General features: G+C 36.7%; 1 pseudogene; it reads left to right on the top strand.

Annotated features, from left to right (window-relative positions):
• The first annotated feature begins 50,052 nt into the window (after positions 1 to 50,052).
• LOC132346708 (heterogeneous nuclear ribonucleoprotein H3-like) lies at positions 50,053 to 235,858 on the top strand (annotated as a pseudogene).
• The last annotated feature ends 52,500 nt before the right edge of the window (positions 235,859 to 288,358 follow it).

The raw sequence follows: 288,358 nt of genomic DNA on the forward strand, positions 1-288,358 counted from the left end.
GGGTCGCTAAGAGTCGGACACGACTGAGCGACTTCACTTTCACTTTTCACTTTCATGCATTGGAGAAGGAAATGGCAACCCACTCCAGTGCTCTTGCCTGGAGAATCCCAGGGACGGGGGAGCCTGGTGGGCTGCTGTCTATGGAGTCGCACAGAGTCGGACACAACTAAAGCGACTTAGCAGCAGCAGCAGCAGCAGCAGCCTTCAAAGAAGGTGATGCTTCCTCATTTGAGCACTACTTGAGGTAGTTAATTTATCTTAGAAACCAAGTTGTATCTAAACAGACACATCAACAAACCAAACAACTGAAAACTAATACCTAAAAGTACAAACACAAAACAATAGTGATCTTCAGTATGACTTCCCTCAGCTAGAATCATAGAATCTGAATTACTTTGAGAGGGACAAGAAAGAAACACTCCTAGCTTATTTTCATTTTTAAATATTTGCTCCTGAAAATTATTTTTTCTTGACTTGTTAATTTTTGTTGTTGTTCTGTTTTGCTTGGTTTATGTGACTTTTGCTAAACAGATAGAGTTGAATTCTTTGGGCCAGTGCATCTGTAAGGGAAAGTTATTGCATGATTTCTCCTCACTCCACTGTGTAATTTGAAATGCAGACAAAAATAAAATCTAAGTCAAGTGGCTAGATTTGCATTAGTCAAATGCCTGCACAACTATAGATAGTGTATGGAGTTACTGGAAGAAAAAATTCTGAGTCAGGTACTTTTATGAACTACATATACCTACTCCAAAACTATTTCAGTGAATGAAGACATAAATGAATCCAAGAAATCTAAATAAATTGGGAAAATGAAAAAAAAAAAAAAAAGAGTACATATTTGAAAATTAAGTGAACACTGGAGGGAAATAATAATACCTTCCATTTATTATTTGTCTTTAACTTGCAAGGCTCTTTTCATAGACATCCTTTAAGCTATTTATAAAAAACATAAAGCTAGGTAAGTTGAATATTAATATCTTTAAGTTTCAGACGAAGAAACTTTGGTTTTTCTGAATTCGCACAGCCAGAAAAACCAATAGTAGTCTTTGACACTAAGATCTAAGCTGCTTATATTCCAATATCTTACTCCTCTGAAAAACTGGTAAATGGTGAATTTTGAAATCTGTTTTCATAATAGGCATTAGGAATTGGATATTTTAAAGGAATCTAACTGAGACTATTTCAACATTTATAAATTGTGTGCTTTAGTAAATGATAATTCTTTATAAATGACATCTGTATGGTTGGAGCCTGTCATTGCAAATAAACACTGAGTTAACAGCTATTTCATCCTATCCAAGTATTTTCTATAGACTCACATTCATAAATATACTGTAGTTATACATGATGATATAATCTGTGGTAAATGTTAAACATGTCTTAAGCAAGATATCTCCTATCATTGCCATATTTTAGTGCTGAGCACCCATTCCATCAATTTCTAGATATAGTAAGTGCTTAATAAAAAATATCTAATTTACTTGGGTTAGTATCCATATTCTTGCTTGGATTATGACCATGATAAACCATGAGTATTTTAATGTATCTATTTCTTTTCTCATTTCTTTTTACATTTAAATACTAATTCCTGCTTATTTCCATTATGTTTAATTTGTTTTACTGGGATCATGTTTGTCCATTTGAGTCTAATCCCACTGTAATGGTGTCATGGCCTTGTCAGTAAGACCCATGCTTTCTTTATTCTGAATTACGTGTATGCACACACACACTTAAATGCACATGTGTGTGTAAAACCAAAAGATGAAGCTTTTAATTCCTTATAGGCTTTCCTATATACGATTTCTTCTAAAGATATCTCTAACATGGATAAGATGTGAAAACAGGAAGCTGAATTGAATTTTAAAAATTATAATCAAAATTTTATAGTCATTGATAAATTCTGAGTGTCTTATTGTGTGTGAAAATTCAAGCAGCTTTACATAAGTTCTTTAACACTCTTTGTAGTATTGTGTTTCTGTCTTATAAATACAGGAGTGGGACACTTTCTATTTTAGGTAATTCTCATCTGAAAAAAATGGAAATTCAGACTAATTATATCAAATGTTTCAATTTTAGAATTTTGAAAAAAGATATAATTATGTGAACATAGAACCCATAGCATTGTTCAGGAGAGGCAATGGGAAGTTACTGACAATTAAATTTTTTAATTTAATTTAATTGTCAGTAACTTGTGATATGTTAAAGTCTTATGTGTTAAAGCTTTCTCCATTTGTTAAGATTGTGGCATTATGATGTAGTGGAAAATACATGGGATTTAAAGTCTGTTATACTTGAGTGCAAACTGAAGGCCCCACAGTTCGGAACTGCATGAAGTTCTAAGTCAAATCTTGTTCCTTTCCACTGTGGTAATACTTACCTAATGTAAGAAACTCAGGTTTGATCCCTGGATCAGGAAGATCCCTTGAAGGAGGGCATGACAACACACTCCTGTATATTTGCCTGGAGAATTTTATGGGCAGAGGAGCCTGGTACGCTATGGTCCATAACATCACGAAGAGTTGGACACAACTGAAACAATTTAGCACACATGCATATATACATATATGTATTAGTTCTTTTGCTTTGAACAGCTTTTGTCAATTCAACAGGATTGTCCATTGTAAATGAAAAATTAAACTGTCTTTAACAAAATGTTTATAGAAATGTGGGGAAAAAAAAAGAAATGTGGAGATTTTCATACATAGAACATTATTGTTCAATATTAGAGCCATTCTATTTTTCCTATTCCCCTGAGCACTTCACTCAACTGAAGTTATATACTGATGAATAATTAACATGATTATTTTTCACATATTTCAAGGTTCTTTGTTTTTACTAATATTTCACAAAGGTAAATGTGTTGCTTACACTATAAGTCTCTTTGCTACTCATCTTGCACCTGTTTCAAAGTGAATATAAACAAGATACTTTCTTTTAAGTTAGTAGAAACTCAGTGACCATACAGATCCTCTGAGTATAGAACAAAGAGAGACAGGCTTTTGATAGTTTAAGGGAAAAGTTGATAGAAATTTAGACAACATACACTGGCAAGATATTAGAACTTTATACCCCAAAGCAAAAATATTAAAAATACTTCATTTTACACATGTTAATAACTCCACAGATATGGTACAAGAGATTAACTACATGTAGTCTTCTTTCTGATTTACAAATTATATTTCCTTAATTGCTATATTAGTTTGATGTTGAATTTTTATTTTATTTTCAAATGTATAAACACATGCAAAGTATTTTTTGTAGAAGTAAAATTGCAGCCACTGGCTTATTATTAAACATGTTTTCTAGAGAAGTTAAATTGATATTAGCACATTATGATCTTAATGTTTCCAAAATCAGATATCTTTGTAACATGGTAGAAAATAAAATATTTTTTAATTTTCATACATTAGAGATGTAACAATTCAAGCATGCAAGTTTCAAACTGAGTTTCAATTTTTCTACCTGAACTTGAAAATTTTATCAATGCTATATTCACATGAATTTGTCAACATTTAAACTGCTATGTATTTTTTCATTTATTTTAGCTATCATTTTATTCAAATTGCTATGTGCATATTCATTATTTAGGGGAGAGGTCTAGACACAAAAATATGATCATTAGTATAACCAAGAAAAATTTTTAAACTTTTTCATGATTTAGATTATTTTTTAAAATTTAGCCAACATTTCTGAGAAATTACTGAGGGCTATATGGAGGAAGAAAAAGGATCGACTTAAAATCTCACATTTTCTACTGAAAATGTATCTGCCTGCCTAGTTTCCATTTATAATTTTCTGAAAAAAGGTTCCAGTAATGTAGTTATCAATGCAAATAATAAATGCTAAAAAAGTTGGATGAAAGCCAAATCCATCAAATACTCCCTCCAAAAAATAACTTCCATCGTCCATCCCAAATGACAGTGCCTTGAACATCTTTAACTTTTCCATCAGAACCATTTAGCATTACTATGCTTCTGCGCAGCTGGAACATCACTACCATTGTCACAACCAGGCAAACAAATTTATGATGATGTTCCTGGGAATATGGAACTAATGCAAAGGGGATTTCTCTGCAGTTCTTCATTAACATTTTATTCATTACAGCAAGGGAGTTTTAAGAGTTTCCTTTTAAGCAAATTAGGTCACTGGATAAAAAACACACAGCATGGAAACACAGTGTATTACTACATAGAACAAAAGATCTGGTTAATAAATTATGATAATGGGATTAGTCATTTGCTCATGTTGAAAGGCACATTTAAATATTTTGGAATTAACTTACAGAGAGAATGATATTTTTTTCATGTACTATTTTCCCTTGGCTATATTTTTCATGATTGTTTTTGGCCATTTTTTCTCTGAGTCTATGTATTGCTTTTTAGATATTTTAAATCATTTAAGATGAGAAAAAAATATTTAAGTAGGTAAAGTATGTGTTTTAATCCTTAAATAGGAATAACCAAAATGTTGAGGAAAGCAATACAAGTAGGTTGAGAAATAGGCTCTAATAGGTCTTTTTTGTTTTTTTTGTTTTTTTCCTCTTTCATGAAAAGTCTTTTTTTATTTTTCACATAATTGTTAAAAGATAGGTTAAAAATGGTTTTCCCCCAAAGGGAACATTTCAGTTTTCTGTGTATCTCCTTGCATCTAGATATAGTTTTGTTTTTTCATCATTTTTTAAAGTACTTTGAAATATTGGACACTCTAGGTGAAAGCATTGTCATTTTCTCTTGCTTTATGATGTTCCAAGATGCTCTGCTCACTCCGAAGTTGTTTCAGTATTTATTTACCAAGTAGGTTAAGAGGCTTAGGAGAAAATAGAGGAGGATGGGGGGAGGGCTGCTAATTCACATAAAACGCTATCTTAGGTTGCTGCTGCTGCTAAGTCGCTTCAGTCGTGTCCGACTCTGTGCGACCCCATAGACAGCAGCCCACCAGGCTCCCCCGTCCCTGGGATTCTCCAGGCAAGAACACTGGAGTGGGTTGCCATTTCCTTCTCCAATGCATGAAAGTGAAAAGTGTAAGGGAAGTCTCTCAGTCGTGTCTGACTCTTAGCGACCCCAAGGACTGCAGACCACCAGGCTCCTCCCATGGGATATTCCAGGCAAGAGTACTGGAGTGGGTTGCCATTGCCTTCTCCATATCTTAGGTTGGGTTTCCCCAAAGTAGACCCTGAGAAAAGAGTTAAAAAGCATGTGCTATATACAAGGCCTGATCTCACGATAAAATGAGTGAAAAAAGCAGGATAGAGAAGCTGAAGGAACTGAGTACGGGTGGGAACTCCACATGTGAATTTCATCTCACCGTCTCATCTTGAAGCAAGGAGACCCTGTATTTTGCTCCCCTTTGTCCATCAGTCATTGTATGCAGGCTGGGAGGATGGTGTCTAAGCTTCCAAGAAAAAGTTTTCTTGTTCAGCCTGAAGGCAAATTTTCAGACAGGAGCAGTCAAGGCTGCCATTAGCAGCCAACACTCAAAGCGTATGGGGTGTGGTACACTGACCATCTGATACTCTGAGGCTCTAAAGAGGATGCCAACACAGCGACTACTACTACCACTAAAATATTGAACAAAAATATCTAGCAATATTATAGTTCTGTAATATTTTATATTTTGCAAAGTATTTTTATGTTTATTATATTATTAGATACTGATAATACAATATGCATGGCATATACTATTACCATATTTGATATGTGAATATTCTACAAGTCAAAGAAGAATACACCTATTTCATTTTACCTGACATGAAATTTAAAATACGACTTAATCTTGTGTCACCGTTGTTGTTGTCTATTTTTTGCATAATATTTTTCACTGATTTTTAAGAATGAAAAATTGAGGTAATATGTCAAGAAACTTGTCCGATGTTGCAGAGATAAGTAAAACTAAGATTTGCATCCAATTATCACTGAAATGTTACACTGTTTCAATAAGTAACATTTGTACACTATGACTTTGTTTATACTTATATATAATTATTAGAAATTATAGATTTCAGAAAAAATTAAACATACTCTGTATTTAACATATGTATTTAACATAGTGTTCTCTTAGTAAAATATTAGTCTTATATAAGAAAATAGCAATTACACAAAGAAAAATGCTTATGGTACAACATGGTACAAAGTATAATATGAAATAATCATACTACACAACTTGATGGAAGAAAGGCAACAATTAGAAAAGTCTCCTTATGTGAAGTGGCGCTATAAAAACAGAACTTAGAAAGCAAAATTTTGGAGAGTGAAAGAATTAACATTTCTGGTACCTTATAGCATGTCCAGCACATAAATGCTCTTCAATATATATTTTTGAATGAATGAATGACTCATTTTAGACAAGTAGGCAAGAAAACCAAAACTCAGATGACACATACCATGAAGCATGCATGGTATGTGAAGAAATAAGGCTTTGGTTGGGATGAGATATAAGAGGTAGGTACAGTCTGGTGGTTTTTTGAGATTAGCATAGACAAACAACGGGACTGAAGTCAAACATATTAGTGAGAAAGTTGAACCACCAAAACCCTGTACAGATACCTGAATGAGGTCATTTGGAGATGAGTTAGAAATGGCTGAATATAGATGATAAATGTTTGAAATAAAAATGACAAATATATTTTAATTCAAATGCAAATAGTCATTGATGGAACTACAGTGTTGATTGACTAGTGATCTGAGTCTTTGGTAAGGTGGCATCTCTACATTTATGGATCTTGATTTAGAGGTTTCATCTATGTGCCCCAATTTTAATATGATCAGAGAGGCACAGAGTGGGAGAAGTCAAGATTGATGACCTAGATTTATGAGCTACATACCTAGATGCATGAGGGTTTGCCATTTGAATGGAGACATGTAAAGACTGAAGGATGGAAGAATAATGATTCCAACTTCAAAAGTCATAGACATTTAATACCTGTGAGAAATACTTGTAAATTATAAATACTCTGAGGTGAATTTCATATGCATGTAAACTTATGCTAAGTGCTAAACAAAATGTAAATGATTTTTAAAATATGAAAAAAATTAACAATTCCTTAATATCTATTTCTCTTGACAGGTGAGGGAAAGCATATAAGCCAGTGCTTTATATCTCTCAGATACAGAGTATTAACTAGAACAAGGACTCAAAATCTCCAATCCAAGGTTTTGGGAAACTCCTAATAATCATTTACAGTTAAAACATGATTTGAAACCAGTTTGACATTTCTGGTCTTTGCTACATCAATTTTTATGACAACAAAGGAAAATTGTTGTATAATACTATTTTTTTATTGGGGAAATGTGTTAATATATACAGTTTTTATTTCCATAGGCAAAGCTACACTTATTATACATATAATCTACACATAGTATATGTGCATGTGTGTGTATATATATATATATTAATTCCATATATATATATATATACACAGGGAAATAGGAAATATGTGTTTTTGTGTATATAATACGCATATATACATGTGTGTTTGCACATATATATCAGAAGATATCTTTTAAATAAATAACAAGTATGATTAGAATACCCAATGCAGAATCACTTCACAATGAAAGCACAGACCTTTTATAATAAATAAGGCAGATGGAAGCTAGTTTGGAAACAAACTAAGAGTATTAATTCTATTGGGATTATATATTGTTTCAATAATTTTTTCATTCTTTCTCACATCCCCTGCTATTTTCCCTGACCCCTACCATCTCAAACACACTAAAAAACAGCCACTCACATGATAGAAACCCCACAAAATCATGCAAGCATACAAGATAGATAGCAGGGCCACAGGTTCCATCAATTATGCTGTTCCTGTCTCTTAAACAAATCAACCTTACTTTCAGGTGAAAGAAAATCCTTTGAACTCACTCTATTTTTGACAACTAGTGCAAATGAAATTTAGAATATTACTAAGATAACTAAAACTAACATTGCTTTCTGTAATCTCAATTTTCTACTTTCATGTAAATGTGCTTTTCATCTTAATTGTCTGAATTGACACAGCCAAAGACAAAGAACAAAACTCACAGGCCAGGCTCCTATCAGCTTTATTAGAAAATGGACTTTATTGTCCAACACAGAAAAGATTTGTTTAAGGGAAAGGGAGGAACAAAAGTTCCCAACATGATAAGTAGTCACTTCCAAAAAAAAAGTTCCACAGCCTTATCATAAAAAGAATGAGTCACATAAGAAATAGAAGTAAAGAAACACATAATTTGGTGGTGCTGGTCATCAGAGGCTAAGCATAAGTCCTTTTGATACAGTGCTTTATTCTCCTGTCCTATAGGCTAAATTTAATTATTAGCCTCGTTAGTTCTACAACCTTTACATTTGTTGTTTAAAAACAAAATGGCCTGCAGTGTTTAAAATCTGAATGCTCAGATACATTATATTCACACAAATTATATAAAATGTTTGTATAAAAATACTTCACATGGATAATACACATAAACATTTTAATAAAATACAAATACACACAAATATTATAATAAATACATTTATTTATAATAATAAATGTACTTATTTTTACAAATAGCACATGTAACATAAGGAAAAATAATCTTCCAATTCTTACTTTAATCTGAATTATTAATAATTTAAAAATGAATCCAATTTTTTTCAATTCAAAAACTGAAACTCTACAAAATCAGTTACTAAGAATTTTAATATTCATTATGTGGATTTTCAGTGATAGAATGTCCCTCTTTTAGTTTTGTTCAAAGTTTAAGAAATTTCAACCAACTTACATCACCTCAAGTGAAAAAGCGGGGTATTCTTTAATAAGTGAAAGTCTATGGAAATAACTGGAATCAGGGACTCATCAGATGTTATATATTTTCTTTCTCCTCTCTGCTCCCCTTCTCTTCCTCTTCCACCTCTCTTCCTCACTCTCCGTACTTTTATTCTGCTTTCTTCTTGCTGCTTTAACTCTGAGAGAAGTTCAGAAAGTTAAGAAATTCTCTTTTTTCTTCAGAAAATATGCAGGCTTAATTCTAATTGTGTCATGGCTCCATATATGAACCAATCACTTTGGCAAAATGAAGGTGATTGATGAATTACCATTCATAGAGTTTGTAGCAACTCCTGGAACCAAGGGTAGAATGAGTTCCACTGAACTTTAATGGACAGGAACTGAGGAATTAGGTTTCCCATGGTATATCTGAGCGGTATAATGAAACCAAGATATTGGGCAGGCAGGCAAATAATGTAGGTCTCCTACAAGGGTTAGCAAGTTTGGAATGTAGTGAAAAGACATTTTACACACCACTAAAAGCAAAGACAAAGGCATGATAATGAAAAACTGTGGAAATTTAGGGAAAATAAAAAGTGATAAGAAACCTTTAATGGATGAAGGGTTGACTATGCGTATGGACTATGGAAAGGAACTTAGCTACTCAGAGAGAACAAAATAAAGGTAGGTTAAACCAAATCGTAAAGGACCATAAATGCCAGGCTAAATATTTGAGAGTGTAAAGCCATTCAACCTTTAAAAGAAGGGGCAGCCTTGATCTAACCTTCCCTTATGGAAGTGAATTTTCAGTGGTAGCAAAGCTAGATTGCAGCTATAATCACTAGGGTCAGGGATATCAATTAAGTGACATTAGGCTAATGTAAATAGAGATCTGGGGTTATGATTATGAAGAATGCAACAAAGGTAAACGTTATTAATAAAAGGATAATCATAGAGTTTGGAAAACAAGAGAAATAATAGAAAAATGATCAAAGATTTAAAATCTCTAACTAGGAAAATGGTGGAAACATCAGCCTAAATGATAAAATACTGAGTCACTATTCTGTATATCTGAAATTTATATAATATTGTAAATCAAATATACTTTGATTAAAAGAAAATATAAAACAAACAAATTCAGCCTGTGCTAAGTAATGTCTGAGTATATCTGTATTTACTCATTAAATGGGACTTCCAATAGTGTTTTAAATGGCAGGGGGAATAAAAATCCTATTCAAGATCATTAGAATAAGTAATGATGTATGTAAAAGAATATTGAGCATGTTGGCCTTCAAAGCAACCTACAAGGAACTTATTTTTCTTAGTAAAGTAAATGAAAACCAATGTAGAAAATATATAGGCATTGTTAAGGCTAATATTAACATTTCTAATATGTAAGCTTAATTCCATCAAGACTATCTGTTGAAGCTGTATACAACTTTCAGCGTTGAAATACTAACTCTGCAGTTTATTGGAACAATATGAATTTCAATTTATGATATGTGTATGCAATTATGTTATTCAATAAATGTTTAATGAATTTAAAATTCACATTTAGATGAAAATGAAAGAATCGAAAAGTAGAATAAATCTATTTTGCTTTCTTCCCCTTCCCCCAAATTTACTAAAAACAGTAAGAATTATGTAATACATATTATACAAATTACAACACCTACTGTACAAACATATTCCAGATATGATATATCAACAAGATCAATAAAGTATCTAAGGATAAATCAAATAAGCAAGGTCTAAGACTTCTTTGGCAAAAACTATGCATCTTTAATGTCAGAAAATAAAAATAAACTGAATAAATGGTAAGAAAAGACCAAACAATGTATAAAAAAATTCAAAATTTTAATTGTTTTAAAAATAAATATTAAAAAGAAAACAAAGATTAAAATAAAATAAAACTAAAAATATTTTTGAAGACACAGAGTAGACTATATATATAACCTTGGAGTGAGGGATGCTTTATTTAAGTATCCTCAAATTCCTCAAAAGAGAAAATCACTTAACAGAAAATATTGATGAATTTGAGGACATGAACACAGAAACCTGACTGATAAATAAATAAACATGCAAAAAAACAAACAAGCCAATAGATGAAAAGTAAGAGTGGCATTTTACTCTTGGCCTTGTTTCTGTAACTTCTACTAAGTGCACTGTATTTAGAACATCTGGGTTTCCCAGGCGGCATTAGTGATAAAAAATCCGCTGCCAATGCAGGAAACATAACAGACTCAGGTTCGATCCCTGGGTCAGGAAGATATCCTGGAGAAGGGTATGGCAAGCCACTCCAGTAGTCTTGCCTGGAGAATCCCTTGGACAGAGGAGCCTGGTAGGCTGCAGTCCGTGGGGTCACACAGAGTCGGACACTCACTTTTGTCATCCAGAAAGTTTCAATCTAATAGGTAAGAAAGCTACACAAAAAAGCAAAAAAGAATATTCCTTCATTATATCAAGTTATATTTACTTCAACTTTATAATTTCTATGTAATATAATGTTGTAAAAACTAATATTATAAAGAGGTAGTTAGTGCACTTGCTTCATATTTCTTGATCATAAGCAAAAATCTGTTTAATTGAGAATAACGTCCAGAATACCTGAATTTTTTATAACTTTTTTCTAACTTTCTAGTCATTTACATAAGGTTTTTATCCTTTATTTCTTCCTTTCTTGTTTTTTTTTTTTTTCTTTTCTAACTTTAAGTTTATGATGCATCTGAAAAGAACAATAAGAAACTATGGGAACGAGAAAAAAACTGTGTTGTTAAATTCTGCTGCTGCTGCTGCTGCTGCTAAGTCGCTTCAGTCGTGTCTGACTCTGTGTGACCCCATAGGCCGCAGCCCACCAGGCTCCCCCATTTCTGGGATTCTCCAGGCAAGAACACTGGAGTGGGTTGCCATTTCCTTCTCCAATGCATGAAAGTGAGAAGTGAAAGAGAAGTTGCTCAGTCGTGTCCGACTCTTAGCGACCCCATGGACTGCAGCCTACCAGGCTCCTCCGTCCATGGGATTTTCCAGGCAAGAGTACTGGAGTGGGGTGCCACTGCCTTCTCCATCTTAAATTCTAAGTGCCACTAGTAAGTACTGTACTATCGCATATGTTCTGGAAAGAAAATTAAAATAACTATACACAAACGAATCTGTATTTCTATGGCTAATTAATAACCACCATGCTGTGAATAACTGATGATAATGTACTACTAAGAGAAATCAATAAATTTACACTGAGGCTCAAGGTAATTGGAGTTGCAGAATAGAAAATGATGTATTGTGCATTGATTCCTTAGCAATCTTTTAACTAAAAAGAAGAGAAAGCTAATTACTTTAGCAGGTATCTGAAAATGATAAGATTAAAACAAGCTAATTATATGTTCTTGAATAATTATTTAACTTTGATGAAAGTTGAGGAAAGGCATATTGTAATCCAGACAAAGAAATGTTATATTTCACTAATGCAGCATAATCCTGCTCTATTTAACAGTCTTACCTTATTTTAAAGAAATCTAAATATAAGGAACAAACACTATTAAACAGAAATACATAGGATATGTCCATATAGTATGCAAGATAAACTGAAATTCCAAAAATGTTTATATATAAGACTTCTATTAAAAATTTATCAGGTGAAATGGCAAAAAAAAAAAAAGCTTTTGTTTTCCTAACAGCAGTAATTTAAGTGCAATTTTACTATATAAATGTTTACTTACTTCTGTCAATGTAAGAGAAATAAAATTGCATAAGCTGATCAAGTTTTGAATTTTAATTTATATAAATATTATTTCAGATTAAGTTTTACAGACATATCACCAAATCAGGAAGTATTTAGTTTTATTAATGGTTTTTAATTTAAAATTTCTCAGATATAAATATTTTGAAATGAATGCTGAAAGTTGTTCAGCTATACAATTTCACCACATGCTTACTCATTTAAAAGCATTTTTTCCCATTATTACTTGACTATCCTTTTCTTTTCTCCCATCAAAATCAGTATGTGACAAGTTTAACTTAAATCCATCTCTATTTCTCCTATCCATAACATTCATTAACACAAATACCAGTACTACGAATAATATCACCTAGTTTTAAGGCTCATTAGTGGATTATAGTCAATATGAGTATTCACCTGCTGCTTATAAATTGTACTGGTTGGTTTAATTATTATAATAATTATGTTATAAACCTCCTAGCATTCTTGAGAATAGTCAGTATACTTCTCACAGTCAGAGAATGTTCAGTGAATTTGGAAGATTTCCTGTTTCATTTACCAAGGGTCCTTCTTGAGGTTTTTTATAGGCTCCTAACTTCTTAAAATTTGAGAAAATACCCACAAGGGTCCCAGAATAGGGAATGGGGTTTAGGGCAATACACAAAGCCTTTTCTTATGTATCAGTTCAGTTCAGTTCAGTCACTCAGTCGTGTCCAACTCTTTGCGACCCCATGGATCGCAGCACGCCAAGCCTCCCTGTCCATCACCAACTCCCAGAGTTCACTCACACTCACGTCCATCGAGTCAGTGATGCCATGCAGCCATCTCATCCTCTGTCGTCCCCTTCTCCTCCTGCCCCCAATCCCTCCCAGCATCAGAGTCTTTCCAATGAGTCAACTCTTCCTATCAGGTGGCCAAAGCACTGGAGTTTCAGCTTCAGGATCATTCCTTCCAAAGAAATCCCAGGGCTGATCTCCTTCAGAATGGACTGGTTGGATCTCCTTGCAGTCCAAGGGACTCTCAAGAGTCTTCTCCAACACCACAGTTCAAAAGCATCAATTCTTCAGTGCTCAGCTTTCTTCACAGTCCAACTCTCACATCCATACATGACCACTGGAAAAACTGTGGCCTTGACTAGATGGACCTTTGTTGGCAAAGTAATGCCTCTGCTTTTCAATATGCTATGTAGGTTGGTCATAACTTTCCTTCCAAGGAGTAAGTGTCTTTTAATTTAATGGCTGCAGTTACCATCTGCAGTGATTTTGGAGCCCCCAAAAATAAAGTCTGACACTGTTTCCACTGTTTCCCCATCTATTTCCCATGAAGTGATGGGACCAGATGCCATGATCTTCGTTTTCTGAATGCTGAGTTTTAAGCCAACTTTTTCACTGTCCTCTTTCACCTTCATCAAGAGGCTTTTAGTTCCTCTTCACTTTCTACAATAAGGGTGGTGTCATCTGCATATAGTTGAGAAGAAAATTAGATCAAGTTAAAGCAGTGTTAAAAACAAAATCCTATACAAAATTTCCATAACACATCAAAGGAATGCTGTGGGGGGAAAAAAAATTGAAGGACATTTAAAATCAGAGGAAGTAGCAAGATGAAATTAAAAAAAAAATTCCAAACCAGACCAAATAAAAACAACAATAACAAAACCCTCAGAAGAAACAATCAGTTTAGATAAAGAAATATTATACAATAGGGTTAAATACTATATGAACTATGCATATTTATAATGCAAACTATATAATGTAGAAGACCATGGATGCGCAGTTCACATTTGAGAAATATTAATACTTAAGAATTCAAATAGTCCAAGAGAAAAAGACAGATATAAAAATTATGAGAAAAAATAGATTTGGATCCAGGTAAAACAATATTTCTGATTAAAAAAAGTAGAGTAAATAGAAAAAGAGCAAATCCATAACACGGAAAATTCTTCCTGAATTTAAAAGTGTCCCAAAGATTCAGGAAAATGGAACTATTTAACTTTGTCAAAATCAATGCAAGTAATTCATATCCATAAACAACTAAAACTTCATGGGATTCTAATATCTGAGGGAAAAAAGATATGCAAAAGACCAAATTTTAAAAAAAAAATAAAAAATAACCCAAATAGAAGCTAACTTTATATTTCTATGAAAATCCAATTCTATAAAATATCAAAAGCAAATTTTATTATCCAAGAATATTATATCTAAATATCTTCAGATATTATAAGGTTCATAAAATATATTTACATAAACCTTACTGCCCACCTGAGTAATTTTCTTCTGCTCTCTTCAACCAAGCTTTACCAGCTTTAAATTTCTGGAAATTTGCTTAATTTTTAATATTAATGTGATACAATATTTAGATCTTTAGTATTACTATAAATATATGTAATCAAAATAAAATGTTCTCAGCCAAAATAAATCATATTTATATAATGGGTTTATCATATATTAATCTAATGTATGACATTTTTTAAAAGTCTGTGCAATGGCTTAATTTTGCAACTCAGCAAAACAAGTTGACCTTTGCTTTCACTACAGTATAATATTTTGAGAAGGTTAAATGATATAAGGTTCCATATCTATTACATGATGTGAATTTAAACAAGATCTCTTAGCGGGAAGGATTATACACATACATAAGTTGTGAGTTCTTACCAGGAAAATCTGCCAGGAGTTCAACTTGCATAAGGATACAATTAATTTCTTAGAAAACAAGGAAGCATTTGTCACTAATGAATGAAACCTGGGACACTGTATTATTTCTTTCAAACAAGAGGTCAGGGGAAGATAGCCTCCTACTTTGTACAGGGAATTCTGCTCTGTTCCATAACATTCAACAGGCACTTGTTGAGTATTCTGATACAGTAGAGTTCCTGGATATGCCAAGATGAAGAGCATTATTTCTTGCTCTCTGGGAGTTTATAGTCCAGTAGACAAGTGACAGAATATTAAAATGTCGGGTAGAGTGTAACAGCTTAGTTTTAACTAAGTTGTGTGTAACAACTTAGTTTTTCACAGATTATTATGAGAGGTAGTAGGTGTGATACCCAAACTAAGAATGAGAGTCTGAGGATTACAGAAATCATGGAAGTTGGCTTACCTTGTTTCTGGCTAGGAACTCTATGCTGTCAATTTTTGTATGCTTGAACTGAGTCACATGATCCAAATCTGGAGCAGAGAGTTTGTGTATGTATATATACACTCTATGCTCAGATGCTTCAGTTGTGTCCATTTCTTTGTGATCCTATGAATTGAAACTTGCCAGGCTCCTCTGTCCATGGCATTCTCTAGGCAAGAATACTGGAGTGGGTTGCCATGCCCTCCTCCGTGGGATCTTCCTGACCCAAGGATAGAACCTGCCTCTCTCATGTTTTCTGAATTGGCAGGCAGGTTCTTTGCCACTAGTGCCACTTGGGACACTATTACCTTAGTTTTGATCCTGGTTTGTTATTCATTTGCTTGTTCTCTAATTGCCTTTTAAAAAATACTATTTTATTGAGGTATGATTGAATACAAAATCTGCACAAATTTAATACATGCAGTGAGTTTGGAGATGAGTGTATACCCATGAAATCATCACAACAATCTATGCTATAAGTATATCCACCATGTCCTAATTACTTATTTATTGTTGCTGTTGTTTTTTTGTTATTATTTGCTTTGGGTAGAAGTTAAACTTGGGATATACACAGTAATTAGCATAATGTATTTCTATACAATACATTTTATTTTTCTCTTCATTTACCTTTTGTAATAATTTTGAAACTATATATTCCCTGGAAAGTATGTGTAATATTTAAAGTATATTTTGTAATAAAACAGGGAATAACTAATACTTTAATAGTTGCTATTATTGTGAGAAACTTATACAGTAAATGACTAAACATATTATTTTATAGTAAGACCAAAAATTTTATAGCTATACTAGAATATTTGAAGAACAATTCTGAGACTTTAGAACCAAAGTGTAAAAGAATCTTAGCAAGCCTAAATAAATAACTAAATATATGTACCTATATATATTATATCATATATGAATAGAGGAGGTTGATTAAGATGTTGGAAAAGAAGGACACAGAACTTACCTTTCCCTACAATCACAATTATATATACATGATATATACATGTAGAACAATTCTCACTGGAAACTGGCAAAAAGATTCTTATACAACCAAGGCTGTAAGAATTATACACATATACACACACACACACACACAATCAGATAGGACAAGAAGAAAAGTGACAAAGTCAGGACCTGTGCTTCTGGGAAGGGATTCACAGGAAAAGGGAGAGTACATGGGTGTACACTGGCCCTGGAGAGTGAGTAGTCTGGGCCACAGATAGGGTTTCCTATTGTTTGGGTCCCACACAGGAAAGACAAGCCTCCTCAGCTGGTTGGAGAACTGCCACTATGCTAGTAGCTGCCAGGTTTCCCCCAACTTCCTTACCATGCACCCCAGCCCAAGTCAAGCGAACTCTCCGGTCCCATTTGTTTCATATTACAGCACGGCCCTAGAAATAGGACTGCCACAACTAGGGAGGTGACCTGGCCCTTGGTCTCACACCTTGGTGGGGTTTTGATGGCCATTGTTGGCACTTACTCAAGTAATGCATGAGAAGAACCCCAGAACTCTGATGTCAGCCAATCATAGCTCACCCCAAAATACATGCCAAGAGTCCATGCAGGTCCTGCTTGCTTTGTGATACAGATCCACAGTGGGAAAAGGGCAACAAATGTTGGAGGTAAATTATTGGCTGTGGGGCCAAGGGGACTTGGGCCCAAAGCTGCATCTGAGCAGAATAAGGGAAACAATTACTGCTACTTGCACAAGCAATGCATCAGAGACATCTTAGACATCTGTCTGCATCTGATATGAGCCAAAAGACCACATATGCCCCCTTGCTTTAGCATTCTCCACTTCTGGGACAAGGTTCCTGGTTCTGGGAAAGGGAAAGCACATGCTTAAAAGAAATAGAGCCAACTTGAACCTAGCTCAGGGCTTCTGTTCCAGCAACTTGGAATCAAGCACCACCCTTCATAGGGTATCATTGGCCACAAGTAGAGGGGAAGCCCCACCTCACACCAGCTCCATTTCGAGCCACTCAACATCCAGTCACATCTTCTATGAAGGCGGTAGCTGCCAATATACCCTCCAAACTCATGCCAAACCCAGTTCTCCCGCCAAAGACACTGGGCACACACAGTCAGTATATGGCTGCTTGCACAAAAGAACAGCTCTTCAAGACAGCAATATATAACTTTTATTGAATGTTAAGCAAAATGAAAAGGCAGAGAGATTAGTCTCAATTAAAAGGGCCAGAAAAAATCCTGAAAAAAAAATGGAACAGAAATGACCATTTACCAGATAAATAATTAAAAGAATTATTAATAGGAATGATAACTGAGTTGGGGGGGGGGAATAAAATCAGTTGAACATGGTGATAATGTTATCAAGAAATTAGAAAATTTAAAAACTCAGACAGAAATGAAAGTGATATAGATGATAGAGTAATAAATATTACCCAATCAAAACAGCAAAAAATAAATAAATTTAACAAATGAGATCAGTTTCTCATTTCATCTCAAAAAATCTCTAGGAAAACATTAAGAGTATAAACATCTACATTATAAGATTCATGTATACAAAGGAGAGAGAGAAGGGGACTAAAAATGTATTTGAAAAAAATATGGCTGAAAACTTGGCAAATCTGAAGAAGAAAGCATATCACACAGGGTACCAAACAAACCCACAGGAAGACATATCATAATTAAAATAACAAATGTTTAAGCTAGAATTCTAAAGGTAACAAAAGAAAAATATACAAGGAAATCCATAAGGCTATTAGCTGTTTTTCTGAAGAAACTTTACAAGCCAGAAGGGATAGGCATTATACATTCAAAGTAACAAAAGATTAAAAGAAAATATTGCAAATGCAACTATACAAAAATTTAAAGGATAAATATGAAGATATAAAATATGGCATCAAAAGCACAAAATGCAGGAGACAGAGTAAAAATGTGAATCTTTTGGAATGTATTTGAACTTAAATGTAGATACTGTTATAAGTCAATATATAGGAACTCCATGGCACAAGTAAAAAATCTACAATAGACACATCAAAGCTCAAAGAAAAGAACAGAAAGAAAGCTACTAAAGTAAATTATAAAATCACAAGGGAAAAATCAAAGAGAAGAAAAGTAAAGAGAGAGCTACAAAAAAAAAGAAAAACAATAAAATGGGATTAATTATGATGAGTTTGATGATTACTTTAAACATTAATGGACTAAATGCTATAACCAAAAACACAGAGAAGTTAATTGGATTCAAAAAAAAAAAAACCAGACCCATCTATATGCAGCCTACAAGAGACTGACTTCAGAGCTAAAGATACAAACACCCTAAAACTAAAGTTTATTTTATATAAACAGAAATGACAAGAATATGAAGATAGTAATACTTAGACAAATTAGACTTTAAAACTATGGCTGGAACCAAAGGTAAAGAAGGGCATTACGTAAAGATGAAGAGATCAGTAAAGAGGATATTATACTCATTAACATATATGCACCCAATATAACAGCACATAAATATATAAAGCAAACACAGCAGGAATAAAGGGAAAATTGACTATAATAAAAAATAATCTGATAATTTTCTTATCAATGAATAAACCATCCAGACAGAAAATCAATACGGCAACAGTGATCTTAAAGGACTTTAATTTAAAAGATTTTAAAAAAATTAAAAAATAAAAGATATCCAGATGACATACTGGAGTAAGTTGCCACTTCCTTTTCCAGGGGATCTTCCCAATCCAAGGACTGAACTTGGTCTCCTGCATTGCAAGCAAATTCCTTACCATCTGAGCCACAAGGGAAGCCCTAAGTGCACATGAATATTTCAAGTGCACAAGAAATAACCTCACAAATAGATCACATGCTGCTGCTGCTGCTGCTAAATCGCTTCAGTCGTGTCCCACTCTGTGCAACCCCATAGACAGCAGGCCACCAGGCTCCCCCGTCCCTGGGATTCTCCAGGCAAGAACACTGGAGTGGGTTGCCATTTCCTTCTCCAATGCATGAAAAAGTGAAAGAGAAGTCGTTCAGTCGTGTCCGACTCCTAGCGACTCCACGGACTGCAGCCTACCAGGCTCCTCTCTCTGTCCATGAGATTTTCCAGGCAAGAGTACTGGAGTGAGTTGCCATTGCCTTCTCCATGCTAAGCCACAGAACAAGTCTCAACAAGTTAAAGAGGATAGAAATTACAGCAATCATTTTTTCTGACCATAATGGTATGAAACTAGAAATAAATCAAGAAAACAAAGTAAGGAAAGAATAAACATGTGGAGACTAAACATCCTGTTAATAAAATAATAATGAGCAAATTAAAAACTCAAGAAGGAAATCATAAAATAACTTGAGACCAATGAAAATGGAAATAAACTCTCCAAAATCTATGGACTATAGCAAAAGAAGGTCTAAGAAGGAAGTTTGAAGAGACACAGGCCTTCCTCAAGAAACAAGAAAAATCTCAAACAACTTAACCTACCATCTAAAGGAATTAGAGAAAAAAGAACAAAGAAAGCCCAAAGTCAGCAGAGTGTAGGAAATACTAAAGACTAGAGAGGAAAGAAATAGAATAGAGATGGAAAAAAAAAAAAAAGAAAAGAAACATAGAAAATATCAATGGAACCAAGAGTTGACTTTTTGAAAAGTTAAAAAAAAATGATAGAACTTTAGCCTGGCTTATCTAGAAGAAAAGAGGGCTGACTAAGATAAGCAAAATAAGGAAATTTGAAATGAAAAAGGATAAATAACAGCACTACAGAGATACAAAAAAGTCATAAAGGAGTGATATGAATAGTAATATGCCAAAAATTGGACAAACAAGAAGAAATAACAAAATTTCAAGAAGCATACACACTGCTAAGACCAAATAAAGAAGAAACAGACCATTTGAACATATCAATTACTAGTACTGAAATTCAATTTGTAATAAAAGTAACTTCCAGAAAACAAAAGTTCAGGACTGGACAGTTTTATAGGGGAATTCTACCAAACATATAGAGAAGAATTAACACCTATCCTCAAAATATTCCAAGAAAATGAAGAGGATGGGACATTCCCAAAAACATTCTGTTAGACCTCCATTGCCCTGTTACTTAAACTAAATAAAAATAGTACCAAAAATGAAAATTGCAGGCCCAAAACTCTGATAAATTTAGATGCAAATATCCTCAACAAAATATCAGCAAACAAAGTCCAACAAATATATTTAAGGATTTAATATTATCAAGTGGCATTTATTCCATGAACACACAAATTGTTCAATATCTGTAAATCAATCAATTTGATATACTATGTTAAGTGAAAAAGAGGTAAAAAACATCACAATCATCTCAACAGATAGAGAAGAAGCATTTGACAAGATGCAGTATACATTCATGGTAAAAAACTCTTTTAAAAAAGGAGATATAGATGGAACATATATCAAAATAGTAGAGGTCATTTATGACAAACCCACAACTAGCATCATATTCAACAGTGAAAAGTTGAAACTTTTCACTATTCACTGTTCCTCTAAATTTAGCAACAAGGCAAGAATGCCCATTTTCACCAATTCTATTTCACATAGTATTGAAAGTCCTAGCCACAGTAGTCAGACAACAAAAAGAAATAAAACATCCATATTGGAAGGAAAGAAGTAAATTCGTCATTATTTGCAGATGATATGATTCTTTATATAGAAAAGTCTCCCCCCAAAATTATAAGAACTAATAAATAAATTCAGTTAAGTTGCAGGATACATGATTAATACACAGAAATATGTTGCATTTCTACATAGCAATAATGAAATATCAGAAAGAAAAAAGAGAAAAAAATCACTTAAAATTCATCATAAATAATAAAATACTTAAGAATAGACTTAACCAAGAAAGTGAAATGCTTATACTCTGAAAATTATAAAACACCAAAGAAGGAAATTAAAGATGATACAAAGAAATCAAAAGATATCCCATGCTCTTATATTGGAAGAATTAATATTTTTTAAATGGCCATACTACTTAAAGAAATCTACATATTTAGTTCAATCCTTATCAAAATACACATGACATTTTTCATATAACTAGAACAAAGAATCCTAAAATGTATATGAAAAAATAAAAGACATTAAGTTGCCAAAACAATCTTGAGAATGAAAAAATAAAGCTGGAGGCATAATCTCCTGGACTTCATAGGACACTACAAAGCTACAATAATCAATGAATTTGGTAAAGTTTGAAGGTTAAAAAATTAATAATACAGAAATTTTTTACATTTTTATACACTAACAATAAAAGACCAGAAAGAGAAATTCAAGAAAGAACCCCATTTAAAATTAAAATAAAAAAATAAAATACCTAAGAATAAATGTATCTAAGGAGACAAAAGAACTGCACTCTGAAAATTATAAGATTCTGATAGAAGTAATCAAAGATGACTCAAACAGATGGAAAGATATACTATATTACTGGACTGAAAGAGTTAATACTGTCAAAATCAATATTGCCAAATAGCCAAAGAAATCTTAAAAAAAAAAAAAACAAAAAAACAGCGTTAGAGGAACAAGCTTCCTACATCAGATTATGCTACAAAGCTATAGTCAGCAAACAGTATGATACTGGAATAAAAATAGATACATAGATCAATGGAACAGGATAGAAAGCCTATCAATAAACCCACTCACCTATGGTCAACTAATTTACGACAAAGGAGGCGAGACTATGCAATGAGGGAAAGACAGTCTCCCCAATAAAGGGTGTGAAAACTGGACAGCTGCATGCAAAAAAAAAAAAAGAAAGAAAGAAATTAGGACACTGTTTAACACCATACACAAAAATAAACTCAAAATGGTTTAAAGACCTAAATTTGAAATTGAACATTATAAACTCTTAGAGGAAAACATAGGCAGAACTGTCTGACATAAATAGCAGAAATATCTTTTTAGATTCTTCTCCCAGAGTAATGGAAATAAAAATAAACAAATTAAACCTAATTAAACTCAAAAGATTTTTTTCAACAAAGGAAATCATAAATAAAATGAAAAGACAACCCACAGATGGAAGCAAATATTTGCAAATGTGACCAACAGGGATTAGTCTCTGAAATTTACAAATAGCACATGCAGTTTAATATCACCAAAACAGTCCAATCAAAGAGTGGGTTCAGTTTAGTTCACTTCAGTCACTCAGTCATGTCTGACTCTTTGCAACCCCATGAACCACAGCACCCCAGGCCTCCCTGTCCATCACCAAATACCGGAGTCCACCCAGACCCATGTCCATTGAGTTGGTGATGCCATCCAGCCATCTCATCCTCTGTCGTCCCCTTCTCCTCCTACCCCCAATCTTTCCAAGCATCAGAGTTTTTTCCAATGAGTCAGCTCTTCACATCAGGTGGCCACAGTATTGGAGTTTCACCTTCAACATCAGTCCTAGAATATCTAAGTAGACATTTTCCCAAAAAAGACATACAGGTGGTCAAGAGGCAAATGAAAAGATGTTCAGTTCAGTTCAGTCACTCAGTCATGTCCGACTCTTTGCAACCCCATGAACTGCAGCACGCCAGGCCTCCCTGTCCATCACCAACTCCCAGAGTTCACTCAAACTCACGTCCATCAAGTCAGTGATGCCATCCAGCCATCTCATCCTCTGTCGTCCCCTTCTCCTCCTGCCCCCAATCCCTCCCAGCATCAGAGTCTTTTCCAATGAGTCAACTCTTCGCATGAGGTGGCCAAAGTACTGGAGTTTCAGCTTTAGCATCATAGGGAAATGCAAACCAAAACCAAAATGAGATATCATGTCACACCAGTCAGAATGACTATCATTAAAAAATCCACAAACAATAAATGTTGGAGAGGGTATGGAGAGAAGGGAACCCTCCTAAACTGTTGGTGGGAATGTAAAGTGGGGCACCCACTATGGAGAACAATATGGATGTCCCTCAAGAAACTAAAAATAGAGCTACCATATAGAGACAACAAGGGAACATTTCATGCAAAAATGGGCACAATAATGGATAGAAATGTTATGGATCTACCAGAAGCAAAAGATATTAAGAAAAGATGGCAAGAATACACAGAAGAACTATGCAAAAAAAATCTTCATAAGCCATATAACCATAATGCTATGATCCCTCACCTAGATCCAGACATCCTGGAATGCAGTCAAGTGAGCCTTAGGAAATATCACTAAGAACAAAACTAGTGGAGGTGATGGAATTCCAGTGGAGCTATTTCAAGTCTTAAAAGATGATGCTGTTAGAGTGTTACACTCAATATGCTAGCAAATTTGGAAAACTCAACAGTGGCCAGTGGTCATGTATGGATGTGAGAGTTGGACTATAAAGAAAGCTGAGTGCCAAAGAATTGATGCTTTTGAACTGTGTGGTATTGGAGAAGACTCTTGAGAATCCCTTGGACTACAAGGAGATCCAACCAGTCCATCCTAAATATCAATCCTGGGTGTTCATTGGAAGGAATGATGTTGAAGCTGAAACTCCAATACTTTGGCCACCAGATGAGAAGAGCTGACTCTCAAATTTTGAAAGACCCTGATATTGGGAAAGATTGAGGGCAGGAGGAGAAGGGGACGACAGAGGATAAGATGGTTGGTTGGCATCACCGACTCAATGGACATGGGTTTGGGTGAACTCAGGGAATTGGTGATGGATAGGGAGGCCTGGCGTGCTGTGGTTCATGGGGTCACAAAGAGTTGGACATGACTGGGCAACTGAACTGAACTGAACTGAACAGTGGCCACTGGGCTAGAAAAGGTCAGTTTTCATTCTAATCCCAAAGAAAGGCAATGACAAAGAATGTTCAAACTATAGCACAGTTGTACCCATCTCACACACTAGCAAAGTAATGCTCAAAATTCCCCAAGGGAGGACTCAACAGCATGTGAACCAAGTACTTCCAGATGTTCAAGTTGGTTTTAGAAAAGGCAGAGGAACCAGAGATCAAATTGCCAATACCTGTTAGATCATCAAATAAACAAGAGTTCCAGAAAAACATCTACTTCTGCTTTATTGACTATGCCAAAGCCTTTGACTGTGTGGATCACAACAAACTGTGGAAAATTCTTCAAGAGATAGGAACACTGGACCACCTTACCTCCCTCCAGAGAAACCTGTATGCAGGTGAAGAAGCAACAGTTAGAACTGGACATAGAAAAAAGGAATGGTTCCAAAATGGGAAAGGGGTACCTCAAGGCTGTATATTGTCACCCTGCTTATTTAACTTATATTCAGAACACATCATGCAAAATGCCAGGCTGGATGAAGCACAAGCTGGAATCAAGATTGCCAGGAGAAATACCAATAACCTCAGATACACAGATGACATTACCCTTATAACAGAAAGTGAAAAGGAACTGAAGAGCTTCTTGATGAAAGTGAAAGAGGGAAGTGAAAAAGCCTGCTTAAAACTCAACATTCAAAAAACCAAGATCATGGCATCTGGCCCCATCACTTCATCGCAAATAGATGGGAAAACAATGGAAACAGTGACAGACTTCATTTTCTAGAGTACAAAATCACTGCAGATGGTGACTGCACTCATGAAATTAAGACACTTGCTCCTTGGAAGAAAAGGTATGACAAACCTAGACAGCACATTATAAAGCAGAGACATTACTTTGCTGACAACATGAAAGTGCTAGTTGCTCAGTCATATCTGAATCTTTGTGACCCCATCCACTAAACAGCCCATGGAATTCTCCAAGCCAGAATACTGGTGTGGATAGCCTTACCTTTCTACCCAACCCAGGAATCGAACCAAAGTCTTCCACATTGCAGGCAAATTCTTTACCAGTCGAGCAATAAGGGAATATTCCGAAGAATATTGGAATGTGTAGCCTATACCTTCTCCAGGAGAAATTGACCCAGAACTTGAACCAGGGTCTCCTGAATTGCTGAAGAAGATAATAGCACCCTACTCCAGTACTCTTGCCTGGAAAATCCTATGGATGGAGGAGCCTGGTAGGCTGCAGTCCATGGGGTTGCTAAGAGTTACACACGACTGAGCAACTTCACTTTCACTTTTCACTTTCATGCATTAGAGAAATAGCAACCCACTCCAGTGTTCTTGCCTGAAGAATCCCAGGGATGGGGGAGCCTGGTGGGCTGCTGTCTATGGGGTTGCACAGAGTTGGACATGACTGAAGCGACTTAGCAGCAGCAGCAGCAGCTCCTGAGTTATTGTTGGATTCTTTAACAAAGGAGCTATCAGAGAAGCTCTTCCAAAAAATGTCTGTCTCTTCAAAGCTATGGTTTTTCCAGTAGTCACGTATAGATGCGAGAGTTGGACCATAAAGAAAGCTGAGCACTGAAGAATTGATGCTTTTGAACTGTGGTGTTGGAGAAGACTCTTGAGATTCCATTGAACTGCCAGGAGATCAAACCAGTCAGTCCTAAATGAAATCAGTCCTGAATATTCATTGGAAGAACTGATGCTGAAGCTGAAACTCCAGTACTTTGGCCACCTGATGTGAAGAACTGACTCCTTGGAAAAGACCGTGATGCTGGGAAAGATTGAAGGCAAGAGGAGAAGTGGACTATAAAGGATGAGATGATTGGTTGGCATCACTGACTGGAAGGACATGAGCTTGAGCAAGCTACAGAAGTTGGTGATGGACAGAGAAACCTGGAGTGCTGCAGTCTGTGGGGTCTCAAAGTATTGGACACGACTGAGCAACTGAACTGAACCTATGACCCTACAATCTAACTCCTGGGTGAATTCCTGAAGAAAAATATGGTCTAAAAGGATACATGCACCCCAGTCTATGTTTATTGCAGCACTGTTTACAATAGCCAAGACCTGGAAGTAACCTCAATGTCCATCGACAGAAGAATGAATAAAAATGAAGATGTTGGACATATATACATTGGAATATTATTGCTGTTGAATTGCCCAGTCATGTCCAACTGTTTATGACCCCATGAACTATAACAAGCCAGGCCTGCCTTTCCCTCACCATCTCCCAAAATTTGCCCAAGTTCATATCCATTGCATCAGTGATGCTATTCAGCCATCTTATCCTCTGATGCCCTCTTCACCTTCTAGCCTCAATCTTTCCCAGCTTCAGGGACTTTTTCAATGAGTTGGCTGTTCACATCAGGTGACCAAAATACAGGAGCTTCAGCCCCAACATCAGTCATTCCAATGAATATTCAGGGTTGTTTCCCTTTAAGATTGACTGGTTTGATCTCCCTGCTGCCCAAGGACTCTCAAGGAGTCCAGCACCACCATTCAAAGGCATCTGTTCTTTGTTGCTCTGCCTTCTTTATGATCCAGCTCTCATAACCGTAAGTGACCACTAGGAAGACCATAGCTTGATTGTACAGAACTTTGTCTGTACAGAGTAATGTCTCTGTTTTTCAATATATTGCCAAGGTTTGTCATAGCTTTCTTGCCAAGAAGCAATCATCTCATTCATGGCTACATTACTTGGCCATAAAAAGAATGAATTAATGCCATTTGCATCAACATAGATGGACCTAGAGATTGTCATACTGAGTTGAAGTAAGTCAAAGAAAAACAGAAATATCATACGATATCACTTACATGTGGAATCTAAAAAAAAAATGATACAAATGAACTTATTTACAAAACAGACATACTCACAGAGGATTTCCTATGATTATCAGAAGAAGGAGGCATAGTAAATGAGTTTGAGACAGACATGCACTCACTGATATATTTAAACTAGATAATCAACAAGGACCTACTGCATAGCACAGGTGAAAGTGAAAGTATTAGTCGCTCAACTACGTCTGATTCTGAGCAAGGCCATATACTGTAGCCTGCCAGGTTTCTCTGTCCATGGAATACTCCAGGCAAGAATACTAGAGTGGGTAGTCATTCTCTTCCACAGGGTATGTTCCCTAACCAGGATTGAACTTGGGTCTTTGATATTACAGGCAGATTCTTTATCATCTGAGCCAAACATTGCTTAATTTTATGTGGCAGCCTGAATGAGAGGGGAGTTTGGGAAAGAATAAATACATGTAATCCTACGGCTGAGCCCCTTTGCTGTCCACCCAAAACTATCACAACATTGTTAATCTGCTATACTCTATACAACATTAAAAATTTTTTTGACGTTAAACAAATAAGCAAACAAACAGAAAACAGCATGCCACTGGCACAAAAACAGACAATGGAGAAAAAAAAAATCAGTGGAACAGAAGAGAGTGCCCACAAATAATTTAACACTCACACGTTAGGAAAGTAAAGCTCAGAATTCTCCAAGCCAGGCTTCAGCAATACATGAACTTCCAGATGTATAAGCTGGTTTTAGAAAAGGCAGAGGAACCATAGATCAAATTGCCAACACTGGCTGGATCATCGAAAAAAACAAGAGTTCCAAAAAACATCTATTTCTGCCTTATCGACTATGCCAAAGCCTTTGACTGTGTGGATCACAATAAACTGTGGAAACTTCTGAAAGAGATGGGAATACCAGACCACCTGACCTGCCTCTTGAGAAACCTATATGCAGGTCAGGAAGCAACAGATAGAACTGGACATGGAACAACAGACTGGCTCAAAATAGGAAAAGGAGTATGTCAAGGATGTATATTGTCACCCTGCTTATTTAACTTATATGCAGAGTACATCATGAGAAACGCTGGGCTGGAAGAAGCACAAGCTGGAATCAAGATTGCCGGGAGAAATATCAATAACCTCAGATATGCAGATGACACCACCCTTATGGCAGAAAGTGAAGAGGAACTAAAAAGCCTCTTGATGAAAGTGAAAGAGGACAGTGAAAAAAATGGCTTAAAGTTCAACATTCAGAAAACAAAGATCATGGCATCTGGTCCCATCACTTCATGGCAAATAGATGGGGAAACAGTGGAAACAGTGTCAGATTTTATTTTTGGGGGCTCCAAAATCACTGCAGATGGTGACTGCAGCCATGAAATTAAAAGATGTTTACTCCTTGGAAGGAAAGTTATGACCAACCTAGACAGCATATTCAAAAGCAGAGACATTACTTTGCCAACAAAGGTCCATCTAGTCAAGGCTATGGTTTTCCTAGTGGTCATGTATGGATGTGAGAGTTGGACTGTGAAGAAAGCTGAGCACTGAAGAATTGATGCTTTTGAACTGTGGTGTTGGAGAAGACTCTTGAGAGTCTCTTGGACTGCAAGGAGATCCAACCAGTCCATCCTAAAGAAAATCAGTCCTGGGTGTTCATTGGAAGGACTGGTGCTGAAGCTGAAACTGCAATACTTTGGCCACTTCAGGCAAAGAGTTGACTCATTAGAAAAGACCCTGATGCTGGGAGGGATTGGGGGCAGGAGGAGAAGGAGATGACAAAGGATGAGATGGTTGGATGGCATCACCGCCTCGATGGACATGAGTTTGGGTAAACTCCGGGAGTTGGTGATGGACAGGGAGGCCTGGCGTGCTGCAATTCAAGAAGTTGCAAAGAGTCGGACATGGCTGAGTGACTGAACTGAACTGACTGATGGTCAATTGATCTGCAACAAAATAGGCAAGAATATACAATGAGTAAAAGACAGTCTTTTCAGTAAGTGGTGTTCAGAAAACTAGAAAACATCATATAAATATGAGATTATAATATTTCCTCACATCAAATAGAAAAATAAACTAAAAATGAATTAAAAACCTAAATGCAATACTCAAACTCACAAATGCAAATATATGCAGAACATTCTTTGATATAAATCGTAGCAATGTTTTTTATTTGTCTCACAAGGCAAGATAAGAACAAGAGTAAGTAAATGGATGTCACTAAAAGGCTATAATTTGGCACTCTGCTTCTTTAACTGATATGGAGAGTACATCATGAGAAATGCTGGGCTGGAAGAAGTACAAGCTGGAATCAAGATTGCCGGGAGAAATATCAATAACCTCACATATGCAGATGACACCACCCTTATAGGCAGAAAGCAAAGAACTAAAGAACTTCTTGATGACAGTGAAAGAGGAGAGTGAAAAAGTTGGCTTAAAGTTCAACATTTAGAAAACGAAGATCACGGCATCTGGTCCCATCACTTCACGGCAAATAGATGGGGAAACTGGAAACAGTGAGAGACTTAATTTGGACTCCAAAATCACTGCACATGGTGACTGCAGCCATGAAAGTAAAAGACGCTTGCTCCTTGGAAGAAAAGTTATGACCAATCAGGACAGCATATTAAAAAGCAGAGATATTATTTTGCCAAGAAAGGTCTGTCTAGTCAAAGCTATGATTTTTCCAGTAGTCATGTATGGATGTGAGATCTGTATTACAAAGAAAGCTGAGGGCCAAAGAATTGATGCTTTTGAACTGTGGTGTTAGAGAAGACTCTTGAGAGTCCCTTGGACAGCAAGGAGATCCAATCAGTCCATCCTAAAGGAAATCAGTCTTGAATATTCATTGGAAGGACTGATACTGAAGCTGAAACTCCAATACTTTGGCCACCTGAAGTGAAGAACTGACTCATTTGAAAAGACCCTGATTGAAAAGGGTCTGGGAAAGATTGAACCTGGCAGGAGAAAGGGATGACAGAGGATGAGATAGTTGAATGGTATCGCTGACTCAATGGACATGAGCTTGAGTAAGCTCTGGGAGTTGGTGATGGACAGGTACCCCTGGCATGCTTCAGTCCATGTCCAAAGAGTCAGATACGACTGAGTGACTGAACTGAACTGAATATTATTTTTTAAAAAAAACTTTTATTTGGACTAGAGAAAGACCTTTCAACATCTCTTATAATGTTCAAATACTTGAAAAAGTATATCAGACTATAATAAATTTACAATAATTGAAGTCTCACATAAATCTTCCCACTTAAAGCCATGAGGTCTCAAGAAATTAGCAGCAGAGTATATTAAAAACATGGATTCCCCACCACCATAGGCTTCCCTGGTGGCTCAGTTGGTAAAGAATCTGCCTACAATGTGGGAGACCTGGCTTCAATTCCTGGGTTGGGAAGATGCCCTGGAAAAGGGAAAGGCATCCCATTCCAGTATTCTTGCTGGAGATTCCAGGGCCACAAAGAGTCAGACAAAACTGAATGCCTTTCACTTCTCTTCGCCACCATCATTGGCTCTCATGATTCTCATTCAGTTGGTCTCAGATGGGCTGTGTCCTGGTCAGCTAGCATTCACGGGGTTGATTCTGAATCAGGTGACCCATAGTGCACCACTTGAGAAGTAATATTAGGAAGAGACTCAAAAACCCTTTGAGAATGTTTTTAATTTTCACATTGTGCATATTTATACAGTGGTAAAGAGATAAGATTTAGATAAATTAAAGGTTGGAAAGTAGAGTTCTAAATATGATGTGTATGTGTGTGCTTAGTCTCTCAGTCATGTCCAACTCTTTGCGATCCCATGGACTGTAACCTACAAGGCTCCTCTGTCCATGGGGATTCTCCACGCAAGAATTCTGGAGTGGGTTGCCATGCCCTCCTCCAAAGGATCTTCCCAACCCAGGGATCAAACCCAGGTCTCCTGCATTGCAGGCAGATTGTTTACCAGTGGAGCCACCAGGATCATAGTCCAAATGAGCAAATATTATTCAGCATCACTTAGATTTGATATTTGGATCTTTTATTTTATATAGATTCATCTAGGATCAACACTTTCTCATATCTTTCAAAATGGTTTACAAATCCTTGGTGGTTCAGTTGTAAAGAATCTGCCTACCATCACAGGAGATGCAGGTTAGATCCCTGGTCAGGGAAGATTCTCTGAAGGAGATGGCAACCCAGTTCATTGCCTGTTCCTGGGAAATCTCAAGGACAGAGGAGCCTGGTGGCCTGCAGTCCACGGGGTTGCAAAAGAGCTGGACATGACTTAGTGACTAAACAACAATAAATACTCTGCTATATTTTTTGTGTGTCACTTGCTTTTAACTTTGCTTCTTTTTTTTTGTTGTTGTCCTTTCAAAAACATCTTACTATTGTCAACATGGGACAGCAAATCTACACATAATAGGGATATGTTTTGGCCATAACTGAGTTATTGATATCACTAAATTACTTTGAGTGTTGTAAAACATTTTTGCAGCAATACAACACAGGTAACTTAATTTGTCTGCTTATTCCTCGGCCTCTATAATAACAGTTTTCCTGCAGGTGGAAATGCTTTCTAGTTTGCATAATTTTGTGCTACAATATTGTACCATATTGAAATATATGAAACTTTTGTTTAAGATGAATAGGTGATAAAGTGTTTTACAAGGTCTATTTTTTTCTATTACTTCCACAATACTTTGTTGCAAAACAAACAATGAAAAACATCACCGTTAACACACAAAGCACCATAAGGTTAACCTGTTTGCTTTTACTGTGATATACTGTATATTATTTGGCATTATAACAGTAAAAAGCAAATGAAAACTAAAATAGTGATGAATTTTCTCCACTCTCAATGAGAATCAAAAAAAAAAAAGGGGGGAACATAATTTTCCCAGGATCTTTGCTAAAATCACTTACTTTGTTCTCAAATTAATAGTCTAGTAATAGTCTAGGATAACTTTGAAAACAAGAAAGATAAGGTTGAACATGTAGACTTTCACTTTTCTTCTTATGAATATTCTCCTAATATACTTTTTTCACAAGAACAAAGATTTGAAAATATTTATTTACATTTTTAAATCTACATGGTAGAGCTCTATTTTTCCTAATATAATTATTTTCAGAAATCTGAGTTTTTGTCCACAAGTTGGAATAGAACAATCAAATAAGTATCTGACAACAAATATTTCTGACATTGTTGTTGTTCAGTTGCCCTCTATTTCTGACATAATGGAGATAATTTAAGTAAAAAACACTTAAAGTAACAAATGAGTCACTGACTAGACAATGATTGCTGGAAGTAAGTGAATTAACACTTAGTGTTACCACGCCTCTTGTGGGACAATGTTCTTTCATGTAGCTAGAGTACCAATAGAATCAGTTACTGTTGGTATCAACTTACTTGACAACGCACACTTTGCTTATTCTTATATCGTTCCCATCCAACTTTTCCACTTTTCTATCAGTTTTTCCTACACCTCATCTTGTATCTGCTTCTAGAAAATACAAAGGATGAGAAACATAGAAGTTGAAGAGATGAAGTGTGAAAGCCATATACCTTTGCAAAACACAGAATTGAAAAAAAGAAAATGATTCAAAAGTCAAGTCAATATAACTAGTAATGAAGAAGCTAGAGAATTTACTGCTGCTGCTGCTGCGAAGTTGCTTCAGTCCTGTCCGACTCTTTGCAACCCCATAGATGGCAAACCACGAGGCTCCTCCTTCCTTGGGATCCCTCCAGGCAAGAATATTGGAGTGGGTTGCCATTTCCTTCTCCAATGCATGAAAGTGAAAAGTGAAAGTTTTGGGTGCAGACCAAATAATGATATACTTCATATTTCATACCTAGACATTTTGGTTTTATGTGAAAGTCAGTTTACAAAATTTAATAAAGTATCAGTTCAGTCCAGTTGTTCAGTCATGTCTGACTCCTTGCAACCCCGTCATCGGCAACATGCCAGGCCTCCCTGTCCATCACCAACTCCTGGAGTTCACTCAGACTCACGTCCATTGAGTCAGTGATGCCATCCAGCCATCTCATCCTCTGTCGTCCCCTTCTCCTCCTGCCCCCAATCCCTCCCAGCGTCAGAGTCTTTTCCAATGAGTCAACTCCTCTCATGAGGTGGCCAAAGTACTGGAGTTTCAGCTTTAGCATCATTCCTTCCAAAGAAATCCCAGCGCTGATCTCCTTTAGAATGTACTGGTTGGATCTCCTTGCAGTCCAAGGGACTCTCAAGAGTCTTCTCCAACACCACAGTTCAAAAGCATCAATTCTTCGGCACTCAGCTTTCTTCACAGTTCAACTCTCACATCCATACATGACCACAAGAAAAACCATAGCCTTGATTAGACGGACCTTTGTTGGCAAAGTAATGTCTCTGCTTTTCAATATGCTATCTAGGTTAGTCATAACTTTCCTTCCAAGGAGAAAGTGCCTTTTAATTTCATGGCTGCAGGCACCATCTGTAGTGATTTTGGAGCCCCCCAAAATAAAATCTGACACTGTTTCCACTGTTTCTCCATCTATTTCCCATGAAGTGATGGGACCAGATGCCATGATCTTCGTTTTCTGAATACTGAGCTTTAAGCCAACTTTTTCATTCTCCTCTTTCACTTTCATCAAGAGGCTTTTAGTTCCTCTTCACTTTCTGCCATAAGGGTGGTGTCATCTGCATATCTGAGGTTATTGATATTTCTCCTGGCAATCTTGATTCCAGCTTGTGCTTCTTCCAGCCCAGCGTTTCTCATGATGTACTCTGCGTAGAAGTTAAATAAGCAGGGTGACAATATACAGCCTTGACGTACTCCTTTTTCTATTTGGAACCAGTCTGTTGTCCATGTCCAGTTCTAACTGTTGCTTCCTGACCTGCATATAGGTTTCTCGTGAGGCAGGTCAGGTGGTCTGATATTCCCATTGTATTTATATTTTCCAAATTATGGAAAACTGAGAAAATACTTTCAAATTCTCTTCTTCTGTAATGCTACTGCTGCTGCTGCTGCTAAGTTGCTTCAGTCGTGTCCGACTCTGTGCGACCCCATGGACTGCAGCCTACCAGGCTTCTCCATCCATGGGATTCTCCAGGCAAGAACACTGGAGTGGGTTGCCATTTCCTTCTCCCTATAATGCTACACTTCCTCCTATAATCATGGTTGTGATACAATTGCTTTTTTTTTTTTCTGCTTGCCCTCTTTGATACACTAAACAATAATTGGTCTCATTGGTTAGTTGGCCAATACACTTGTCTATGGTTCAACAGTGCCAATACAGAAAGAAGATTTGGAGTAATATACATATGCAGAGTATTTGCTTTCATTGTTAAATAACATATCATTTCACTGTATTCAAAGATTTGTGAACTTCCACATATTCTTCCTTGGTGTATCATTATTTAGGAACATGCTAAGTTCACATGCATGATGAAATTGAGAGAAAACACATTTCTAAAATAGGCCATAATGTGGTTTGTTGTTTTTAGGCAGGCAATAAAACTTTGAAATGAATTATAGTTACAATTCAATATAATGCAGCAAACATATGGAAAAGTATAAAGGGGAAAAATGAATAAAACTTGATCATAGCTTTCTAAGATTTCATAATTGTGTTTGTGTGTGTGTCAGGGGGTGATATACATTCTAAAATGGGAAAAGAACAATTTCAATATGAAAAGAGTGAAATGAAATTGTGGTTATTTATCATGCCGAAATAATGAACTGAAATTTTCTCTCATCAACTGGAGAAAGTATAAGTTACACAAAGGTAAAAAGTGAGGAGCACCTGTTACTTTTTGTTTAAAAGATGAGTACACAATCCTTCCTCAAGGAATCTGATCATTCTTCACTTAGAACTCTGGTTTGTGAAGAGAAGCAAGTACATAAAATTGGGAAAAGGTCCAAAATCTCCAATACAGTGTCTGAAGTCTTCTGTTTGGCAAAACTGGAAGGTGTTCCCCCCCCCCAACCTTTATTTTGGTTACTATATAAATCAGATAAGGCCTTAGTGCTCTTTATTTCTGGGAACCTCATAATCCATGGACCATAACCAAAGACTTCATTGTCAACTCATTCCCAGCAATATGAGTATTAAAATCTGTCCTGCTTCTATGCTACTTAGCCTCTGACAACCAGGTTCTTCCATTAAGTTAAAGAAACCATATCAGTTCCAATTTATCAAGTGTGTTTCCTCTGGCATGTAATAAGAGCAAGAAACTATGCTACAAGTTCTCTCTCTAGTCCATGCCATATAAGGAATTTGCTGCTATACACAAATCTCATAATGAAAATGAACGAAAAAGTCAAGCATTTGATTGATAAACCAGCATTAAAGACAAGATTCTGGAGTCTGCACAGACCAGTGGAGAAAGAAATTCTCTAATGAGGATAATGATAAGTAGTTTATATAGCTTTAAAATTGTTTTAAAAAACAGGATGGGGTAGAAATATGCATAGATTCTTGAGCAGTAGCAAAATATTGTATAATGATTATTGATAAAGAAGATGGAGAAGGTATCCACAGATGAACACTTTGGAATGGCCCAGAATCTGAGCATATTTTTTTATGCCATGAATTCTCACCTAAAGAAATGCACCAAGGACAATACGTATTTAAACAGTAGAATGATTAGGATGACCCATAATAAGACTGATACTTGCCTTTTCTGACAACCTTGCTGTTCAGTTGCTAAGTCGTGTTCAATTCTGTGACCTGATGAACTGCTGCACACCAAGCTTCTCTGTCCTTCTTTATCTCCTGAAGTTTGCTCAAACTCATGTCCTTTGAGTTGATGATGCCACTCAACATCTCATCCTATGTCACCCCCTTCTCCTCTTTCCCTCAGTTTTTCCCAGTATCAGGGTCTTTTTCAATGAATCAGCTCTTCACATAAGGCGGCCAAAGTATTGGAGCTTCAGATTTAGCATCAGTCCTTCCAATGAATATTCAAGGTTGATTTCCTTTAGGATTGATTGCTTTGATCTCCTTGCTGTCCAATGGCCTCTCAAGCGTCTTCTCTAGCATCACAGTTTGAAAGTGTCAATTTTTTCATGCTCAGCCTTCTTTATGGTCCAACTCTCACATCCATACCCAACTACTGGAAAAACCATAGCTTTGACTATATGGACCTTTGTCAGCAAAGTCATGACTTTTTTTTTTTTTTTTTTTAACACACTGTCTAAATTTGTCATAGCTATTCTTCTAAGGAGCAAGTGCTTTTTAATTCCATGGCTGCAGTCACCATCTGCGTTGATTTTGGAGCCCAAGAAAATGAAATCTGATGCTGTTTCCACATTTTCCCCATCTATTTGCCATGAAGTGTAAGGACCAGATGCCATGATAGGATCTGCCAGCCTAGTGGTACCAAAAAACAGATTCAAAAACAGTATCCATGGACACAATGTTTATTTTATTAAATTCCTACCATGTGCCAGACTCTGATGATGCAACAATGAGAGCAACAAAATACACCAAACAATAAGGAAGTCTGTTCTCATGGAAATTATGTTCTGGTGGTTAAAGATAGTCTGAAAAAAAAACAAAAACAAAAAACTTACCAAGGGTGAGTTCACTAGACTCTTTAATGTTTTAAACATTGAGAACACCTGAGTTCCTGACATGATTCCACACTGCTTGTCTTCAGCAGACTACTTATACTGGATGCTTCCATCAGGAGGAGGGCACAGTTAGTTTGATTTCCTTACTGTAACAGACACATATTTTTTATTTTAATTTATTTTCCTATTTTTTTGGCCAATAATAATAATAATAAATAAAACTCATTTAAGAATGTTGTGCAAACCATAGTATTCAAATTACTTCCCAATGTGAGGTAATGGGATAATTCCTTTGAAATTCACTGGTCTTTGACTGCACTTGATTTTCTAATTGTTATCTTGTTTATTCTAGAATCAAATGGTCTTGCAGAATAGTACAAAGGTTTATTCAATATAGCTATTGCTAAGGTTGAAAATATCTTATGAGGCTGAATTTTTTTTAAGACATATGGTATATGCTTTGTGACAGAATATAATATATGATGTGTATCTGATCCAGAAACAGATAATAAGGGGTGAAAGTATGGCTGATGTCTCTCATGATCATATCTAGTGACAAGCTTAGAGACTCTTTTGAGTATCCCAGGGAGGAAGAATTTGTTGGACCCAATAACAATTCCACTGAATTTGGGATTAATCAGAAAGACTATTTGATGTCAACTAGTCTGTTTTGGGAGGAGGAAATGGCAACCCACCCCAGTATTCTTGCTTAGAGAATCCCGTGGACAGAGGAGTCTGGTGAGCTGGTATCCATAGGGTCACACAAAGTTGGACACAACTGAAGCGACTTAACATGCATGCATGAAATGGAGAGGGAAATGGCAACCCACTCCAGTATTCTTGCCTGGAGAGTCCCAGGGACGGAGGAGCCTGGTGGGCTGCTGTCTTTGGGGTTGCACAGACTTGTACACGACTGAAGTGACTTAGCAGCAGCAGCAGCAGTCTAATTTTTTTTTTTGGAATATCTCATTCTATAATCATAAAAGAAAAGGAAGTCTATCACAATTCAGTTACTTTCAGTTGATCAAACACTATGATTTTCACATGTCACCTCTCACTAGTTCATATATTGGCTTTGGCTATTTTATTATTAAGAGCTTACACACCATAATGTTCCCACTACAGAGTTAAGTTTGCATTCATTCATTCACTCCTTCTACAAAATTTTTTATACTGATTACCAAAATAAGGAAAGTTCTGATTTCTACAAAGATTCAAATATAAAGTCCTGCCCTCAGTAAACTTATAAAGATTAGTGATAAAAAGGATGAATTAGAAAACAGTTATAATTAAATGTGATAATTATATATCAGAAGATGGAATAGGGGGCAGTCCTAAGATGGCAGAGGAATAGGACCGGGAGGCCACTTTCTCTCCCACAAATTCATCAAAAGATCATCTGAACGCTGAGCAAATACTACAAAACAACTTCTGAACACTGGCGGAGGACACCAGGCTCCCAGAGAGGCAGCCCATTGTCTTTGAAAGGAGGTAGGACAAAATATAAAAGATAAAAGGAGAGACAAAGGAGTTAGGGATGGAGAACCATCTGGAGGAGGGAGTCATAAAAGAGGAGAAATTTCCAAACACCAGGAAACCCTCTCACCAGCAGGTCTGTGGGGAGTTTTGGGATCTCAGAGGGCAATATAACTGGGGGAAAAAATAAATAAAACCCACAGATTATGTGCCTAACTGCAACTCCCAATGGAGAAGTAGCCCAGAGGCTCACGTCCACCACCAGCAAGTGGGGGCTGAACAGGGAGGTGCAAGCTGCATTGCTTAGGGTTAGGACTGGGCCAGAATGCCCTGAGGACAATCTGAGGGAGCTAACTTGAGATAACAACCCAAACCATGGGATAGCCAGAGAGAGGAAAAAAGGAAAGAGAGAGAGAGAGAGAGAACTTTCCCACATAAAGCTCTAACCTAAGGCACTGCTGGCCCACTCACAGAACAAAGGACTGAGCAAATACCAGAGTAGAGATAGCTGGCAATGGACCGGCCCATCCACCGCTGGAGGCAGGGAGGCAGGCAGGTGGCAGCCAGAGCCTTTAGGCAAGGGGCAAACTCGGCCCCAGAGATGGCATCCTCTACCAAACTGCAAGCAGGCTCCCAGTTGCTAACCAAGTCTTCCTGGGATCCTGGACGGTTGATATCTGCCAGGAGGGTCACAGCCAGAGATAAGCTTTTCAGAGGAGACACAAGGCACACCTGAGATGGCACTCCCACTGCGCACCCAGGAAACCAAGCGGCTGGGACAGGGGAGGTGACAAGATGCACCATCCCACCTGGGGAGAGTGTGCTGGCCAAGCACCTGGTCACCTGGGCTGCTTGGGCCTGGGAAGGGCACAAAACACAGGCCCAACCAGTCTGTGCTCTTTGTGGAGAACCAGAGAACCTGAACGGCTTAGACCTAGGAAGTACATGCAACCCAGGGCCTGCCTTAGACGATTCCCCTGCAGAGCAACCTGAAGCTGGAGCAGCATAGACCGGGAAAGCACACATGCCATGAGCGGAGGCAAACCCAGTATGGCCCAGACACTGCGAGCACTCCCCACACAAGCCAGTGATATTTGTTTGCAATGTTCCTTCCTCCCCGCAGCACAATTGAACAAGTGAGCCTAAATAAGTGACCACCTTCGCCCCCTTGTGTCAGGGTGGAAGTTAGATACTGAAGAGACTTGCAAACAAAGGAAGACAAAATAAACAAAGAAAAGGGAACCGCTTTGGAAGTGACAGGTGCAACAGGTTAAAACCCTGTAGTTAGCATTGGTTACATTGGAAGGGACCTTTAGAACTTGAGAAGAAGTATAAGCTGGAACAAGGAACTATCTAAAACTGAACTGACCCCACACTGCCCTCAACAGCCCCAGAGAAATTCCTGGATATATTTTACTATTATCATTTTTTAATTTTTAAAATTTTTAAGTTCTTTATTATTCCCTTAATTTTCATTTTTAAAACCTACTATTACCTTGCAAAAAAAAAAAAAGATCCTATTGTTAGAGCAAATTTCATATATTTTTTAATAACTTTTGTGATTTTGTTTCATTTTTTAATATTGTATTTTTGGGAGTCTAACCTCTACTCTAGATTTTTAATCTCTGTTTTTTGGTATTTGTTATCAATTCTGTACCTTTAAGAATTCGTTCTTCAGTACCCATTTTTACTTAGGAGTGTGATTACTGGCTGGATTGCTCTCTCCCCTTTTGACTCTCCTTTCCCCCCCGCCCCCCCAGGTCACCTCTATCTCCTCCATCCCCCTTGTCTTCTCTACCTAACTCTGTGAATCTCTTTGGGTGTTCCAGGCTGTGGAGAACACTTAGGGAACTGATTACAGGCTAGATTGGTCTCTCTCCTTTTGACTCCTCCTCCTCTCCTCCTGGTCACCTCTATCTCCTTCCTCCCTCTTCTCTTCTCTATGGAACTCTATGTACCTCTCTGAGTGTTCCAGACTGTGGAGAGCAAATAGGGAATTGATTACTGGCTAGATTGCTCTCTCCCCTTTTGATTTCCCCCCTTCTCCAGGATAGATCACATCATGGGCCATAAATCTAGCCTTGATAAATTCAAAAAAATTGAAATCATCTCAAGCATCTTTTCTGATCACAATGTGATAAGATTAGATGTCAACTACAGGGAAAAAAATCTATTGAAAACAGAAACATGTGGGGGTTAAACAACACACTTCTGAATAACCAACAAATCACAGAAGAAATCAAAAAATAAATCAAAATATGCATAGAAACAAATGAAAATGAAAGCACAACAACCCAAAACCTATGGGGTTCAGTAAAAACAGTGCTAAGGGGAAGGTTCATAGCAATACAAGCCTACCTCAATAAACAGGAGAGAAATCAAATAAATAACCTAACTCTACACCTAAAGCACCTAGAAAAAAAGAAAGAAAGAAATGAAACATCCCAGGGTTAGTTGAAGGAAGAAATCATAAAAATTAGGGCAGAAATAAATGCAAAAGAAACAAAAGAGACCATAGCCAAAATCAACAAAACTAAAAGCTGGCTTTTTGAGAAGGTAAATAAAATAGACAAACCATTAGCCAGATTCATCAAAAAAAAGGGGGGGGGGCTGGAAGAAGAATCAAATAAACAAAATTAGAAATGGAAATGGAGAAATCACAACAGACCACACAGAAATACAAAGGATCATAAGAGACTACTATCAGCAAATATATGCCAATAAAATGTACAACTTGGAAGAAATGCACTAATTCTTAGAAAAGTATAACTTATGAAAAACTGAACAAGGAAGATATAGAAAATCTTAATAGACCCATCACAAGCATAGAAATCAAAACTATAATCAGAAATCTTCCAGCAAAAAAAAAAAGCCCAATACCAGATGGCTTCACAGCTAAATTCTACCAAAAATGTAGAGAATAGCTAATACCTATGACCTGCCTCTTGAGAAACCTATATGCAGGTCAGGAAGCAACAGTTAGAACTGGACATGGAACAGCAAACTGGTTCCAAATAGGAAAAGGAGTATGTCAAGGCTGTATATTGTATCCTGCTTATTTAACTTCTATGCAGAGTACATCATGAGAAATGCTGGGCTGGAAGAAGCACAAGCTGGAATCAAGATTGCTGGGAGAAATATCAATAACCTCAGATATGCAGATGACACTACCTTTATGGCAGAAAGTGAAGAGGAACTAAAAGTTCTCTTGCTGAAAGTGAAAGAGGAGAGTGAAAAAGTTGGCTTAAAGCTCAACATTCAGAAAACAAAGATCATGGCATCTGGTCCCATCACTTCATGGGAAATAGATGGGGAAACAGGGGAAATAGTGTCAGACTTTATTTTGGGGGGGCTCCAAAATCACTGCAGATGGTGATTGCGGCCATGAAATTAAAAGACGCTTACTCCTTGGAAGGAAAGTTATGACCAACCTAGATAGCATATTCAAAAGCAGAGATATTACTTGCCAACTAAGGTCCGTCTAGTTAAGGCTATGGTCACGTATGGATGTGAGAGTTGGATTGTAAAGAAGGCTGAGCGCTGAAGAATTGATGCTTTTGAACTGTGGTGTTGGAGAAGACTCTTGAGAGTCCCTTGGACTGCAAGGAGATCCAACCAGTCCATTCTAAAGGAGATAAGTCCTGGGTGTTCATTGGAAGGACTGATGCTGATGCTGAAACTGCAATACTTTGGCCACCTCATGTGAAAAGTTCACTCATTGGTAAAGACTCTGATGCTGGGAGGGATGAGGGGCAGGAGGAGAAGGGGATGACAGAAGATGAGATGGCTGGATGGCATCACCAATGTTATGGACATGAGTTTGAGTAGACTCTGGGACTTGGTGAGGGACAGGGAGGCCTGGCATGCTGTGATTCATGGGGGTGCAAAGAGTCAGACACGACTGAGTGACTAAACTGATCCTACTCACACTCTTCCAGAAAATTGCAGAGGAAGGTAAACTTCCAAACTCATTCTATGAGGCCACCATCACTCTAATACCAAAACCAGACAAAGATGCCACAAAAAAAGAAAACTACAGGCCAATATCACTGATGAACATAGATGCAAATATCTCTAACAAAATTCTAGAAAACAGATTCCAACAACATATTAAAAAGATCATACATAATGACCAAGTAGGCTTTATCCCAGGGATGCAAGGATTCTTCAATATTCACAAATCAATCAATGTGATACACCACATTAACAAATTGAAAGATAAAAACAATATGATTATCTCAATAGATGCAGAGAAAACATTTGACAAAATTCAACATACATTTATTATAAAAACCCTCCAGAAAGAAGGCATAGAAGGAACATATCTCAATGTAATAAAAGTTACATATGATAAACATCATTATCATTAGCCATTAATCTCAATGGTGAAAAATTGAAAGCATTTTCCCTGAAGTCAGGAACAAGATAAGGATGCCCACTCTCACCACTACTATTCAACAGTTTGGGAAGTTTTAGCCAGACCAATCAGAGAAGAAAAAGAAATAAATGGAATCCAGATTGGAAAAGAAGAAGTGAAACTCTCACTGTTTGCAGATGACACAATCCTCTACATAGAAAGCCCTAAAGACTCCACCAGAAAATTACTAGAGCTAATCAACGAATATAGTAAAGTTGCAGGATATAAAATTAACACACAGAAATCCCTTGCATTCCTATACACTAACAATGAGAAAACAAGAGAAATTAAGGGAACAATTCCATTCACCATTGCAACAAAAAGAATAAGATACTTAGGAATAAATCTACTTAAAGAAACAAGGGATATATATATATATATAACACTGATGAAAGAAATCAAAGATGACACAAATAGATGGAGAAATATTTCATGATCATTCATCAGAAGAATCAATGTAGTGAAAATGAGTATACTACCCAAAGCAATCTACAGATTCAATGCAATCCCTAACAAGCTACCAATGGTATTTTTCAGAAAACTAGAACCAATAATTTCACAATTTGTATAGAAATACAAAAAACCTCGAATAGCCAAAGCAATCTTGAGAAAGAATGGAACTGGAGGAATCAACCTGCCTGACTTCAGGCTATACTGCAAAGCAACTCTCATCAAGATAGTATGGTCCTGGTGCAAAGACAGAAATATAGATCAATGGAACAAAATAGAAAGCCCAGAGATAAATCCAGGTACCTATGGACACCTTATCTTTGACAAAGGAGGCAAGAATATACAGTGGAGAAAAGACAATCTCTTTAACAAGTGGTGCTGGGAAAACTGGTTAACCACTTGTAAAAGAATGAAACTAGAATACTTTCTAACACCATACATAAAAATAAACTCAAGATGGATTGAAGATCTAAATGTAAGACCAGAAACTATAAAACTCCTAGAGGAAAACATAAGCAAAATACTCTCTGACATAAATCATAGCAGGATCCTCTATGACCCACCTCCCAGAGTAATGGAAATAGAAGCAAAAACAAACAAATGGGACCTAATTAAGCTTAATATCTTTTGCATAATGAAGGAAACTATAAGCAAGATGAAAAGACAGCCTTTGAAATGGGAGAAAATAATAGCAAATGAAGCAACTGGCAAAGAATTAATCTCAAAAATATACAAGCAACTCATGTAGCTCAATTCCAGAAAAATAAGCTACCCAATCAAAAAATAGCCCAAAGAATTAAACAGACATTTCTCCAAAGAAGACATACAGATGACTAACAAACACATGAAAAGATTCTCAAGATTACTCATTATCAGAGAAATGCAAATCAAAACCACAATGAGGTACCATCTCACGCCAGTCAGAATGGCTGCTATCCAAAAGTATACAAGCAATAAATGCTGGAGAGGGTGTGGAGAAAAGGGAACCCTCTTACACTGTTGGTGGGAATGCAATCTAGCTCAGCCACTATGGAGAACAGTGTGGAGATTCCTTAAAAAATTGTAAATAGAACTGCCATATGACCCAACAATCCCACTGCTGGGGGCATACACACCAAGGAAACCAGAATTGAAAGAGATACATGTACCCCAGTGTTCATTGTAACACTGTTTACAATAGCCAGGACATGGAAGCAACCTAGATGTCCACTGGCAGACAAATGGATAAGAAAACAGTAGTACATATACACAATGGAATATTATGCAGCTATTAAAAAGAATGCATTTGAATCAGTTCTAATGAGATAGATGAAACTGGAGCCTGTTATACAGAGTGAAATAAGCCAGAAAGAAAAACACCAATACAGTATATTAACATGTATATATGGAATTTAGAAAGATGGTAATGATGACCCTATATGTGAGATAGCAAAAGAGACACAGATGTAAAGAACAGACTTTGGACTCTGTGAAGAAGGCAAGGGTGGGATGATTTGAAAGAATAGCATTGAAACATGTATATTAACATATGTGAAATAGATCGCCAGTCCAGGTTCGATGCATGAGACAGGGTGCTCAGGGCTGGTACCCTGGGATGACCCTGAGGGATGGGATGGGGAGGGAGGAGGGAGAGAGGGTCAGGATGGAGAGCACATGTACACCCATGGCTGATTCATATGAATGTATGGCAAAAACCACTACAATATTGTAAAGTAATTAGCCTCCAATTAAAATAAATTTTAAAAAAATTAAAAAAAAAAAGAGGATGGAATAACTGTGGATAATCAAAGGGTAGCAGGCAGAAATGGAAGATGCCACCGTAAATGAGTGAGTTTGAACTGTACTAAAAAATTTATTGAAGATCAAGCATAAGACTTCTGGCAGAGAACATCTGCTTACCAGAAACATCATATGTCCAAAGACTCAGAGGTAAGAGGGCTTGACATACTTAGAAGATTGCAAAAGCATACATTGGCTAGAGAAGAGGGGGGTAGAGATAATATTAAAATACTCCTCTGTGCATATGATACAGTGCTCAAAAAATGATTTGTGGGCCAGAGAAGAAAGTAAATAAAAAGTATCTGAAGATAGCCTTTCCTTCTATTTTACTATTATTCTTGTGAAGTAAGGCCGTGGCTTCAAGAAAACTATAACTGTCTGATATTACTTATAAAACATAGAAAACACTTTAATATATGAAAAATCACTCAAAATTAACATTACACATTTATGACATTAGCTCTCAAACAAGAAAATTCAGAATTCTCAAGAATAAGACACACAAATGATAGTTTGGGGAAAGAGAAAGGGAGACATTAGGAATATTCTATTGAATGAACTATATTCTGGAAGGCCACTAAGACTGAAATGTGAGGAGTGGTAACAGTGCTCTCTGAGTATCTAGAAATTTAGGACAAATGATGGAATAAGATACAAAGAAATTATTTCTTATGATTGTATTTGAGCCAGACTGTAACTAGTTCTCAAAATATGTTTGTTTTACACATTTATTTCCCCAAAGCTATTGTGACAAAAGTCATAGTATCATGAACAAGCAAAGGGATAATTGCACTCATTTAGGAGAAAATGATTTGTAGCATGTGACTTTTTCATAATTTGTAATTTTTATAATTTTGTTTTATAGAAACATTTAATTTTTCTTCAAATGCTCTTACAAAAGTTTGTAATGTCTTATTTCTTAATTCAAGAAATGTGCAATCCATAAACTCAAACTTCATCTTGAGACTTTTATAAGTTTCAGGGTTTATATTCATTGTTTCCCCCAATGGACTAGTGATTAATCAATGAGTGCTTATCACCTTTATTAACTCACTTCAGATTGTCTTTAAGAGAGAGAAAGCTTTTAGTTGTAAGTACTAATTGTTTTTCTCTTTAAAACCACACAGAAATCCTTGAATAAATTCAATTATAATCTTTATCAATTTCCACATTATCTGTTGTAAACTGGCCAAGAGAATTAGTCACAGCATTAATGTCCCTGGTTCTTCCTGATATGCTGCAATGTCCCCACAGAGGAAATACTTTCTGCTTTCTACAACATGGTTTTAGTCACATTGCTTTCAGAATGCATATGATTAGCTTGTGAAATGCCAACTCCTGTAACAAATACTCAAAGGTCCGTGTAGTTAAGGCTATGGTTTTTCCAGTGGTCATGTCTGAATGTGAGAGTTGGACTGTGAAGAAAGCTGAGCACTGAAGAATTGATGCTTTTGAACTGTGGTGTTGGAGAAGACTCTTGAGAGTCCCTTGGACTGCAAGGAGATCCAACCAGTCCATTCTGAAGGAGATCAGCCCTGGGATTTCTTTGGAAGGAATGATGCTAAAGCTGAAACTCCAGTACTTTGGCCACATCTTGCAAAGAGCTGACTTACTGGAAAAGACTCTGACGCTGGGAAGGATTGGGGGCAGGAGGAGAAGGGGATGACAGAGGATGAGATGGCTGGATGGCATCACTGACTCGATGGACATGAGTCTGAGTGAACTCCGGGAGTTGGTGATGGACAGGGAGGCCTGGCGTGCTGCGATTCATGGGGTTGCAAAGAGTCGGACACAACTGAGTGACTGAACTGAACTGAACTCCTTGGAAGAAAAGATATGACCAAACTAGAGAGCATATTCAAAAGCAGAGACATTGCCAACTAAAGTCCGTCTAGTCAAGCCTATGGTTTTTCCAGTGGTCATGTATGGATGTGAGAGTTGGACTGTGAAGAAAGCTGAGCTCCAAAGAATTGATGCTTTAAACTGTGGTGTTGGAGAAGACTCTTGAGAGACCCTTGGACTGCAAGGAGATCCAACCAGTCCATTCTGAAGGAGATCAGCCCTGGGATTTCTTTGGAAGGAATGATGCTAAAGCTGAAACTCCAGTACTTTGGCCACTTCATGCGAAGAGTTGACTCATTGGAAAAGACTCTGATGCTGGGAGGGATCCAGGGCAGGAGGAAAAGGGGTTGACAGAGGATAAGATGGCTGGATGGCATCACTGACTTGATGGACCTGAGTCTGAGTGAACTCCGGGAGTTGGTGATGGACAGGGAGGCCTGGCGTGCTGTAATTCATGGGGTCGCAAAGAGTCAGACACGACTGAGCGACTGAACTGAACTATAGGTTACCTGATTCAGACTTCCCTGGCCATCTAGTGATTAGCACTCTGTGCCTCCAACATAAGGGGTATGGATATAATCCTTGATCAGGGAACTAGGATCTCACATGCTACACAATACAACCAAAATATAAAATTAAAAACATAAAGCTTCCCTGACTTGAGTCCTGATGAACTCTGTGATATCTTTCTGCAAAATTTTATTAGTTATAATCTGACCACACTGGAGTTTTTTCAATTACTTGAATGCGACCTGGTCCCCACATCCTATATATCACAGCGTTAATAGATATTTTCCTGCCTGAAATGCAATATTCTCAATTTCCCCAATCACTAGTTAAACCTCAGGTTCTAACTTAATGTTATTTCCTCCATGAATGTAGTACTAATCCCCAGGTTATTAGACCAGAACATATACCTATGATACAAGATATCACAGCACCTTCTCTGTATTCTTCCATTTTAAAGGTACTTACTAACTTTCTCTCATACACCAGACATAGGATTTGGGTTTGAGAATGTTTGGGTATCTGATGTAATAGATATGGTACCACCTTCATGGAATTTATGGGAAGGTAATATTAAAAGTGTCATACTAAACCATGTTCATTTTAGACAGACATTTTGATCTGAAGGAAAGTTCTATGAGAACTTGCAAATTACATTGTCAGTTAAGGACTTTGTCACAGAGGAAATATTAATGGAGTTGAAATTAGGATGAAGAAGAATGTTTAAGTAGCATGATACACAGTTACCTTACACAAGCAGACAAGAGTATGTCTCCTTGTGGCACATCTATTACACTTGTCTTGCATCTGTGCTCCTAAGTTGGGGGTTGATAATAAAATACATAAGATACAATAGGTTTCCCCCAATACCAATTTATTTTGTCATAAAAGAAGTAACAAGGTAGGCAAAAATACAAGGTTCACGACAAACACAAGGTAGAGGTTTCATGGACATCAGGAACATCACAGTGGTGATGACTATAGTGTCGAGTAGAAACAGGTGAGTGTAAACAACCTCACAATAGAGAATCAATAAGCCATGATTACCATTGCATTATAAGTTCTACTGGTCCTGTGCTCCTTAAAGATAATGTGAGTAGAATCCATCCTCCAGTGCAAATGCATCTTATTAATAACAGGTACTTGTTCTGCAATAACTGCATAGACAGTAAGTATAGGTGCTTACTTTGGAACACTGTTCTCAGTCAGGTTCTCATTTGTCTGGGATCCAGTTTTTTGTCTATCAGTCACTTCAGTCACTCAGTCACATCTGAATCTTTGCAACCCCATGGACTGCAGCATGTCAGGCTTCCCTGTCCATCACCAATTTTAATTTCATATTACCATAAGGTTAGCTCAAGGGTCATATCTTCAGGCTTCCATGAAGCTAGAGAAATGGCCTAAAAAATAGTCATTAGAACTTGACTTCTATCCTCACAAAATCCAACAAAAGTATGGGAAGACCTCGGTGTTGGTGGAAGGTGTGGGAAGCCGACATGTTATAATATTTCTAGAAATCAGAATGAATTCCTAGACCCTAGATGTCAAAGAGGAATAAGTGAAGTGGCACAAGAGAAGACTAAAGAGATAAATATGATTATGATCACAAAATTATCTTTGCCTGTGTTAAGAAATTTATTCTATGAAAAAATTGAAACTCATTAAAGAATTTGATATGTAGAGGGTTTAATGATAAGATCTGATTTTGAAAATGTAAATCCAGCAGCTGCATAGGTACTTAGATGAAGAAAGAAAATGCCAGGTTATGGGGACAAAAAGCCTCTTGATGAAAGTGAAAGTGGAGAGTGAAAAAGTTGGCTTAAAGCTCAACATTTGGAAGATGAAGATCATGGCATCCAGTCCCATCACTTCATGGGAAATAGATGGGGAAACAGTGGAAACAGTGTCAGACTTTATTTTGGGGGGGCTCCAAAATCACTGCAGATGGTGACTGCAGCCATGAAATTAAAAGACACTTACTCCTTGGAAGGAAAGTTATGACCAACCTAGATAGCATATTCAAAAGCAGAGACATTACTTTGCCAACAAAGGTCCATCTAGTCAAGGCTATGGTTTTTCCAGTGGTCATGTATGGATGTGAGAGTTGGACTGTGAAGAAAACTAAGTGCTGAAGAATTGATGCTTTGAACTGTGGTGTTGGAGAAGACTCTTGAGAGTCCCTTGGACTGCAAGGAGATCCAACCAGTCCATTCTGAAGGAGATCAGCCCTGGGATTTCTTTGGAAGGAATGATGCTAAAGCTGAAACTCCAGTACTTTGGCCACCTCATGCGAAGAGTTGACTCATTGGAAAAGATTCTGATGCTGGGAGGGATTCGGGGCAGGAGGAGAAGGGGACGACAGAGGATAAGATGGCTGGATGGCATCACTGACTCGATGGATGTGAGTCTGAGTGAACTCCGGGAGTTGGTGATGGACAGGGAGGCCTGGCGTGCTGCGATTCATGGGGTCGCAAAGAGTTGGACACGACTGAGCGACTGATCTGATCTGATCTGATCTAATGGAGACAATCTAAGTTTTCTTGTTAGATAACATAAGGGTAGTGGATGTGGTGATAGAGACACATATAAATGTAGGAGACGATTCAGTTCAGTTCAGTCACTCAGTCGTGTCCGACTCTCCAACCCCACGGACTGCAGCACGCCAGGCTTCCCTGTTCACCACCAACTCCCATAGCTTGTTCAAACTCACATCTGTCAAGTCGGTGATGCCATCCAACCATCTCATCCTCTGCCATCCCCTTCTCCTCCTGCCCTTAATCTTTCGCAGGATCATGGTCTTTTCCATTGAGTCAGTTCTTTGCATCAGCTGGCCAGAATATTGGAGCTTCAGCTTCAGTATCAGTCCTTTCAATGAATATTCAGGATTGATTTCCTTTAGGATTGATTATTAAATGGTAAAATTCAATTTACCATTTAATGATAAAATTTAATTTACCATTTAATGATAAAATTTAATTTACCATTTAATGGTAAAATTTAATAGGAGATGATTAGATGGTAAAATTGAGAGGACTTCCTGAGAAATTGGATATTAAATGGAAGAGGTATGTGGTAGAAGTTCATTCTAACTGGGTAATTTGTGTTGTCTTGCTTTCTAAGAATACTACCAGAAAACCAATGTTCAGATGAAAATCATGGTTTTGTCTTAGACTTGTTAGGTTTAAGTTATCTTTGAGAAATCCAAGTAGAAATGTCCATTGGCAGGGAGATATCCATTTTTGGAGCTCAGAGGAGTTCTTTGAACTTGGATTATAGCTTTGGAAGCCATGACCCCATAGATGGTAATTGAATGGGCCTGGATGACATTTCCTAGAGAATATCTACAAGAGAGGACAATATGGAATAAAATCAAGCCTTGCCAATCTTCACTATATACTTATCAGATAGCAGAGAATGAATCTGCAAAGAAATGTGCAATGTAGTAAGCACAAAAAATTAGGAAAACTTGGAGAGGATAGCGTAAAAGAAATCAAGAGAAGAGAATATTTTACTAAAAAAAAAAAGCTGAAGCTTGAGTAATGTGCATTGGATTTAGAGTTATGGAAGTAATCAGTGGTCTTAGGGAGAACTATTTCAATGGAGTGATATAGAAGATGACACTTTTGTTTAGAGGCTGGTGAGTGAAAGAGACAGGAAGCTCAGCCAACTCTTCAGAGTAGTTTGGCTATGAAGTTTCAGAAATAAACAGGAAGCTGGAAGAATATAAGAGAATAAGATATACCTTTTAAAACCAAAAATATAACGGGGCCCAGCCGGAAAGGCAGCCACCCCCTCGCCCGTCACGCACCGCACGTTCGTGGGGCGCCTGGTGCTAAACCATTCGTAGACGACCTGCTTCTGGGTCGGGGTTTTGTACGTAGCAGAGCAGCTCCCTCGCTGCGATCTATTGAAAGTCAGCCCTCGACACAAGGGTTTGTAAAAAAAAAAAAAAAGAAAACCAAAAATATAACTGATTTTGTGAAGTTTCTGAAAAGGCAAGAGGAATTAAAAGAAATTTTAAAGTCCATTAAAAGCCTAAATTTCTATTTGACTGGAGACCATTTTGGATGGCCTTTAGAGCAGAGAGCAGGCTCCATGGAGCTAAGCCAGCCTGCAAAGAGTCCAGGCTTGGGACTGATGTCATCTTTCTTGACAGACAAGATGAGCACCCTATGTACACAAGATACTTAGTGATATTTCTGGGTATGTTGACCCCTTGATGGTAAGTATCTTCTGTTCAAGTGTCCTCTGACATCTTAGACTCAGTTATAAATATATAAACGTATGGGGTTGGGCTGGAGAGAGGCTAGGCCCTTCTAGGAGTGCCCCTCCGTCCATTGGGGCTTCCATGGTAGCTCAGTAGTAAAGAATCTGCCTGCAATGTAGGAGCCATGTGTTCAATCCTTAGGTTGGGAAGATCCCCTGGAGAAGGAAATGGCAACTCACTGCAATCTTCTTGCCTGGAGAAACCCATGGACAGAGGAGCCTTGCAGGCTATAGACTATGGAGTTGCAAAGAGTTGGACATGACTGAACAACTAACACTTTCACTACCTCCATCATGCTCCATTTCCAGCCTGCTGATTAAGGTAGGCCTCCTCTGCTGAATCTTAGCCATGACATATGTAGAATATCTATTCCTAATTTATGTTATGAAATAATGGAACTTCATGGGCTGCCCAGATGGCTCACCTGGTAAAATACTTGCCTGCCAATTCAAGATATCTAAGATACACAGGTTCAATCCCTGGGTTGAGAAGATACCCTGGAGAAGGGCATGGCAACCCACTCCAGTATTCTTGCCTGGATAATCCCAAGGACAGAGGAGACTGGCAGGCTACAACCCATAGTGTCACAAAGAGTCGGACACTACTAAAGTAATTTAGCACATATGCAGTGGAGCTTCAAAAGATTGTGTGTGTCCTTACTACTTCTCTGCATAGAATTTTACTTTTTTTCATAATAAATTCTATGATCTATCTCTAGCACTCAAGTTAAGTATTGGTGACCCTCTTGCAGACACTATTACATAATTTAACTAAAGCAGATAAAATGGTCAAATCATCTGCCTCATAGATCACTTGCATTTGTTCCATATTCTACAGTATTCCAATAAGCAGACACATATAAAACATTTCAAGAAATCACACACCACCATACACCAATAACGTCTTCAAGTCTTTCTGAGGAATGAGAAAATGAAAATTTACCCTATTTTTATCAAAATACAAAACAACAAAAAAGTAGATCAAGCAAAATCTGTTTTATCTCCCACTTGCTGCCTACAAATTACCCACAGGGAAAAAAAGAATCCCAAGAGATTTTAGAACTGCTTAACAACATCTGTACCACAATTTATGTATCTTCACAAAGTTTATGTGTAATGTTAAGTCTCCGCTTACTTTAATGTTATTTTGATGTTTTATTTTCTTCCAGGTTAGCAAAATGACACAGGATTCATTGAAACTTAAGATAAAATGTTTGGCTTTCTGTATTTTCCACCCTTTTATCAGATGCTCTAGAAAGAGGTTTTTAACACATTATTGAAATAATGAATAATGTCATTTTGTGTCAGAGCAATACTGGTAGCCATTGCATGTTTCCACAATCCTAACCAGAGTGGAAACATGAATTTCCTTTGTAGTTGTTGTTGTTTAGTCGCTAAGTCTTGTCTGACTCTTTGCGACCCCATGGACTGTAACCCCGCAGTTACATGGGCTTCTCTGCCCATGGAATTTTCCAGGCAAGAATACTGGAGTGGGTTGCTATTTCCTTCTCCAGGGGATCTTTCTGATACGTCCCAAATATTCCAATATCAGCAATGAAATACGCTCCTTTTGATCAAATGCCAACTATGTATTTAGGAATTTGTTATGAAAGCTGTTAATTGGTATATGATCAGACAGAAATTGCTTTTAAAATAATCCCTGACATTTCTGTCATAAATCATCATGTCACATTCCACTCTATCATGATTGTTTATAAGAAAAGAGCATAAACATGACACAATTTGTCAATAAAATCTAAGAGTAGAGTACCATACAATATGACACAAGATTGAAGAAGGAAGTCAACAACTTCAGATTAAAGTGTGATGGCCAATTGCCATGAGAACCTAACTTGACTTTTTTGTGACAATAACACTGTTAATGCTGAATTAAATGCAAACATACTTTAGTAAATACTTTAATTTCTTCAAATGGAATAAATAGAATGCTTTCCCCTTCTCCCCAAATTAAGAAAATTTAATTGCATATATCTTAGTAATAAAATATCATTCCAAAATAGACATAGAAAATAAGTATGTACAGAAATGAACAAAGTGTTTTATGCCTCAGATACCTGAGGAAAATTAAGTTTCTTAAGGATATTTTGATTTTATCTCATTTTATCAGTGTGCTCATGGGGATGTAGGGAGGTCAGTAATCACATAGAATTATGGAAAGAATGACTCCTGTCCTTTCACAGTAGAATGCAAAATGCCATGTTTTATCTATTCATTTAGCTTTGCTGAATAGATTGTTCTTTCTTTCTCTTTCTAGCTTAGATGAAGAGCTAACCCCAAATGGCGTAAAGAATACTAGCTTGTGAACACACCAGATGTTTGATGCAATATGCAAAACCTGTCACACAAAGTAGGAGAAAAGTTATTTTTAAAAGAATATTTGAATATATAACTCTGATTCATCTGCTTTTTTTTCAGACCATACGCAGATTTCTATATAAATTATAAAAGGTGAGTCCTTAGATGAAAGCTGTTTATAATTTGTGGAGACCATTTTCTTGTCAACTTGGTAATCTTTCTCATAGAGGGTTCATTATTAGGCAAACCAATTAAGTGTGCTCAGAGTAAGCCACATATGCTAAGTGCACAATTTGTATAAAATTCTAATATGTTCATTACCTTTATGCCAGTGATTTTTTCCCCCTGATTTGGAGTAGTGGGTTCATTTTTTTAATAAGAATTTTGTGTTAAAAATGGCATGTTGAAATGCCTGACATGAGAATTCTCAAACTGTCTTAACTAGATTTTGGCATTTAATAAGCTGTAAACTGCTGAAGCTATTTGCAGATGAAGTCTCATTTTTGTCCATCAGCAGGGGGCTGGAAGCATAATTAATTGAGTGAAAGTTAAAAGACGGACAGCACGGTTACATTTATGCAAATACTGCAGCAGAACATCTAATGAAAGAGAAAAATAGCTTGCAACCAATTGGTTTGGTTTTGGACCAAAATCCACAGGGTCCATTTAAACATTGCAGATTGTGCATCTGACAATTAAGACTTATAGTTTTTTTTTTTTTTTTTTTTAATACTACTGTGATAGTAGGAAGTGTAGGCAAAAAGTTGAAGTCCAGAGAGACAATTCTATTTCTGCTCTCATCTTTCTTACCTCTCATGAATGTTAAAATATTCTTGCAAAAAAACCAGAAATCAAATGATGCATGTGTGTGCAACCATATGCCAGGCTCTGCTATTTGTTTCTTTTATTCATATCCCAGGCATATGTACCCTTGCACACCAAAGGTTCCATTTAATTAAAGTTAGTTAAAAGCTTAGACCACAGAGATCAGGACAGCTGCTGGAGGTATTAACCTGGTTGCTGTTTTGGGACAGCATAAAGCCTTTGCTGGTATTCTCATCTCTTATTACAAATTTTGGTGGGGTTTTTCCCAGTTGTTGTTTGCCTCAGAAGACCACTGACTTTTCCTTGAATGCTTGGGAAACATTAGTTTCTCCAACGATCAAAGGAAATATCAAATTGAAACTTTACATATTCCTCATTCGTATGTTTTTCCCCATGACTGTAAGGATGTGCATGACTACCTAAGTGATTGTTTTTTGACTAGTCTCTTTGTATGTGTATTTGATTTGTTGGCTATTCAGCAAGACACTGCTTCCCACAGAGAAATTCCTTAAGAACTCTTTTTGTTTTTTCTTCTGATACTTCTGTTCTTAGGGCAGGTCCTGTTTAGGCAGTTGAGATTTAATTCTAACCTTTTCTTTTTTTTTTTTTTAATGCTAAATAATTTAGATTTGTTAGTAAAGCAGGAATGGGTTCTATCTGCATGTCATAGAATTTTGTATGTGACTCTCTTTGAAGAATCATAAAACACAACTTTTGTAGTAATATCCTTTTCTTCAATTAGAAATATCACTAATATTTCTATTCAAAGTTCTATGAAACAAAGTTTAATCTTAAAAATCAAGAATACAACATTTCTGATGTCTGTCTGGGGATGGCACAGTATTTAAAACAAAACAAAAATAAAAAATGTCCTTGACATCTTCTTAGTGAATGATTATAACATGTTTTAAAATAATCTAAATTTAAAGATGGGTAAGTATTAAAATATGAGAGCATAGAAAACTTAAAGTAATGAATTCACATGGAGGTTTTCTGGATTTAATTGAACTTCACATATTATTTATGTCCCATGAAATTCTACTACTTATTATAAAATGTATTTTTGTATAATTGCTTCCTTCATTCAAATCATTAAGCCCATGGTGAAAATATTTTTAATACGTTGTCATGATTTTTTTCATAAACATATTTTAATTAATCCTCAGAAGTTTAATTTTAAATGTGGAATATGATTGCATAACTCCCAGAGTTACCAACCACTTTGTTTCTAAAAATAATGTCCCTTTAAAAGTATATAGCTACTGTATATATTGGGCTTTTTTTTTGCACTCTAAATGCTGAAATATTTTAAGTTTTATAAAGACTAATACTGAACAATTTTTATCAATAATCATTTCAGAAATTAGTATAATTTGCTGAAGAAATTTCAATATGAACACATGTAGCAAAACCAAGTGCATTATACATATATAGAATAAATTCTATATATAATATAGATAATCCCATGGACAGAGGAGCCTGGTGGGCTACAGTCCACAGGGTTGCAAAAGTCAGAAATGACTGAACTAATTTAGCACACAGCACACACACACACATATGCATACTGATATATCCAATCCTGAGAAGTTTTTGCTTGCTTTATTTCATTAAGTGGAGAGTCAAGAAAATGTTTCTAAACTCCTGTTTAAGGCAAGTATTTATCCAAACAAACATAATTTCCCAGTCTTCTAGTTTTTGGACTTTCCTGGAGGCACAGTGGTAAAGAAGCCACTTGCCAATGCAAGAGACGTTGGTTTGATTCTTGGGTCAGGAAGATTTCCTGGAGAAGGAAATGGCAACTCACTTCAGTATTCCAGCCCAGAAATTTTCATGGACAGAAGAGACTGGAGGGTTACAGTCCATGGGGTCACAAAGAGTCAGAAATGACTGAGCATGCACTCATCCATACACATAGTAGTTATGATCATGTTTTTCTATATATTTTGTAAGTGAGAGTCTCTTAATATGAAGCACAAGTTTGTTGTTATTGTTTAGTTTAGGCTTTACTTCAACAATAATTTTATTTTTATTTTGGTGAAGGAGAACGGACTTAGACTTGTTAAGACACTCCAGAATTTAACATCATTCCAAAATGTTTAAGCCTCATCGTTTTGAATATCCCTTTCCATTAATACAGAGTTTTAATGTTCCATTATGTGGATGTTTCATTCCACAAAGAAAACATGTAAGCTGCTTATAGTGATATAGAACTATTCTTTGGTTGAACAATGTAAATGTAAAACACTATGTTTGTTGCCAAAATATTAATAATACTATGGCTCATCTGAAAATATTAGAAAGGTATATCTATTTTGTCATTACATTAACATTTTATTTACATTTCTATATATTCTTACTTAAATTACACAAAAATTCTTTTATCTTTTGGTTATAAAAGAGAAACTATAATAGCAAATGGGAATTTGCTAAATAAATTCAGAGGACATTTATCTTAAAATACAAACCTAGACATTTGAAGAGAAAACATCTATTTTGTATGCTAACTAGTTTGAATGATAAACCATTCTATGCTAAACTAAAGTAATAACAACCATATCTCTTGTTTGTTGTTTTCATATATGATGGAATTAAAAAAGATAAGGCAAGAAAGGTATATAGTTTTAAATTTTCCAGGTAGTAATTACTTAGCATATATGTTACTTTTGATTAATAGTAAGTTTTCTACCTAAGGAAAAGAAAAATAAAGAAAAAAAAAAGGAATATCTGTCTTTTAGTACTCATTCCTCTGAAATAAGTACCAGTTAAGAATACAAAAAAAAAAAAAAAAAAGGCAATAAAATTTTCTGCTGGTTTTGAGTTAGTCAGACTTTTAACTCCTCTTTTCTTGGAAATCTCATGAAAATGAACATGATAAATACAAAACCACTTGTAACAGAGTTGTTTGCCAAACTTAATCTGTCAAGGTAGAATATTAAACGTTAAAGACAGTATATTGTGATGGGATTAAATACTACATTTATGAAAACAATTAGAGTTTTGTTAGTATTTACTCTTTTTTTTTTTTAACTATATTATTGAACCTGGCCCCACACAGCAGAACAAGACCCAGATTTCCACTCAGTCAGTCTCTCCAAGCAGGAAGCTTCCATAAGCCACTTATCCTTATCAATCAGAGGGCAGATAGAATGAAAACCACAATCATAGGAAACTAACCAAACTGATCACATGGACCACAGCCTTCTCTAGCTCAATGAAACAATGAGCCATGCTGGGTAAGGCCACCCAAGACAGACATGTATGGAGGAGAGTTCTAACAAAACATGGTCCACTGGAAAAGGATGGCAAACTACTTCAGTATTCTTGCCTTGAGAGAACCTCATGAACATTATGAAAAGGCAAAAAGATATGACACTGAAAGATGAACTCTCCAGGTCAGTAGGTGCCCAATATGCTACTGGAGAAGAGTGGAGAAATAACTCCAGAAAGAATGAAGAGATGGAGCCAAAGCTAAAACACCACCCAGTTGTGGATGTAACAGGTGGTGGAAGTAAAGCTTCTGATGCTGTAAAAAGCAGGATTGCATAGGAACCTGGGATGTTAGGTCCATGAAATCAAGGCAAATTGGAAGTGGTCAAACAGGAGATGGCAAGAGTCAATATTGACATTTTAGGAATCAGTGAACTAAAATGGACTGGAATGGGTGAATTTAGCTCAGATGACCATTATATCTATGACTGTGGGCAAGAATCTCATAGAAGAATGGAGTAGCCATCATAGTTAACAAAAGAGTTCAAAATGCAGTACTTGAATGTGATCTAAAAATGACAGAATGATCTCTGTTCGTTTCCAAGGAAAACCATTCAGTATCACAGTAATCCAGGTCTATGCACCAACCAGTAACACAGAAGAAGCTGAAGTTGAACAGTTCTATGAAGACCTACAAGACCTTCTAGAACAAACACCCCCAAAAGATGTCCTTTTCATTATAGGATCCTGGAATGCAGAAGTAGGAAGTCAAGAGATACCTGGAGTAACAGGGAAATTTGGCCTTGGAGTACAGAATGAAGCAGGGAAAAGGTTAATAGAGTTTTGCCTAGAGAACACACTGGACATAGCAAACACCCTCTTTCAACAACACAAGGGAAGACTCTACACATGGGCATCACTAGATGGTCAACATCAAAATCAGATTGATTATATTCTTTGCAGACAAAGATGGAAAAGCTCTATGCAGTCAGCAAAAACAAGACCAGAAGCTGACTATGGCTCAGATCGTGAACTCCTTATTGCCAAATTCAGACTTAAATTCAAGAAAGTAGGGAAATCCACTAGGCCATTCAGGTATGACCTAAATCAAATCCCTTACAATTATACAGTGGAAGTGACAAATAGATTCTAAGGGATTAGATCTGACAGGCAGGGTGCCTGAAGAACTATGGACAGAGGTTCATGACATTCTACAGGAGGCAGGGATCAAGATCATTTCCAAGAAAAAGAAATGCAAAAAGGCAAAATGGTTATCTGAGGAGGGCTTACAAATAGGTGAAAAAAGAAGAGAAGCTAAAGGAAAAGGAGAAAAGGAAAGATATACCCATTTGAATGCACAGTTCCAAAGAAGAGCAAGGAGAGATAAGAAAGCCTTCTTCAGTGATCAAAGCAGAGAAATAGAGGAAAACAATAGAATGGGAAACTCTAGATTCTATTCAAGAAAATTAGAGATACTAAGTGAACATTTCATGCAAAGATGAGAACAATAATGACAGAAATGGTATGGACCTAACAGTAGCAGAATATATTTAAAAGAGGTGGCAAAAATACACAGAGTAACTATACAAAAAAGATCTTCATGACCCAGATAACCATGGTGGTGTGATGACTCACCTAGAGCCAGACATCCTGGAACGCGAAGTCAAGTGGGCCTTAGAAAGCATCACTATGAAAAAGCTATTTGAAGTGATGGAATTCTAGTCGAGCTATTTCAAATCCTAAAAGATGATGCTGTGAAAGCGCTGTACTCAGTTCAGTTCTGTTCAGTTGTGTCCAACTCTTTGCAACCCCATGGACTGCAGCACGCCAGGCCTCCCTGTCCATTGCCAACTTTTGGAGTTTATTCAAACTCATGTCCATTAAGTCAGTGATGCCACACAATCATCTCATCCTCTGTTGTTCCCTTGTCCTCCCACATTCAATCTTTCTCAGGATCAGGGTCTTTTCAAATGACAGTTCTTTGCATCAGGTGGACAAACTATTAGATTTTCAGCTTCAGTACCAGTCCTTCCAATGAATACTAAGGACTTATTTCCTTTAGGATAGATTGGTTGTATCTTCTTGCAGTACAACAGACCCTTAAGAGTCTTCTCTAACACCACAGTTCAAAAGCATCAATTCTGTGACGCTCAGCTTTTTTTATAGCACAACACTCACATCCACTCATAAGTACTGGAAAAACCATAGCTTTGACTAGTGGGAAATTTGTTGGCAAAGCAATGCCAAATTTTTAATATGTCTGATTTTTTAATTTGCTGTCTAGGTTTTTCATAGCTTTTCTTCCAAGGAGTGTCTTTTTATTTCATGGCTGCAGTCATCATCTGCAGTGATTTCAGTTCAGTTCAGTTGCTGAGTCATGTCTGACTCTTTGCGACCCCATGAATTGCACCACGCCAGGCCTCCCTGTCCATCACCAACTCACGGAGTTCATTCAAACTCATGTCCATGGAGTCGGTGATGCCATCCAGCCATCTCATCCTCTGTCGTCCCCTTCTCCTCTTGCCTCCGATCCCTCCCAACATCAGAGTCTTTTCCAATGAGTCAACTCTTCACATGAGGTGGCCAAAGTATTGCAGTTTCAGCTTTAGCATCAGTCCTTCCAATGAACACCCAGGACTGATCTCCTTCAGAATGGACTGGTGGGATCTCCTTGCAGTCCAAGGAACTCTCAAGAGTCTTCTCCAACACCAAAGTTCAAAAGCATCAATTCTTCAGCACTCAGCTTTCTGCACAGTCCAACTCTCACATCCATGCATGACCAGTGGAAAAACCATAGCCTTGACTAGACAGACCTTTGTTGGCAAAGTAATGTCTCTGCTTTTGAATATGCTATCTAGGTTGGTCATAACTTTCCTTCCAAGGAGTAACTGTCTTTTAATTTCATGGCCACAGTCACCATCTGCAGTGATTTTGGAGCCCAAAAATTAAAGTCTGACACTGTTTCCACTGTTTCCCCATCTATTTCCCATGAAGTGATGGGACCAGGGGCCATGATCTTTATTTTCTGAATGTTGATCTTTAAGCCAACTTTTTCACTCTCCTCTTTCACTTTCATCAAGAGGCTTTTTCGTCTTCACTTTCTGCCATAGGGTGGTGTCATCTGCAAATCTGAGGTTATTGATATTTCTCCCAGCAATCTTGATTCCAGCTTGTGCTTCTTCCAGCCCAGTGTTTCTCATGATGTACTCTGCATATAAGTTAAACAAGCAGGGTGACAATATACAGCCTTGATGTACTCCTTTTCCTATTTGGAACCAGGTTGTCTGTTTTTCCATGTCCAGTTCTAATTGTTGCTTCCTGATCTGCATATAGGTTTCTCAAGAGTCAAGTCAGGTGGTCTGGTATTCCCATCTCTTTCAGAATTTTCCACAGTTTATTGTGATCCACAACAGTCAAAGGCTTTGGCATAATCAATAAAGCAGAAATAGATGTTTTTCTGGAACTCTCTTGCTTTTTCCATGATCCAGTGGATATTGGCAATTTGACCTCTGGTTCCTCTGCCTTTTCTAAATCCGAGTTGAACATCCTGCAGGTCACGGTTCATGTATTGTTGAAGCCTGGCTTGAAGAATTTTGAACATTACTTTACTAGCGTGTGAGATGAGTGCAACTGTGTATTCTTTGAGCATTGTTTGAGCATTCTTTGAGCATAGTTTGAGCATTCTTTGGCATTGCCTGTCTTTGGGATTGGAATGAAAACTGACCTTTTCCAGTCCTGTGGCCACTGCTGAGTTTTCCAAATTTGCTGGCATATTGAGTGCAGCACTTTCACAGCATCATCTTTCAGGATTTGAAATAGCTCAACTGGATTTCCATCACCTCCACTAGCTTTGTTCGTAGTGATGTTTTCTAAGGCCTACTTGACTTCACATTCCAGGATGTCTGGCTCTAGGTGAGTGATCACACCATCGTGATTATCTGGGTCATGAAGATCTTTTTTGTACAGTTCTTCTGTGCATTCTTGCCATCTCTTCTTAATATCTTCTGCTTCTGTTAGGTCCATACCTTTTCTGTCCTTTATTGAGCCCATCTTTGCATGAAATGGTCCCTTGGTATCTCTAATTTTCTTGAAGAGATCTCTAGTCTTTCCCATTCTGTTGTTTTCCTCTATTTCTTTGCATTGATCACTGAAGAAGGCTTTCTTATCTCTTCTTGCTATTGTTTGGAACTCTGTATTCAGATGCTTATATCTTTCCTTTTCTCCTTTGCTTTTCACTGCTCTTCTTTTCACAGATATTTGTAAGGCCTCCCCAGACAGCCATTTTGCTTTTTTGCATTTCTTTTCCATGGGGATGGTCTTGATCCCTGTCTCCTGTACAATGTCATGAACCTCCGTCCATAGTTCATCAGGCACTCTATCTTTCAGATCTAGTCCCTTAAATCTATTTCTCACTTCCACTGTATAATCATAAGGGATTTGATTTAGGTGATACCTGAATTTGGAGACCCCCAAAATAAAGTCAGCCACTGTTTGCACTGTTTGCCCATCTATTTGCCATGAAGTGATATGACCAGATGCCATGATCTTAATTTTCTGAATGTTGAGTTTTACACCAGCTTTTCACTCTCCTCTTTCACTGTCATCAAGAGGCTCTTCAGGTCTTCTTTGCTTTCCTCCATAAGTGTGTTGCACTCAATATGCCAGCAAATCTGGAAAACTCAGCAGTGGCCACAGGACTGGAAAAGGTCAGTTTTCATTCCAATCCCACAGAAAGACAATGCCAAAGATTATTCAAACTACCGCACAATTTACTCATGTCACACTCTATCAAAGTAATGCTCAAAATTCTCCAAGCCAGGCTTTAATAATACATGAACGCTGAACTTCCAAATGTTCAAGCTGGATTTAGAAAAGACAGAGGAAGCAGAGATCAAATTGCCAACATCCACTAGTCATTGAAAAAGCAAGAGAGTTCCAGAAAACAATCTACTATTTCTTTATTGATTACTCTAAAACTTTTGAATGTGTGGACCACAACAAGTTGTAGAAAATTCTTAAAGAGACAGGGATCCTAGACCACCTGACCTGCTTCCTGAGAAATCTATATGCAGGTCAAGAATCCCAAATCGGAAAAGGAATACATCCAGGCTGTATACTGACACCTTATTTATTCAACTTATATGCAGAATATATTATGTGAATTGCCGGGTTGGTGAAGCACAAGCTAGAATCAAGACTGCTGAGAGAAATCTCAATAACCTCGGATACCCAGACAAACCACTCTTATGGCAGAAAGGAAAGAACTAAAGAGCCTCTTGTTGAAAGTGAAAGAGCAGAGTGAAAAGTTGGCTTAAAACTCCACATTCAGAAAACTAAGATCATGGCATCAGGTCCCATCACTTCATGGCAAATAGATGGGGAAACAATGGAAACCGTTAGAGATTTTATTTGGGGAAGGGGAGGCTCCAAAATCACTGCAGATGGTGACTGCAGCCATGAAATTAAAAGACACTTACTCCTTGGAAGGAAAGTTATGACCAACCTAGATAGCATATTCAAAAGCAGAGACATTACTTTGCCAACAAAGGTTCGTCTAGTCAAGGCTATGGTTTTTCCTGTGGTCATGTATGGATGTGAGAGTTGGACTGTGAAGAAGGCTGTCATTCGAGTTTTGTTCTGGCCATGGTACTTATTAGTTGAATGGTTTTGAGTAAATTATTAACATGTATTTTTCAGTGATGTTATGACTTAGGAAAACTAAAGTGACTACATATATATTGATTAGAATCTCAATATTGAAGTATATGTTTCATTTATATTGGTGTGTGCATGATACAGACAGAAATTCAAGATGTCTGCCTTCATTGAACTTGTGGTCTAATAGTAGAAGGCTGAAAATGTTATCCAAATGCTAAGTCATTTCAGTCATGTCTGACTCTTTGCAACCCTATGGACTACAGCCTGCCAGCCTCTTTTGTCTATAGGTTTCTCCAGGCAAGAGTCCTAGAGTGGGTTCCAGGGGTCTTCCTGACCCAGGGATCAAACTCTCATGTCTTATGTCTCCTGCGCTGGAGAGACATACCACTACTTTACCACTACTGCCGCTTGGCAAGCCCTCATTCAAGGACACAGGAATCTAAATCCAGAGTCACAGCATTTCCAACCATGAGGAAACATACTAAGAAGTAGATCTGAAAAGTACTAGGCTCCAGCTTTGGTAGAAGCATATTAATGGCTTTTTACTCTTTATGCCAATATGACTGTCATACTCTCAGTGAATGGGCTAAACATGGCAAGAATTCATAGTATATAAATACTAGAATATCAGACTAACAAGAAAATCAGAAATCAGATGCCAGGTTACGCAGAAACACAAAAACCAAAGACAAGACAAATGCTATAAGTAAAATATTCCAGATGGACAAAGCAGAAGTAGAAAAAGCAAGAGTTCACACTAGTCATTTGAGTGAAAGACACTGATGGTTTTCTAATTGATGGTTTAAAGGAACTTGCTGTTCTTTTCTTTAGCTAGTTAATAATTTTAGCTATGAAATATAGAGCTAATAAGTGACATAAAGTGAATGGTACAAATAGCCAAAAAGGAAAGTATTTTGAAAAATAGTACATCTTGATCCATGTTACAGTTATTGAATTTTCTTTCCCATGGGGGAAAAATATGGATTTTTTTGTAAAACTTGATTGGAAAAGTCATCATGAGTAATAGTAATATTATATGATTATCACAATCCTATTGGATCTTGAAATCTAACTCTGGATCATCTTTGCATCCATACTATGTAATATTAGCAGATTTACTACTGAAAGAATTGAGTTAAAATCATTCAATATAGATATCAGAGAAGGCAATAGCACCCTACTCCAGTACTCTTGCCTGGAAAATCCCATTGATGAAGGAGCCTGGTGGGATGCAGTCCATGCAGTCACTAAGAGTCAGACACGACTGAGCAACTTCACTTTCACTTTTCAATTTCATGCATTGGAGAAGGAAATGGCAACCCACTACAGTGTTCTTGCCTGGAGAATCCCAGGGACAGGGGAGCCTGGTGGGTTGCTGTCTATGGGGTCACAAAGAGTCGGACACAACTGAAACGACTTAGCAGTTTCAGTATAGATATAAACTACATTAACTTATTTTTAGATGGTCATACCCCAAGAAAAAGTTAAATCCAGATAGAAAAAAAAATTCCTCATAAATATAAACATATTTAATTGGAAAATGCAAAGAGGCTAATCAGCCCCAGGTTTGAAATTCCTAGATGTGTTTATTGGTTATTCTGGGTACAGAGTAGTTGAAAAGAAAAATGCAAGTCAAGATTTCACTCATGCATTTGAATTCAGTCTATGTTTAACTACTCATAGTAATAGAAATAGTTTGTTTTGTGATGAGTTCCCCAGTTTTCTTTCCTTTTCATTTCTAGCCCTGTTCCCTAAGAAAATCAGTATCTAGAAATCCTAGCTCCAAACTATCTCCAGAGAAGAATCTGTTCAATTGTGATTTACTAGCAAGAGACTGAAATAAGAATAGTGAGCAAATTGGAAAGTGATCATATGTTTATATATTACTTTTTCTGGAAAGAATCTTGGATAAAGAAACTGAGATCCATGAATGACCTAGAGAGCAAGGTCTGGGACTCAAACCCATCTCTTTTTACTTCTAGGCTAAGGTTCTATTATTGGAGCCTGAATGAAGCAAAATAAAACATCTTTACCTTAACTTAAAGAAAATCAGAAGTAATTCTGATTCAATGTCCAGCTAATGGAAGGAAATATATACAGTAGAAATGGAGAATAAATATGCAATTTAATTCGGTCAAGATAATAGAATTTAGATATATATATAACTGAAGTGAGAGTCTGTGGTATATGTTCATATGTATATATATTGCAAATAATATCATAGCACAGAAGATTTAACATGTTATTTGAAAATGTCTTCTTGTTTTAACAAATGTTTTTTTATTTTTAATCTACTTTTTTTTAATTGAAGTATAGTTGATGTACAGTGTCATGTTAGTTTCAGGTGTACAGTACAGTGATTGAGTTGTACAACAGATAAACAGATTCCTTTCATATTTTTTTCCTTTATAGATTATTACAAAATATTCAGTATAGTTCCTTTTGCTAGGTAATAGGTCCTTGTTGGTTATCTATTTTATATACAGTAGTGTGTATATGTTAATCCCAACAACTGTTCTTTAAATTGGATTGTTTTCACTAATTGCTTTGAAGAATGCATAGCAGAAAGCCTCCTAAATCAGGTCTTCATTAGGATATACTCAAAACAGATCTGGCCCCTGTAGGCAGTAAATTAAATATGGTAGAATGATTCAAATCCCAGTACTTAATACCTACTCTAACTGAATAAGATTAGCATTCTAGACTTACCCTTTCTATGTAGACTAAATACATCCTAAACTGCTGAATAATTCAGTAGAATTTGATGAAATAAGAGCAAATACTTCATTCTAGCTTTTATGGTTAGAGTGGTGTGCTTTTGAACAAAATAGAAAATTGTTCTCAATCCATGCATAGACAACCAATCTACTGTTGCCTTTTGAAAAGCAGTACAAGATTCAGCACGCAAAGAGCAACACATCTGGTGCTAAGCTCTGATGCTTAAGTGAGTATGCAAGGAATTATTTATTGTACAAGGGAGATATACTGTACACTCATGGTAAGTGCAGTGTATCAAAGGCCACTGGTGTAAAGGGCTGGGCAGGTATATGATTAAGAAGACTCCACATTCACTGTGAGGTTGTTTGTTTAGAAATCCCTTATCTATTTTTTACGACTTCTGTTGAATAATCTGGAGACCAACTAATAATTCCATGATACTATAATACTAGCTTCAATTTTCTGACTAGCTTATTCAAGCTTAAATACCCTCCATGGGCTTACATATGAATAATATTGTTCAGAATCCAAAATGGACCGAAATAAAGTATTTTTTTCCCCTCACAGCACTTGTTGATGTGTCCCAAAGGGGTAAAAGCAAAATTTAAAAATAGAAAAAAGCAGAAAAGAGGATATGATATTATAATAATGAGTTTGCATAAACCAGTAAAATTTCATCACCTGAGTAAAGTACTAATAACTACAATAGACATTTTAAGAACAAAAATTGACTAAATGCTACTAGATGCCTGACCATATGTTTTATACTTCGAATAGATTATATAATACAAACAATAATAATCACAACATACTGCTTTTATCAGTCTCATTTTGTAGGATATTGAAAGTGAATTATGTATAGTAAATTACCAAGGTTATCCATATAATGAAGAACAAGTGAAACTCTTATCTGTTGCACAAAATCATGTTAAATCTTAATACCATACACACTTTTATATTTTCTTCTTTTTAACATGAGGCATGAAGTGGAAGGTGTGGAGCTTGTCCTGAAGTATGTACCTTTAGGAGAAGGATATAAATAATCTGAAGCAGTGCTCTTCAATAAACTTTGCAAGTGATGGAAAATTTTGGTGCTGTCTAATATGGTAGTCAGTAGTCACATGTGACTATTGAGAATCAAGTAAGACTGAAGAACTTACTTTTAAATCTTATTAAAGTTTAATTTTAATGCAAATAGTCACATGTATTATATTGGACAACACTGATCTATAGCAGTAAGAAATTAGGCTAATTAGGTTATATACCTATTCTGATAAGCAAAATAACTACTGGAACAGTGAGAGTATTCCATTGCCTCTGCAACCTTAAAATAGAAAACTGAGTTAAGAAATTGCACATGATTTATTGTAGTAAAATATTCTCAAGTTTTCAAGATGATAGGGCATTATTGAGTAAAAAAGTATTAATTTTCCATTAAAAAACTAAAGATTGTCATTTATGATACTGTCATTTTTCTCCTGCTGCTGCTGCTGCTGCTGCTAAGTCGCTTCAATCATGTCTGACTCTGTGCGACCCTATAGAGGGCAGCCCACCAGGCTCCCCCGACCCTGGGATTCTCCAGGCAAGAACACTGGAGTGGGTTGCCTTCCTTCTCCAATGCATGAAAGTGAAAAGTGAAAGGGAAGTCACTCAGTTGTGTCCGACTCTTAGCGACCCCATGGACTACAGCCTACCAGGTTTCTCCATCCATGGGATTTTCCAGGCAAGAGTACTGGAATGGGATGCCATTGCCTTCTCCGTTTCTCCTGCTAAATATGCCCAAATTTAAAAACACTGAAGCACTTCCTTATAAATAACATAGTGCACTTTAAAGTACTTTTTAACAAATTAGCTCCAATTATAAAATTTAAACTTTGTATTTCATAATGAGGGTTTATGATTAAGTAGAGATAATATTCGTAAAAGGAATATTATTTATATGACATGGTGGGTACACATGTTCATATATAGATAGTATATGATGACACATTTGGGCTATAAGAATAGTTATATTTAAAGGGGATACAATAAATTTGACAAATTATATAGATATTATCCCTATTTTTTGGCCAGGCTGCATTTAGGCTGTCCAAAGAAATTTTTAAAGAAGATAAAAATTGTCTTCTCTATATACTTTACTTAATGTGTTATTATTAGCTAACATAAGTCCCTTTGTGTGTAATATCATGTAAGTTCATTCTTTCCATATTCTAGGTGAAAGGGCTTATGGATATGTTATACAACATACAATTATATAATAGAAAATAACAATAAAATTACTCTGTCATATTTTTCCATGACAAGCAACGTATTATTTTTCTCTGTTTAGAAGCTTACTTGATGCCTTGCATTTTGGTAATTTAATTTCATAGTTACATTTTATTTACTTTCTAGAATTCAAATTGCATATGACATAACATGTGAAAATAAATGACTACTGTAGCTTCTCTGTGCACAGTTTTATTATCACTTGTAGTTCAGCTTTAAATATTAAAATTAAAATTTTAATATTAATTTTAATATTAAAATATTAACAATAGTAAATAAATAATAGGGTCCAACAGAAACATTTAATCTGGACTTAAGTGGACATAATTTATGGCATAATTTATTTATATTTATAGAGAAAATACTGTACATTTTCTACCTTTTCCTTTCTTTAAGAATTCAATAACTTGAACCCAGAGTACTGGACAGAAAATATTACTCAAACATAAGCATAACGATTGTGATAGTGAATAACAAGATTTAAAGTCAATAGAAAAACATTTGTTCTTGCCCTTCCTGTGAACAAAAGAGGCCTACTGAATTTATAGCTGCAGAGGTCAAGCAATATTAAAAATGTGAAACAAATCTTTAAAAAAAGCAAATTCACCAAAAACAAAGTATTTGAAAATTATTAAAAGTATGCCAGCTCATTTTAGGGTGTTCTGACAACTTTATTCATTTTGATGAAAAATTGAGAAAGTCAAGAAAAAGCTATATATAACTACAAGCTTGACTCTCTGCAATTATAAGGATGTGCAACATCTATGAAAACAGTTTATGAACAATATAAAACACACAAGAGAAAATAGTAGTTACACTGTGTTGATACTTATGTTGCCCAAATTCAAACTGAGCAAACTGCCAACAAGACACAGGTGCATAAAAGATGAACAGGTGAAAGAAATAAAATGTTACTGTGGAAAAAATGTTATCTTTGTCCATTATGCATTTACCTTAGGAGACATTAGCACATCTGTTTTGTATTTACTAGAGATATAGGTTTATATGAGCAAGTTTTATTAAGTTATAATTCCAAATCTATATTTTCCCCCAGACCTATGTATGATACACTGAAGTTATAATATCTGAGTTATGGCAATAAATTCATTCCTGTTAACTGCATTGAAAATTTTTCTAGGCATCTGATATAACAGTGAATTCATTCCAAGATTCTTAAGTTGAATATTTAGAATAGAAAGTGTTATTATACGGTTTTGAAATAATATTGTCATGTTGTTATCATTTTGAGTTTAAGTCTATACACTAATCACTCTGACTGACAACTCTTCTAATCAGTTTTTACAGACCTTAAGGAGAAGTGCTATGTGAACAAACCAGACTTGTGGCAATTGCGTATAAAGCAAACCTTGACAGTAGCTTGCAATGAAATCTAAGTTTTTAAAGTAGAGTATTATTTTACTTACTGTTTGTTTAAAACAGTATTTAAGCCCTTACCTTCAAGTACCAGGCAACCTAATTTTGCAGGATATATATATATATATATATACACACACACACACATATATATATATGCATGCATAAACATATATAAACATATATTTATGTAGGTAAAATTAATTTTAAAAAGTACTTTATTTATGTAATAGAATTGAAAAGAGGCTATACTTAAATCTAAAGATTTTTATAATTTGGCTGCTTGACCTGAAGAAAGTTTTTTAATTTCTCCACTAGAGTTCTGAATTAGTTGATTTCTAAGACCCACTCTAGGCATATATACATACATACAAAAACACATACATGTATTCCATATATATGTACATACTTTTGTGTATAAACTGCATTTTATTTTTTGAACATAATTTTAATTAAAGTTAACTTTCTCAGTATAAAAATGTGTTTAGTACAGAGAATTAGGTTCAAAGAGATATAAGCAAAATAAGTTTTAATCATAATAACACTTTAAAATAAAAATTGCCTGTATACTTAGTCATACTTCTGCACAAAAGCATACATAAATCTTTAAAAATATATATCATAATATCACTAGTAAGAAGATTGAATCACTAATCAAAAACCTCCCACAAAACCAAAGTCCAGAACCAGAAAGTTTTATTGGTCAATTCCACCAAACATTCAAAGAATTACTACCAATCTTTTTAAATCTCTCCCCAAAATAGGAGGAGACAGAACACTTCCAAACTTATTTTACAAGGCTGGTATTACCTTGGTATCAAAAACAAAGAAGGATAATATAAGAAAAAAAAATTAGAGGTCAATATCCCCATAACAGAGACGTGAAAATCTTCAGCAAAATAATAATAAAATAAATTATATGATACATTAAAAGATTCATATACCATGAATAAATGAAAGTTATTCTAAAGATGCAAGAATGGTTCAATATCTACAAATCAATCGATGTGATATACAATATTAAAGAAATAAAGAATAAAACCCACATGATCATCTCAATAGATGCAGAAATAGCATTTGACAAAATTCAGTATCAGTTTATGACTAACTCTCAACAAAATGGAAATAAGAGGAAACACACCTCAACATAATAAGGGCCATATATGAAAAGCCCACAGATAACACCATACTTAATGGTGAAAATCTGAAAGCTTTTCCCCTAAGATCAGGAAAAGGATGTCCACTTTTGCCACATTATTTAACATAAAACTGGAAGTCTTAGCAAGATAAAATAGGCAACAACAACAACAAAAATTAAATGAATATGCAAGCAAGTTGGAAAGGGAGAAATAAAATTGCTACTGTTTGTAGATGATACATTATGCATAGAAAACCCTAAAGATTCCACCAAAAAAGAAAAAAAACAAAACCCCAAAACTGTTAGAACTAATAAATTGCAGAATACAAAGTATATAAAAATCTTTTGTATCTCTATATAATTATAGTGAACTTTATAATTATAGTGAACTATTCAAAATAGAAATTAAGAAAAAAGAATCACATTTACAATTGCATCAGCAAAGATAAAATATCTAGGGATAAATTAAACTGAGTGAAAGACCTGTACACTGAAAACTATAAGGCACTGATGAAATAAATTGAAAACACACAAAAAAAGGAAAGATACCTCATGCTCCAGGATTTTAAGAATTAATAATGTTAAAATGCCCATATTATCCAAAGCAGTCTTCAGATTCAGTGTAATACTTATCAAAATATCAATGTCATTTTTCACAGAAATAGAACAAACAATCCTAAAATATTTATGGAACCACAAACACCTTGAATAGCCAAAGTCATCTTGAGAAGGAAGAACAAAGCTGGAGGCATCCTTCTTCATGATTTCAAACTATGTTACAAGCTATAGTAATGAAAGCAGTGTGGTACTCACATAAAACAGTCAAATAATGGAACAAAGTGGAGACTCCAGAAATAAATCCATACACCTGTGGGTTTATTATAATAAAGGAATTAATGATATACAATGAGGAAAGAACAGTCTCTTCAAAAAAGGATGTTAGAAAAACTGGACAGCCATATATAAAATGATGAAACCAGATGAATCCTATACCACTCACAAAATTTACCTCAAAATGAACAAAATATCAGAATGTAAGACTTGAAATCCTGAAACTCCTACAAGGAAACAGAGGGTAAACTCCTTGATGTAGGTCTTAGCACCAATTGTCAGGGGAGGGATCTGATTCCAAATTAAAGACAACAAAAACAAAAATAAACAGATAGGACTGCATTAAACTAAGAAAGCTTCTGTACAGCAAAGGGAATTACCAAGAAAATTAAAAGGCAACCTACCAAATGGGAGAAAATATTTGCATAGCATCTATCTGAAAAGGAATCAATATTCAAAATATATGAAGAAGTCATACTACTCAAAGGCAAAAAATAAGTAAATAAAAGCAATCTAATTGAAAAAAAAAAATGAGCAGAGAATACAAATAGACATTTTTCTAAAGAAAGTCTTTATATGGCCAATAGGTACTTGAAAAAAAGTGCTCAGCATTCCTAATCATGAGGGAAATGTAAATTAAATACCACAATGAGGTATTATCTCACAACTGTCAGGATGTTTATTATCCAAAAAGATAAGACGTGACAAGTGTTTGCAAGGACATAGAGAACACTGGTGTACTATCAGTGAGAACATAAATCAGTGAAGTCACTAGGCAAAGTTTATTTTAGTGGTTTTACCAGACCAAGTAGTCTGCCACATCATACCAAAATAGTGTTATAACACCTTCCTGATCCTGACTCTGCTGCTGCTGCTGCTGCTGCTAAGTCGCTTCAGTCGTGTCCGACTCTGTGCGACCCCATGGACTGCAGCCTACCAGGCTTCTCCGTCCATGGGATTCTCCAGGCAAGAACACTGGAGTGGGTTGCCATTTCCTTCTCCAATGCATGAAAGTGGAAAGTGAAAGTGAAGTCGCTCAGTCATGTCTGACTCTTAGTGACCCCATGGACTGCAGCCTACCAGGCTCCTCCATCCATGGGATTTTCCAGGGAACAGTACTGGAGTGGGGTGCCATTGCCTTCTCCCGATCCTGACTCTAGCTACAGTTATTTCGTCCATGCCTGAATATATTACCCAATGTGGGACAATATGTTGTTGGGTAGACTGGGTTCTGGACCAAGAACGGACTGTATGAATATCACAGAAGAGAAATTGTGAAGCTGAGACATGCATAACTCCCTTCCTTATGTGTGTGGGGAAATGGTTTGCAGAGAGAAAAAAAAGATTAAGGGACTCAAAGATTTTTGGTGACACTCAAGAGTCTGGTTTCAAAATGTATTGTCTCTCAGTTATATTCATGTTCTTGGGGGATGGTGGAGGAAAGGTGGATGGTGGGTTGAAGAAGAAGGAGATAGAAGGTGGTGAGAAATGAGAAGCGGATTTGTGTATGATAAATATATGCATCAATAGATACTGTGCTTATATAAAAAATGAATAAAACTACATTGTCCAATTTTGGTCAAAATGGGAATATGTGATCTGTAGGAGAAAAAGGTGAATTTAGACCCAAACTTTACAAACTGAATTGCATATGTTGTCTTAAATAGACTTTGTAAGTCTGTTACTAGCAGGAAGTATAATTCATGATTCATAATAATTATTTAAAGTACCACAGGTTATATTCTATATAATACTTTCAGAGTATGCCACTTTAAGAAATTGATGAAAAGTTCTCCAATCAGTACAAAATTTCCCATTGATTGTTTGGAGATTAACATGTAGCCAAAGACAAAATCATGAAGTTGTACTTATAAAGAAATGGAAGAAGGTTGAACTATTTCATCCTATATGAATTTGTAAGAACTGATATTAGAAAGGATGTACTATGATGAAGATACTGAATATATAATTAATAAATAATACTAATTTGTTGTAGTAGCTACATGCAAAATTATCTGAAATTACCAATTTTAAAATATAAATTTACAATTGTAAAATAATAGAAACATGCCAATCAAAATGGGAAACAAGATGGTAGAGTAAAAGAACATGCACTCATCTTCTCCTGGGATAACTCCAAAATTACAACTTACTGAAGAACAACCGTTGACAGGAGAGTGTTGGATCCCACCAAAAAAAGATACCCCACACCAAAAGGCAAAGAAAAGCCCCTGCAAGATGGTAGAGGGGCAAAATCGCATTTAGAATCAAACTCCATACCCACCAGAGGCCCTCAGAGGGCTCAAACAAAACCTTTTGCTCACAAGGACCCAGAGACCCGACAGAGACTGAGCCAGAACTGCCTTTGAAAGGTTGAGTGTCTCCTGTGGAGGTACAGGTCAGCTGTGGCCTGCTGCAAGGGCAGGGGCTCTGGGTGCAGCAGACCAAAGTCACACAGCATGTGGCATAAGCCCTCTTGAAGAGGTGACCATTAACCCCACCATGGAGCCACCAAGCAGATGACCCACAAACTGCAGAACAATTATACTAAAGAAATTCTTGCACTGTTAAGAAAGTTCTAGGACCCACACAGATTTCCCAACCTGGGGATCTGGCAAAAGGACTGAGAACTCCCATGGAATTTGACTTTGGAGGCAAGTGGGATTTGATTACAGAACTTATACAGGACTGGAGAAACAGACTATTGGAGGGCACAAACAAAACCTTGTGTGCAACCAGACTCAGGAGAAAGGAGCAGTGACCCCACGAGAGACTGACCCAGACTTGCCTGTGAGTGTCCAGAAGTCTCCGGTGAAGGCATGGGTCAGCGGGGGCCAGCTGCAGGTTGGGGGCACTGAGTGTGGCAGTGCAATCATGCATGGGAACTTTTGAAGAAGGTGGACATAATCTTCATTACCTCCGCCATAGTTTGATCTCAGATTAAACAATAGGGCGGGAATATAACCCCACCCATCAACAGAAAATTGGATTAAAGATTTACTAAACATGGCCACACCCATCAGAGTAAGTCCCAGTTTTCCCCATAGTCAGTCTCTTGCATCAGGAACCTTCCATAAGCCTCTTATCCTTATCCATCAGAGGGCAGACAGAATGAAAACCACAATCACAGAAACCCAATCAAACTCATAACATGAACCACAGCCTTGTCTAACTCAATGAAACTATGAGTCATGCAATGTAGGGCCACACAAGATGGATAGGTCATGACAGAGCATTCTGACAAAATGGGGTCAACTGGAGAAGGGAATGGCAAATTACCTCAGGATTCTTGCCTTGAGAACCCCATGTACAGTATGAAAAGGCAAAAAGGTATGACACTGAAAGATGAACTCCTCAGGTCCATAGGTGCCCAATATGCTACTGGAGAAGAGTGGAGAGATAACTCCAGAAAGAATAAAGAGATGAAGCCAAAGTGAAAACAATGCGCAGTTTTGGATATGACTGGTGCTGGAAGTAAAGTCCCATGCTGTAAGAGCAATATTGCATAGGAACCTGGAACATTAGGTTCATGAATCAAGGTAAATTGGAAGTGGTCAAATAGGAGATGGCAAGAGTTAACAAAGACATTTTAGGAATCAGTGAACTAAAATGGACTAAATGGGCAAACTTAATATAGATGACCATTATACCTACTACTGTGGGCAAGAATCCCTTGGAAGAAATGGAGTAGCCCTCAAGTCAATAAAAGGGTCCACAATGCAGTACTTGGGTGCATCTCAAAAATGACAGACTGATCTTTGTTTTTTTCCAAAGCAAATCATTCAATATCACAGTAATCCGAGTCTATGCCCCAACCAGTAATCCTGAAGAAGCTTAAGCTGAACTGTTCTATGAAGACCTACAAGACCTTCTAGAAAAAACACACGCCCAAAAAAGATGTCCTTCTCATCATAGGGGACTGGAATGCAAAAGTAGAAAATCAAGAGATACCCGGAGTGAAAGAAAAATTTGGCCTTGAATACAAAACAAAGCAGGTCAAAGGCTAACAGAGTTGTGCTAAGAGAATGCACTAGTCATAGCAAACAGGCTCTTGCAACAGCATAGGAGACTATTCTACCATAGACAACACTAGATGGTCAATACCAAAATCAGATTGATCATATTCTTTGTAGCCAAAGATAGAGAAGCTCTATACAGACAGCAAAAGTAAGACCAGGATCTGGCTGTAGCTCAGATAATGAACTCCATATTGCAAAATTCAGACTTAAATTGAAGAAAGAAGGGAAAACCACTAGACCATTCAGATATGACCTAATTGAGATCCCTTACAATCATGCAGTGGAAGTGACAAATAGATTCAAGGCATTAGATCTGATAGATAGAGTGCCTGAAGAACTATGTGTGGAAATTTGTGAAATTTTACAGGAGGTAGTAATCAAGACCATCCCCAAGGGAAAAAAAAAAATAGCAAAAAGGCAAAATGGTTATCTGAGGAGACCTTAAAAAGAGCCCAGAAAAGAAGAGAAGGGAAAAGCAAAGGAGAAAAGGAAAGATATACCCATTTGAATGCAGAATTCCAAAGAATAGCAAGGAGAGATAAGAAAGCCTTCCTCAGGGATCTATGCAAAGAAATAGAGGAAAACAATAGAATGGGAAAGACTAGAGATCTCTTCAAAAAAATTAGAGACACCAAGGGAGCATTTCATGCAAAGATGGGTACAATAAAGGACAGAAATGGTATGGACCTAACAGAAGCATAATATATTAAGAAGAGATGGCAAGAATACATAGAAGAACTATACATAAATGATTTTTATGACCCAGATAACCACGATGGTGTGATCACTCACCTAGAGTCAGACATCCTGGAATATGAAGTGAAATGGGTCTTAGGAAGCATCACTATGAGCAAAGCTACTGGAGGTGATGGAATTCCATTTGAGCTATTCCAAAAGATGATGCTGTCAAAGCACTGCATTCATTAAGTGAGCAAATATTGAAAACTTAGCAGTGGCCAAAGGACTGGAAAGGATCAGTTTTCATTCCATTCCCAAAGAAAGGCAATGCCAAAGAATGTACAAACTACCACACAATTGCACTCAACTCACATGCTACCAAAGTAATGCCCAAAATTCTTCAAGCCAGACTTCAACAGTATGTGAATCATGAATTCCAGATGTTCAAGCGGGATTTAGAAAAGAGAGAAGAACCAAAGATCAAATTGCCCTACATCTGTTGGATCAAAAAAGCAAGAGAGTTCCAGAAAAACATCTATTGCAGCTTTATTGACTGTGTCAAAGCCTATGACTGTGTGGATCACAACAAATTGTGGAAAATTCTTAAAGTGATGGGAGTACCAGACCACCTTACCTGCCTCCTGAGAAATCTGTATGCAGGTCAAGAAGCAACAGTTAGAACCGGACATGGAACAACAGACTGGTTCCAAATTGGGAAAGGAGTACACTAAGGCTATGTATTGTCACCCTGCTTATTTAACTCATATGCAAGTACATCATGAGAAATGCCCAGCTGGATGAAGCACAAGCTGGAATCAAGATTGCTGGGAGAAATACCAATAACCTCAGCTACACAGATGACACCACCCTTATGGCAGAAAGTGAAGAAGAACTAAAGAGCCTTTTGATGAAATTGAAAGAGGAGAGTGAAAGAGTTGACTTAAAGCTCAGTATTCACAAAACTAAGATCATGGCATCTGGTCCCATCACTTCATGGCATATAGATAGAGAAAAAATGGAAGCAATGACAGACTTTACTTTTGGGGCTCCAAAATCACTGCAAATGCTGACTGCAGCCATGAAATTAAAAGACACTTCTTCTTTTGAAGAAAAGAATGACAAACCTAGACAGCATATTAAAAAGCAGAGACATTACTTTGCTAACAAAGCTCCATTTAGTCGAAGCTATGGTTTTCCAGCAGTAATATATGGATGTGAGAGTTGGACCATAAAGAAAGCTGAGTGCCGAAGAATTGATGCTTTTGAACTGTACTGTCAGAGAAGACTCTTGAGGATCCCTGGACTGCAAGGAGATCAAACCAGGCAAACCTAAAGATCAGTCCTAGATATTCATTGGAAGAACTGATGTTGAGTTGAAGCTCCATTACTTTGGCGAAGTACTTGTTGATGTGAAGAACTGACTCATTGGAAAAGACCCTGATTCTGGGAAAGTTTCAAGGCAGGAGGAAAAGGGGACAACAGAGAATACATGGTTTTATGGCATCGCTGACTTAATGGGCATGAGTTTGAGCAAGCTCCTGGAGCTGGTGATGGACAGGGAAGCCTGGTATGCTGCAGTCCAGGGGTTGCAAATAGTTGGACACAACTGAATGACTGAACTGAACTGACCAATGAAAATAATAGCCATTTGTTTCCTACATACACATTTTTAAAAGAGAAAACACTGAAGTTTTGACACTACCTTTAGGTAGTCTGTGGAAGGATATTTTTTCAACTTGTTCCAAAAAACGTCTCAAGAAAACAGAAGAGAGATCATGAATTCACATATTTTTCACTGATTTTACTTAATACAAGAAGGATGTGACTTCACCTAATTAAGTTTAAAAAGTTGAAATATATTTGATTTGCAATGTTTATTGGTTTCAGGTGTATAGCAAGTGATTCATATACATATATATAATATATATATATATATACTAAAACTTTAAAGAACTTATAAATCTACAACATCTAATAAATTATATAGGTATATATTAAAGAATGGGACTTCCCTGGTGGCTCAGATGGTTAGGAATCTGCCTGCAATTCAGGACACCTGGGTTCCATCCTTGGATTGAGACAATCCACTGGAGGAGGGCATGGCAACTCCCTCCAGTATACTTGGCTGGAGAATTCCATGGACAGAGGAGCCTGGCAGGCTACAGTACTCTACCATTTGTTTAGAAGTATATATGGAATCATATCAAGAATGTGGACATTCTATGAACATACTAGAGCTTGAGAGAAGAGGCTAAGGAGAGGAATTATTATATTTTACTTCCATACACTGATTATGTAAAGCTGTAAGGGAAAAAAAATGTTTTAAGCAATAATTTTTCCTTAAGATTTCTAATTCATTATTCTCTTTTCAAGTTCAGTCTGTCCTCTTAAAATTTGATCTTCTATATAAGATGGATCTATGAGAGGTATTGCCAAGTTCTGAGATCATTTATTCTAACCAATTTCTCTTTATCAACCTTAAGAATCTTTATCAAAAATCAATAGAGATTAGAATGCATCCACATGAAGTCTGGCAGATCAAATGAAACCCAAAACACTTGTTCAGTCTTGTCAATGTACAATCTTTTGCTCAATATGCAAAGCTTGTTCTCGGAGAAATCAAATTTTCCCTTGTCTTCAAGGGTCAGAACCATAATTTCTATTTCAGAAACATAGTTGATTAAAATAAGAGTATTAGGTTTTATCCAGAATAGTCAAATGAAATAAGTGTCCAATTATCTTTCATTCTATTCATTATGTGTATGTACATAGTCTACATGAGGATACTGTCAAACTAAACTCATTATTTGGGCTACCTTGAATAGAATTTGCCGTTTTGTGAGATGCTTTCTCCAAAGTCATGAAAAGAAAAACTTACCATAAAGTAGATTACTAAATATGGCAATTTGAAAAATTCTAAGAACAGTGAAAAACAATTTTTGAGTTCTATGTTTTATAATATCTTTATCTTTCACAACCATTATGTGTCAATGACTACTGACCTTTACTTAATGCTGTCTCTGTTATTTTGGAAAGCCTAAGCAGTGGTAGTCAGTAGACTCAATAGGTATAATGGCTCAGACACAATTGGTGATCATTCTTGCTTTCATGGCAGTGCAAGTACATTTTCCCATTTGTAGTGATCCCTTGCAGAAATTCTGGGGTCCTTATTTCTTCTGTTTTGTAGCTTTACTCTTACTATTTTCATCTGCATTCATTTAGAGGGAGGGAAAAAATGTAGGAGGTGGCACAGCCACCCTTTAAATGGCCTAGAAATGCTACAAACCACTTATTCTCACATTCCTTTATCTAGAAATTTCCATAAGTGTAAGTAATTGTTAGTCGCTCAGTCATGCCCAACTCTTTCGGACCTCATGGACTGCAGCCCACCAGGCTCCTCTGTCCATGAGATTTTCCAGGCAAGGATACTGGAGTGGGTTGCCATTTCCTGCTTCAGGGGATCTTCCCAACCCAGGGATTGAACCCGGGTCTCCTGCACTGCAGGCAGATTCTTTACTGACTGAGCTATGAGGGAAGCAGCTAACCACAAAGGTGGAAGGAACATGCAGCCTTACAGTAAGTAAGATGAATATATCTTGAGATGAGCACTTTGCAGGATTTGCCATAAACATACCTTAAAAAATACTTTTCTCAAGTAGAGTTTTTTGTTGATATTAGTTTTGAAAAGAAAGGTATTATAATATATTAAATTTATCACTGTGAGGTAATTTTTAAATGTGGCAAGTTCCAGTAAGGCTTAATCACAAAAGAAGTAAACACATATTTGTGACATCATCTATTTTGCTTAGAATTTCACCCCTTTAGTGATTGGTGAGTTTTTCTACTTTCACATTCAGAGAGTAAGCAATTATATTAATAATGTTCAATCTAATGTGCATCTCTTATTGCTTAAGATGAAAATTTTCAAATTATTTTTGCTATAAAGACTAGACTGTATTGACTCCTCTCAGCTTAATTAAATGACAAATCCTTACATAATAAAGGGAAAATTGACCATGTGTCTATAATCCAAAAAGTTGTCCATCCAGATATATATAATATATATTCAAAAAATAGAATCTTGATTTTTATTTTTAAAATCTGAAATACAGTCCCACTTCTTTTTTGATATGTTTCATACATCAAGATATATTTTTGAAACTTGTAAATAGAACTGCCCTCATCTAGATATCATTTCAGAAATATTCTCTTTGTGAGCTTAAATGCTTTTTAAAAAATTTACTTGATTGATAAAAGATAACTTCAGTGGATATTTCAAATAAAATGTTTAATTAAAAAAAAACACAACAAAGATAAGACACTATGCTCATTTAAGGTGTGAGGCTTCATGCTGTATTCCATTTGGTTCAGAGTATAGTTTTCATGATTTATTGACAGCTTCTGTAGATGGCTTTTTATTTTCAACTCATCCCAACCCTGGTCAAATAATACAACCCTCCTGCTTTTTCAATATTTTCCTAATATCTCAGCTCATTTAATTCTATTGATCCACTGAAGAGTATAATGGCACTGAAACTGGAATTAATAGCACCTCCCTTTCCTAGTGCTAAGAGCTTTCCTATTGAGTCTGTGGACCATCACACGAAATCATAAAAGTAGACTAAAAAGTAGAGTGACCTTTATCAGCTACTGTTGTACTGTAAAATTCAGCAAACCTCAGAACATCATTTTCAATTTTATGGCACTGTTTTCTTAAATAATAAGAGAAGGGGGGAAAAAAAGGAACAACTGACCCCTGCTCAGCATTTACTTAAGCAGAATTGGCATTAATAGAGTATTCTGTCAAAAATTCAAGCTCAAGAAAATGTATGGCTTTGTCCACAGCAGCAGCTATCTTAGCCGATTGCACTGTCACTGCTTCACACAAAGCGCATTGCAACACCATTAGTGGCCATAAATAATGCACAAGCTCTTATGCAGTACTCAGCTAAGTGCATGGAAACCTTGGGCTCCTGTTGTCAGAAATTCAATGGATTAGTACCTAGATTTATTTTAAGTCTGTAAAGCACTTTGTTCTTGACAGCGTTCAAAGTAGAAAGACTGCTATCCTGAATGTGCATCTTAATACTGTCATTCCTGTCTTGTAAGAGTAGATGATATATGGGCTGCAATATTTCGTTTTAATATTTAAAGTTTTCATTGTGCAGATGCAAAGAAATATATTAATAGTTATCTGCTGTTACTTTATTGATCTAGAAAAGAACAAAGATAACCTGTAAAGTTTCACAGGGAGGTTAGTAAAATGGAGGCATTACAATTATTTACTATACACGAATTAGAAACACGATATATCATCTTTAGAAAATAAAGGCCTCTGAACATTGGATTTTTTCTATCTGAATGAATATTCTATGTGTAGGGGGGTAATTTAAGCACACTTTAACCTAATTAGATGTTATTTACAGTTATAGTTCCTTCAAGTGCGTGACAGTGTTGTTTCTTTTTTGAAGGCTACGTGATTTTACATGGTTAATATTTTGCTGAGCAAGAAATATTCTAGATGTTATTTAGAATTGCTTCTTTATAACTCCAGAGGTTGAGGGCAGTTTCTGTCTATAGATAAGTTCAGGATTTGAGCCTGATAATCTCCTATGCATTGAAAGGATAAAAACACTCTTGTATAGATTAAAAACATTTTTCTATTGATATTGGGGATGTAATAGAAGTACAGAGATATCTCATGCGAAGGTCAATCTTTCTCAGTTCTATGAAGACATAAAATCTTATTTCAAAATAATAACAGTTACCTTTTCATCCAGCCTACATGGTCCATGAATTTTAATACAATTTGTTGAAATGTCACTCAGTGAATTAACTATTCATTATCAAGCCCTCAGAATTTAAAGTTAAATATGTAACCAATGACTGTAATTACATACATTAAACACATTTATTAAACTACATGCATGATATCATGTCAAGCTATTCCTATTTGACCATACCTGACTCCTTTAATAAAATATGATTTTTAAATACCAGTTTATTAGACTAATGAAAACACATTTTAACTACTTACAAAGTTCACTGTTAAATAAAAAGGACATATGTTTATGTTTCATTATTTCAGAAGACAATCCATCAAACATACTGTTGAGACAGTTGTGATTTGCTGCTCGTAAAGACAATATGATGAAAAGGACAGCTGAAATTAGATTTTGAAATATATATTTAATATATACTTAAATGGAAATATCATATTCTTCAGAATAAAAAGGATTTAAAGAACTTTATATCAAGGAGATAAAGTCTTAAACTTAGTAAATTCTTTTACTCCAACTCAGTTAACAAAGCTACAAGTTCAAGGACCAACAAACAATTTGCATATTCTGATCAATAGGTGGCGCTTTTCCCCTTTCTGATAGGCTTGAACACTGAATTCTGGTAGAGTACAACCTTTTATTAAGTGTTGTGAATTTTCAATACCACCTATAAAATACCAAATACTTCAACTAGTGGAAAGTTAATTTTTAATCTTTACAAGTTTACAAGGATTTACATTATTGCAAGCTTTATAAAATTATCTTTTGATACATCATCAAGTTTTGCTACCAATAATTGTACTTAGGAGAGAGCTCTCTGTTATTTTTACAATTCAGAGATTCAGAAAAGTGCGCTCAGTTTCTTTAATCTTTAAATTATTTCCTACTCATTCACATAGAAAATTTCTGCAAAGCAGAATGTAGAATATCTGAAACATAGGGCCTCTTAAAATATCACTGTCATGATAAATGTATTTATGATTTTCAGGATATTTGTCCTAAAAATGAAACCTGAATTTATATTATCATAAAATGTATCTTGAAGATACAGCTAAAATGGTAAACTAAGAAATTCAGCAAGAGATAAACTGTAATAGACACATCTTTATATTTTGATAGATTATAAGAGTTTGATTTATTTACATTGAGTATTATATGATTAAATCTAAAGATTATTGGCCATCTAAAGATTTTTGTTAATGGCAGTTGATAGTTTTTGGAATTTGAAGCAGAGAAGAATTTATAAAAGTGTTTCTTTCAGATAACTTTTATCTAAATTTATACTAAAAATCATGTGTCTAAATTGCTTTCTTTTCAATAAACCATCTAGTCATGTATAAATATACAGTAACTAGCTTATAATATCTAGATACTGTATTATAGAAAAATAGTCTCACTTTTGTTATTTAAAATATGATCAGCTAGTGACAATTAGTTTAAGATATTAGCAACATATTCAGTAGTGAATTTTTTTATATACTTAAATCAGAAATTCTCACTTACAAAATATAGCCAGTCAGAAAATTAAGAAAAAGTTTGCATAGTCATTGTATTTTAAGTAATCTGACTCTCTTTTACATTATTAAATGAAAGCATATTTGTGTGAATTCCATAGCAAAATTTAAATTTTATTTTCCCCAGAATGTATAATATAACACTCCTAAATACAGTGGAAAAAAGAAAAAAACACACACACATTTTACAACTATTTTAGGTTTCCAACAGAATAGTTTAAGTTTTATCCTCAAATAAATGCTACCATATAAGAGACTGGAAACAGTTTGCCTTTTGATAAGTCCTCAGCTGTATTTCCTTCCTGAGCGTGACTGTTCCCAGATTCAAGGACAGTGAATGAGGACCAAACCACTCCCCTCCATCCACCTAAGTGTCCTTGGCTACTCTAGAGTTCTCTTATATCTCTATGTCTCATCAACTTTCTCTTCCTCAAGGTAGTGGGAGTTAATATCAAATTCAAAACAAGTTTATCTGTATTTTCTTCTGGAATTTAGAGTCTTTTCTAGAAGATATTGCATTCTGGAATTGATGTTATTTTATGACAACCATGCAGGAAGTTTTGTTGATTTGAGGCACTATTTTTTAGGTATCTTAATAAAGTTTCCTAGAGATTTTTGGGAGAAAAACATATCAGAGTGTAGAGCACAGCTGTAGGAGGTTCATCATACACAGGCTAGAGTTTAAATAGCATCATTTTTTTCTGTGTAATTACGGGTTGTTCTTATATAGGACTGGGCACTGTAAAGTGATAGTATAAGACAATTCAAGCATAATTCTATACTCTCCACATATAAAAGGATCAATGTTAGACTGATAAATGAGAAGTATCAATAGTACAGGCTTAAACAGTCCTGAAGAGACAAAAACTGATATGATAGGCACAGCCCTGCATTATCAAGACAGCAATGATAAAGTACAACACTTAAGAGATTTTACTAACAGTTTAAGAGTTCTGGCACACTACAGCCTGTATAATGAGGCTTCTAAATGTTCAGCTCACAGAACTTGCATTTGAAGAGATAAAATACTCTACAAACTCTATTTCATTAATCTTCACAATATCTCTGTGAAGAATTATGAACACCAATCAACAGATTACAGAGTGACAGCACTGAAATACTGAATGAATTGCCAGTGCTCTCAAAGAGAAACTTGAAAGTTCTCCTTACAATGGAAGGGTTTGTTTTTTGTTGTGTTTTTTTTTTTTTGCAAGGTGGGGGACAGTGGTGATTGAAGGTATTTTTCTATTTTTTAAACTGCTAGTTCTCTAAGACCAAGTTAATGTATGCTAAATCCTGTAAAGTAGCAACATGTACCTTCTTGGGCAGAAGGAAAAGTAGAGAAGGTCTAAAATTTCAGGATTTGGAATTTAAAAATAGGTTAAATAAATATTTTTATGTCAAAATACTTTAATACACAGAAGCATATATTTTATAAAAAGCACTGTGTGTAACTGTGACTCTTTACAAGGCCTATGCTATATTTTGCATTAATGCCAGATAAGATTTCAATCTTGCAGCAAATTAGTCATCATATTATGAAATACCCATTCAAGTGACTTCAACAGCACATGGTCTGTATTGTATTATTAACAGCTCTTCAAAGGCAGACAATATCATCACCATCAATAAATAGCTATTGACAACTTACTGTGTTTAACTTGAGTTTTTGAAAGATCATTTTGTTTCCGATTTGTTAAGCTAATCATTTATAGAATTTTTTCATGTTGACAAACCAAAGTCAAATCATATCCATAGGGCAAATACTAGTACAGGGGATTTAAAATATTTAAAAGGCATTTTAATACATGAATTTAAGAAACTATTCAACTGTTCATTTTATAATAATGAATGCAAAAATGAGTATAGAGCAGTCAAAACTTAGTGGGCTTCCCTGGTGGTTCAGCAGTAAAGAAACTACCTGCAAGTCAGAAGCTGTAGGAAATGCATGTATAATCCATGGGTGGGGAAGATGCCCTGGAGGTGAGCATGGCAACCCACTCCCATTTTTGCCTGGAGAATCCCATGGACAGAGGAGCCTGATGGGCTACAATCCAAAGGTTCCCAGAGTCAGACATGGCTGGAGTAACTTAACATGCACACACTCAAGAATTAAATAATATCACCATTATCTTTCTTTTTAAAAGCATTGTTTATTTTAATTGGAGGATAATTACTTTACAATATTGTGATCGTTTTTGCCATACATCAATATGAATTGTATACATGTGTCCCCTCCATTCTGAGCCCCCTTCCATCTCCCTTCCCACCTTATCCCTCCAGGTTGTCCCAGAGTTCTGGCTTTGGGTGTGCTGCATCACACATTAAACCTGCAGTGGTTATCTATTTTACATACGGTAATGTATATGTTTCAGTGCTATTCTCCCAAATTATCCCACCCTCTCCTTCTCCTTCTTTGTTCAAAAGTCAGTTCTTTATGTTTGTGTCTCCTTTGCTGTTCTGTACTTAATATCGTTGGTAACATCTTTCTAGATTCCATATATGTGTGTTAATATATGGTAGTTGTCTTTCTCTCTCTGACTTACTTCACTCTGTACAATAGGCTCTAGGTTCATTCACCTCACTCAGTTCAATTCAGTTCAGTTGCTCAGTCGTGTCTGACTTTGCAACTCCATGGACTGCAGCATGCCAGGCCTCCCTGTCCATCATCAACTTCTGGAGTTTACCCAAACTCATGTCCACTGAGTCGATGATGCCATCCAACCATCTCATCCTCTGTCACCCCTTCTGCTGCTTTCAATCTTTCCCAGCATCAGGGTCTTTTCAAATGAGTCAATTCGCATCAGGTGGCCAAAGTATTGGAGTTTCAGCTTCAGCATCAGTCCTTCCATTGAATATACAGGACTGATTTCCTTTAGGATGAACTGGTTGGACCTCCTTGCAGTCCAATGGACTCTCAAGAGTCTTCCCCAACATCACAGTTGTAAAGCACCATTTCTTCAGTGCTCAGCTTTCTTTATAGTCCAACTCTTAGATCCATACATGCCTACTGGAAAAACCAAAGCTTTGACTAGACAGATATTTGCTGGCAAAGTAATAGGTCTGCTTTTTAATATGCTGTCTAGGTTGGTCATAATTTTTTTTCCAAGGAGCAAGTGTCTTTTAATTTCATGGCTGCAATCACCATCTGCAGTGATTTTGGAGGCCCCCAGAATAAAGTCTGTCACTCTATCCACTGTTTCCCTATCTATTTACCATGAAGTGACCAGACCAGATGCCATGATCTTAGCTTTTTGAATGTTCAGTTTTAAGCAGACTTTTTCACTCTCTTCTTTCACTTTCATCAAGAGGCTCTTTAGTTCCTCTTCACTTTGTACCATATGGGTGGTGTCATCTGCATATTGGAGGTTATTGATATTTCTCCTGGCAATCTGATTCCAGCTTGTGCTTCATCCAGCCCAGAGTTTCTCATCGTGTATTCTGCATATAAGTTAAATAAGCAGGGTGACAATATAAGCCTTGACATATTCCTTTTCCTATTTGGACTATGTCCATGTCTAGTTCTAACTGTTGCTTCCTGACCTGCATACAGATTTCTCAGGAGGCAGGTCAGGTGGTTGGGTATTCCCATCTCTTTAAACTTTAAACTGTTTGTTGTTATCCATACAGTCATAGGCTTTGGCATAGTCAATAAAGCAGAAATAGATGTTTTCCTTGGAACTCTCTTGCTTTCTCAATGACCCAACAAAGGTTCCCAGTTTGATCTCTGGTTCCTCTGCCTTTTGTAAAACCAGATGAACAACTGGAAGATCACAGTTTATGTACTGTTGAAGCCTGGCTTGGAGAATTTTGAGCATTACTTTACTAGCATGTGAGAGGAGTTCAATTATGCAGTAGTTTGAGCATTCTTTGGCATTGCCTTTCTTTGGGATTGGGATGAAAACAGACCTTTTCCAGTCCTATGGCACTGCTGAGTTTTCCAAATTTGCTGGCATATTGAATGTAGCACTTGAACAGCATAATACTTTAGAATTTGAAATAGCTCAACTGGAATTCCATCACCTCCATTAGCTTTTTTCAGTGATGCCTCCTAAGGCCCACTTGACTTCACATCCCAGGATGTCTCGCTCTAGGTGAGTGATCACACCATTGTGGTTATCTGGGTCATGAAGATCTTCAGTGTATTCTTGCCACCTTTTCTTAATATCTTCTTCTTCTGTTAGGTCCATATAATTTCTGTCCCTTATTGTATCCATCTTTGCATGAAAAGTTCCCCTTGTATCTATAATTTTCTTGAGGAGATCTCAGGTCTTTCCCATTCTATTGTTTTCCTCTATTTATTTGCACTGATCAATGAGGAAAGTTTTCTTATCTCTCTTTGCTACTCTTTGGAACTCTGCATTCAAATGAGTATGCCTTTCCTTTTTTTCTTTGCTTTTCACTTATCTCCTTTTCACAGCTATTTGTAAGGCCTCCTCAGACAGCCATTTTGTTTTTTTGCATTTCTTTTTCTTAGGGATAGTCTTGATTCCTGTCTACTGTACAATGTCATGAACCTCCGTCTATAATTCTTCAGGCACTCTATCAGATCTAATTCCTTGAATCTGTTTGTCACTTCCACTGTATAATCAGAAGGGATTTGATTTAGGTCATACCTGAATGGTCTAGTGGTTTTCCCCACTTTCTTCAATTTAAGTCTGAATTCGGCAATAAGGAGTTCATGATCTGAGCCACAGTCAATTCCAGGTCTTGTTTTTGCTGACTATATAGAGCTTCTCTATCTTTGGCTGCAAATAATATAATTAATCTGATTTTGGTATTGACCATCTGGTGATATCCATGTGTAGAGTCTTCTCTTGTGTTGTGGAAGAGGGTGTTTGTTCCTCGACAGATGGCAAAGTCCATCTGCCAGTCCTCTTCTGGGTAGGTCCCACGTCGTTGGATGGGCTGGGCCAGCTGGGGTCTTCGAGTTCCTTGGGTGTTGTTTAATTGGCAAGTGGGACAAGAGGAGACCACCTGTCTTATAGTTGTTTGGAAGCCTGTTCCTCTGAAGGACCTTTCTAGTAATCTTTGGACGGCCTTTTCTCCTAAATGAGTAGTGGCATGTAAGGAGTTAACCAACTTCCATTGGAGATTTCCAGGCAGAAAAAGGAGTCCGTCCTTTTGGAACCACCCCATATGATCTGCTTGAAAGCCCTCGCTCTTAGCTTTAAGAGTCTCACCTTCAGAATATGAAGGAGTTTCTGGCAAATTAGTCTGTGGAACTAAGGTGGCAATCCCTATTAGGTCATGGTTCTGTAATGCTGCTCTCCTAGCTGCCTGATCAGCTGCTTGGTTCCCTCGTGCCACTTCCATGTTCCCTTTTTGGTGTTCTTTACAGTGGAGACTGAAACCTCAGTGGGCAGATGGACTGCCTCCAAGAGTTGAAGAATCTGATCACCATATTTGATTGGGGACCCTCGAGTGGTCAAGTGGCCCCTTTCTTTCCAAATAGTTGCATGTGCATGTAGCACCAGAAAGGCATACTTGGAGTCAGTGTAGGTGGCTATTCTTTTTCCTTTTCCCAGCTCTAAAGCTCTAGTCAGGGCTATGAGCTCAGCTAATTGGGCTGAAGTACCTGGTGGCAGAGACTTAGCCTCTATGGTCTCAAAATTGCAAACTACTGCATACCCAGCTCTTCTTTCTCCATCCGAGACAAAGCTGCTTCCATCAGTGTACCAGATTTCCTCAGGACTGGTCAGAGGATCTTCTGACAATCCCTCTCAGAGTTTTGTCCAGTGGTCCAAGGTTTCTAGACAAGAGTAAAAGGGGAAAGAGCCCTCGGGGGTAGGCAGGAGGGTGGCTGGGTTAAGAACCTCACAAGGGGATATAGTGAGACCTGGATTTTCCATCAGCATTACTTGATATCTGAGGATTCTTTTATCAGACATCCATAAATGGCCTCTCCCATTTAGGAGTTGTTTTACTTGGTGGCTGGTAAAAATAGTTAGTTTGCCCCCAAAGGAGAGTTTTAAAGTATCTTCTATCATGATTGCAATAGCTTCAAGATTTCGAAGGCAGGGGGGCCAACCTCGGGTAGTTGGATCAAGCCTCTTGGATAAGTAAGCTAGAGGCTGGGGCTCAGATCCCAACCTTTGAGTTAATACTCCCAAGGCTATTCCCTCTCTTTCATGGACATAAAGTTGGAATGCTTTTTCTGGGTCTGGCAACCTCAAGGCAGGTGCCTGAGTTAAGGCCTGTTTTAGTATAGCCTCTGCCTTCTTTTGAGGTATTCCCCACATCAGTGGGATTGAATCATCTCGTCCCTTTAACCTTTTATATAAGGGCTGGGTATCCAGATTCTACAATAACCAGTTAGCCCCAGGAAAGCTCACAATTGTTTTCGAGTCATGGGGGAGGGCAACTGGAGGATTCCTTGTACCCGATCAGAGGACAGCCTCCTGGACCCGTGTGTAATCTGAACTCCCAGGTGAGTGACCTTTGTCTCGACCATCTGTGCCTTAGCATGGGAGACTTTATATCCCCTTTCTGCCAAGAAGTTTAGAACCTGAATTGCATGTTGTTGGGCACTTTTCTCATCTGGAGAGCAGATTAGTAGGTCATCTATGTATTGTAATATTTTCCCATTAGGTCCCAGGTCCAGATCCAGGAGATCCTGGCTAAGGGCCTGTCCAAACAGGTGGGGGCTATCTCTGAACCCCTGAGGTAATACCGTCCAAGTCATTTGTTGGTGTTTTTCTCCTGGGGCCTCCCACTCAAAGGCAAAAAGGTATTGGGATTCTTTAGCCAGTGGTATGCAAAAAAATGCATCTTTGAGATCCAAGACTGTAAACCACTTGGCACTGGGTGGGATTTCTCCCAAGATTACATAGGGATTGGGTACTGTGGGATGGAGGGGGACTACAGCTTCATTTATGATCTGGAGATCTTGAACCATTCTCCAGGTTCCGTCTTTTTTCTTTACTGAGAGGATTGGGGTGTTACATGGTGAACTGGTGGGGACCAATAGCCCACAAGCAAGGAATTTATTTATTAAAGGCTGTAGTCCCTCCAGAGCCTCTCTTTTGAGAGGATATTGTTTCCGGTTAGGAAACCGAGTGGGATCTCAGAGGACAATGACCGGTTCAGCTTGGTGGGCTTGTCCAAGAATCCCCTGGTCCCACACCTGGGGGTTAATTTTGTCTTCCCATAGTTTTTAGTCCCTCTCTATTGAAGGTGTAATGGGTTCTTCAGTAGTAACCAGGAGCTGTAGAGCTCTAGGGGCTGAAAAACTTCCCATCACAAGGGTGGTCCCCAGTTTAGTGAGTATATCTCTTCCCAATAAGGGAGTAGGACACTCAGGGACCACTAGAAACTGGTGGGAAAATATTTGTCCATCCCAGCAACAAAGAAGTGCTCGGGTGAATCTTTTAGTAGTTGCTTTTCCTGTAGCACCCAAAATGGTACAGGTTTGGGAGGAGAAGGCTCCGGAGTAGGAGATCAAGACAGAGTAGGTAGCCCCTGTGTCAACCAAGAAATTCTCGGACCTACCTGCCACATCCACTACCTGCCACATCCAGTTGCACCCTTGGCTCCAGCCCCGTGATAGTTATCTGTGGCAGGCGGGCTGGCTGGAGTGGGCCGCTTCAGTCTTCTTGAACCATCGTGAGGGTAGGCTTGGCGCTTGACCTTGAGGCTCTTGGGTCTCGAGGGCAGAGTGCCTCCCAATGTCCCAGTTGATGGCATTTGTGGCAAGCCATTCTAGGAGACTTGTCACGGTTTGGACACTCTTTAGCCCAATGCCCTGCCTGTCTACAGATCAGGCATTTGTCTCGTGCCTTGTCCTTCAAGGACTCGGGGTTTGCCATAGAGCTTCTCTGGAGGGCGGCCAGCATCTGGGCATGCCTTGTCTCTTTCTTTCTCTCCTTCTCCTGGGCCTTGGCCTCCTTTTGTTCTCTGATATAAAAGGTATTGGTAGCTGTCTGGACCATCTCATCTAAAGAGGCAGCAGGGTCCTGCTGTTGTAGCTGCTGTAACTTAATTCTGATATCTGATGCACATTGGGACAGGAATTTGTCCTTTAAAATCACCTGTCCCTCATAAGAGTCTAAGTCCAGGTTGGTAAACTTTTTGGAGTGCCTCTTTTAGCCTCTCCAGAAAGGCAATGGGGTTCTCATTGGGCTCCTGAGTTATTGCTGAGACTAGGCACAGTCCCACAGTAATAGGCTTCTTTCTGTTTCCATTGGTAGACTTCCTTAGTGGTGAGTCTTTCTGAAGCTTATCCTACCCAGAACTGTTGCAACCTGAGAGCCAGGCGTTCCTGGGTCAGGGTGCAGATCCCCAGGCAGGCTGAGGCATGACAGCCTCCTAGAGATCGAGTCCCCGGGCAGGTCGAGGCATGATGGCCTCCCGAGAATTGGGTCCCTGGGCAGGTTGAGGTGTGACGACCTCCTGGGACCCCTGGGACTAGAGGATCCCCGAGCAAGTTGAGGCGTGACAATTTCTCGAAGACCTATCCCTAGGCAGGTCAAGACGTGATGACCTCCTGGGACCCCCCGGACTGGAGTTTGGGTGTCCCCAAGATCTCCAGTGTGACCAGTGCGGGGTAGAATTAAGGGGTTTGTAACTCATTGCTAGTTTGCTCACCGTATTGGGTAGGATTAGGGGGTTGAATATTATAGAGCATTTCCCTCCCAAGGCCAGCTATTTTCTGGTTGTCTCTCCAGAAGATTGTAGAGGCAACCTTGTGGGTCTGGACAGGGCTCAGGAAAAGAGCATGAAACAGGAGGGAAGGGGGCAGAGCACAACCTTTGAAAGAATGACATAGCACAAGGGTATAATGTAAACCAATTAAAATCAATTGGGTCCAAGATGACAAGTCAAATTCAAGTAAACCTTAATCCCCAATCTATAAGCCAACAGACACACCCAGAGATGGCAGGACAGCTCCAAGGCACAAGGTCAAAAGAGGGAGGAATGGGTGGTTCCCCAATGGCTGGGATGATCCTCTCACTTAATAGCATATGAATTCCATTCCCTCACAAAACCTAGCCAGGCCTAATTCCATGGCCCCAGGCCTTGCAACAGTTCACACCCTGAAGGGTGGCTTCTCTCTGGATCCTAACAAATCTACTTCTTATCCCTTTGTCTCTCAATGAATTTTTGCAGTGAGACATCAGAGCCTGAGTTTCATTAGTTTTGGCCGGGCTTGAGTCCTGGGAGAGAGCTGAAGGACAGGAGGAAAAAGCAGTGGGAAAAACATGCCAAGGAATCCCCTTCATAGCCCGCCGGAAAATTTGCTAAATATCTGACCCATGCTCACAGTTTCATTGGTCTGATCTTTGGCACAGAGAAGATAAAGGACAGAAGAACCCCCACCAGCTTGTGTAACAGCTACTGGGGCTCAGCAGATAGTGCCTTTGGGACATGCTGAGGAGTAGCCTCTCCAGAGTCCCTCAATTGTGCCCCTGCCGCCCGCCTGTTTGCGGGAGGTTCGAGGAAACAAGAAACGAGAGATTGTAAAGGTCCCTCCAGCCATAGGAGCAAGGACCTCTTACCTTAACCGGAGGTCTTTTGGAATCTGAGACTGGGCTGCGTGAGCTTCCTACTGAGTTCGTTTTTTCGCTGTCCTGGTTTCCAGCACGATGGGCCTTCCCCTGAGCTGGGTTTCTTCGCCTTCCGTTTCTAGCGCGGGAGCTTTGCTGAGTTGGGCTCCTGCTGTGTTTGGCCTCTTCCACGCAGAGGTTGTTTCAGTCAGGTTATATCCGAGTCACGGCACCATAGATGTCACGTGAGTGTATGTTCCCGGTTCTTTGTCTCGTCACAACAAAGATTTGGAGCAACAGACATTAAAGCCCTCGGTGCGTCACAGCTCTCAGGTCTTGGACAAACTGTGCTACAGGTCTTAGGCAAATCAGTGTTACAGCTCTATTTTATTTAGAAGATAGCAGGAGAGAGAGAGAGAGAAAAGAGCGCACACACGCGGGAGAGAGAGTCCATGAGAAAGCGCTTTGGCTCCTCCTTTTATATGTTTTTTTCCTCCACTTGGGCCTGCCCTATGCAAATTGGGCTTAGCCAGGAGTGCTGTTTGTTCTACCTGAAGCCTTCACTCTGGTCCTCGGACCTTCCTTTGACCTTCTTTGTCTTTTAGCCACCGCCACTTTGGACTCCTTTTCCCTGTTCTACCTACCTAACACTATGACCAGTGCTTTCTCTTGGCAAAACTCTATTAGCCTTTGCCCTGCTTCATTCTCTACTCCAAGGCCAAATTTGCCTGTTATTCCAGGTGTTTCTTGATTTCCTCTTTTGCATTCCAGTCCCCTATAAACAAAGGGACATCTTTTGTGGGTGTTAGTTCTAGAAGGTCTTGTAGGTCTGCATAGAACTGTTCAACTTAAGCTTTTTCAGCGTTACTAGTCAGGACATAAACTTGGATTACTATGATAGTGAATGGTCTGCCTTGGAAATGAACAGAGATCATTCTGTCATTTTTGAGATTGCATCCAAGTGCTGCATTTCAGACTCCTAGGACTGACCTAAATGCATTCCTTTTTATAGCTTAGCAATATTCCATTGCGTATATGTACCACAACTTCCTCATCCATTCTTCTGCCAATGGACATCTAGGCTGCTTACATGTCCCAGATATAGTAAAAGCTGCTGCAATAAACATGTGTTTTTTTCACTTCTGCTTTCCTCGGGGTATATGCCCAGAAATTCCTGGGATTTCTTGGATGTATGATAGTTTCAATCCTAGTTTTTTAAGAATCTTTATACTGTCCTCCATAGTGGCTGCACCAGTCCACATTCCCATCAACAGTGCCAGGGGTTCCTTTTTCTCCACACCTTCTCCTCTTACAAATTTGTAAATTTACAAATGTCTTGTTTGTAAATTATCTTTCAAATTGTGAAAAAAAAAAAAAAAGAACTCTCCCATTTTTCTTGATTACTATTCATATAATTAAAAGGCTTAATTTATTTTTTACTCTATATATTTTTTCTGCCAATTTTCTCCTTCTCCACTGTTACCATCCCACTCCAAGAAGGGTCATTGTATACAGTTTTACTGTTCTTTATACAATTCTATAATAGAGAACTATTCAAGTTGCAGTCTGTGAGAATGGTGCCACCTATAGGTGGAGCAATACAAGTACAGCACAGCAGCCTTGCCGCCACATTAACATCCTCTCTCACCAGTACTACTGCAATCCTGATTTCATTTGCTTCCATTATTAGTTCCTCCAATCACTGTCTATACTGAAGCTACAGTGATACTCTAAAAGTTACAGTGCACCATAGTATTTTCCTATTTTCTACTGCATTTCACATACAATTAAAGTCCCTTAGCTTTTTATTTGCTGTGTCCCTGACTTATGTTCACTAGCCATGGTTAACTCAATCCAAGTGTCCCCTCATCAAAGCAGCATTATCTGACCACTCATTTTAATTCACAGCTCAGTTTTCTTCTATTTATTCTATGTCTCTACAATAGGTTTGCTTTATTTATGGTACTATTTATAACTAACAATTCATCTTATATTTTTTCATTTGCTTTGAAATGAGTGAGTCTGCTGCTGCTGCTGAGTCACTTTAGTGGTGTCCGACTCTGTGTGACCCCATAGATGGCAGCCCACCAGGCTCCCCCGTCCCTGGGATTCTCCAGGCAAGAACACTGGAGTGGGTTGCCATTTCCTTCTCCAATGCATGAAAGTGAAAAGTGAAAGGGAAGTTGCTCAGTTGTGTCCAACTCTTCGCGACCCCATGGACTGCAGCCTACCAGGCTCCTCCATCCATGGGATTTTCCAGGCAAGAGTACTGGAGTGGGGTGCCATTGCCTTCTCCATGAGTGAGTCTATCTTACTCTTTAAACACTAGACTTGAAGAAAAGAATAGGAGAGAATTTTCTTGTGAGTAACTGACAATGCCTGGTATACTAGATAACTTCATTTGTATTTCTGAATAAATAAGTGAATGAGTGCAATATTTAAAATTATGAATGTTAATATCATGCTCTATCACAGTATATTATTATTTTATGTATATTGAATGATAAAATTTGTTTCAACTAAAGAAGAAATTAAATTATTGCCATTGTAGGAATAGCAAAGATTTAATAAGAATGAAAAAGGAACTATAAAGTAAAATATATGAAGTAATATAATTGTTCTTTTATACATGCCATAGGAAATTCACCAATTTTATCTGAACCTCAATTTTCTCATATGGAGAATGAAAAAAATAGAGCAAATAATCATTAACATTTTTTTCAGTTACCAAACTTGATGATTCTATTATCTCAGGCAATTATTTAAAGTCTGTCTCAGTTTGCTCATAGATCTAATTCAGTTTTGCAATTCTCATACCATTGGCAAAAAGAATAACTAATAAAAGTAAAATGATTTGCATCCACTAAATTGTTATATGAGTATAGTGGGTTACTAATGTTATTCTCTGGGTAACAGTAAATTCAGCCCATAGTGGAAGCCCATTTATGTTAGTGAAACTCTCACTTATATAGTCCATCACGATTTACAGAATACTTTTGTATTTAACGCTGCTTCGATTCCCACATCCTATGCATGAGACACAGAAAATGTTATTATCCCCATTACACAGATAACAAAACTAAGTTTCAGTAATGTTAGTCTCCTGCCCACAGTCATTCAGGCAGTGAAATGCTAGATCACGAATGGAACTCATGACTCTTTTTTGAGTCCATATCTAGAAATCTTTCTACTACAGTAACAAAGTTCTAAACAATGGAACAGTTGATTCCTTTGGATGGCCACATTGAGATATTGATTTATGATATTGTATTCTCAGCCTACAAGGAACATGGTAGTCATATAAAGAATTAAATGCTATTATGATCTTATAAACTATCGATTACATTACACAGAACTTTGAATCTAGTTCTAAATTTGCACCACAACAGGTAGTTGAGTTCCTAAGGTCACTTAGTTTTCAAAAACTATCAATTGCTAAAGTATTCTTCATGTTAGTAAAAATAAACTGAATCATACTTATAAAAAGTGCACATAGCACCCTCTGTCAATTACTTAATCTCATTTTAAAAAATAGTTCTGTGTATTTGACACCTGTCAAAAATTTAGTTGACAGACTTCTTTTTTCAATCTATTACACCTTCTAAGAATCTAATCAATGTGTCCAATTTGCTATTCATAATTTGCATAGCATACTTATGGCTTTATTCCATATTTATCTTCTACTTTCTCATCACCAACTTTCAACATTCATCAGAAATATTAATGAAAATCCTATTACTTCAACCACACATTTGGGTATATAATAATGCATTTATTAATGAAATTTTATAAACAAAGCTAAGGAAGCTTTCTTAATTTGAAAAATTAATCAAAACAAGAAAAACATGTATTTGATTTTACTGTTAATATTGTAATAATAATTGTACAAATTTACCACATAATCTACCTTAAAGAGGAGAAGGCAATGGCATACCACTCCAGTACTCTTGCCTGGAAAATCCCATGGACGGAGGAGCCTGGTGGGCTGCAGTCCATGGGGTCGCTGAGAGTCGGACACGACTGAGCGACTTCACTTTCACTTTTCACTTTCATGCATTGGAGAAGGAAATGGCAACCCACTCCAGTGTTCTTGCCTGGAGAATCCCAGGGACGGCAGAGCCTGGTGGGCTGCCATCTATGGGGTCGCACAGAGTCAGACACGACTGAAGGGACTTGGCAGCAGTAGAAGCTACCTTAAAGAAGGAGAAGAATCTTTTATGATCATATAAACACAACATTTTAGGGTTTGTATCAGAGACAGATACACAATTTATGGGCCACTATGCAAAAACGCATATGCCCAAGCCTTTGTTCAAAAAACAGGGGAAAAGTACCACACTTTTCCACAGTCTCTGTTTCTGCCTCTCTCCCTTTCTCTCTCCTTTCCTCCTCAACTTATCATGGTATTTTTTGCTATTTAATATTGTTCTAAGAAAGGGAAAATTAAAAATTTTAGCTATTAGCATGAATTTTACCTTTCATGTTCATATTGGCCAATGGCAGTTTTAAGTGGAAATGTCAGAACATTTCACTCATACGTGGAATTATTGAACTGTCCCAATTTTTATGTCTTGGTTTATTCCCAGAGGTGTCTCAAGCTGAGCCAAAGAGACTGATGCAAGCCAGATTCAAGAGGTTTGGAAGGCAAAAGAGATGCTCCCCACCCCTGGATCCAACCACCACCTTTCCCCATGTGCCGTTGTCTCACTTAATTTAAAAAACACCATTTCTAAGATAAAATTGCTGAACATTTCAAGATGTGAATCCAGAACATTAAACCCTAGACGTGAAGTCCTTTTACTCAACTGTCCTGGTTGCAGGCCCATAAAGTTGCCTTGGTTCTTATGCTCAGTGAGTACATAGATACTGTCATTCCAGCACTACCAAAGGAAAATAGTATGACACAGTGAGATTTAATAATAGGCCCGTGGACTCTGTGGGAGAGGGAGGGGGGGTGATTTGGGAGAATGGCATTAAAATATGTATAATATCATATAAGAAACGAATTGCCAGTCCAGATTTGATGCAGGATACAGGAAGCTTAGGGCTGGTGCACTGGGATGACCCAGAGGGATGGTATGCGGAAGAAGGTGGGAGGGGGGTTCAGGATGGGAACACGTGTACACCTGTGGCGGATGCATGTTGTTGTATGGCAAAACCAATACAATATTGTAAAGTAAAATAATAATAATAAATTAGAGAAAATAAACACTTCAGAAATAAAAATAAATAAATAAAAATAAAACCAGCATGAACATCTGGAAAAAAATAAAAATAATAGACTAGAGGTCTCAGACTAGTTACTAATATTCTCAGAGGATTATTTTTATCTTAAGTATGAGCAATGTCTATGTACATGAATTATGACATTAGATTTAGACTAAATACCTTTAACAAATTTTTCTATTTGTAGTATATTGCACATGCCCACTATCTCCCCTTTTGTTCAGTTCAGTTCAGTTGCTCAGTTGTGTCCGACTCTTTGTGATCCCATGAATTGCAGCACGCGAGGGACTTAGCAGCAGCAGCAGCAGCAGCACACTTGGTGCATTATGTTTCTATTGCAACTAAATAATATAATGATCAAATTTAAAGTTTTAAATATTTAAATCTTTAAGCTTCTGTCATCTTTCTTCCTGACCATTTAATATTATATAGCCTTCACATTGTTATAATTCAGGCTGTGGTAAAATTTGGATATGTATGCATTCATATATTTAAATATATATATATATATACTTTTACCACAGTTATAGAATGTACATATTCATTTTAATAAATTTAAATTTTCAACATGTCTGTATAATGAGGAAATCAAGAAACATTTTAATTTTATTTATGATTCCTATGTGGAACAAATATATTCAATGATATATGTTTTAATAATTTTTATGTTGGGACAAGAATTAAGTATTCAAAGGAAAGTGTTCAATGATTTAAGATCTAAGAACTCAAATTTACATTATTATACTTAAAAAGTAAACTTGGATATCTATGAAACTTTAGAAAATGCAGACTTTAGTATGGAATAAATTTAAATAGCTGGAGGCAAATAAATATATTTCATGTTTTAAAAAAAAATAAAAGCAATAACAGAAAAACCATCTTACAGCCTTTGTTTTGCAACTTTACCATCTTAGACCAAATGTGTCCCACAGTGGACTTGTTTTGTTGAAGTTCTCAGTTAAGGACACATTTATTTGTGTAAATGAGTTGTTTTGGGGGAGATTCCTTAATGGAATTCAATCTTGTACTGCATAACACATCTGAGGATCTGTGTTATTTCTACATTACAATACACACTATCATGTCTAATTGCTTAATTATATTCTGACAGAATAAAATGTGGAGAGGGACAGGACCTGTTCAGTACATTCCTGTTAATGTCAGGAATCTCGTTTAGAAGTTAACACACCCTTCAGCTCTGCAAGAATGAAATGCGTTCCTCTGATAAGCACTAAAAAAAAAATGTTTAATACAATTCATGTATGGATATAGCGTATTGATTCAGGATATTTTGTCGAGAAAATGAATAAAAATAAAATGTTTAATTTTTCAAGAAGAAAACATATGAGTTTCAGCTTAAACAGAATCATTTTGTCAGTATATTATGCATAAGTTTCCATTGAGAAAATACAGATTTAATAATGTTTAAAACCTAGACTCAAGGTTATTGAGGAAATTATACATATAGAATTGAAAAAGAAATAAAAGATGATACAAAAACTAAAAAAGCTAATTTGAGAGGAGAAAGACAATAAGTCACTTGAAAAGTATTGCATTTTGAAATACTTTGTTCATTTTGTCTTTAATAAAATGATACATATATTGGAAATATCATTTTTTCCTCTAAACTTTGAAAATCTCTATCAGTCACAAAATTCATATCTTGTCAGTTGTCACAGCTCCCTGTTTTGACTGAACTACCCTATGCCATTTACTATCTGACCTTAACAACTTTAGTCTCTTTCTGAGTGAGTGAATGAGTGAGTGAAGGTTGGTCAGTCATGTCCAACTTTTTGCAACCCCATGGAATAGTCCATGGAATTCTCCAGCCCAAGATATTGGAGTGGGTAGCCTTTCCCTTATCCTGGGGATCTTCCCAACCTAGGGATCAAACCCAGGTCTCCCGTGTTGCAGGCAGATTCTTTATCAGCTGAACCAGGAAGGAAGCCCTTAGTCTATTTCTAGATCTTCCAATTACTTTAAAAGTAAATGTCAAGAATATCTTCAGTGAAGCAACACATTTGCAATATTTTGCAAATACTTTGTTAAAAATCGTGTGCCTGGATTTTCTGTGAGACAAAATGGTATAGAAAATAAATTTTGTAAATCCTTTTACTGAGAGAACCTCAATGGTTACTAGTTGTCCTTTATAAGAATGTGGCCATCTTCCTTTGTTTTCTGAGACTATTCTCACCTAAGAAAAGGGAGGTGGTACTTTATAGGACTATCCAGAGGCAAGTTAACACTGCTGCTGCTGCTGCTGCTGCTAAGTCGCTTCAGTCGTGTCCGACTCTGTGCGACCCCATAGACGGCAGCCCACCAGGCTTCCCCATCCCTGGGATTCTCCAGGCAAGAACACTGGAGTGGGTTGCCTAATGTTTTTTAATTCTCCCTATGTCACTATGTTGCAGGTATCATTAAAAGCTCCATTGTACATATACAGACACAGCTTTAAACCAATTAAGCCAATAGTCCAGTGGTACATAACTAGTAAATGAAAAACCAAGAGGGAAAACTGAGATGGATCTGATTTTTAAACACCAGATTTCAAAATTCATTTTCCAACTGTTTATTGCTTTATCATCTCTCTTTATCTTCTAACATTCTACTTGGTTTCTAGAGAGATTTATTACAGACATTTTAAATACATAAAAGGAATGTATCAAAAATACATACCTTGCATGAGACACAGAAAATATTATTATCCCCATTACACAGATAAAACACTAAGTTTCAGTAATGTTTGTCTAGACTCTTTTGTCTAGATATCTAGACAATTTTTAGTCCATATCTATCAATGATTCTGTATTAGATAACTTTTCATTCTTACATTGTTCTCTTTACTTGAATTTCTCTCCCATGCCATTTCAAAAGTTACATGTATTTTTAATATTATAAGTTTATTTTCAAAGGCAGTGTTTTCACCTTTGTCTTACTCTCTTCACTGTTATGTACAGTCACATGTAAAGAATATGTTATGTAACAACTATATAGAAAGAGACACAAAAAACATAGATAAGAATGCATATATAAATGTACATATGTTTGTTTCATTTATTTGCATTTATGTAATTTCAGTTCAGTTCAGTTCAGTCAGTCAGTCATGTCCTACTCTTTGCAAACCCATGAACTGCAGCATGCCAAGCCTCCCTGTCCATCATCAACTCTTGGAGTTTACCCAAACTCATGTCCATCAAGTCAGTGATGCCATCCAGCCATCTCATTCTCTGTTGTCCCCTTCTCTTCCTGCCCTCATCTTTCCCAGGGTCAGGGTCTTTTCAAATGAGTCAGCTCTTCGCATCAGGTGGCCAAAGTATTGGAGCTTAGGCTTCAACATCAATCCTTCCAATGAATGCCTAGTACTGATCTCCTTTAGGATGGACTGGTTGGAACTCCTTGCAGTCCAAGGGATTCTCAAGAGTCTTCTCTAACACCACAGCTCAAAAGCATCAATTTTTTGGTGCCCAGCTTTCTTTATAGTCCAACTCTCACATCCATATATGACTACTGGGAAAACCACAGCCTTGACTAGACAGACCTTTGTTGGCGAAGTAATATCTCGGCTGTTTAATATGCTGTCTAGGTTGGTCATAACCTTCCTTCCAAGGAGTAAGCGTCTTTTAATATCATGGCTGCAATAACCATATGCAGTGATTTTGGAGCCCCCCAAAATAAAGTCAGCCACTGTTTCTACTGTTTCCCCATCTATTTGCCATGAAGTGGTGGGACCAGATGCCATGATCGTAGTTTTCTGAATGTTGAGCTTTAAGCCAACTTTTTCACTCTCCACTTTCACTTTCATCAAGAGGCTCTTTAGTTCCTCTTCACTTTCTGTCATAAAGGTGGTGTCATCTGCATATCTGAGGTTATTGATAATTCTCCAAGAAATCTTGATCCAGCTTGTGCTTCGTCCAATCCAGGATTTCTCATGATGTACTGTGCATATAAGTTAAATAAGCAGAGTGACACTACTCAGCCTTGATGTACTCCTTTTCCTATTTGGAACCAGTCTGTTGTTCCATGTCCAGTTCTAACTGTTGCTTCCTGACCTGCATACAGATTTCTCAAGAGGCAAGTCAAGTGGTCTGGTATTCCTCTTTCAGAATTTTCCAGTTTATTGTGATCCACACAGTCAAAGGCTTTGGCATAGTCAATAAAGCAGAAATAGATGTTTTTCTGGAACTCTCTTGCTTTTTCCATGATCCAGCAGATGTTGGCAATTTGATCTCTGGTTCCTCTGCCTTTTCTAACTCTGGCTTGAACATCTGGAAGTTCACGGTTCACATATTGCTGTAGCCTGGCTTGGAGAATTTTGAGCATTACTTTATTAACATGTGAGATGAGTGCAGTAATTTGAGCATTCTTTGGCATTGCCCTTCTTTACTATTGGAATGAAAACTGACCTTTTCCAGTCCTGTGGACACTGCTGACTTTTCCAAATTTGCTGACACATTGAGTACAGTACATGAAAAGTATCATCATTTGGGATTTGAAATAGCTCAACTGGAGTTACATCATCTCCACTAGCCTTGTTCGTAGTGATGCTTCCTAAGGCCAACTTGACTTCCCATTCCAGGATGTCTGGCTCTTGGTGACTTATCACACCATCATGATATCTGGGTTGTGAAGAACTTTTTTTACAGTCCTTCTGTGTATTCTTGCCATCTCTTCTTTATATCTTCTGCTTCTGGTAGGTCCATACCATTTCTGTCCTTTATTGAGCCCATCTTTGCATGAAATGTTCCCTTGGTATCTCTAATTTTCTTGAAGAGATCTCTAGCCTTTCCCATTCTATTGTTTTCCTCTATTTCTTTGCATTGATCACTGAGGAAGGCTTTTTATCTCTCCTTGCTATTCTTTGGAACTCTGCATTCAAATGGGTATACCTTTCCTTTTCTCCTTTGCTTTTTACTTCTCTTCTTTTCACAGCTACTCTTAAGGCCTCCTCAGACAGCCATTTTGCTTTTTTGCATTTCTTTTTCTTGGGGATGATCTTGATCCCTGTCTCCTGTACAATGTCACCAACCTCCATCTATAGTTCATCAGGTACTCTGTCTTTCAGATCTAGTCCCTTCAACCTATTTCTCACTTCCACTGTATAATCAGAAGGGGTTTGATTTAGGTCATACCTGAATGGTCTAGTGGTTTTTCCCACTTTCTTCAATTTAAGTCTGAATTTGACAATAAGGAGTTCATGATCTGAGCCACAGTCAGCTCCTGGTCTTGTTTTTGCTGACTGTATAGAGTTTCTCCATCTTTGGCTGCAAAGAATATATTCAATCTGATTTTAGTGTTGACCATCTGGTAGTGTCCCTGTGTAGAGTCTTCTCTTGTGTTGTGGAAGAGGGTGTTTGCTATGACCAGTGCATTCTCTTGGCCAAACTCTATTAGCCTTTGCCCCTGCTTCATTCTCCACTCGAAAGCCAAATTTGCCTATTACTCCAGGTGTTTCTTGACTTCCTACTTTTGCATTTCAGTCCCTTATAATGAAAAGGATATGTTTTTGGGGTGTTAGTTCTAAAAGGTCTTGTAGATCTTCATAGAACCGTTCAACTTCAGCTTCTTCAGCATTACTGGTCAGAGCATAGACTTGGATTACTGTGATATTGAATAGTTTGGCTTGGAAATGAACAGAGATTATTCTGCCATTTTTGAGATTGCATCCAAGTACTGCATTTCATACTCTTTTGTTGACTATGTTGACTACTCCATTTCTTCTAAGGGATTCCTGCCCACAGTAGTAGATATAATGGTCATCTGAGTTAAATTCACCCACTCCAGTCCATCTTAGTTCACTGATTCCTAGAATGTTGATATTCACTCTTGCCATCTCCTGTTTGACCACTTTCAATTTGCCTTGATTCATGGACCTAACATTCCAGGTTCCTATACAATATTGCTCTTTACAGCATCAGACCTTGCTTCTATCGCCAGTCATATCCACAACTGGGTGTTGTTTTTGCTTTGTAATGATGCAATTTATGTACATTTGTAATTATGTACAAAATTATGTAATTTATATTTTTTCAAATGTGTATTGAATATATGTATGCATGTTTTTATATATACACAGTGTCCTCATGGCCCTTCATAAATGTTTTGCTTTTTGAATCAATGATTACATAAGAGATTTGTATGCCTGAAAATAGTTGAGCTTTAGTCTATATATTCTGTGCTTCAGAATTAGTAGTAGAAACTACTGTTTATTTTTTTATTACTATTTTTATCGTTGTTGTTTAGTTGCTAAGTTGTGTCCAACTCTTTTGAGACCCCATTAACTGTAGCCCCAGGCAAGGATACTGTAGCAGCAAGACACCCAGTCTATGCTGCTGCTGCTGCTAAGTCACTTCAGTCATGTCCGACTCTGTGCGACCCCGTGGACTGCAGCCTACCAGGCTTCTCCGTCCATGGGATTCTCCAGGCAAGAACACTGGAGTGGGTTGCCATTTCCTCTCCAATGCATGAAAGTGGAAAGTGAAAGTGAAGTCACTCAGTCATGTCTGACTCTTAGTGATCCCATGGACTACAGCCCACCAGGCTCCTCCATCCATGGGATTTTCCAGGCAAGAGTACTGGAGTGGGATGCCATTGCTACTCTGTAATTACAGCTTGAATGGAATAAGACAGAAATTGATTCTGAGAAGTAGGAGTGTTGCTATAATAAACACCTAAACATATGGGGGCTGCTTTGGAACTGGCTGATGGGTAGAGGCTGGAAAATTTCGAGATGTGTGTTTTAAAAGGCTACATTGCCTTGAATGGACCACTGAGGATAATTTCTGATAAGGGCTCAGGAAGAAAAATGGGGAATTGTAGAGAAAACACCTAAGTATTCATGAATGGAATGTTGGTAGAAATGTGGATGGCAACCTGAAATGGAAATTAGGAACATCCTATTGGAAACTAGAGGAAACATGGGATTGGAAACTTGCAATACTGTGGAGAAGAACTTAACTGGATTTCTCTAATGTTAACTCTTTATTCCTCTTATAACTTCTACTCAAGTCACCCATGACTTTGCAGACGGCTAAAGAAGCCCCTTTCCTATATTTTAATAACATTCATCACATTGTCATGTGCTACTAATCTGTTTGCACGCTCCATTTTCACTAGATTGTAAATTCAGTTCAGTTCAGTTCAGTCGCTCAGTCGTGTCCAACTGTTTGTGACCCCATGAATCAGTACGCCAAGCCTCCCTGTCCATCACCAACTCCTGGAGTTCACCCGGACTCACGTCCATTGAGTCAGTGATGCCATCCAGCCATCTCATCCTCTGTCGTCCCCTTCTCCTCCTGCCCCCAATCCCTCCCAGCATGAGTCAACTCTTCGCATGAGTGGCCAAAGTACTGGAGTTTCAGCTTTAGCATCGTTCCTTCCAAAGAAACCCCAGGTCTGATCTCCTTCAGAATGGACTGGTTGGATCTCCTTGCAGTCCAAGGGACTCTCAAGAGTCTTCTCCAACACTACAGTTCAAAAGCATCACTTCTTCGGCGCTCAGCCTTCTTCACAGTCCAACTCTCACATCCATACATGACCACTGGAAAAACCATAGCCTTGACTAGATGGACCTTTTTGGCAAAGTAATGTCTCTGCTTTTGAATATGCTATATAGGTTGGTCATAACTTTCCTTCCAAGGAGTAAGCATCTTTTAATTTCATGGCTGCAGTCACCATCTGCAGTGATTTTGGAGCCCCAAAAAATAAAGTCTGACACTGTTTCCCCATCTATTTTCCATGAAGTGATGGGACCGGATGCCATGATCTTCATTTTCTGAATGTTGAGCTTTAAGCCAACTTTTTCACTCTCCCCTTTCACTTTCATCAAGAGGCTTTTTAGTTCCTCTTCACTTTCTGCCATAAGGGTGGTGTCATTTGCATATCTGAGGTTATTGATATTTCTCCCGGCAATCTTGATTCCAGTTTGTGTTTCTTCCAGTCCAGCGTTTCTCATGATGTATTCTGCATATAAGTTAAAGAAGCAGGGTGACAATATGTAGCCTTGACGTACTCCTTTTCCTATTTGGAACCAGTCTGTTGTTCCATGTCCAGTTCTAACTGTTGCTTCCTGACCTGCATACAAATTTCTAAAGAGGCAGGTCAGGTGGTCTGGTATTCCCATCTCTTGAAGAATTTTCCACAGTCTATTGTGATCCACACAGTCAAAGGCTTTGGCATAGTCAATAAAGCAGAAATAGATATTTTTCTGGAATTACTTAGATCAACACCTAAGGTTAAGAAGAATGCTGTTGTTTTTGTCACTAAGTTGTGTCTGACCCTTTGTGACTCCATGAACTGCAGCATACTAGGCTTCCTTATCCTTCATTGTCTCCTGGAGTTTGCTCAAGCTCATGTCCATTGAGTTGGTGATGCTATCTAACCATCTTATCCTCTGCTGTCCCCTTCTTTTGCCCTCAATCTTCCCCAGCATCTGGGCCTTTTCCAACGAGTTAGTTCTTCTCATCAGTTGGCCAACATAATGGAGCTTAGACTTAACATCAGTCCTTCCAATGAATATTCAGGGTTAACTTCCTTTAGGATCAATTGGTTTGATCTTGCAGTCCAAGAGACTCTCAAGTCTTCTCCAGCACTACAAGTTGAAAGTGTCAATTCTTTGGCACTCAGCCTCTTTATGGTTCAACTCTCTCATACATACATGACTATTAGAAAAAAAAAAAAAAAAAACATAGCTTGACTATTTATTTGATAAAATTATGCAAATATACTTTTCAATACCTTTCAAAATTCTTGATTTATTCAAAACATTTTCCCCCCAATACTGATTAACTGTAAAAACTATATAAATTATAGATAGTCATGTAAAATTCTTTAAACTTACATAAATAGGGTATATGATGGCTTTTAGAAATGTTGCTGAACAGAAAATTTTACTAATATTAAAAATGTATGAATTTCTAACTATTCTATGGGCTGTTGTAAACATGTAAGGCAAGCAATGTTTAAATTTAAAAAAAAAAAAGAAAGAAAACCATAGAGTTTGTTTTCAATTGTTTCTGTCTTTTTTTCAGATAAAATATAATTACTGAAAATCTAAAATTTTTGAAAATATTAACCAAATTGTCTTAAAAAATGTGAGCGATGTTAATAGGCACCCAACCAATGTTCCTGGTGTGATGAATTTTTACTATTCTAACGTTTTACTTCACTAAACATGATGATGACTCTTCAAAAAAAACCAAACAAACAAAGTAATCTGACCCCAGTAAATAAGTACTTCTTATAGCCTTTGAGAAGAAAGACAAAAGTATGCCTTGATAATTACAAATGCAATTACTAAGAAAAATGAGCCAATAGAGCCCAAAAATGTGCTTGAAAAATGAATAAACTCAACATTGGTATTTCTTAAGAGATTGCTGGTATCCCTGGAAAGTAATACTGTAAATAAACAAAAAGACCACTGTGCTTTCATTCTTATCACAAATGTTAAATGCATAATTTGTTAAAATTTTCTTACAAAATGCTTTCAGTATTGTTTTAGTTTCACAAAAGAATGTTTTGTGTCTTACTTGAGTCACTAATATAGATTTATCATTATTACTATTCTTTGGAAAAGTGTCAAATGCTATTTGGATCAATTTCCTTTTTTATTGAGAAATTTTTGTTCCCTCCAATCCTAAAAAAACATTCTTATCCATACTCTCCTTCTTTCTTTGCCTCTCTCTTCCTTGCCTCTTTCTGCATATAACTATGCTTGACAGAATAAGTACAAGTAAAAAAAAATTTGAACAGAATTATCATTGAAGGGTAATAATTCTAGACTCCTAAAATGGTGTTGTAAATTTTACCAATTCTATATTCACCTTTAATTTCATGAACCCTTGGGAAATTCCCTTTGAGTTTATGGGAACTGCATATGAACTCATTATCTAAATCTGATTCAAAAACTATTTCTAAAATCAAATGTCTAAAGAGAAGCCAAAAATTATTCATACACCATGAAGAAAAAAATAAAAATTAAATCTAAGGTGACTTCAATGTGAGCCAAATAACATAATGAACCTATAAAATGCTTAGTGAAATGCAGTCAGGCTTGTAGATGTGTTTACCAAAAAGGAATGCTCTGCTTTCATATTTATTATTATCATTCACTGATTTAAAACTCTTATATACTGAGACTCAGTAAACATTTTTAATTTACATAAACCACAGCATAAAAAAATGCAATATAAGAATAAATTTGAGAAGCAGTAGTTTATTGCACCAGCCTTAGCAATTACAAAAAGAGAGAGATGTTATTGAGCCTAAGGAATATTTAATAAAGAATATTATCAATATATATTTCCTTAAGAGTTAATAATACTGCAGTGGGATTCATAAATGCCATCTACCTTCATTTCATTGCTTGAAATCAATGAACTGAATCATCAGAGTAAAATTTCAATGACATATTTAAGGGACAAAAAAGCATCATTTTTTACTTCTATTAAGTTGAAAGGGAAATGGAGGGTCTAGTTTACTTGTAAGGAGTTTGTTCTGAGTAAGATTTTACTTTTCAGACCGCTGGACTAATGATTAACGTCACATACCGTACATCTTCGTCTAGAAACTATGGTGTCTATTAAATGTAATTACCTTTCCCCATGGCTTTAAATTGACGGCAGATTCAAAATGAAGGTGGCTTCTATTAAATTTAATTACTTCCCCCTGAAGCTTACTTGGCAAAACTGTGACTAGTAATGAAAGTGGATTCTATAAAAGAGCTGCATGGTCAAGGTGTGGTTATTAAATTAGTATTGTTGCTAATGAAAAAATGTGAAACAATACATGAAGTAGGATATTTTATCACTAGTGATTTTTGTGATGACTGATTCAGTTCTCAGTTTTTTACTCACAGGTTTCAACATTCAACCAATAAATTATAACATATTGGATTTTGTTAGGGTGTGTTCAGTCTTCAGTTGTAACAGACTCTTTGCAACCCCATGGACTGTAGCCCACTAGGATCCTCTGACAATGGGATTTCCCAGGCAAGAATACTAGAGTGGGTTGCCATTTCTTCCTCCAGGGGATTTTCCCGATTCAAGGATTGAACCCGCATATGCTGAGTCTCCTGCCTTGGCTGGCAGATTCTTTACCACTGCACCACCTGGGAATCCCTGAAACATATTAGTTGATTATAGTAATAATTAAAGAAGGAAACCCATATGGAGGTCAAGAAGCAGCAGTTAGAAATAGACATGGAAAATGGACTGGTTCAAAATTGGGAAATGAGTGTGTCAAGGCTGTATTGTCACTTTGCTTATTTAACTTACATGCACAGTACATCATGCAAAATGCAGGGCTGGATGAATCACTGCCTGGAATCAAGATTTCCAGGAAAAATATCAATAACCTCAGATATGCAGATGACAACACCTTTATGGCAGAAAACAAAGAGGAACTAAAGAGCCTCTTGATGAAAACGAAAAAGCTGGCTTAAAACTCAACATTCAAAAAATTAACATCATGGCATTCAGTCCCATCACTTCATGGCATATAGATGGGGAAACAATGCAAGCACTGACAGACTTCATTTATTTCGGCCCCAAAATCATTGCAGACAGTGCCTGCAGCCATGAAATTAAAAGACACTTGCTTCTTGAAGAAAAGCAATGACCAATCTAGACAGCGTATTGAAAAGCAAAGACATCACTTTGCCAACAAAGGTTTCTATAGTCAAAGTTATGGTTTTTCTAGTAATCATGCATGGATGTGAGAGTTGGACCATTAAGAAGGCTGAGTGCTGAAGAATCTCTGCTTTTGAACTGTGATCTTGGAGAAAACTCTTGAGATTCGCTTGGACTGCAAGGAAATCAAATCAGTCTATCCTAAACAAAATCAGTCCTGAATATTCATTGGAAGGACTGATGCTGAAGCTGAAACTCCAATACTTTGGCCACCTGATGTGTAGAACTTACTCATTTAAAATTACCCTGATGCTGGGAAAGATTGAGGGCAGGAGGAGAAGGGGACGACAGAGGATGAGATGGTTGAATGGCATCACCGACTCAATGGACACGTGAAGTGAAGTCGCTCAATCATGTCTGACTCTCTGCGACCTTGTGGACTGTCGCCTACCAGGCTCCTCCATCCATGGGATTTTCCAAGCAGTTTGAGGAAACCCTGAGAAACAGTGAAAGAACTGGAAGCCTGATGTGTTGCAGTCCATGGAGTCACAAGGAGACAGATACAATTGAGCGACTCAACAAAAACAAATGAGGGAAAAAGCAAAGAATTAGAAAAGCAAATCTTATTCTCACTGGATATGTATTTAATTCTTTCTTGCTGAGCTGATTCATCTGAAAGATAGACCTAAAAATATATTTTATCTATATAAGGTTAGTACTAAGAAAATTAGAGGAAAATGTATTATCTATTACTGCTCTGCAAATAACCTTGACTTAAAAAAAACTGTCATTTTTGCACTAGCTTATTTTAGATAGTTATTTTTTGGAATCTATATCTATTTCTCAATTTCTCATATCGCTAAGTCGCTTCAGTCATGTCCGACTCTGTACGACCCCATAGACGGTAGCCCTCCAGGCTCCCCTGTCCCTGGGATTCTCCAGGCAAGAACACTGGAGTGGGTTGCCATTTCCTTCTCCAATGCATGAAAGTGAAAAGTATACATTCATAATTCAATATCAAATTTACTATATGTTCACAATGTGCTAGCCATATGTGAGAGGTATAAATATACAATATCTATAGGATCCTTTATTCAAAAGAGAGTGATACAAAGATAAAAGACAATAGATATTTTGTTACTATGGGAAGAACCTGTAAAGGCTTCTGAGCAGCTCTCCTGACCCTTGGGAAATATTCACATCCCCTCCCTCATCGTTTGATAGAAATGTACTCTGGACAAACTTAACATCTATTCACTGAATCAGTCACAGCATAGGCACAAAACTTCTCAGAATTTTTGAGGTGAGAATCAGAGAATGGCAACCATTCATTCAAGCGAATCTGGTAGTTAATTCTCCCCTTTTAGTCACACAAATATGTTTTATACTATGTTATACTTTTAAACCTGGAGGGAAGCATGGCAACCCACTCCAGTATTCTTGCCTGGAGCATCCCCATAGACAGAGGAGGCTGGGAGGCTAGAATCCATGGGGTCGCAAAGAGCCAAACAAAACTGAGCGACTAAGCACAGCACATACTTTTAAAAAGATTCATTTATATCTGACTTAGTTATGAACTACTTCTCAGATACTTCCTTTTATGTTCTAAATATCTGTTTCTGCCTCACACTTATTTTTTCATGTTTTCTATTATAATTTCATGAAATTTTCCATTTTAATATTTTTAAAATGTGATAATAATGAGTACCGGAAATGGTGGGAGCACAACCACAACTAGATAAACTAGGCTAATAAAAGGGTAAGGAAAATTTCTTTGATGCAGTAAAGTCTGAGGGGAAATGAAAAAGAAGAACTTGCCAAGTTAAAAGCACAGGGAAGGACGCATCACACAAAAGGAACAGTACATGTAAAGACCCAGAGGCATGCAGGAGCATCTGGAGAACCTGGCTTGAACGTAGAATAAATCTTTGTGAAGGGAAAGATATGCAAATAGATTAATTTTGCAATTGAAACAGTGTGACTGAAAGCTTTTTCTGCCCAATATCCTCAGATTTGCTCCACTAAATCTTCCCCTATATCAACAAAAGTTTTAAAATTAAATGACAGTTTGAGGACTTCACTTTCATTTCTTTATATAAAGTATTATATCTGATGAACTTGCTTTTATGGTTAATAATAAAGTTAATATGCTGGAAATTCTGTGTTATTATGTATTCAGTGAGCATCAGTATTTCTGTCTTACTGTTGCACCTGGAATTTCTAGCGAAGTGTTTTGGATCTAGTATCAGCTAGTTCTTCAATGTGTATTAATACATTTCCAGATAATACTAATAAAATATGTCAGTTATTGAAAGTATACATTTTACATAATACACCAACAAATACCACTGCATTAATGTTCTCTGTAACAAATTACCATGAACTTTAAGCATCTTGTAATATATAGTTGTATCAAATTATCATGTATAATAAACGTATACAATGCTATATGTCCATTATGCATCAGTAAAGCTGGAAAGTTGAAAAAAGAAGAAAGACACACATAAATCACCTGGGTTTCCCAGGTGGCACTGGTGGTAAAGAACCTGCCTGCCAATGCAGGAGACACGAGATGCAGTTTCAGTCCCTGGATCAAGAGGATTCCTTGGAGGAGGAAATTTCAATCCACTTCAGTATTCTTGCTGGGAGAATCTCATGGACAAAGGAGTCTGGTTGGCTACAGTCTATGGGGTCACAAAGAGTCAGACACAACTGAACGACAAAGCACAGAATAGCAAATCACCACCAAGTAAATGGTTTAAAACATCAAGTTAAATGTGTTATCTTACCTTTCTGGAAGTCAGAAGTCTATCTTGGGTATCAAGGGCTTACACTGAAACTGTCCACAGAGCTGCTTTCCTTTCTGGGGGTACGAGGGGATATTCCATTCCTGCCTTTCCAGCTTCTAGCAGCCGTTCCTTGGAGGTTAGTACGTTTCCTCCATCTTCAAAGCCAACATTGCATCTCTCTAAACACTCTTCTGTGGTCACAACTCTCTGTGATTCTCTTCTTTGCCTTCTTTTCCACTTTTAAGAATGCTTTTGATTACACTGCTCCCACATCGGTGATCCAGATTACTCTACCTAGAAGTGGCATGTGTCTGCTCAAAATTTACTCATCAAAACTATCCAAAATTCTCCACCCATGGAAGGAGACAAGGAAATGCAATCCCAACTGTGTACTCTGAGGGCTGACAGTTGACGTCTGGTGAGTATCACTGATACTCACAGTATGATTAACAGTTCTCTTCTGACTCTTACAACGTATATCTAGAGAAGAAGATTACCAGTTTGTTGGTAGATAATATTGGAAGCACACAAGTAGTAAAATATTTAAAATATGACCAATTTTAAATGTCTTAAAATCCAAATCTCTTTATGAATGAGGACAATTATTTTTATTAAGTAGATATGTATCCAGGTTTACCACAAACCATAGAGAACAGAAATAAAATTTAGACACCAGAGAAAGAAACCACAAACAGATGCTATTTAAATGCTTTAACTAAAAAGTAGAATTCAGTTTTGAAATTTATTTTGATATGATTGATACATGTTAAATGCAGTTGTCTATAGCTAACAGTAATTTGACCGGTTTGTTACAGTACATACTTGAAAAAACCTTTGTGTGTTAGACAAGTGAAGTGAAGCAATTTAATAAGGCAAGTTGAGTCTAATTTAACAATCTGATATTTTGCTAAATTTGAATTATTTTGAAGAAATGGTGAATACTCCTCTAAAAAGTAATTAGGGGGTAAAATTAAAAAGGCATTTATTGAGATTAAAAGGACATTATTTTTTTTTTCTCACTGTGTTGATGCAGTCTGCTATATTTTGTTCTTTAGGTTTTCATTAGATACAAATCCTGGCTTTAGGTTTTGAAATCTAAATTAAAAGATTAGACATGTGTGTCACTTTTCATACTAAAACAAATGAAATGCTGAAAAAGTAATAAGAAATAAATATAAAATGAAATATAAATACAATTCATTGCTAATTTTCCACAGATTTTCACAAAAAAGTGAGATCTATTCTGAATCCCCCAAAATGGAATCTGGAACCCTGAAAATAAAAAAAGAACCTAATCTACTTTTTATCTTGAAGATTCACCTTTACTGTATCTGCTGATTGCTGGAGATCTTGAGCTTGTGTTTTGAAGACTATTTTAAAGACTGTAAGGGACAGGGAAAAAATTATAGGCCCACATAGCATAAAAACTCTTAACAGGAGACCTCTATGTAAAACTAGAACATCAAAAGACCATATCCCCTAAATAATGATTAATGAAAGATAAAAACTCTTTTTGCTGAAAACAACAGCAAGAAAATGCACCTTTTTCAGTTCTGGAACAAAATGGAAAAGAACAAATCTCTGGAAAATTTGTAGTGACAAGCTAGCTTTTATACATATTTGTTTTAAGAAATTATAATGGCGCTATGTGTCTAAAACCTTGAAAGAGAATTTAGAAATGTGACTGGTATAAGTAAATAAATGCCCTTTTGCGGAAATTCAAGTTTCTTAAAAATAATGTTTCATGGAAAATGATCAATTCACAGTAAAAAAAAAATTACAAAACTTGAGAGAAGGTAAGGCTTTAGAGTCAAAACAAGTATAAACAGATTTCCATTATCACTGAAATTATTAGACAAAACACAAAATGTTACAAATTTATATATCAGTTGCATGTAGCATATATATGTATTTGTCAAAATATAATAAAGGCTTGAAAATAAGAACAGAAAACTAGCACACTAAAAATCATTTAACACAACCCCAAAATGAATATTTTTAAAAAATTTAAATGTAAAGCTCTATGTTTGCATTAGCAAGCAAATTAACCATACCTAAGGAGAATGTTAGAAACCTGGAAGAATAAATGGAAAATATGTAACATGGAAGACAGATAAAAAAGAAGAATTAAGTCCACACAACAGAACCAGCTCTGACTAGCCTACAAAAGCTGATCTGCATATATTTTTCCAACTCTGGATTCAGGAACCTCGTTGTGGTATTTTGAAAGTGCCCATGATGAGGATATTCATACATGGAAATTTTCAAAAGCTACAATCAGGGTTTTTTCATCGAAAAGCCCCAGGACATCAAAATGTCCATAAAAAATTCCAAGGCATTTAACACAGAGAAGAGTAAAAGTAGCAGTATCCGTAGACAATGGATGATAACTTTCCATTATTGTTAAAAGATATCAATCCTAGAAACTCTAGCTAGTCCAAAGAAGGAAATGTAAAAAGAAGTCCATTTCTAGATGAAATATAGTGAAGACACTGAAGAAAAATAGAATTGTTACAAAATATAGAAAATAAAAAGTAAACCACCAGAAATGAATAATGATTATACACAATTGCTGAAATCTTATCAACATGAGAAGAAAGAAAATCCATATTTATAAAGAAGTTAATTATCAACTTGGAATCTTATACCCAGAAAAATATTAAGAATGAGGGTAAGTGAAGATATTATCATCAAGGAAAAAAAAGAAATAAGGAAATTCTAAAGAAAACATTTAAGCAGAAAGTAAATACAAAGAATGCAAAATATCTGCTGACTTTCTTTGTTCTTCAACATCAGTCTTTGATTAGAGCCCAAGCCTAGATACTTAGTCTCCATCTACACCCAGAATCAGGAAGTTCCACCTAGGGAAATGACTGAGGCCACAGCTCAATTATTGGGTTGGCCAAAAAGTTAGTTCAGATTTTTCCAGTAATTTCTTATAGACAATTCTGAAGAAATTTTTGGCCAACCCAATACTTTGCATTGTCATCCCTCTTTTTTATGATTGGTAATTGTATTATTTTCTCTGAATCCTCTTCACTGCCCAAAGTTGCAGATAGAGGCTATTCCAAGGCCAGTGAGCTTTACCTACTGTGTAAAAGGAGGAAATGGGTAGGGAAAAACTTCACTGCATTTAACTACAGAAAAAAAAAGTTTGGCTTAAAAAAAATGTTTTTAATTCTATTGTGAAGACACTCAGAATCCATTCAACTCTCCTAGGACTTTTATGTCTGTTTTTATTAAGGTCTCCACTCACCTAGACCTTATCCCTCAACCTGGATCTTTGTTTTTCAAATGACAGTGAACTTTATAAGATTTTGCTCTGATTTTCAGAAGTTTACTTTCAGTCTACCATTTGAATCCACTGCATTGCCTCAGAATAGAGTACATCTTGTGGAAGAAAGGACCAGACGTTTTAGGACACTCAGTTCTGCAGTTTGTCACTCTAGTCCCACATGACCATTAAAAAATTGTTGGTTTTGCTTTCCCCTTAGAGATTCCACCTGGACCAAGCCAGGCTTAATTTTTATTTCAAACCAGGGGAGACAACTGTGTGTTTACTTTGGAATGGATCTCCCCTCTGTGGAATGCTAGTCCATCTAGTTCTCTAACCTCATTTCTCTGTGATGCTTTTACAATCCTTGTAATTCACAGTAATTTTTCTAATTGTTTTAAACAGGAACATTGGGCTGCCACATCCTACTATAAAAAATCAGGAAACACAAGCACATTAACTATTAATTATATTCTTAGAATGTACAGCCACATTATATATACTCTTGTTTATGAACATAATGATAAATTAAATAAATATATAGCATATGACCAATTAAAATATACACATCCTGAAAAACAAAGCTAATCAAATAATCTGTCAATAAAGCAAAGCTGAGGTCATTGCTTCCTAGAGCAGAAGAAACTGCTAACTTAGTTTCAGTGCCTTTCTGAGAGTGGGAAGATAAGGGGAAAGTATTTAGGGTTTAGCATAAAGTAGATATTTTAACTAGGAGTTTGATCAAGACTGGGAAATATTTTTTAAATAATGGTAAAATTGCACACAGAATGAAGTAAGGGGGTTTTGATGAATGTCTTGAAGAACTCTTGGAACATTGAACTCTTTTGAACAATCTATTACTCTGGTAAGGATCCTTGATGAGAACTAGTTCTATTGTTAGATAAGTAAATTTTCATAAAATTCCTAAAATAAACAGTAACTTATAAATATAATTGTGCTTCCTGTAATAGTTATATCAAAATCATACCAATAATTAAAGAAGTCAATTGAATATTAAAATCATATAATGAAGACACTCTCTTGATCCTTCATGTTTTTAAGATGTGTTGTTTGTATCATTTCACAAGAAAGAGAAATCAATGGTAACATTCTAAAGAATCATTTTTGTAGGGTGATAACAAGAATTTACAAATATGTCAACAAGAAAGGACATAATATTTTCAAGAATTTTTCAACTATTTTGTATTTTCACAATAGCAGGGAAGAAACAGAAGCTAAATGATTAAGAGTGTTGAAAGATATTTTGTTGTTTATTTTGCTTTGAAATATTATTCTCCCTAGAAACTGCATTTGCCTTTGATTATTAAGGATATGCTAAATATGACTTTGTGGTCACTGAAGGCACTACTCTGTCCATGGAATTTCCCAGGCAAGAATACTGGAGTGGGTTGCCATTTTCTTCTCCAGGAGATCTTCCTGACCCAGGGATTGAACCCAGGTCTCCCTCACTGTAGGTAGATGCTTTACCATCTGAGCCACCAAGGAAGTCCTTCCCTCAGGGAGGACATACAAAGAAGCCGTAGAATGACCACTGATTCTTCACCTCACCTTCAGATATAATAGATTTGACATCTCAAAATGATTTGCAAGATGTTCCTTAAAACAATAACAACAACAGAAAGCAACCATTGAGTTTATAAAGGAAGGAGGTGGAGAACCCATTGGAAGCATGATTTTCATGATTTTGGTGGTTTAAAGAGTCCATTGTGCTTGGGTTAGTTCAGTTAAAACTGGATGATTAAATTTTAATCATCACTCAGTTAGATGGATGTGGAACTGAAGGTAAAAGACTCTTTGCTTTTCCTCTATTTTAAAACAAAACTGTACAAATCATTGCATGTGAATCTCAAAGGGACATAGGGATCCTTTTAAGATAAAATGGTAACTCATTCAAATTTAGGCATCTTCTGGTTGAGAAACTCTCTGAAAAACAGTTACAGTGGTATGGATAGAGATGAACATAGAAAGCTGAAATCTTAAGACTTGAGCAAGTTTCATATTGGGGGAGTAAGATCATTCTCTCAGAGGGAAGAATTCCTGTAATATGTTCTGATATCTGGAAGAAGATAACTGAATCATAGCAGTTTAATAGCAGCATCTGATGCTTCAATTCCGAATCAGAAGTAAAACACCCCAGGATCTGTACACAACCAACTACATACATAAATGTATAAAGAACATATTAAAAATTTTAGTTTTCAAATTTTACTTTAAAAATGTGTTAACTTTTTAGTACTAATTGATATGACAACCTTTCTTAGGCCTTATTTCATAACAGTTGTTGCGTTGATAATGAAAGGTTTGAGAAATGAGCAGGATTTCTGCAAGGCAGAAGAGCTAAAGAAACTATCCTTATGGGTTTGGTGTACTGCTACATATTTCATAGATATTTCCATAATTAAGTGGATTTGCTACTTAATCATCCAGTTTTAACTGAACTAACCCAAGGACAATGGACAAATGGGTTAAACAAGGTTTCTACCTGATAAAGATTGATGATAGTCTCAATTATTTAAGCACAAGAAGGCAATGGGGTCACAGGAGAGCTGACGGTTTACTGCCCAATGCTCTCTTCATCTGTCTCATTCTGAGAAAAAAATCACTTGTGACATAACTATACCTAACACATTGTTCAAAATAATTCAAAATTATCTGGAATACCAACTAGAAAGTAGATCTATATTCACAGGCATTGATAGTCTTGCTCAAAGTGTATATTTTCCCTTGAAATATTAGTCATAGATAATATTAAGCCATTATGATTAGGAAGACATCAATTCATAACACATGAGAGTGCCTTTATAGAAACGTCATGTTACTATAGACGTTCATATGTGTACTTTATGCAACAAACGCACACAGAATATATGCGAGGTGTGCAATCTAAAAGTGCACATACTTATTTAGAATATTTAGATTCAGTGGAGAAAAGCATAGAGTTTCTCTTTTCCATACAAATATTTTAAGGCTGCAAATGGGTATAAAACTGCTTATTTCAGAAATATTCAATAGGTGTAAGTTTTAGAAGTAGTTAATTATGAAATCATTGAAACTATCAAAAAAGGTGACTGCATCATCTTGAAATTTAGTTCATTTTTCTCTGAACCATAAAGATCTATTTTTACAGTCACACTATATAACAGTAAGAAAGCAACGGTGAGCTGATCAAACTAAAGATCACTTAAGTGAGGAAACCTAATTGCAATTTGGAATACATAGCCATGAGGTTCAGGGGTGCTAACAGCCTCTGGGTTACTGGTGTAGACTGATTAAAGGGATCAGAACCACAGTTGAAAGTATTTGATTTGCATGCTACCAGATTCCAATGCTTTACATATACTATCTGTGCAATAATTAATATGGATGTCACCTCACTATCATCACCATGACCACTACCAACACCACCAATGAAATAGGTATGGGATATGTAAAATTACTAAAGTAATACACATACATTGCATACATAGGATTTTAGGCTCTAGGTCTCTTTAACTTCAATCTTCATGATTTCTAACAGCACCAGCCAGTGCTTTAACTATTGTGCCTAAATCCAAGCATCCTCAGGGAATCCTTTAGGCACTGCTATGATGATGGGAGAAAGTAAGCTTATTATAATTAATTTGACTTTACTCTCTGGTCTATTTTACAAGCATAATTCTTTGATATTAGATCATAACTTCCACATTACTAAAGCTGAAATCAAGGGTGCAGTTTCTGATAGTGTATAGTAACTTTATTTTTCTAAGTCCTACTCCTTCTGTGTACTGTAGAAACAGTTTTATTGCAAAAATGAAATTAATGGATACAAAATGTTTGCTGGCATAAATTTCTTCATACTTAGAAACTGAGAACCTAAAGATATTGATAAGAAAATGAATATTGTGTACATTTTTAATGAGGTTTTCCAATAAATATGACAGAAAAAATGTCATTAAAAGTTCTTAATTTTATCATAAAATAAATCAAAGCTTAATATTGCATTATTAAGTAAACTACCCTGTTCTTTATATAGAACTTATATATTCTGATTACCATTCATAATTACATGTATTTCCTCTTCTCTTCTATCTTTTTTGACAGAAGTTTTGAGTTAAACTCAATGGGATAGTAAAGAAAATGTTTGAAAATACCCTCTAAGTTTAAATACTCAATTTAGAAAAGCATAAAATTTCACATTTCCATGCAAACATTTTAGGGTTGCAAACATATATCAAAACTGCTTGTTTTAGAAATATTCAGCAAAAGGTCAAAAAATACTGGCAGTTTCTGAGGATAAGAAATGTATGTAAGTCTTTGAAGCATGTACTTACAAAGGCATTTAAACTAAAAAAAATAGATAACTGCATCTTGCAAATCTTCAATAACATGCTTTTTTATATAAATCTTTACATTCTCTTTAAAACTAATCAGAGAAACTATCTGCTTTTACACGATTATATTTTAAAATGGGAGACATAGAAAATCAGTAAATGAGGTTATATTACTAATTAGCATACTGTCTCCACTACCTATAATACACTACAAAAAAATGTGGCTTCCATTTTATCACATAGATGAAACAGTTATCTTTCAGGGTTTGAAATTTCTGTGATCTTTATGCTTAATAAGCTCAGTAAAAGACATTTAAATTACATCACTTTTGTCTTGGAAGTTAAATTGGGAAATATTGCATTCTCTGAGATGATAAACTCCACAGAAGATAAATTATCATGAGAAATAGTTTTAATTGATTTACCATAATAAAAGTTATGTGACTTTGAAGTGCAAATGACACATTAAAATGAATCTACAGTATGTTGATAATAAAGTGGCTTCTTTGTTAATGGAATTACTGACACTGCAGATGCTTTCAGGAGTGATGTCTTCTACTGTTAATCAAGAGACATCAATGTAAAATGAATACGCTGTTTGTTTAAATCCCAGCCCACCTTTCTCACTTCTTGCTTCAGAATAGCTCAAAACTAAGGTCGGAGTGTTGGAGATTCTGGTCACTATAGAAAGACAGCAGTATTTTTAGCTCCTCTACTTCTGCTTTTTCCTGAACGCCTTGACTGCACGCTCGAGTTCTCTCTGTGTATGTAAATCACAATGACTGTCAGAGCAGAGGCAAGTGACAAAGTCTGAAATGAAGTTCAAGTTTAGATGCTTATATACATGTAAACGAATAAAAATGTTTTTCTCAAACACAAACCATGACAACATATGTTCCCAAAGATTGTTAACAGTAAGATTCAAAGGAAGTTTGCGAATGTTATAGAAGTTTTCTTTTTCTTTTTTTTGAACACAGGCATAAGTCATTTCAAGATTTCAATAAAATAAGTAAAGCAACGGTGTTTCATAATCTGTGACTCTTTTTTTAATTTCTCCTACAAAAAATCCATTTTCATCTGAACTGTTGGAATAGTTTGAACCCTTTTTTTATTTGCCTATTTTCCAATCACTGTATTGATCATATAACTTATCAGTTATCAGTATACAATTCTACTTAATTGGTACTAGTCTCTACAAGTATCATTTAGTATGTTTGGCCTCTAATTTGTAACTGAAAAAACAAATTAAAATCCCTTGTTAGTCTCACCTTCCAAGAACCATGAAGTGGTTTGGCTGAGGAGGTATGGAAAGAGATGAAAAAGAAGTACAGAATTGCATTATGGTTGTTTCAATGCTAGGCTCAGAGTGTTACCTGAACAACACGGAATGCACAAGATTGAACATATTCCTTGCAAGGAAATTCTGAAGAAGATCATACAGTGGTATAAAGGTTAAAATCAGTGCATGTTTAGTCATTCAGTTGTGTCTGACCCTTTGCGACCCTGTGGACTGCAGGACCACAGTCTAATTGTCCATGGGGATTCTCCAGGTAAGAATGAGTGGGTTGCCATGCCTTCCTCCAGGGATCTTCCCAACTCAGGGATCGAACCCAGGTCTCCTGCATTGCAGGTGGATTCTTTACCATCTGAGCCACTCTCATATTTATAATTACTTAATGTAATATCAGTAGGAATTATAAATATGAGTCATAAAATAAAAAATGATACATAAATACCTACGTCTGACATTCATGTGGTCTTATGTCACAATAATTAACACAGCTTTCTTGTTTACTAAATACTTTAGACCACATTTAACATGCTTGTCTTATTTTAAATGCATTAAAAGTGAATTACATGATTCTATTTTTAAAGGCTTAATGGCAAACAAGAGAAAAATACAAATTTTATAACTAATTTTGTAATTTGAGCAATAATTTGACATATGTGAATACATTTTCAGAGAAATACCAGGTGAAAGTAGTAACATTTATATAATTATAAAATAGCTATAAAGAAAAAACATTTTATAAATGTGTTATTTTAAAGGTGGTATACAAATCTAAGTAACAATAATTTTAGGAAATTAAATTTAAACCAAATAATATGATTTTAGAAATAGAGGGCTTGACTAAAACTGGAATACGCCTCACAAATACAGGAAAGAGAAAATATTTGATAGTCTAGTTTGTTGATAATTCTATCCTATTATCTTGATAGGATTTATTCTTTGAAGACTTATTCTTTAATTCCAGAAAACACTGACCTGTGGTTAAAAACATAGAGGCAGACATCAGAAGTTATCCAGCATGCATTCATTTACCAATTTGCACCACTTGTGCATTCTTCATCCTTTCAACATGGAAAGCTTCTATCTGATTTTTTTAGTGGCTGTTTAAACAAAAATAGATGTTTATCTCTTTAAAATTTTGCCAGGAAGCTGTCACTTTCCCATTTACTCAAGCGATGTTGTGACAGAATGTGTCAGCTTCTCACACAAATGAAAAGAGATATAGACCTGTATTTACTTTAGCTGAAAAATAAGTAGTCATCAATTCAGAGAAAAGTGTTTTCCCATTTGAAAAGATGAAGTAAATAGGAGTGGTTGAGAGAAGTATTCCCTAAATCTTAAAAGGCAGATATAAACCAAACATACAACACTGATTCATTTTTGGTTATCATCATGGAAGTGGATAATCTTATGGTATGTAGGAGTGGGTACTTCACCATGTGTCTTTTATAGAACCTGATATTGTTTTAAAAATGATAAATGTGTATACAGTTAACCTTCCTACATTCTCTCCTATGCAAGCTAAAAGCTTTGGAAATTACAGTGGAGGTAAGAAAAAAATCATCTTTAAGAAACAACTTTTAGAATCATGCTAAATTCAGAAAAAGCATAATTGACAGAGATTTGGCCCAAAACTCCATACCCCCTTAGGACCCTTAAACTGATAGTAATCATCCTATCAAACATTGAACATTAAATACACATTTCAGTATATATATATATATATATATTTCCATTAAAATATTCTTTTGCTTTCATTTAAAATCTCATAGGGTAAAGCTTCAATTACTGAATGCATTGAAATTAGCAAATTGACACTGAATAAAAGATATACAGTAACAAACCTTTATTCAAAAATCATTCAATTCAGTTCAGTTTCTCATTCGTGTCTGACTCTTTGAGACCCCATGGACTGTAGCATTCCAGGCTTCCTTGTCTATCACCAACTCCCAGAGCTTGCTCAAACTCATGTCCATCGAGTTGATGAGGCCATCCAACCATCTCACCCTCTGTCGTCCCCTTCTCCTGCCTTCAGTCTTTCCCAGTATCATAAGAGTCATGCAACTGAATCAAAAGCAACCAACCTTAATAGAATGGATGGAACAACCTAGCATTGTTAGGTTGTTGAAGAAAGACACTTTTGAAACTGTCTGACTAGATGTTTGATTCTTATAGATTAGTTAACTTCAGTTCAGTTCAGTCGCTAAGTCGTGTCCAACACTTTCGATCCCATTAATCACAGCATGCCAGGCTTCCCTGTCCATCACCAATTCCTGGAGGTCACTCAAACTCATGTTCATCAAGTCGGTGATGCCTTCAAGCCATCTCATCCTCTGTCGTCCCCTTCTCCTCCTGCCCCCAGTCCCTCTCAGCATCAGGGTCTTTTCCAATGAGTCAACTCTTCACATGAGGTGGCCAAAGTACTGGAGTTTCAGCTTCAGCATCAGTCCTTCCAAAGAACACCCAGGACTGATCTCTTTTAGGATGGACTGGTTGGACCTCTTTGTAGTCCAAGGGACTCTCAAGAGTCTTCTCCAACACCACAGTTCAAAAGCATCAATTCTTCGGTGCTCAGCTTTCTTCACAGTCCAACTCTCACATCCATACATGACCACTGAAAAAAACATAGCCTTGACTAGACGGACCTTTGTTGGCAAAGTAATGTCTCTGCTTTTTAATATGCTGTCTAGGTTGGTCATAACTTTCCTTCCAAGGAGTAGGCATCTTTTAATTTCATGGCTGCAATCATCATTTGCAGTGATTTTGGAACCCCAAAAAATAAAGTCATCCACTGTTTCCACTGTTTCCCCATCTATTTCCCATGAAGTGATGGGACTGGATGCTATGATCTTCATTTTCTGAATGTTGATCTTTAAGCCAACTTTTCCACTCTCCTCTTTCACTTTCATCAAGAGGCTTTTTAGTTCCTCTTCACTCTCCCATAAGGGTGGTGTTATCTGAATATCTGAGGTTATTGATATTTCTCCTGGCAATCTTGATTCCAGCTTGTGTTTCTTCCAGTCCAGCATTTCTCATGATGTACTCTGCATAGAAGTTAAATAAGCAGGGTGACAATATTCAGCCTTGATGTACTCCTTTTCCTATTTGGAACCAGTCTGTTGTTCCAAGTCCAGTTCTAACTGTTGCTTCCTGACCTGCATACAGGTTTCTCAAGAGGCAGGTCAGGTGATCTGGTATTCCCATCTCTTTCAGAATTTTCCCAGTTTATTGTGATCCACACAGTCAAACGCTTTGGGATAGTCAATAAAGCAGAAATAGATTTTTTTCTGGAACTCTCTTGCTTTTTCAATGTGATCTCTAGTTCCTCTGCCTTTTCTAAAACCAGCTTGAACATCAGAAAGTTCATGGTTCACGTATTGCTGAAGCCTGGCTTGGAGAATTTTGAGCAGTACTTTACTAGCATGTGAGATGAGGGCAATTGTGAGGTAGTTTGAGCATTCTTTGGCATTGCCTTTCTTTGGGATTGGAATGAAAACTGAGCTTTTCTAGTCATGTGGCCACTGCTGAGTTTTCCAAATTTGCTGGCATATTGAGTGCAACACTTTCATAGCATCATCTTTCAGGATTTGAAATAGCTCAACTGGAATTCCATCACCTCCATTAGCTTTGTTCATAGTGATGCTTCCTAAGGCCCACTTGACTTCACATTCCAGGATGTCTGGCTCTAGGTGAGTGATCACACCATCGTGATTATCTTGGTCGTGAAGATGTTTTTTGTACAGTTCTCCTGTGTATTCTTGCCACCTCTTCTTAACATCTTCTAATTCTATTAGTTAACTTAGAGATACTTAAATCCTTTGACTTTGTTTTTCAGTCTGTTAAAGGAGCAAAGTGATACCTAATTGACAGTATTTGTGTGAGAATTCTATAAGTCTAAAAAATCTTAATTTTTTTCATTGTTGATTTTGTTCAGTCAGTAAGTCATCTCCAAATCTGCAACCCCATTGTGTTACTTAAACATTAAACAAAATTGTTTACTAGAAATTCAGATTTAACTGTGTGTACTGTATTTTATTTAGTAGCCCTGTCCCTCCAAAATCTTTTCAATTATCAGCATATAAAAATTTAATGAGATCATCATTTATTGAGGATACAACTTGAACTGTGTATTTGCAAATGACACATATTTGCAAAGATTATTGTAAACTCTCTTGCACACTCTTTTGTTTTCTCTTAATTTTTTCTTTGTAACTGTGTGTAGATTTTAAACCTAGTTTACAGCCAAACTTTCCTTATTAGCCTAAATCTCAATTCCTTCACATGCCTCGAGCAGTCCATGATTTTTTCTATTTTATTTTATTTTATTTATTTATTTATTTATTTTTTATACTGCAAGGGAAGTTAAGATGGTTGTGCACTTGAGTGTGTGTATGATAGCTTTTTCTCATAGCTTCATTTTTTTTTTTTTTTCAGAGAAGCAGGAAGCAAAATCATTATCCATGAAAGGGATTTCAAGGAGCTGAGTGTCACTGATGGAGAAGGGTTTGAGGAAAGGATAAAATGAGAAATAGTGGTTTAAGGACAGTGCTTCTCAAATTTGAACATGCTTAAAAGTCACCTGGGGAACTGTATTAACATGCAGGTTATGATTCTATGGATCTAGTGTGTAGCCTGAGATGGTGCAGTTCTAACAAGCCCCCATACGATGCTAATATAAGTAAGAATAGGAGAGCATAGGATAAAGAGACTAGCGGGGGAAAAGGAACAATTACAAAGAAGCAGTAAGATCCTTTTTAGATCCTGCTGCTGTTTAGTCACTGAGTCATGGGCAACTCTTTGCCACCCCATGGACTGCAGCCCCTCCAGGTTCCTCCATCCATGGGACTTCCCAGGCAAGAATACTGGAGTGGGCAGCCACCTCCGTCTCCAGGAGATCTTCCCCACCCAGGGACTGAACCCCGGTCTCTTACGGGGCAGGCAGACTCTTTACCACTGAGTCACCTGGGAAGCCCGTTTTTAGAATAGTGGTCACAAAATTACAGTAAGACAGTCAACATGACTATGTATTTTTCTGATTTCAAAAAGTTGTTACCTGGAACAACAACAACAAAAAATCTCACTTTAAATGGCTATTGTTTTCATTATATATAAATGTAAAAAAGGGTTAAGCTGTGATTCTTAACTTTCAGGTGGCAAAATAAACATAATTGCACTTTCATGTACTAGGCACTACTCTAAAACTTTTTAAGGCTTTGCTGCTAAGTCGCTTCAGTCGTGTCCGACTCTGTGCGACCCCATAGACGGCAGCCCACCAGGCTCCGCCGTCCCTGGGATTCTCCAGGCGAGAACACTGGAGTGGGTTGCCATTTCCTTCTCTAGATTTTTTCTATTTTAAAGATATACCTTCTTGGCCGTTTTTGATGCACAACATACAGTGTAGATTCTCCCTTCATTACCATCTGAATGGGATGGCAGTTATCCTGCTACTTTCTTGAAATGGATCCTGTTTTTATGTTTTTCCTGATTTTTCTTCCTCATTTGCAGAGAGCTTTTCCTCCAGTAGCTTTCTAAGGTATGGTGCATATGAAGGACATTTCTTAAGAAATCCAATGTCTGAAAATGTTATTTAGTTAACTTTATATTTCATAGAGAGATCACCCTGTTATGTAACTATAGGCTTGAAATATTTTCAATACCAACTACGAAGACCTACTTCCATATTCAGGAACCAGAGAAGAATGAATACCTGCAAGACAAAGCTTCACTTTGAGATCTTTGAGTCTGTTGTAATTTGTTTGTTTTTAAAGCAACTATATTTCCAGTCTCTGCAGATCTTCAGCAGCAGAAATCTAGTCTTTTACTCTTTGAGGTATGAGACAACATACCAAGAAGACAGTAGCTAAGACTTTATGAGGCATTGCATAGAAACAAAAAGACCAAAGAAAGGATAAGCCCCAAAGGCTGTGCTTTGACTATACCCAAATACTTAGTTGAACACCATACTCTGCAGCTACAGAAGAGAATTCTAGAAGTCCAGAGTGAAACCGCAAGAGGCTAGAGCAAGTTCAGATAAGAACTGACCGGATATCACCTACTACACACAGTGGAAGAAAAATATTCTATAGCTTGAAGCTAGGATGTCAAAGACTGTCAGAACAAAAAACTGAGAATCCTTTGAAGAGGATAACAGAATATGAGTCAGTACTACATCTTATCTATATTGTCCAATTTTCCAATATTTTATAGTGATCCAAAGATATGGAAGCTGACTTACACTCAGGATAAAAAGCAATCTACCAAAACTGATTCCAAGTCAGTCGTCACAGACAGATTTTTGACATAGGAATTCAAGACGTAAAAACAGCTTTTACAGAAATATTCAAACAACATAAAGAGAGGGGGAAAAGGCTATAATGGGAAGTGTGCTTGAATACTAAGTTGTTTCAGAAGTGTGTAACTCTTTGTGATCCTATGGACTGTAACAGGCCAGGCTCCTCTGTTCATGGGATTCTCCAGGCAAGAATACTGGAGTGGGTTCCTATGCCCACCTCAAGGGGATCTTCCTGATCCAGGAGTCAAACCCATGTCTCTTGCCTCTGCAAATTGCAGGCATATTCTTTACTGCTGAGCTACCAGGGAAGCCCCAAACAGAGGAATAGAAACAATGAAAAATGAAATGCCAAAGCTGATTAGCTCAAAAACTGAAATAAAATACTTAGCAGATTGTTTCAACAGAGATTGGAAATGATAGAGGGAATTAGTATTTTAAGATAGATAAGAGAACTTTTGTTTTTTTAAACCTAGAGAACATAGAGAAAAGATTTAAGGAAACTAAAATGAGTCTCAGAGACCCATGTGAAAATATTAAGTGATAAGAAAAAAAAGTGAAATTTGAATCTCAGAATGAAAGAAGGCAGAGTGAAAAGAGAGGAAAAAAAAAAACTTGAAAAAATAATGACTGAAAATTTTCGTAAATAATTAAACCCTAAGCAGAATACAAACAAAGAAAACTACTCTTCAGTTTAGCTGAAAACCAATGACAAGAACATCCTGAAAGCATTTCACATACAAAGGTAAACACTTTATGTACGGGAGAAAGTCAATTTGATTAATGGCTGATTCTCATCAATTTAGTTCGGTCACTTAGTTGTGTCCAACTCTTTGTGACCCCGTGAAATGCAGCACTCCAAGCTTCGCTGTCCATCAGCAACTTCTGTAGCTTGCTCAAGCTCATGTCCCCAAAGTCCGGGATGCCGTCCAACCATCTCATCCTCTGTTGTCCCCTTCTCCCGACTTCAGTCATTCCCAGCATCAGGGTCGTTTCCAATGAGTCAGTTCTTTGCATCAGGTGGTCATAGTATTGAAGCTTCAGCTTCATCATCAGTCCTTCCAATGAATATTCAGGACTGATTTCCTTTAGGGTGGACTCGTTGGATCTCCTTGCAGTCCAAGGGACTCTCAAGAATCTTCTCCAACACCACAGTTCAAAAGCATCAATTCTTCAATTCTCAGCCTTATTTATAGTCCAACTGTCACATGCATGTATGACTACTGGAAATATCATAGCTTTGACTTAATCAGCCTTTTGTTACAAAGTAATGTCTATGCTTTTTAATATCCTGTCTAGGTTTGTAATAGCTGTTTCTTCCAAGGAGCAAGCATCTTTTAATTTCATGGCTGCAGTCACCATCTGCAGTGATTTTGGAGCCCAAGATAATAAATTTTGTCATTGTTTCTATTGTTTCCCTATCTATTTGCCATGACATGATTGGACTGGATGCCATGATCTTAGATTTTTGAATGTTGAGTTTTAAGCCAGCTTTTTCACTCTTCTCTTTCACTTTTATCAAGAACAATTATAACATGATATCCCATACATTGAAAGAAAAATATTTATAATTGACCAAACAAACTCTCTTCATCTAACATATTTATTTTTTAATGAAAATAATGTAGACATGTTTATATAAACCAAAAGTGGAAAGAACAAATTATTAGCAGGTCTGCACTGCAGGAATTGCTAAAGTTCTTCAAGCTGAAGAAAGTGACTCCAGATGGCAAGATGAATGTGAATAAAAAGGACTTAAATTTTGGAAATGGTATGTGAATAAACATACACCCATATACTTTTGTCTTTTCCCTAAAACCATGTTATCATTTAAAGTAAAAATTACATCAGTATATTATTGTGCCTATAATGTTTATGAAAATGTTAGCAATAGAATAAGGTATAAATGGAAATATATCATTGCAAGCACATTTCCAATATTTTAGTAGAAGTAATTCAATATTAAATGCAAGGAAATTGCAACAAATCAAAAAAGCATATTTCAATCTTTCCAAAGATTATGAAAATATCAATGTAAATATATTCTGCTATAATGCCAATAGCAAATTTTTAAAATATATTGCATTTTTATTTAACAAAAAATAAATTAAGAAAGAAGAAACAGGATAAATTTAAAAAATGAAGGCAAAATGGAAAACAAATATCAAAATATTAGACATAAATAAATACAATAGTACCAATGATTGCATTAAATGTAAATAGACTAAAAAAAAAATAAATGTAAATAGACTAGACATACCATTCAAAAGACTGAGATGAGGTTTAAAAAAAGAGAGGACATAATATACTGCCCACAGGATATATACTTCTTAAGTATCTACATACTTAAGCTGAATGCAAGCAGGGGGAAATATCCAACAAACAAAAAAGCATTAAAAAATATGGAGTGGTTAAATAAATATAAGCAAAATAAAACTTAAATATAAGGAACATTATTAGAGATGGAACAATTAATCACAATGCAATTTCTAGCTATTCCAAAGATATAATAATGATAAATATATCATGAATATACCTTATATCTAAGTTTTAAAATATATAAAATTGCAATGGAAATTGCATAATATGCATTATTTTAAAATGCACATGAAATATTAACCAATATAGATCATATTTTAGTCCATATTTAAATTTTAATGAATTTAAAAGATAATAATATGGAATGTATACTCTGAGCAAAGCAGAATTAATTTTGAGACTAGCAAAAATTTGAAAAATTTGTAAATACTTAGAAATTAATTTAGGCCTTCTAAACAACTCATGCTTCTGCTGCTGCTAAGTCGCTTCAGTCCTGTCCAACTCTGTGTGACGCCATTGACGGCAGCCCACCAGGCTCCCCCGTCCCTGGGATTCTCCAGGCAAAAACATTGGAGTGGGTTGCCATTTCCTTCTCCAATGCATGAAAGTGAAAACTGAAAGTGAAGTCGCTCAGCCGTGTCCAACTCTTAGAGACCCCATGGACTGCAGCCCACCAGGCTCCTCCATCCATGGAATTTTCCAGGCAAGAGTACTGGAGTGGGGTGCCATTGCCTTCTCTGAAAGAACTCATGGGTCAAGCAAAAAATGCTAAGGGATATTAGATAAAATCTTGAATAATACAGAAATCCAGAACATATACAAATTGTGGTATGAGCCTGAAGAAATTCTTGGGGAGTAACTTACACTTTTAAATGTTTTATTAGAAAGAAAAAGCCTGAAACCAAAACTCTACTCAAGAGTTCTAAACTCAAGAGTCTAGAAAAAAGAAAAGCAATTTAAGATTAAATAAGCTCTCAGAATGGGGGAAAAAAATAGCAAATGAAACAACTGACAAAGTATTAATTTCCAAAATGTATAAGTAGCTCATACAACTCAATACCAGACAAACAAACAATCCAATCAAAAAGTGGGAAAGAGACCTAAATAGACATTTCTCCAAAGAAGATATACAGATGGCTAACAAACACATGAAAAAATGCTCAGCATCACTCATTATTAGGGAAATGCAAATAAAATTTATTGCAAATTCAAATCATATGCAAATCAAAATTACAATGAGATATCACCTCACACTAGTTAGAATAACCATTATCAAAAAGTTTACAAACAATAAATGCTGGAGAGGGTGTGGAGAAAAGGGAACCCTCTTTCACTGTTGGTAGGAATGTAAATTGATACAGTCGCTATGGAAGACAGTATGAAGATTCCTTAAAAAAACTAGGAATAAAACCACCATATGACCCAGAAATCCCACTAGTAGGCATATACCCTGAGGAAACCAAAATTGAAAAAGATACATGTACTGCAGTGTTCATTGCAGCACTATTTACAATAGCTGGAACATGGAAGCAAGCTAGATGTCTATGACAGATGAATGGATAAAGAAACTCTGGTACATAAGACTTAATAAGTATGAAAAAGGAAAAATAATACACAATGGAAATCAATTAAATAGAAAAGAGATAAGGAATAAAGAAAAGCAATAAAACCTAAAGCCATTTATTTGAAAATAACAACAAAAAAGATTAATACACTGTTGGCTACACAGACCAAAAAATGAGAGAAAGAAGGTTTTGCTATTTGCAAACTACCCAACTTGTGGTATTTTATTATAGCAGCCAAAGCAAACTAAGAGAGTCCACACTGCAGAAGCTAATCATTTTAAGATGAGTTATGTGCATTATTAAATATAAGAAACAGTAACATAGATGATGCTTTCCAACCATTTTGGTGATTGACTCTAAAGAGTCAAACACATTTTCTCAGCAGTCACAAAAACTTTTTCAGCTTAGTTCTGGCCAGCTGTTTAATGAGGACAGCTATAAACTTCAGACTACATAAATGTGGTGCATTAGTCTTCTTCAGCATCTTAGTATATTCATGTCCTCCATAAATCTTCTATTCCAAGCTGCTCAAATTACCTTCCAAAGAGGAAATATGAGTTGTCCAACTTACAACAGTTCATGGATAATGATGACTTCTGTAAACTGAGGATTTGAAAATGTAGTGAAAGAGTATAGAGAGATTTTGAGATGGAGTCAAATGTAAAACAGCTCAGTGGAGAACATTTCCTAACATCATCACTTTGCTACATTGAAAGTAAATTTGACGTAGAAAAATTGTTAACTGGACCTTTAAATTTTTCCTACCTCTGTTTAGCAAATTTTCTGAGAGTTCTGAACTGACAGCCTGGGAAATCTCCCAAAGATTATTTGGGAGATAGAGTGAAGATAAGGGGCTTCTTTCTTAGTTCAGTGAGTAAAGGATCTGCCCACAGTGCAGGAGACCTGAGTTCGATTCCTATGTTTGGATGATCCTCTGGAGAAGGAAATGGCAACCCACTTCAGTTTTCTTGCCTAGAGAATCATGTGGACAGAAAAGCCTGGCAGGCTGCAGTCCATGGGCCCACAAGAGTTAGACATGACTTAGCAACTAAACCACCACAGACTGAAGATAAAGGGAACCTAAATATGTAGGCTCGAAAACGTCATTAAAACTCCAGATATGGAAAAGTTATTTTTTCTTATATTATACTGAAATTTGTTATAAAATAACTTCTAAATATAGGTTCTGGGTCTAAAACTTTGAGAACTATTGCTCAGATCAGATCAGTTGCTCAGTCGTGTCCGACTCTTTGCGACCCCATGAATCACAGCATGCCAGGCCTCCCTGTCCATCACCAACTCCCAGAACTCACTCAAACTCAGGTCCATCGAGTTGGTGATGCCATCCAGCCATCTCATCCTCTGTCGTCCCCTTTTCCTCCTGCCCCCAATCCCTCCCAGCATCAGAGTCTTTTCCAGTGAATCAACTCTTCGCATGAGGTGGCCAAAGTACTGGAGTTTCAGCTTTAGCATCAGTCCTTCCAAAGAAATCCCAGGGCTGATCTCCTTCAGAATGGACTGGTTGGATCTCCTTGCAGTCCAAGGGACTCTCAAGAGTCTTCTCCAACACCATAGTTCAAAAGCATCAGAAGCGCTCAACCTTCTTCACAGTCCAACTCTCACATCCATACACGATCACAGGAAAAACCATTGCCTTGACTAGACGAACCTTTGTTGGCAAAGTAATGTCTCTGCTTTTGAATATGCTATCTAGGTTGGTCATAACTTTCTTTCCAAGGAGTAAGCGTCTTTTAATTTCATGGCTGCAGTCACCATCTGTAGTGATTTTGGAGCCCAGAAAAATAAAGTCTGACACTGTTTCCACTGTTTCCCCATCTATTTCCCATGAAGTGACGGGACTGGATGCCATGACCTTCGTTTTCTGAATGTTGAGCTTTAAGCCAACTTTTTCACTCTCCACTTTCACTTTCATCAAGAGGCTTTAGAGTTCCTGAACTATTGCTACTTATTCTCAAAAAACTATTTCATAATATTTAAATATCAGGAATAAGATCTTATTATCTTCTAATTTTCTAGATACCAATGTCCAGAGAATCAAATAGCATATTAATGTTTATAATTTCTTCCTCTATAGTTTTCACATTTTTGCAGTTTGTTTTGTGTAAACAGGATTTCTGAAGGTGGTTTTGTAATTTCTTTTTCTACTGTATATTATTATTCATCTTTATGCCCTGTTGCTAGTCCTCTTATTTCAAGTATTTCACTACATTTTATAAATCCCCATTGGTTTTAATTTAATGAATATGTTTAGAACACTTTATTGCAATGAAGAATGGAAGTATCAGTTGATTTCAAGTCAACCAAAGGGAAGATGCAAACATAAGAAATATTAAAATAAATATATGCAAATGAAGAAATTGCAATCTTTTTTAACTTCTGTGGATAAAAAAGACTTATTTTTGAGTAGTAGAATTCTAGCATCTCTTGTCTTACAATTTTTACATTGTTCTGCTTTATTCTCATTACATTTGTATTAAGAAATTATGAAGCTTGTATCTAAAGTTTCTGTAAAAACCAGCAAAACTAAATTGTCAAGAGCATCAGAAATTCCTATTTTGCATCTGCTTTCAATATTGACCTTACCTTTGAGGGTAATACTTTAAAATTTTCCTGAATATATATTTATGTACATATATTCATGAAAATATGATTATATTTTATTCAAATTCAATAAAATAATTATCAATTGTCATTATGCAATTTTCCATCAGAGAAAAAGGATTTTCACAAAAAGCAACTTAATAATCAATGCAGTTGCTACATTTTCAAATGAATAGAAAGTGAAGCATGACAGACTAAGTTAAAGGATAAGTAAATGCTTAAGCAAGTAGAAAAAAAAAAAAAGCCTTGATATTTGGTTTAAAATTCAAGACTACGATTATAAGATCAAGCTAGTTCAAAGATTCAAATGGCTGTTGTATAAATGAGCTGTATTGTGTCACGCTTACAGGGTTTAAACTGCAGTTCATTTCCTTTACCACATACAGATGTGCTCTTAGCCTACCACCCTATCCATTACATTCTCATGCCTTTTAAGCAATCCAACTTCAGCAATATACTCAGAACAGACAGATCTCAGATAGAGAGAGCTCATGCCCTGGCCTTACAACTCACAATACCCAAGGATAATTTGTAAATCTAAACTCTTGAAATTGAATGCATTTTAGGTTATGGGATAATCTATTAGAAATATACAGATAATCTAAGTGCTTGTGAAAATACATGGTTGTATGCCAACCTCACAGAGGTTCCAATTTGATCTCTAGGTCACCCCAAAGAAATTCTCCCGATGGGATTTTGCCTTTAGAGAGACAAAGTGAATTGATTCTGTTGAAATATTCATTAAATTAAAAGGCTTCATTTACTATTCTAAAAGCAATTAATCAGTTCTTCTCATTCTGCATAGTACAGTACTAGCTACCACTCCACAAAAGGGCATTACTGCTCTAGGGAAAATGCAATGTATGGAAAGAAAAATTGATAGGATCTGTTAAGTTAGTTATAGGCATAACAATGTAAAGTTTTTATGGAACTATAGAAAACTTTGAAACAGACTGATGAATAAAATTGCTTGCAGTTAGTAATTGAAAATAAAAACATTAAGTAAAGAAAAAGAAAACATGGCTATAGAGGATATCTTTGGAGAGTTTAAGACTTATTAAATAGAATTTAAATCCAAGTATAAGGAAAAGCAACTTCATAAAAATAAAAGAGTAAATATTGATTTTGATTTAGAAAGTTTCGCTAAATACTTATAACAATGATAACAGGAAGTGTTCTCAATCATTAAGAAAATGTTGATTTCTGTAAAATCTCTTTACATTCACATATTCATAATTGATTATTTTGGTAACAATGTGTGGAGCCCATCAACCCTAGGAAACCAACTGAATACAGCCCAGGACAATAGTCAAAGAACTTGTAAACCAAAGGTATATTCCTTTGACAGCATTTCAGTGCAATATATAAGTTACTGTATGGTTCCAACATAGGATCAATTCATTATTATAATGAAAAGTGAAAGTATTAGTCCCTTAGGTGTAACCAACTCTTTGGGACCCCATATACTATAGCTCACCAGGCTCCTCTGTCTGTGGAATTCTCCAGGTAAGAATACTAGAGTGAATAGCCATTCCCTTTTCCAAGGAATCTTCCCAATCCAGGGATCAAACCTGGGTCTGTGGCATTGCAGGCAGAATCTTTACCATGGAGCTACCAGGGAAACCCTGAAATTAATGTAATTTTGCTAACTTAGGGGCTTCCCAAGGTGACAGAGTAAAGAAGAACTCATCTGCCAATGCCAAAATGCAAATTTGATCCCTCGGTGAGGAAGGTCCCCTGGAGAAGGAAATGGCAACCTATTCCAATATCCTTGCCTGGAGAATACCATGGTCATAGGATTCTGGTGGTCTATAGTCCATGGGGTTTCAAAAGTTAGACACAATTTAGCAGCAGAGCACAAACCTGTTACTAGAGCTTCACAGATTTAGAACAGTGATAAGACTATTGCTGCTTTTAATAAATAGTATTTCTCTACAGTATATTATGTGATGTTTCAACATTTGGAAGATCTGTAAAACTATCTTTTATCTAATAGTTTCTGAAACACCAAAGCATAGTGTACAAGTTAAGTTTGAGCAAAAATCTGTTTAAAGAGCCAAACAAATTAAATAGACCTCAGTTCAGTTCAGTTCAGTCCCTCAGTCATATCCAACTCTTTGCAATCACATGGACTGCAGCATGCCAGGCCTCCGTGTCCATCATCAACTTCCAGAGTTTACTCAAACTCATGTCCATTGAGTCGGCGATGTCATCCAACTATCTAATCCTCTATTGTTCCCTTCTCCTCCCACCTTCAATCTTTCCCAGCATCAGGGTCTTTTCAAATGAATCAGTTCCTCGCATCAGGTGGCCAAAGTAATAGAGTTTCAGCTTCAACATCAGTCCTTCTAATGAATATTCAGGACTGATTTCCTTTAGGATGAACTGGTTGGATCTCCTTGCAGTCCAAGGGTCTCTCAAGAGTCTTCTCCAACACCACAGTTCAAAAGCATCAATTCTTTGGTGCTCAGCTTTCTTTATAGTCCAACTCTCACATCTATACATGACTACTGGGAAAACCATAGCCTTGACTAGATGGACTTTTGTTGGCAAAGTAATGTCTCTGCTTTTGAATATGTTGTCTAGGTTGGTTATAACTTTCCTTCCAAGGAGTAAGCATCTTTTAATTTCATGGCTGCAATCACCATCTGCAGTGATTTTTGAGCCACCCACCCAAAAAAAAATAAAGTCAGCCACTGTTTCCACTCTTTCCTCATCTATTTCCCCTGAAGTGATGGGACCAGATGCCATGATCTTCATTTTCTGAATGTTGATTTTTAAGCCAACTCTTTCACTCTCCTCTTTCACTTTCATCAAGAGGCTGTTTAGTTCTTCTTAGCTTTCTGCCATTAGGGTGGTGTCATCTGCATATCTGAGGTTATTGATATTTCTCCCGGCAATCTTGATTCCAGGTTGTGGTTCATCCAGTCCAGGATTTCTCATGATATACTCTGCGTATAAGTTAAATAAGCAGGGTGACACTATTCAGCCTTGATGTACTCCTTTTCCTACTTGGAACCAGTCTGTTGCTCCATGTCCAGTTCTATTGCTTTCAGACCTGCATACAAATTTCTCAAGAGGCAAGTCAGGTGGTCTGGTATTTCCATCTCTTTAAGAATTTTCCACAGTTTGTGGTGATCCACACAGGGGCCTTGGATTCAATCTCTACTCAGGGAACTAGATGTCTCATGCTTCTCAACTAAGAGTTTGCATGCCACAACTAAAGACTCTGGATCTGTATGCCCAGCAAAGATCAAAAACCCCAAGTGCCATAAATAAGACCTGGCACATACAAATAAACAAATATTTGAAAATACGAATAAGAAGAAAAAACTTTGAAAAGCAATTTAAAAATAGATAACAAAATTTAAAATTTGCGTACTCTAGGACTCAGCAATAAATACTAGAGAAATTCTCGTATACAAAGAAACTTATTTAAGAATGTTCTTTGGAGCATTGCATTTAATTAAATGTCTATAAACAGAATGTAAAGGGGTTGAGAAATTGTGATGTATTTATACAATGAAATGAAACATGGAAAATGCAAATGAATGCCTAACACTACATGTATCAACATGATTTAACCTCACAGCTTTGTTTTAGCAAATTAAAGATGCAGAAAGAGCTCATAGATGTGTCATAAAAGTACAAAATGTTCCATAAAATTTATAAATGGTAATTTCAGAATCAAGATAATGTCTGAGGAGCATTGAAGAGGAATCGAATTGGAAAGTTTTCACAGAAAACTCTAATTCTACTGACAGTAATTTTTTTTAAATCTTTTTCTGTGGTATTTGGGGTCTGGATTGCTTTATTTTCTATACTTTTTATAAGACTTTAATACTTAATAATCATAAAAGTACACAAAGAAAGAAAAGAAGCTGTTAAACATTCACATTTAAGCTATTGGCCAGAGAGGAAAGCCGCTGTGCTGAAAAATTCTAGAGTTTTTTTTTTTGAATGAGCAAAAATTGTGGGGGTGAAGATCTTGGCCCCCAGAGAGCTATAAGCTCAAGAAATAATAAAGAACAAATGAGATAAGTATCTTCCTTGCACAATAAGGACACAACCAGATGTTTCTTTGTTTCAATCTAAGATCTGAATTAAACAAACAAACAACAACAAAAAAATAGGTTACCACTAAACAAATGATTCATTTGTGATGTGTTGTTTTCACAGATAACATAAAACTGCTCTGAAATGACATCCTTCTATGCAGGTAGCACTGAACATGAGTGGAAAATCCCAAACTATGAGACACTTGAGAAAACAGACAACCACTAGTGAGAGTCAATACATATGAAAAAAAGAAAAACGCTGCCAACTTGTCCCAAAAACTATTTCATAGAAATAATGAAAAATACCTAAAAATCTATTACCCAAAATTCAAACAACAACTGCAAGCTCAAGTACCCTGGTTGAGAATAGGAGGAGTTGGCTCTATCCCCAGCTACAATTACTGAACTGTCAGGATATGACTGAAGAGAAAGTTCTGTCCTGTGATATCTTTTGTTCCCCAGTCTTTAATTGCACCAGTGGAAGGGCCAGTTCTTTACCAATTATGCAGTTTAAAAACAAGAAAGTCAGTTGTAAGAGTACCCCCTCTGTCAGACATATGAATCTGATGCACAATTGTGAGCTTCCCCGAGGGTGTGTGAACCATAGGAATCCCATCTACATGAGCTATCCTTAGTGAATGTTGCTCCTCAAGGTCAAGAGTGAGAGCTCTCTGAGAATTTGCCCTTCTTTGCACAGCAGGTAAGCTAGACTTTCCATCAATCTACCTGAAGAAACATTACCAAAAATGGCTTTGAAATTCTGCATTTTTATGTGGGTTGATCTCTATGCAAATATTTGGTAACACTCTAGTGAACTTTCAAGAATGAAAGGGGCAAACAAAGTTCAAACTTGATTTTTCTCTTCCTCTCTCCCTTTCTTCTTGCTTCCTTTCTTTTTCCTTATTTTCTTCCCTCCTTTTCTTGCCCACTTCTGTTTATCTCTTGCATTTTATTTCCCCCATAAACACACATATGCATTCACAGACCCACACAACCCCCATCATGTAGTACTGAATATGCCCTGTGTGCAAAGTGAAAATGAAAGTGTTAGTTGCTCAGTCAAGCCTGAGTCTGCAATCTCATGGACTGTAGTCCCCAGGCTCCTCTGTCCAAGGAATTCTCCAGGCAAAAGTACTGGAGTGGGCAGCCAATCCCTTCTGCAGGGGATCTTCCCAACCCAGGGATCGAACCCAGATCTCCTGCATTGCAGGCAGATTCTTTCCCACTGAGCCACTGTGTGAGGCATCCTGCAAAGGAACTCAGACAATTTATTTTGGGGATATAGGCAAGCAAAGGGGCAGAGCACAAACTTTAAAAGAATAACAAGTCAAGGAGTTGATATAAACTAATTAGAACCAAATGGGTCCAAGATGGTAGACAAGTCAACTTTCACCAGAGCTTGAGCCTCAGTATATGCTCGTTGTAACATATTAGCAAGCTAAGTGACATACCCACAAGTGCCTTGACAGTTCCAACAATCAAAGATCAAAAAGCGAGCATTGGCCCTATTCCTGGAAATCCCTGCCCCATCTCTAAACAGCTGGAATAATCCTCCCACTCATTAGCCTATGAAATTACCCAGCCCGTGAAAACTAACTGCACCATATTTTGGAGCACTCCTGCCTTCTGAGCTGGGCCACACTCTGTCTATGGAGTGTTTCTCTCTTAATAAATCTACTTCTTACCTATCACTTCATCTCTTACTGAATTCTTTGTGTGATGAGACATCAAGAAGCTGAGCTTCTTTAAGTCCTGAGACCAGATATATTATCCCAAGTGATGTGAGTTCAAGTCCCAATTTGAGCTGCATGATTTCAGAAGGAAGGATCTGAAATAGTTCTAGGCTATTGTAAAGTCTTCCCTGACACCTAAGCCATAGGATCCAGTAGATACAATGGTGTATGGAGTATAAGTGGCAGATAGGGATGCTGTCTGGAGCCTTTAGCAGGACCCTTCAGGTTCTTAAAATTTTGAAAAAGAGTCCCATCACTTTTTTCTGCATATAACTACTTTCCTTTTGAGAAACAGCTTTTAGCTTGACACTGGGCCTTAGTAGAATACTTAACCATAAGCCAGTGAATTACTGTGTGAAGTGAACCACCTACCGTGAACTGGGTGTTATATGACTGACCAAGCCATAAAGTTAGGTGTACACAGCAGCATTCAATCATCAGATAAAGAGGTATAAGTGAGATCAGGCCCAAGCAGTCCTCAAAGGCACAAGTAAAGTACATATAGTGGCTCAAATGTCTGTGATCCTCTCTTCTGCTAAACTACCTTCTCTCTCCTAGCCTGTTTCTTGGCTTCATTGGGAGTTCCCTACAATCTGTTGACAGAGGAAGAGAAGACATGAAAAAGTTTAATAATCAAGTGAAAATGATGACCCATTGTGTAGATACTAGTCAACATCCTTCCCCAGTGACCTTTGCCGTCATACTGATGGGCCTATGAACAAAGTAGCCATAATGGTGATGATGGGAGTTATGAGTGGATTCAGTAACATAACGTCCACTCACCAAGGCTGACTTGACTACAGCCACCACTGAGTATCCAATATGCCGGCATTAGAGCTCAGCCCTGAATCTCTGATATGGCACCATTCACCTGGGTGATTAGTCAGTTACTTGGTAAAGTTGATTACATTGGACTTCCTCCTCCCCCATCATGGAGAGGTCAGTAATTTTGAAATCCTATAGGGGCCCTTTGGGAACCTCCCAAATAAAAAGGCCCTTCTATGTTCCCTATTTTTTTTTTTTCTTTTTTTAATTTTTTATTCCTTTATTTCTCATGTGTTCCCCATCCTGAACCCTCCTCCCTCCTCCCTCTCCATACCATCCCTCTGGGTCGTCCCAGTGCACCAGCCCCAAGCATCCAGCATCGTGCATTGAACCTGGACTGGCATCTCGTTTCATACATGACATTTCACATGTTTCAATGCCATTCTCCCAAATCTTCCCACCCTCTCCCTCTCCCACAGAGTCCATAAGCCTGTTCTATACATCAGTGTCTCTTTTGCTGTCTCGTATACAGGGTTATCGTTACCATCTTTCTAAATTCCATATATATGCATTAGTATACTGTATTGGTGTTTTTCCTTCTGGCTTACTTCACTCTGTATAATAGGCTCCAGTTTCATCCACCTCATTAGAACTGATTCAAATGTATTCTTTTTAATGGCTGAGTAATACTCCATTGTGTATATGTACCATGGCTTTCTTATCCATTCATCTGCTGATGGACATCTAGGTTGCTTCCATGTCCTGGCTATTATAAACAGTGCTGCGATGAACATTGGGGTACACGTGTCTCTTTCCCTTCTGGTTTCCTCAGTGTGTATGCCCAGCAGTGGAATTGCTGGATCATAAGGCAGTTCTATTTCCAGTTTTTTAAGGAATCTCCACACCGTTCTCCATAGTGGCTGTACTAGTTTGCATTCCCACCAACAGTGTAATAGGGTTCCCTTTTCTCCACACCCTCTCCAGCATTTATTATTTGTAGACTTTTGGATCGCAGCCATTCTGACTGGTGTGAAATGGTATCTCATAGTGGTTTTGATTTGCATTTCTCTGATAATGAGTGATGTTGAGCATCTTTTCATGTGTTTGTTAGCCATCTGTATGTCTTCTTTGGAGAAATGTCTATTTAGATCTTTGGCCCATTTTTTGATTGGGTCATTTATTTTTCTGGAGTTGCGCTGTAGGAGTTGCTTGTATATTTTTGAGATTAGTTGTTTGTCGGTTGCTTCATTTGCTATTATTTTCTCCCATTCTGAAGGCTGTCTTTTCACCTTGCTAATAGTTTCCTTTGATGTGCAGAAGCTTTTAAGTTTAATTAGGTCCCATTTGTTTATTTTTGCTTTTATTTCCAATATTCTGGGAGGTGGGTCATAGAGGATCCTGCTGTGATGTATGTCAGAGAGTGTTTTGCCTATGTTCTCCTCTAGGAGTTTTATAGTTTCTGGTCTTACGTTGAGATCTTTAATCCATTTTGAGTTTATTTTTGTATATGGTGTTAGAAAGTGTTCTAGTTTCATTCTTTTACAAGTGGTTAACCAGATTTCCCAGCACCACTTGTTAAAGAGATTGTCTTTAATCCATTGTATATTCTTGCCTCCTTTGTCAAAGATACGGTGTCCATATGTGTGTGGATTTATCTCTGGGCTTTCTATTTTGTTCCATTGATCTATATTTCTGTCTTTGTGCCAGTACCATACTATCTTGATAACTGTGGCTTTGTAGTAGAGCCTGAAGTCAGGTAGGTTGATTCCTCCAGTTCCATTTTTCTTTCTCAAGATTGCTTTGGCTATTCGAGGTTTTTTGTATTTCCATACAAATTGTGAAATTATTTGTTCTAGCTCTGTGAAGAATACTGTTGGTAGCTTGATAGGGATTGCATTGAATCGATAAATTGCTTTGGGTAGTGTACTCATTAATTGGAGGATAATTGCTTTACAAAGTTGTGTTGGTTTCTGCTGTACAACAGCAAGGGTCAGTGATAATCCATTTCTTGTTTGTAGGGAAAAAATTTTAGCCTCCTAGACCTTTTCTGAGTTTCAAACAGCAGATTCAGGTAGTAATCAGAGGATTGAGGGAATGCGGAATAAATGAGTTCAGCAATGAAACCTGGTCTTTGAATGGGTCTAGGGAAAAAGTTTTAGCCTCCTAGACCTTTCTGAGTTTCAAACAGCAGATTCAGGTAGTAATCAGAGGATTGAGGGAATGCAGAAATAAATGAGTTCAGCAATGAAACCTGGTCTTTGTACGGGTCTTGTATGTAAATAGCAATTTGATACTTATCTCTGAGCTCTTTTAGAGGAACTAAGGCCCTCAACCAGGTGGAGGATGGTATCTTCAGACTGCACCCAAGCACATGCACTCCAGGCTAATTGGAACCAGAAGGCTGATGATTGCGATTCCTGGGGCACAATCCTTTTACCTCCTCACCAACCAATCAGAGAAGAATTACACACCCTGTAGCTCTCATGCATACCCAGTTTTGCCAAAACAAGCTTTTTCCTTGAAACCCATCAAGAAGTTTACCCTTTTTGAGCATTAGCTGGCCAGACTCTTTTTCTGGCACCTTACAATGCAAGCTGCACTTTCCTTCACCACAACTTGGTGTCAGTAGATTGCCGTTATGGCACGTGAGCAAATGAACACAAGTTTGGTTCAGCAAAAAATTTGTTTTCACTGGAACAAACAGTTACTTTGGATAAGAACTTTCCTCAGGTCTGAAGTGCCTGTTGCAAGGCTTCTGCATATGGTACCTATGAGACTGAGCACAAATGAAAAAGGTTATACTGTATTTTATTACCAGAACTGTTTTTACTTCCTGGGAATTTTTAATGAGCTTTGCTTGTGACTTTATCATGTTCCCCAACATGCTGAGGCAACTGGCTTGATAGAATGGCAGAATGGCCTTTTGGAGATTCAGTTAGAGTGACAGCTAGGTGGTAATAACTTGCAGAACTAGGGCAAGATTCTCCAGAAAGCTGTATATACTCTGAAAGACATTTTCGTTGCTTCCAAGTTTTTGCAATTATTAATAAAGTTGCTATAATCTTCCATGTGCAGGTTTTATCTGAACATAAGTTTTAAACTCTTGGGAAAATACCAAGAAGCATAATTGCTGTGTCATTTATTAAGAGTATATTTAGTATATTAATACTAAATATACTCTTACTATATAATATGAAAAGAGCTGCCGAACTGTCTTCCTAAGTGGCTATACCATTTTGAGTTACTGCCATCGGTGAATAAGAACTTCTGTTACTCTATGTTCTCATCATTATTTAGCAGTCATGAAGTTTCCAAATTTTGGCATATTAATAGATATTTTTTGTTTTTAACTTTTATTCCCTGATGACAACTGATGAGAAGCAGTATTTCATATGTCTATTTGTATATATTGTTTGATGAGATGTCTATTTGATCTTTAGTCATTTTTAATTGTCTATTTTTTTATTGTTGAGTTTTAAGAATTCTTATGTATAGTTTGTATATGAATTATTTATCAACTGTATCTCTTTTGTACAAATTTTCTCAAAAAATGTGGTATATTTTTATTCTCTTGCCAGTGTCTTTCACAGTGCATATATATATATATATATATATTTAATGAAACATAGCTTGTCAATTCTTTCTTTCATGGATTAAACCTTTGGTGTTGTATCTAAAAAAGTCATAATTAAATCCCAGGTCATCTAGATTTTCTCTCATGTTATCTTCTAGAAGTTTTGTAGTTTTGCATTTTACATTTAGGTTGCATCCATTTTGAGTTAGGTTTTTTAAAGGTATAAGGCATGTATATAGATTTATTTGATTGCATATGAGTGTCCAATTGCTCCAGCAACATTTGTTGAAGATAATTTGTTTGTTTTCTTGTATTGTCTCTGTTCCTTGACTAAGTTTATGTGGGTCTATTTCTGGATTCTTTATGATGCCTCATTGATCTATTTCTCAGTATCTCAAAAGAATTTGCTAGGATTTTGATTGAGATTACATTGTATCTATAGACAAAGTTAGAAAGAACTGACATATTGACATTATTGATTCTTCCTATCTATGATCAGGAAATACCTCTTCAATTATTTAGTTCTTTGCTTTCTTCCATCAGGCTAGTTGCTAGATTTCTTCTTGTAGATTTTGTACATATTATGTTAGATGTATACCTAAGTGTTTTTGGTGGAAAGTGGTTCTTGAGAGGAGAAAGATATTATAATAATCTGTGGCCCTCTGAGGAGCTACAGTACCCAAAAAGATATCCAATATATCTGTGGTATTGAAATTTTATGCGTAAGAATGATTATGAAAAAAATAGTTAAAATTTAGAGTACAACAAAGAAAACAAGTTTGAAAAAACTACCTATAAAGAAGGCTGAGGACCAAAGGACTGAAGCTTTCAAATTGTAGTACTGAAGAAGACTCTTGAGAGTCCCTTGGACAGCATGGAGATCAAACCAGTCAATCCTAAAGGAAATCAATGCTGAATATGCATTAGAAGGACTGATGCTAAAGGAGAAAGAGGTGACAGAGGATGAGATGGTGGGATGGCATTGTCAACTCAATGGACGTGAGTATATGCACAAACTCTGGGAGACAGTAAAGGACAGGAAAGCCTGGCATACTTCAGTTCATGAGGTCACAAAGAGTTGGACATGACTTGGTGACTGAACAGCAATTTTAAATTTCAAATTTAAATTAACAACCCACATACTCATTGCACATTATACTCATCTAAACATTCTATCCAGAGAATGCAATGGCACCCCACTGCAGTACTCTTGCCTGGAAAATCCCATGGACGGAGGAACCTGGAAGGCTGAAGCCTATGGGGTCACTGAGGGTTGGACACAACTGAGCGACTTCACTTTCTTTTTTCACTTTCATGCATTGGAGAAGGAAATGGCAACCCACTCCAGTGTTCTTGCCTGGAGAATCCCAGGGACGGGGAGCCTGGTGGGCTGCCGTCTATGGAGTCACACAGAGTCGGACACAACTGAAGTGACTTAGCAGTAGCAGCAAACATTCTATCATATATTAATAAAATATGCTGTTGCAGCTGTTTAGTTACTTAGTTGTGTCTGACTCTTTTGAGACTCCGTGAACTGGAGCCCACAAGTCTCCTCTGTCCGTGGGATTTACCAGGCAAGAATACTGGAGTGGGTTGGCATTTTCTTCAGCAAGGTACCTTCCTGACCCAGGGATATAACTCAGTCTCCTACTTTGCAAGCAGATTCTTTACACTGGGAAGCCTAGTATAATCTACGTCTATTTAAAAAATTTAGGCATGATCTGATAACAAATGTCTTTGGATTCATTCTCTTCTCATACCCCATGAGTCAAGATATTATGTATTTTGATATATTTTTATTTCTACACAGAAACTTCTTTCTTTGAACTCCGGACTTTCAAATTCCAGTTAGTTATGACACATGAGGTAGCTTTCATTTCTCACTCACATGTTTCTGCTATGAACTGAATGCTTTTGTTCCCTCTCACCTGCCCAATTCATAAAATGAAGTCCTAATCCCCAGTGTGATGATATTTGGTCTTGGGGCCTTTGGAAGGCAATCAAATTTATATTAGATCAAGAGGATGGGACCATTTTGATAAAATTAAGGCTCTTGTAAGAAGGGGAAGAGACCTGAGAACTCTCTCTAGGTCATTGAAGAATATCGCCAGAAGGCAGACATCTGCAAATCCAGAAGACAGCCCTCAGCAGGCAATTGAATTGCTGCCATCTTGATCTTGGACTTCTCAGCCTTCAATACTATGAGAAATAAATTCTTGTTGCTATATCCACCCAGTCTATTACATTTTGTTACAGCACTCTGAACTAAGTTCCTAATCTATGTATGACTCTCACCACATTTGTTACACTAACCATTCTTCAAAGTCAGAAATTGAGTTTAGAATTCAAATTTGAAGAAAATGCTTGCCTTTACCGATTAAGTATGAATTTTTAAAATATAATATTTTTTACAATGTTGTTGAAGGAGAGCAAAAGTAAAACTGTGAAGACGACATGAAAAGGTTTCTCAGATATGTGATCAAACTGAAGGAAAACAAAGGAGAAAGAGATATTAAGTTAATGACAGGTAAGAATTTGGACTCTTTCATTCCAGAGTATTCAATTTCTTTTCACCATAACCAAAACTTAGTTAAGATTTTATTTTTTTTTTACCAGGTCTTTGAGTTTAGTTCATATTTAGTGTAAATAGGGCTTTCAGAAAGGAGCATTGGAGCATAGAAACATAAAACTTACAGATGAGTAGAAGGGATGAAATAATAGAAAATACCCTGCTAAATGACAGAAAAACTAGGGGAGGAACAAGAGCTAGAGGAACACAGAAAAGGAGAGACTCCTTCCATGATGGTCTAACAGAAAGGCATAAAGTGTAATGGTAAAAAATCTAAAGTCAGCCTCAAGTATGGATATCTTTGTCTTTGGGAAGCAGGAAGTAGCAAAATTGAAAGGCTGAAAAGAAGGAATTTAAGTTATAGTGGTGGATTTAAAGATCTGGCAGTGGCAAAGCCTATAAACTGTGGAAAAGGAGCCTGAAAAACTAATTTACAGCCTCAATAGTCATGTTGAATAATTTTACCCTTACTGTCTTGTCAATGGGGAATTACCTTTTTTGTTTGTGTGGAAGAAATTAATGGCTGTCTTTCCTTCTCCATGTTCCTCTTCCTTTAGCAATCAAGACCCTGTTGTGTGGTTACCTAAAATGAAAACTACATTTCCTAGCCACGTTGTAGCTGGATGACATCATACAAACAAATATATTACTTTCAATGAAAGAAAAGCAGAAGTTTTGCATGCAAATTCTAAGTGTCCTCAAAGAAAGAGCTATGTCCTTTGTTGTTTCTTCCTCCTTGTTGCCTGTACTGGGATCAATAACCTGGATCTGGACTTGGACCATGGTCCATCTTGGACCATGAGACCAAGGGTATACCATAGAACAAAATATGAATTGGAAGTAGTCTGGATAGCTAACTTTATGAAACAGAGCTCTGAACTGCTTTAGCCAATGTTGTGTTGGGTTTTGTGTCACTTGCAGCTAAAAGGAATCCGGAGACAAATTGATTTTCATCTGTTTCTTTTTGTTATTGTTGTTTTAAACCAAGGAATGACAGTCATTGTTTTGTGTGCATAGACCAGACTGGATTAAAAGAGATGCTTTTAAACACACACACACACACACACACACAAAGATATATAATAGATCTCTAAAACAAGTCCAGTTACAATAAGATTCATGTCTGAGGAACAAGATGAATAGATATCTGATTTTGGGCCAAGGTGACTAGAACAGTACTGGAGTCTATAAGTTTGGGAGAATGATGAGGGGTGTGTGTGTGTGTGTGTGTGTGTGTGTGTGTGTGTGATTTGATTATGATGGCTATTAGAATTGTCTTCAAAGAAAGAGCTATGTCCTAGAACTGTGTGTGTGTGACCTGATTGTGATGGCTATTAAAACCGCAACAATTTTATGTTATAATTCACCCAGTTCCTTGGCAAAACACCTGAGCCATCAAACTGATTGAATCATAATAGGACCAAACCTGTACTTTGGGAAGATTTACCCAAATCCACACATCTAGAAGACAGAATAGCAGAAATATTTGAGTTCTTGGTCTCTGTGGTCCATTACTTAAGTAATTATGGAGTATAGCAGAGAATTTTCTTTTTTAAAAGATAAGAGTACCACAGGTATCAAAGCAGCTTAATAGCAGGCCTCTTTTAAACCAGTGTTGCTCAGCCTTGGCATCTGGCCAGATACTTTTTGTTGAGAGGACTTTCCTGCACATTGTAGGATGCTTAGCAGCATCCTGGTCCCCACCCACTAGATGACTAACATTCTTTCTCTCCTCGCTCTCATAGTTGTGGCAACCAAAAATATCTCCAGACACTGCCAAATTTGCTTTCAGGGCAAAATTGTCTCCAGTACAGACCCACTGGTTAGAAGGTACAGAAGAAAGGATGCAGTTTTTACTTAGATTTATTTCCTTTTTTTTTTTAATACTACAGTCTTACTTTTGTTCTTGATCCTATAACTTCATGTGTGCACTCAAACAAGATACTCAGGTTTAAACTAGAAATAGCAATCCATCTCTTTATCTCTGCCTGGATTATCTCTAACAATGACAGGGATAAAAAAGATAATGTACACAAAGCCTGTGGTATGCCCTTAGTACAGAGTAAACATCATCGATTATCTTTCTTAAAAAAAGGAGAAAATACACAGAAATGATTTTTTTTGCCTTTGTCATTTGTGCTGAAACTTTTGAGGTATTTAGTTATCTGTTTAAAGGCTTTCTTTTGAGTGTCCAATTCTCCACTCTCTGGTTTTTAGATTGTGATCTCCTATGGAAGTACAATTATTTAAAATCTTTTGCACACAATTTTATACAGTATCATATGCACATCATCTTTGCACATAGTTTTATACAGCATCATATGCACATAAGCCTCTTCACAATACCAGCTACACTGACAGCGTGGTATGGCTCTGCTTTTTACCTCTTTGCTATAACACCCATGACTATGGATGATACATTGTTAATTTTTATAACTGTTTGTTCTAAAATAGAATTATATAGATTCAATAGGATCCTTGAGTCTCATTACAAAAGGTATTATCAGTGACTCAATTGTATCTTCCCTTGGGTCTAACTTTGAGTCAGAACTAGGAATTACAGTGTTATATGTTTATGAAGTACTTGACATCCTGTGCTCAGAGTCATTATTGTTTCCTTTTGTTATAGCTAAAGTTGTTTGCGGAACAAACTGGACAAAAATTACACTGAGGCGTCTGGATTTCTCTAGAGAATTTTAAGAAAACCTGCTTTTCCATGTTCCAAAGAGGCTGCATAGTGACTGTCTTCCTTTACACTGACAATGTTATAAACAATTACTACAGCCTAGCCTCACTGTAGAAAGATCTCTAGCCATGTTTCAAAAGGCTTATGGTCAGTCATTGAAATATTTTTTCTCTCAGATAAGTATGCATATAATTCTATTACTCCAAGTGCCCTACTTACAGAATTTTGCTCAAGTAAATAAAACTCAGATCTTTTTCTGTTTCAATAAAAAAAATGTGTGCTCACTGGTTTATTCACTGCTAGCAGAGTACCCACCAAGTGAGCTGTCTTGTTCAGTACCTTCTTCTTAGAGTAAATATTAGTATTTTACTCCACAGAAAAGCTCTACTAACCAAAGTTGCAGCACAAAGTATCACAATAAGCTAACATCTGGGCAGGTTCTCTCATGACCTCTCAGTGCTACACACATGTCTCTGTGGTGACAATTTCATTCAGGCAACAGTTAAGTCTAGATTCAGCGATGCAATCATTTATGAATTTTACATGCAAATCCATGCATGAGAGTAGTTCCAAGAAAGAAGATAAAGGAGGTGGACATTTTTATTCAGAGCTAGTGTTTCAGTAACTGCCTATAAGAATCTATTAAAAGAAAAAAATCTTGACTTGCTCTTTTTCATTCTCTCCTTTTTAACACATAGCGTTGGATTTTGAACTTAAACTATTTTCTAGCAAGCATTTCGGAGAAGGCAATGGCACCCCACTCCAGCACTCTTGCCTGGAAAATCCCATGGACAGAGGAGCCTGGTGGGCTGCGGTCCATGGAGTAGCTAAGAGTCGGACAAGACTCAGCAACTTCACTTTCACTTTTCACTTTCACGCATTGGGGAAGGAAACGGCAACCCACTCCAATGTTCTTGCCTGGAGAATCCCAGGGACGGGGGAGCCTGGTGGGCTGCCGTCTATGGGGTCGCACAGAGTCGGACACGACTGAAGCGACTTAGCAGCAGCAGCAGCAGCAGCAAGCATTTCACCTTGCCTAGTTTCTGAGTGATTCAAAGGGAAATTGAAAATTATAGCATTTCTTTGTATGTAGCACTATAAAAAGTTAACTGAATCAGTGATTTATATTAGGACAACCTGTAGTGACTATACCCTGGAGAAGGAAATGGCAACCCATTCCAGTATTCTTAACTGGAAAATCCCATGGATGGAGGAGCCTGATGGGCTACAGTCCATGGAGATACGACTGAACGACTTCACTTATACTGAATATAAATAGTTTTAGTAAAACAAAGGTGAAAATGAAATCCTCAATAAAATTCAGAATATCTTGTTAAGTTTGAATTTCATATTTTTGCATAAGTATCTCATATTTTCATATTTCACATCTCATATTTTTGTATAAATATATCCCTAATATTGCATGGAACATACTTATATTAAAATCATCTTTCATCATAAATTCAAATTTAAGTGGGAAATTTGTATTTTTTTTTTTGTTAAATTTGACAACTTACTCAATGAAACCAAATCAGAAATGTAAATGTTAAAATATTGCCATCTTACAGTATTAGTGTCAATATTTTTAAACATCTGAAGTTTGTCCTTTTATTTTCAAGGTCCATAATATAAAATATTTAGAACAAATAAAAGGAGATGCTTCACTCAGCAGGCAGTCACCTTGTGAAATTCACTGTCACCATAGGTCACTGGGCTGGATAATTTTATGACCAATAATAACATTTGTCTGAATGCATGCTGAGAAAAGGTAATCAAATCTCACACTTTAGGGAATAAGTTGCTCATTGCAGAAATTGGGAGGGAATGACTTCCTGCACAATTGACTGGGGGTATTATGAGGGTTACGGTCATTGTCAGAGAGGCCACCTGCCTCCGTGGATCAGTACAGAGGCTGATATGTCACTGAGTGCAGTCTCAAAAATGGATGCAAAATTCCTTAATAATAATGAGGATGATCATGATGATAGAAATAATGATGCATAGATTTATTTAAAAGAGAAAATTCATGTATTAATGAGGAAAGGTATTGAATTTGAGGTAATTTTACATGCTGCAAGCTAAATAAATATATTAATTTTTGAAGCCTTTTTTTCCCTTTTGGGTTAGGATTATAGAAGGTACAAAGAAATGAAGACTAGTCACTAGCTATTTGCTATCTAGAGGAAGAGATGCCCTCCGTTCTTACAGAAGATATCTGCCTGTCTTTATGGCCATCATGTCTATAAATTAATCTCAATTTTACAGCATCAAGGTGAGAAATGATTCTAATCCAAACTGAAATCATTTTAAGAAGTTAGTTTCACAAAATTATGAGAAAGTATATTTGGTCAATTCTTTCAAGCTCTCAGCACCTTCTTTTTCCTCCATCTTATGAATCTGAATTTGCTATGCTCTCTTGGTTTCCTTTATCTCAAAGAAAATGATATGATAAATTAATTCTTTCTAAGGTAAAATCAGTCCCTTTGAGTGGAGTCCTGGGCAAGTCTGGCGAGGGGAGGTGAGGAGAAGCAATGATTTACCTAAAGCAATGAATGCCTAAGGAGCTCCAGGAAATTCCTTAGTATCCTTCATGTCATTTCATATTCAAGCCTTTCTATTTCACTTATTTGAAAGTGAAAGTGAAAGTCGCTCAGTCGTGTCTGACTCTTTGTGACCCCATGGACTCATCCATAGAATTCTCTAGGCCAGAATACTGGAGTGGGTAGCCTTTCCTTCTCCAGGGGATCGTCCCAACTCAGGTCTCCCACATTGTAGGTGGACTCTTTACCAGCTGAGCCACAAGGAGAGCCCAAGAATACTGGAGTGGGTAGCCTATCCCTTCTACAGGGCATCTTCCAGACCTAGGACTCCAACCAGGGTCTCCGGCATTACAGGCAGATTCTTTATGAATTGAGTTATCAGGGAAGCCGATTTCACTTACTTGGTAACTTACTAATACATTTTGAGCCCTTTAACTGTATTTCCAGAGCTTGATTGTGTTGCTTGAGTCTGAGAAGTAATATAAGAAAAAGGAAAAAAATGAATTAGAAAGATGATCTGCTGGATCATTTAAAAAGCAAGAGAGTTCCAGAAAAACATCTACTTCTGCTTTATTCACTATGCCAAAGCCTTTGAGTGTGTGGATCATAAAAACTGGAAAATTCTTAAAGAGATCGGAATACCAAACCATCTGGCCTGCCTGCTAAGAAATCTATATGCAGGAAAAGAAACAACAGTTAGAACTGGGCGTGGAACAACAGACTGGTTCCAAATTGGGTAAGGAGTATGTCAAGGCTATACATTGTTACCCTGTTTATTTAACTTATATGCAGAGCATATCATGAGAAATGCCCTGCTAGATGAAGCACAAGCTGGAATCAAGATTGTCAGGATAAATATCAATAACCTCAGATATGCAGATGACACCACCCTTGTGGCACAAAACAAAGAAGAACTAAAGAGCCTCTTGATTAAAGTGAAAGAGGAGAATGAAAAAGTTGGCTTAAAACTCGACATTCAGAAAACTAAGATCATGGCATTTGGTCCCATCACTAATGGCAAATAGATGGGGAAACAATGGAAACAGTTGGAGACTTTATTTTTTTTGTGGGGGGAGGGCTCCAAAATCACTGCAGATGGTGATTGTAGCCATGAAATTAAAAGACACTTGCTCCTTGGAAGGAAAGCTATGATCAACCTAGACAATATATTAAAAAGCAGAGACATTATTTTGCTAACAAAGGTTTGTCTAGTCAAAGGTATGGTTTATCCAGTGAGAGTTGGACTATAAAGAAAGATGCGTATTGAAGAATTGATGCTTTTGAACTGTGGTGTTGGAGAAAACTCTTGAGAGTCCCTTGGACTGCAAGGAGATCCAACCAGTCCATCCTAAAGGAAATCAGTTCTGCATATTCATTGGAAGGGATTGATACTGAAGCTGAAACTCCAATACTTTGGCCACCTGATGTGTAGAACTTACTCATTTAAAATTACCCTGATGCTGGGAAAGACTGAAGGCAGGAAGAGAAGAGGACAACAGAGGATGAGAAGGTTGAATGGCATCACCGACCTGAAGGACATGTGTTTGAGTGAGCTCAGGGAGTTGGTGAAGGACAGGGAAGCCTGGCATGCTGCAGTCCATGGGGTCACAAACAGACACAACTGAGCCACTGGACTGAATTGACCTGAACTTGTTGGATTCTGATAGGTCAAGATATACCAAACTAAGCGGTTTTTCCAGTGGTCATGTATGGATGTGAGAGTTGGACTGTGAAGAAACTGAGCACCGAAGACTCGATGTTTTTGAACTGTGGTATTGGATAAGACTCTTGAGAGTCCCTTGGACTGCAAGGAGATCCAACCAGTCCATCCTAAAGGAGATCAGTCCTGGGTGTTCTTTGGAAGGAATGATTCTAAAGCTGAAACTCCAATACTTTGGCCACCTCATGCAAAGAGTTGACTCACTGGAAAAGACTCTGATACTGGGAGGGATTGGGGGCAGGAGGAAAAGGGGACGACAGAGGATGAGATGGCTGGATGGCATCACCGACTCAATGGACGTGAGTTTGAGTGAACTCCAGGAGTTGGTGATGGACAGGGAGGCCTGGCGTGCTGCGATTCATGGGGTCGCAAACAGTCAGACACGACTGAATGACTGAACTGAACTGAAGTGAAGCATAAGCAGATTGATGACTTTCGATTTTGATTTTGATTACCAATTAATATTTATCACTGTACTGTAATTCAATAGAAATATATCATTCAAACTACAAGGTAATTTCCACAGAGTCATTTATTGAGTTTAAGAAAGAAATGTCTGTAGGTGAAATCAGCAGTAAGTAGGTTTAATATATATATTTTCCAAGTTCTAAAGATTAATGTAGTCCATAAAATATAACTTAAGTGAAAGGAATAACATGCACCTGCATAAATGATTATCTCCAGACACAATTAAGCAATTATCCAATAACTCCATCAAAATAACAGTGTTTATTTATTTTTGTTTTAAAATACATCTAGTTATTTATATATTAAGTATATTTTGTTACTGGAAACAAGCTAAGATGCAAATTATTGTATGCAGCTATAAAATCTGAGATAGAGTAAATAAACAAGGAAAGAGTTAATTATAAAGAAGTAAGTAATTTCCTATTTCTGAGATGAAACTTGACAGCTAAATATAGAGGCATAATTGATAAAATCAAATACATTGAAATCATAGTTAAAATATCAATGTTTCATTTTGTTGAGAAATGGAAATATTTGGATTAAAAAATTTACTATTAAAATTTTATGGGTATCACAACAAATTGTAGGAGGTTTAAATGCAAACTGATAATAGCAATAATTTTAGCAAATATGATGGATCACTCTGATTTTTTCTTCATGTTTCAGTGTTACACCAATAATGAATGAATCTGATACTTTTCACTACATGTCTGTTTAGTTTCTGTCTCACCCATTGAACCAGTTATCTCCATATATCTCCTTTGTGTGTGTGTGTGCTCAGTTGTGTCCACCTCTTTGCAACCCCATGGACTGTAGTTTGCCAGGCTCCTCTGTCTATGGAATTTTCCAGGCAAGAATACTGGAGCAGATTGCTACTGCCTCCTTCAGGGGTCTTCCCAACTCATGGATCAAACCTTCATCTCATGCATTTCCTGCTTAGGCAGGCAGATTCTTTAACACTAGCACCACATGGGAAACCTTGTATATCCCCTTTATCAATACCTTAAATCTGGAGACCAAATTTTCTACTAATGATTTCATGGAAGTTAACCATGTCTTTATATTGCACAGTAGTCTCTCCTCTTTCTTCAAGGTAAATCATTTTGAAACAATCCATATACTTGCAACCATAATGCTTAAGTAAATTAATTTTCTGTTTTTGGAACAAAAATAGCTTCTCCATGACGATTTCCCCTGTTTGTATGGCAATAATTAATATTGGATTGGAAAGGTAATAAGTCATAATAAATCAGTGATAATGAGTCATAATAAGTCAGCGACTTTTAAAAATATTTCATTGTTATCACACTAAAGAAAATGGATTACTTTAAAAACATAATTCCCTGAGAGTCACTGCTGCTGCTAAGTCGCTTCAGTCATGTCCGACTCTGTGCAACCCCATAGACGGCAGCTCACCAGGCTCTCCCGTCCCTGGGATTCTCCAGGCAAGAACACTGGAGTGGGTTGCCATTTCCCTCTCCAATGCATGAAAGTGAAAAGTGAAAGCGAAGTCGCTCAGTCATGAGAGTCACTACATTTACATAAAATAAAGACATGAACAATATCAAATAGTTTAAGTATATGCCAGATTATGTCAAGTAGCTTCAATTCTAAACCTTTTCCCTTTTTCATTTCATTTCCTTAGGTTATACTTGTAAGCAAAATCTTTTCTTTCATCTTACTGAATAATTGGAGGCAACTTGGACTTGGTCTCCAATGACTGTATAATTTTTCACTGAAGTAAACAAGCTTAATTTTAGAAGCATATATTGTGATCATTTAAGTGTTCCATATGTAGCTACATTATAAAATATCTAGAGGGAATGGATTTTATTTAGTGTCTACAAGTACTTCATTTTGCAGATATTTTTCAACCAACACACACAAACATATTTCAACCTTATGCCTGCTATCTGTATCTCGCCATCTGTGTGTTTGTATTTTAAGTAGAACATACCATGAAAATTTAGCAAAAATATACAGCAAAAAAGAAAACTGAAGCCAGTTTTACGTAGACTACTTCTTGGCTTGAAAAATTTAGACTGTCAAACATCACCTGTGTTCTTCTAAAATAATATTATTAAAGAAATACAGATGAATACTTCTTTTTGAGACTGACCAAATAGAGTGAGAATAAATGAAGTGGCTAAAACAATTATTTTTTTGGGGGGGGAAGGACATTAGTTTCTGAAGATATTGTCATATACATTCACTAAGGTTTTCTTTATTTTAAAATATTACAATTACAGAAATCATCTGTGTTTAATGAAGAAAAATTCTTATTGGGTATAAGGGCTGTTTTACACTCTCAGATTGTGTCATTATTTACAGATTCCCCACTACAGACTCTCAACTTAAGTTTCAGAGATTGTCTAATTTTTGTTCTTGTATCAAAGAATAAAAATGGTTAATATTAATAGTTATCCACTAAAATTGTGGCTCTTATTAGGAAGCATTAAATGATCCACAGAATATAAATAGGGCTGGAATTTTTAAAAATTAATTTTTTCAAATGCATCATAAGCAAATTTGAACCTGAAAAAGCAAGAGAGTTCTAGAAAAACACCTATTTCTGATTTATTGACTATAACAAAGCCTTTGACTGTGTGGATCACAATAAACTATGGAAAATTCTGAAAGAGATGGGAATACCAGACCACCTGACCTGCCTCTTGAGAAACCTATATGCAGGTCAGGAAGCAACCGTTAGAATTGGAGAAGGGTTCAGGATGGAAAACACATGTATACCTGTGGCAGATTCATTTTGATATATGGCAAAACCAATACAATATTGTAAAGTTAAAAATAAAATTAAAAAAAAAAAAGAACTGGACATGGAACAATAGACTGGTTCCAAATAGGAAAAGGAGTATGTCAGGTCTGTATATTGTCACCCTGCTTATTTAACTTATATGCAGAGTACATCATGAGAAACGCTGGGCTGGAAGAAGCACAAGCTGGAATCAAGATTGCCAAAAGCAATAACCTCAGATATGCAGATGACACCACCCTTATGGCAGAAAGTGAAGAGGAACTAAAAAAGCCTCTTGATGAAAGTGAAAGAGGAGAGTGAAAAAGTTGGCTTAAAGCTCAACATTCAGAAAACTAAGATCATGGCATCTGGTCCCATCATTTCATGGAAAATGGGGAAACAGTGGAAACAGTGTCAGACTTTATTTTTGGGGGCTCCAAAATCACTGCAGATGGTGATTGCAGCCATGAATTTAAAAGACATTTACTCCTTGGAAGGAAAGTTATGACCAACCTAGATAGCATATTCAAAAGCAGAGACATTACTTTGACAACAAAGGTCCATCTAGTCAAGGCTATGGTTTTTCCAGTAGTCATGTATGGATGTGAGTGTTGGACTGTGAAGAAAGCTGAGCGCCAAAGAATTGATGCTTTTGAACTGTGGTGTTGGAGAAGACTCTTGAGAGTCCCTTGGACTGCAAGGAGATCCAACCAGTCCATTCTAAAGGAGATCGGCCCTGGGTGTTCTTTGGAAGGACTGATGCTAAAGCTGAAACTCCAGTACTTTGGCCACCTCACGAGAAGTGTTGACTCATTGGAAAAGACTCTGATGCTGGGAGGGATTGGGGGCAGGAGGCGAAGGGGACGACAGAGGATGAGATGGCTGGATGGCATCACCGACTCGATGGATGTGAGTCTGAGTGAACTTCCGGAGTTGGTGATGGACAGGGAGGCCTGGCATGCTGCGATTCATGGGGTTGCAAAGAGTCGGACATGACTGAGCGACTGAAATGAACTGAACTGAACTGAATAAGATCCACGTCTAACTTCACACTTATTCATCTATTTATAAAAATGGCCACTAGAAAATTAAAATGTGAATACTACCCATACTTAAAAACAGAAAAAAAATCTAATGCTTGCAATGCTTCTAGAAAATACTAATATCTATAGCATATACCCACAAGTATAATACAACTGTACATTTTCTGGTTTCAAATGAGACAAATGAATGGACAAATAAATAGATTCAAAACCAGGTTTAGAAAATGGAGTAGTTGATACTAGATTTAATTTCCACCTGAAACGACTTAAAAAAAAGGGGGGTGCAAATTAAATACCACAATTGTTATGAACACGCTAACAGAAAATGACCCCTGAGAGATAGAAAAAACAAAAATTGAGCCCTTAGATTGTTCCAGCCTAATGTCTTGAAAAAGTAAAGATATCCATGTTAAGGAGTAGGATAGAGGAACCCAGAAGGAACTGAGAAAATGGAGGTAAGACTTAAGGAGAACAAGGTGGTTAGTGTTTGTTGGACAGAGAATCAGAGAAAAAAGCACTGCAGAGAGATAGAAATGTGATGACAGAGGCTTCCTCTTGTGTCTTCAGCTGAGTATTAGTGTATGTGTGTAACTGAAGTGCCTAAAGCCAAGGAATCAATTATCTGAAAAGATTAGAGGAGCAGTTCACAGCAGTCACACAAGGCTAGGAATAGTCTTTCCCACCATCTTATAGGGAAATTTGATTCACAAAGCATTGACAGTATCCCTAATAATTTTGTTTCAGTAGTGAGACACTCTTAGCCTTAGACTAAGCAACAGAATCTTAAAAGCAAGACTCAAAATATCCATGTAACTTAACTATGACCCAGGACAATGTATATTAGCATTGTAGGTAGGAACAAAAAACACTCAGCATATAAAAAGATCCATCACATTAGAAGTTGAAATTTACAACATGTGGTTTCTAATCAAATATTACCAGGAACACAAGGAAGTAGGAAACTACAAACTCTATTGAGGAAACAAATCAATCCATCATAATCAACTCAGAACTGACACAGATGATAAACCTAACAGACAAAGGCATTAAAACAATCATTATGAACTCCATATGTTCAAAAATTAAAATGAAAAATTTAAAAAGATACAAATCAAACTTCTAGAGAGGAAAAAACTGTAATGTCTGAATTGAAAAGTACAATTGATAACACTAATGACAGATTAGACATGACAGGATAAATGGTAGTGAACTTGAGCACAGAGCAGTAGAAATTATCCAAAGTAAAACACAGAAGAAATTAAAACTAATAAAGAAAAGAATATCAGTGAATGTGGAGTCACCTGATATGAAGAGCTAACTCATTTAAAAAGACCCTGATGTTGGGAAAGATTGAGGGCAGGAGGAGAAAGGGACGACAGAGGATAAGATGGTTGGATGGCATTACTGACTCAATGGACATGGGTTTGGGTAAACTCTAGGAGTTGGTGATGGACAGGGAGGTTCATGGGGTCGCAAAGAGTCGGACATGGCTGAGCCACTGAGCTGAACTGAACTGAACTGAATATGGAATCACTTTAAGCAATATACTGCAAAAATAATTTCAATACCAAAAAGAAGGGAGAAAAAGAACAGAGAAATATTTGAAACAATAATGTCTAAGTCTTCCAACTTGCAAATAATCAGTAAATAAAATAAATACATATATAGATATAAGAAGCTCAACAAACCTCAAATACAAGAAACATTAAAGAAAATAAATATACAACATAATAAAATTTCTTTAAACCAGTGGGGAAAAAAAAATTAAAGGCAACCAGAGAACAAGTAACAAAGATAAGGATGATAGCAGATATCTCATTGTAACCAAAGTACATGAAAATAGAACAGAGGAAGGAGGGAGACAGTGGAGAGAAATATTGGAAAATCTCTAAATATGTGAGCATTAAAAACAACCAAAACACTTATAAATGATACGTTGGTAGATGAAGACATTTTAAAAAGAAATCAAAAATAAATTAAACAGTATTTTCAAAATGAATGCATTTTCATACAACTGAATGAAATTTTTTAAAACATATCAAAATTAATGTGGTGAGATGATATTGCTAAAATAGTACCTATGGGCAATTTTAGAGTACTAACTGCTTGTATTAGGAAAGAAAATATCTCATTTCAGTAATCTGATTCCACTAGAAGAATCAATAATTTAAAATAAGCAAAATATATCTAAAATAAGCTGACAAAAATAAAGCTTAGAACAAAAATTAAAAACAGAAAAAGAAGAAAAAGTAATGAAATCAAATCTGGTTATTTTAGAAGATCGATTAAATTGATAAGTCTTCAGGCAGACTAACCTTGAAAAGAAGAGAAAAGCCACAGGTTACCAATATAAGAAATGAGAGAGCTGATCCACATATTAAAAGGGTAATAAGAAATTATCATCTACAACTCTATGAACTTAAATGAAAAGGACAAATCTTTGAAAAACACTCACTGCCAAAGCTCCTTCAAGAAGAAATATGTTGCCTGAATGGTCTTTTAACTATTAAAGAATTTGATATGTAGTTAAAATCCTTCCCACATGAATGTTAAGGAAATATTTAAGAACAGAAATTTACACCAGTAAATTCTACTAAGCATTTAAGAAAAAATACATTATCAATTCTACAAAAACTACTCTCATACATGACTAGAAGGAATGTAAAATTATATAACCACTCTGAAACAGTTGGATAGCTTCTTAAAAATTGACATACAATTCAGCCTTTCCATTCCCAGCCATTTCTCTTTACTCAAAAGAAAAGAAAGCAATTTGTTTAAACATAGACTGGTCACAGATGTCTATAGCAACTTTGCAATGGGCAAAACCTGGAAACAACCCAAATCTTAAATGGATAAACAAATTTGGTTATATCTCACAAAAGAATACTATTTAGCCATTAAATGAGCTATTGATAAATCCTCATACATGAATGAATCTCAAAATAACTACATAAAAAAAGTGAGACAAATAAATGGTGCGTACTGTATAATTTCATTTATATAAAATTATATAAATGCAAAATAATCCATTTTGACAGAAAGCCTACCAGTGAATGTGTGGGAAATGGGAATGGAATAAGGTAGGGATGGATGGGAGTGAAACAAAAAGCAAAGGTGGGGGAAGTTAAAAAAAGGCAAAAGAAAATTGGAATAGTTATGAAAATTTAAAAAAAATCAGATTTACATGGCAGAATTTATGAATTCCCTGGGTCACCATCCTTAAACCAGATCCTCAAGCTCATATTCAACATAGGATTAACATTTATTTAAAGTGTACTTTATGTAAATGTCATTGTTTTTAAGTTTGCTAAAGATCAATGGTATTGGATTAAAAGAACTTGTGGCAGAAGAGATAAAAGATATAAGTTGATATTGACAGGTAAAGACGTGTAAAAATGCATAAGTGTACCTTAGTATTAAAGCATGACTTAAATGAATGCATTTATGATAATGGCCTTGAGTCATAAGAGCAGGTCTATTCTTATAAAGCATTTAGATTGACATCTATGTTTTGGGGATTGAACTAATTATTCCCTGTACATTGTCTCATTTGATACACACAGGAAACCTATGAATTAGCTTAAAATTAATGAATTAAGCTGCATGTTTAAGACAACATAGTTCTAAATAGCAGAGAGATTTGAACCCAGTTTGTTATGAATGCAGAGGCATCTACTAACCACACTATTCTACTACCTTTCAGATTAAATGCAGTTACTGTCTTGTATTCACCTTAAATAAATATACAAAACAAAAATATTTAGAGAATCAATTACTTTTCTTTTAAGAAACATAAAAATAATGACTCAAAACTGTGGCTGTGTGTCAGTGTTTCTGAAAATAAAATGAGATAATTATTATCATAGAGAGATGGAATAAAAGCAGATGAAAAACAACAGTTCAGTCATAATGATTTCATTAGGACAAATCTGTGGAGAGATGAAAGGAGCAGATCACTAACAGATTGCTAGTGAAATGGAGAGTGTGTTGAAGTCGTCGAATGTGATAACACTTACAGAAATGAAAGTTGAAATGCTTTAAAGGAATGAAAAAAAAAAAGAAAGCAATATTTCCTATCTGTCTTAGGCAGCACATCAGCAAAAGGAAAAATGCATATTTTGTTAGTTCAGCCAAGTCATTGATGTCTTTTGAGTGCTGAATCTAATGAGGCAAGTATGCTAAAAGCATAATGTGCTTTGTTGGGTTCAGATTATTGTGCACAATTAAATTGTGTCTCTCAAAAGCAGGTTTATTTAAAGGGACACTCCTTTATTAGAATAAAATAATAAAATTGAACTTATCAAAGTAATGAAAATGGAGTATTAAAATTGCTCACTCTCAGCTTTTCCTAAAGACTTATTGTAGGTTCTTAGAAGTAAGAAAATAACAACAAAACAAAGCAAAAAACTCTTAAAACATTTATTTCACCTCTGCTTTCTATAATACCAAATTTATATATATTTTGAGGATTATTCTCAGTTACTTCACAACAATAAAAATGCAGCTTCTGCATTTGAAAACTTCTGCAAGTGGGAACATATTCTTTCTACTCCCTACTAATCATTTCTTATAAAAAGCACTAGAATATGTCACAGTTAAGTGGATGCAGATAAATTATTGCAAAAAAAAAAACCACATAATTTTGACTCATACATACACTTCTGAAATATAAACTAGATTTTAGTTACATTGAAAGAAAATTGTTATTATAATATTTATTAATAGTGTATTTTTTTAATAATTAGCTCCTTTTCACCTTTATAACTGAAGTTACTGGCACAAGCTAGGCATTTAATGAGCATTCAGTTTGTAATATTGGATTTATAAAATACAGGAATTCTTAAAAATTTGGAAGAGTATAAATTTAAAAAATTAAATTATTCATTGCACACAGTACTATCATTCACACACAACCTTGTTATTATATTGGTCTATATCTTTCACACTATGTGAAAGATTGAAATATTGTTATACTACAAATAGTTTATATTTTGCCTCTATTGATTATACAGATTTAAAACCATTTTCCCCTATCATTAAAATTTCTTTGAATAAAATGGTAACTGACCTATGCGTCATAGCCAAATTTCCCTATTAGAAATATAATCTTATTACATGTAGTTGCTTACTGCCCTGCGTAATCCTAAATCATTTTTAAAATAAACCTTAAGAATTTGAATTTCTTTAGAATTATTGATAAAAAATTATTTCTTTGGTACTCCTAAAATTTTTGGTTAAATCAATTCAGTCTCTCAGGAAATGTCTCTATCCTTGAAATTTCTTGCTCACTGCAAAGTTACCAAATCTCTAAGAGTAGTAAATCTATCTAATTAATTTATTTTAAATGGAAATAACAAAACAAGGAGCTTCTCCTTCGTATTGTCATTTTGATTAATCTCAATGACATTTTGAAAAATCTTTAAATTTCTGTTAAAATCTTTTTCATGTTATGCTTTTAATGAAATTTGACCTTTTTTGTAAGAAACTTCTCCCTCCGAGTTCTTTTTCACTTTTAGTTGTAACAAAAGACTGTGATCCAATTCGTGATAATATTTATCGTGTGTGTGTGTGTGTGTGTGTGTGTGCGTGCGCGCGCGCGCCCTCAGTCCTGTCCGACTTTTTGCAACCTCAAGAACTATAGCCCACGAGGCTCCTCCGCCCATGGGATTTCCCAGGCGAAAACATTGGAGTGGGTTGTCATTTCCTCTTTGAGGGGGACTTCCTGATCTAGGGATCAAGCCCACGTCTGCATTGGCAGCCCGATTCTTTACCACTGAACCACCATTGACACAATCATTGCCATCATTAGTGACACGAACGAATTAGACCTTCAAAAATATTTTTTTCCTAAGATCATTGAATAAAGTTAGGTATTTTCAGTTCAGTTCAGTTTAGTCGCTCAGTCATGTCCAACTCTGTCACCCCATGGACTGCAGCACACCAGGCCTCCCTGTCCATCACCAACTCCGGGAGTTCACTCAAACTCATGTCCATTGAATCAGTGATGCCATCCAACCATCTCATCCTCTGTCATCCCCTTCTCCTCCCGCCTTCAATCTTTCCCAGTATCAGGGTCTTTTCAAATGAGTTAATTCTTCGCATCAGGTGGCCAAAGTATTGGAGTTTCAGCTTCAGCATCAGTCCTTCCAATGAACACCCAAGACTGATTTCCTTTAGGATGGACTGATTGGATCTCCTTGAAGTCCAAGGGACTCTCAAGAATCGTCTCCACACGGCAGTTCAAAAGCATCAATTCTTTGGCGCTCAGCTTTCTTGATAGCCCAAGTCTCACACATGACTATTGGAAAAACCATAGCTTTGACTAGACAGACTTTTGGCAAAATAATGTCTCTGATGTATAATATGCAGGTTGTATAATATGCATTAGGAAGTATAATATGACCTGTATAATATGCAGGTCTAGGTTGGTCACAAATTTTCTCCCAAAGGGCAAGCATCTTTTAATTTCATGGCTGCAGTCACCATGTGCAGTGATTTTGGAGCCCCCAAAAATATATGGCTATAATTGAACCACATTTCCGTGAGTAATTATATGATGAAGAATAACTGAAAAGATTTCTCTCTTTTCTATTCATTTTGTAAATCCTTTTTCAAATAATCCATTTCAGAAGACACAACACAGGAGATCACAAAGGGCTAACTTTTCCCCTTTATATTGTTCTTTCACGTGCAGACAGCTGTTAAGGAAAAAAGAATTAAAAAGGAAAGAAAATGTATAGTGCATGATGCTCCTGATGCTTGTTAGTTTTGATGCGCAAAAAATAAAAGTTATTGTTAATTATGAACAGGTCACATTTAGGCTGATACCAATCATGTTCTGAAATATAATATCATCATCACAGCACACCATTGTATTTCAGAGCTTACAGACCACTGTGTACATACACAAGTCTGGGAACATCCTGACTCCCAGTTTATGAAGAAATTTCAGGGAAAATTTCAGTGAAAACAATAGTCTTGTTGAGAAAAAGGACCTGGAGAGATTAGGCAAACTCATTAGTGTTATATTTCTGATCACAGAGCAGACTTAGCTCCAGATTCCAAATCTTCAGATTCTAGGATTCATGCTCTTACCATTATTTTACAATTATTTGGATAACAAAAATAATTATCACAATCAGAAAAACCTTCATTTTATATATATATATATATATATATATATATATATATATATACATTTATGGATACACACACACACACACATATATATATCTACACACTCACTTTTTATTTTTTTATTTGTTGCAAGTTTATGTTGCAGTGAAACAGGTGCCTACAACAACCTCTGTGTACAACATTAATCTTTTTCTTTTAAAGTTCATACTTCCTCATCATTGTACTAAATCATGATCTTATTGAAACTTACTCAAAACCAAATTGCCATGAGAGTTTTAACTCAATCTCCCCTCTTTTTTTTTTTGGTAATGTTCTCTCACCTACCCCTTTGTTTTCTCTTCACTGTTTAGTTCTTTTCTTTCCTCCTTTTCCCAAATCCAATACTAAGCACTTTTTTGTTGTTGTTTGTTTGTTTGTTTACATTTTGGGTACAAGGCAAATAATTGTGTTAGAAGAGTCTAAGAGCAACCCTATTTAATCTGAAGAATAGTCTCCAGTTCTTGACCCAGTCAATAAAAGTGAGTATCAAATAGGAAGAAAAGCGTGACTGACTCTTTGCATCCCTATGAACTGTCACCCCCCAAGCTCCTCTGTATGTGGAATTTTCCAGGCAACAATACTGGCGTGGGTGGCCATTTCCTACTCAAGGGTATCTTCCCAAGCCAGGAATTGAACCTGCATCTCCTGCATCTCCTGCATTGGCAGGTGGATTCTTTACCACTGTGCCATGTGGGAAGCCCCTTTAAGATAAAGTTTCCAGAGTAACTGCCCTTTGTCAGCATTAAGTAACATCCAACTCTTAGGCATTCAATGTACAGATTCAAGTGTCCTGTAAAAGTTGAAGAGAAAAAAGTAAAATTACACACCTTTAACATACAAAATCTAAAATTCAGAGAATATACATATAATGCTGTACTACACACATGTACATACACACACACACACACATTTTAATTAATAGTACTTTGGTACTTCAACTCTCACATCTGCACTGTTTTGCCTCTACTGTGATTCCTATATCTGACATCAAAGGGTGTTTGTAATGCATCATCTTTATGGGTTTACTATATTCTTTTTAAGGGTTTAAACTTCTACCTATATATACACAGAATCTTTCTCTCTGCTGTGAATGAGAGCTTTTGCCAACCTTTTAAGACATGTGTTTCACTCAAGTTAGTGAAGGCAGAAGTACATTGAGTTGTGTTTAGCTATTAAGTTGATTTGATATCCCCAAAGGCAGAGTCAGCACTTTATTTATGACTCTATTCTAAGCTCCTAATATAGTGCTCATATGAAAGCTTTCTCTTTCTTGAATGAATAATCTTTAAGTTCATGATTCATGCCTTTATTCTATAATTAATTAAAACTTATCTCTGTAAATTAGAAAACTCCTGAGATATATTGACATTATTTTTAAAGGTATATAATGAAAAGTGAAAACAGTTATAGTTTATGCATTTTTACAGCTATTCTCAAAGCCACAACATTTAACTTTTATCATTTTCATAAACAGCCACAGGTCACTCAGTAATTTTAGAAACTAATATGAATTAGAAATAAAGGCAACTCTTATTTTAAAGTACAAAAGCATCTCTTCAGATCACAAAAAAATCTAAAAATCATAAAAAATAAAAGAAGCTGGTGTTTTTTTCTGCATAATACATAAAAACAGTAAATCAAATTTCCAATAAATTGTCACAATATAAAAATTTGGATTCAAATAGCAATTGTTTATATAGTTATTCTTTAGAATCTTTTTATTTGGATTTTTTTATTTAAAATTTTACTGCCTGCCTACTGAAATAAATAGCAGCATTTAAGCAGAAAGAAGATGTTGTGAATTACTTGTTTAAAAATTTTCTATGAATAGTTTCCAGCCTAATTTTTGGCACTGATTGTAAGAGTAACACAGGAGACACCAACTTACTTGGGACTTCACTTGTTACTCACAAAATGAGCTTCTTCTCCATTGAACCAGGAATATGCCAAAACACAAGAACTGTCCCATTATTAGAAGGCGCCACATAGTCAGATGGTAAATAATCTGTCTGCATTGCAAGAGACCTGGGGTTGATCACTGGGTCGGGAAGATCCATTGGAGGAGGGCATGGCTACCCACTCCAGTATTCTGGAGAATGCCCTTGGACAGAGGAGCCTGGCGGGCTGCAGTCCATGGGGCCGCAAAGAGTAGGACATGACTGAGCGACTAACCACAGCACAAACATGTGTCACCAGGCAAAAATATATCCTTGCTTCCCTAATCATTCTCTTTCCTCAGTGCAAATTTAGATTTGCTTAAGATTTTCTTCTCAGGACCCATTCTGTTACTATATCACTAGCTTCAAGAAATTCACTCAACTTTCCTTGCATACGGTAGCATGAATATTCATGACAATAAATGCTTCTTGTATGCAGTTTATACTCTGCCAGTAATTTCTTCTCTTTTGATATTCTCATAGAATACTGTTTTGTTTTGCATTGATTCTGTTTCTCCTGTTGCAGACAACTTATTCCTTTATATCCTTTTGTTTGTTTGCTCTTTATCTTTTCGGTCTCAAGAAGACTGGAGCTTAGCGATTTTAGTAGCCCTGAATTTCACCATTCTATGAAGATTCGATTTCCTGAAAATATGATATTACTGGAAAAAGAGGACACTGAAATACCAATGAATCTATTATAGTTAATACTTTTTTGTAACTGAGATTATTGCTACCTACCATTTCCTAGTTGTCTTTTCTTCTTCTCTTTCTCTCCCTCCCTCTCTCTCTTTGATTCTTTCTGCTTTATCATATGTCAATTATTATAGTGACATGTGAACAGCATAAATCTAGAGGTATGCAGAATTTATTGGCTGTTAAACTTAAAATGTTAAAAGACAGAACTCGGATAATAATCAATTTCAGAGAATTATGCTTGCTATCATTTCTCACATAAACGGAATACATGTGAGTTTGAATCTTAGTAAAACACAAAATTATTCTTGGTGTACCTTGCAATAATGTCATGTTATTATATTAGTTTATTCCTTAATTAGCACATAAGAATGATAATACATGAAGTTAAAAAATAACACTGTATCATGAATGTTATTGCTTTCTCCTAAAAAATAAGTTGAATAAATTAATAACATGTTAGGGACATTTTATGCTTATGCATTAGATCTAATTGCATTAATGATTCTTTTCTATATTCTTTTGCATGATTTGTGTTATCTATAGTTTTTAAAAGCAAAACAAAATTGTAACATTGCCATGTTATTAACAAGGTCAAATACATAATTAACATTTGTATAATATGTATCACTGTGTAATGAAGTTGTGTTAACACCACTTAAAAAGGATATAGACTGGATGGACTTGAAGTTGACAGATGGGAGCACAGAATTTAAAAGCTTACAATTTGCAAATGAAAGATTTTGCAAAATGCCAATCTGATGTTTGCTCCATAATATAAGAGCAGATACTGCAATTAAGTGCATATACAAGGAATCAATTATTCTAATCATCAGTTTCCAAGCATTTATGTAGAAATGGCATTTTATAAATGAGAAGATTTAACTTCCACCATTTGTTGTTTGGAAGTTACTTTCACATTTTGGACTTCCTGACTCTTCCAACCCAGCATAGGTATTCTCTATAAATTAATATAAATATTAATTAAATTTAAATATTCATTTTTATAAGAAAAGAACAGAGAAAATATCTAATACTTTTTAGCTCTAATTTTTAAATCTACGGATTACTGACCAGATCAAATTTACAAGTGGAAGAAAACATAATAAATTTAAACAAGGAAATAGGAAGGAAGAATTAATATACTGTCCAATAATTATGTACCATTATTTTTTTGCCTAAAATATGTGTCCAGAGAATATTTATTCCTCATTTTATATTCCCTTCCTTAGTGAATGACAGATATTTGCTTTTTTAAATTTTTATTTTTTTCAATTTATTTTTATTTTTGGCTGCACTGAGTCTTTGTTGCTACACACAGGCTTTCTCTAGTTGCAGACAGTGGGGTTACTCTCTAGTTGTGGTGTGTGGGCTTACTGTGGTTTCTCTTGTGGAGCACAGGCTCTAGGAGCCAGGGCTTCAGTGACTGTGGCGCGTGGGCTTAGCTGCCCTGCAGCATGTGAGAACTTTTCGGACTGGAGATTGAACTGTATCCGCTGCACTGCAAAGTAGATTCTTAATCTCTGGACCACCAGGGAAGACCACATGTTTGTATTTTATAATTGGTTACTTTTTCTACTTCATCTGCACCCTAGGTGCAAGCCCTTCCACCCAATTACCCAGTACTTTTGAGTCTTTCTCTTGCCTATTTTTCTACATTCACTTTCCAAATAATCCCATATAATTTACTACGACTTCACATTTGTATTAATGAGAAAATTTGTTTTATTTATCATCAAATTTCCTCTAATCTAGTTCTTTGACTCCTAGAAAATACCTAGAGATATTTTCTATCTTGCAAAATTCTTAAACATCTTTCACTGGTTTGTAATTAGATGCACTTAGAAGAAATCTCGGCTCATCACATTGTCCATTCCCCTGCTTCCCAGGGTCTTCTCCTGTCTCAATGGTTCAGGCCACCCCGCTGACAAACACCATTTTTCATAGCTGCCCTAAGAGCTATAATTAAAGTAGAGACATCTTAAGTTTAAGAATAACTGAATAAATGATAGTGGCTGAAAAGAAATGAATTAATCATTCAAAAATATTATCTCCCTAGTTTGTTTAAGGTGTTAGGTCAAAAATATAGGAGACAAAAATCCTTCTGAGGTAATAGTTGCCAATTTTTAAGTACTTACCTTCTGACAGACCTATGCTTACAGTAGTATACATTCAGTATCGTATTATATGTTAAGATTTTTTGCTTCTAAAAATATTTATCAATTCAGAAAAATGTAAAAGTAAACATTGGAATTTTATTTACCTTTATTGTGGTAAAACATTTAACCTATGTTAAATACTCTTAAAAATTTTAAGAGTACATTTTTTGTTGACTATAGATACAATGCTGTACCACAGATTTCTTGACTTTAGCCAAAACCTTATGTCTATTGATTAATAACTCTCCAGCCTCTGGTAAACTCCATTTTAATCTTCTATTTTATGAATTTGGCCATTCTAGATATCTCATATAAGTGAAATTATGTAGTGTCTGCCTTTGGTTTATATCAGTAGACTACCCTCAATGCCCCATATTATTGACATATTGCAGAATTTCATTTTTATTAAGGCTGAACGGTATTCTCTTGCATGCACATAGTACATTTTCTTTAACCATCTGTCAGTGAACATTTATATTATTTCCATTTCTTAACTACTGTGAAGAGTGCTGTAGAAAATGGGAGTGTTAATATTTTTTTGAGATTCTGATTTTGGATCTCTTGAATCCACACACAGAGGTGGAATTAGTGGATAATATGGTAATTCCATTTTAGATTTTCTGAAGAATCTTCATAGTGTTTTCCATAGTGTTGGTACCATTTTATATTTCCCCCACAGTGTGCAAGGGATGTGATTTCCAACAATTTAAAAAGAGTTGTAATTAATCTGCTTTCACAAATGAAATACTGAATATTGAAGATTCTATATAATTTTATGCTATTCAACTAAAACGGGGCACAACCCATGCTTTGAACCACTTGCAGTGTGTGCGTACAAAAGCCATAGATGTCTTCTAGCTTGTTGTCTGGCCCAGGGTTGCTGCTCAACAAAGGGTTTTGAATGAATGATTGAGAGAAGACAAATCACTCCGTGGCCTCCCTGAAGCTTCTCTCTTCAAGGAGTTTACAACCTATCTAATAAGCGGGGAATCACACAGAAACTGGATACTTAGCATTTCATTTCGCAAAAACAACAGCAGTGAGATTAGATACGTAGATGAGAGAGAGAAGGAGAGAAATTCCTGCCCTTGTGGAGCTTACAATCTGGAAAAAAATAGAGAAAATAACTAAACTATATAAAATGTTAGAAAGTGATGTTTATAATATTGTTGTTGTTCAGTTGCTAAGTTGTGTCCAGCTTTTTGCAACTCTATGGACTGCAGCATGCACGGCTTCCCTGTCTTTCACTATTTGTAGGAATTTGCTCAAATTCATGTCCATTGAGTTAGTGATGCTATCTAACCAACTCTTCCTATGCTGCATTCTCCTTTTGCCTTCAATCTTTCACATCATCAGAGTCAGTACTTATCAGGTGACCATTTGGAGCTTCAGTTTTAGCATCAGTCCTTCCAATGAATATTCAGGGTTGATTTCCTTTAGGATTGACTCATTTGATCTCCTTGTTATCCAAGGGACTCTCAAGAGTCTTCAGTGCTCTGCCTTCTTTATGGTCCCACTATCACATCTGCACATGACTATTAGAAAAAACATAGCTTTGACCATACAGACCTTTGCCAAAAAAGTGATATCTTTGCTTTTTAACGTGCTGTCTAGGTTTGTCATAGTTTTCCTTCCAAAGAGCAAGTGTCTTTAAATTTCATGGCTACAGTCACAGTCCTCAGTGATTTTGGAGCCCAATAAAAGAAAACCTGTCACTGCTTCCACTTATTCCCCTTCTATTTGATTAAAGTGATTAGGCTGGATGCCATGATCTTAGTTTTTTAAATGTTTATAATATGATAAAAAAGCAGGGTTAGGGAAAGTAGAGTAATAAAAGCCATAAGCAACAACTACTATAGAAACCAATGCTTTTTAACTCCAATTTTCTAAAGGAAATAATGAAAAGGAAGCTTAATTTTTCTGGCTTAAATTTTTTAAAAACACATATGAAAATAAATTTATTTTAAAATACACAATGTATTTTTAAATTATCTATGTATACTTCTTGGGTCATTTTTGATTATTTTATTTTTGTCCTAAATATGCAATCTATTTCACAGATTATTAAAACCTCATATTGAACATATTCAGTTTCTGATTCTAAGTTTGTACATAACTTACATTTTGCTAAGAATTCCTTCTAGAAAACAATATATTAATCATGCAAGAACTATTTAGGATTTAAAGCCCTACACATTTTCAGGGTAGTGAAACATAAAAATAAAAAAATCCAGGTTCAGATATTTCTTCTCCCTTAAACAGTTTGCTATCACATTTATTTAGTGGCCAGAAGGTAGAAAATGTGACCTTACAGTATACGGAACATTTGGAACTTGTGATTTCAGGGGATGAATAAGTCCAAAAGTCTATCTCCTTGAAATTTGTTTCCAGAATGTTAACTGCAAAGGAAGTTCTATATAGCAGTAAATGCATGCTTAATTTGTGCAGAAATCATGGTGTGATGAATACAATTAAGAGCCTCAGAGGGAATAATTATATTACTGCATAAAGCTGGTGGTTCTCAAATTGCTTGGTGCCTGGACTTTAAATTGGCCTGATTTCCTGTTGTGAAAGTCATCCATCGCAGCAACACAACTGCAGCAGGAATGGTGGAGTTTCAAAGTCACACCGAAAGCATATTCTTTCTGATCAATTGCCATATATTCTTGTTTAAAGGCAAAACATTGGCAACATGTTATCCAAAGTTGATTAAACTGATAAATTAAAACGCATTAGTCCCAGTACATTGTTGTCTGTTATCCAGAAAAGAATGTAACAAAATTGACTAAACTGTTTGTAATAGCAGCTTTTTAAGCATCTACATGTGCAATCTAACTACACATGTAAGAGTTTGAACTGAATTGTTTAAAGTTTATAACAGTCTCATTTCATGATCTGTGGATTATCAGTGCTTTGAAATAAATAGATGATAGTTTAAAACTCACAGGAATCAGTTATTATAAAATCTGAATATAACTGTTTAGTCCTATATGAAAACTCTACATTTTATTAGAATTACCCATTGCTAATGTTATCAAATAACTGATTAGTTTTATGGGACTGCAGAAGCATTATATGATCTCAAATAATTTTGTATTTTATTAAACAGACAAGAATTAACTTTTATAGTACTAAAAATTTTAGTTGCTTTATATGAAGTTGTTTATATCAGTTCTTAAAATTAGCAACTTCTCATCTATGATAACCAAACAATAAGGAAAAGGCCTGCCAAATATGAAACTTAATCATTTAACCAGAGATAAGTTTGGAACCTCTATCCTGAAGACGTTTAAGTAAAGCTTGTAAGTAGTGGGTGATGGCAAGAGGTTACAGAAGTAAGAGAAGCATATTCAGCCCAAAGAAACAATAGCTAAAGAAGTGAGAAAAAACACGGAAAACCCTCAGAAAACTTCTAGATCACGGATATCATTATTCCCACAAGCCCATAACAGGCACTGTGAACCAAACATCCACAATTTGCCTGTTTGTTCCACAAAGTGCTGAGCTCAGAATCACTCATCTCCTGGCCCTTACAGTCACTATACTCCTACCAGAACTAATGAGGAGCTGCTGCTACTGCGAAGTCACTTTAGCCATGTCCAACTCTTTGCGACCCCATTGATGGCAGCCCACCAGGCTCTTCCATCCCTGGGATTCTCCAGGCAAGAACACTGGAGTGGGTTCCCATTTCCTTCTCCAATGCATGAAAGTGAAAAGTGAAAGTGAAGTCGCCTAGTCTGTACGACTCTTTGCGACCTCATGGACTGCAGCACGCCAGGCCTCCCTGTCCATCACCAATTCCTGGAGTTCACTCATACTCATGCCCATTGAGTCGGTGATGCCATCCAACCATCTCATCCTCTGTCATCCCCTTCTCCTCCTGCCTTCAACTTTTCCCAGCATCAGCGTCTTTTCCAATGAGCTAGTTCTTCGAATCAGGTGGCCAAAGTATTGGAGTTTGAACTTCAGCATCAGTCCTTCCAATGAATATTCAAGACTAATTTCCTTTAGACTGGTTGGATCTCCTTGCAGTCCAAGGGACTCTCAAGAGTCTCCTCCAACACCACAGTTCAAAAGCATCAGTTCTTCAGTGTTCAACTTTCTTTATAATCCAACTTTTTCATCCATCCATGACAACTGGAAAAACCATAGCTTTGACTAGATGGACCTTTGTTGGCAAAGTAACGTCTCTGCTTTTTAATATTCTGTCTAGGTTGGTCGTGGTTTTTCTTCCAAGGAGCAAGTGTCTTTTAATTTCATGGCTGCAGTCACCACCTAGAGAAGTCTATAATTCATCAAACATCAACTGTAACCCTACAGTTAGAAACCCATGCTTCACTGTTAGCACATGGCTGATTCTCTTGACAGTGCTAAGATATTTTTGTCAATAAAGTTATTCATTGTGAATGTGTTTTTCTACCTCTTTTCTCATGTATCTCTTCACCTCTATAGATTAAAAAAAATTAAGGTAAAATAACTGTTAATCTGTTACTGACAGATTATAATTTTTAATTTATTTTTTAAATAATTAAAATTTTGTTAATTTACTTATTTATAGATGCACTGTGCATGGGCTTTCTCTACTTGTGGTGAGCAGAGGTTATTCTGTAGCTGTGGTGTGCAGGCTTCTCACTGTGGCTTCTTTTCTTGCTGCAGAACACAGGCTCTAGGGCATGCGGTTTCAGTAGTTGTGGCACACAGGCTTAGTTGCCCTGTGACACGTGGAATCTTCCTGAACCAGAAATTGAACCCATGTCCCCTTCATTGGCAGGTGGATTCTTAACCACTGGACAACCAGGGAAATCACATTAACCATAACTTAAATCCCTCATGACTTATTCCTTTTTTTGTTTTTTTCATTTGTTCTTTTATTTCTCCATACAACAAACCTTTTTTTGTAAATGTGAATATACACAACTCTTGATGCTGGGGAAGTTACAGGATTACTTCAATCCTATTTTAACATAGTCAAGAGAAAAACACAATTACAAGCCCTATCTTTATTATGCATCTAACAGATTTGGTTTGTATGCAAAGTACAGAGATGATGCAGTTGGAAAATTTAGAGCAATTCCTACCCAATGAAAAGCATGGAGTTCAGTATATGAGTAGCTACAAGACTGTGGATTCAAGTAATCTAATTTGGGCTCTCTTCAGTGACTTCAAAAACCACAGAGTTTGCAAGTAAAACTGCTGCCTTTAACAGAAAGTAAGCTATTCAGGAATGTTTAATGTGCTAAATAATGTTTCATTTCTTTTTCAGAGGTATTTAAGTTCTGCCTCATTTTCATCTTCTGTATAAGCATACGCATATAATCTATTGATATAATCTTGAAGTGAAAACACCACTGACATTTATTTATTTGGGGGTGGGGGAGAAAGATTCATTTCAGTTGTACAATTTAGTGTTGTTTGTCGTACAGTCACTCAGTTATGCCTGACTGTGACCAGGGACTGCAGCACACCAGGCTTCCCCTGTCCTTCTCTAACTCCCAGAGTTTGCTCAAACTCATGTCCATAGAATCGGCGATGCCAAGCAACCATGTCATTCTCTGTTGCCCTCTTCTCCTCCTGCCCTCAATCTTTCCCAGTATCAGGGTCTTTTCCAAACAGTCGTCTCTTCACATGAGGTGGCCAAAGTATTGGAACTTCATCTTCAGCCTCAAACTTCCAGTGAGTATTCAGAGTTGATTTCCTTTAGGATTGACTGATTTGCTGTCCAAGAGATTCTCAAGAGTCTTCTCCAACACCACAGTTCAAAAGCATCATTTCTTCGGTGCTCAGCATTTTTTATGGACAGCTCTCACATCTGTACATGACTACTGGAAAAAACATAGCTTTGACTCTATGGACCTGTGTTGGCAAAGTGATGTCTCTGCTTTTTAATATGCCATCTAGGTTTGTCATAACTTTTCTTCCAAGGAGACAGCCTCTTTTAATTGCATAGCTGCAATCACCATTTGCAGTGATTTTGTACTCACACTAGATTTTCAAGTGTATCTTATCCCCAGTGTCACATGTTTCCAAAACTGCCTTCTAGATTTAGCAACATATCTACTGATGAAGAAATTAAATAGTTTAAATGGGGACAGACCTTGGACCTGGTCTCACTGATATTATTTATCGAAACACATAAATTAAAAAACAAGTAAAATGTAAGAAAAATATAAAGCTCAGCCAGCACATATTTGATTTGATAAGAAAAAATATGATATTCACCACAAATAATTTTGTTTGTTTTACTTTGAAATTATAACTTTACCATTAGAAACTGGTATTAGTATTTTTAATTATCAGGATGTTGGCATATTGAAAGAAAATCATTCTGTTTGATATAAATATATAAGTAAACAAACAAACAAATCTTATTGCCTAGCAGATGTGGAATGAAGCAAATCCATAGTTGTATTTGGAAGCATGATTTTTCTTTTATCTGTTAGTACTGGGCTGTTGTTCTTCATAAAATGGTACAAAATATAAGTGGTATATATTTGTGGTTATGTCAAAATATAGCAAACTTCTGGACAGAAAAAGCACATTTTTAGTTTTAAATTAACTAGGCAACTTCTTAAAACTATAAACATAATAGGTCACCAACTAGGATTATTAGATTAAGCTGTATCTTTTAATACACAACTTCCTGAAATTAAAATACTGAAATGCCAGGTACAGCTTATTAGGAAATTTGATCCTAAGCTTTCATTACCAAGTACTGTGCTTTATTTTAAAAATACAGGGTTACTCACTGAAAGACACAATGTTATAATAATCAATCTCAGATTTCTAGATTTATACACAAATATTCCTATGTTATGATATAACTTCTGCACAGAAATATATAATTAGTTGATATACAGGGATATGTATTACAAATATTTATTTATTTTTATGTACACGTCATCCTTTTCCAAACAGAAATACTCTTCTGAAGAATAAAGATTATAAGATCATTTCAAATAAACAAGTGCATTATTCTTGTCTGGTGTCAATATTAACTCTTATCTTGTCCATTTAATCTCTGATTTATTCAATGTTTTCCAATGGATAAATGTTATTATCTATGGTAACTATTTTACATTAAAAGGAAATACTAGAATTTGAAAGCCTGTACTTCCTACATCTTACTACAAATACAGACATCCAAAGACCAGAGGTTTCCAGTTATGAGCTCTTTCTCCGCTGGAAGTTATACTGAACACATGATCATATATAACCATTACCACCTCCAAAAATGCAAATATAATATATATTATTAGAATCCTTATAATGGGTAAATGTCTTTATGGATGTCATCACTGACATTGCATTCAAAGTATAGTCTGTTTGTATTTGTCAATTTTTTTATTGCAAATATTAATTTTTATAATATATACAGCATATAGGAAAGAAGACTATTTTCCCCTCTACAAAGCTCTGCTTGCCCTCGTTCTTTCTGGATTGCATTTAGAAGACCCAGATGCTGAGTTGAGAAAATTTTCTTTCCAGCAATAGCATCTGGCTCCTTGGCAGCCTCCTCTTGCTCTTGTGTTGGCTACACTGTAGTTGTCTTCAGGCTGTAAAATGGTTAGGATGCTGACGTGATACCTTATTCACTTGGATGCTGTGCCTTTTAACTTTCTTATGTTATCCCACATGGCTATTTTTCACACTTATAATCTTCTATGAATAAAACTTTCTGGGACTCTCACTACTTATTTGCTGAAACTATTATCTGCCTAACGTGTACCAGCCAGATGATGGCACAAATATAATACTTCTCTTATTGTAGTTTTTAAAAACATTCTCATTTGTCTTGTTCTTTGGCTTTCTCTCTATATAAATATATGTAATTTGACTTTTAATCTTTCCTCTAGTGAATTGTATATAATAATAGTGATAATGATATTGATAACAATAATAACTGTAATTTATAAACCAGGCACTATACTAAGTTCTCATATTTAATTTTATTTAAGTTTCACGATGTTATATCATATCTATTGCATTCTTTCTTCACTTGAAATTTGGGGAAAATTTTTTTTAAATCCGTAAAATTTGATCAGGAGACCCTTCAGGAAGAAAGATGGCCATTATCACAGGCAACATTATAGAAATTGGCTCCAGAGCTGGAGTTCAGTGACTTTTAAATGTTTTCAATATGACAATTACACTGGTCACAGTTTGATACCAGCCTACCTTTCTCACCTTACCGCCAACCCTCCCCTGTGCCCTCAGCTTTAGTCTCATGAGAACAATCATACCCAAGCTTTTCAGCTGCTGTCATACTAATTGGCATGCCCCTATTCACTCTCTCAGATTGCATTTCTCTAAAAGCCAACTCTCTCCCAAACCTCAGATAAAGCAGAAGGATTGCTGCATATGAGGAAGGTGTGGAAGAAGCCTCTTTTAGACAGGCTTAAGATGGGATAATAACAGTAATAATACAGCCAGATAGTCACTGAGCATTTGCTGCCTGCCAAACATTCTTCAGTGAACTTTACATGTATTAACTTATCCATCCTTACAGCATCCTATAGGATGGGGATTATTATTTTATAAATAAGCAGAAAGAGATGCAGAATAGTTGTGTCAGTGCCAAGGAGACACAGCTAGTGAACCCAGTCACGAGACATCCACAGCCCACTCTCTTAACACCCATACTGTTTGACTTCTCTCTCCTTTTGAGCTCCCCAGGAGAAGCACTTAAACTATTCACTGTAGGTAATGCAGAGTTATTTTGTTTGTGTTTTTGCTTCACTAATTCACTGCAGAAAATCTGTGGGATTTGTTCCACATACTTTATATTTTAAAACATCACAGTTTCTCTAGCAGAGTATTTTGAACATTGTCAGATGGTGGAAAATGCACCCAAAAAAGTCTTTCTTCTTCCCCCTATGTACACATATGTATATGTATATGTGTACATATACACCCATATGTATGTATACAGGCATATGTGTAAATACGTACATACCTATACATTTCAAGTATATCCATTATTTTGTTTTCTGATTTATATATATAGGTAAGTAGATACATAGATAATAGGTAAATAGACTATAGATTGATAAATAGAGATAGATAAAATGGGGAATAAAAAGGAGAAAGAATTTCACTACTATTTGGTAAATATTTATATACCTTTTTTTTGGTAGAAGCTACTGAAAGTTATTTATGCTACTGCATTCCAGATAAAAGATTTTATATATGTGTCGGGAGCAACATCTATTTGTAAATAATGTTTTCCAGAGAGCATTTTAAATGGCATCTCCATATGCAGCAAATAAATGAGAAGAAAAATTATGTTAAACTAAAAGTAGAGAGAAATGAAAACAGAAACCACTCTGCCACTAATAAACATGATTTAAAAGAAGAAAAGTGTCAGGTAGGCTCACATCAACACTTTGACCGTGTTTGCTAACTGCAAGAGGACATTCCTACCAGAGAGAATCCAAAACAGAGAGTGTGGAAATGGAAATAACAATGAAGTAAATATCTGTTAGAAGTAAAACAATTATGCAAAAAAAATTTTTCACATAATGATTAGAAAAGGGGACCATAAAACTGAATATCCCTTAGTAAAAACTGAGTTTTTTAAAATAGGTGGTAGAAATAATCAAAAGACAGAGAGATGATGAACATTAAGCAGACTTTTTAATGTGAAGGAGAAGTAAGAATTCCATCTCCATTTGGTGTATATTTATATGTTAAGTTAAGCATATATAGTTAAGTTAAGCATTAATGGCATGGTGGTGTTAAGGAAATACAAACATGTTCAAATGACCAGAGCAACTACTTTGAACACATGACCAAGAATTAAGAAGAGGAAAAGTTTCTTGTGACACCTACAAAATGTTTAAATTATATATGAACTATATGGCAAAAACTATTAAATATTATTTATGCCATTCAATTGGTGATGTACAGGGAGGCCGGGCATGCTGCAGTTCATGGGGTCTCAAAGAGTTGGACACAACTGAGTGACTGAACTGAATTGAACTGAACTGATGCCATTCAACTCCAGATAAAATATTATTTTGCTATGCCAATAATTTTGTTTCCTAAAAAATTAGCCAAATTAACATTTCCTTTTTAAATATTAACAGGAATGAGTATTTTTCTTCTTTGATAGACACCGCTGAATAATTGCCTCAATTATCCACTTAATTTTGAATAGCGTTCATAGTCATTTCATGGGTTGCCTTAAATCTCAAAGTGAATACCAGTGACAACTGGAAAAACATATTTACAGAATTTGACACAGAACTACCACCTTCAATTTTCAAAGAGCCCATACAAGTTTAAAACAAAAAGATGATGGAATCAATACAAAATCAACCAAGGAAAGGAGTATGTATTTCACAAAAAATAATAAATTTATGAGAACTATTTTTATTGATATGGTGGGTATGTGTATGAAATTTATAAATATATAAAATATGTATATGTATATTCTATTTATTGCACTGTTACTAGGAGTAGCAAAACAATGAAAATACCCAAAGAATCCATCAAGAGATACATAGATGCATAGTTAAGTCCTTACATTTTATACAATGGAATACTCTGCAAAAATTAGAAAGAACAAGTACTGATATGGAAAATATCTGCAAAAGTATTAAGTAAATATTTCAAGGACTTAAGAAGTATCTCTGTTGTGCTCAATTTTGTGTTTAGAAAAAACACAGATGAAACACACACCTATTCATAATATTTGTGTTAGGGTACATAAATTTGCTTTCCTAGAAGAAATCACAATACTATAATCTGTGATATAAATAAAGACTCCGTTAAATAATACATTTTTCCCAGAAAGAATATTACAAAAAGATAAGATATCTTTAAAAAAAGGAATTCTGAAAACTTTGAGTCATCATATGTCAAAAAGTCCTGGTTCTTCCAACATCAAGTTATGTGTCAATTAATTTGTGTTTATTTGGCATTGTAAATAAAAAGATAGCTAGCAATTGGTCTAGACTGAATGTTTATATTCCTCGAAAATTCATATGTTAAAACCTAATCCCCAGTGTGATGGTATTAGGAGAAGGAGCCTTTGGGAACTGATTACATCATGAGCCCAGAACACCCATGAATGAGGTTATCACCCTTACAAAGGAGTCTACAGAGTAATATTTTACCCTTTCTGCATGAAGAAGTCTATCTATGAACCAGTAAGCAAGGCCTCACTAGACACCACATTGGTCAACAACTTGAAATTTACTTCTCATTCTCTAGAATAGTAAGAAATACATTTTTATTGTTTATAAGCCATTTATGATGCTTTGTTATAGCAGCTTGACGAGAGTTCCAGAAAAACATCTATTTCTGCTTTATTGACTATGCCAAAGCCTTTGACTGTGTGGATCACAATAAACTGTGGAAAATTCTGAAAGAGAAAGGAATACCAGACCACCTGATCTGCCTCTTGAGAAATATGTATGCAGGTCAGGAAGCAACAGTTAGAACTGGACATGGAACAACAGACTGGTTCCAAATAGGAAAAGGAGTACGTCAAGGCTACATATTGTCACCCTGCTTATTTAACTTCTATGCAGAGTACATCATGAGAAACGCTGGACTGGAAGAAACACAAGCTGGAATCAAGATTGCCAGGAGAAATATCAATAACCTCAGATATGCAGATGACACCACCCTTATGGCAGAAAGTAAAGAGGAACTAAAAAGCCTCTTGATGAAAGTGAAAGTGGAGAGTGAAAAAGTTGGCTTAAAGCTCAACATTCAGAAAACGAAGATCATGGCATCCAGTCCCATCACTTCATGGGAAATAGATGGGGAAAGAGTGGAAACAGTGTCAGACTTTATTTTTCTGGGCTCCAAAATCACTGCAGATGATGACTGCAGCCATGAAATTAAAAGACGCTTACTCCTTGGAAGGAAAGTTATGACCAACCTAGATAGCATATTCAAAAGCAGAGACATTACTTTGCCAACAAAGGTCCGTCTAGTCAAGGCTATGGTTTTTCCTGTGGTCATGTATGGATGCGAGAGTTGGACTGTGAAGAAGGCTGAGCGCCGAAGAATTGATGCTTTTGAACTGTGGTGTTGGAGAAGACTCTTGAGAGTCCCTTGGACTGCAAGGAGATCCAACCAGTCCATTCTGAAGGAGATCAGCCCTGGGATTTCTTTGGAAGGAATGATGCTAAAGCTGAAACTCCAGTACTTTGGGCACCTCATGCGAAGAGTTGACTCATTGGAAAAGACTCTGATGCTGGGAGGGATTGAGGGCAGGAGGAGAAGGGGATGACAGAGGATGAGATGGCTGGATGGCATCACTGACTCGATGGACGTGAGTCCGGGTGAACTCCGGGAGTTGGTGATGGACAGGGAGGCCTGGCGTGCTGCGATTCATGGGGTTGCAAACAGCTGGACACGACTGAGCGACTGAACTCAAGAGTCTAAGACAACACTACAAAAGAATATATGATCTCCAGGTCCAGGCAGATCTCTTAACTGGGGGCTTAGGTACACAAGCAAATTTGTCATCAAGTAGCTAGAGCCTTTGAGTAAGAAGCAATGGCTCTAGGACTCAGTTTATTTGCATTTTCGTTGTGAATGATGTTAATTAAACTAATTAGCAAGTTCTCATTGTAATCATTGTGAGCTACCTTAGTGAAACCACAGATTCTTTACAGATAAGAAGGATTTAAACCACCTTTGAGAGTAGAAGGGATGCAGATAGGTAGAGATGAGAAAGACAAGTTAGTATATGAAAAGAAATTTTTACACATTTCAGAGTTGGTATTTTGAGGGCATATATCAGGAGTAGAGTTCGTTGCTTATAAAATTGGCTTGAGAGAATGTTAAAACAGTGAAATGAAGGTAGATTAGGAAGGATCTGGAATCCAACTTGACCATATTATAGAACTTTTGAAATGAAAGAAACTGTAGAGATTATTGAATTTAACCCTTCATTAGTGCATAAGTAAAGAGAGGTTAGATAATACACAGATTGGCACATTACAAATATTTTATAATCTAAGAATATATCTCCACATGTGCCAAAGCTGTCTTACTCAGCAATATATTTCTAGTCCATCGTTAGTATACTGCTTGTACAAAAAGGCCACTCTAGCTATCTGAATTAATTCCTTCATGCAAGTGTTTATTGAGCATCTACTATGTGCCAGGCACTGTTCTAGGAGCTGGGGATCATATTAGTACTATAAGCAAAGTAGACAAAGCCCATGTCTCATTGAGTTTATATTTTAGTAAAAAGGATAAGAAAATAAACGAAGTTCAATCAAGATACTTGGAAAGAGCTTGGGGGAAAATTAAAGCAGAGTGAGAGAGAAAGTTGTTGCAGATGGACTCCATTTTTCATTAAGTGGGCAAGGGAATCCTCAATAATACAGCTCATTATATTAAAACAATTGAAGGAAGTAAAAATACCTGAAGTACGAATGGTCGAGGAAGAAGAAATTACAAAAGTTGTTGTTATTCAGTCACTAAGTTGTATCTGTTAGGTCCGATTCTATACAGCCCTATGGACTGCAACTTCCCTGTCTTTCACTATTCTCCAGAGTTTGATCAAACTCATGTCCATCGAGTTGGTGATGCTATCCAACTATCTCATCCTCTGCTGCCCCCTTCTCTTGCCCTCAGTCTTTCCCAATATCAAGGTCATTTCAAATGAGTCCGCTCTTTGCATCAGGTGGCCAAATTATTGGAGCTTCAGCTTCAGATCAGTCCTAACAGTGAATATTTGGGCTTGATTTCATTTAGGATTGACTGGTTAATCTCCTTAATGTCCAAGGGAGTCTCAAGAGTCTTCTCCAGCAACACAATTTGAAAGCATCAGTTCTCAGTGCTTAGCCTTCTTTACAGTCCAACTCTTACATCCATACATGACCACTGGAAAAACTGAAGTTTTGCCTATACGGACCTTTGCAAAAGCTGAAGCTGGAGTATATTTGGCATGTTCAGGAAACAGTAAGGACACTAGTGTGACTGGAGCTGAGTAAATGAAATGGACAAGAATAAAATGAATGTTTACAGAATTACTGAGGGCCCAGATTAAGTACCTGAGAGACCACTATAAAATGTTAACTTTTGAATTATTTATCCAAGGTCCTATAATTAGTTAATGTGTGTATGTGTGTGTGCTAAGTGGCTTCAGTCATGTCTGACTTTGTGCGACCTTATGGTCTGTAGCCTGCCAGACTCCTCTATCAATGGAATTTTTCAGGCAAGAATACTGGAATGGGTTGTTGTTTCCTACTCCAGGGGATCTTCCTGATCCAGGGACTGAACCCACATCTCCTGTGTCTCCTGCATTGTCGGGCAGTTTCTTTACTACTAGCACCATCTGGGAATTAGTTAATGGAATAACAAAACTAGCACATTCGATTTTCTCTGAGTTATCTTTACATTTAAATAACAAATAAACATAACATGATGAAAACCACGTTTTAGAAAGGTTTGTTTGTCAGATTCTTGAAAAGTTTAGGAAATGTTACTGATTATGATGAGGCTCATATCTCAGCTATTTTCTTTCTCCTTTCAAGAATAAAGTCATTTTTTTACCCATCTCTTGCCTTGGACCCCTACCAGTCTTTTCCTAAAACAATTTCAGTTTGGGTCTCTTCCTGGCATGACTTAATTTCTTAACACTCATTCTCTAAATTCAAGAGAAATGGAATTGCTTCAAAGAAACATAAATGAATCTCCTGTATAGAATATTAGTATTGGGGGCTTTGTTTAACTATAAAAATACTAATAAATTGAAACACAAGATTAAAAAGCAAACCTTAATGTAAGTTGTGATCTTTGGAGAAGAAAGACAAGAAACAATGCAAAAATTATGTCTAGATTTTTATTCAACAGAGCATTGAATCTTCTTGATTCCATTCTTCCTATAAATACAAAATCCAAGAATACTCAATCCATTATTTAAAATGGTGTAGTATTTGCATGTACCATACACACATTATCCTGTATAGTTTGTTGCATCTAGATTACTTATACTATAAAAACTAACACATCCATATATAATAACTAATAATGTAATAATGCTTATGTAATAATTAATATACCCTTATGGCAGAAAGAAGAACTAAAGAGGCTCTTGAGGAAAGTGAAAGAAGGGAGTGAAAAAGTTGGCTTAAAACTCAAAATTCAGAAAGCTAAAGTCATGGTTAGTCCCATTACTTCATGACAAATAGATGGGGAAACAGTGACAGACTTTATTTTGGGGGGATTCCAAAATTACTGCAAATGGTGACTGCCACCATGAAATTAAAAGACACTTGCTTCTTGGAAGAAAAACTATGACCAACCTAGACATCACATTAAAAAGCAGAGACTTTGCCGACAAAGGTCCATCTAGTCAAAGTGATGGTTTTTTCAGTAGTTATGGATGGATGTGAGAGTTGGACTATAAAGCAAGCTGAGTGCTGAAGAAGTGATGCTTTTGAACTGTGGTGTTGGAGAAATCTCTTGAGAGTCCCTTGGACTGCAAGGAGATCAAACCAGTCAGTCTTAAAGGAAATCAGTCCTGAATATTCATTGGAAGGACTGATCTTGAAGCTGAAACTCCAATACTCTGGCCACCTGATGTGAAGAACTAACTCACTGGAAAAGACCCTGGTGGTAGGAAAGACTGAAGGCAGGAGGAGAAGGGGACAACAGAGGATGAGATGGTTGGATGGCAGCACCGACTCAATAGACAAGAGTTTGAGCAATCTCTGGGAGTTGGTGGAGGACAGGGTAGCCTGGAGTGCTGCAGTCCATGGGTTTGCAAAGAGCTGGACATGACTGAGTTGTACATGACATGATTTTTTCCCCCAAATATTCCCCATCAGTGTTTGAATCAGAAAAAACAAAATGCATGGATTCAAAGAATGGACTCTACATGATTTCTTCAAGGCTCTTTAGCTTTCATGGCCAGTTTAGTAATCATGCCAAGTACTTAGTTAGAAGAAATGATTATTAAATCATCATAAAGATGTTAATAATACAAACAGCAAAATGCAGCAATCTCTATAAGTATGTGTACAGTCCCTATTAAAAATTTACATGCCTTGGTCTGATTATACTCAGGATAGAATCTCTTTGCCTACTAAAAAAGCAAAATGCAATCAAAGACTAAAATTAGTCTTATCAAATTAAACAGAAATACTTAGAATATCCCATGACCTACAAGTTATATTTCATACTCAACATGCTTCACCATCTAGGTGCACAATAAGAGAAACAATTCAGCTGTTATGAGAGAAACAGATGGTGAAAGGTACCTGCTGACCAAACAGGAGCAGCAGGGTGGAATCAGGGCGTGTCAGCTCATCTGGAAAGGATGCTCACAATTGTCATTACACACATCAATTGTTTCTGATACTACTGTATGTCATGCAGTGCCCAGGGGCCGTATGGCTTTCCTTGAAACATTTAACATAAAACTGCTGAAATATAATTTTGGCCTCACATCCTGAAATGAGTTGCTAAATCCCCACAATAAGAAATTAATGTTGCCAGCGTTATATTATTTTAATTAAGCATCCCTCCCTTCTGTAGAGATACAGGAGCATTGTTTGATATATTTCCAATTTGTCTGCTAATTTATAAAAGTAAAATGATACTACATTATTGTTATAAAGTTAATCAAGACTTTAATGGGACAGTTATGTTACTATCAAGGATTTTTTATTATTTTTTCTTACTATAATGTATGTGTTCAATGAGCTGATTATGCAGTGTGACAATGATTTCACTAATTACAAAGTTATTACTGTATCTCTAATGGGAAGAAATTCCAGCTTTCTAAGTTGCAGATTTAAACATGGAGATCTAATTCCCAGAGAAAATTAGCAAACAAAAATATAATTTTAAAATTCAGTAAAATATTTTTTAATTTATATATCTATATACCATTTTGTTTTCAGTCTTTTTGTTTGTCACACAATGCAAATTTTATTGTGCAAATATAATAGGTTCAAGCGATCTATACAATTATAGCTATTAATAAACAGTTTCCTATAAAATGCAACAAATAGCATTGGGCTATTATACCTAAAAACACATAAAACCTCTGACAGATAATGTGGAATATGTGTCTATATGTGTCTTTATATATAAGAGTCAGACACAAATGAGTGACTGAACTGAACTGATATATATGTATACCTATACATATATTTGGAAATTTCAACTAAAAGAGTAAGTTGACAAGCTTTATATTTTAGTGTTTGAATTTTATTTGTCACATATTTCATCAAAAAACTAAAAATACATTTTCTAAAAATCTAATTAAAGAAAAATCATTTTACAAGAGATCTTGCTGTGTGAAATTTTTATTTGACTATTTCAGAGTGTTCACAAAATCACAATCTTCATAATTCAGTATTACAACAAAGGTTTGATATGCTGTTTTGTGTTTGTTGTCACCAGTATAGACAATGGCTACCACGGTAAAGACAAACTGCTTTGTCCATCCCGGCTGTCCATCAGATAGCAGGGTATTAGTGCACATTTGAAAAGCATCAAATGCTTAAAATATATCTGCTTTACCTGTGTTAATACCTAAAATACTGACCTTTAAATTTACTCTTGTTTCAATCACAGAAAAATATCCTGTGGAAAACAAAATGGAAATCAAAATCCATTTCAGGAAAAAGCTTGGAAATTGGAATATTCCTCTAAAATCCATTCATTAAAAAATTCGTTATCTGAAATAAACATAATTTTTAAATAATTGTCAGGAAATGATAAATTGAAATAAAAGTAAACAAAAATTTAAACAGAGTGAGATAGAAGGGAAGATCCAGAAGTCTAGAAACTACAAATATGCTTTAATTTAAAAGCTTTGAGGCAATTTCTAGTAACAAAAAATTATCTTATAAATTGGCTAAAATTTATTAATGAAGACTTAATAGATAAAAATAAATAAAATATAGAGTATAAAAATAACCCATTTTAATTACAAAAAATACATACTCTTTCAATATCAGTTTCAAATTTCAGATTTATTATTTTTCATCACCTCTTCGTCACTAAATTTTGAATATAATTCCCCCAAATAAAAGGCTTTGATCATTTTTATGTACAGCCTTGTATTTGGAAAACAGTTTTCTTTGAATGATAGCTCTTATTTCAAGCTTCATACCCTAAATATAATACTGAAAAAGACAATTCATGGTTTACCCGGTGTCCTTCCTTGTGACTATATTATTAAACTTTCTACTAATAAACTGTCAAATGGTGATATAGACAAGATAGGAATGGTGCACTATGTACTTAGCACTGTGGAAAGCTCTAAGTATATATCAATTCTGCACAATCATCCTCTAAGTCTACATTATATCATCATGTTCTAAGTCTATATTATGTAACTATTTACTATCTGGTGTCCTAATTCTCCCAGAAATGGTCTTTGTTTGAATTTTTGCTGAAGCAGTACATCCCTGAAGCAGTACATCAGCATACCATTTATCTTTGCTTGACAAAGATAAACTCTACATTAATTTTTAAAAGTTGTTATGGTTGTTATTTAGTCACCAAGTCATTTTGTAACCCCATGGACTGTAGCCTGCCAGGCTCCTCTGTCTATGGGATTCCTCAGGCCACAATACTGGAGTGGGTTGCCATTTCCTTTTCCAAGGTGTCTTCCTGACCCAGGGATCGAATGCACATGTCTTGCATCTCCTGCATTGATGGGTGGTTTCTTTACCACTGAGCCACTTGGGAAGCATCAATTATACACCTGCATGGCATTGTATTTACAGTGTTATATATGTCTACAATTATTAAATAACAAATAGCTAAGAAATTATTTTACTAAACGTGGAAACTCTTGATGAGTTATCACTACTGGTTGCATGGTTATATCATTTAGACCCTCCTCACCGTTATTTATTTTTTATTCCCTTATTGTTTCATGGGCTTTTATTGTGAAGTAAGATTATTAATGCCTATTATTAGTACCCTGCTGCTGCTACGTCGCTTCAGTCGTGTCCGACTCTGTGCGACCCCATAGACGGCAGCCCACCAGGCTCCCCCGTCCCTGGGATTCTCCAGGCAAGAGCACTGGAGTGGGTTGCCATTTCCTTCTTTCTGTCCAAATATTGTTGCATGTTTTACATTTGATGTTTCTCTGTTTATGTTGGGCTTGCCAGGTGGCGCTATTGGTAAAGAATCCACCTGCCAATGCAAGAGACATAAGAGACACAGGCTTGATCCCTGGGTTGGGAAGATCCCCTGGAGAAGGAAATGGCAACCCACTCCAGTATTCTTGCTTGGAGAATCCCATGGATAGAGGAGCCTAGCAGGCTACAGTTGATGGGATTGCAGAATCATGACTGAAGTGATTTAGCAAGTACACATGTGTTTATGTTATTCATACAAATATAATTAAATCAGTCTTGTCTTCTTTTTTTATTTTAATTTCACTTTTAGTTTTAGTTTTATTTTGATACTGATGTTAGTATTAAGAGTATAAAGCATTCATTGAACAGTTAAAAATTGATCAAATATCAATTTAGATAATAAATTGACACAACAAATTAGAAAAAATAATAAATATTAGAAACAAATAAAAATCTTGTTACTTAGAAATGAACAAAAAAATTAAGAATACTTCTAAATAAGAAAAATGAACCCTGGAGAAAGAGATATTTATCAAATAATCATATGACTACATTAACATTTATAAAATACAAGCAAAATATTGTTCAGATGAAAAATCATAATAATTTATCAGGAGTTAAAAAAACATTTAGCAAAACTGTCTAGGATCATAAAAGCTTCGAGTTGTATCTAACTTCAAATGCCGATTTTAAGTTATAGATAAGATAATATTTAAATATAAAAACAAAAACTTCTGGGTATTATGATATTTGGGTAATATTTTGGTAATGTTTTTAATGCATTTTGTTTTTATAAATCTATAAAAAGAATTTTGTAGTTGAGATAAGGGAGTAGGCGATACCAGTTTTTCTCTCTTTATAAAAGTGAATTAGATAGCAATGCACAAACATAGCCTTGGGAGAAATCAAGAGTCCATTTAGCCTCTGCAGCAACACAGTGAAGTCAAAAATAAATAACAACCTCATACAAAGGATTGTTGGGTGACTGGTTTGGTTGAAATGTCTGGAGACAGATTAAAATAAAGAAAAAGGGCAGGGGCTGCCAGGATCAGCCAGGCGGAAGGTTCCACCATGGTTTCCAGTGGCCTACTGTGTAGAGGACCTTTGCAGCCTTTACCTCTGAGGACCTCAACAGCCCTCATGACAGATGGCAGCCATAGACTCCCCACAGCTTTCACAGCAGAAGATCCTACAGTGTTCATCAGTATGAACTCCATCAGCTCATTTGCAGAGGACACCAGCAGTTTTCACCACTTAAATAATCAATAGTCAACATCACTACCCACCCCTAAAGAAGGAGACATGGCTGCACCACTCTCCTCCCAAAGAAGAAGTTATTGTTGTTACATCCAAGGACCAGGGTCACCTCCACAACTCTGCACATAGTCCTGACTTCCATGACAGTTCCGTGAACACCCATGCCTAGTACCAGAGCCACTGCTTCAGAGAATGCTTGTGGACCCTGGAGTGTAGCTCTGCATGTGCCCACATTCTGAATCCCAGCTCCACGGCTGCACCAACGGCATTCACATTTTAAGTATCAGCTCCATGGCCATTCCACAGGTGCCTAAATATCAGACACGGTTACCACTGCAAATTCACCTGCAAGCAGGACCCAGGAGGAAGACCCTCAACCATGACTGTGTCTCTGGAAGAAAAAGACGTCAGGAAGACTACAGCAGTCTTTACCACTGAAGACCTAACAACTTTTCCAACAGACATTTTCAGTCTTGGCTGTCAAGGACCTTTGTGATCTCCAGCAATGTTGAGCTCATGATAGCTACACAGAGCTGTACCTGGACAAAGATTACACAGCTGTATCCTCCCTAGAGCCAGAACAGTCACACCCTGTCCAGCTGATGCTTCACACCCACCTGTAGATAAAGATATTTTCACACTGAAACCAGAATGTAAAGCTTGGAAGAGGTGACTTCTGCATCAAATGTACAGAGTTTAAACTAAAGAGACAGGAAACATGAAAATCAAGGAAATCCAATACCATCAAAGGATTTTTTGTGTGTGAATTGCTGACAACTTATAGAATAATTGTTTTCAGGAAGCTTAGAGAGTTTGTGGACATGGATAATTCAACAATATCAGAAAAACAATCAGAAACAAAATGAGAATTCTAACAGAGATATAGAAATTATAAAAATAAAAAAAAAGAACCAAAAAGAAATTATGGAGCTAAAAAATATAACAAATGTAAAGAAAAATTCAATAGAGATTGTCAAAATCAGAGTTGATCAACTTGTAGAACAATTCTGCAAACTCAAAAACAGTTCATTTGAAATTATTGTTAGAGGAAAAAAATAAAAATCAACAACAACAACAACAAAAGGAATTAGATACATTCAAGTGAGAAATATATGCATTATGGGAGTCCTAAAAGAGAGAAAAAGGAAACCTTTTAAAAGAAATGATGAAACTAGAACACTTTATGATACCATACACAAAAATAAACTCGAAATGGATTAAAGATCTAAATGTAAGACCAGAAACTATAAAACTCCTAGAGGAAAACATAAGCAAAACACTCTGGCATAAATCACAGCAGGATCCTCTATGACCCACCTCCCAGAGTAAAGGAAATAAAAGCAAAAATAAACAAATGGGACCTAATTAAACTGAAAAGCTTTTGCACAATGAAGGAAACTATAAGCAAGGTGAAAAGACAGCCTTCAGAATGGGAGAAAATAATAGCAAGTGAAACAACTGAAAAAGAATTAATCTCAAAAATATACAAGCAGCTCAGGCAGCTCAATATCAGAAAAATAAACGACCCAATCAAAAGATGGGCCAAAGAACTAAACAGACATTTCTCCAAAGAAGACATACAGATGGCTAACAAACACACGAAAATATGTGCAACATCATTCATTGTCAGAGAAATGCAAATAAAAACCACAATGAGGTATCATTTCATGCCAGTCAGAATGACTGCTATCAAAAAATCCACAAACAATAAATGCTGGAGAGGTTGCGGAGAAAAGGGAACCCTCTTACACTGCTGGTGGGAATGCAAACTAGTACAGCCACTATGGAGAACAGTGTGGAGATTCCTTAAAAACCTGGAAATAGAACTGCCTTATGACACAGCAATCCCACTATTGGGCATACACACCAAGGAAACCAGAATTTAAAGACACACATGTACCCCAATGTTCATCGCAGCACTGTTTACAATAGCTCAAACATGGAAGCAACCTAGATGTCCATTGGCAGATGAATGGATAAGCTGTGGTACATATACACAATGAATTATTACTCAGCTGTTAAAAAGAATGCATTTGAATCAGTTCAATTAAGTGGGTGAAACTGGACTCTATCATACAGAGTGAAGTAAGTCAGAAAGAAAAACAGCAATACAGTATATTAATGCAAATATATGGAATTTAGAAAGATGGTAACGATGACCCTATATGCGAGACAGCAAAAGAGAAACAGATGTAAAGAATAGACTTTTGGACTCTGTGGGAGAAGGCAAGGGTGGGATGATTTGAGAGAATAGCATTGAAACGTGTATATTACCATATGTGAAATAGATCGCCAGTCCAGGTTCAAAGCATGAGACAGGGCACTCAGGGCCGGTGCCCTGGGACAATCCTGAGGGATGGGATGGGAAGGGAGGTGAGAAGAGGGTTCAGGATTGGGGACACATGTACACCCATGGCTGATTCATATCAGTGTATAGTAAAAACCATTATAATACTGTACAGTAATTAGCCTCCAATTAAATTAATTAATTAAAAAAAAGAAAAAAGGAATAATGACCAGAAACCTCCTAAATCTGAGCAGAGATATGGGCATTCAGTTATAAGAAACTCACAAGTCCCCAAATAAATTCAGCCCAAAGAAAACTTTGTCAAGACACATTATAATAAAACTGTCAAAAATCAAAGACAAAGAGAGAAATTACAAGGCAGCCAGAGAAAAGAAACTGATCATATACAAGGGAACCCCCATAAGAATATCAGCAGATTATCATGATAAGAAAAGTATAAGTCAAAATCTTTCACTAAGATAGATGCAAAAATCCTCAGCAAAATAGCAAACTGATTTCAGCACCACATTGTATATCATGATCAAGCTTTACTTATCCCTAGGATGCAAAGAAGATATAACATGTTCAAACCAATAGTAAAAATTATATGATCATCACAGGAGATACAGAAAAAAAAAGTGACAAAATTCAACATTTTTTATGAAAAGTATTCTCAACAAACTAAGTATAGAAAGAATGCACCTCCACACTTGAAAGGTTATTTATGACAAGATTACAACTAATATAATACTCCATGGTGAAAAGTATAGTTTTTCTTTTAAGATTAGGAAGAAGACAGTGTTCACTCTTATCACTTCTATTTAACATAGTACTTGAGTCCCTAACCAGAGCAGCTAGGCAAAGAAAAAGCATAAGTCCATCTTAAATCGAAAATCTTAATTGTCTGAAGATGACTTGATCTCATAACAGAAAATCCTAAAGACTCTACTAAAATACTGTTAATGCTAATAAACAGATTCACTAAAATGTCAGAATACAAAACCAAACTACAAAAATATGTTGCATTTCTATACACTGCTGCTGCTGCTGCTAAGTCGCTTCAGTCGTGTCCGACTCTGTGCGACCCCATAGACGGCAGCCCACCAGGCTCCGCCGTGCCTCGGATTCTTTAGGCAAAAACACTGGAGTGGGTTGCCATTTCCTTCTCCAATGCATGAAACTGAAAAGTGAAAGTGAAGTCGCTCAGTCATGTCCAACTCTTAGTGACCCCATGGACTGCAGCCCACCAGGCTCCTCCGTCCATGGGGTTTACCAGGCAAAAGTATTGGAATGGGGTGCCATTGCCTTCTCCGTTCTATAGACTAAGAAAATCTATTACAACAACAAACTATACACTAAAAATAAAGTATTTATTTATTTAGAAATAAATTTAATCAAGGATGTATAAAATACCACATATCACAACGGTACTCTAAAACTATCTTACACTGATTAAAGAAATTAAAATGTAAAAATAAATGGAAGACATCTCATGGGTTGGAAAAATAGATGCTGCTAACTGTGTAGATCACAATAAACTGTGGAAAATTCTGAAAGAGATGGGAATACCAGACCACTTGACCTGCCTCTTGAGAGACCTACATGCAGGTCAGGAGGCAACAGTTAGAACTGGACATGGAACAACAGACTGGTTCCAAATAGGAAAAGGAGTACATCACGGCTGTATGCTGTCACCCTGCTTATTTAACTTCTATGCAGAGTACATCATGAGAAACACTGGGCTGGAAAAAGCACAAACTGGAATCAAGATTGCCGGGAGAAATATCAATAACCTCAGATATGCAGATGACACCACCCTTATGGCAGAAAGTGAAGAGGAACTAAAAAGCCTCTTGATGAAAGTGAAAGAGGAGAGTGAAAAAGTTGGCTTAAAGCTCAACATCCAGAAAACTCTGATTATGGCATCCGGTCCCATCACTTCATGGGAAATAGATGGGGAAACAGGGGAAACAGTGTCAGACTTTATTTTTTTGGGCTCCAAAGTCATTGCAGATGATGACTGCAGCCATGAAATTAAAAGACGCTTACTTCTTGGAAGGAAAGTTATGACCAACCTAGATAGCATATTCAAAAGCAGAGACATTACTTTGCCAACAAAGGTCCATCTAGTCAAGGCTATGGTTTTTCCAGTGGTCATGTATGGATGTGAGAGTTGGATTGTGAAGAAAGCTGAGCACCAAAGAATTGATGTTTCTGAACTGTGGGGTTGGAGAAGACTCCTGAGGGTCCCTTGGACTGCAAGGAAATCCAACCAGTCCATTCAGAAGGAGATCAGCCCTGGGTGTTCTTTGGAAGGAATGATGCTAAAGCTGAAACTCCAGTACTTTGGCCATCTTATGCAAAGAGCTGACTCATTGGAAAAGACTCTGATGCTGGGAAGGATTGGGGGCAGGAGGAAAAGAGGACGACAGAGGATGAGATGGCTGGATGGCATCACTGACTCGATGGACGTGAGTTTGAGTGAACTCCGGGAGTTGGTGATGGACAGGGAGGCCTGGCGTGCTGCAATTCATGGGGTCGCAAAGAGTTGGACATGACTGAATGACTGAACTGAATTGAACATGTCCATACCATCCAAACTCTGTATATTCAGTGTAATCCTTATTTAAATTCCAATGGCATTTTTTACAGAATAGAAAAAAAATTTTTTTGATACTCTGAAACCATAAAATTCCTTAACACTGATCCTGACAATTTTTTTTTTTTTGAATTTAGCATCAAAAACATGGAAGCGAAAATAAAGAAATGGGATTAAATCAAATTAAACACCTTCTGCGCAGCAAAAGAAACAATAAGCTAAAAAAGCAATCTATAAAATGAGAGAAAATATTTGCAAATTATATATCTGATAAGGGATTCATATCCAAATTGTATAAGAAGCTCATATGACGTAATTGCAAAAATTAAATACCCAAATAATAAATGTGTAAATGACTTGAACATACATTTTTTTCCAAAGAAGACATACAAATGGCCCACGGGAATCTGAAGGGATGATCAACACTACCAAATTTCAGGGAAATGCAAATCAAAAGCTCATGAGCTGTCACCTCACGCCTCTCAGAATGACTATTACCAAAAAGTCAAAAGATCATGAATGCTGCCAATGTTTGGAGCAAACAGAACCCTTGTGCACTGTTAATGGGAATATAAATGTATAGTCCTTACAGAAAAAAGTCTGGGGGTTCCTCAAAAATTTAAAAATAGAAACCATATGATTCAGCAATCTTCCTTCTGGGTGTGTATCCAATGGAAATAAAATCATTATCTGGAAGCGATATTTGTTCTCCATTGTTCATCACAGCATTATTCACATTATCTGCCCACCAACAGGTAAATCAACTAAGAAAATGTGGTGTGTATATAATGAAATAAGCCAGACATAGAAAAACCAATACTGTATACTCTCATTTACAGGTAGAATCAAAACATGAAGAAACTGAACTCATTAACAGAAGGTAGAATGATAGTTACTAGGAGCTGGGGATTGGGGGTAGAGCAGTGATGTTGGTCATTAGGCACAAATTTCAGTTATATGATTAATGAATTCTGAAGACCTAAAGTATAGCATGATAACTGCAGTTAATAATATGTTATATGTTTGAAAATTGCCAACAGTAGAATCTCAATTTCTCCTACCACAAAAAGAAAGGGGGAGTAACAATTGAGGTAATGAATTTGTTATTAAATTGATTGTAGTAGTCATTTCACAATATATACTATATCAACATATGTAGACTATAAAACATATGCAATTCTTATTTGTAGAAGAGAAAATTAATGAAATGAGTGAGTGAGAGTTTTTCTCTCTGGAAAAAGTAGAGAGTAATAGGATATATCAATAATTATGAATTTGCTGTATCTTATTTGTGACAAAATTCAATGTTCCCTAATATAATGGAAAAATTTTAATTTATAATAAAATTTTAAATAACACTATATTATATATATTAGTGTTGTCTGTGACACAAATATTTTTATCTTATTGCTAGTGTTGTATAGTGTTTTTCCAGTAGTCCTGTATTGGTGTGAGAGTTGAACTATAAAGAAAGCTTGTGGTGCTGGGGAGAACTCTTGAGAGTCCTTTGGACTGCAAGGAGATCAAACCTGTCAGTCCTAAAGAGATCAACCCTGAATATTCTTTAGAGGAAATGATGCTAAAGCTGAAGCTCCAATACTTTGGCCACCTGATGCAAAGAGCCAATTCATTGGAAAAGACTCTGATGCTGGGAAAGATTGAGAGCAGGAGGAGAAGTGGGCAACAGAGGATGAGATGGTTGGATGGCATCACCAACCCAATAGACATGAGTGTGAGAAAACCCCAAGAGATAGTGAAGGACAGGAAAGCCTGGAATGCTGCAGTTCATGGGGTTGCAAAGAGGAGGAGACAGCTTAGCTAGTGAACAACAACAGCAAGTGTTGTATATGCAGTCTTCCTCAATATAGTTACATTATATCAACCCAAGAAGTTGAAAACATCATAACTTAAATAAAATTGCATTTAATACACCTAACCCACTGAACATCATAGCTTAGCCTGCTGCTGCTGCTGCTAGTTTGCTTCAGTCGTTTCCGACTCTGTGCGACCCCATAGACGGCAGCCCACCAGGCTCCCCCATCCCTGGGATTCTCCAGGCAAGAACACTGGAGTGGGTTGCCATTTCCTTCTCCAATGCAAGAAAGTGAAAAGTGAAACTGAAGTCGCTCAGTCGTGTCCGACTCTTCGCGACCCCATGAACTACAGCCTACCAGGCTCCTCCGTCCATGGGATTTTCCAGGCAAGAGTACTGGAGTGGGGTGCCATCGCCTTCGATAGCTTAGCTTGCCTAATTGTAGGCTAGCATAAATGTTCTGAGCACCTTTAACGTAGTCATAGCTTAGCCTAGACTACATTAAAGGTGCTCAGAACATTTATGTTAGCCTACAATTCGGCAAGATAATCTAACACAAGGCCTATTTTATGGCAAAGTGTTGAACATCTCATGTAATTTGAGGAATTTGTATTGAAAATGAAAAACTATGGCTGTGTGAGTCAAGAATGCTTGTGTTAATAAATGCATTGGTTGTTTACCCTCAGGATCACTTGCATGACTTGAAGAGCTAGGGCTCACAGCAGCTGCTCAACATCACAAAAGAGTATGCATAGTACTGCACATCATTACCCTAAGAAAATATCAAAATTCAGAACTTGAAATATGGTTTCCACTGGATGTCTATTACCTTCACGCATGCACACGTGCTCAATGGCTTCAGTTGTGTCTGACTCTTTGTGACCCAACGACTGTAGCCCACCAGGCTTCTCTGTTTAAGAGATTCTCCAGGCATGAATACTGGAGTGGTTGGCATGCCCTCCTTCAGGGAATCTCCCCAATCTGGGGATTCAGCACTCAACTACTGCATCTCCTGCATTACAGGCAGATTCTGTACTCACTGAGACACCTGAGAAACCCATCTAATACCTTCACACCATTGAAAAGTGAAAATCCTAAATTAAACCATTGTCAGTTGGGCCATCTCTAATCACAAGCACACAATAAACAGTTTTTAGAAAGTAATTAATAATGCTCACAACTTTTCACCTATTAATTCTACTTATTGGATTATCCAAGGGCAACACTAAACCATCCAATCGGTAGTAGCAATGGGGCAGTGGCCGAGAGGAGCATCCCCACGTCCAAGGACCAGTGGCTGCGAGGGTGCAGGAGGGCCAAAAGGAGCTACTCCACACTAAAGGTCAGGAGGGCGGCTGTGAGGAGATACCCATTGTCCAAAGTAAGGAGCAGCGACTGCTCCTTACTTTGCTGGAGCAGCCTTGAAGAGATACCCCATGTCCAAGGTAAGTGAACACAAATAAGACAGTAGGTGTTGCAAGAGGCATCAGAGGGCAGACACACAAACCATAATCACAGAAAACTAGTCAGTCTAATCACACAGACCACACCCTTGTTTAACTCAATGAAACTAAGCCATGCTGTGTGGGGCCACCCAAGATGGGCAGGTCATTGTGGAGAGGTCTGACAGAATGTGGCCCACTGGAGAAAGGAATGGCAAATGACTTCAGTATTCTTGCCTTGAGAACCCCATGAACAGTATGAAAAGGCAAAATGATAGGATACTGAAAGAAGAACTCCCCAGGTCAGTAGGTGCCCAATATGGTACTGGAGATCAGTGGAGAAATAACTCCAGAAAGAATGAAGGGATGGAGCCAAATCAAAATCAATATCTAGTTGTGTATGTGACTGGTTATAGAATCAAGATCCGATGCTGTAAAGAGCAATATTGCATAGGAACCTGGAAAGTTAGGTCCATGAATCAAGGCAAATTGGAAGTAGTCAAACAGGAGATGGCAAGAGTGAACGTCGATATTCTAGGAATCAGTGAACTAAAATGGACTGGAATGAGTGAATTTGACTCAGATAACCATTATATCTACTACTGTGAGCAGGAATCCCTTAGAAGAAATGGAGTAGCCATCATGGTCAACAAGAGTCTGAAATGCAGTACTTGGATGCAATCTCAAAAATGACAAAATGATCTCTGTTCATCTCCAAGGCAAACCATTCAATATCACATTAATCCAAGTCTATACCCCAACTAGTAACACTGAAGAAGCTGAAGTTGAATGGTTCTATGAAGACCTACAGACCTTTTAGAACTAACATCCCAAAAAGATGTCCTTTTCATTATAGGGGACTGGAATGCAAAAGTAGGAAGTCAAGAAACATCTGGGGTAACAGGCAAATTTGGCTTGGAGTACGGAGAGAAGCAGGGCATGGCTAAAAGAGTTTTGCCAAGAGAACGCACTGGTCATAGCAAACACCCTCTTCCAACAACACAAGAGAAGACTCTACACATGGACATCCCCAGATGGTCAACACTGAAATCAGATTGATTATATTCTTTGCAGACAAAGATGGAGAAGCTCTATACAGTCAGCAAAAACAAGACCGGGAGCTGACGGTGGCTCAGATCATGAACTCCTTATTGCCAAATTCAGAAGTAAATTGAAGAAAGTAGGGAAAACCACTAGACCATTCAGGTATAACCTAAATCTAATCCCTTATGATTATACAGTGGAAGTGAGAAATAGATTTAAGGGCCTAGATCTGATAGATAGAGTGCCTGATGAACTATGGAATGAGGTTCGTGACATTGTACAGGAGACAGGGATCAAGGCCATCCCCATGGAAAAGAAATGCAAAAAAGCAAAATGGCTGTCTGGGGAGGCCTTACAAATAGCTGTGAAAAGAAGAGAAGCGAAAAGCAAGGGAGAAGAAGAAAGATATAAGCATCTGAATGCAGAGTTCCAAAGAATAGCAAGAAGAGATAAGAAAGCCTTCCTCAGGGATCTAAGCAAAGAAATAGAGGAAAACAACAGAATGGGAAAGACTAGGGATCTCTTCAAGAAAATTAGAGATAGCAAGGGAACATTTCATGCAAAGATGGGCTCGATAAAGGACAGAAATGGTATGGACGCAACAGAAGCAGAAGATATTAATAAGAGATGGCAAGAATACACAGATGAACAGTACAAAAAAGACCTTCACAACCCAGATGATCACGATGGTGTGATCACTCACCTAGAGCCAGACATCCTGGAATGTGAAGTCAAGTGGGCCTTAGAAAGCATCACTATGAGCAAAGCTAGTGGAGATGATGGAATTCCAGTTGAGCTATTTCAAATCCTGGAAGATGATGCTGTGAAAGTGCTGCACTCAACATGCCAGCAAGTTTGGAAAACTTAGCAGTGGCCACAGGACTGGAAAAGGTCAGTTTTCATTCCAATCCCAAAGAAAGGCAATGCTAAAGAATGCTCAAACTACTGCACAATTGCACTCATCTTACACGCTAGTAAAGTAATGCTCAAAATTCTCAAGCCAGGCCTCAGCAATACGTGAACCGTGAACTTCCAGATGTTCAAGCTCGTTTTAGACAAGGCAGAGGAAACAGAGATCAAATTGCCAACATCCGCTGGATCATGGAAAAAGCAAGAGAGTTCCAGAAAAACATCTATTTCTGCTTTATTGACTATGCCAAAGCCTTTGATTGTGTGGATCACAGTAAACTGTGGAAAATTCTTCAAGAGATGGGAATACCAGACCACGTGACCTGCCTCTTGAGAGACCTATATGCAGGTCAGGAAGCAACAGTTAGAACTGGACATGGAACAACAGACTGGTTCCAAATAGGAAAAGGGGTACGTCAAGGCTATGTATTGTTACCCTGCTTATTTAACTTATATGCAGAGTACATCATGAGAAACGCTGGGCTGGAAGAAGCACAAGCTGGAATCAAGATTGCCGGGAGGAATATCAATAACCTCAGATATGCAGATGACAACACCCTTATGGCTGAAAGTGAAGAGGAACTAAAAAGCCTCTGGTTGAAAGTGGAAGAGGAGAGTGAAAAAGTTGGCTTAAAGCTCAACATTTAGAAAACGAAGATCATGGCATCTGGTCCCATCACTTCATAGGAAATAGATGGGGAAACAGGGGAAACAGTGTCAGACTTGATTTTTTTGGGCTCCAAAATCACCACAGATTGTGATTGCAGCCATGAAATTAAAAGACGCTTACTCCTTGGAAGGAAAGTTTTGACCAACCTAGATAGCATATTCAAAAGCAGAGACATTACTTTGCCAACAAAGGTCCATCTAGTCAAGGCTATGGTTTTTCCAGTGGTCATGTATGGATGTGAGAGTTGGACTGTGAAGAAAACTAAATGCTGAAGAATTGATGCTTTTGAACTGTGCTGTTTGGAGAAGACTCCTGAGGGTCCCTTGGACTGCAAGGAGATCCAACCAGTCCATCCTAAAGGATATCAGTCCTGGGTGTTCTTTGGAAGGACTGATGCCTAAAGCTGAAACTCCAGTACTTTGGTCACCTCATGTGAAGAGTTGACTCATTGGAAAAGACTCTGATGCTGGGAAGGATTGGGGGCAGGAGGAGAAGGGGATGACAGAGGATGAGATGGCTGGATGGCATCACTGACTCGATGGACATGAGTTTGTGAACTTTGGGAGTTGGTGATGCTAGGGAGGCCTGGCGTGTTGCAATTCATGTGGTGACAGAGTCGGACACCACTGAGTGACTGAACTGAACTGAACTGATGTTTATTAGTATTATATAATGTCATATGTTTATTATTAGTATATAATAAATTATATTTATATTCAGGTGTATTGTCAGTTTTTTAAATTTAAAAAGTTAAAATTAACTTTTTTGAAAATTATAATAAATTACTTTTAATGGATATAAGAAACCTTAATTATTATAAAACTAATGTGAAAGTTATTTATGATATAATGTTAACTGGAGTACTTATAAGGCATCTATAACTATATAAAATATAGATTGTCAAGAAATGTGACAATGTCATAAAAATATATTACTATGCACCAGGATTAAAATCTCATAGGAGAATGAACATTAAAATAAAAGGGTGTAGGTAGTTTTAATTTATAAGACTTCTCCATAACATTATAGAATTATTCTTTAATGAATATGAGTAAATTACTAAGTAAAGGGTATTGTATCAGTCAAAGTTGTCCAAAAAGAAATCCCAGGAAATTTTGGATGTTTATATATATGGAAAAATATTTATTAAGGAAATTGCTTAGATGATTATGGAGACTGCCAATTCCAAAACCTTAAGCAAGCTGGAGACCCAGCCCTGTTGATGTTCTAACATAAGCCTGTAGGCCGTCCAGGAAGAACTGATGCTGCAGATGAAGTAACTTCAAAGACAGTCAGCTGGAGAATTCTTTCTTAGGGGAGATTGTATCTCTGTTCTATTCAGGCCTTCAATCAATTGGATGAGACCCACCCACATTTTAAGTACAGGCTTCTTTACTAAAAGCTCACCAATTTAAATGTTAATCTCATCCAAAACACCCAGAAATGCCCAGAATAAATTTTGGCCAAATATCTAGGTATCTTGCAGTTGTGTCAAGTTGACACATTAAATTAACCATCACATGTACTATTTTACCTGGCAAGGAAAATACATCCATCACCTGAATAATAGGGGATCAGAAGTAAGGCTTATCTAGAAGGGTCACCCTGTGGAAGGTTAAGGCTGAGAAAAAAACCAGATCTCTGGAATATGTCAATATCTAGTCACAGGAGGGCAGTTATTAGTTTGAACAATAGTGGATAATTTGAATGTAGTATGAAAAATGGAATTTAGGTAGAAACTGTTTGCAAAAACTTAAACTGTTCAAATGCAAGGTGTATTTTGCAAAGGAGAATCGAGGGTCAGACGCACACATCAAGGATGTCACAGCAGGGTTACTTTGAAAGGTAAAAATTCAGGAAAACTTCAGACACTGGGGAATAAGAAAGATTGGTGGCTCTGAGGAATGTGAGAGCAGATCAAAGAGTAAATTATGGCAAAAATCATCACAATATTGTAAAGTAATTATCCTCCAATTAAATTAGTTAATTAAGAAAGAAAAAAAATTGTAAATCAACTATATTTCAATTTAAAAAGAAAAAGTAACACTCTGTTCAATGTTATGTGGTAGCCTGGATGGGAACAGAGTTCTGGAGCAAATTGGATACATGTATATGTATGGCTGAGTCCCTTTGCTATTCACTGAAACAGAGGATGAGATGGCTAAATGGCATCACCGACTCAATGGACATGAGTTTGGGTAAACTCCGGGATTGGTGATGGACAGGGAGGCCTGGCGTGCTGCGGTTCATGGGGTCGCAAAGATTCAGACATGACTGAGCGACTGAACTGAGCTAATAACAACATTGTTATTTGGCTATACCCAACACAAAATAAAAAGTTGTGTAGAAAAAAAAAAAAAGAGTAAATTGTCATTAGTGCTATTATGAGTTGCTAACCTAAACTTTCTTTTCTTGCTTTTCCAGGAAATAATTAGCTAAAGAGGTAAGATAGGAATTCAGCAGCATACAATAATTTTGTGACCAAATTTTGGAAAATCAGAGACTGTCCAATTGAGAGCCTATCAGGTTGTTAGTGAGAATTCTCATCACACATTAATGCACAACAGTTTCTGTATTATTGTTTTGAAGAATGAAGAAATTAACTGAATCATACATCAAAGAAATGGGGATCCATTTTATTGTTGGTCTTTGAAACATGGTTAAGTTCAAGGATTAAACTTGTTTTGATTTGAGATAGTTATTCTTTCTTTTACTCCTCTTCTACTAACGGATTTATTTTTCTCTTAGAAGTTTCAATTTCCCATAGTTACTCAGTTAGAGACTGTCACACAGTCATTTTCTGCTTTTTGTTTTCCTTGCTCTCACAGACAACACTGTCACTGTGCTATTTTCCCAAAGATGTTATTTTAATGGGCATTACACTGGTGAATTTGGCAACAACAAGGCAAACAGCAGAGTTGGGAGAGATGTAGCTGTTTCTATTGCCTTTTTTGGCAGAGTTACAGACCTTATATTTACTATCCTCAAATGCCTCATCTGACTTGTTTTTATTATTTTTACAACCCAGGAAGATGCTTTGGTGTCCATAGGCCAAACTTCAACTTGCCATAACCCCTATCCCACAGGCCTCTGTGCTTGAGTTTGTCCTGATCCTAGAAGTTACTGAAAACACTTTAATAAAATCATAATGAAAAAGGCCTTAAAACACAAGTGGTACAGTGAAAATGCTTCCTTTCCTTGCTCCTGCTCCAATCTGTGCTTTAGGGATGCTTCTAGTGCCAAATCTGGTGCCTTTGGAGTGGGTCCCCAAAGATTTCTGAGCTTTCTATTCTATCTCTTTGAATAAATGAGACAGTTAGAATTGGCAGGACTTCGGCTTCATCCTCGAAGCCTCAGGGAATGAGAGTACCAGTCTCTTCCTGGTGTTAGCTTTTGATGTCTTTTGTTTGTTTTGTTTTGTTTAAATATTGAAGCCTTGGAATCAGAAGTTTGAGTTTGATTCCTTATACTACAATTTGCTGTCTCTATGATTGAAAAAAAATCCTTAAATATGTGTTTACTCACCCATAAGGAGAAAACAGTGCTGCAATGACTAAATAGCATAAAATGAAGGTTGAAATACATTGGAAAATGCAAAGAAGAACATATATATTAAGTGCTATCTACATCAATTCATTGTGAATTTTGTGTAACAGAAAAAATAAGCTTCGTTTTCCTGAACAAAGAATATCCATTAAATAATTGATTTTTAATTAATTGATTTAATACTCTCCCAGTTTTCCTATATGAGTTTAATGTCATATTTTTAAAAATCTAAAAGAAATATTGAGTATCACTGTTCATTTGATATTCAAGATATGTATAATACAGGTTCAGAGACTGAATCCCTCAGACACCACATAGTTGGCTAAGAAAAGTCAGGACCCTTGAATGCAAAATACACCTTTCTTCTACCACCAACTATCAGTCATGGGCACTTCAGAGACTAGGACCACAGTATTGTCCATTCAGTATTTGTCTTGGTTTTACTGACACTAATTCGAGGACAAAAACCAAGAAACTCAATCTCAGAACTATGGCTTTAAAGAAGTATCTTTGCTGCATAGCACTGAACTAAGTAATGTAAATTCAAGTAATTAACATTTTGGAAGTGGAAAATTAAAAGCATGAACCTCAGAAAGTCATCTCTGGAAATACCAGCAATCAATGTCAATCGTGCTTGATAAGCCTCTAATTCAACATGGTCTCCACTGAAGCTGTGTGAAGGCAGAAGACGATATCAATTCAGTTCAGTTGTTCAGTCATGTCCGACTCTTGGTGAACCCATGAATTGCAGCACACCAGGCATCCCTGTCCATCACCAACTCCCAGAGTTCACTCAGATTCACGAGTCAGTGATTCCATCCAGCCATCTCATCCTCTGTCGTTCCCTGCTCCTCCTGCCCCCAATCCCTCCAGAAGACGATATACCTTATTCAGTTCCATCCCTTTAAAAGTGTAACATATTTCTTTACACATAAAAGAAGCCAGATAAATCCTTTTCTAAAATCAAATTAAATTTAAACACAGCCAAATCTCAGTGACCCAGTCTTATTCTGAGCTTGAGGTCATTTGTCTGTAGCACACAGAAAAGGAAATGTGCTTGAAAATCATGTTAAAATGCAAATATCTATTATATCATGAATAGGTTTAAATTCTACAATTTAACAGAAAAGGAAAGAAAATTGCAACAAGAAAACAAAGAAGCTTTTTTATTTAGAAAAACAAACTGATAAAAGCATTGAATTCTAAGAAAGATTACCATGGGGTCAGATGAAATACAAATCATTATCTACTTTTATCTATAAAAGTAGTCTGAATCATACTCATTTTAATATATAGGTCTTGGAAATTTGAAAACTTTCAGTGCAGAGTGAGTAATAATTGCTACAATGTGTCTCATTAGAAAGTGCTAAGCATGTCATGTATTTCAGTAAACATATTTTTGACCTCTTTCACTTTACACACTGTGCTAGATACTGAGGAAAACTTATAAGAATAAAAACATATGTATATGAATAAAAACAAAAATTTATAAAATGCATCATTTTAAATGTAAAATCATAAGCAACTTCAAGATATTACACAAAGAAGAATTGATTAGAATATGTTAGATGTAGATTTTGGAGAAACATTCAAGAGGAGATGGCATTTGATATGGATTCTGTACAATGAATATCACAGTGCCTAGTACTAATGGAGGAGAAGAGAACCCCAAAAAGAGGAAGCATTATATGACAAGGAAAAAGAGATTTAAAAGGCAGGTTCATTTAAGAAGCTCTGTACTCCTATGTGAAGGTGCCTGGATTTTATTCTCAAGGTAAGAAAGGATTCATAAGAAGGATTTCAATGAGGAAAATTTTGCATTTCAGAGAGAAAACTGGCAGAAACAGGCTAGTTGTTTGCCAAATATGATGAAGCTGCAGTCTCTTCTAGTCTGTGTTCCTATGAATGAATGGACTGCATACAGTGGACTTATTGTGAGCAAATATGAAAGTTTTATTGCATTAAGCCACAAATGTAGGAATTCATATGCTAGGGTAGCATTGGTACCTTGAAGTTGGGTGATACAGAAATAAAATTCTGAACAGATAACATTGGTTTGGTTAGCCAGTAGTTATCAGAAGGAAAAGAAAAGCTTGTATGAGATTTGTTTCTTTTGGAAACAAAATAATAAAGGAATAATAGAGATCAGATTTTTGCAATTTTTCAGGAATGGGGGAAAAATGCTTCCAGATGCTAAACAATGAAATATTAAGTTGTATCTTAGTCCTTTCAGGTGACTATAACAGAAAACCACACACTGGGCATCTCATGAAGAGCAGAAATTCATCTCTCACAGTTCTGAGGCTGGGACGTCCAATACTAAGGTGCCAGCAGATTCAGTGTCTGGTGAGGACCTTCTTCCTGGTTTGTTGATGGTTCTCTTCTCATTATAGCCTTACATGGAAGAAGTAAGGAAGCTCTCTGGGATCTCTTTTATATTGGCACTCCATCCATGGGAGATCCATGGATGGGGCTCCATTATCATGATCTAATCACCTCTTGAAAGCCCTACTTCCTAATACAATTAGACTGAGAGTAGGATTTCAACTGGTCTCATCACTTCATGGGAAATAGATGGGCAAACAGTGGAAACAGTGTCAGACTTTATTTTTCTGGGCTCCAAAATCACTGCAGATGGTGATTCCAGCCATGAAAGTAAAAGACGCTTACTTTTTGGAAGAAAAGTTATGACCAACCTAGATAGCATATTCAAAAGCAGAGACGTTACTTTGCCAACAAAGGTCCATCTAGTCAAGGCTATGGTTTTTCCAGTGGTCATGTGTGGATGTGAGAGTTGGACTGTGAAGAAAGCTGAGTGCCGAAGAATTGATGCTTTTGAACTGTGGTGTTGGAGAAGACTCTTGAGAGTCCCTCGGACTGCAAGGAGATCCAACCAGTCCATTCTGAAGGAGATCAGCCTTGGGTGTTCCTTGGAGGGAATGATGTTAAAGCTGAAGCTCCAGTACTTTGGCCAGTTCATGCGAAGAGTTGACTCATTGGAAAAGACTCTGACGCTGGGAGGGATTGGGGGCTAGAGGAGAAGGGGACGACAGAGGATGAGATGGCTGGATGGCATCACCGACTCGATGGACGTGAGATTGAATGAACTCCGGGAGGTGGTGATGGACAGGGAGGCCTGGCGTGCTGCAATTCACGGGGTCGCAAAGAGTCGGACACGACTGAGCGACTGAACTGAACTGAACTGATGATTTCAACACATGAATTTCAGAGAAACATAACATTTAGTAGACCCCATCAAATTTATGTTATTCTCACATGCAAGACACATTCAGTGCATGCCAATAGCCTGCAAAGAACTCTAAAGCCTAAAATCCAAAGTCTCACTGAAATATCATCCAAATCACAAATGTATGAGACTCGAGGTAGGGGTCATCTTGAGGCAAATTGCTCTCCAGCTATGAACCTATGAAATCAAACAAGTTGTGTGCTTTGAAACTACAATAGTCAGACAGGCATAAGATAGACATTCTCATTTCAAAAGAGGATATAAGAAAGAAATAAGGGGACCAGGTCCCAAGTAAGTTCAAGCTACAGGGCAAACTCCACATGAGCTCTTAAGGCGCCTAAATAATTCTCTTTGGCTTAATGCTCTACCCTACCACCTAGGTCAAGATCCTGCTTGTGGGACACACTGGAGGAGATTGGAGGAGATTTTCTCCCATTCTGGACCTAGTGGGTTAGGTATCTTTCTCCTTCAGTTTTCAAGCAAGGATTGCCAACCAAGACCCTGAGCTGCCTCACCCCTATGGCTTAGGGCAGAACACATCTAACCTATTGAAAAAAAGGCAATCATCCTCCCATTTTAAAACTGAAGTGGTAGTCCCAGTCACTTTTGGGTCATTCTTCCCTTATCTGGAATGGAACTTGGCTTCTGTTGAAATGGCTGTTTGGGACTGTGATTCACACCCACATTAATATTCTTAACAAATGGTTGCCTGGCTGTACCCAACTCTTCAGCACAGAATACCATAGATTGGGTGACTTATAAACAACACAAGTTTATTTCTCATACTTCTGGAGGCTGGGAAGTCTAAGACAAAGGAACAAGCAGATCTTGTGTCTGGTGAGAGTCCACTTCCTGGTTAATAAACAACTATCCTCTTGTATATTCAAATGACAGAGGGAGCAAGGAAGCTCTCTGCTGCTGCTTTTATAAAATAACTAATTCTATCATGTGAGATTTGTAACTACTAACTTAATTTATTTACTTGTTACAAATGTATTCAGATTTTCAATTTCTTCTTGAGTCAGTTTTGGAAGTTGGTTCTTTCTAGTAATTTTTATGTTTCATCTAAATTGTCTAATTTATTGACAAAAACTTTTTCTTATCATTTCCCTATAATTATTTTCATGTCTTTAGAGTTAATAGTGATGACCCTTCTTTCAATCTTGATTTTCATATTTTGTGTCTTCATTTTAGATATTTCTGGTGTGTTTTTTTCAATATTTGTACTTTTAATACCAGAATTCCCACTGGCTTCTTTTCTAAAATTTCTTTTTATTGATATTCACTCTTTGATGAGTCATTGTTATATTCCCTTTAATTCTTTAAATGCTTTCCTTTAGTTCCCTGAATATATTATAGTAGCTTCCCTAACATCTTTGTGAAGTCTAATATCTGGACTTGTATAAATAATAGTTAATATTGATTTTTTTTCATATGTATGTGTCACATATCCCTGTTTCTTCACATGCCTCACAATCTGTTGTTGAAGGCTCAACATTTTAAGTAATATGTTGTAGCAACTCTGGATTCTGGTGCTCCTCCCTACTGAATCTGTAGTTTCTTGTTATTTATTTATATTTGTATCCACTTACCTCAACTAATTCTATAGAATTTGCCTGTTCTGAAGTGTGTAGTCAATGATCTCCCTTTTTAGTGTATCTATTTGTTTATTTTTTTATTATTATTGAGATCCTAGTGATCACAAGAAATGACTGGCTAGAGATAGTGCTTAAACACCTTGATTCAGTAAAATTTCCACTCTTTGTGACTCTTTTGTGTAAATATTAAGTTGTACATTCATATTTCAGGCAGTTTACAAATATGTCCCAGCTTTTACCTTTTGCTGGGTCTTGTCAGGTCTTTTATGCACTTGCACATAGTCTCATGTTCATCCAGAAACATAATAAGGCCCTCTCCAGCTTCTCCTAAGTTTCTGTGTATCCTTGTGAATACATATGCACACCCTTTGAGACCACCTACGATATGTGGTAGCTTATCAAGCCCACTATGACAGTCTCATTCTCCCGAATCTCCTGGATAAACTCCTAGGGTTATCTTACCTGTTGCTTGGTCCAACCAGTATCCCAAATTCAGGTAGGGATTGATGAGTAGCAAGATCAATAAGGCTTTCAGCAATGATCGTGGTTATGGAGTTTTTATGTGCTCTGCTACTAATCAAGTTGGTGCTGCCTGGCAATAAAATTGATAGTTTCTATGGCTTTCTCAATTCCAAGAAAGCTATTTCTGATAGTTTAGGAGCAGGGTTAGGATCTGTTTTATGCCAAAACCCCATATATCACCACTATTCTTACATAAGTTATAGTAATTTTTCTTAATAATTAAATGTTTCACAATTTGTTGTATTTTTTTACTTTGGAGAACTGATGGTTATTGAAGAATTTGTTCTGTTTAATAGCTTTATGGAGAGATATTTTCCAGATCTCCCATTCTATAAATGCTATTTCTCATTTATAGGGTTTATCACAGCATGTCACCTTGCACCAAGGAACTTCCTTCACAATGAAGTTAAAATGGTAGTGTACTTCCAACCATGAGATCCACTGGTCTCACTACCCAGATTATCTTTCAGATACTTTCTAAATAACAGTAGACTAACCTAAAAAAGATGAAGAAATAAAACAGTGCCAAGAAAGAGGGCTAATCTTCAGAATGAGGTATAATCCTTAAAATAGAAGCATCATGTGTCACTGTAGCCCCCATAGATAGAATATGCATGTGGAACACATTGTAAAAGCAAATGTGGCCCCATGATAGGGCTGCCATAACAAATACTTCAATTTGGGTGACTTGACTAATGGACAGTTATTTTTCACAGTTCTTGATGCTAGAAACCCAAAATAAAGGTGCTAGTCGGATTGATTTCTTATAAGGTCTCTGTTCTTGGCTTGTAGGTGGCCTTCTTGCCAGTTCCTCAAATAGGTGTTTCTTAGGGTATGCACATCCTCAGTATCTCTTTTCGGGTCCGAATTTCCTCTTTTATAAAACTGCTAGTAAAATTAGATTAACACCCCCCCCTCCCATAGCATCAAAATTGCCTTATTAAAGTCTTTATCCTGAAAACAGCCATATTATGAAGCACTGGGTCTTAACACTGCTTGAGTAACACATATGGGTATTCAGCCCATAAGACCCCACTTACCTATACCATTCATTTGATGAATTCATGAATCTTTCCCTTGAAACTCTAGGATCTGTGAGTCCAGAGGTCTTCATTCTCAGAAGAATGATCCTTCCAACAAAGGATATAGTAAAACTGAATCTGGGATTGATACAGGGTCTCTTTTGGCTTCATATGCCAGTATACAGTCTGTCAGAGATAATTAACCCTGATTCTTATTGAAAGGTAGGACTGTTGCTTTTGCAAATAAGGGAGGAAGAAGTGCATTTGATATTCATATGACAAGTGAGGCAGCTGGTGGTACTCACATGACCAATTTTACCTGTAAATTAGCAATTGCAGCATCTGCATCTGATCATACATGATAACCTGAGGCCCAGATAGCAAAAGTCTACAAAATTGGAGTCTGAGTCAACCTATTTTGCCAGTCTCTAGTCCAGCAGAGGTTTTATCCAAGAGCGAGGGGGATCTGGAAGGGGTAGGGGGAAAAAAACAAACGAAGCGAAGGTGTTAGTTACAACCCTGGTACTAACTGCAGTATCCATGCCAGAGGCCGTAATTTTCCCAGTAACTTTACTACTGTCAATTGTCTCAAGAATTTTGGCAAGAAAATTTTAGGAAAGCTGTGCCTGAACAATGTCCCAGCCGATTCCCCTTTCTAATTTGGTGTACATGATTCGTTTTTAGCTGCTTTGTTTTCTGCTACAAAATAGTAGACACCATTCCTTCTATGGAAAATTGTCCTGCCTGATTGGAGTTACCTTACAGCAGAAGTTATACACACCTGGCCAGACTCAGGGGAAACCCACACAGCCAGTGACTTCCTGATTTGGTGTCTTAAATGCTGAACCTCTTTCTTTAAATGTGGAGAGTGCAGCAGAGCTGTTTGTTTTCTGAACATCTCCCTTCCACCAAATAGGTGAGACAAAGATTAGACTTGATCCAAATCCACATTCTTACATGGCACTTTCCCTTCCTTAATCTGGTCTATCCCCTTTCTGAAAATTTTCTTGAAAAGTTCTCCCTCAGTGGATTATGTGCACTCAGACTGCTGTCTCAGGTTTTGCTTCTTAGGAGCTTGATCTAAGACATTTACATTTGAGATGAAGGCAGCAGATCAGGTGAAATAAAGGATTTGTGCTTCTCTGTCCATGGGATTTTCCAGGCAAGAGTACTGGAATGGGTTGCCATTGCCTTCTCCATTAATGATAAGAGGAACATCAAATCATATATGGGCTCAGGTGAATAAAGCTTGTACACACAGAGCCTCAGTCAGGAGATGAGACACTATACAACATGAGTTGAGATGAAATTTACCTGAAATTTGAGGAAAATAAAGTTGGAAAGGTTATTCTTTATTTCCATGATAAGAGATTATGCTAATAGTATAATGAAATATTTTTAAATAGAAAATTCCTTAAGACTTTTCATTATCTAATTTTCCATGAAACTCTATTTAAACAATGTTGTAACCTGTCTATACTTTTTTTTGCTTATTATATCAAATATAATGCTGATCAGAAATCATTAAAGCCACCATCTGGCTGAAAGTAGAACTACTATTAAGGCTAAGTATTCAATACCTCTTGACAGTTCTTAAGACTGCATATCTTATCACATCATCTGTATGGATAGAAACTGTCTAATACATATATCAAAGCAGCTAAGAGTGAGTCATATATCTTTATTATGCAGAGTAAAAAGACCAGAGTGTTAGAATGCAGAGCAACAAAATGTGGAGTTGCTGAAGTCCATGAACAATCAGGAAATTAGTAGATGGGCCAATGTTGACACTTCAGCTCTTAATTATCCTAATTAGAGACCATCAGAACAGCAAAATAATGTTTATTGAGTCTGGCAAAGTGAAACATTTTCATTGGCCTTATTGCTTGTTTTGGCAACCATGTTACGTTGTTGACTCACATGCTGAGTAGTTAACAAAATCTCATAAGCCATTTTATATGAACTGTAGTTAAGTTGGTCTTTCTCTTCCTGTCCTTGGGAAATTGTTGTTTTGAACACAACCATAAGAATTTACATTTCTATCTACTCTTTATCTTATTAATTTTGGCTTGTTTTTAAAGCACATGGTCAAGTTCATCTCTTTCATGTCATTATAATTATAAATAGCATTTCTTCTTTAAATAATAGCACAGGATACATTTCTTGTCTTCAAGGTTTTCACAGCCTAGAGGGAGAAGGTAACATTTAGACAGATTATGATAAAGTCATGTGTTACATAGGTTATAATGAAGTATGGGCAGAATTTTATGGGACAAGGTGATATTTAAACTGAATCTTGAAGGGTGAGAAAAATATCTGTAGAACAAAAGGAAAAAGAAGGAAAAGTCATTTCAGGCTGACAGATTGAGGGAATGACCAGTCTATGTAACGCATTCTAGGACAAAAAAAAAGCATTCTAAAAATTATTGGGGTTTTTTGGTTATTTTCTCTATTTTTAAAAACCAATTCAACTAAATTATTTGCTTCAACATTCCACACTGCATTATGGATTTTTCAGTTTCTTATTACATCAATATGATGATTGAAAAGAAAAAATATAATAAAAAATAACTCATCATTACAACCTTAGTAAGGTATATTAAGAAGTAAAACTTACTCTTTCTTCCCATGGAATAATTGATTAGGTAAACTTTATAGGGAAAGGCAAATGGGTAATGCATTATTTTGGATAAAGATTGTACTTTATAATGACAAAGACTCAAAATACAGAGACTAAAATACTAAAAGTTTTCTTCCTCTCTCCTCAGGTTTCAGAAATATAATTAGATATAGTTCATTTTTTTTTTCCCCCTTAATCTTGCCTGGAACTATATCTGCACATTTAAGCTAAGAAACAAGAAACCCTTCTTTGGGGGCAACGTTCTTCTTTATTGTGTTGATGTGAAATCTCCAAATTTGTCACCTCTGCTCCCCAAAGTTGATCAGGGACTTAGTTTCCTTTCCAATTCACCTGTGCATTGAGTTTTCCAGGTGATAGAAGTTTAAGGAAGAGCATGTGATGAACAAAGCACGCATAAACATCTAAGATCACAGACCTTGTATATTTCACATCTGTTCCTATCTCACTGTCAAGAGCCTAGTCATAGGCTTCTGCTAACTGAGTGGTGGGGAAGTATGCTATCACTGAGCAGTCCTGGACCCACACAGAAACTCCATGCCATGGGACAAGCCAGGAGTCTCTACCACAAGTGGGGAGATCCCCTCAGTTGTTTTTTGTTTTCCTTATGAAAACATGCAGTCTTCTAGAAATATAGCTCTTTCTAAATCCATAAACATTGGTCCATGTATTTTAAATGTCAGTTTAAAAGAAATGGCCATGTGGTTCTCATTTTTGGTAGGTAATTTATTTTGTCTGATAATAAGCTTCTAGAATTTTATTTTTATTGCTAGTTCATACATTTATTTATTGTACAGTATTTTTATACTGTTTATTAATTATTTTGTTCTCTAGTCTTTCCCATTGAATTTTTATTATTCAATTGTAAGACTCTGGATTTTTCTTTCATATGTATATATATATATATGTATGTATATATTACTCTCAATCATATTAAGTAATCCTTTGGACTTTTGTTTTGACTGGTCAAGTACTCCCTTAGGTTTTATTATTGTTGTTATTATTTTTTTTATTTTTTGAAGGTTTTTCATCGTTTATTCATTGGGGTCAGAGGTGCATCATTCCTAGGGACCTCTGTGTTCCCCAAGCTTTTAGGCATACAGTAGCATTGAACAAAAAAGTTCCATCCCACCATAAAGATTCTTTCTTACAATTTATATTACATTATGATACTATAAACAACAAATAAGAAAAATACATTTCATGACAGATAATATTAAGTGCTATGTGCTATGCTTAGTCATGTCTGACTCTTTGTGACCCCATGGACTGTAGTCCCTCGGGCTCCTCTATCTGTGGGGATTCTCCAGGCAAGAATACTGGAGGGGGTTGCTAGGCTCTCCTCCAGGGGATCTTCTCGACCCAGGGATCGAACCCAGGTCTCTTGCCTTGCAGGCAGATTCTTTACTGTCTGAGCCACCAGGGAAGCAGACACATTAATTAAAAGAGGGAAAGAAGTATGGATAGAGAGCCAGTTGCTACTACAGGGCAGTCAACAAAGGCCTGATTGTAAAGGTGATATTAGATCAAAGACTTGTATTAGGTGAGGGTGCAACTCTTGTGGATTTTGGAAAAGCAAGTAAAGCATTCTCAAGTGGCACAGTGGTAAAGAATCTGCCTGCCAGTGAAGGAGACAGAAGATACTGGTGTCTGATTCCTGGGTCGAGAGTAGGAAATGACAACTCACTCCAATATTCTTACTAGGAAAATTCCATGGACAGAGGAGCTTGGTGGGCTGTATTCCATGGGGTCAAAAAGAGTCAAATACAACTGATCACACACAGAACACACACAAGTAAAAGCAAACACCAAAGACCTAAAGGCAGGAGCAGCCTAAAGCCTCAATCAGAGTAGCTTAAGAACCAGAATAAGCAAGAAGGGAGGGTAGAAGGGTGATGGTTAGATAAGTAATGGGGACCAGGTCGTGAGGGGTCTTGTAGGACTCACTAAGAATTGAATTTACTGAGTGTGGTAAAAGCCACTGAACATTTTGAAGACAGCTGTGATGTGATCTGCTTGATGTTTAAAATGGATCACTCTTAGGTGATGTTGAGAACAGTAGATTGTGGAGAGAACATAAAGGAAAGCAAAGAGGCATATTAGCAGATACGTTAATATCAGATTAAAGAATGTGTTGCCTAGTTCAAAGATATTAGCAGTGGATGCAATAGTGAGTGGTTAAACTCTATATATTTGGAAGGCAATGCCAAGTGGATTTGCTGAATAATTGTGTATAAAATGTGAAAGACAAAGAGAAGTACTCAAGCATTAAGATATAGCAACTGGATGTACTCAAGCATTAAGATACAGCAACTGGAAAGTATGGATAGCCAATTGGTAGTTGGGGAAGAATTTAGCCATTCCCCTCCCCCTCCCAGATGGAATCTATTTTATTTTCCATCTTGATTTCTTTATGTTTTGTAATCATACTTTGGATTATCTGACCAACAGATGAGTCAATAAGTGGTGAAGGGTAGGAAGATTTTATTTGTTTTATTTTATTTTATTTTTTTCCTCCAACCTGTCAAATAAGCTAGAATTCTGGTTCTTTTATATTTTGGAGTGATTGCATGTTAGAATTCTGGGTCAGTGTTTTCCAAATTGCAGTTTCTCAATCTCCAGCCTCAATCCAACCTAGGAATTTGCCAAAAAATTCAAATTCAAAGGACTGCTCTCAGGCCTAGTTTATCAGAAAGTCTGGGGATGAAGACCAACAATCTTTATATGATCAACAACAAGTCATTTTGTATTTGCTCAAGTTTGGGAAAATTTTCTCTATCTCTCAGCTACTCAAAGTGTGGTTCATAGAATTGCAACAGCATTACTTGAGAGCTCGCTGGAGAGGCAAAAGTATGCACCACTCCAGACATATTGAATTAGAATACACTTTTCAACAACATCCTTTGGTGATTTGTATGTGGATTAATATTGAAAGGTACTGCCTAGGTTTTCGGTCTTCTCCAGATTTGATCAAATATGCTTCAACAGCTACAGAAAAAAGATAGTACTTCAGTGAATAATGCAGCCTCTGTCAGCAGAAGCAAGGGCTCTTCATTAAAAAAGCTGGCACCATGGTCCTTTCTTTTTTTTTCCCATAACTCAGAGATCAACTGTGGGAGAGGTTGCCTCATTCCTTTAGAAGGCATACGTTTCCATGTTTGATGGTTGAATCACTCAGACAAGGAATTATGTATTAGCCACAGATAGACAGCAAGATAAACAATGTATCCTTTTAGTTCTTATTGCTGAAATTTTCAGCGAATTCTATCATGTACTTGAGAAAATTTACTTGATTCTATAGTTTATCTTGAAAACAAAAGAACTAGTCTAGCCAATACAAGACTAAAAAAAATAAAACAGACTAGAGAACCCTCATAAGCTAATTTCAAGACTGACTTTAAACATATTTCAATAAGAACAACATGGCAGCAGTGAAAGGACAAAGATCAATGAAACAGAACAGAGGTCCACAAAAATACCCACAACAGTCACACAAATATAGTCAACTCAACTTTGACAAAGGAGAAAAGACAGTTAAATGAAGAATGCTTTGTCTTTTCAACAAGTGGTAGTTGCTTTCAATCACTGGAAGCTCACATACAAAAATTAATTTTACAACTTACAAAAAAGTTATTTAAAACGAATCATGGGCTTAAATTTTAAATGAAATATCGCCAAACTTCTGGAAGAAAACATAGGAAAACTTCTAGGTGGCCATAAGACTTGTAATGAGTTTTAGAGCCTGTTACGGGTAAAAAATACACGACCCATGAACTTCCAGATGTTCAAGGTGGTTTCAGAAAAGGCAGAGGAACCAGAGATAAAACTGCCAACATCTGCTGGATCATTGAAAAGCAAGACAGTTCCAGAAAAACATCTATTTTTGCTTTATTGACTATGCCAAAGCCTTTGACTGTGTGGATCACAATACACTGTGGAAAATTCTGAAAGAGATGGGAATACCAGACCACCTGATCTGCCTCTTGAGAAATCTGTATGCAGGTCAGGAAGCAACAGTTAGAACTGGACATGGAACAGCAGACTGGTTCCAAATAGAAAAAGGGGTACGTCAAGGCTGTATATTGTCACCCTGCTTATTTAACTTATACGCAGAGTACATCATGAGAAACGTTGGGCTGGAAGAAGCACAAGCTGGAATCAAGATTGCTGGGAGAAATATCAATAACCTTAGATATGCAGATGACAACACCCTTATGGCAGAAAGCAAAGAAGAACTAAAAAGCCTCTTGTTGAAAGTGAAAGAGGAGAGTGAAAAAGTTGGCTTAAAGCTCAACATTCAGAAAACAAAGATCATGGCATTCGGTCCCATCACTTCATGGGAAAGAGAAGGGGAAACAGTGGAAACAGTGTCAGACTTTATTTTTTGGGCCTCCAAAATCACTGCAGATGGTGATTGCAGCCATGAAATTAAAAAATGCTTACTCCTGGGAAGGAAAGTTATGACCAACCTAGATAGCATATTCAAAAGCAGAGACATTACTTTGCCAACAAGGTCTGTCTAGTCAAGGCTACGGTTTTTCCAGTGGTCATGTATAGATGTGAGAGTTGGACTGTGAAGAAAGCTGAGCACCAAAGAATTGATGCTTTTGAACTGTGGTGTTGGAGAAGACTCTTGAGAGTCCCTTGGATTGCAAGGAGATCCAACCAGTCCATTCTGAAGGAGATCAGCCCTGGGATTTCTTTGGAAGGAATGATGGTAAAGCTGAGACTCCTGTACTTTGGCCACCTCATGCAAAGAGTTGACTCATTGGAAAAGACCTTGATGCTGGGAGGGATTGGAAGCAGGAAGAGAAGGGGATAACAGAGGATGAGATGGCTGGATGGCATCACCAGCTCTATGGACATAAGTTTGGGTAAACTCCGGGAGTTGGTGATGGAGAGGGACGCCTGGTGTGCTGTGATTCATGGGGTCACAGTTGGACACGACTGAGCGACTGAACTGAACTAAATTAATGGGTAAATAATAATAATAATAGGCTTTCCTGGTGGCACAGAAATAAAGATTTGCCTGCAATGTAGGAGATCTGGGTTCTGTCCATGGGTTGAGAAGATTCACTGGAGAAGGGAATGGCTACCCACTCCAGTATTCTTGCCTGGGAAATCTCATGGACAGAGGATCCTGGTGGGCTACAGTCCATCATGTTGCAAAGAGTCAAACATGACTGAGCAACTAACACTTTCACTTTCATGGGTAAAATTGGGTCCCTTAAAATTCATATGTTAAAGTCCTAATACCCAGTACCTCAGAATATGATCTTACTTGGAAATAAGGTTGTGCAAAACGTAATTGTTAAGTAAATGTGAAGCCTTTCTGGAGTAAGGTAGGTCCCTGATTTAATTTGTTGTTTAGATGCTAAGTCATGTCTGAATCTTTTTTATCCCATCACCCACCAGGACTCTCTGGGAGCCTGTCCATGGGATTTTTCCCAAACAAGAATACTGGAATGGTTTACCATTTCCTCCTCCAGGGGATCTTCCTGATGCAGGGGTCAAACCTGTGTCTCCTGCATTGCCACTGTGTGCCTCTGAGCCACTGGGTGATTCAATATGATTGGTGTCTTTATGTGCTTAGTCATATCTGACTCTTTGCAACCCCTTGGGCTAACTTAGCTTGCCAGGCCCCTCTGTCCATGGGGATTCTCCAAGCAAGAATCCTGGAGTGGGTTGCCAAGCCCTCTTCCAGGGGATCTTCCCAACCCAGGGATCAAACCCAGGTCTCCCACATTGAAGGGCAGATTCTTTATCATTTGAGTCACCAAGGAAGCCCAGAAAGAAAATTTGGACACAGGGAGAATGCCAAGTGAAGACAAGAGTTAAGCCACCAGAAGCTAGGAGAAAGATCTGGACCAGATTGCTCCCCACTAGTTTCTGAGGGACTGTGGCCCTACTGACACATTGATCTTGATTTCTAGTCTCTAGAGCTGTGAGACAATGAATCTATTGTTAAAGCCACACTGGCTATAGTAAATTGTTAGGCAGGCCAAGCAGCATAATACAGATGTAGCACCAAAAGCATCATCTGTGAAAGAAAAAATGGATCACTTATATTTACTTAAATTAAAAACTTCTTTTCAGCAAAAGCCCATTAAGAAAAACAAAATACAACAACGGACTGTGAGCAAATATTTTAAAAATACATTTCATAAAGGAATGTATGCAAATTATGTAAAGAACTCTTAAAACACAGCAATAAGAAAATATTTTTAAAATGAGCAAATGATCTAACAAATACCTTACCAGAGAAGATACATAGATGGCAAATATATTTATGAAAAATGTGTGATATAATTTATAATAATTGCAAATTAAAATAACAGTGACACACCCCTGTATATCTATTTCAGTGATTGAAGTGAAAGTCCCTTGGTTGTCTCCAACTCTTTGCAACCTCATGGACTATACATTCCATGGAATTCTCCAGGCCAGAATACTGAAGTGGGTAGCCTTTCCCTTCTCCAGGGGATCTTCCCAACCCAGGGACAGAACCTAGGTCTCCAGCATTGCAGGCAGTTTCTTTACCAGCTGAGCCACGAGGGAAGCCCATTTCAGCAATTAAAATCCAAGAAACTGTGACTCCAATGACTGAGAACAACGTGGTGCAAGAGCAACTCTCCTTCATTATTGGTGTCAATATAAAATATACAGCCACTTTAAAAGACAGCTTGTCAGTTTCTGAAAAAAGTAGGTATAGCCTTACCATACACTTCAACAATCACAGTTCTAGATATTTACTCAAGAGATATGATAGCTAATTTCACATAAAAATTTTCATACAAAATATAACAACTTGGTACATAATTGCTCAAAATTTTTACAATATTCAATATGTCTAAGGAGCACAGGAGCCAATCAAGAGAGCATCCTGGAGCAAATGCTGGAAAAATTTGAGCAACAAACTAAAGCAGTGTTAGATTATAAACCAAAATCTAAAATAAATATGCATGAGTCCATACAGATATAAATAAATGGTTGAATAAATAACTAAGTGGAAGAGAAGAGATGCATCTGCCATGTAGAAGAATATCTAATAATTTATGTAGCTATTTTGCCCTCAAGGAGTTAGAGTGTAACTTTTCTATGTTTAATTGTGGGCTGTGCATAGTGAACTTCTTCCAAGATTATAGCATGGAAAAGGGATTAAAAAAAAAAAAAAAGTCGATTTAGAGTTGAGAACTCTGACAAACACAGCCTCAGCCAGGCGATTAAGGTTAACACCAACTGTGATAAATCATGTTTATATTATGTACTCTTGATATGATGTGATTATATTAGCACTTTGCGCCAGTGATCTTCCTTCCCCAAACACATAGCTATCACCTAAGCATGAGAAAAACATGAAGCAAATCCCATTTGGGGGATATTCTACAAATACCTAACCAACATTCTTTCAAACTCTCAAGGTCATCAAAAACAAGGAAAATCTGAGAAACTGGCACATCCAAGAAGATACTGAATAGACATCACTATTGAATGCAATGTGGTGTCCTGAATATAATCCTATAACAGAAAAAGAAAATTTGTTACAAACTAAGGAAATCAGACATGAGTGAACAACTTCACTTTCACTTTTCACTTCAAAGGAAATCAGAATAAATGATGGACTTTAGTTAACAATAATGTATCAGTACTAATTCATTTATTATAACAATTGCAGCAAAATAACACATGATGTTAATAATAGTGGAAGCAGAGAATGTAGAGGGTGCAGAAAATATGTACTATTTCTCCAGTTTTCATGTAAGACTAAAAGGAGATCAGTGTTGGGTGCTCATTGGAAGGACTGATGCTGAAGCTGAAACTCCAATACTTTGGCCACTTCATGCGAAGAGTTGACTCATTGGAAAAGACTCTGATGCTGGGAGGGATTGGGGGCAGGAGGAGAAGGGGACGACAGAGGATGAGATGGCTGGATGGCATTACCGACTCTATGGATGTGAGTTTGAGTGAATTCCGGGAGATGGTGACAGACAGGGAGGCCCGGCGTGCTGCAATTCACAGGGTCGCAAAGAGTCGAACATGACTGAGCGACCGAACTGAACTGAACTGAATAATCCTTTAATATAAAATATTTGTTTTATAATTGCAAAATGTATGAGTCAAGAATTTTTAGAAGCATAATATGTTTTATTATCATAAGTATGGACATTTTTAGGTAAGAAGTCAAAAAGTGAAATAACACGTTTATCTCTTGAGTTTCTCCTCACATTGGTGATTTAAGATGTTCTTGGAATATTCAAAGAAATTAACCTGAAACTCAAAATCTCAAATAAAAATGCACAATAACAATAGTTAAACAGAATGGTGTACACAATGATCAACTGTTTGAGAGATATCAAATTGTGCCTGTATTCATGTTTAACTTCAAGTGCATTAAATTCTTTAACTAATAAAATTCATTTTAAAGCAATTTTAGGTTCACTAAAATAACTTTTAAATATAATTTTTGCAAGTGAAAAGAGTCAATAGCAGTTGCTTAGTTGGTTGATTATATGATAAATATTTTGTTCCCTACCATGTAACACTTACCAATAAATGCCAATAATAATTGCAACAAAATCTTTTGCTTTTAAAGCTGTGTAAAAGGCAGAAATAATCATGTAATCATCTTGTAATTATATGGTACTTACTATGCAATTACATAGTAAATACATTGTAAATTCAAAATAATTACATGGTTATTTGCATTATGCATAGTATCTAATCCAATTTTGACACATAAAACAGTGGTAGCATCCAAAGGGTTACCCAAATTTCTCCCACCTACACCAGAAGACCAGAAATAATGGAAGTAATTAAAGGCAGTCCTTGAACAAATGCATGACAGTATATTATTGGAAACTACACATTCATATTTATGACATAAGTAGAATTATAAATTAGTGTGGAATGGGATTAGCAATTAGACTATAGATTATCAATTAAAATTTACGCTCAGAATGATTTTGGTGTTATGACAGCAAATGATATTTTATCAAGAACAATTAAATGAAGACTCTTTAGAAGAAAAAAATGCTATACTGGCATTATGTGTATTATAATGGTTGATAAAGAATTGTCATTTGGCAATTTTAATTATGAAGATATTAGTTTTAAAAGAAGCATTTCAATATATTTAGTAATATTTACAAAAGCTTGTAATATACTTGAGTCCCTAAAGTGTTTATGTCTCAAATGAAAAATTTTGTTTTTTGATAATAAAAACAAAATCATTACCTTTAAAAGTAAGTTCCTTAAGAGACTGACTTCTGAAATGACAGAAGAAGGAGCACAATAGATGCTTTACTCATCAACCATTTATATACAGAGAATTTTATTTCAAAAAACAATTTAAGTCATTGTAAATTATCCTAAGGGTATACAGCAAATGGAAAAAAAGATTCATTCAACAAAATGTACTAAATCTTAGTAATAACAATGAGAGTGTGTGGCATTTGATCCACAACACATTGTCTTCCCTTACACAAAAACCTAATCTTACAGGGTTCCCTCTTCTTGTATATCACTGAAAGATGGCCAGTCTACTGTTTTTTCTCATTTTCTCCAACTCTACATTGCTCATTTTGAGGAGATACCCCACTTCCAAGGGCAAAGGAGAAGCCCCAACAAGATGGTAGGAGGGGCAAAATCATGTTTAGAATCAAACCCCATACCTGCCAGAGACACTCAGAGGGTCCAAAGATACCTTCTATGCACCGGGACCCAGAGACCCCACAGAGACTGAGACAGAACTGTGTTTGAGTGTCTCCTGAGGAGGTATGGATTTTGAAGCTGAAACTCCAATACTTTGGCCACTTGATGTGAAGAGCTGACTCATTTTAAAAGACCCTGATGCTGGGAAAGATTGAAGGCAGAGGGAGAAGGGGACGATGGAGGATGATATGGTTGGATGGCTTCACCGACTCAATGGACATGAGTTTGGGCAGACTCTGGGAGTTGGTGATGGACAGAGAGGCCTGGCGTGCTGTGGTCCATGGGATCACAAAGAGTCAGACATGACTGAGCAACTGAACTGAACTGAACTGGACTGAGGAGGTATGGGTCACCAGTGGACTGCTGTAGGGGCAAGGGCTCTGGGTGCAGTAGACCTGGGTATGGCATAAGCCCTTTTGGAGGAGGTCACCATTAACCCCACCCTAGAGCCACCAGAACTTACACAGGACTGGGGAAACAGACTCTTGGAGGACACAGACAAAACCTTGTATGCAGCAAGACCCAGGAGAAAGGAACAGTAACCCCAAAAAGACTGACCCAGACTTGCCCATGAGGAACCAGGAGTCACTGGCAGAGAAGGGGGTCAACAGTGGCCTGCTGCAGGGTTGGGGTCCCTGAGTCTAAAAATGCATGCATGGGACCTTTTGAAGGAGGTCACCATTATCTTTACTACATCCACAATAGTTTGGCCTCAGGTCAAATAACAGGAAGGGAACACAGCACAGATCATCAACAGAAAGTTGGATTAAAGATTTACTATTCATGGTACATCAGAACAAGACCCAGTTTCCCCCTCAGTCAATGTCTCCCATCGGGAGGCTTTCAAAAGCCTCTTCTCCTTTTCCGTCAGACAGCAGACAGACTGAAACCAAAATCACAGAAAACTAACCAATCTGATCACATGGACCATAGCCTTGTCTAACTCAATGAAGTTATGAGCCGTATTGTGTAGGGCCACCCGAGATGGATGGGTCATGGTGAAGAGTTCTGACAAAATGTTGTCCACTGGAGAAGGAAATGGCAAACCACTTCAGCATGCTTGCCTTGAGAACTCCATGAACAGTATGAAAAGGCAAAAAGGTATGAAACTGAAGGATGAACTCCCCATGTTGGTAGGTGCACAAAATGCTGCTGGAGATGAGTGGAGCAATAACTCCAGGAAGAATGAAGAGATGGAGCCAAAGCAAAAACAACATCCAAATGGGGATGTGACTTGTGATGCAAGTAAAGTCTGATGCTATAAATCAGTATTGCATCAGTTCAGTTCAGTTCAGTTCATTTCACTTGCATCAGTTCAGTTCAGTCGCTCAGTCATGTCCAACTCTTTGCAACCCCATGAATTGCAGCACGCCAGGCCTCCCTGTCCATCACCATCTCCCAAGTTCACTTAAACTCAAGTCCATTGAGTCGGTGATGCCACCCAGCCATCTCATCCTCTGTCGTCCCCTTCTCCTCCTGCCCCCAATCCCTCCCAGCATCAGAGTCTTTTCCAATGAGTCAACTCTTCACATGAGGTGGCCAAAGTACTGGAGTTTCAGCTTTAGCATCATTCCTTCCAAAGAACACCCAGGGCTGATCTCCTTTAGAATGGACTGGTTGGATCTCCTTGCAGTCCGAGGGACTCTCAAGACTTCTCCAACACCACAGTTCAAAAGCATCAATTCTTCAGCGCTCAGCTTTCTTCACAGTCCAACTCTCACATCCATACATGACCACTGGAAAAACCATAGCCTTGACTAGACGGACCTTTGTTGCATAGGAACCTGGAATGTTAGGTCCATGAATCAAGGCAAATTAGAAGTTGTCAAACAGGAAATGGAAAGAGTGAACATCAACATTTTAGGAATCAATGACCTAAAATGGACTGGAATGGGTGAATTTAATTCAGATGATCATTATATCTACTACTGTGGGCAAGAATCCCTTAGAATAAATGGAGTGGCCATCATAGTCAAAAAAAGGGTCCAAAATGCAGTACTTGGATACAATCTCAAAAATGGCAGTATGATCTCTGTTCATTTTCAAGGCAAACCATTCAATATCACAGTAATCCAAGTCTATGCCTCAATCAATAATGCTGAAGAAGATTAAGTGGAATGGTTCTATGAAGACCTATAATACCTTATAAAATTAACACCCAAAAAAGATGTCCCCTTCATTATAGGGGACTGGAGTGCAAAAGTAAGAAGTCAAGACATACCTGGAGCAACAGGCAAATTTGGCCATGGAGGACAGAATGAAGCAGGGCAAAGGCTAATACAGTTTTGCCAAGAGAATGCACTGGGCATAGGAAACACCCTCTTCCAACAGTACAAGAGAAGACTCTTCAGATCAGTCCAGTAGCTCAGTCATGTCTGACTCTTTGCGACCCCATGAACTGCAGCACATCAAGCCTCCCTACACATGGACAAAACCAAATGGTCTATACCAAAATCAAATTGATTATACTCTTTGCAGCGAAAGATGGAGAAGCTCTATGCAGTCAGCAAAAATAAGACCAGAAGCTGAATATGGCTCATAACACGAACTCCTTGTTGCCAAATTCAGACTTAAATTGAAGAAAGTAGGGAAAACTACTAGATCATTCAGGTATGACCTAAATCAAATCCCTTACAATTATACAGTGGAAGTGAGGAATAGATTCAAGGGATTAGATCTGATAGACAGAGTGCCTGAAGAACTATGGATGGAGGTTCGTGACACTGTACAAGAGGGAGTGATCAAGGCCATCCCCAAGAAAAAGTAATGCAAAAAGGCAAAATGGGTGTCTGAGGAGGCCTTGCAAATAGCTGTGAAAAGAAGAAAAGCAAAAGGCAAAGGAGGAAAGGAAAGACATACCCATTTGAATGCAGAGTTCCAAAGACTAGCAAGGAGAGTAAGAAAGCCTTCCTCAGTGATCAGTGCAAAGAAATAGAGGAAAACAACAGAATGGGAAAGACTAGAGATCTCTTCAAGAATATTAGAGATACCAAGGGAATATTTTGTGCAAAGATGGGCACAAAAAAGGACAGAAATGGCATGGACCTATAGAAGCAGAAGATATTAAGAAGTGGCAAGCATACACAGAAGAACTATACAAAAAAGATCTTCATGACCCAGATAATCATGATAGTGTAATCACTCAACTAGAGCCATCCTAGAAAGGAAAGTCTAGAGGGCCTTAGAAAACATCACTATGAACAAAGCTAGTGGAGGTGATGAAATTCCAGTTGAGTGATTTAAAATCCTAAAAGTTGATGCTGTGAAAGTGCTACACTCAATTCACCAGCAAATTTGGAAAACTCAGCAGTGGCCACAGGACTGAAAAAGTCAGGTTTCATTCCAGTCCCAAAGAAAGGCGATGCCAAAGCATGCTCAAACCACCACACAACTGCACTCATCTCACATGTTAGTAAAGTAATGCTCAAAATTCTCCAAGCCTGGCTTCAACAGTACGTGAACTTAGAACTTCCAGATGTTCAAGCTGGATTTAAAAAAAGCAGAGGAACCAGAGATCAAATTGCCAACATCTGTTGGATTATCGAAAATGCAAGAGAGTTCCAGAAAAACATCTACTTTTGCTTTATTGACTATGCCAAAGTCTTTGACTGTGTGCATCACAGCAAACTGTGGAAAATTCTGTAAGAGGTGGGAATACCAGACCACCTTACCTGCCTCCTGAAAAATCTGTGTGCAGGTCAAGAAGCAATAATTAGAAATGAACACGGAACAACAGACTGGTTCCAAATCAGGAAAGGAGTGCATCAAGGCTATATACTGTCAACCCTGCTTATTTAACTTATATGCAGAGTACATTATGTGAATTGCTGGACTCGATGAAGTACAAGCTGGAATCAAGATTGCCAGAAGAAATATCAATAACCTCAGATAAGCTTATGATACCATCCTTATGGCAGAAAGTGAGGAACTAAAGAGCCTCTTGTTGAAAGTGAAAGAGGAGAGTGAAAAAGTTGGCTTAAAACTCAACATTCAGAGAACTAACATCATGGCATCTCATCCCATCATTTCATGGCAAATAGATGAGGAATCAATGAAAACAATGAGAGACTTTATTTGGGGGGGCTCTGAAATCACTGCAGATGGTGATTGCAGCCATGAAATTAAAAGACACTTGATCCTTGGAAGAAAAGCTATAACAAATCTAGACAGCATATTAAAAAAGCAGAGACATTACTTTGCCAACAAATGTCCATCTAGTCCAAGCTATGTTTTTTCCAGTAGTCATGTATGGATGTGAGAGTTGGACTATAAAGAAAGCTGAGTGCCTAAAATTGATGCTTTTGAACTGTGGTGTTGGAGAAGACTCTTGAGAGTGCCTTGGACTGCAAGGAGATCCAACCAGTCCATCCTAAAGGAAATCAATCCTGAATATTCATTGGAAGGACTGATGCTGAAGCTGAAACTCCGATACTTTGGCCACCTAATGTGAAGAGCTGATTCATTGCAAAACACCCTGATGCTGGGCAGGATTGAAGGCAGGAGGAGAAGGGGACAACAAAGGATGAGATGGTTTGATGGCATCACTGATTCAATCAACATGAGTTTGAACAAGCTCTGGGAGTTGGTGATGGAAAGGGAAGCCTGGAGTGCTACAATCCATAGGGTCACAAAGAGCTGGACATGACTGAGCGATTGAACTGAATGAACTGAAACTACACAAGAGAAACGAAAACATATGACCTTGTAAAGGTTTTTTACATGAAAGATCACAGAAATTACATTTGTAATAGCCCAAAACAATGCATATACCCATCTGCTGGTGAATGTATTAAAAAAAAATGTGGTTATACCTACAATGAAATCAGATCAGATCAGATCAGTCGCTCAGTCGTGTCCGACTCTTTGCGACCCCATGAATTGCAGCACGCCAGGCTTCCCTGTCCATCACCAACTCCCGGAGTTCACTCAGACTCATGTCCATCGAGTCAATGATGACATCTAGCCATCTCATACTCTGTCATCCCCTTCTCCTCTTGCCCCCAATCCCTCCCAGCATCAGAGTCTTTTCCAATGAGTCAAGTCTTCGCATGAGGTGGCCAAAGTACTGGACGTTCAGCTTTAGTATCACTCCTTCCAAAGAAATCCCAGGGCTGATCTCCTTCAGAATGGACTGGATGGATCTCCTTGTAGTCCAAGGGACTCTCAAGAGTCTTCTCCAACACCACAGTTCAAAAGCATCAATTCTTCAGCACTCAGCCTTCTTCACAGTCCAACTCTCACATCCACACATGACCACTGGAAAAACCATAGCCTTGACTAGATGGACCTTTGTTGGCAAGGTAATGTCTCTGCTTTTGAATATGCTATCTAGGTTGGTCATAACTTTCCTTCCAAGGAGTAAGCGTCTTTTAATTTCATGGCTGCAGTCACTATCTGTAGCGATCTTGGAGCCCAGAAAAATAAAGTCTGACACTGTTTCCACTTTTTCCATCTATTTCCCATGAAGTGATGGGACCGGATGCCATGATCTTCGTTTTCTGAATGTTGAGGTTTAAGCCAACTTTTTCACTCTCCTCTTTCACTTTCATCAAGAGGCTTTTTAGTTCCTCTTTACTTTCTGCCATAAGGGTAGTGTCATCTGCATATCTGAGGTTATTGATATTTCTCCAGGCAATCTTGATTCCAGCTTGTGCTTCTTCCAGCCCAGTGTTTCTCATGATGTACTCTGTATATAAGTTAAATAAGCAGGATGACAATATACAGCCTTGATGTACTCCTTTTCCTATTTGGAATCAGTCTGTTGTTCCATGTCCAGTTCTAACTGTTGCTTCCTGACCTGCATACAAATTTCTCAAGAGGCAGGTCAGGTGGTCTGGTATTCCCATCTCTTTCAGAATTTTCCACAGTTTATTGTGATCCACACAGTCAAAGGCTTTGGCATAGTCAGAAAAGTAGAAATCGTTGTTTTTCTGGAACGCTCTTGCTTTTTCCATGATCCAGTGGATGATGGCAATTTGATCTCTGGTTCCTCTTCCTTTTCTAAAACCAGCTTGAACATCAGGAAGCTCACGGTTCACATATTGCTGAAGCCTAGCTTGGAGAATTTTGAGCATTACTTTACTAGCGTGTGAGATGAGTGCAATTGTGTGGTAGTTTGAGCATTCTTTGGCACTGCCTTTCTTTGGGATTAGAATGAAAACTGACCTTTTCCAGTCCTGTGGCCACTGCTGAGTTTGCCAAATTTGCTGGCATATTGAGTGCAACACTTTCACAGTATCATCTTTCAGGATTTGGAATAGCTCAACTGGAATTCCATCACTTCCACTAGCTTTGTTCGTAGTGATGCTTTCTAAGGCCCACTTGACTTCACATTCCAGGATGTCTGGCTCTAGGTGAGTGATCACACTATTGTGATTATCTGGGTCGTGAAGATCTTTTTTGTACAGTTCTTCTGTGCATTCTTGCCATCTCTTCTTAATATCTTCTGCTTCTGTTAGGTCCATACCATTTCTGTCCTTTATCGAGCCCATCTTTGCATGAAATGTTCCTTTGGTCTCTCTGATTTTCTTGAAGAGATCCCTAGTCTTTCCCATTCTACTGTTTTCCTCTATTTCTTTACATTGATCGCTGAGGAAGGCTTTCTTATCACTTCTTGCTCTTCTTTGGAACTTTGCATTCAGATGCTTATATCTTTCCTTTTCTCCTTTGCTTTTGGCTTCTCTTCTTTTCACAGCTATTTGTAAGGCCTCCCCAGACAGCCATTTTGCTTTTTTGCATTTCTTTTCCATGGGGATGGCCTTGATCCCTGTCTCCTTTACAATGTCACGAACCTCATTCCATAGCTCATCAGGCACTCTATCTATCAGATGTAGGCCCTTAAATCTATTTCTCACTTCCACTGTATAATCATAAGGAATTTGATTTAGGTCATACCTGAATGGTCTAGTGGTTTCCCCTACTTTCTTCAATTTAAGTCTGAATTTGGCAATAAGGAGTTCCTGATCTGAGCCACAGTCAGCTCCTGGTCTTGTTTTTGCTGACTGTATAGAGCGTCTCCATCTTTGGCTGCAAAAAATATAATCCATTTGATTTCAGTGTTGACCATCTGGTAATGTCTATGTATAGAGTCTTCTCTTGTCTTGTTGGAAGAGTGTGTTTGTTATGACCAGTGCATTTTCTTGGCAAAACTCTATTAGTCTTTGCCCTGCTTCATTCTATATTCCAAGACCAAATTTGCCTGTTACCCCAGATGTTTCTTGACTTCCTACTTTTGCATTCCAGTCCCCTATAATGAAAAGGACATCTTTTTTGGGTGTTAGTTCTAAAAGGTCTTGTAGGTCTTCATAGAACCGTTCAACTTCAGCTTCTTCAGTGTTACTGGTTGGGGCATAGACTTGAATTACTGTGATATTGAATGGTTTGCCTTGGAAACAAACAGAGATCATCCTGTCGTTTTTGAGATTGCATCCAAGTACTGCATTTCGGACTCTTTTGTTGACCATGATGTCCACTCCATTTCTTCTGAGGGATTCCTGCCCGCAGTAGTAGATATTATGGTCATCTGAGTTAAATTCACCCATTCCAGTCCATTTCAGTTCGCTGATTCCTAGAATGTCGGCATTCACTCTTGCCATCTCTTGTTTGACCACTTCCAATTTGCCTTGATTCACGGACCTGACATTCCAGGTTCCTATGCAATATTGCTCTTTACAGCATCGGACCTTGCTTCTGTCACCAGTCACATCCACAGCTGGGTATTCTTTTTGCTTTGGCTCCGTCCCTTCATTCTTTCTAGAGTTATTTCTCCACTGATCTCCAGTAGCATATTGGGCCCGTACTGACCTGGGGAGTTTCTCTTTCCGTATCCTATCATTTTGCCTTTTCATACTGTTCATGGGGTTCTCAAGGCAAGAATACAGAAGTGGTTTGCCATTCCCTTCTCCAGTGGACCACATTCTGTCAGATCTCTCCACCATGACCCGCCCATCTTGGGTTGCCCCACGGGCATGGCTTAGATTCATTGAGTTAGACAAGGCTGTGGTCCTAGTGTGATTAGATTGACTAGTTTTCTGTGAGTAGGATTTCAGAGTGTTTGCCCTCTGATGCCCTCTTGCAACACCTACTGTCTTACTTGGGTTTCTCTTACCTTGGGCATGGGGTATCTCTTCACGGCTGCTCCAGCAAAGCGCAGCCATTGCTCCTTACCTTGGACGAGGGGTATCTCCTCACCGCCACCCTTCCTGACCTTCAGTGTGGGATAGCTCCTCTAGGCCCTCCTGCGAATGAGTGAAATGCTGATACATGCTGCAACATGGATGAACTTTTAAAGTAATATGCTGAATGAAAGAAGCCAGCTGCAAAAGACCACGTTATGTATGATTTTATTTACGTAAAAGGGTTTTCCTCATGACTCAGCAATAAAGAATCCGCTTGTAACACAGGAGACACTGGTTCAGTCCCTGGGTCAAGAAGATCCCTTGAGAGAGTAAATGACAACCCATTCCAGTATTCTTGTTGGGAAAATCACATGGATAGAGGAGCCTGGCAGGCTAATGGTCACAGGGTCTCAAAGAGTCCAATAGCACTGAGCAGGCATGCATGAGCATATTTATGTGAAATACCCAGAAAACCCAAATCTTTAGAGATAGTAAGTATATTAGCATTTTTCTGAGACTAGAGTTGGAAATAGGAAGTGACAGCAGTGGCTAACAAGTATGTTTTTGGAATAATAGAATACACTGAAGTTATAGCACAGAAATGTTTACACAAACAAACAACAAAGAGTAATAAAAATCATTGCTTTGTGCTCTTAAAGCAAGTGAATATATGGTACATATGTGATAATTCAATAAACTTTTTTAGTAGGTTCTTTGGTAAATAACTGTAACTATCACATATAATTTCTCAAGTCAAAGATAATAATGCTAAATAAAGAGTTACATGGACACATATTCCCCTACTTTGTCTCCCATTTCATAGCATCTTCTCTCAATTATTTGGAGAATACTGTGTATCAGTCACCATAGGAAACTGAAATTAAGAACTGTAGTCCTATGTTCTGACCTATTCTAAGCAATAGGAACAAATCCATTTTAAGCATTAAAATACTCAAATTTTGTATTCTAGATTATTTTTCTCATAGATGTTAGGTATATTTCCAAGTAACTTGAGAACTGCTACCTTCAATTTAAGGTGCTTTTTTTAATTCTTAGAATTCTGCACCTAATTCTAGTAAGCAACGTGATCTAATATTAACTTTTTGTTGAATTTTTGCTACTCTCTCAAAAATACATCTTGTATAATGTATTATAATATGGCTTACATCAAAAGGCATAATGTTAACATCCAACCTTGTTGTTTATTCAAGTCAATCTACTTATACATACAAATCTGATATTTACCTCTTAAAATATTTAACAGGCGTAAGTGCCCATAAATCAGTTATGACAATCATTGTTAAAGCAATCAATAGTAAGGAATATGCATTAATTCAAATGATATTGATAGGCTCATGAACCAGCATCAGTCTTCTGTGAAGTAAGAAAAATGAGACATCTTCCAAAAAATCAATATTTTCCTTTTTATGTCATTCATTTGAAGATTATCAATAATACATTACTTTTTTACCTGATGTGTCAAGGTTCTAATTTTTAAATACAGGTATCTTTACGTTTCAGTGTAAAATTATAATCTACAGGGGACTGAAAGGCTAAAATCTTTTAATAGAAATATTTTGAGGTTTAATTATTGCTTAAAAACACATGTGTATATATATTTACACAGACATATATATATATATATATACACTTATACATATACTGTTGATGTATTTTTGTGTGCAGTAGCATAATAAAACTCTGTTTTACTAAAATGTGCCTTCATTTCATTCTAAAGGTAGATTGCATGAAAGAAATAACAGAAATATCAACACCCATCTTTTTTTAGCTCCTGTGAACTGATATGTTACACAGGTATGTACTTAGGTAAAAATACAAAATGAGAAATTACAACACCCATTCATCAAAAAAAGAAACATTTTAATTGGTTATAGGTGGAAAATATCCACTTGACAGTCAGTTTCTCACTTTTCATGTAAGTGCTTTGCTGCTTGGATGCCTAATCTTGTTTAGTGTAGGAAAAGTAATTTGACATGAAAGTACCTAGATGGCTGCCGAAAATTAATTGCCAATTAAAAAAGAAAAATGTTTGTGCTACTCTATAAACAAGCCAACATATAAACCTTTCAGTCTTGTTGCTTTATTTATGTCTTTATAGATCTGGTTTCAAGCTATTTGCATACAATTTACAAATTCATATTATAATTCTCCAGTATATTTATGATTTTATAGTTGTATATATTTTATCTCCATGAGAAATATTTATTTCTGTATGCTTCTGTTGCTTATTATTTAACAAAAACATCACATTGCATTTGATAGTTTATGTATCTTCTTTAGAATAAGACATTTTTATTTGTAAAGGGGAAAGAAAATATTTTACCACCACAAAGAGGCACAAATGAGTACATTAGAGTATGCATGCACAACACACCACTCACTCACCATGCACACTCATGCGCACGCGTACACACACACACACACACACAAAGCACAGAAACTCAATCTTAGAAAAATGCTCTTTACCCTTCAGCTCTATTCTGGTCTCCAAAATATTGAGGCTAACAATTTTTTAGAGATAAAAGGAAATGCTTTTTCATATGAAGGAAACTTTATTTGAGAAGTTAATGGATTCTGATAACTTTCAGTACTTGAGTCATTATAAATTATTGATCATTTGGAAATCTAAATCCTCAAAAAAGAACATCCTTCAGATTCTTAGCTCTCTTGTCTAAAAGGATAATCTGGCACTGAAGATAAAATGTGGAGCCACATAATAAGAGAACATCAAATGAAGAGAGCAAAATACCAATGTTTTAAAAATGTTAGATGGGAAACCAGTAAAATGTTTATGTGTATTTTTATATTTATATATGAAAGATGGATAAATATTAAAGAAATAAAGGTACTTGAGCCTAGATATGAGTCAGTTAGGTGATCTCAGCAGTATATAATATGAATGTTACATAAATTTAAAAGACAAGGCTCAATCCAGTTTTCTACAACATTGAGTTATGTGATGCACAGGAGTTCAAATTCTGTGCAACCAATTTGCTGCACTGACTTCAGAAGTCCAACTCTATCCTTGCTTGGTAAAGAATTGAAATTTCACTTTTTAAATAATCATCAAATACCATTTTATATTTGTATCATAGTTTTGTAGGACTGTGTATGTCATTAACACTATCCTACTTACTATCTGGCACATTCTCAAACTTCCTATCTTGAAATTTCAGCAGATTTTGCTGGCTATGTAAAATTACCAGTGAGATGAAAGGGGTCATTTATTCCAGATCAAATATTCATCAAAACTATCACACTGCATCAGAGGTGGAGGATGGATGATGAAAAGAAGATACTTGTTACATTTCTGGCATCTGTCCTGGCTTTTTCTTCCCTAATAAGGTTATAGAGGTTGTGATGACTATGGTAGCTCTAATAATTCTGACTAAGGAAATGATGGCTTTGGTGCTTAAATGAGAGATGGAAGAAGTATGGGAGTTCATGGCTATGGTAGAGCTGCTTGTGTATGTTCAGATTTTCATAGTGGTCATATTGTACACATGAGAGGATACATGTTCATTCAACTGAAAATGGTATTGTTAATTTCTTCTTAGCACTAAGTCCAATACTAGTTCATACTGATATTGGAGTGGATGGCAAAACAAGAGGAAAAGCAGATGTAAACTTAATGACACATGAAGTAGCAGTGGCTAGCCATGTCTAAAGATAAGAATAACACACAGCATTAATACACTGAACTTTTCTTGAATTATAGCCCTGGAAGTGCCTTTGGAATGTGAGGATCTGAAATGGGGTGCTATGGAAGAGATGGAATGGATAAAATGGGAGATGAATGATCTGTTGGGAGAATGGGAATGTGGAATGATTTATAGTGGAGATATGGTATTCCTGATGGCTTAGGTGGCAGTTCAGGAAGTAGAGGTTACTATAGGCAACATAACGGAAATGAGGTGGATGATCTGTGATGTATCAAAGTATAACCACCAGCATACAGAGTTCTGACCACAGTATCTGATATAGTAAGCTTTCTTCCAGATTTAATTTCTTTTGTGTTTTAGGAAGTTTATAATGACTGAAGGAATATGTTCTCAAAATATTGCTTGATAAAGCAGCAGATTGTGATGAAATGATGTTTTCTGTTTGTTTTATTTGTTGCGTTTCTTGGTGGTGTTCTTGTTCAGTCACTAAGTCAGGTCCAACTCTTTGCAACCTCATGAACTGCAGCACGTCAGGTTTCTCTGTCCTTCATCATCTCCTGGAGCTTGCTCAAATTCATGTCCACTGAGTCAGTGATGCCATTCAACGATCTCATCCTCTATTGCTCCCTTCTTCTCTTGCCTTCAATCTTTCCCAGCATCAGGGTCTTTTCCAGTGAGTCAGCTCTTCACATCAGGTGGCCAAAGTATTAGAGCTTAAGCTTCAACATCACTCCTTCCAATGAATATTCAGGGTTTATTTCCTTTAGAATGGACTGGTTGGATCTCCTTGCAGTCCAAGGGACTCTCAAGAGTCTTCTCCAGCACCACAATTTGAAAGCATCAATTCTCTGGCACTCAGGTTTCTTTACAGTCCAACTCTCACATCCATACATTACTACTGGAAAAACCATAGCTTTAAACTTATGGACCTTGTTGGTAAAATGATGTCTCTGCATTTTAATACACTGTCTAGGTTTTTCATAGCTTTTCTTCCAAGGAGCAAGTGTCTTTTAATTTCATGGCTGCAGTCACCATCCACAGTGATTTGGGAGACCTAGAAGATAAAATCTGTCACTATTTCCACTTTTTTCCCATCTATTTGCCATGAAGTTATGTGAATACCATGATGTTAGCTTTTTGAATATTGAGTGAGTTTTAAGCCAATTTTTTCACTCTCTTCTTTTGCCCTTATCTAGAGGCTTTTTGGAGAAGGCAATGGCACCCCACTCCAGTACTCTTGCCTGGAAAATCCCATGGGCTGAGGAGCCTGGTGGGCTGCAGTCCATGGGGTCGCTAAGAGTCAGACATGACTGAGTGACTTCCCTTTCACTTTTCACTTTCATGCATTGGAGGAGGAAATGGCAACCCACTCCAGTGTTCTTGCCTGGAGAATCCCAGGAAGGGGGAGCCTGGTGTGCTGCCGTCTATGGGGTCGCACAGGGTCGGACACGACTGAAGCGACTTAGCAGCAGCAGCAGCAGCAGCAGAGGCTTTTTAGTTCCTCTTAACTTTCTGCCATTAAAGTGGTATCATCTGCAAATTTGAGGTTGTTGATATTTCTCCTGGCAATCTTAACTTCAGTTTATGAGTCATCCAACCCAGCATTTTGCTTGAGGTACTCTGCATATAATTTAAATAAGCTGGGTGACAATATACAGCCTTGACATACTCCTTTCCTGATTTGGAACCAGTCTGTTGTTCCATATCCGATTCTAACTTTTGCTTCTTGTCCTGCATACAGGTTTCTCAGGAGACAGATAAGGTTGTCTGTTGAGAGTAAAATATTATATTGAAGAAATAAAATAAGCATGTGGTATGATCTGCATTAGGAGAAGGCAATGGCACCCCACTCCAGTACTCTTGCCAGGAAAATCCCATGGATGGAAGAGCCTGGTAGGCTGCAGTCCATAGGGTCTCAAGGAGTCAGACACGATTGAGGGACTTCACTTTCACTTTTCACTTTCCTGCATTGGAGAAGGAAATGGCAACCCACTCTAGTATTCTTGCCTGGAGAATCCCAAGGACGGGGGAGCCTGGTGGGCTGCCGTCTATGGGGTCGCACAGAGTCGGACACGACTGAAGCAACTTAGCAGCATCAGGAGTAGCAGCATGATCTGCATTATTTCTAAACTGAACTATTGCAAAAGTAGTCAAGAATATAACCTTAATATTTAGTATTTATTGATTTTCTAATCATATGTTCTATACTGTGAAAGGTGTCTTTACCTAGATGGCCTCATTACTTTCCTGCAAGGTAGATAGCAATATTTCTAGTAATATGAAAAATAATGCAATAAGTCCTCTCTAAATAAAACATTACTTTGCTTTTGTATTCATGGGTCTCCAGAACAGTTTCTTATTCTATATCTCTAGTTTTAGTTACTGCAATTTTAAAAACATATTTGAAAATTATGCTGCAGATGAAATAATTGCTTATCATTCCTTAAGTCTCAGTAGAATTCCAATAGTCAATTTCACTTAAAAATTAGAAGTAGGTAAATAAAAACTAATGTCTTCATTATAGTACCATATATTAATAAATTGTCACTATATGGTATAAAATACATTATATATTATCAGATAATGCAAAATTACATATATTACATGTGCTGTGCTGTGCTTAGTTGCTCAGCTGTGTCTGACTCTTTGGGACCCCAGGGACAGTAGCCTGCCAGGCTCCTCTGTCCATGGGGATTCTCCTGGCAAGAATACTAGAGTGGGTTGCCATTTTCTCCTCCAGGGGATCTTCCCAATCCAGGAATCAAACCCAGGTTTCCTGCATTGCCAGCGGATTCTTTACTGTCTGAGCCATGTGGGAAGCCCAATATATGGTATAAAATATATTATATATTATCAAATAATGCAACATTACATGCATTTTCAAACCAAAGAAACTTCAAATTGTTTTCCACCTTTAGTTAGCATTTTCTAGATAGATGAAGAGTTGGACATGGTTGATTGTTCACAAGACCTCTGCTTTCAGCCAGATGGAGTTGTGTGTTCCAGTTGCAGGATGTATGATGTCCCAGCTCTATGACTTCGTATCTGTGCAATGGCACCTGTATTTACACAACCATGTCTGTAGCACTCACTGAGAATAGTTTCTCATCCATAGTGTTCTTTAAATATTAGCTGAATGAATGAATGCATGGATGGAAAATGATTATGTTCCTTACTAGACTAAGATTCTTGGATGGAAGAGAAGAGCTTCTTGTAATGCTAACAGTTTTTCTGCATATCGAGGATTCAGTTGGAACTTGGCATATCAGGCATCATGTAAGTATATATACACAAGCACACATTCACAGAGAAACACCTAGGTTTTTGTCTCTTTCACTCTGTTCATTTTTTTTTGCTTTTAGTACTATTTCTAACATATGTTAAAAGAGAATATTTGTTAAAAGGCTGCACGTTATCTTACTCCCTGTATACGGTTTATCAACCACTAACAGAATTACCATCCAAGTAAGAAGCCTATTGTACATTTGTTTGACCTCACTGTGCCCTGAAGAATAGATATTTGAGGATGCTGATTGATCTAAATGTAAAATAAGCTCATCGTCAATTTGAATTTATCTAGAATAATTTTCACATACTTGGCATTTAACAAAATTATGATATACATTAAATCTTGATGAAATACACATTCTCAGTCTTTTCACAAGAGCACATGTAAAAGAAAGAAGTCTGTAATTAATACTTAAAACTTTTATCTACATCTTGAATCTATTACCACATACTGTGCGTTCATGTGAGAATCACTAAAATTCTTTCATTCTGCTTCTGCTGTTGAACTTGTAGAATATAATATTTCACCTACCAATGTATCTGTTTTGTTGTGAGGAAGAAATGAAATTGTGTATGGCAAAATGTCTTGTGAATTATAAAGCACAATGTCCATATGCTATTCTGTTACTTGGTGGTTTCTGTCTAGGCATGTTCCAGACAGAAAGCTTGTTGTCAATTGTTCTAATAAATTTGAAAAGTTGAGCTTCCGACCAAAGATAGACATCTTTGCATTTAGTCTTTCTAACTATTGACATAATGACTAATGTAGCAATGTGAGAAAATTTTCCCTTTTTCATTAAATCCAAAATTTTTCATCCCATATAGAAGAGAGAAACTTTCTCCAAATATGTTCTACAATTCCTACCCATTATTATGCTAGATTAGTTAGCATAGATTCATACTAGCAATCAATTGATCACATGCTCATAAGAGCATGCTCAAATAGGTGTGCTTATATTTGCTGCTGTTCTGTATTTGTTCAAGATTTCTCCTATGAATGAAAATACAACAACAAACTGTCACATATATTTTAAATAAATTTTTTAAAACAAAAAAATTACTGTTGTGAAGATGGAAGATATTTTTAAGATGCTTACTTCTTAGTTCATTAGAGTAATGCATATACTGGAAACTCAACTTTCTTCGAAAAATTAGAAACTTAAAAATATATAGATGACAATGCTCCATTTTTTAAAATAGCTTTGTGTTTGTACTGTTTCCTGTAATTTTTTACTGTTTTATAATTGATTCTGATGACTCAGTATCAAATACAGATTTTGCGTGTGTGTGCATGTGTGTTATCTGAAAATTATAAATTTACATAAAACACATTATTTCAACTTTACTATTACAAATTTCCTTTTGTAAAGATTTTTTTCCCCACTTGTGTGCTGTGCTGTGCTTAGTTGCTCAGTTGTGTCCAACTCTTTGCGACCCCGTGGATGTAGCTCACCAGGCTCCTCTGTCCATGGGGAATCTCCAGGCAAGAATACTGGAGTGGGTTGCCATGCCCTCCTCTAGGAGATCTTCCCAACCCTGGGATCAAAACCAGATCTCCCACATTGGAGGCAGATTCTTGACCACCTGAGCCACCAAGGAAGCTCAGAAAAACTTTTAAAAGTTTTTTCTTTTTTTCCACTAAGATGGATTTGGAGAATGAACCATAATACCAAAAGGAATAAACATGTTAAACACACAAAATATGTCATAGGTAACTAAAAATGACACGTTAAATTTTACTTCATAAAGCACAGTAACTTTATTTAGATGTATCAATAATATATTTAAGCCACCATACCTTTTGAAAAGCTGTTGGCCTGAGGTAGCAGCAGACATTTAAATATTTCAAGCACTTTGGTATTTCTCAGGTATCAACCATTAATGAGTGGCTGGATATTTTACATACACTATTTTAACCATCTGAAAGTAGATATTACAATTCAATTTAGAACATTAATACTATCTTTTCCTACTAAATAAACCATAGGTGTACCCTACACTTCTGACACTAATGTAATCATTATTAGGTTGCAATTCTTATCTAAGACAGTTATATAGATAAAGTAAGCCCTAAGTAACATTAAATCGGCCAATTTGACATCCCTCACAGTAATGACCCTTACATGGCTGTTTTGTTGTAGAATACAGCATAATTAAGTAATAGCAGGTGGGACCTTACTGACATTAGTTATTTACAAGTCTCTTATCCTTACTTTATCTGAGCTCTTTAGGTCATAGATAATGAATATATATTAACCTATTGCAAATTCTCAAGATATATGTATATATGTACCTACATATATATCTTAATATATATAAATATCCATAGATTCCAGCCTATCACAAAAGATACTTTACAATAAAATTATTTCAAAAATTGAAATCCTTTATGTAACCACAAATAGCTTTGTTCAGAGACATTTTTCTTAAACTGTTATTTGAAAATTAGAGTTTTATCTATGGAGAGAGTGGTTTTCTGGGAAAAAAAAAGAATTTTCTCATTAAGGAACGTGTCCCATACTCAACATTAGAAAAAACATATTTCTTTCCTTCAGTTATTCAGTTCAGTTCAGTTGCTCATTCGTGTCTGACTCTTTGCGACCCCATGAATCGCAGCATGCCAGGCCTCCCTGTCCATCACCATCTCCCGGAGTTCACCCAGACTCACGTCCATCCAGTCGGTGATGCCATCCAGCCATCTCATCCTCTGAGGTCCCCTTCTCCTCTTGCCCCCAATCCCTCCCAGCATCAGAGTCTTTTCCAGTGAGTCAACTCTTCGCATGAGGTGGCCAAAGTATTGGAGTTTCAGCTTTAGCATCATTCCTTCCAAAGAATACCCAGAGCTGATCTCCTTTAGAATGGACTGGTTGGATCTCCTTGCAGTCCAAGGGACTCTCAAGAGTCTTCTCCAACACCACAGTTCAAAAGCATCAATTCTTTGGTGCTCAGCTTTCTTCACAGTCCAACTCTCACATCCATACATGACCACTGGAAAAACCATAGCCTTGACTAGATGGACCTTTGTTGGCAAAGTAATGTCTCTGCTTTTCAATATGCTATCTAGGTTGGTCATAACTTTTCTTCCAAAGAGTAAACATCTTTTAATTTCATGGCTGCAGTCACCATCTGCAGTGATTTTGGAACCCCCCCAAAATAAAGTCTGACACTGTTTCCACTGTTTCCCCATCTATTTCCCATGTAGTGATGCTTTCCTTATCAGTTTAAAATTTGATCCTTCATTGTTCTTTATATGTAAAATGGAGATAAATGATATACTTTTCCTGATTATTTTATAATATTCTTGTGATAAAACTTAAAAAATAAAGAGGTTATGAAGACCATTTAGAAACAAAATATTTCTACTATAAACTGGAAGATCAGAAGATTTTCATTGTAGAACATAAAGCAATCACCCAGGAACTAGATTAGCAATTTAAAGAGCATCATTTTAATAGATATTGTTAGTAAATTTCCTCTTTTAATTAAGAGGTCTCGAGGTTGGTCTTTAGTTTCCCTCTTTAGGGAGCTACAATTCAGACACAGGTTTTATTTCTCATATAATATGCATATGACTGAAGTGAAGTGAAATGTCACACAGTATTTCAAGTAAAGACCTAGATTTGAGCACTGAAAGTCACACCCAGTTTTTAAGAAACACTTCTGGAAAATTCCTATGAAGCAAAGCAGGAGCTAATTCTTGTGAAAACTCAGGAATCTGCACATAGGTAAATATTTTGGATGTCCAGTGGTCTGAGGCATAACAGAATATTCTTCCTAAGAACAGCTCTAAAATCTCAGTGATCTATCAGACACACATTTCTTTCTTGCACCCACTCTCTGTTTCAGGTTGCAGATCAAGCTCAGATCAGTTCTGTGTATCTTTCATTTCAGGATTGAAGAAACAATTATCACTTAGGATGGTTTTATTTTTCATGGTGCAGAGCAGGATAGCTTGTGAGCTTACTGTGGTGTCTTCAGGACAGAAGAACAAGATAAGCTCAAAGGGCCCTAGAACACAAAACAGAAAGCACCAGAACTTTATCACCCTTGCTGCATGCTGCAACTGTTACAGAATTTTTGGAGCCCTCCTGGGTAGCTGGCCTGTCCATTTCCCATCTCATATAAGGAAAGCTTTTTGTCCTGTTCTCCTTCCCCCTATAAGTTAGACAGTATACATACCTCACCCAATCAGCAAATGACTCGCAATATTTCTATCCCATTCCTTTGATCCCCAGCTATAAAAACAGGCAAATGACCCATGTTAGGGTCAGCTTGTTGCAGCAAAAACAAGCTGCAACAGAAATGAGTAAACAGCCTTTGGCAAAGAAACGGCCAAACAGGCCTACAAAAGTTAAATAAATGACTTTCTTTAGCTTTTACTACCAACAAACACTTGTAGCCAGACTTATCCTTCGTGAAGCTAATTACGCTCTGAAACCATACAGATTATACTCTGCACCTGGCATACTTTTCCCCCTATACTCTATTGTAACATTCTGCATTTCAGAAAGAAGGTCATGGGACGATAACTTCAGGGACACAAAACCCGGTTGCTGAGTTGTCTGATGCCAGCTGTGGCCATTTTGAAACTTTGCAAGAGAAAAAGAAGAAAAAAAAAAAAAAAAAGCAAGACCTTCAAGAGGATAAAAAACCTCTCCCTATTCCTGAGAATGAGGGGCACAGTTCTTGAGGCACTAACTGTGTTTCCATTTTGCCTGGCAAAAATAATAAAGTCGTTCTTTTCTATTCCCTCCAAACTCTGTCTCCATATTTATATTTGGCACTGGTGGGCAGGAAGCTGAGATTTTGGCAACAAGTGTTACCTGACTATCAGGATGCAGGCCCATTCTCTGCCAGTGAACCCCACTCCAATAAACTTTATACTGGGTATTCTTTTCCAACCCACACATAGACCGTGACACTTACCTTCTGCTGGACAAAACAAGTTATGTAGCCAAACCCAAAGTCAGAGAACCTGGCAATTATACTGCTCCTGCTGTGAATTTTGGCAAGGGGAAAGGTAAAGAAAGAATGCTAAATATTGCTGTAGTTTCACCGTCTGCTCAAAGGTGAAAGACAAGCTGGTGCCCTTGTATACTCCTAAGAACAAAAAAGGGCTTCCCCAGCAGCACTAGTGGTAAAAAACCGCCTGCCAATGCAGAAGACTCAAGAGATGTGTGTTCAGTCCCTGGGTTGGGAAGATCCCCTGGAAGAGGGCATGGCAATCCACTCTGGTACTCTTGCCTGGAGAATCCATGGACAGGGGAGCCTGGTGAGCTACCGTTCATGGGGTCTCAAAGTGTTGATGCAATTGACCATACTGGCAAGGACAAAGAAGAAGTCAAAATTCTTCTGATAAACCTTTTAGGATCTTAGAGGCAACATACATTACAACTGATGCTTTTACTTTAAAACAATCTGAAACTGCCATCATTCGGAGGGGTCATTGTTGGGAGACAATTCTCTGTGCATCTTTTGGATTTCTTCACATCACAAAAGCAAGGTGCTTACATCTCTTTGTCCAGAATGATTTTTTAAAGGATTTTTGTATAGCAAACAGTGTTGAAAGTTAGAGATATCTCTCAAATACATCTTATATTAACTTAAAATATCTTATGTTTTATTACTTTTCAGGATTATATACATCCAATTAAGCCTGTTGATTATGTTGTTCTTCTAGATGTTTTTGTCTGATTGACCTACCAACTACTGAGGGAGAGAGTAAAATTATGCATTCTGATGATATGTATGTCTATTTTTCCTTGTAAACTGTAATATCTTCCTGTTGAAATAAAAGATTTTGCTATTTCATGACTTGCTTTATAATAATGCTATTTTTATTAGCCTTGTTGTTTCTTCTTGTTCTTGGATAATACTATGCCCAAATTTCTGTAGCAAATGCTAACAAATTGACTCGTCCGGTTTTCTAAGTTTCTGTTGTTGGAAAGTGGTATAAAACAAACACTGCAGATGGCTTACAAAACCTCAGGCAGATATTTCTTTTCTAACTTAGGTCACAACAGTGACTATATAATTCAGAAGTCTGAAGTTGCATTAATAGTTTCTTTATTCCCCAAATTTTGGAAATGATAGAGCTTATAGCTCCTTTGCAAATCAATTCAGAGACTTTGTTCTGATAGTCATTCCTGGATTATATATTATATCATCTAACAGCTTAAAGTGCCTAATTCCCTCTGTTAAATTTCTTTTAAAACTATCTAGAGTAGATTCTGTCACTGAAACTTACAAAGTAACTGGTAAGACCACTCTAGTGAGTGGAATCCGGGCTTGATGCCTCGTTGGTCTTGACGGCAGTATATTAATTTATTTCCAAATAGGATGCCAGTAATTGGTACATAAAAAATTGCAAGTAAGTTGCCTAAATTATCCTTCTTTATCCTTCTTGTCAGACCAGATGCATACTGACATACCAAGGCACTAAGAGCGAGGAAGATAGTAAGACCATGAGAGTGAATGACTGTTTCAAACACTGGAAAGTTTAAAGCTGCTATTCAGATAGATTTTAAGTCTCAAGCTCTTAAAGAAAGAAGAAATTTTCTATGACTGCCCTAAAAGACAATCAAATACTCTGAGTTAAGCAATTATAGCATATTCAGAGAGCCTTCCAGTATCTTATATACTAATTACAGCACATATCAGAAAAGAACTGGAGACTGATATAGAGCATATTTATATTTTAAAGGATTTATTTGATTCAATTTACACTCAAACTCCCATTCCCACTAAGCTTCACTTGAAGCAGAATCAGGCCTTGCTCACAGATGCTGGAGGGGAATTAGATCATGTCTACTACCTGTTTGCTGTTTGGAGACCCTTCACCAGAGTCAGATTTCAGCATGCCATGTCCAAGGGGACTAAACATTTACACATCATAGAAATGTAAGATTATGCTAATACAAATTGGCCGAATTTTTTGAAACATTCTATGAAAGTAGTTTATAAAATGGAAGACAAAACAAATAAACAAACAAAAAACACAAGTACATAGATTTGCGTTGGTTGAATTTATTGATGTGAATATATACCAGATCTTCATGCTGTTCAACAACAATATAAAGTGAACTCTATATATGTCACTTTAATTTTCTAGTAGCCACATAAAAAATAAAAAACAATGAATTCTAGCATTATGTTTTATTTATCAAATATATACAAAATACTATCATTTCCAAAAGGAATCAATATAAAATATTACACATGTATTTTACTTTGTTTTTACTACCTCTTCAAAATTCAGTATGATTTTCCATTTATAGTGTATCTCAATTAAGATGATCAGTTTTCATCAGAATTACTTGATTTGTTTAATATAGTAAAAATTGCAATTAAAAACGCAGAGTCATATCCCCCAAGATTTTCCAAATATACTTAAAATTTTCAAATAACAAAATCAAATACAAAAACATTATTTTTCATGAGTATTTACATCAATTTTAACAAAGCTGGTTTATCATTATTGTAACAGTTGTTTGACTTTGAAGCAAAAGCATGTAATTGAAATGATGTCTATATAGGTTAAATAAATCATTTTATATCCATATAACATCATTATTTATTTGTACAATGAAAAGTTTTAATTTCAGTATAAATATCTGTACCAGCCTACCTAAGATACAAATAAGCTCTTCCTTTTCTTGGAGCTTTAAATTTAGCTTGTTCATGAGCAGTATGATATTGAAAAACATAAATCACACTGCCCTTTTTTCTTCGATCATTGAGTATATGGAAAGCATTCCTTTCATTCTAAGAAGATCATGAGTTGTAATGAATAGTATAATAAATCACAGTACATTCTAATAGCTTTTAAAAGCTCTATTTTTTTCTTCCCCTTTGTTTTCTTTTCCCTAAAGGAAAAAGAAGAAAAAAAAAAGTTTAGATTTGTAGTGCTTGGAAAATGCCTCCATATATTCTTACAACTTTATTTTTATTTTAAAATAAAGTTTTAAAATTAATAAAATAAATTCCTATTTTTAAATTTGCAGTGATAATTTTAAGAGTTGTCATGTGAACTCTTTTCCTCAAGTGAAGGGGAAAAAATGAGGTAGAGGATAATCAAGCTATATCAAAATGAAGAGATGGCTCAGTCAAAAACTAATATTACAAGCAACAACTTCTATAAATCTTCAAAATTCTAGCATTTCTTATTTGGAGAGTTGGCATTAATCTAAAAGTCCCAAATCAATCCTTGTATATTAAAAAGAGGCAAAGGGAAGACCTAATGAGTTTAAACTCATAACCACAGAGATAATAGAATGGGAAAGACTAGAGATCTCTGCAAGAAAATTAGAGAAACAAAGGGAATATTTCATGCAAAGATGGGCACAATAAAGGACAGAAATGGTATGGACCTAACAGAAGCAGAAGATATTAAAAAGAGGTAGCAAGAATACACAAGAGAACTATACAAAAAGATCTTCATCACCCAGATAATCACGATGGTGTGATCACTCACCTAGAGCCAGACATCCTGGAATGTGAAGTCAAGTGGGCCTTAGGAAACATCACTATGAACAAAGCTAGTGGAGGTGATGGCATTCCAGTTGAATGATTTCAAATCCTAAATGATGCTGTGAAAGTGCTGCACTCAATATGCCAGCAAATTTGGAAAACTCAGCAGTGGCCACAGGACTGGAAGAGGTCAGTTTTCATTTCAATCACAAAGAAAGGTAATGCTGAAGAATGCTCAAACTACCGCACAATTGCGGTCATCTCACATGCTACCAAAATAATGCTCAAAATTCTCCAAGCCAGGCTCAAACAGTACATGAGCTGTGAACTTCCAGATGTTCAAGCTGGTTTTAGAAAAGGTAAGGAACCAGAGATCAAATTGGCAACATCCGTTGGATCATCAAAAAAGCAAGAGAGTTTTAGAAAAACATCTATTGCAGGTTTATTGACTATGCCAAAGCCTATCATTGTGTGGATCACCACAAACTGGAAAATTCTTCAAGAAATGGGACTACCAGACCACCTGACCCACCTCTTGAGAAATCTGTATGCAGGTCAGGAAGCAACAGTTAGAACTGGACATGGAACAACAGACTGGTTCCATATAGGAAATGGGGTATGTCAAGGCTGTATACTGTCACCCTGCTTATTTAACTTATATTCAGAGTACATCATGAGAAACGCTGGGCTGGATGAAGCACAAGCTGGAATCAAGATTGCCAGGAGAAATGTCAATAACCTCAGATATGCAGATGACACCACAATTATGGCAGAAAGTGAAGAACTAAAGAGCCTCTTGATGAAAGTGAAAGAGGAGAGTGAAAAATTTGGCTTAAAGCTCAACATTCAGAAAAAGAAGATCATAGCATCTGGTCCCATCACTTCATGGCAAATAGGTGGAGAAACAGTGGAAACAGTGACAGACTTTACTTTGTGGTGGGGCTCCAAAGTTACTACAGATGGTGACTGCAGCCATGAAATTAAAAGATGCTTATTCCTTGGAAAGAAAGTTATGACCAACCTAGACAGCTTATTAAAAAGCAGAGATGTTACTTTGCCAACAAAGGTCCATCTAGTCAAAGCTATGGTTTTTCCAGTAGTCGTGTATGGATGTGAGAGTTGGACTATAAAGAAAGCTGATAGCTGAAGAATTGATGCTTTTGAACTGTGGTGTTGGAGAAGACTCTTGAGCATCCCTTAGACAGCAAGGAGATCCAACCAGTCCATCCTAAAGGAAATCAGTCCTGAATATTCATTGGAAGGACTGATGCTGAAGCTGAAACTCCAGTACTTTAGCCACCTGATGCGAAGAGCTGACTCATTAGAAAAGACCCTATTCTTGGGAAAGATTGAAGGCAGGAGGAGAAGGGGATGACAGAGGATGAGATGGTTGGATGGCATCACTGACTCGATGGACATGTGTGAATAAACTCCAAGAGTTTGTGATGGACAGGGATGCCTGGCGTGCTGCAGTCCATGGGGTCGCAAAGAGTTGGATACGACTGAGTGACTAAACTGAACTGAACTGAACAGAAATAATGAGAGCCAAAGACCTTAGTCTCTAAGCCTCAACTGCCTTTGTTTCTTATTGAATACCCTTATATTGTTATTAGTTCTTTCTCCAGTAATCTGTGAAATAATCAGAGACTGGAGTTTTAAAAGGTGTGTGGCCACAGAAAGCGAGCTAATGCTGAGCCAGTGAAAAGATGAGATAATGAGATTGACATTTCTGACACTGAAAACCTGGTGATAGAAAGATTAGTTTACAATCAAATTACTCTCATATTCACTTATAACCAAATAAATAAAGAGGCCGTCTGTAAGGTATTTCCCCCACAAGTAATGGAACAGAGACTATTATAATAAACACATGCTTTAGGCAGAAAGGCATTCAGTGGAATTTGCTAGACATACAGGTTGTTCAAGGCTAGACAAGATTCTCCTAAACGAATGATTCATCCATAGTAACGACACTAATTCATTATTGAGTTTCAGTTTATATCTATTTTCATTTTTTCCAATCTGTTGCAGTGCAATTGCAGTGGCGGTATGTTTTGTTGTTGTTCTAAAATATCATTTTAAGTACATAATTCTACTCCATTTGTGCCAGGAAAATGCCCAAACACCTTCATTAGAAATAAAGCAAATCTGTTCAACAGTACTCTGAACAGCAGGCACTATATGCTTTATTGAACAGAAAAAGCTTTAACAAACCTTATTTTGTACAATGTTCATTCTGCCTAAGCCTGTTTACGTTCTCGAACTTTCTGAAAATGTGGGTGCAACAACAAAGTAGTGTTTAGCAACCCTCCTGTCTTGGCCAGGTGGTTGATTGTATGGTTTGGCATCTTTTTTGCAGGTGGTATACAAAATCATATACACCAGCTGCTCAGCCCACTGAGTGACACTTTGCTAAATGGCACAGCCCCAGCCATACATAACAACATATAATGATGCTAGACTGATATCTTCACTAGATTCATTTAGCTCTGAAAAGAATTCTCTAAGAAAGACATTTCCGAGCCTTCATTTCTGTTTCATGCTGGGTAATGTTGGCAAGAATTATTCATGGCACATGTGAGCAATTCAAAAAAAAAATATTGTAAAAAAACAACAAGGCAGCTTTGCAGAGGTGCGCTGTCTGCTTGATGACTTGGCATGCTGCCCCCAGTGCTTGGCATAGCACCCTGGTGGCTGGCACCAGGGATGCTCTATATCCTTGCCATTGGGCCTCTGCTATGCTACTTGCTGTGCACGATCAATATCGACCAACTGCATAAACAACCGGATGAACCTTGTATCTGAGGGATAGCAAATAGCATTTGAATTATTTTACATAAATCTGAAAATGTAATCGCTGTTGACATTCCTATTAGTATTATATCTGAGCGTGATGATCATAATTGAGTAACATTAAATTTAGTTTATTGAACAGCAGTCCACTGCCCGCTTTACTGTGACTATGATCTGTGTAATGAAACCAGCAGTACGAAAAACTCTCTCAGTTGGTACACTTCCTGGACAGCAGCCAAAGTATTTATTGCTATTTATGCAATTAATGGCTATATTGATTCTTTTTTTCCCCCCTAGTAAATAGTAGATAAGTCGTGCTATGTTTTCTTAGCTCTTCAAGGTTTGTTTCAGCTGTAATTAATGTGACTAGAAGAATAATATACTCAATTGTTCTTAGTAACTGGTTTGCGTGTCTGTGACATTTGCAACTTACACATTCGTTTCTGGTTTGAGATGATTAAATTGATAGTGGCTCTATTGCCAAAATAGTCCCATATGCTGAAGTATGATTTATTAATGTTTGAAAATCAGAAGGTAAAACTTCACCAGCCAAAAGGCTGTGGTGGTTAATCATCTGTTCTTCCAGCTAATTCCATAATCCTCAATGTGACAATCAATTCATCATGCTGAAATAGCAAATTCATATAAATCATATTTCTAAGTTCTACATGCAGTCAATAAAATATATTACACATTTCCCATAAATTATGTGATATAATGTTAATTTATTTTTCAAATTAAAAACTTTAACTACCCTATGTCTTTATCCATTGTGCCTATAAAGTAATGAGCCTCCTATCGACATATCTAGGAAATCACAGTATGCACAGGAAAGATTTGAAGTCCTTTGACTTAGGAAGAATTCATACAAATAACAGACACTCCAAATCCTCTAAGATAACCAAATGTTTGAATATTGTTTCCTACTTTGTTCGCCTTCCTTACTGGTTAGATTTCAAATATCTTTCTTAGTGTATATTCCAACTTGGAGGAGGTAAGTATAATAACGAAGATCAGAATTAGCATCATTTTAATTTTCTTGCTATTGAAACAATTAGAATAATCTGCATCACAGTGTGTATGCTCTTAATTTTTTTTTCTTTCTTTTTTTTCAGTCCTACCCATCACCCTAATATCACAGTGTTAAAGTAAACTCTTTAGCTTTCTTTCTTTTAAAATTTATTCTCTAAAAATCTATTTATTGTCTATAATAATAACTTAAATATGGTAATACAGAGTTCTAAAACACTTCAATGATTCACTTTGATTCATAATCACAGTTTCCATCTGTAAGTAACAAAATTGCAGAGGTAAGAGACGTACTACCTTTAGTTAGATACGTTCCTTAAATTCCTTAAATATGAAGCTTGGATGAGTCAGTCTAAATTTACTCTATTTTATAAATCAAAATAAATGTATTAAATTATGCAGCATTTCAGGACACTGAGTTCTCCCTAAAGGAAGATATGTCCAAACAATATATTAAAGGCTAGGAAATCCAAGAGGAAGAAAATTACATTTAATGAAAATAGTCTGAATCCTGAGTTTATTCCCCTTCTTTTCCTGTCTTTTGTCTGCTATTTCTGATAAACCTTTTGTGCTATCATACTTGTTTTTGAATTGTATATCAATTGTCATCATTCTAAACACAGCTTATCACATAAGCAATCTCATCCTAATTCATCCTCTGTTTCAATATCCTGGTGGTCCTTGGGTCTGACACATAGTTCCTCTTCATGGGAGGAGAGACTGTGACTCAGTTTCTGCCAAGTTATTTTATGAAAAGAGCAATGCAGGCACCTGCCATTTGTAGTCTGGTTTTGTAGAAAATTTTTTAAAAAAGAAGAACTTTCAGAGTTATATGTGCAATTGTGAATGCAATTAACATTTTTGTGGCAGTGCTTTGCCATTCAACAAACTGTGCCTTTTTTGAAGCCTAATTACTAATATTTATATATGAGAAATAATGTTTTTTTTTTCTGGAAAAGGACATTTGTCTTAAAGATGGATTACCTTTAAGGCTTAAATACATTTTGTTGCAAGAGCAGCATTTAGTTCAGTCAATTTCTACACTGTGTAGAAAAGTTGGCAAAAGCAAACAGTTCAGGGGCAAGAACCAGTCACAGACTTTTCAGTGCAGAGATGTAGCATTGAAGGGCATATTGTGAAATGAGTTCTAGCTTCATAAGGAAAAGAAGGATGGAGACATTCTACCTTAGCTTGAAATGTAGTAAAACTGATTCATAGCATCACTGAACTAGAAAACGCCAGAGTCACAAGCTCCTTATCATAGGAGGGACTAGCTGTACAACACTACATGTTTTAAAGCAGTATCAGAACTGGGGTAAAACCATTTCCCTCCATTCACAAATTTCTGCTCTTCTGGGCAGGCAAGGTTTTCATAATTATAATTTCCTATGTCTATGGGTAATACAGGCTAGGTATCCATATCAGAACCTCTTTCTTCTTCACAATATTTTAGGGGTTCCTAAAAACATTAATCCTCAAAAATAGGGACCTGGGATTTCAATCATAGCACAAAGGAAGGGGGAGGGAACGGAGCTACACTGGAGCCAGGGTTCTGTATTTTACCAGGAGTAGTATTATTCTGAAATAGACTGTGATATAAGATGCATACTGTAATTTCTAAAGCAACCACTAAAATTAAGTCAAAATTATATGTTAAAATAATAAATAGAACAATACAAATATTTAGTAACAAAATAAGGCAATAGAGAAGCTGAGAGGAGGTTTCAAAAGAAACCAATAACAAAGAGATTTCTTGGGCAAGGACAGATTGGACAGCTGCTGCAATTTGATGGTGGGAAAAAAGATACTTTTTGGGTAGAAAGGCAAGAAAGTCTGTGTTTGACAACTTCTCTCTTTCCTGGATGTTCTTTACCTGGATGTACCTTTACCTAGATGTTCCTTTACTATATGTGTTCTATGATAAATATGTCATGAGTATTATTGCTACCTTTAGTGTTATTGTTGAGTCCTAGAAGTCCTTACAAGCTAGTGTGATCATGGGACCACTGAGAAAGTAAATTTCGTAATTTAATTTATAATCATTTATTATAATTCAGTTCAGTTCAGTCGCTCAGTTGTGTCCGACTCTTTGCGACCCCATGAATCGCAGCAAGCCAGGCCTCCCTGTCCATCACCAACTCCCAGAGTTCACTCAGACTCATGTCCATTGAGTCAGTGATGCCATCCAGCCATCTCATCCTCTGTCATCCCCTTCTCCTCCTGCTCCCAATCCCTCCCAATATCAGAGTCATTTCCAATGAGTCAACTCTTCGCATGAGGTGGCCAAAGTACTGGAGTTTCAGCTTTGGCATCATTCCTTCCAAAGAAATCCCAGGGCTGATCTCCTTCAGAATGGACTGGTTGGATCTCCTTGCAGTCCAAGGGACTCTCAAGAGTCTTCTCCAACACCACAGTTCAAAAGCACCAATTCTTCGGCGCTCACCCTTCTTCACAGTCCAACTCTCATATCCATACATGACCACAGGAAAAACCATAGCCTTGACTAGATGGACCTTTGTTGGCAAAGTAATGTCTCTGCTTTTGAATATGCTGTCTAGGTTGGACATAACTTTCCTTCCAAGGAGTAAGTGTCTTTTAATTTCATGGCTGCAGTCACCATCTGCAGTGATTTTGGAGCCCAGAAAAATAAAGTCTGACACTGTTTCCACTGTTTCCCCATCTATTTCCCATGAAGTGATGAGACTGGATGCCATGATCTTCATTTTCTGAATGTTGAGCTTTAAGCCAACTATTTCACTCTCCACTTTCACTTTCATCAAGAGGCTTTTTGTTCCTCTTCACTTTCTGCCATAAGGGTGGTGTCATCTGCATATCTGAGGTTATTGATATTTCTCCTGGCAATCTTGATTCCAGCTTGTGCTTCATCCAGCCCAGCATTTCTCATGATGTACTCTGCATATAAGTTAAATTAGCGGGGTGATAATATTTGGCCTTGACGTACTCCTTTTCTTATTTGGAACCAGTCTGTTGTCCTTGTCCATTTCTAACTGTTGCTTCCTGACCTGCATATAGATTTCCCAAGAGGCAGGTTAGGTGGTCTGGTATTTCCATCTCTTTCAGAATTTTCCACAGTTTATTGTGATCCACACAGTCAAAGGCTTTGGCATAGTCAATAAAGCAGAAATAGATGTTTTTCTGGAACTCTCTTGCTTTTTCAATGATCCAGCAGATGTGGGCAATTTGATCTCTGGTTCCTCTGCCTTTTCTAGAACCAGCTTGAACATCAGGAAGTTCATGGTTCATGTATTGCTGAAGCCTGGCTTGGAGAATTTTGAGCATTACTTTACTAGCATGTGAGATGCATGCAATTGTGCGGTAGTTTGAGCATTCTTTGGCATTGCCTGTCTTTGGGATTGGAATGAAAACTGACCTTTTCCAGTCCTGTGGCCTGGAAAACTGCTGAGTTTTCCAAATTTGCTGGCATATTGAGTGCAACACTTTCACAGCATCCTCTTCCAGGATTTGAAATAGCTCAACTGGAATTCCATCACCTCCACTAGCTTTGTTCGTAGTGATGCTTTCTAAGGCCCACTTGACTTCACATTCCAGGATGTCTGGCTCTAGGTGAGTGATCACACCATCGTGATTACCTGGGTCGTGAAGATGTTTTTTGTACAGTTCTTCTGTGTATTCTTGCCATCTCTTCTTAATATCTTCTGCTTCTGTTAGTTCCATACCATTTCTGTCCTTTATCGAGCCCATCTTTGCATGAAATGTTCCCTTGCTATCTCTAATTTTCTTGAAGAAATCTCTAGTCTTTCCCATTCTACTGTTTTCCTCTATTTCTTTGCATTGATCTCTGAGGAAGGCTTTCTTATCTCTTCTTGCTATTCTTTGGAACTCTGCATTCAGATGCTTATATCTTTCCTTTTCTCCTTTGCTTTTGGCTTCTCTTCTTTTCACAGCTATTTGTAAGGCCTCCCCAGACAGCCATTTTGCTTTTTTGCATTTCTTTTCCATGGGGATGGTCTTGATCCCTGTCTCCTTTACAATGTCAGGAACCTCATTTCATAGCTCATCAGGCACTCTATCTATCAGATCTAGTCCCTTAAATCTATTTCTCACTTCCACTGTACAATCATAAGGGATTTGATTTAGGTCATACCTGAATGGTCTAGTGGTTTTCCCTACTTTCTTCAATTTAAGTCTGAATTTGGTAATAAGGAGTTCATGATCTGAGCCATAGTCAGCTTCTGGTCTTGTTTTTGTTGACTGTATAGAGCTTCTCTATCTTTGGCTGCAAAGAATATAATTAACCTGATTTTGGTGTTGACCATCTTGTGATGGTGATACAATACATAAATATATGTGTGTGTGTGTGCTCAGTTGCTCAGTTGCATCTGATTCTTTGCAACCCCACGGACTCTCACTCTCCAACATCCTTTGTCCATTGGATTTTCCTGGCAAGAATACTGGAATGGGTTGCTACTTCCTTCTCCAATATACATATCTACTTCACAGAACTATAAATAAATAATTTTTGTTTCAAAACCATTAAATCATTCATATGACATACTTAGAGTAGCCAAATTCATAGATATAGAAAGTAGGATGAGGGTTGCCAGGGACTGAAGAGAGGAGCTCCTAGAGAATTGTAAAATGGGTACAGAGCTTCAGTTCACAAGACAGAAAGTTCCATGGACGAGTGGTGGCAATGGTTGCACAACAGTGTGAATGTACTTAACACCACTGAAATGTACGCTGAAAAATAGTCGTAATGGTAAATTTCATGTGATCTAGATTTTTCACAAACAAAAAATAATTTATAATTTAAAAATGGTAGTATTTAGTATCATAACATTCAAAATTATTTGGACTCACTCAATAAATACGTTTTGTTTCCTGTATTTAATGTCTTTTTTTTTTTAACTTCATTTTCAATGACCGCTTAGCTAAGGTCCCAGATGTTCACTAAAGTGTTTGAACCATTAAAACTTCCCAAGAAGGAATAGTTCACCCTTTCTCACTCCTACTCTGTCTCTTCTATTTCAGACTTGCATCTTCTCCCTGAGGCTACTTTTTAACTGCATCACATGTCCCTATGAGACCAGAGGAGTCTGGAAAAGTCCATGTCCATTTTTTGTTTAACTCTGTCCTTTGACTCCTCAAGGCCAACTGTAATTTCTTTCAATCCCCATAGCCTAGTCTTTAAGAATGTTTATTATCTGGCCGCCCGTTACTATCTTTTTCCTTCTGGGAAATAATTTACTTCCAGTCCTGAACCACTTGCTATTACCCAAGCACACCATTCTCAATTTATGCCTCTAAGACTTCCTCTAATCTCTGTAGAGAATTACTTTTTCCCTATTTAATGATATAAGATCAGGGTATATTTGACTGAGTACATTACTGTTCCAGATTTGCTTCAATTGTCACCTCCTCTATGAAGCCCTCCCTAGAATAGATTCCTCCATAACTGGCACTGATTTGCACCCTATCTTCCAAAAACGTGTGGTCTATCCTTCTTTTACAGTACTGTAAAAGGTACATAGTTATTCTCATTTTTTTTTCTTGAACCTTACCAAAGGGACATTGTATTTTTCCATTGGCTTGCTGTCAGTCTTGGCCATGTGATTTAGTCTGTCCAATGAAAAATAAGTGGAATTGGCATATGCCCCTTCCAGGAAGGAAATTTAAAATTAAAAATATTCCACAAAGAGGCATTCCTTTCCCCTGAGTTCCATATTGGAAATGATATGTAGGGGAACCACAGCCAAATCATGATGACAGCCTTAGTTGCTATAAACCACTACAACTTGGGCCTATTTTTTATGATTTAGAAACAAGTCCTGTAGAGGCAGTAGATAGATGGGCCCCAGGTGAACAGCTAGTTTGTTCCTTATGGACAAAAAACTCCATAACAATAGGAGCAAGAGTGGATGCTGGGCCCTGCCCAGATGAGAGATAAAAGACCACATATTACTTATTCTCAAAGTCGAGGAGATATTCCCAACTACACATGTGCAGAAAGGTTCCTTGACGGTCACAAGGGAGGGGCCTCATCTCATAGTAGGTGGTATCAACCTACCCTTAGGCCTCTTCACTAGAATTCATCTTCAGTAAGACATGTGGACGCACACGTGGGAGGGTCCTGAGAGTTATCAAACACAAACTCAGAACCAGGCAAATCATAGTGACTGGCCAAGGGAAACCTGGAAGAAATGCCCCCACAAAAGTGATTCAAACAAGGGCACGACCCTCTCTCTGAGCCCGTCCATGTGTCTAGACACACGTACCCTTTTCCTTTCTAATAAACACTTTACCTGTTTCACTACTTTCCCTCTCTATGCAAAAATTCATTTCTACATAACTGACACGCCAAGGTCATGTCACTGGCCACTGCTTCCTGGTGGTCTAGAGGCTAGGATTCAGCACTCTCGCTGCAATGGCTTGACTTTACGTCTCTGGCTGGGCACCAAGATTCTGCTTCAAGCCGCTGCAGGCTGAAGCCACCACAGATCACTATCTATGTTCTATTTTATTAATTTATGTAGCTGGCAAGATCAGAAATTGTTCCTTATTTTGGTTTTTCCAAGGCCTCACTGTTCATTGCTTAGCACTTGTTCATAGATATTAAATACATTTTTTGTATGCACGGACAAATAGTTGAAAGAGGGGATAAAGCTTTAAAGAGACTTCTGTCCGTGTTCTGCACAATTATGTGGGGTTATTTTTCACTGCATCAGAAATGTTGCTTACTCAGTATTCATATATATGAGTGTTTTCATCAACTGGTTTGTTGGGTTAATGATTTGGTCATTCCTTGAAGAGACAGTGATTTAACCTAATAGAGATCAAAGCTACTGATGTTGCCTGAATTTAGATTAGGTAAGTATTGCACCTTTCTAGTGTGTGTTTCACCATTTTGTTTATGGAGTGTGAAATATATAGCCTTGTGCTGTTTCTGCACCCTTCAGCCATGCATAGCCAACAATATACTGTACGCCCCATTTCTGCTAACCTTGGCAAATTAGCAGAGGTATTTGGGTAATCAGGCAGTTGAGTGTTTGTGTAGTTTATCACTTTTTATGAAAAGGGAAATGTGTTAAGGAGGATTAAACAGAGGAATAACTATCAGTGGCTTATATCTAGAATATTGCTGCAGTAAAATGGAAAAAAAAAAGTGATGCCAGTTACTTTATTAAAAATACTGAATTTATTTATTACATGATTGGAAAAAAATTATACATTTTTTTGTCATTGAGAGAAAAAAGAGATATATTTCCCTTTTGTCTTTTTTATTTGAGAGCATTAGTCCACCTTTAACTCTGTGTGAATCGCTATCTGTATTTTTTTTTTTAAGCTAAGATTGCAGTCCTTGGAGAACAAAGTTGACAGGTTTGAGATGACAAAGAATCATTATAATCAGTGCTGAAGATATGAAATCACAATGAGAAAGAATTCATGTTTACAGTAGCAGAGACCACACACTGTGATAGTTTGCATTAGAAACTCAGCAGGTATAGTATGCAAAACTGAATCACAGTAGAGGATTTGAAGACCTCAGGATATGAAAAGGTCATTTTTGTTCAAGTACCTGTCTACTGTGTTAACATGAAAATAAAATATTTCTGTCAAACTCTGCAGAAGTTAACAAATTGTGCATACATGAATTCAAAGTCTTTAGGGTTTGTGCAAAATTATATTACTTATTTACTTTAATTTTAACATCATTTAAGTGCTAGATACAAAAGTTGATGAAAAACATTATAGATAACATTATACATGTGCAAGAAAGAAAAGAATAAATTACAAATGGTAGATCTTAAGAATACATAAGAAAAGAAAATCACTCAAGCATCCTTCAGTTGTTAAAGGGTGGACCTAACTGTGGATATAGAGGTGTGACAAAGTTTAGAATAGAGGGTAAAGTTTAGCTGCTCAGTAGAGTCCGACTCCTTGCGACCCCATGGACTGTAGCCCACCAGACTCCTCTGTCCATGAGATTTTCCAGCAAGAATATTGGAGTGGGTACCCATTTTCTTCTCTAAGGGAACTTCCTGACCCAGGGATAGAACCTGGGTTTCCTGCACTGCAGGCAGATTCTGTACTGACTGAGCCATCAGGGATCCCATACTGAACTTAATGGCATTTTTAAACTCTACTCTTCAAAGCTGGCATGGGGAAGGTGGTTATGTAACAACATTTAGATTAGCTGTCCCTAAAAAACACAAGTAAATGAATTTTTATTCTGTTTGAACTCTGAGTAATGTTTCTTTTTTAATTTTTATTTTATATTGGAATATAGTTGAATAACAATGTTATGTTAGATTCAGGTATACCACAAAGTGATTCAGTTAGTAATACATATACATGTGTCCATTCTTTTTCAGACTCTTTTCCCATGTAAGTTATTATAGAATATCGAGCAGAGTTCCTTGTGCTATGCAGTAGATTCTTGTTGGTTATCTACATTAAATGCAGTAGTAATATTTATTTTCCTTGTTCACTTATTCATTCTTCATCAATGATTTATAAAACACCTGCTATATCTGATGCTAGAGAATCATGGAGTTACAAGACATGATCTCGCCTTCTAAGGAACTGACAGATGAATGAAAGGGATGAACACATAATCATAACCACAGCAATGTCTTTAGAGAAGCAGGAGTCACAAAGAAGAGATCATCTAACTCTGCCTGAGCCACCGGGTTCGCAAAGGTGCTGGCATTTGAATGGAGGTTTTTTTTTTCCCCCTGTGGGGCCTCGCTCACCAGATAAAGAAATGGGTCATTTACAGTGGAAAGAACATTATATAAAATGCACAGAGAAAGAAGTAAGCAGTTTGGCTTTGAGAGTGTGTGTGAGAAATGGCTACATGGAAATACAAGAGTACATGAAATCCAGATGACCATATTTTGAGGATTTAGGTCTTACTCTGTTCAATGAAGAGTCATAGTAGGGTATTAAGCCAGAAAGCAATATTAACAGGTTTTTCATTTTTAATAATTTGAAATATTTTTTCAGAGGAAACTAAAAATTGCAGGTAAAAAGAACACCAGAAACCCCATACTCTCATTTTCTCCACTGTTAACATTTTCAGCCTTGAAAGGAATTCAAAACTATTTCTTTTAAAGTTCAGTGCCTAACATCTTAAAAGCACTATTATGCTTTCAATAATATATCCTATGCAATAATGATTCAAGCCAAGATAAAGTTAACACTGAAAGTTTCAGTACTAGCCTTTCAGGAAGGTTGGTAATTTCCTGGTTATTAACATACAAACAACTTCCACCCCAGTGTATAGCTTAGGTCATCTGTAAGATAAGTAACAGGCTTCCCTGGTGGTTCAGCAGTAAAGACCCTGCCTGTCAATGCAGGAGCTATAGATTCGATCCCTGGGTCAGAGAAATCCCCTGGGAAATCCCATGGAGAGAGGAGCCTGCCAGGCAACAGTCCACAGGGTCACAAAAGAGTAGGACAGGGCTCAGTAACTGAGCAACAACAAAATATTTAGCATTCTAGTTTTAGTAGGAAGATGAAGAGGTAGCGTGGGATAGGCTATTCTAATTATTTACCTCACTGTCCCTAAAAAACTACATGCCATCCTGTAGTGTTATGCACTCACGGATTTTTGCCTTTTGCACCTGTTGTTTGGATCAGTTTTTCAAATCAAATTGCAAGCTTTTTAAAAAAAAGTTATTGCTAGTTTCTTTTAAAAAGACTCCATAGGCCAAATGATGTCTATAAATATGTGTAAGATTATTCTAGTGTCGCTTTTTGTAAATTGTATGACATAGTGATTTACCTTTTTTATCCATTAGTATGTCCAATTTCTTATTTAGTTGCATTTCTGAAATTTACAATATCTAGTTAGATAGCGAACACTGAACTCTCCTCAGTTCCCCCTCTTGAATAACAGATTATTTACTCTCCTGGGCCAATGAAAGTAAATTCAGTTCTACTTAATGAGAAATTAATATTTTACTTTATTCAAAACTAATTTGAAGTTCTTATAAGGCATATTTTCTAATGTTCAATACCGCTTCTATGGTATTCTGCCAGATTCACGAACCTAAATCTAATCAGGTATACATTTAAGACAAACCCACATGAAAGGGCATTCTAACCTGCCTGCAATCTTCAGAAATGTCTAAGGTCATGAAAGTCAGTAGAAGACTGAGTATCTTACAAAATAAATTCAACTAAAGAGATATGGCAGTTAAATGGAGCATGTGGTTTTGAATTTTATTATGTTTAATTTGCTGTCACACAAATGATCACAAACGTGGTGGCTTAGAACACTTTAAATGTATTATCAGAATTCCAACATAGATTCACCCAAGTCAAAGTTGAGGGATTAGCAATACTTTTGCCCTTTCTGAAGATTCTAGAGGAGGATCCAGTCCCTTGCTCATTCAGTTGTTGAAAGAATCTGGTTTTTTTACACACAGCCCCCTCCATCTCAGAATCAGCATCTGTGTGTGAAAGTGTTAGTCTCTCAGTGATGTCCAACTCTTTGGGATTCCATGACTGTAGCCCACCAAGCTCCTATGTCCATGGAATTCTCCAGGCAAGAATACTGGAGTGGGTTGTCATTCCCTTCTCCAGAGGAACCTCCCAACCCAGGGATCGAACTCAGTCTCCTGTATTGCAGGCAGATTCTTTACCGTCTGAGCCACAAGGGAAGCCCCATGTGGTTGAAGTCAAATCTTTCTGCTGCCATCTCTCTCTCCCACCACAGCTAGTAAAGGTTGTCTACTTTTAAGGGTTCATGTGATTAATTTGTGTTGACCTGGGTAATTCAGCTTAATTTTATCACCGGTCCCTAACCTCAGTCACATTTTGCCACATAAGGAAACACACTCACCAATTCTGGGCTTCTCAGATATCTCAGCAGTGAATACTATGCCTGCGAGGTAGGAGATGCAGGAGACACAAGTGCAATCCCTGGGTTAGGAAGATCTCCTGGAGGAGGAAATGGCAACCCACTCCAGTATTCTTAGCTGGAGAATCCCATGGACAGAGGAGCCTGATGGGCTACGGTCTGTGGGGTCTCAAAAGAGTTGGGCGTTACTGAGCCCGGAAGGCATACATACACACACACACACACACACACACACACACACTTTCACTAGGTCTAGCCATTAGGACTGAAGATCTTTGAAGGTAAGGGTGTGTGTATGTATGCCTGGAAGTTGGGGATGGGGAGTTCTGCTCATTAAATGCATCTTTTTGCTCTAAAGAACATTATGGAGCAAATTAGCAAGAATATACCTGTGTGTGTGCTAAGTCATTTCAGTCGTGTCTGACTCTGTGCGACCCCATGGACTGCAACCCGCCAGGTTCCTCTGTCCATGGGATTCTCCAGGCAAGAATACTGGAATGGGTTGCTATGTCCTTCTCCAGAGAATCTTCCCAACACAGGGATGTAACCTGCCCTCTTCTGTCTCCTGCATTGGCAAGCGGGTTCTTTACAACTAGCGACACTTGGGAAGCCCTAGCAAGAATATAAGCAGTTTTAAACTGTGAAGCAAGTACCACTTGCAGAGTGACTTTGGTCTTCATAGCCTTCTTTGGGGTACACCAAGATGACTTGATCTTTGTAAGGGATGGGAGAGTGCCAGAGATCAGTTTTGCTTTTGCCAATACTTCTGTAGTATGAGCTTAAACTGCATGAGCTAGCTAAGCTGTTTGTTGACACTAACTGCTGGCTTATATTTTTAGAAATTTTTTATTCATTTTGGCCAATTGTCATGAAATAAACTTTGTAAGGTAAGAAAGACTATCACTGCTCTTTCTTATCTCTCATGCTTAGATTTCAGTTGAAGTTCTATATCTCAATTAGTGCTGTTTACATAACAAACTTGATATACAAAATTCCTAAAGAAATTAAATTAAATCTTGGAAGAAGTTTTGGTTAGTTTCTTTAACTTCCTGTTGTATCTATATTTGAGAACAATAACTCTCTTAGGGTAGATAGAGATTTTTTATATAATTCACTTTATATATTTACATTCAAAACTTATTTATAGGCAAGAACATTTTCACTAATCCCAATTTTCACTGTATTTTTGCCTCCTGAAATAGAAATCAGGCCCCAAACCCCAGAATAATAAAATAATTAGTATGAATATCACATTGAATCAGTTTTGTTAACATAGGTGCCCTGTAAATAATGCATCATTTCTTTCAAGATATCAAACCAACAATGAATAAGGTACAATATTACTGTTTATAGGCTTATAAGTTGGTAAGTTGGTGGCTCTGTCTGTGAGTGTTTCCATATGACATCTGTGTGCACGTATTTGTCTAAATAGCAAAATTTATAAAAATGTATATGCTGACAAATACTACAAGTGTCTAAATTTCTGGACTGGAAGAGGCTTTTTCATAATTTCTTCAAGTCATTAACCAAGAGATATTGAATAAAACATTTAATATTGTAAAAGTAACTTGTTATTCACCAGAAAAAGATAAGATTAGAACAATTTGCTTTCCACATCCTAATTTATATATTAATTTATGCTTAAATATAATAATACATAAGCCACTCATTAATTTTTAATGTGTTGATATACACTTTGTATATTTTAATATTTTGTGAAGTTTTGCTCTAAAAGTAATAAATTCAAAGTCATATTAGAATCACTGAAAAATAGAGTAAAACATAAATTTCAAAGAGATGAAGTGATTTACTTGATGTCAGATGGTTAATAAACAACTGAATTGATATGAATATTTTTAGAATTCCAACCCTATATTTTTTCAAATAAATCCAAAATTGTGAAGCAAATACTAAGTACTAACTAGTAATTAAGCTAAATTAGACAATGTATTTTCTTTCTAAATGATCAACTTGTTGACAAGTTTCGGCTAGAATGATTTCATTGAAATTTTGATTATAGTATATTTTAAGTTTTTAAAAAATTTGCTCTGTTTATTTTTCCTGATGGAAATAGTTAAGAATTGTGAATCACAAGTTTTGTAAAGAAGAAAGAGTGGAAAACTTAATTATATTTTTCTCATATTTCATGATTCATCAACTGGTGGCACTTAAGTTATTATATTGCTGCTACTAAGAAAAAAATGTCCTTTGAAGGAATTTTGGTCCCAGGTATCATTTAAATCATCCTTATCATATATCCTATTCTCTAGTAGTAAATAACAAAGTTCTGTTGCAACTCAAGTGTCTCAAAAGATTATTGTGCTACTATCTTGGTTCACAATTGACTAATCAGGAAAATACCAATTTTAACAAATATTTGCAAAACATAAAGTCAACTAATTACCAAGAAAGTAATTTTAGACTGCACCAATTCATTTTTGCCATTTTCTGCTCAGATATTTTGTGATTCAGAAGTAGGAAAATTGGTAACTTCCTGGCATTCAGTTTCAGGGCTTTGGACACCATGTTTCCACTGCAGGGGACATGGGTTCAATCCTTGGTCAGGCAACTAAAATCCTGCATGCCACAGGGCATGGCCAAAAAATAGAAAAACAAATGGGAAAAAAAGTAGAAAAATTAGAGGTAAAATTGAGGAAGAAAAAGGAAGGATATATCTAGTGTTATAGGTACATAAAAAAAAATCTAGAAATTGTGAGAGAGTGATAGAGAAGAAAATATGACTCAATGTGGGGAGGAAAGATCAGCCAAATTGATACAAAAGAACTGGAAAGTATCGGAAGAGATTATGAGAAATATTTACTGCAGGTTATGTCAAATTCCTTAATTTTTAAATGTTACAGGTGCATTGAATTTTCTTTAAGATTAAAAGCTTTCTTAATCATGCTCTATTTCCCAGATCTATTATCATTCTCAACATTCTTTGTGAATCAAACTCATGGATACTAATAGCTCAATGGACCCTTTTGTCTAGTTCACCCCTCCCTAGTTTACACACACGACCTTACTACCAATGTTGGTAATAAGTTCAATATTTTGGTTGTATTTGTCCTTGAAGCTATAACATAATTAAACATTATGTAAATAAAAACAATATGTAAGAGAATAAGCATTTTTATTATTTTTATGGAAATTATACTGACTGTTGGATTAATTAGCTTAATTAACCCAATTAAATTGGATTAATAACAATAATTTCCTTCACCAGGGGATCTTCCCTAACCAGGCATCAAACCCAGGTCTCCTGCATTGCAGGCAGATTCTTTACCCTCTGAACTACTTGAGCTAGGTGTAAATAAGCTAATTGTGAAAAACTGGAAGTTACTATAAATCTTCTAATTATACTGCCCTGTAGCTTTACTTAAGTTATTGATCCATGTGAAAGAAATGGAAACTGAAAATCCAAGGTAATGAATCATGGGTACCTTTTATACCTGAAAGATGACAAGGAAATCAAATTGGCAAAATTATACAAAAATAAAATAGTTTGGTCTTAGGTCAAAGAGGGGCAAAAGGATTAACATTTATGTCTTTTTAATTAAAAGAAAATGCTTAAGTTGTTTTGTACATCTTTTATGATTTTCTGATGTAACCAAATCTGTTGATGAAAAACCCAATGCTGTTTCAATACTAGTTCTAATGACATCCAGTACTCTATTAAAAGGCTTATTTTTATTTTACTACTACTTCTATACTGTTTTTGTTTTATTATTTGGTGGCTGGATAAGTAGGAACATTTGCAAAACCTTAGCCAAGTAGACATCAATATTAAGGTGGTGTATTTTTAACATTTTATAAATGACTCTTCCGCCATTCTTAATGACAAAAAAATCATAAAGATATATTTCTATCCTTGTAATCAGAGTGGACCAACACCACTGTCATCATCTGGGAGTTAGGTTCAAGTCCTGACTTAATCAATATCTGCATTTTAAAAAGACCACCTAGGTGCTTTGTCTTCAATTCAAGTTTGGAAAGTCATAAGCCTAGAGTTTTCTGAGTGAGCATAAATAACTGATAGCATTTCAGTTAAAAATGGCCAGTTTTGAACAGATTTGAAGCAAGACTGGAATAATAAATCTGATTCTAAAGGAAAAGGTTAACTTTAAGGTAAAAGGTGATTTACAGAGTTTGTCTTTGAGCTTTATATGTATATACATATATATATATATAATCTCCAAAGATCCTAATTGAGAGTAAATATTGCTAAAGATACAACATTCTTAGTAATTTTCTTGTTTCTGGAGAATTGATTTGATATACAGTTGGTCACAACATGATATAAACATATTTATTAGTTGAGATAATAGAAGTACAATTGCAATATTTATTTTCAACAACAGAAACATTAATATTTAAAGCCATTGTTTGCCTTTGTCTCCTGCTGATAACTGTTTTCCTTAAAAGCACTACAAAAGACATTTTGAACAGATGGTGACTGGTTTTCTCTATCCTGCATCCCCTCACAACTGCCACCGAGCCTCACCATTCATTAATCTTCCATAGACTTCCAGTAGCAAAGCAACTAAATTACACACATACACACACTGAGGGCCAGCATTTCTGTCAGGCTTAAAATTAAACTGAGGAGCACTGTGCCAAATCTTTTAACCAAACTTCCACTATGGAACAGTTTGAAAAATAAACATTTAACTTGGAGGCTGATCTGGGAATGTCCAATTTTATAAGGGAAATTTTACCTGATCATTATATCTTAGACATTCTCTACAGTACATCTCAAAAATTTTGGAGTGAAATTACACACTCAAAACATCTGGTTTGAATTCAGCTTGACTCATAACTGTTCTAAGAGACCTATTTGCTTAATCATTGAAATGAAGAAAAGAACCAAAAGATCACAAACAATAATGATTTTACCAAAATGACCATATGCTGTGATATCATCTACATATAAAATAATAATGCATATTCTTAGTTAGTCCTGGAGCATATTATCCAGACTATATTTTCTAACAAATGAGGTCGGTGTGTCAAATATTTAAAATACTCTCTAGATTTGAAATATATATATATATATATATATATACTTATATATAAGGGTAAATAACATACATTTTCCAGGCACTTTTGTTTATTAAAGTTATACCCAAATTCACCAAATTGTTTACATTCTATTGCAGTTGTTTTATTACTATTTTTCTGTATGTTTTTGACATGCATTTTATTTAATACTGTTTAATTAAGTTGGCAATATGGTGACCTATATCCCTAAATTCTCTCATGTTTATTTTCTAAGACCAAGAATAAATTTTTCATGATTATTAAAATTTTCAAAATTAAGAGATATAACATTGATACTATGCTATACCTAAATTTTACTCCAAATTCAAGATGACAGAATAGAAAGACCTGTGCTCATCTTCTCCTGTGAGAGCTCCAAAACTGCAACTAGCTGTTGAACGACCATTGATGGGAGGACACTGGAACCCAACAAAAAGAGATGCCCAATGTCCAAAGACAAAGAAGAAGCCACGAGATGGTAGGAGGGGTGAAAATATGATAAAATCAAATCCTCTACCTACCTGGAGAACAACCCACAATCTAGAAAACAATAATATTAAAGGAGCTCTCTCATTGTTGTGAGATTCTGAGCCTCATCGCAGGCTTCCCAGTCTGTGGAACCAGCAAAAGAACTAGGAATCCCCAAAGAATCTGACTTTGAAGGTCAGTGAAATATGATTACAGGACTGATTCCATAGGACTCAGACGAACAGAAACTCCACTCTTTGAAAGTACAAAAAATTTGTGTGCAGGCCAAGACCCAGGGGAAAGGAGCAGTGACCCCAAAGGAGACTGAACGAGGCCTACCAGCAGGTGTTGGAGGATATCCTGTGAGGTGTGGGTCAGCAGTGGCTCTCTGTGGGGATAGGGGCACTGGCAGCAGCAGTCCTGGAAGGGACCCCTTGGCATAAGATCTTCTTGGAAGTCTCCATTAACCCCACTATACAGCTCATAGACCCCAGTCCGGGTCACCACAGTCCAAACAACCATCAGGGATAATTGGATTAAAGCTTCACTGAGCTCAGCTCTGCCCACCAGAGCAAGACCCAGTTTTCCTTATCACCAGTCCCTCACATCAAGTAGCTTGCACAAGACTTTAGCCCTCATCCACCAAAGGAAAGACAGAAGAAGCAAAAAGAATCACAGTCCCACAGGGCTAGAACTAAAACCACATCACAGAAAGTTAACCAGGATGTAAAAGCAGAGGGTTTTGCCCCAGATGAAGGGACAAGATAAAACTCCAGAAAAACAACTAACTATTGAAGTGGAGATAGGCAACCTTCCAGAAAAACGACTTCAGAATAATGATGGGGAAGATGATCCAGGATCTCAGAAAAAGAATGGAGCCAAAGACTGAGAAGATGTAAGACATGCTTAATAAAGACTTAGAAGAATTAAAGAACAAAGAAACAGAGATGAACAACACGCTAAAAGGAATCAATAGCAGAATAACTGATGTAGAAAAACAGATGTTTCCTGGAGGACAGAATGGTAGAAATCACTGCTGCAGAACAAAATCTAGAAAACAAAAAGAATGAGAAATGGATGAAAACAGACTAAGAGACATCTGGGATAACATTAAACTCACTGATATTCACATTAAAGGGTCCCATAAGGAGAAGAGAAAAATAAAGGACCTGATAAAATATTTGAAGAAATAATGGCTGAAAACTTCCCTAACGTGGGAAAGGAAATCGTCAACCAAGTCCAAGAAGTGCAGAGTCTCCAGCAGGACAAACCAAAGGAAGAACACACTGAGACACATGGTAATCAAGATGATGAAAGTTAAAGACAAAGATGAAATGTTAAAAGTGACAAGGCAAAACATAACACAATAAATATCATACAAGGGAATCCCATAAAGTTACCAGCAAATTTATCAACAGAAACTCCACAAGCCAGGAGGGAATGGCATAATATATTTAAAATGATGAAAAAGAAGAACTACAACTAAGAATACTTTTCCCTGCAAGACTCTCATTCAGATTTGGGAGAGAAATCAAAAACTTCCCAAACAAGCAAAAGTTAAGAGAATTCAGCATCTCTAAATTAGCTTTAAAATATATACAAAAGGAACTTCTCTAGGTAGGAAACACAAGAGACGGAAAAGACTACTCGAGAATCTTCCTGACCCAGGGATCAAATCCAGGTCTCTTGACTGCCAGGAGAAATATCAACAACCTCAGATATGCAGATCACAACACACTTATGGCAGAAAGTAAAGAAGAGCTAAAGAGTCTCTTGATGAAAATGAAAGAGGAGAAATGAAAAAGTTGTTTTAAAATTCAACATTCATAAAACTAAGATCATGGCATCTGGTCCCATCACTTCATGGCAAATAGATGGGGAAACAGTGGAAATAGTGACAGAATTTATTTTGGGGGGCTCCAAAATCATTGCAGATGTTGATGGCAGCCATGAAATTAAAAGATGCTTGCTCCTTGGAAGAAAAGTTATGACCAACCTAGACTGCATATTAAAAAGCAGAGACATTACTTTGCCGACAAAAGTCCATCTAGTCAAGGCTATGGTTTTTCCAGTAGTCATGTATGGATGTGAGAGTTGAACTCTAAAGAAAGCTGAGCAGCAAAGAATCTATGGTTTTGAATTGTGTTGGAGAAGACTCAAGTCCCTTGGACTTCCAGGAGATTCAACCAGTCCATCCTAAAGAAAATCAGTCCCGAATATTCATTGGAAGGACTGATGCTGAAGCTGAAACTCCAATACTTTGACCACCTGATGTGTAGAACTGACTCATTTGAAAAGACCCGGATGCTGGGAAAGATTGAAGGTGGCAGAAGAAGGAGATGACAAAGGATGTGATGGTTGGATAGCATCACCAACTCATTGGACATGAGTTTGAGTAAACTCCAGGAGTTGGTGATGGACAGGGAGGCCTGGGACATTGCAGTCCATGGGTTTGCAAAGAGTCAGACACAACTGAGTGACTGAACTGAACTCAACTACCTCTCCTGTATTGGCAGATGGGTTCTTTACCACTAGCATCATCTCAGAAACCCTTAACTGTAAGTAGATTAAATGCACCAACCAAAAGACATAGACTGGCTGGGCAGATGAAAGCATGCACATGTATGCATTTCCACTCATCACATCACTCTGCTTGCCCTAGCTTAAGCTGTATGCAATTGTTTTGTATTGCTAGGCTAATCATGTTTCGATTATGGTGGCAACTGTAATCGTTTTTAAATTTTTATCTGGCTTTTGGTTGCTGGAGAGGGTGTGGAGAAAAGGGAACTCTCTTACACTGTTGGTGGGAACGCAAACTAGTACAGCCACTATGGAGAACAGTGTGGAGATTCCTTAAAAAACTGGAAATAGAACTGTCTTATGATCCAGCAATCCCACTGCTGGGCATACACACTGAGGAAACCAGAAGGGAAAGAGACACGTGTACCCCAATGTTCATCACAGCACTGTTTATAATAGCCAGGACATGGAAGCAACCTAGATGCCCATCAGCAGATGAATGGATAAGAAAGCTATGGTACATATACACAATGGAGTATCACTCAGCCATTAAAAAGAATACATTTGAATCAGTTCTAATGAGATGGATTAAACTGGAGCCTATTATACAGAGTGCAGTAAGCCAGAAAGAAAAACACCAATACAATATACTAATGCATATATATGGAATTTAGAAAGATGGTAACAATAACCCTGTGTACGAGACAGCAAAGGAGACACTGATGTACAGATCAGTCTTATGGACTCTGTGGGAGAGGGAGAGGGTAGGGAGATTTGGGATAATGACATTGAAACATGTATAATATCATGTATGAAATGAGTCGCCAGTCCAGGTTTGATGCACGATACTGGATGCTTGGGGCTGGTGCACTGGGACGACCTAGAGGGAGGGTATGGGGAGGGAGGAGGGAGGAGGGTTCAGGATGGGGAACACAGGTATACCTGTGGCGGATTCATTTCAATATTTGGCAAAACTAATACAATATTGTAAAGTTTAAAAATAAAATAAAATTTAAAAAATAAAAATAAATAAAATAAATAAATTTTTATCTGGCTTTTGATTGTGAAAACTGATAAACACCTTTTACTATAGTTATTATGTAACTATTGTTCAATTAATACCACTGTATCTTGATTGGTCAACAGAAAATAAATTCTATATCACTAAAACTACCTTTTAATAGAAAATTTATAATCACTTTTTAAAATCTATATGCGTAACTGAAATATCTTGGAAGTTTTTGAAAATTACAAATGGCCAGGTATTGCTTTCCTTATCCAAAGCTCCAGATGTGTTTCTGATGAGAAGCCATGCCTAAAAACAATTGGATTATATGATGATCTTTCATTTTTGCCTAGTTTATTTTTCTATTTCATATTCAGTGTTTCTATTTCACTTATTTTTGTGTTTTCCAATTTTTCTGTTTTTTGTGGTTATTCTTTCTCAAGTCTTTATCAAGCACAAGAGAAAAGTTTTGCATACCTATGTGTATATATATTATACATATATATATAGTATGTATAATATATATTTTAGAAAACTCACAAACTTTTGCCTAGCTAAAAAAGTATGACATTTTGATTTCACTTGTTTGACTTAATAGGCATAGAATGCTAGATTTCTAATTTATGTTCACTCAAAACTCATATTATTCCATGTATTTTGGCATCTAGTATTACTGCTAAAATTCTAGAAAATTTATTATCTTAGTAATTAAAAAAAATTTAAATGAGACTTGAAACTTCTAATCCAATTCTGAGAATATTAACAAATACTGTATTGTTAGAAAGAAAAAACAAAAACAGGAAATCAAAAAGTGATACACTGTTATTAACTAAAGTACAAATTTGGTTTAAATTTCACAAAAATTTATGCTAGTGTCTATTATTTGTTTTTGCACCTTTTTCAAGACTCTACATTGTATTTATTGCACTGAGCAGCTTCAACTGCATGCAGCAAATTCTGGTAAATTAGCTTTTCATTTTTATTTTGTTACAAATATTTTCTAATTTTCTTTACTAAGGCTTCTCACATACAGCCATCATCTAGAAGTGGATGCTTAATTTTCAAATATATGGGAATTTGGCTAAGGTATCTCTACTTATTTTGATACTAATTTTTTATTTAAATGCTTTCTTCTCTAAAGTCACCCTCTGTGTTTTTTTTTTTTTTTTTTTTCTCTCTCCCAATCTAACTTGATTGAGGCTTTTGATGACTAAGTTGAAGATCTCTCTTGGTAAATGTCACACTGCACTTGAAAATATATGGGTTATTTTCAAATATCTTTTGATATTGACTTCTAGCATAATTCTACAATGATAAGAGAACAGACTCTTTATGATTTCAATACCTTTAGGCCACGAAATTTTTGCACTTTGCTTTATGCCCCTGGATATGTTCCAATGTCTCCTAGTTTACAATCTATTGGAAACTTGAATAGAATTTGTATCCTACTGTTGTGTGAAAATTGTATAAATCTTAATTACGCTGAATTGGTTCACAGTGCTTTTCAGGTCTACTATGTCCTTCTATTTCTCTATATATTCAATTTATTAATTTTTGAAAGTTTGATATTGAAATTCCAATTAAAAATTTTAATTTATCTATTTAAAATATAATGGTAGCATCTTGTTTGGTATTTTCAAAGTCTCCTGTAGATGTGTCATCAAACTTTCATAATTAAAAAAAATTAAAGTAAAAAAAATTAATATCATTAGCTTGTCAAAAATAATACAATTGAGAGATATTTTTCTTTCCTAGTGTAAGATTAGATTTTCCACACCTCAGAGTGCATTTAGTTGACATGTCTCTGGGTTCTTTTACTCTGGAAAAGTTGCTCAGTTGTGCTTCAACAGTCCTGATCTTTACATTTTTGAAGAATGCAGGAAGGTTTTCATAGAATGACACTCAATTTAGGTATATAATATTTCCTCAAAGGAGAAAGGGAAAGTGTTCCCAACTGAATGTAGAGTTCCAGAGAACAGCAAGGAGAGATAAGAAAGCCTTGGAAAACAATAGAATGGGAAGGACTAGAGATCTTTTCAAGAAAATTGGAGATACAAAGGGAATATTTCATGCAAAGATGGGAACAATAAAAGACAGAAACAACAAGGACTTAACCGAAGCAGAAGGGATTAAGAAGAGATGGTAAGAATACACAGAGGAACAATACAAAAAGGTCTTAATGACCCAGGTAACCATGATGATGTGGGCACTCACCTAGAGCCAGACATCCTAGAGTGTGAAGTCAAGTGGGCCTTAGGAAACTTAACAAAGAGCAAAGCGAGTGGAGGTGATGGAATTCCAGCTAAGCTATTTCAAATTCTAAAAGATGATGCTGCACTTAATATGTCAGCAAATTTGGAAAACTCAGCAGCGGCCTCAGGACTGGAAACGACCAGTTTTCATTCCAATTCCAAAGAAAGGTAATGTGAAAGAATGTACAAATTACCATACTAATGCCCTCATTTTACATGCTAGCAAGATTATGCTCAAAATCCTTCAAGTTAGGCTTCAGCAGAATGTGAAACGAGAAATTCCAGAATACAAGATGGATTTAGAAAAGGCAGAGAAACCAAAGATAAAAGTGCTAACACTCTTTGGATCATAGGAAAAACAAGGGAATTCCAAAAAAAAATCTACTTCTGCTTCATTGAATATGCTAAAGCCTTTGACTGTATGGATCACAATAAACTTTGGAAAATTCTTAGAGATGGGAATCAGACCACCTCCTGAGAAGCCTGTATTCAGGACAAGAAACAGCAGTTAGAACCAGACGTGGAACAAAGGACTGGTTCAAAAATGATAAAGGAGTATGTAAAGGCTGTATGTTGTCACCCTGATTATTTGACTTATATGCAGAATACATCGTGCAAAACGTAAGGCTGGATGATCACAAGCCAGAATCTGATTTCTAGGAAAAATATCAACAACCTCAGATGTGCAAGATTTAATGGCAAAAAGTGAAGAGCAACTGAAGTGCCTCTTGGTGAGAGTGAAGGAAGGAGAAGTGCAAAAGTTGGCTTAAAATTCAACATTCAAAAACTAAGATCATGGCATCTGGTCCCGTCACTTCATGGCAAATAAATGCAGAAAAAGTGGAAACAGTGACAGATTTTATTTTCTTGGGCTCCAAAATTACTGCAGATGGTGACTGTAGCCATGAAATTAAAAGATGCTTGCTCCTTGGAAGAAAAGCTATGACAAACTATGTCATAGCTTTAGACAAAGCTATATCTAAACAGCATATTAAAAAGCAGAGACATCACTTCAGTGACAAAGGTCCGTCTAATACAAGCTACGGTTTCTCAAGTAGGCATGTATGGCTGTGAGTTGGATCATAAAGAAGGCTGAGTGCCGAAGAAGTAATGCTTTTGAACTGTGGTGCTAGAGAATGCTAGAGAAGACCCTTGAGAGTCCCTTGGACAGCAAAGAGATTAAATCAGTCCATCATAAAGGAAATCAACCCTGGATGTTCATTGGGAGGACTGATGCTGAAGCTGAAGCTCTAGTACTTGGCCACCTGAAACAAAGAGCCAACTCACTGAAAAATATCCCAATGTGTGGAAATATTAAGGAGAGGAGGAGAAGAGGGCAACAAAGAATGAGGTGGTTGCATGGCATCACTAACCCAATGGACAAGAGCTTAAGCAAACTCCAAAAGATAATAAGAGGCAGAGAACCTGGCCTGCTGCAGTTCATGGGGCCACAAAGAGTTGGGACTTTCTGACTGAAAAACAAGGTTCAGGTTATGAATTTGGGGTATTTCTCAGTGTATCACATCCAGATGCACATAGTGTTGATTTTCCTGTTAGTGATGATACTAAATGCGGTTACTTATTGAAGGTTGGTGTCCCTTTCTTCACAGAAAAGTTACTACTTTTTCTGTCATGATTAATACTAGGAATCTTTTGAAACAGATTTAAATGTCATTAAAATACTGGAAAAATTACAATCTTACTTTCCACACATTAAATTTTGACGTTTATAATGTATAGGTTATCAGTTTTTTGTTTTTACAAAAAATATGCTTAATCACACTAAAGTATAAAAAGATCAAGTGCTATATAGGGCAACATCTTTTTAATTGCAAGGGTTTCCTTAAAGTCAAATAACAAACTACAGAAGTAATAGTTTGAAATTAAAGTTTCCTTTATATATTTTTATATTTTGGGTTTACTTCTTCAAAATCATAATACTTTTGATTTAAATTAAAAAGAAATTAAATGTGTTCAAATTAGAAAGGAAGTATAACTCTCACTGTTTGCAGATGACATGATACTATACATAGAAAATCCTAAAGATGTGACCGAAATGAAAAAAAACAAAAACAAAAATAATTAGAAATCATCAATGAATTCATTAAGCTTCAGATGCATTTCCATACACTAACAGCAACCATAAGAAAGAGAAATTAGAAATCAGCCTTATTTACAATGACATCAAAAAGAATAAAACACCTAGAAATAAATCTAACTAACAATCTAAAAAATTGTACTTGAAAATTTAACACACTAATGAAAGGAATTGAGGACAACAAAAAAAATGGAAACTGTATTGTGCTCTTATCTTGGAAGAATCAGTATTGTTAAAATGACCATATTACTCAGGGCAATCTACAGATTCAATATGCTGCTGCTGCTGCGTCGCTTCAGTCGTGTCCGACTCTGTGCGACCCCACAGACGGCAGCCCACCAGGCTCCCCTGTCCCTGGGATTCCCCAGGCAAGAACACTGGAGTGGGTTGCCATTTCCTTCTCCAATGCATGAAAGTGAAAAGTGAAAGTGAAGTCGCTCAGTTGTGTCCGACTCTCAGCGACCCCACGGACTGCAGCCTACTAGGCTCCTCCGGCCATGGGATTTTCCAGGCAAGTGTACCGGAGTCGGGTGCCACTGCCTTCTCCAACAGATTCAATGTGACCCTTATCATATCGCTAAAGGCATTTTTCATAGAATTAGAACAATATATATATTTTTTATTTATATGGAAACCTGCTGTTGCTGCTGCTGCTAAGTTACTTCAGTCATGTCCGATTCTGTGTGACTCCATAGATGGCAGCCCACCAGGCTCCCTCATCCCTAGGATTCTCCAGGCAAGAACACTGGAGTGGGTTGCTATTTCCTTCTCCAATGCATGAAAGTGGAAAGTGAAAGTGAAGTCACTCAGTCCTGTCAGACTCTTCGTAACCCCATGCACTGCAGCCCCAGGCTCCTCAGCCCATGGGATTTTCCAGGCAAGAGTACTGGAGTGCGGTGCCATCGCCCTCTCCAATATAGAAACCTAAAAGACCCTAAATAGCCAAAACAATCTTGATGAAGAATGGAGCTAAGGTAATCAAGCTCTTTGACTTCAGAAAACATAGAACACACTTTGACATAGATCACAGAAAAAAAAAAAAAAACCTTTTGGATCTGTATCCTAGAAATAAAAATAACACTACAGAAATGTGGCAACTGCCTGGTAGCACAGATGGTAAAGAATCTGCCTGCAATGAGGGACACCTGGGTTCGATCCCTGGGTTGGGAAGATCCCCTGGAGGAGGGCATGGCAACCCACTCCAGTATTCTTGCCTGGATAATCCCCATGGACAGAGGAGCCTGGTGGACTACGGTCCACGGGGTCACCAAGAGTCAGACTCAGTTAAGCGACTAAGCACAGCAAGCAAAGTAGACCACAAACAAAATGAAAAGACAACATTTGGACTGGGAGAAAGATGTCTGTAAATAAAATACCTATAGGGATTTATTTCAAGAATACACAAGTAGCTCATACAACTTAATATTAAAAAAAATTTTTTTTAATGCACAGATAATCCAAATAGGCATTTCATGGCCAAAAGCTTGTATGAAGATGCTCACTATCGCTGATCATTATTCAGTTCAGTCAGTCACTCAGTCATGTTCGACTATTTGCAACCCCATGAATCGCAGCACGCCAGGCCTCCCTGTCCATCACCAGCTCCCAGAGTTCACCCAAACTCATGTCCATTGAGTTGGTGATGCCATCCAGCCATCTCATCCTCTGTTATCCCTTCTCCTTCTGCCCCCAATCCCTCCCAGCATCAGGGTATTTTCCAATGAGTCAACTCTTCGCATGAGGTGGCCAAAGTACTGGAGTTTCAGCTTTAGCATCAGTCCTTCCTAAAGAACACTCCGGACTGATCTCCTTTAGAATGGACTGGTTGGATCTCCTTGCAGTCCAAGGGACTCTCAAGAGTCTTCTCCAACACCACAGTTCAAAAGCATCAATTCTTCGGCGCTCAGCTTTTTTCACAGTCCAACTCTCACATCCATACATAACCACTGGAAAAACCATAGAGAAATGCAAATCAAAAATACAATGAGGTATCACCTCACACCAGTCAGAGTGGCATTATTAAAATGTCTATGAATAATAAATGCTAGAGAGAGTGTGGAGAAAAAGGAACTCTGGTACACTGTTGGTAGAAATGCAAATTGGTGCAGCCACTATGGAGAACTGTATTTAGGTTCTTTAAAAAACTAAAAATAGAATTACCATATGATCCTTCATAACCACTTCTGGTCATATATCTGGAGAAAACTCTAATTTGGAAAGATACATGCACCTCAGTGTTCATAGTAGCACTATGTACAATAGCCAAGCCATAGAAGCAAACTAAATGTCCATCAACAGATGAATGGATAAAGAAGATGTGGTACATATAGTAAAATACTACTCAGCCACAAAAGAGAATGAAATAATGCTGTTACTGAACATATGGTATCATTTATATGGGGAATCTAAAAAACTGATACCTATGAACTGATAGTAGACTTTGAAATAGACAAACAGAAATAGACTCTTGGACATAGAAAACAAACAATTATCGAAGAGGCTAGGGAGGTAGAAGGGGAGAGAAACTAGGGTTTGGGGATTAACATACACAAAAAATAAAATAGATAAAGATAAGGTATAAAATAAAGTATAATAGGTAAGTATAAAATAGATAAAGATTAAGGATCTACTGCATAGCACAGGGAAATATATTCAAAATCTTGTAATAATCTATAATGGCAAAACATTTGAAGAAGAAGATGATACATAGATAGATAAATAGATAATATATTAATCACTCTCCTGTATACCTAAAACAAATACAACATTGTACATTAGCTATACTTCAATAAAAAGTGGTTCAAAACAAGATCAAATCCTCAAATTGTATTATCTTTTTCTTGAAGACATAGTTTAAATATGGATTAGAGAAATTTTGAGTAATTTAATTGTTAGCATCAAATGCAAATATGTGATTGTAATTTAGAGCTAAATCTAGCTTTTAATTGCACCAACTTTAGTAGAGAACTAGCATTAAAGATAATCTCCCAAATTGGACTAAAAAAGCTCAGAATATTATGTGCTGATATTCTTCCACTGCTCTCCAACACTTTTCATTATATATTAACTACGTATCTGTTATAAAAATCATGTTAAATAGCTGTTTTATCAGGCATATGGCTTTAAATAGTAAAAATATTACATTTTCACATTAAACAGCTTTTTCCTGTAGGAAAATGTTTCATAGTTTTTCATAGAAAGGGGCAGAGATGTTAAGATTTATTAAGTATCTACTTTGTATCAGTTTCTGTGCTAAAGGCTTTTTACAACACACATATTTTTAAAGGTTACTTATGGAAATAATGAGTATGTTCAAAAGTAAAGAAATGGAGATATTAGTTTGCACCAGGTGGTGCTAGGGTATAGAACCTACCTGCCAAAGCAAGAGACCCAGGTTTGATACCTAAGTCTGGGAGATACCCTGGAGGAGGGGACAGCAACCCACTCCAGTATCCTTGCCTGGAGAAATTCCATGGATGAAGGAGTCTGGCGGGCTACAGTCCAGTCCATAGGGTAGGAAAGGGAAACGACTGAAGTGACTTAGCATGCACACAAGCTGTTTATAATTTGATTTTTCTCTGCAAGGTTTTATTTTATAGAACTAATGGAGTAAGCCCAAAAGAAATCCACTAAGATGAGGAACTGAAAGAATTTTCTTTTATAAAAAAAATAAAATTAAATTAGAGAGGAAGTGGTTGTGAGTATAGCACAATATCATCCCAGATATTGAACGGATTCATGGATGTGTTTTATTTAGGTGAGGATGCTCAGAAAAGGATGAGTGAAAACTGAAAGAGCTATTTCACAGACCCTTTTGAGACACTGAGAACTTATCTTAGCATTGTTTATATCAGGAAAATGTGAAAATAAAAAAATTTGCATAGGCTTGAATGCTTCTGAAAGGAGTGTAGACAACCAAGGAATAGATGGAGAGGCATTAGCATTCTAGCGGTGCCTTTACAAAACATGCCTCAACACAGTACTTCAGTGCTTTCAGTACTGGGTATCTCCATTTATTTAGTCCATATAAATTTTAGAGACAAAATCATATGGTAGGCACTATCAGCTCAGTTCAGTGCAGTTCAGTCACTCAGTAGTGTCCGACTCTTTGCGACCCCATGAATTCCAGCACGCCAGGCCTCCCTGTCCATCACCAACTCCCGGAGTTCACTCAGACTCACATCCATCGAGTCAGTGATGCCATCCAGCCATCTCATCCTCTGTCGTCCCCTTCTCCTCCTGCCCCCAATCCCTCCCAGCATCAGAGTCTTTCCCAATGAGTCAACTCTTCGCATGAGGTGGCCAAAGTACTGGAGTTTCAGCTTTGGCATCATTCCTTCCAAAGAACACCCAGGGCTGATCTCCTTCAGAATGGACTGGTTGGATCTCCTTGCAGTCCAAGGGACTCTCAAGAGTCTTCTCCAACACCACAGTTCAAAAGTATCAATTCTTTGGCGCTCTATACTAGTCACCAAAGTTATAGCATTGAATAGAACTTCTAAGAAGAGATACTAAGTTTGATTATGTATTTCCAAGTTCAATGTTCCATGCTAAAGGGTCATCTTTGTTGAACTCAGAAAGTGCTGAGGGTGGGGTGGAGGGTGGTGAGCTGGACAAGATTTAAATATGGACAAATTCCTGTAAAGTTTTGTCTGTGTGGTAGTTTTAAAATGTCATTAGGTACCCTGTTAAAAAACAAAAGAAAACAAAATGATCCATCCTAAAAGATGATTGTATATTTGGTTGAAGTTGATGGAATAGGAATTTCAAAATGTTGCTGTCGTTTATGTTCAGTTGCTAATGTCCTATGCTTTGTGATCCCATGGACTACAGCCTGCTTGTTCTCCTTGTTCTTCACTATCCCCCAAAGTTTGCTCAGATTCTTCTCCATTGAGAATTATGAAAATCTATAGTCCAGTATCATTGAGATTTCTGTATATATACACATATATACAGACAGCAATTTATATAAAAATGGGTCTTGCTTCATGCCTATCCATGTAGCAAAAAGTCCATCATCGAAATTTAGATACTAGAAATATAAAGCAAAAAGTATAATTTGATATTTCTATAAGATTTCGGCTTCACACTAAATTGCTCTGTCTTTAGCCAAAGAATACATACTCAACAGAAATATCATGCAATAGATAAACATCACTCAGTGTATAGCTTTCTATTGCTGTTGTAAAAATTTGCCACAAACTTAGTGGCTTAAATCAATGCAAATTTATTGATCTTAAGTCCTAGGAGACTTAAATCTGAAATGAGTCTCACTGGGCAAAAATCAAGTTGTTGGTAGGGTTGTGTTCCTTTCTAAAGATTCTGCAGGATAATCTATTTTCTTTCCCAGGTGTTAACAATCGCCCTCATTCTTTGACTTGTGGCTTACTTTCCATTCTGAAATTTAGCACTAGCACCTTGAGTCTTTCTCACACTGCATCACTGGAACATTCTTCTGCCTCCTTTTCCACCTTAAGGGCCCTGTGATTACATTGGGTTCACGTGAATAACCCAGGATAATCTCCCTATGTGAATGTTTAGTGATTAGCCATCACAATTTCATCAGCTAATTTAATTCTTTCTTGCCATGAAGTCTAATATATTCCCAGGTTCTGGGGATTAGGACATGACCATCTTTGTACTGGGGTGGGGAGTCACTTCTCTGCCTTATCCTACATGCTGCTCAGTTGGCATAGAGTGGATATTAATTTGCTAAGAGAGTCAGATTGAATGTTTCATTCTGCCATTTAAAAAATAGAATCTTATCTTGTTATTTTTCAAACTATTTATAGACTTAAAGTATAATATTATGAAAATTTATATTGTCTGTAGAATTCCTTTCAGACACTCCCACAGAACTTTTTACCTTGGGATAGGATTATATTCATTGAGCTTCCCTTGTGGCTCAGATAGTAAAAAACATCCTCCTGCAGTGTCAGAGACCTGGGTTTGATCCCAGGGTTGGGAAAATTCCCTGGAGGAGGGCATGGCAACCCACTCCAGTATTCCTGCCTGGAGAATCCATATGGACAGAGGTGTCTGGAGGACTACAGTTCATGGGGTCCCAAAGAGTGTGACACAACTCAACGACTAAGCACAGCAGCAACAAGGCAGAGCCAATGGGATTTTTTGCTTATTGCAACAGAAAATGTCATAATAGTCCATTAATAAATCTAAATTAAATGGCAGATTAATAGATGATGGACAAGTGTCTTAGACCATTTGAGCTGCTAGAACATTTCAGTGGGTAGCCTATAACAACATAAATTTATTTTTCATAGCTCTGGAGGCTTGGAGACCACCAAGGTCAAGATGCTGGCAAATATGGTGCATGGTGAGGGCCTACTTCTGGTTTATAGACAGTCTTTTTTTCACTTTGTACTCAAAAGGCAGAAGATGTGAGGGAACTTTCTGGAGCCTCTTATAAGAGCCTTCATCCCATATATGAAAGCTTCATTCTCCTGACTTAATCACCTTACAAAGGCCCCACCTCCAAATACCAATTTGAAACTTAGGTTGCAACATATAAATTTTGTGTGACACAAACATTCAGTCTATACCAACAAATGACATCAAATATTTTCTTAAAAGGGGCATATTTCTAAGATACTTATATTTAAGATGTTAGTTTGGACACCTTATCCCTCAAGGTCTTGTTTTCATTGTTCAGTTGCTAAGTTGTGTCCAACTCTTTGTACCCATGCACTGTAGCATGCCAAGCTTTCCTGTTCTTTACTATCTCCTGGAGTTTGCTCAAACTCATTTCCCTTGAGTCTGTGATGTCATCCAACCATCTCATCCTCTATCATTTCCTTCTCCTCCTGCCCTCAATCTTTCCGAGCATCAGGGGCTTTTCTGATGAGTCAGCTCTTCGCATCAGGTGTCCAACGTACTGGAGCTTCAGCTTTAGCATCCGTCTTTCCAAAGAATATTCAGGGTTGATTTCCTTTAAGATTGACTCGTTTGATCTCCTTGTTGTCTGAGGGACACTCAAGAGTCTTCTGCAGCACCACAGTTTGAAAGCATAAATTCTTTGGTGTTCAGCCTTCTCTATGGAACAACTCTCACATCCATACATGACTAATGGAAAAACCAAAGCTTTGACTAGATGGACCTTTGTTGGCAAAGTGATGTTTCTGCTTTTTAATATGCTGTCTAGGTTTGTCATAGCTTTCCTTCCATGGAACAAGCATCTTTAAATTCGTGGCAATAGCCCCAGTCCATGGTGATTTTGGAGCCCCCCAAAATAAAATCTGTCACTTTCCAATTTTCCCCATTCATTTTTCATGAAGTGATGGGATAAGATGCCATGATCTTGGTTTTTAGAATATTGAATTTTATTAAATAATAGTTTAACTACAACTATTGTAGTAAGTCTACAACTATCCTAATATTCATTCAAACTCTTAAAAGTGGTATATGGGGGGAGGAAGACTGTCTATAATCTCTTGGTCACTCTGGCTCCTGCTTCCAGCTTTAACTGAAGAAATATTTGGAAATTGTTTCCTTTTTCTGACATTTTTTATTAGCCCATATATACATATACACACACAAACAAAAAACCCTCAAAAATCTCATATATATATATATATATATATATATATATATGTATATGTGTGCATTTATACACAAAAACACTTTCACTGAAGATTCCTTTCCATTTCAGGGAAGAAAAAATAATGTGTATATATAATTTTTTCTTAAACCCGAGTGACCTTTTTCACCAAGCCAATATTCTATATACATCATTTGTATATTACATATATAATTTGCATGCTATATATATATAATCAATCAGGTCTGTCAGTTTATAGCATATAATCAATAACTACTTTAAAATTTATTAGAAGTCTAACAAGTTATTAAATGGATTAATAATTTGACTCTTAGTTGATCAGAAGCTAGTGTTAGAATGATTGCCTCTGAAGGAAGGTAGACCTGGTGTGACATCTTGGCTCTGACCGTATGGCTCCATAGTGATTCTGGCCCTTCCCAGTTTCCAGTGTTCAGTTTCCTGTTTGGAAGCTTGGGTCCTGCTCAGAATATATCATCAATGTGTAGACATTCTTCAGGCTTGCAGGGGGGATTGGTGGCACACTGAGGCCTCCATCTCTACAGGGTCTGATTGATGACAGTAATCTGAATTTTCCTCATCTGTAAAGTGGGACACTTAATCTGTATTGGTTTCCTGAGGAATCAGTGAAGTGACTCCTGGAAATTGACTAGCAAATACGTAATTCCCACTTTAAAGTCTCTCACTTCTTTATCAAAGCTTATGTGTGCTGAATTTTGTTTGTTTGCAAGTAACCCCATAACATTGTTATTATTGTTACAAAGCATTGGAATGTGAACCAAATTTTTTCCTTCACTCTTAAAAAATAAATCTAGGATTTGTCTAATTATTTAAATATGTCTGTACTATAAAGACAATTGTTGTAAAAAGTGTGAATCAAGCATAAATTCATATGAATTACTGGTGCTGGAAGGCAGGGAGACAGTTAATTGGGAACACTATTGTTAATGCTTCCCTGTTAGAGACTTCTATTGTTAGAGACTTCTATTGTTAGAGACTTCCTGGTTGCTCAGACAGTAAAGCTTCTGCCTACAATGTGGGAGACCCGGGTTCGATCCCTGGATTGGGAGATTTCCTGGAGAAGGAAATGGCATCCCACTCCAGTATTCTCACCTGGAAAATCCCATGGACCATGGACGGAGGAGCCTGGTGGGCTAAAGTCCACAGAGTCGCAAAGAGTCGGACACTACTGAGTGACTTCACTTCACTTCAATTCATTGTTAATGCTTAGATTTTTTTAAGATATACCTGCTGTGAATCTTGGTTTTTGGCTGTCTTGCCAACCTAACATTTTGTCCTTAACTAAATAATAAAGTTCCAGGGCTCTTACAGAATCACTGGGTACAGATGGCTCAAAAGGATTCTTATGACAAACAGGCCTTTGGGATCCACAAACAGGACAATACATTCTCTGAAATTATAAGATTCCTTGGGGCAGTTGTTGACAGCTGCTATGCATACAAGCATGGGCTAATTGCCAATTAAATGACCCATATTGGGTGGTGCAGAAAGACTTGGGAGAAAGATCGTACCCCATTGACCTATTTTGGCATCTTAAATAGTCAGCAAACTACCTTAAATTTTATAAAATGATTAGGATATGCCAAACAATACAACATTCAACAATTTTTTTTTTTTTTTGCCACAGTAGAGCTGGAATAGTTCCTTGACTTCACAAAAATGGACTGGTAAAAACAATAATAATGTTTTATTTAAAATAATCTATCTGGTTAAGCATAACAATTTGGGTCAATGACCTATATAACATTGCTAAGCGGTGGATTACAGAATGTGTGTTTGTGTGTGGGGGTGTATAAGAGTGTGTGTGTGAGAGAGAGAAGCACTTAAATGAGTTCTTTCAGATTTTAATCAGCTAAATAATAAGGTTTTTTTTTAAGTTAATTTGAATATAACTTTAGAATATTATTTCTAGTGGTAAAGTTAACTAATAAAATTGCAACACTTTAGCATGTAGGCAATTCAACATGAAACAAAGGAAAACATTGAAATTATACTTTTCAATTTTATAATTTGGAAGACTACTGGCTTATTTTGGATGCAGTTATCCTATCAAGGAAGATGTCAATGCTTTGGAAGAAATCTTGAAACAGTGGCATTTAATTAGATGATTTAAGAAAGATTAGCTTCAAGATGTTACAGAAACAAGTAGTGGAGGGTGCAGCATGATTGAGTCTACATTATAAATTTCATATGCTAGCCTCCTTTAGTAAAAGTTTAATACATACCTAACCCAGAATCTTATTGTTCATTTGCTAAGTTGTGTCTGACTCTTTCCCACCCAGTGGACTATAGCATGCCAGGCTTTCCTATCTTTCACCATCTCAGAATCTTATAGGTATTGCTTAAAAGAATTTTAAAATAGGATTAGAAGAAAAATAATATAGATAAAATCTTATCTTAAGGCATACTTATTACTATTTTTGGCTATACACACACACACACACACACACACACATACATATGTTCACCAGAAAAGTTGCATGAGTAAAATACATAGAATTTATCCCTAAATTTTTACATCAACTAATTTCAGTGTTCAATTGTGTGTTAAAAATAATTATAGGCTACAAGTTTAAAGAAATTGAAAATCATATATTATAATATTATACTGAAAATAAATGACATTACCCAGCTGACAAATTAAAAGTGAGAGGCTATTGTAAACAAGACTAAAATCTGTTTAATTGTGAGGAAATGGAGAAAATTTAAAAGGCAAGTCAGGGATGCTCGCCACACTGATCACAGCCCAGGAGCCCGATGATTATCACCATCCAAGCATTTTCAAACAGCGCACAGTAATGGAAAACATTGCCAGCGAGTCACAAACTGAGATCAAGCCTTTAAACAAACAGAAATACAACTTGAAGAAAAATGTGTTAGAGAAAGTTTTTAATTATTCAAAAATCTTTAGACCTGATTAACCAAACCTAGAAAATATTACAATGTAAAGACATTTGCTGAACTAAAGTAGAATAATTGGGAACTTATTTATAGAACCTCTTATCTAGAGCACCAATGTTAATAAAACTAATCACACTTAATTTTTTTTGCAATCTATTTAGTCCTTAACAATTGCTAAAATAGGACATTAGTTACATATTTAGAATTAGATATCTTAATTTTAACATACTTTTATTTTTTGTTAAATTAAACTTAGTTATATTTGACATTGAATATGACTAAGCAAAGTAGGAGGAAATTACCTAAGGGCTGAGTTATAGCATGAAATTACACAGTTTAAATGTGTGCAGGGAAAGGTAAGAATATATGCAGAAAAATTATGACAAAGTTCAAAATGTGCTTTAAAATAGGATAAATTTCCTGACGTGGGGGTTAGGGGTTGTGGTGGTTGTAATTTAGTTGTTTAGTCACGTCCAACTCTTGCAACCCCATGGATTGTAGCCCGCAAGGATCCTCTCTCCATGGGATTTCCCAGGTAAGAATACTGGGGTGATTTGCCATCTCTTTCTCCAGGAGATCTTCCCAATCCAGGAACTGAAACTGCATCTTCTCCACTATAGACTGATGCTTTATCTCTGAGCAATCAGGGAAAGCCCAGCAGGGGCCGGGGGAGGGAACAGGGCAGGGCTACTATGAAAAATAGTATTAATTCCCTCTGATTGCAAGTTTAAGAGAACTCATCAAGATTGAGACTGGAAAATAGTAATTATCTTGGTTAAAATGCAAATGTGAGTTTATATTAATGGATAATTTGAAATGAAAATAAATAGATTCTTTTATTTTTACTTTAACATATGAAGAAGTATTTTAAGCTTAGCCTAAAGATAAAATGTCATGTGTAAGAGGGAGAGAGGAAGTTATTGATTTCCTTCATTTACTTTCTTCTCTCATTCCTCTAGATCTCTTTAAATAAATCTCTACCTTTCTTGGAAATGAGCCAGGTCTGTTTTGGAGGAGGAGCAATTGAAAGGTTATGTTCATTTCTCTCTTCCTCCTCACTTGTTTGCTATCTCCTTGGTAAACCATATCTTCCCTGGTGGCTCAGAGGTTAAAGCATCTGCCTCCAATGTGAGAGACCTGAGTTTGATCCCTGGGTCGGGAAGATTCCCTGGAGAAGGAAATGTTAACCCACTCCAATATTCTTACCTGGAGAATCCCATGGACGGAGAAGCCTGGTAGGCTACAGTCAGGGTCTCAAGGAGTCGGACACAACTGAGCGACTTCACTTACTTACTTACTTGGTAAACCATTGTTGCCTGATTAGAAAGATGATGGGATTTAGGTTTCAAGTTTTATCTCCAGGGAACTGAGAGGTTATAAGAGAAGGCATCTATTTAAACTCTAGTCTCTGTGACATGATGGGGAATATAAAAGTGGTGGTAAATGAATGTTCAGTCATTCAGTCTGGTCAGGGAAGCAGCTATTGATGACGATGATCAAGTTAACTATGGTGAGTTTATAAGAATGAAGACAGCAAAATAAAGACACAATAGAGAATGTGTGAAAGTTCTTGTACAAAATTATTTTCCTTTTTTTTGTTTGAAATATATCTGTAAAAGTCTCTGCCTTATTGTCAAAAAATATGTGTATATAGTAATTATGACATCATTCTTCTATGTTTGCTTCCCTTACCTTACTGTCATTGTCCTGAAACTTTATTTTAAAAAGCTGATCAGGTAAAACATTTCATATGACTGGATGTCATATGCAAATCCTAGGAATTTGCATGGATGGAATTGGTCAAATGAGGAAACATCTGGGTTATGCCTTTTTAAAGTAGTTTTTTGTTTTTGTTTTTTTTTTTTTGTTGTTGTTGTTGTTGTTTTTTAGAAACTCTCAGCATGTTGTTCTTGAAGTGTGGAGTTGTAACTCTTGGTAGACTATGAACAGTCACCAATATGTGTTTAAGTTGCACCATTGCCAAATGTGTCTCTTATCCAGTATTCACACACTACTTTTTTGTACTACTGGTCCTATACCAGAACTGCTTTCTTTTATTGTTACTTGCTTTTTAAACTTTGTTTAAAAGAAAATTTCTTAACAGCACAATTTGACTAAAATCCATTCAAAACTATATATCTGTTTTCCAATATAAGAATTATATTTTACCACCCCACCCCCAATATTCATTCAAGCAGTATGTCTGGAGTGTCCATGAGGTGCTGGACAATGTTGTAAGCATTGGAAACACCAAGGACATCAGGGCAGACAGCAGCTCTGCTCTTATGCAGATTATATTTCAAAGGCAGAGACAAGCAATGTGAAGGAAATGAATAAGCTGGTAAAATATTTGAAGTAGAGATAGTACTATGAAGAAAGTTGAAGTAGATTAAGTGATCAAGTGGGGTAAAGTAAAAGACTCTGACATACTAACAAAATCGTTCAGTCTGTTCTATGCATGGCCTTGGTTCTTCCTATCCTTATTAGTCCTCCTGAATTGTCCAATAAGTGGTTACTAATCCCAGGGACGGGGGAGCCTGGTGGGCT

This window comes from Bos taurus, chromosome 12 (genome assembly GCF_002263795.3).
Source record: "Bos taurus isolate L1 Dominette 01449 registration number 42190680 breed Hereford chromosome 12, ARS-UCD2.0, whole genome shotgun sequence".
Lineage (NCBI taxonomy): Eukaryota > Metazoa > Chordata > Mammalia > Artiodactyla > Bovidae > Bos > Bos taurus.